This window comes from Ciconia boyciana, chromosome 15 (assembly GCF_034638445.1).
Source record: "Ciconia boyciana chromosome 15, ASM3463844v1, whole genome shotgun sequence".
NCBI lineage: Eukaryota > Metazoa > Chordata > Aves > Ciconiiformes > Ciconiidae > Ciconia > Ciconia boyciana.
In genome coordinates, this window is record NC_132948.1 from 7614240 (window position 1) to 7872126 (window position 257887).

Below are 257887 nucleotides of genomic sequence, written 5' to 3' on the forward strand. Positions count from 1 at the left end.
GACCGCGCGGCTCCGCCGGGATGGGCGGGGCCTCGCGCGCGCAGCCCGGTGGCTGTTCACGGGTGGCTCCGCCCCCTCCACCTGCCCCGCGGTGGCCCCGGGCGCGGCGCTGGCGGTGGGGAGGGCGCGGGTTCGCGTCCCGGCCCTGGCCCGCGGCCGGCGGTGCCCGTGCCCCCGCCCCGGCCCCCTGAGGGAGAGGGCCCGTACGAGGGCAGCCGCCCCTCGGCACGCCGCAGCGCTCTGCCGCCGTCCTTCCTCCTCCCCTAAGGAAAACGCAACCCCCTGCCCCTTCGCCCAGCCTCCCGCAGCCCCCCGGGCCTCTCGCCCTCCCCGGGCAGGCGCTGGGGGAGAGGCACCCCAGGCCGGGGGGCCCTTCCGGGTGAGCTTTCTGCCACCATGGTTCAGGGCCTCTGCTTTGGGCTGCAGAGAGGGACCCTGTGAGAGCCTCCCCGCTACCCCTGCCAGCGCGGCAGCTGCAGCCTTTGCAGGGTGCTCAAATGGCGGCCCGGAAGGCACGGGAGCCCAGTCCAGGGAGCACATCTCCTCAGACGGGAGACATTTCTCCTCAGACCGAGGAGCGTTTCTCCTCAGCCAGACGCCCCCCACACACACCCCGAGGAATGGCACCCGAGCCACTGAATCTGCCCGTGGGCACCTCGGTCGCTGTTTCCAAGGCCATGCCACGGTTATAGTAATTCAAATGCTTCAAATGCTGCTTTTCATCATTACAAAAGGTGTGGTTTCGAGTGACGGAGGAGTCCAAAGTCAGCTTCTGAGGCAGGGCTAGCGCGGAGGCCCGTGACTCATGGCAGGCGGGCAGTGCCCACGCTGCGGCCTGGAGAGAAAGGAGGGCCTGGCTCGCAGCGGGTATCGCAGCGGCGGGCTCGAGAGCTAATGCTGTGGCACGAGGGAGAAGGCAGCTCCACATCCTCGCCCCAGCTCTTAGCAGGACCCTGAGAGGTGAGGCAGCAGGTCCCGTGTCCCTGCCGTCAGTGGGGAACTCACTAATCTGCCATTCACCAGCCCTTGATGGAGCCAGTTGAAATCTCGCTTCTTTTGCAGATGTTGGGGTTCCTGAGCAAATCAAGCTGACTGATCTCTCTGTGACCCGCTCCCGAACTGCAAGAGGGAGGTGACACTTCCTCAGCATGCCTTAGCTAGATGGGTGTGCAGTAGCTGCCTCTTAGCAGGTGCATGGATGGGGGCCAGTGGAAAGGTTTCAGCAGCAAAAGCATCCAGCTCTGCAATAGCTGCACGAATAAAAGAGCATGCCTCACCTCCTCTGTCCCCACCCTTGTTGTATATGCCACATTCTATTTAAATTAAGATCCCTTTCCCACAGACCCCTCTTGCTCCCAAATCAGGATAATACGTGTGTTTTCCCCACCTTAGCAATCCTTTTATCTTCACCACACACGCAAACACAAAGGGATCCCGATTCCATGACTCATTTGCCTTTCTCTTTTCCAGAAACCAAGACATACCCCATCCCCTCATCCACCTATCCCCCCCAGCACCCCTCCCCAGCAGCCTGGCAGCAGTCACCTCCGTGCCAGCACCCACCCTGCAGCCCGGGCTGTTGCTGGCAACTGGTACCGGCCCGTACAGAAGAGGGTGATCCATGGCTCGGACCAATGCCTCTGCAAAGAGGGTGTTACTGCTTCTTACACTTCTTTGAAGTGGTTCTTGTTCCACCCATGGCTTGGGAACCCCTGCTCTAGCACATGGGGCTTTCAGCAAGTAATGCGAAACAATGAAATCGTCTGATCAGTTATTCAGGAGCCACTGTAATGGCAGCACCCTCCACAAAAACACCTACATGCGTCGACACAGCCAGAGACAAGAGAACTGGCCAAACCAGGCTCCGGAGGCTACATACCCTCTGGGAGGCTGCATTCAAATGGACGACTTCAAGAAGAGGAGATGCATTCCCAAGAAGCTGCTGCCTCATTTCCCACTGTCTGAGGAGGAACCTCAGCGTGTGCCTTTGCAAATGCCCGGGGAGATGAGACCTGGGAGCTTCAAAGTAGCCACAAAAACTCTCGATGCTTCAAGCCCCAGCAGGCCAGAGGCAGCAGCTGCACCTGCGGGATTGCAGAGCTGCGGGGTAGATGCAGCGGCGCAGAGCAAGCCTGGTCTCGATGAGCCTCCAGTGCAAAGCTGGAGGGGCCGTATCCTCACCCTCACTCAGCCTCTGTTGCCCTGGGGACGTCCCGACTGTGTGGGAAAGGGAACGGCTGTAGTGTGGGTCCAGCACAGAGTGGGGAACCGTGGGACCTGCAGTGCTGCTGCAGGGAGCCGGGTACCCCACCAGCCGTCATGCTCGGCCCTCGCACCCCAGCTCTGGCACCAGGCAGGAGAACCACCACCCCACTGCCACCCCACTGCTGCGGCTCCCTTGGGCAAGCGCAGGACCTAAGTGTGGCATGCAGCCCTGGCTGCAGGAAGGGTTTCTTCCCTCCGTGCTCTCTCCCCACCTGAGACCCTGCGTGAACCTTTCTCCCACTGGGTTTATCAGCAAGTATCGGACTAGAGTTAACCGCAATCTAGGGGCAGAGTTAAATGCAGAGTCCTGTTCTATCAGCCCATGTATATAAATTAGAGCTGTAATTCCACCCTGCAGTGTGGATGGCAATAGCAAACAGACACTGCCAGACCCATCTCACACAGACATTTGAGCTTTGAACCTTTGGTTTATGATTTCACCAGAACCATCAGTGCGATGATATGCAAGCAATATACAGTGAAGGAGTGCTTGTACTCGGAAAAGATGACAGGCCCCTTATCCATGAGAAGTTTCAATTTTTTAAACACAAACATTCTTTGCCATCAAACCAACAAAAGGCTCTGCCAGGCTGATGCACAAGTTTACTAGCAGCTCTGCTTCTCAGATGGGTAATGCCACCGTTTTCTCTTCTCTACCATACAATTAACTTCCAGAGTGGGACCTTTTCAGAATTAAACTAAGAATTGCATAAAACAGTGAATAATAGCAAATGTTGCATGTACCAGTGAGGCTGCTCTGGTGATCTGGTCCTCTCACATAGTCTGTCAGTGCCCTATAGTGGAGAAATGGGTTAATTGCATATGCAACATGGAGTGACTGCCAAACTGCTGCGTTACACTCCTGCAAACCTGAGGTCAGGCCACAGAAGCCGGTGGGGACATCCCAGGCAAACACCATTGCTGCTTCGTAATGGCAGCTGGCCTGCTGCCTCCGCGGGGACGGAAGTCTGCTCCCACGTCACCTCTGCCGTAATGGCAGCCAGGCTCTGCCTGCCTTCACCTGCTGCAATGGCAAGATTCCCTCCTTTGTTCCAGCCATTAACAATCTCCATCTATTCCCACTGAGCAAGTTGCTCCTGTTACGAAGAGGTGGAGCTTTATGCAAAAACACTTCATCTGGATCTGGGGAATGAGCATCTGCTCTTCTCAGGCCCACGTGGGTTTGAAATGCTCTGGTCCTAAGCACTGAAGCCCTTCAGTGTCCTGTCTTGCAACCCTCCACGAAGTAAGTGCTGCCATGAAAGCCAAAACTATTGGTGAAGGTTCAAGATGAGGCCCTGGGAGGAACTGGCCAGGAACTCCCTGCACATCTCAGGCATTAAGTACTGGAGGAAGGTGCTCCGCTGCCAACTACAGATAGTATGCAAAAAGGAAAGCAGAAAATCCTCCTACTCGCCATCACCACCACAGCAGGGGTCCTTAAAAGCTCCTTTCCCACTTCTTCATCTTCATCCACCATGAAAATCAGTGCAGAGCTCTACAGAGAGCACTAAGCGCCCGGCTCAGAGCACAGCGGAGGGGACAGCCCCAGCACAGCCCTCCTGATAAAAGCCCCACCAGCCACGGGACCCCGCATTGCTTCCTCTCCCGCCCCCAAGTTTCACTCCTGATTTAAACGGGAACAGGACTGGGAGAAGGAATGCAGAAGAGAGAGTCCTGATTTAATGGGAAAAGTCTGTAAAACTCACAGTCCAACGTGAGCCAGCTCGCTTTGACCATCACTCGCACCCTCGCGAAGGCTGAGCTCTGCCAGGGTGCCGAGCAGCCCTGGCCGCAGGCCTGGAAGGGGCATCACCCCTCCGATGGGTGCACGGTGCCTCGCAGGATTATACCTTCCATATCCACAAAATACTTCTTCCTCCAGAAAGTAGTAATTCAGGAAGGCACAGGTTGTCAAACCTTCCTTACCCCTCAGCTGCTGAAAGCAGCAATAGCCAGAAATTGTTGACAAAAAAACAAGGATAATTGAGCACCAGATTTGTATGTATAATGCTCTTCAGTAGGAAGGAGTTGTTAGATTGCACTGTAGTGGAGGTTTTATTGCATCAGAGTCAAAAATCAGTGGGTGTGGAATTTTTGTCAATTATATAACCTCTGGTGGGTTTGCCTCCGCTGGTTTGGGCGAGGACACAGCATCCACCCGGTTGGAGGCCCGCCCTGTGCTATCAGCGAACAGCACATGGTCAGACGTGGGGGGACTGTGGGGAGAACAAAGGCAAGCAGATTTCCTGGGAGTCTGTTTTTGTTTTCCCAAGCAGAAGAGTGACTCAGATTTCAGCTCGCACTCCTGTAACTCGGCCAACAACAACACGTTGTTAGTCAAAGTGATAAAGACGAGTATCTTTGTTCCACTTGCTGAACTAATAAAAGCTCAAATAAATTTGTTCACCCAACAGCCAGCTCAGCCACGAAACCAGAGACCACACACTACACCCTGAGCCCCCTCACAGTGACGACAGCACCTTGCTCCCAAACAGCCTCGCTGAACTCCTGGAAGCTCCTTGGCAAATACACTTCTGTCTAAACCAGCACAGATGCTCTCAGTTTGTGCATTATCATAGTCGAGAGCTTTCTGATAAATATCTTGAATGCTTACATGTCATTCTAATGCAGCTGCTAACAGTGTTGCAGAAATGCTTTCACTTTCTGAGAAATGCTCCAGGAGAAAGCACTCTACTTCCTTGTGCTTAAGAAACGGCTTAACACATCCCTGCTCCTTTGTCTCCTGTATATGAGCTTGTTTTTCATGGCTGGGAGGTACATCCACAGATCTTTGGAAATACCATGGCACGAATTGCTCCATCACAGCCACCGCACACAAATCTAGCAAAAGGAGACTCCAAGTCCCAGGCTGGCAAAGCCCATCCCTATTGCAGAGACTCCAAGTCCCAGGCTGGCAAAGCCCATCCCTGTTGCAGAGACCTCCAGCTCTCGGCGCTGCTGGGCTGGGTGGGGAGCCAAGGCTGTCAGCACGGTTTGTGCTAGTGCACCTTACCCTGGCTTCGGGGTAAGTTAGTGGTGCCTGGGCAAGCCGCGCTGTACTGGTGCAAAATGGGGCTCTCCAAAGGATCTGCCCAGGTATTGCTACAGCCCGTTTGGGGTAAGCCTTTGTATACTGGCTTTATTTTCCCAAGAAAAAGGGCAGCTCTGAAATACATGTTAGAACACCTTAAACAAGTCAGAGGCAGCTAGAGGTGTTAACAGGACAGAGCAGACCTTAGCAGAAGCAGATGTTTAGACTAGAAGTACTTTGTGCTGAGATTTTAACGTGTTCATTAATGCATGTTAACAATGTGTTATAAATACGCCTGGTCCTTCCCGGCCGCTGCGGCCACGGCCGAGGCGCTGCGCAGGTGCCATGTGCCGCGACGTTGCGGGGAAGGTGTGTTAGGACAAGTGCTGGCAGCCGTGCTGCCAGACTTACCAACACAGCCCCTCGGCTACCCCCTCGCCCCCCATCACACAGCCACCGCCTTGGGCTGCCCTGGGCATGTGCCACGTAAAACTGGTTTGTCAGCCGCCGTTGCTGCGTTCGCACAGGCAGCCTAAGGGCTCGCACTCATGCAGCAGAGGATCAAAATGGACTGCGGGAAATACTGGGGCTGCCAGCACCCCTTCCGCCCTCGGAGGAGCTGCCACCCTCCGACACTGGCTGATGGTGAAGCAACTCCTGAAGTGCCCTTGTTTGCAGCCCAGTGCACGATGTCGGGAACAGTTCTTCTTCCTGCAGTGGACAGAAAGTGATGAAAGAAGAAAGTTGCTACCGTTCAGGAGCTGCTTTGCAGGCTGTTGTCTCCTCTGCTGCATGGAGGTGGCAATTCTGATGGAAATTTCAGTGGCTGTACCAACGTAAGCACACTTCAAAGCACAACCTCAGGATATCTGCTTTTGTGAGCAAGTATCTCGAGTTAAAAATTAATGAAATTCACTTTTAGGATCATTTACTTTCCTCCATCTAAACAGCAGGATTTTTGCCAGTCTCTCTGCACCATGAATGCAGAACATTTCTGCTTTTGCACATTGGGGACCTGGCCTCTAGTGATTAGATTGCCAATTAATATCCAGTAATTAACACTTTCACAAGGGCTGGTTGAATCCCACCCTGACATTTTGCAAACTGTGCGTGTTTGGGGATTGTCTTCATCAGCCTTTTGAAGTTCTTAACTGTGAGCTCCCTGGCAATCAATTAGCCTGCGCTAAAAACTGGTGCTGTGCCATTAGAGCAAACATGCCCCAAGAAGCAAACATATTAAGGATTAATTAAATACCAGGTTTTATTTAATTAAGCCTCTTCTTATAAGTATGGAGAGGCAGGAATCTGGAGCTAGCATCCAATCTTGCTTTCGCTTCTATCCCATTTTTAGAAATGAATTTAAACTCAGTTGGTGCTGGTTAAAACATGACATTCAGGCTGATGCAAATGTGTTCTGCCTTCCCAGTGCGAGCGCAGGAACCGACAAGCACAACATTGTTAAAAGGTGGCTGATGGCACCCAGCACTCCAGGGTCAGGGTTCACTTCTTCCCCGCGCCCACGCATGACACCCTCCCCGGGGAGTGCTGGAAGCCCCCGCGAGCACCCAAGGACCTTCTGGAGTCTACAGGGATGACAAGTGCCAGCCCCGAGCACAAGCAGGGACCTGTGAGCAGCTGGTCCTCCCGCTCTCCTCTCATCCTCCTTGCATTTTTTAATGAAAAGCTTGGCACTCCCGTTACCCGCTTACCTGCAGCGAGAAAGGCACCGCAGCCTGTCATATCGCTACCAGTTTAAAGGTCTAGAGATAGATCCAGGAAATATCAAGGCAAACTACTGAGATCAAGTCCAAGGTCATTTTACGCACTGTTACAGGGAGCAGTCCCTTGCCTTCTGCACACCCCGTCTGTGTGAGCGGAGGATCACACACAGATATAAAAAATCACCACCACGTCCTGGCTCTGGGCTGCCCCAGGCCAGGAGCTGCCCTCGCAGCAGGGCCCTCTGCCATCTTTCCATCGGCTGTACGTTGGTGCAATTCCCTTCCTTCGTGCAGCAGCTGAGGATCTGTCCCAGCCATTCCCTAGCAATTGGCAGCCTTTTTTCTCCTCTTTAGGTGCTCTATTTCAGCTTAACAGTCATCAGTTTAAATTCTCCACACTACCGGGGAGGGGGGTACCAGCGAGAGGAAGGACGGAGGTGACAGTATCGGCAGGCTGAGAGCAGCAGGCAGCAGAGGCAAGGAGGTGTCACTGCCTGGCTGCACACAGCATCTGCCCGGGCAAGGGACTGGGTCAGGCAGCAAGGCCACAGGCTGGCCGGACCGAGAAGGCCAAGATATGCAATCGGGGAAGGCGAGGACCACGATGCAGATCAAAACAAGCACCGTAACAGGGCAGGAGGGGAGAAGTGCAAAAGGGAGAAGAGGTGACAGCAGGGTCCTTGGGAGAGGAGGGACTTGACAAGAGCAAAGGAGGGCTCTGAAAGCTGAGAGTGATGTGAAAATACAAACGTCCTCAAAAACGCAGTTCTAACATCATCCCTCTGGCTGCTGGGGATCCTGCGGTGCGTGCTCCTCACCTGGCTGCCTCCGGGACCCTGGGACCCAGCCCTCGGCTCTGCAGAGCAAAGCTGTTCTCCACCTTCTGCGGAGTGAAGGACTGGCTCTGGGAACAGGACTGGGTGCGTGCAGAGCTGCCACAGGGTCTGAGTTTGGGAAAAGGCCATCATGGGGAAGAGCCACCCCCGGCAAGCTCGGGGCGGTGGGATGCGGAGGGCTGCAGTTTCCCAACGCTGGGCTGTGTCTTCCCAGCCTGGTTGCAACCCCCAGCTCCCCCTGCCCACCGCCCGGTCGGCCACGCTGCTGCTTGCTCCGTGCCCCAGGTCCCCAGCTGTGGAGCAGGGCTGGGCTGTGGCAGAGCGTGTACTGGCCCTGTGCCGCGGTGCGGGCCTGTCCCAGCACTTCTCCAACTCCTCCAATTCATTAGCACGGCACTCCCACCCCCCCCTCGGGCCCAGCTCATTTCGGCTCCCCCATCCCACACGTTGCCATTCTCAGGGTCTTGGTAAAAATTGGCCCTGGCCCCAGATGAGTCACTTGGCTGGCGAGCAAGTGGAGCAGCCTGCAGCCCCGTGTGCTGGGACAGGAGCCCGGGTGACCACGGTGCAGCTGGTCACGCCGGCATAACCAGGGGGCTGGAAGCAGAGCCAGGAGCCTCCTGCCATTCCCCGTGGGGGTGAAGGAGCAGCAGCTCTGCCCCAGAGCATCTGCCCTGCCGGAGGCCGGGACTAACGGGATTAACGGAGGTGCGGCTCCCAGCAGACCTCTGCACAGCCCGGGAGCGATGGCACTCTCCTTGGAGTTATTTTGGAAAGGAGATGCCCGGGCAAGACACACACAACCCCCAGCACCGTGGGATCGCCCACATGGGCAGAGACCCGGAGCTCTGCCGAACTGCAGCAGGCAGCCAGGCTTCTCCAAACATCCCCAGAGCCGTTCCCCATCCCACTCGCTAGGGCCGCACCTGAACTCCCCTGCACAAGCCAGCCCGCAGCCCAGGGCCCTTCTCGCATCTCTGCCCCAAAAACTCCGATGCCGAGGGACCTCTGCCGAAATGCCGGCAGGTCTCCAGCCGAGCTGCCTGCACCCCGGCTGCAGCTGCTGCCTGCGGGTCTGCGCACGCCGCAGCTCCGCGGCACCCGGGGGACGAAACCAGCACGCTTCTGCCCGCCCCGGGACGAGCTGCTCCCCCATTCACTTGTACCCAAGAGGCACCGTTAGATCTCAGGCCTTCCCCTCGCCAGCGCTGTGAGGAAACCAGAGAAGCTGCTACACAGCACGAAATAAACCGAACAGCAATGGCAGTGCTGCGCAGAGCTGTCTGTAACCTTCAGAAAAGAAAAGTGTGTTCCCCACTACAGAAGTGCTGGGAGTGGGAAGAGGGCAAGCGGAAGATTCCACTCTAGAAGATCTCAGGCCACGCACTAATTCTTACTTTGAAAAATTCCTTGTCAGCAGCTTAGAGAGCACAAAAATAGCTTGGTGCAGATTAACTTCATCGGAATTACTGTTTCATTAATGGCACCAGTGAGCATTTACCGACATGCATTCAGCAACGAGAGGAGCTTTTTCCAGACCAAAGTTGATACAGGCCCAGTTATTTTGCTGTGGCTTTGAATGCTCATTAAAAAATAGTAGCAGTTTTTCTATCAACAAGGAGCAGGTATTCTGAGGAGGGAAGCAGAAGGTCTGTCCTCAAAACAAGGATAAAAGCACCTGAGCATCCCACTGCTCCCCCAGAGACAAAAGCATTTTTGGGTGCAGCAGAGCTATCCCCCCGTGCTCTCAGAAGCAGCACTTCTGAAGGCATCAGCACTGCCTTTTCGGGGTACTCCACATTTGCCATCTTACCAGGGACTGCGCAGCCATAAAGAACAACCAGGATTTTATTGATTTGAAAATACATTAACCATAGAGAATAGAGCTTTAATTTTTCTTTCTGAACAACAATAAGGAACAGTTTACATAAAAAACCAAAAGCATGGATAAAATAATATAAAACAGATATTATACCACAGTGTGGAATTCAAATAATCTAAGAACATTAGCAGCACTTCTACAAATATATTAAAAGCTATAGTGCTCATTAAGCTCAGATAGAGCAACTCCCAGAGACCAAAATGGCATCCAACATATAAAAGCAGCAATTCAGTGTAGGGCAACATAAAAGTCTAATGCCAGTACATCAGATACATTCATAACCCTGCTGTTGAGAGGTAATCCCGGGTCCCACAGAGCTTGGGATGGTACCTGTCATCTCCACGACGGCTGCAGCAGGGTGACAGCCCAGCGTCATCCGCTCACCCTGCCAAGCTCTCCAGAAGACACCTTAGCACTAGGGAAGCGACAATCATGTGTCTAAGGTTACATCTGAGTTGGATTTTCAACAAAGGTTTTTGTTAATTCCGTTTGTGAAAAACAGCTTTCTCCTTCCCTGGCTCCTGGGAATTACTCTCCAAGAAGAGACTGAATTTCTGAGAATTTAAGTAGATCTTCTTATGTAGTCATGAAAATGAAATTTTTAGTAGCTCAGTATCCAGTATTAAGATTTTTAATTCTTTATCTTCCTTAGCAGTGAAGCCACACTGATTCTTAAAACTTCCATGTACTTTTTGAGATCTTGTGCATAGTTTAAATTTTAGCATTGATTTAAAAAAACCCAAAAAAACAAAAAACACCAAACCAAAACGATGCTTTTTACCCCTTACAAAAATGTTGATGAAAAGTGGCCTTCCTCCTCGCCATCTCCCACTTCAGCAGCACTTAATGCCCGTCCCCTGCTGCGTGCCGAGCTCCTCAGAGGCTCTCACCACCGCCGAGGGCACGGGCGACGGCTGCTCTTGCTGGGCAGAGGAAAGGGGGGCCTTTCTGCGGGACACTCAGCAGAGCCGTCTGGCGGGGCAGAGGCTGGGAACAACCCGCCCGCCGCGGCCACGGCTGTGCCTGCGGGACTGGCCCTGGCTGCCAGAGCCCCGGGCGCAGGCAGAGCCGACGGGGCCACAGACCCTTCATGGGGCAGCGGCTCGGGAGCGATCGCACCCAGCCACGGAGCAGAGGCTGTCACCTGCAGCTCTGCCTTTGGGCTCCCCGCTCAGTCTCCGTGTGCAAAATCAATTTAAAAAAGGAAGTTATTAAACCACTGAATGGGAATTTAAGGTTGAATATGCTTATCACTAATCTAAAATTAGACACATATTAAAAGACTGCTATGGCTATTCCAACAACGTACATTCTCCAGGAAATTCAGGATTCAGACAAAGTTTAGAGGAAATCCAAACACTCCGAGCTGTAGAAACACAGGGCTATGGCACCGAAACAGCCTTAACTTTGGCCCACGCTGCCACCATAAAACATAAACATGGTGAGTGTGACTGGGGACCACAAAGACTTCAGGTGCCTTAATCAGCGATACGTGTTTACTTCAGGGCAGGCAACGAGGATAATGACCTTGAGTGAAGATCATTGGAGTGCCTGAAATAGTAGGCAACAGTAAGTGGCATTTTATCTCCTTCAGGGTACCCGAAAACTTTTATAAGAATTTCTGAAAACTGGTTCTGGTGAGAGTTACAACCCTTCCATATTGCTAGAAAACTGTCACTTCATCTGTGAGTTGTGCTCTTTCACTATCCATTTGTGCTCACGTGATAGTAAAATGCAGAAAATGTGCCCAGAACTGCTCGGTACTACTGGAAATTCCCAAACGGAGTGAAAAATATTTGACAGATGTTTTGATGAAATGACAATCATTTTGGCCCTACTGATGAATTGGGCTCAGAGGCTACCACTAGCTGAACGGCAACGCCACAGCAGAGAGAAGCAATTTAAGATAGTATAAGATATTTTTAAAAGCAAACTTACGCGATGAGAGTCCTGAAACTGGTCCCACACCTATTTTGAGGGCTGTTTGCCACAGTGGCTCCCAGTGCAGAGAATTAGCCAGCTACTCAAAGTAAATGGGGAAGGAAAGGAAACCTAGCCAGCCAGATTAAAATAAGTAAACAAATAAATAAAGAAGAAAGAATAAGAAGAATCTCATCCCATAAATTGCTCTTCGCCACCAGCCTGCCACAAGGCTTGCGGCTCCAAGGTGGGATTTAGGGACGGGCTCAGCTTGCCCACGGATGGGTTCCCAGCAGAACTGCGATTCCTAGCTACCACATCAAGAACAGTCACTTCTCTTGATCTGTTTTTTACTTATCAATGATTGCTGATACCTGCATTTCTACTGCTGGCTCTAGTTACAAGAAAAGGTGTATTTGGATATGTTAAGGGATGTTCAAAATGTAAGAGGTGGGATGAGAGCAGAACAGGGTGGCAGCAAGAAGTTCCCATGCAAAAAACCCTCTCAGTCTTCGTGAAAAATGTTAATAGCAAAGCAGTTCAGAGATTCAACACAGTAAGATAAAAACTCCTATAAAAATCTCACATTTAGGAACAAAGACAACTTCCAAAATGTTTACATGAGTAACACTAAAAGAGATGGGTACCAAGAGTTATTTGGTACATTGCATCAGCAGAAAGCTCAAATCCAGAAAGAGAATCCATTAGTAACTCCCTCAGGGGAACACGGGGCCAGGACACAAACATTCACTGTGTTTAAACATACCGAGATTATCTGTGAGCTGAGCAGCTCTAACGCAATAAAGCGAAAACCCCACACCTCTGTGGATGCTCAGTGTGGGTGCAACGTGAGTGGAACAGCTCAGCCTGCGGAGTCTGTCCTTCCCTCAGGCTCAGCTCTGGAGCAACCCGGAGCAGAGAACATGGGCTGGGGGCAAGCGGGATGCAAACCTCGCTGCACCCGGTGGGAAGGATGCAGCAGTCTCGAGTCAGAAGGCATGGCAGCTCGAGTCCCTGGTCCCACAGAGCGAACAACAGCAGGCTAAAGATAGTCCCCGGCTTGTAGCGCCGTTGCACGGGGTGGATTTCAGCTGCACGGAGCCGCTGGGATGAGACATTCCTCTCCCCCAAGGAGCCAGACAAGATTACTGTATATGGGCAAGCATTTCCCTGCGACAGGCTTCTCCCTCCTTGGTAAACAGGCGATCCTCTGGCTGCACAGCCGGGAGAGATCTGTGCTGTCTCACAGGGCCACGGGGATTCACGCTGTTGGAAACCCAGAATAATGCTTTTATCTCACGGCAATCTAGCAGAGGGGCAGAGCCAGGCAGGAGAGGCTGAGGCAGGAGAAGGCCTATGAACAGCTGGACAACAAAAACCTTTCCTTACATTTTAGTAGCTTTTAACCATCAAATAGATCTCGAGCCCCAGACTCCTGGTGTTGCTCCACAAGCACACAAACCTGCTGGTCGGACAGCGGCTGCCCCAGAGGGGTCAGCAAGGAGCACAGCTGCAACCCACCGCATCTTCTGAGAAGATGCTCAAAACCGAGCTGGGGCCACACGTGGACAGGAGCTGTGGAAGGGCAGAGCACAGGGACTATCACAGCTGACACCTCCTGCAGCCGCTATCCTGCCTGCTCCCATGCCGGCAGCACAGCGAGGCTCTGGCAGGGCGGGCAGCTGGGGAACGGCACCGTCCACCAGTGCAGAGCCTGGAAACAGTTCACATCTTCTGTCTCAGATCTGCATGGGAACACAAAGCTGGACCTCCAAGTTCAGACTCAAGTTCTCATAGAAGTGAGATGGTTTTCGCTGACTTTTGTACAATTTAGAGTAGAGCGTGGGGCACACTGCCTTCAGCAGAGCTGGTCTGGATGGGCGCTAGTTAGGAGAGCGGATCACCTCTGCAAGCACTCTGTATAGGTCATGTAATACTCCCTTCCTAACAAAACGGTACGATCAGCTGCAAAGGAGAATGACTTTAGTCCCAATTTAAATGACATACCATATTCTTTGGACTATCCAGTTTCTTTGCAACCCCCACCAAGCCTCAACTCTGCAACTGTTCTTACCCAAGCTAATTCCAGGGCAGGCACAAAACCCTGCACAGCTCGAGCAGAGGTCTGCTCCTGCGGACTCTACTCAGCACCGTAGCTGGAACAAAGCTTTTTTTATTATTATTTTTCCTCCTTTTTTTCTTCTTTTCCAGTTTTAAAGTCAGAACTAAAATCAAGCCAAGCTGAGGTCATGATGGTTCTTCCACTCTGAGCTTCCTGTTGTCGTACCAGAACAACTCCCACAGTACAGGGACAGTGACAGATTGGCACATCAGGGAATAGGTGCTATAGAAACCACACAGTTCTTAGAAGCAAAAGATTTCTTCTCCCCCCCTCAAAAAATAACCCACTTAATTCACATATTTTTCTCTCTATACTGTATATATATATTATATATAGACACAATTTTCTGGTAAACATTTACAAGATATTGTAAAGAACATTGAAAAGATATATCTCCATTTGCATAACAATGCACACTCACATACTTCAGTATACAAGGACACACAGTAATGTACAATCAATAAATAAATACTTTTTTCCCCCAGAAGTTATTCAAAAAACACTGCTATTGAGCGGCCCAAAGACACTCCCAGTTAATACAGACAGCAAATATTGTGCAGAATTTCTTGGCTGTTTTTGTTTAAAGACCAAGAAAAGAAAAACAGAAGCTTGAAAGATAAAGTGTCAGTGACGTTGCTTAATAAGACTGTGTTTAAGTTGACCTATTGGTTCTTGTCCCTCAGAAAGGGGAGGACAGAGCAGTTCCCCTTCGGAGAAGGTGATGCAGGCAGACTATTACCTGTCCTAGGACCTAGAGGGAACAGGAACAGCCTGGCAGGGAGGGCACAAGCTTCCTGCTCTGCTTTGTGGAAAGGTGAAAGATTCACACGTGAACTGGCAGATTTGAAGCTCAAATGCCTTCATTTCCTGTGCTACTACAGACCAAGCACTCTTTGGAGATTTAATGCAGAAAATTGCTTCAAAGAATTTCCTAGATTGTTGGTACAGATTTGCTTTTTGGGATTATAAGAAATGAAAGGCTCCCCATTACTCTCACCCCCTGCTGCAGTCCTCTTCCCCAAAGGGTTCAGTACATACTCCTGTTCCCTGGTTTTTCTAGCTTCAGCCTCTGTGTCCCAGAACTGCAGAAAGACTAGCTGATTTGCTCAGAAACTGCAAATCGCTTCACCACACTCTGCAGAACTTTTCTGAAGCAGCAGTTTTCTCTTCTGCAGATTTACATCTGTCTTTTTTTCTGCAAGCAACATCTGACACATGCCACAGGTAAATACAAAACACAGCACAGACAGATGTTCCATAGAAGGAGGGAAGGGCCCCTTTTCCCTTCTGGTGAGCAGCTCTCCAACAGCAAGAGAAGAGCAGGGCCTTACCTTGCTGAGGGGAGGAGAAGAGCACACACACATCACACATTGCTTGGAGGGGGAACACAAATTTTTGCAGCAAAACTTGAGAGAAAGTACCCTTATCGAGAGCTACAACCCAGCATCTTCCCTGCTGCTGAAAGCACAAACATTCATGGCAGCCTTCTGTGGCCATAACAAAGCCCTCTCGGGCTGAACTAGACCTACGAACAAACTACGCCTCTCCTTTTCCTTTATTGTTTTTACCTGAGTTGAAAAATGAATCCAAACCCTCCGTAGCACAGCCTTAGCATGACACAGCAGCTCAGCTCTCACGCTGGTAGTGCTGGAGAGGCACTTCATGCAGTGTGCTCCAGGGGCTGCAACGCTGGAGAGCCACTGCAGGAAAAGTGGCCACAGAAGTGCATCTTCCAAAAGCAAAGACCACTCAGGGACCTTGGGCTATTTTCCTCTTCACAGGCATGTGAAAGAAGCCCACCAAGACCTAACTGGAGACTTTCAGTGGACTTAAGGGGCTTTGCAGCCAGCCCCAGAAGCACACAGAAAACCTGCAGGCACCGAGGGGATTGTTTGCACTGTCTAGCTTTGAGCAGCTGGTCTTTTAATTAAGAGAGGAAGAGACAGGCACCTTCAGAGGGAAAGTCAGGACAGTCACTGAAGTCGGGAGCTCTGACTTGCCTTCCAAGGAGCTCTCCCCTAACAGGGGCTGCAGAGGAATGATAGGGAGACCAGACTCCTAACACAAGCAGCTAGAGTAAGGCAGGTATGAAAACCTCAAGTCTAGAGTTCCCAGAGGAGGTTAGGACCAGATTTTCCAGTGTTCAAAGAGCGTTACAGAGGCTGGATTTTAAAAGAAAAAACCCAATGCTGAATTTGGAGCTCTTCTGAAAATCCATCCAGAGCTGAAACTCTTGTGTGCTCAAATACTGTAGTAACAAACAACATAAAAATCCCAGGGAGAGAACAGAGCCCTAAAAAAATACTAAAGGGGATGCTATGCATCAAGGGACAAGATCAAAAGAAGAGGAATTTCTGTGATCAAAGTCCCTCCCTGTTACTGGCAGAACCTCATAATGTTGGTAAGAAACTGAGTACTGGCAGCATCCCTGTCTTGCCCAGGCTTGCAGGGCTGGCTGGCTTCCCCGTGCCACAGGGTAACGGCTGTCCAAGGAAGCAGCTTTACTTCCTTGGAACAAAGGCTGCCGAGCTCGAGTCGGCTCCGAGAAGGGCTGGCAGCTCTGCTCTCCCAGACCCCGAGCTCTGACCTGGGCTGCTGCATCTGCCTCGGCAGTTGTGGTGGTAACCACACGTGCTGCCCTTCTGCTGCAGCAAGGCAAGGAAGTGACTGCCTGGGTCCTGCTTCCAAAGCAAGTCCTTAGCAATAAAATGCAATTGTACAGATCTTTGGTTAAGTCACTGAAGAAGGCTGCGAAGATCTGAGCCGGGGCCCCTGGACCTAACACTGAACACAGCACTTGGAGAGCTAAGGGTACTTCCAGTTTAGACGGCAGCACGTGTCCAACTACCTTATTTCCACAGGTGTGGCACTTCGAGTAAAAGGAGAAGGGGAGGAAGCATTGAAGGGGAGTCCCGGCTCTTTGTCTGGATGCCTTGTCTTCCCCATGTCCTTCATTTGTTCTCGATCAGAGTCTGGACTTTATAGACAAGGTCCCGAGCCAGCTTCAGGATCTGCTTGGTGTTGTGCCGCTCAGCCATTTCTGGAACACAGACAGAAGGAACCCACAAAGAGGCTAGACCCGAGCAGCCTGGCGTCTCGAGGAGTCCCCCCAGCCTCACAGCTCTCTGCTTCTCAGCCGAGCTCCAGGCGGAAGCTGAAGCTGCGAATTCCTGCCCAAGTCCCCAAGCACCATCCCTCGCAGAGACACCTGACTCTGAAGAGCCATCATTAACCAACTCATCTCGGCATGATTACAGCCAGCAGGAAGCACAACCTACACTCACAGCTCCCTTCAAGCACGGCAAGGTGGGCTGTTGCCAAGGATGGCAGGGTGGCTTCCCCCAGGCACCACCAGACCCCCTCAGAGCCTGACTGTTCGGGGCAAGGGGTCTCTTTACCATCGTGTTCCAAGTATCAGCATCACACGACCATACACTGCTCTGTTGGTTTAAAACAGTTACCAGTATAGCCCAGATATGACTGCCTATAGTCACAGACATGTGCTGCCTACATCTGAGCAGCTGCCACAAATTCAGCCCAACAGAACCCAAGCTGTACCATTGAAAAACTTGATGATGTCTGTAAAATCCATGTTGTTCTCCAAGATTATGTCCCGGTACATTTCCACCAAAGCCAGGGCTATGAAGAGCACATAGTGTGCAGAGGAAACATGTGCAGCTGCCCAGATGGTCTCCCAGACGGCAAACACGTCATCATACACCAGCTCTGTTAACAGAGGAAAAAGCCCAGCAGTTACTACACCAGCCAGGGGTTTACAATCATCCCGACTCAGAGTTCACAGCAGCACTGGGAAGACGCGCTGGGTGGTTTCTTCCCACAAGAACCTGTTCCAGTTGGAAGCAATAATTAAGTCATCTGTAGAGACAAATATTCTGGCCTGCAGCAGGTGGCACAGGCTTCAGGGCACAAACCTGGTGGAGGCTCACCAGCAGCTCTGGAACAACAGGTTCTGTATCTAGACAGAAAAGTCAGCCACAAATCTACCAGGGAAAAGCAAAACAGGAACACATGGTAAAAAGTTAAGTTCAGACAACTGAAGTTGCAGAGTGTATTGAGAAGTGTGGAAGCATGGCAGACCTTGCCTTCCCTCCCCATTTGCTGGTCTCAACTGCCTCCCTGCCAGCACACACCTCTCTTGAAGTCCAGGAGAAACCACCGGTAGCAGAAGTAGAAATGAGTGTAATCACCATTCTGGTGCATCAGCTCGAAGAGCTCAGAGTCCAGAATCTGCCAAGAAAAGCAAAAGAAAACTCATCAGTGCACCCCGGCGGCACCAGCCGTTCCTCTGCCTGCTTTCCTCCATTCCCACTGCTCTCCTACCACACCATCTTCCACTCACCTTCTCCCTCCTTTGCAATCCTGGCATGTGTCACTCCTAGGGTCTCTTTACAGCCCCCTGCTCTCCCTCCTGCTTCCTGCCACTGAAAGCTCCTCTCAGCCCCTCCGAGACCCCCATCCCAAGAACAGCTTTCCCCCTCTGGTTTGAGAGGCTGCCAAGCCTGTGCCGGACCCCCCCTACCTGGATCAGAGATCTCATGTTGGCAAAGTGGGTGTCCATGGCTCCTCCGTGGGGGAAGTTCTGATTCATCCTCTTCATAAGCTCAGTGAAACAGCTGAAAGCCAGAGCCTCTGCACAGGGAAGAGAGACAGTCACTGCTCTGCTGCACGGACACTGCTGCATCTGTACCCGCATCACCACACCCCGCCATCCACTCGCAGCAGGAATATCCCTCCTCGCTCCACACACACAGAGCCGGGGCTGCGCAGCGGGGACTGGCCTTGGAAACACACCTCACACTGCAAAAGGCACACGCTGTCCCCAGGTTGGGCTCCCGGGAGTCAGACAGTGTCAAGGACAAATGGGATCCTGCCACCAGCTGCTCCACGCCTCCGAGCATGGGCCACCCCACTGCAAAGGGCCACCACCAGCCCAGCAGATCCCCCCCCATGCACTCCCACAAAGGTATGGGGACAGTGGAGCAGAGCTACCCACTCACCATCATCCAAGATGACCAGGAGAGGGGCTAGCAGGTCACACATCCCCTGCACGTAGCCGATCTCGATGTGCTGCCAGATGTAGCTGTGAGAGAGAGCAGGAAAGGTGGCCTGTGAGCCCTTCCTGTGCCACGCATGAGTGCCACAGCCTGCCACCTCGCTTGCCTGTGCCCTGCCTCCATTCCTGGGACGCTGGTGTTTCCTACATGCTGCCACCAACACACGGCAGCAGGCAGGGCAAATCAGACCTGTTTATTCTGTTATGCCTATGCTCCATTCCTCTACAGCCGGCCTGTAAATGATTAAGTTCCCGTGGTGACTTTCAGGTAAGCCATACACGGCACAGCCCTGGAGCAACACCCTGCAATGGCCATGGCCATTGCAGGGTGTTGCTCCAGGGCTGTGCTGTGGCCATTGCATGGAAATCGGTGCAGGGAAAAGTGAAATCAAAAAGCACAGCAAGGTGGGGTGGTTGGTCAAAGGGCAGAGACTAATAGAGTTTGTTAATTTATCTCTCATTCTCACCCTTCCCCCTCGATTCATCCTCTTGGCTCTCTCTGCACGATATTGCCTGCTTCGCCTCCCTGGATCCAGTGTCCCAGGAAGCAACCAGCCCTGCAGAGATATCTTCCCATATTTGGTAGCAAGTCAAAATGTGTTCAGAAAGGACTCAGATCCACTGCTGGCACAAGGAAACAATCTTTTCCACCCTGCCCATTAGTTTTTTAAAATCTGCTGTATTGTAGGTCTCATCTCAGCAGAGATCTCCAACTCTGGCTGTCAGAGGAAGTGACAGCTCTAATGAAATAGCAGCTTCTCCTCATATTTGCAAGATGAGTAATAGTATTTTAGTCTTCGCTGCCCCTGAAGCAGCCACAGCTGCTGAGCTGGAGCTGGTTTGAGTCGGTGAATGTCACACAGCAACCTCTTAGTCACAGGGACTAAGCAAAGAGAATCAGAAATGCACCCAGGTATTGCTGTCTCCTGGGTTCTTGGGTAGGCACTAACCACTCTGTCCCTTCAGGCACTTCCTCATTAGCACTACAGCTCTGCAGGCTGAACCTCATTAAAACATTTTCCAGGCATATTCCAGAGAGCAGGTGGGCTGCACTGGGCTGACAGTGCGAGGCAGCATGCACGGGCAGCCCCAGGGAGCCCTCTGCTTTGGCCAACAACCCAGACACACGGCAGCCACGGGGCAGAGCAGCACAAGGCAGGGCGGCTGGACTCCTCGGTCTGGTAACAGTGAGGTCCTTGGAGCTGTGGCCCCAGTTCTGGGATGAGGAGGGGATTTGGGGGAGGAAGTCAAGGAGGCGAATAGCAGTAACCAGAACAAAGTTTGAAGCTCCCGCCTCAAGGTGAACTCAGGGAAACCAGCCCCCAGTGTCAGGAGCCTGCTCCCGTCGCAGGGAGGGCTGGCAGGCCCCCACCCTGACCCCTGCAGCTCCCACCTGCACATGATGTTGCGGAGTTTTTCCAGGTTGGCAGGGGTGAAGTACCAGTAGTTGCGGTCACACCGCTGCACATCCTTCTCAATGCGGTGCAGGTTCACCGTGTACATGTCCAGTAGCTCTGGCTGTCCAAAACAAAAGCAAAGTTGATTTGTTTCCAAATAAAAACCAAAAAGAAAGTTGCAAGGGCAACAGAGCGACAGGGCAGAGTTTGGGTGGAAGGTGGAGAGCCCCTGTACACACAACTGCAGGATTAGCACAGGGCAAATGCAGGTAAGTAGTGGGACACCCAGGAAGAAACCCGCTCAGTGAAGAAGTCCATACTTACAGAGTAGGTGACACCCGTCGAGGAGACAGCAGACGTTTCACTGTTGGCCAGATCAGCTACAGCCAGAGAATCCAGCTGCGGGTACAAACTCTCCATCTCCGGCTCCTCAGAGAGGTTATCTTCACTCTCCACCAAGCTTTGCTTTTCAGCTTCGCTGCCTGCCCAGCTCTCTACCACAGTCAGGGCCACAGCGTCACGATCACGCAGGACCCCTGCTGAGCTCTCACCCACGGGAACAAAGTCCACGCTTCCACCGGTGGGAAATTCACCTTCCAGACTGTCTTGGCCCTGCAGCTTCTCCTCCTGCCGGGCACCATCCAGGTCCTGTGGGCCTGGCACATCAGACCCACCAGCCTTTCCCTGAGAGCTGGCCGAGGATTTGTTGGTTTCCAGGGCACTGTCCTCATTGCTGAAGCTGCGCTCCGAGAATCCCGATGCGATGGAGAAGTTCTGGGAAGAGGGGTGGCCAGAATCAGGGGAACACATGCCATTGGGAACCGTCCCGTTGGGGATCTTGCTTTGTTTGCCGTCTTCCAACTGAGCATCTGCTTCTGTCTGTTCTACTTCATCAACAGATTCAAACACCTGCAAAGCACAAGCAGAGAGCCACATGAGAGCGAGCAAACCCGCTGCATTCAGCAAACTGTTGGGAACACGGGCATTACATCCCCAAGAGCTGCATTCAGCAGTTAAACAGTTACGGGGACATAATGCCCATGTTCCCAACTGTGGGGAGGGAGGAAAATCTGCTCTATAAGTGCAGAGCTCATACAAGCAACCAGTGGAAGAAAGCTCAGAGGACCTGAGGGCATTTTAACTTACTAGTGCTGTGCCTGGCCGTGGCTCCACATCTTTGCTATAGGGAGAGACAACTTCAGCCTGAGCATCTAGCTCTCCGTCCCATTTTAACCAGACTCTTGGAGGAATTTCTGGGCACAGTCCTCAGGCTTTAGGTTCCCCTGTCTGGATTTGGCAGGTCAGTGCTTGGTCATTTGCACAACTCGGAGCCCACAGTCCCTGCTCCAAAGGACTACACTTTACTCAGCATAATATATTGGGCAGAACATCATTTAAACAGGTTGGTTAAACACATAGTTACTAACATACAGAGCAGCCAAGGGTCCTCAGGTGTGAAAGCCACATGGGGTTTGGTCCTTCAAGCCTGGGCAGAGCAAGGTGGTGAATATTAAACACTGCCAAGCAGTGCGCGATTCTGAGCGTAGTGGCCCCAGAGGCAGGTTTGTGAGTCATTTACCTCCTCCAACTACTGCTTCTGTTTGCCAGAAATCATTATGGTTGTCAACTAGCAATCAGCCCAAGCCGGGGCAGAGACACATATGTTGTTGGGTGGCCAGTGCCTGAACGAGCAAGAGGGGACAAAGTGCTGCCGCTCACCTGCGTGCTGGAGCTGGAGTCGCTCTGCAGCCGGGCGTGATTCTGTCGGCCAGAGCTGCAGCTCTGTGAAGACTGCAAGAGAGAGGGAAAAGGCCAGTGAAAAGGCAAAGAGCATGGTGTCTGGAGCAGGGGGAGGCTCAAGCCACGCTATCGGAGGTGGGCACATCTGCATGTAAAGAACAAGCAGAAAATGCATCCAATAAATTCTCACATTTGACCCATGAAAGATGTTCACGTCACATCACTCTGCCATGCAGATTTGTCACACGGCGCAGCACCCTGCCTCAGCCTGCCACTGACATTTACTGCTGGAGAAGATGATAAAAAACAAAGTCCCAGGCCAATCCAGTTGTTCAAGCACTGTACATTAGGGTCTGAAAGGAACTGCTTTCTTCTGGCCTTCAGAGAGGTCACACTGTCTCCCTGGAGTGCAAATTTCTACAAATGTCTGTCCTAATTTGGCAGCAACGTGGCTCACCCCATCTTAGTTTACATAAACGATGAAGTCACAGGCTATAAAACAATCCCTCCAAGCATATTAATGTTTTTTCCTTTTCTTAAAGGACAAATATTGATGTTTCAAGCCAGACTCAGTCAGGCAGCACCTCTAAAAGTCAACAGCACCCTTTTCTGGCTTCCAGCTGAAGCACAGAAGGAAGCGTCAGGCTTTGCAACAACCAGTTCGGTGCTCTGCCTGGTGGATTCCCTCTGAGCAACGAGTCTTCACTAACGAGCGAGTCCTCCCTGTTGTTATCTGAGCCGCCCCTGTGCCAGGCTTATCGTAGCGCAGGAGCCTGCAGCAGCTCACGCTGCACGCAAGTCGGGATGTACAGAGCAATGCAATGATATCACACACAAACAATAGGGTTTTAAGAAAACACGACACTTTCAGAACGGCAGCAGGAGTTGTCCCCACCCTAGTATTGTGGGTGTTTGCTGGGCAGGGCTCTGATGGAGAGAGGAAGGGCGACAGTTTTCCTCCATTACCATGGGAGCATTTTATAACAGGAAATTTCAGGTTAAGATGGGAAAAGGGTGAACCTTTGCATGTATTAACTCTGCCAGCTCCCCTCCCAGCGCACGTTCCCAGAACAGGCAGACGTGGATACAAAAAAAGAACCACAGCGGAGATGCTGTGAGGATGGGAACGATTCACGGGGCTTCAGCAATGCCGACAGTGCAGCCCATCTCTGCTCATCCCCTGCGAGAGCTGTGTCACCCAGCTCTTGCAGACAGACCCTGGTTTGGACTTGCCTTCCCTGCATCTCTCCCTCCCTGTACACACACACACACACACACAGCCCGCATGGCTGGGGCTGAGCTCCTCTCTTTCCAAAAGCATCCACACAAAGTCCCCAGAGGAAACCAGATGAAGTCTCCAGTGCTGCGCCTACCGGGCCCTTTTTGGCTTGGCCTCCATTTGCCTCCGGTGCAGCAGCGCAAGGTCAGATAACCCAGCACTGCTTGCTCTACCGTGCTGGGCTGTTCTCCTCCAAGGACAAAACCCACATGGAAACACTCCCTGGACTCTGTTCCCAGGACTGCCTTTCCTTTAACAGGCTTTTCCCTTCACACCCTTTGGTTTGGGCTGCGGATCTAACTCCTCACTGCACTGCTATAAGCCAGTCCCACAGCACAGGGTGCCAGAGCGCAGCTCTATCCCATGATGGCACGGTGTACCGAGGCTGCCCCGAGCCCTGCAGGCTCCTTCGCAGCCAGTCCTAGAGCCACCCCGTTCCTCCTGCCCACAGGCAGCGGCCAGGCTTCCTCTGTGCCAAGCAGCTGATGGAAGGAGGGAGTCAAGAAGCCCACTGACCTGTTTCACAGCCCCTCAGTGCCAGAAACATGGTCTTCCTCCCTCCCCCTACTTCAACACCGACTTCCATGGAGCTAATCCTGATGTGCACCAGGAGTGCAAACCGGGTAAGGGATATCTCTTGTTCTCCAGAAATACCCACAAGGAATGTTTCACACGACTGGTGAGAGTGTCTGGATTTGGACACGCGGCTCCACAAACAAGTTCTGGGCTCCTGGCTGACCTGCTGCCCTCTGCCAGGACCCCCCGCCCTCTCCCTGCTGCCCCTGGCTTTCAGGCCCTCTGTGCCCAGCACCCCACCCGGGGTCATGGATGCAGAGCTGTTCAGTGCTGCTCTGCATACTGCAGCTGCAAGAACCAAAACAAATTTGTTAGACCTCCAATGCATCAACTCGGGCTGCAGACCAAAACCTCCTGGTCAGTGCAGTACCACACGGTATGGAAACTGGGGTCATACTGCTAAACACCCTGGGAAAGCAGATGAAAGAAAACAGGTAAGAAAGCTCCAACTCTAACTTGTATGGATTACAGTGAGCAACAAGGGGCAGAGGCAGGCAGAGGTCAGGGAAGGAGGGTGAGCAGGAGCTGTGTCTCCGTCCCTCCCTGTAGCACAGGAGCCCTGTAGCAACACGGAGCCTGGGTGGGCACAGCCCTCCCCAAGCCCCCACACCCTCACCTCATTGCTGATCGTTGAGTCCCTGTGCATCATTCTCTGAATGTGGGAATCCAGACTGGCCCCAGAGGAGCACTTCGCCAGAGCTGCTGCGTGCGACTCCTTCTCCCGCTGCCGGACAATGGCCTCGCAGCCCAGCCACTCCGCCATGGTGTGCTCGTAGCAGGTGCGGATCTGGTCGTCAGCCTGCAGTGTTTAGAGACAGAAGGTCTTTGAGCGGATACCCCTGGAACAGCCCAGAAACCAGCGCCTCCTCCATCCCCCAAACAGCCCTGCACAGACAAGTGAAGTGCATGCTTGCATTAACTATGGCTAGATGGGACAAAGTCACCCATCGCTGGCACAGCGACAGCCAGAGCCTGACCCACAAAATCTCACAAAAATTAGGATGGAAAAATGACTATCCATCTCCTTCCTGCCTTCCAAAGGTGCGCAGGGCACTGAACATCAGAAGCCGCACAGGGGAGCGTTGAGCTTGGTCCTATCAATTCCTGCTTATCTGAGTCTTTCTCCCACCTCCTATCTACAGCCGCAGTACAAAGGGGACACAACGCCCAGTGAGTTCACAGGGTGGACTCTGGCATACGGACGCTTCAAGCTGTGAAATATCCAGGGCACACCAGTGCAATACACCAGGCTGCTGAGCTGGCAGCACACCCATACCAACCTCTTTCCTTTCTGCCTCCGTCATCCCAAACTGATAATGGCCCAAAAGGAAGGGCCAGACAGCCTTCCTGATCTCGTGCTGGATCCCGCCATAGTAGATCAGCCGCAGCAGCTCCTGGTCCTCGTAACTCTGTGGGAAGAGCTCTGCGTCAGTGCACAGACGCAGCCAGGACCACAGCCCATCAGCTGGCAGATACAAGGGCAACCCCAGCCCAGCCACGCCACCTTTCAGCACCCAGAGTGCCGCCCAAATGCTGACCACCCGCAAACTTGCTGCCCATTCATCGCAGATGCTCTCTCAGATCTCCACTTGGGCTTAAGTGCAGCCAGAGGCCCCTGTGGATAGACATTTTGGGAAACACTGGCTCACCGCAGCCAGAAAGTGGCCCAAAGTCACTCAAGGTCACTGCTGTGCCTCTGAGCCCTGGCAGCACGTCAGGACTGCAGCACTGGTCACAGCTCTCCAGCTATCCTGCCGTAACAGTGTGCTGGGACCCCCCTCAAGATCACAGTAGTCAGGGTGACAGACACTGCTGCAGACAGGCTCTGAACAGAAGCGTGCTAAGGAGAGCAGCCTTCATTCCCCAGCTTCCACGTGTCGAGGATTAGGAGCCCCAGGCTCTGTGCAGCTTGGGGCAGGCTGCATGACTTCTCTTCTTGGGGAACTTCTCCATTTGCTTTACCTTACCATGCTACAACCGCTTAAGTGACACTGCCCTGGACATCCCAAACCCACCACAACTGGCACGTCTCAAGAGTGTTGGCCCTACCGTGCTGTCCTGCAGGTATCTCTGCCATATGTCCACAGTCAGTCCCGAGCTGGCATTGCAGGGCACATCAGGAGACACGATGTTGTGGTTAACCAGTGCAGATAGGTGGGTTCGCACCGTGGAGAGGTGTCTGCAATAGGCTAGCCCTGCATCAGGCAGAAGCAAACATTCAGCCAGGGAACTCAGGGAGCCATGAGGATGAAGTGCAGGAGAAAGCTCTGATGAGTCTGGTCCCTGAAGGAGACCCTCCAAAGCCACATCCAGCCTAAGCAGCAAAGCAGGGAGTCTACTGGGACAGGTCAGTATCTCATCATCTGGTACCACCAGCACTGCTGCTCACTGGGCTGAAGTCCAAGGATCAGAGTTGAGATGTTTGCTCCCAATCCTGAGCATGTATACATAGAGCCCTGCATGTAACAGACTGGTCCCAGTATCCTTGGCCACTGCTCTGCCGCCTCAGCACCACTCCTGGCCCGGAGCCCAGAACCTTATCCCTTGCCCATCACACATCTCAAGGGATCATGGATGTGACAAGTACTCACAGCCGTAGAAGGCCCGGGACAGGATTTGGTACTTCATATTGTCACACAGGAGCTTCAGGGGAGCTCTGCCAATAAAAACGTATCAGATGTGAAGAGAAGAAATGCTACCATGTATTCCCTCAGCCCCTGCTTTGATCTGACTGTTCCCGCTTTGCCTTCAGAAGTGCACCATGGGACCTCTGCTCAGCTTGGGAGCAGCAATTCTTGCTGCCAGGACATGGTCACAGAGCAACTGAGATGTCCCACACGAAGGGACAAGCCTCCCTTCAGCCTGGACATGTCCCACTGGCCCCTGCAAATGCTCCCTGGACAACTGAGCCAAGTGTGAGGCTGGAGACACCACTTGCACCATAATTGCTCTAGTTCAGCCATCCAGCTGGGCTTTCACCTGCAACCCTCGTTTTATTTTATCTGTGTTCCTCAAAGCAAGCAGCAGCAGAGCCGTCATACCTTTCGTGGCTGCAGCCGTTGGATGGCCCACCATCAGAGGAGCCACTCTGAGAGCAGGAGGAGCAGGAGGACTTGCGGGTGCTGGGCTGCCACATGGGAGGCAGGCCAGCACCCGGTGTGTCCATCAGGTCCTGGGGCACTGTAAGAGGGCAGAGAGAGGAGCATCAGCTACTGTCTGGCACTGCCCGGGACTCAGGTGAGCCACAGGAGGTCAACAGAGAGGAGAGTTTTGATTAGGAAATGCAGCATCCCACACTCTTCCCAAGGAGACTCCAGCAACCAGGTGGGGGACACACCAGGTAATCACAGCACCAGCACTGGTGAGCTCAGGAGAAAGGAAAGGAAACAGAGAGCATTGATGGGAGAGAGAAAGAAGAGAGAACCATCTGCTAATTAACTACAGTGCCTTCAGCAAGCACCCAACCCAGAGAGACTGGAGACAAGGGGCTGCAGCAGACTGTCACACAGCTGAGAGAAAACATGATTGAAATCAACCATTGCCCCAGGATCACTGGAAGATCACTGGATCACTGGAAGAGTGGATCACTGGAAGAGAAAAGCCCCCATCTCTCAAACACTAGGATCCCATCCAAGATTCAGGGAAAGACGGGAGCATCCAAGCCACAAGAGAGGAGATAAAGACTTTGATGAAGAGGTTGAGAGGAACAGCAGGAGCAAGTAGCTCTTCATGTTGTCACTTGCTAAATCCCTGCTTAACCTCAGAAGTGCTATTGGAATGGCCTCAGATCCTGCTCAGGTATTGCCCTGCAAACCAAACAGGCGCAGAGCCGGTGCAAGGGGAGCGTGCAGCACCAAGAGCCGAGCTGCCCCCACGCTGAGCAGCTTGGCTGCTGTCCTGGCCTGGAACAGCCCCTGCCCTTCGGTCTTGGGCCTCCCTAGGAAAAGGTCGTCATGAAGAAGGTGAACTGTGGGATGCAGAAAAAGGTTAATGAAGAATAATCCTATTTGCTCCACCTTGGAAATTAAACTGTGGTAGAAATTCCAGCTTCCAGCTGGGAGAGGGCTTCCTCATTTGCCCTTGGTCTCACCGACTCTCCCTGCTTGTGACATTGAATAACTGATACTAGCAAGAAAAATGTTGAAATATTCCTATTTCCCTCATACTGAGCAGGTGTTGATGGGTCAGTGACGGTCAGCAGTGACGGGGGACACCTCTGCAGGAGTTATCAAGTGACAACACAGGCAAGCAGTAGTACCAGACACAAACAACAGCCGCATTACACTGATGCCGAGAGGCCCCCAGAGCGGCAAGGGGAGGTCGGGACGTGATGGGGAGACTCGGAAACCATTTAGGGATCACCACCGTCTTGCTTGCAGCTGGAGTCCTTGCGATCTTCCCTCTCACAGGAGTGATGGAGATCACAGATGCAAGGAATGGATGAAAATTACCATTAATGGTAACTAGAGACACAGAGAGAGGACAAGGGCACAAATGAAAGAAAAGAAAGGACGAATCTGTAGAGAACAAAGAGCTGATGCAGTTCCACCCCCCTCTGGGAAGGTCCACAGGAACCGCACAGACTTTGATGATGCCAGCTGAGGAGATTGCAGCAATTCATTTCACAGAAAATTTGGCCACCAGCATGGAATTTTAAGGGGTAGATCAAAAGGAAGCTACAGAAAGGAGCATCTCTATCTGCTCTTTTATCCTCAACCAGATTTTTATCTGACTCACTGAATTGTGTTAGTCAGCTAAAGGCAGGGAGAACTAAGTATAATCTTAACTGATGTTATGGAGGAGTCACAGGAGATGTGATTGCCCCCTTCTAGCCTCAAAAATATAGGAACAAGTTTTTTGATCAAATTTCATAGCTTTTTAAAAGCACTTCACAAGTCTTCTATTGCACTCTTGGTTTTCCCCCTTATAAAGTCATCTACGATGTTCCCAGAGGTCAAAAAATTGTTCTTAGTATCCCACAGAAGAGCGAGGACAAATGTACAGTCACTTCGGCCAAGCACATTGGTCAGATCATTCACAACCAGACATGAAGAGAGATTTCTGGTTTGGTGAATCCAGCAGCATCCTCTCCCTTGCCCTGTGAGCTAGGGAGTGAAGACAGATGGGTCAAGCCTGGCAGTACACAGAGAAGGGTGCTGTAACCTCTCCTTTGCGCTGCAGAAGCAAGGCTGAAGGAACATAGCTGGATTTAATGCAGCACTTGCCGAGCTGGCCTGGTGATAGCAAGAGAAGAATCAGCCCTGGAGGCTTGTGACGGTGAAAAGTGACCCCCAAGGAACATGACCAAAGTAAACCTTACTACTGAAATTGTGTGCAAGATTTTTTTTTTCCAACCATTAAGGCAGTCATGGCCTGTTGTGCAGCTGCAGAAACAAAGGACTCAGTAGCCAGTGAAAGGTTAAAACAAAAAACCAAAACCCCAACCCATACATGATGTGGAATAAAAGGCAGTACTGTCACAAGCAAAGCCCATTTCTCTGGAACCATTTCCTGGCATGAGTTGCTGTGTGCCTGTCAGTGCTGCATCCCCGGCTGCTCATACCCCCCGTGATAACCCCCCTGCACACTCTCTGCCAACGCACTCACCGAATTCAGACTGTGTCCCTGGGTAGATTATCCTGAAAACGTAATCTGTGGCTTCATCATCTTCCTTGTCAGATGCAGACTCAGAGGAGCCCTGGGGACTTCGCTTCCTCAGCTTGGGAAACACCTTCCCCTAGATGAACAAAACCTGTTCTTCGCAAGCCGTCCCACACTCGACCACGCAGGCCAGCATGGTCGCTGCCTCATTTGCTGCACTCCTGCCCAACAAGCGCAGGTGCTTTGTCAGCCCCGATGACGTTTGTACGTTCCCTGTGCTGGAGCAGCCTTTAGATTAAGCTTTCAATTACACGGTGAATATATAACCCTGTTTGTGCACAGGGTATGTATAAGCCACGCAGCATGGCCAGGTCCATGGGAACCAAACCTACCATGCCTCATGGCCAGCACCCCCATACCACCTCCCTTCTGATTTGCCCAGAAGGGTCTGTTTAGCTGATCAAGGCCATGAGATAAACCAAACTGCCATATTTCAAGCCCACCTTCTCTCTCAGTTTCAGGAGGGAAATTTTTTAAAATTCAGCAGCCCCTAATGTCGGGCAGAGGGTCCTCCCCATCAGCTCTGCTCTGAGACACTCCACAAGGGAACACCAGCAAGAACCCGCAGTGCCGTGGGCTCAGGAACAAGCCCAGTTTTGGGGTGCCTACCTTTCCCCGCTGCGACCAGAGGGGTGGATCCAGCTGCCCATGGGGCAGGAGGCCATTCTCCAGGCAGGACAGGAACTGCAGTAAATGCCCTCCTCTGGGGAACCGCAGCGGGGGCCTCTGAATCCCATCCTGGCTCACCAAGACAACCGTTCCACCGCTGTCTACTATTAGCAACAGTGACAGCAGAGAGAAGACACACATATGAATGAGGGAAACATTACCAGTCAAAAATGCAGAGGACAGGCAAGAAAGCTCAGGGTCTTTTTGGTGTGCAAAACAAATAATTTCTTCCTTGTTTGGATTCTTCTCTAAGTCCATTACAAGTCTGGGGCCCTGGAGAAGGCTTGCCCGGGAGATCGCACTCTTGAAAAAACCACAGAGCATTGCTCTGCAGGGAGCGCTCCCCAGCCAAGCACCACAGCCAGGAGCTGGTTCAAAGGTTTTCCTAGAAGCACTTATATAGGAGTGACCACCCAGAGCTCTGGACATCTGCCCTGGAGCTGAATCAAAGCACCCCATATGGGCACTCCCCAAAGATCTAATGAAGCAAGTATCAGGGTGATAACACCCTCCAGCAGCCCTCCGCTCTGGCCTTACCTTGCTGGTGACAGTGCAAATAGACGATCTCCTCCAGGCGAATAGTCATCGCATAGTCCCAGTACACGCTGGAACAGAGAAAGAGAGGAAGTTGTGAGCTTCAGGGACGCAAGAGGCTCTGCTTCTGTTCACATCAGCTCCAGATCCTGCCTCCAGCTATCCTGACAACAGGGGAAGCTACAGAAAGGATGAGATCCCAGCAGCAGTGCAACTGCCACGAAGCCAGCCTGAGTCAGTGACAACATCCCTCCAGAACCAGTAACTGTCCCTGCCACTGCAGCTCAATCAGGGCAGTCCAGTGCGACCTGCCCCGGGCTGTTTCTGTATCCTCACGTTGTTCCCAGACATGGACAATGTGCCCACGGATCCTGGCAATTGCAGGGAAGGATGTGGAGCCCTGCAGCGCTGAGCACTCTCCTCTGGGCACCCCGGAAAGGACTCCTGGCCCTGCTGCGGTGCTGGGAGAACCTGGTAAGAGCAGCCCCGGAGCCTCAAGGGAACATGCAGTGCAGTCCGAGCCTGGGCTGCTGCTCTGCTGAGCTCCTGTCCCCAAGGGAGGGGGAAATAAAACCTCGCAATTTGTGGGGCTTTTTAAAGTTGAAAATAGATTTGGTCCCAGTTGCTTCTGTTCGAGAACTGCACTCCCTCAGCACAGGCACCTCCAGGTACAAAACTGAGCAAATCTATAAAACACTGGGAGAGCTGCTGGTCACCAGGCAGGGCAGAGGGCCAGAGAGATGCCAGGAGGAAGCCAGGGAAGGGGATCTCGCCAGGAGACATATGGCCTCACACAGGGTTTCATTTCTGTGGAGAGCCTAGCAAGAGCACTGCTCTGTGAGGGTGTCAGCATTTAATAATACCCTACTTCTTTGCAACAAAGCAAATTTCCAGCTTCTGAGCAGCATTATCTGCTACTTCACAAAAACAGCGCTTAAAATAAAGGCGTTATAAAATGGCTCATGAAGACAGTTAAGGACGGGAAGGGGTGCGTAAGAGTCACTCCTTGTAGATTCATACTTACTTTGTCATCTGACTCCTCTCTTCCTTGGTCACGTCTTGACACTGGGAAGTTTTAGAGCTTAGGCTGATGCCCAAGTCAAGAACTCAGAAAAGTAGTGTAGAGATGAAAATAGCATTTTAGGGGGAGGGTACCAGGCATAACGGAATAGCCCAGTGGCCAAGAAGAAAGGGGAGATAAGAAGAACACAGGTAAACAAAACCCAAAAAACTACAATTGAGAATAAACAAAACTGAGAACAAGTCTAGCTGAAGACAACCTTTACCCTAGGTCATAGAATCAGTGTCCAGCTTTCCTGGAGCGTTTGCTAGTGGAAAGGGATTTTGTTTGCTTTGGTTTGTTTCTCAGGCAAACTGGGACCTGGCACGATTCTGTAGTTTGTTAAAAGGATTGCAGCTATCAAGAGAAATGCCAGCAGTCCGTAAGGCAACCCCAGGCAAAAGGGCACAGCAATACACCCTGCCAAGCAAACTAAGCAGACTTCAGGCCCCCTGGAGGAATAAGCTCCAGGGACTCTGTTAAAACCAAGGGGCTTTGAATACCTGCACATAGGATCAGCTGCAGACTGCACCGGAACAGCACTACAAAATAGCATGCACTCTGTTACTGAGGTGTGACTATGTGGGAACTGCTCATGTTCCCTCTCTCTGCAGATTCTCTTCCCCTGTTTATGAGCTCTTCAGTTTCCCAGATTAAAATAACCACGATAAACCTGAAAGCACCGTGTAGTGTGTAGAGAGGGCATTCTCCTGAGAAAATCCCTGAGGGCAATAAATGAAACCACTTTGCGTCTTTCAGAACAAGCACCCCCCAGTTCCCTTGCTGAACGCTTCCCAGCAGAGACGGGCAATAGCACAGCATCTCACACTATCTCTCGCAGCCCACCTCTCCCACCACCACAGGCCTCCTTCTCCATCCCTGCCCCTGTTACAGAATCAAGGATGACTGTTTTGTTCTGCAGTCAGTGGGAAAACTCACTGATGGCCTTGGACACCAGATCCAAACTCTGAACCCGGGGAACATTTGCCTCCCCTCTGCCCCACGCTAGGGCACACTCGGAGCCAGTCACCTCTTCTCATAGTCCAGATCCCCCACAGAGCCGTTCATCAGCTGGTTGGGAGTCCACTTCAGTGCCATGATGTCGGCAGTCTGGTGCAGGGACAGATATCCCGGGATTGCCTCCATGTCATCTCGCTTGAGAAGAGAAATGCGGGGAGAGAGTGAGCTGGTGAGAGCAGGCTGGAAGACACCAGAAGCATGAAGCACCTCCTCAGGCTACCCGAGGCTGAGCCATGCACTGGAGCACAGCCCTGGGCCATAACACAGCCCTGCCTGCTGCCCCTGAGCCCATCCACCCACCAACAGTGAGAAACCCACAGCGGCCCTGTAAAACCTCCCAGCAGAGACAACAGGACACCTCACCAGCTTGGAAAAGGGCCGAGAGCAGCTGCCCAGCTGAGGCAAACTTTTAACAGCTCCACCTAAGCAGCGTGCACTTCATTTATTTGACTACAGTAAGCAGAAAGGGACAGGAGGAGGGTTCTGTGGCCTCTGGTCAAGAGCGGGCAGGGAGATGAGCCTGTTTCTACTCAGACAGAAGCAGAGCTCTTCCATTCCACTGGGAGGATCCATATCACCAGGACCTCAGCAAACGCAGTCCAGTCCCTGCCTTCCCAGATTAGAAGTGAGCCTGTGCTTTTCTCCATCAAAGAGCGACTTGGGACAGAATTAACTCGTGGGGAGCAGAGCAGTATTGTAAAGCCCAGATGCCCCAGCAGGTACTTACCGGCTGCACCAGGACATTGTTCTTGCCGTAGAGGAGCGTGGCTCGGGAATTCTGATGCAGTGACTCCACGTAGTCCCTGGCAGACAGCGATGGGCGGTCATCCATACTGCCACTTGAATGCCTTTTCTGAATCTGGAAGAGATCCACCTACAAACATGAGGTCAGCACAGACGCCTCTTGCTTTCAAAAAGCTTCTCCTGAAAGCTCATTCCCTCCTCACTTATAAACTTAAGAAAGTCACTACTAGAAATCTTTCCCTTTGTGTCCTCTAAGAGGATTCCTGGCTCTGGCCAAGCTCGATTCTGTACTTAGAGAAGCCCCAGGAGTGTGCTTTGTTTGCAATAAACAGAGCAGACTTCAGCTGCCTTTGCTTTTCGTTCATACATTTCGTTCCCAAAGGGCAGAGACGCCATGATGCAGTGCCACGTTGGTCCAGCACGCCTGCAACACGGCCCATGTTCCCAGCACTTCTGGCTTGAAGACTTCAAGTAACTGCACTTTTCTACCTTTTCTCATCAGAGGGCTTCACAGCCCTTTTCAAACAGACGGAGCCTCAAACCCTGGCGAGTGCTGCCTGTGCACCCCAGGAGGAGCGCTGCGGGGGGCTGTCCCTCCCAGCCTGGCCGTCCCCCCACTCACGCAGAGCGCCGGGCGCTTGGTGGGCGAGTCCTGGCGACAGTGCGAGCTGTGGATCCGGTGCCTCTGAACCAGCTCGTCAGCTGAGGGGTCTGTCCAGAAGTGGTCAGCAGTCTTCATCTTCGTGTACTCCAGCGCACAGGGCCCCACTGCACATAGAAGAAAAATCGCAAACGTAAGGAAGTCATCGGTGTTGTTCTGATGACTGTGGTCATTTCTCAGATCCCCGGAGTCCAGCATCTCAGAGCAGGGGTGGTGGGACAGCAGGCAACAAGCACCAGGCTTAGCACACATTGCTGCTGCATTGTATAACAGGAGTGAAGAATTCGGAGGGGTCAGCCGGCCCTGGCAGCGAGCAATAACCCGCTGCCTGACCGGTCACGTGCATGCCGAGCCCTGCGTTGCAGCACCGCATTGCTTCCCAGGCCCCGGCCTCAGCCCTGGTTTATGTCCATCAGTAGTACTGAAGCCTGTGCAAGAAAAGGAAACCCCAAGCTCAGCCTTGCAACTCTTCATCTCTATTCACTGCTCAGCAGCTGGGCATCACGTGGTCTTTATAAGCACTCTGCAGGGCTACCTGTCCAGGGCTATTAAGTTTTCTGAAGTTCTTACTAGAAAACAATTGCATCTCACATCCCAGATCACAGAACTGGGAACACAGATTTGGAAAGCAAGCTATCAAAGTAGGGTAAGAGGAAAGTGTTACCCAATAAAGATGCAAGAATTGGCCCATCCACAGGATCCATCAGGAGAGCTTCTTTCTCATAGTACTTACTAGAAGAAATAGAGAGCAGAATGCTGTAGCATTTCAACCCCCTGCGACTGCAAAAATGATAGACAGTGGTTCTACATCACTGTCCTGCCCTTCCTTCTCTTTCTGTATGACTGCTTGATGGTGAGAGGGCAAGAAGCCCTTAATAGGCTATTTCTGCTAGCCGTGAAATTCCTGGGGAATAGATGCCCTCCTGCAGCACACTGCAACCATCACCATCTCCTAACAAAACATCCTTGGGACTGGAGATGACACCTCCCCAGGACAGGACACCTCAGCATGCAGTTTCCAGAAGATAAGGATGATGCGGTCCCCAACAACTCAGCTGTCAGCAGAGCAAGCATGGCCTGTCTTTATTTTAGGGAGTGTACAGCGGCCACCAGCAGCAGGGCATCAGTCAGAGACCCCGTGCTGGGCACAGAGCAACACAACTGGCCTGTCCCATCCAGGGACTTCTCTGGCCTGCTTGGACACAGCTCAGCCAGCAACACCTCCAGGACCATCAGAAAGGGCAGATACTGGTAGTGAGTTGGGAGGGGGGCCTGTGCCAGCACTCACCTGCTATTTTCTACCAAGTAATGCACGATTTTATCCAAGACCTTTTCAAAGAGGGCTGTGCGGATCCAGAGGTGCTTGATGGCTTGAGGAGACAGGTTGGGCAGCTTCGGCATCTTGCGCACATTCTCCGGGATGCCCTGGACTTGATTTCGTCTTTAGAGGTACAAGGCAAAAGACAACATCATCACTGGCTCATCACTGAGCGCTGCAGGAGCCCAGGGCACTCTCAGCACCTTGTGGGGCACGAGGCCAGGGTTTCAGTGGTGCTGACTGTGGTGGCTGGGGGATGCCTAGGGAACTGCATGGGGACAGGGCTCTGGAGTCTGCTCCCTTCATCTATTCCACCCCTACTCCAGAAGGCCCACATCTGCATTTGAAAACTGACTTCAGTAAATGGGTTTCCCACTGTAAAGGCACCCTAGAACAAGCTTCTGCCTCAGCAGAGTCCTTCAACCCACACACCTTTTCCACTGGTGCCTGAGGACAGCAGTTCACAAGCAAAGCAGCTTATCTTAGGACAGCATAAAGACTCCTGCCCCCGGGTAGCTGCACCATCCATCTCCCTGGTTCCTGTCCAAGGATGAGTAAGCCATTCTCAAACAGAAGTTGAATTACTGCAGGTTCAAGCCCTGCACATCGAGGCAGACCAAATTTGGTTCCAGTTGGCTTAGTGCACTGGTCCATAAACTGTGACAGTTCAGGAGCAAACGTGCTTAGCTGTCCCTGAAGCATGAGACAAGGGGCAGAGGAAGTAAGAACTTGTCCATCCTAGCTTAAACCACAGCTGCAACTCACAGTCTCCTAGAAAAGCAACCACTTCAGTCAAGATATCAAAAGCCCACGACAGGACTCTGCTTCACTGAAAGAGCAATTCCTCCTGCAGAGGCTCAAGTTGGACATTGCAATCCACAGTCATACCCACACTACACACCCACACCGAAATGTGAGCCACCTGTGGGCTAACAGCAATGCTGGTGCCTTACGCATTCTCAATGAGCTGCTCCAGGTCTTGCACCTTCTTGCAAAGCTCCTCTGCCAGAGGAAAGCTCTTGCCGACCTTCATAAACAGAGCTGCTATCTTGTTGCTGCGCAGGAATCCTGCTGCCCTCCGCTTCAAGCCGTACAAGACACAGGCTTCCACAGCAGCTGCAACAAAGCAAAGTTGTTACTGAAGCAGCAGAACTCAGAGCTCACGTCACAACAGGCGGTCTCCTGCTGCATCCATGACCTTACTCCACCGCAGAAATGTTTCCCAAGAGGAAACCAGTGCCATGTTCTACTCCTGCCTAAGCAAAGAGCAGATCAGGGAACCCAGATGTCTTTTGACCCAAAGCAGCAGACAGTGGTACGGCTTTTCTGCCTCCAGAGTCATCAGTTCTGCTGACTACACAAAGGTACAATTTTGGTTTTGCAATACAGAAAAATTGAAGTTGGTGACATCTATTAGAAGGTCGGCGAATATGAACAAAAGGGCTAGCTTGATGGAAGTAAACATGAACTGTGGGTGTGCAAAAATGTACGTACTTCAATGGAGAGTTAACTTGTGCCTGTTAAAGTAGATCTAGGGTCTTCCTGAAATCACCTGAGAGGGACTAGTCAGGCAGACTAACTTGTCTTGGACCCACCTATCTGACCAACCAACAGCCTAAAGAGACCTTACTAGACTGCTAATGAAATGGGAACGTGCAGCTTTCGGACCTCAGAGGTGTATGGTACCTCTGTGCCACCAACAGCGAGCAGTCTGTGCTGACGTGCCAAGCTAGCAGCCTGGATTAGGATTTCTAAGACTGCTTTGTTCATTCATAAAACAGAGCAGGAGAAAGGACTTGGACCGCTGTGCTTGCAGCCCTTCGTTCTGAAAACGCCAGGATCTGGCTCCGCTACACGATATCCTGAATGCAAACAAATCGATGCTAACGCTGGGAAATCTCAGCATGCACGGAGGTTGCATCCTGCTTCCAAGGTTTGTGCCGGCACAATCGCTGTTACCAGAGCAGTGATTTTCCCAGCAGAGGAGCGACCAGCTCATGGTGCAGCAGTAGTCTCACGGATCAGGAGCTGCCAAGAGCCCGGTCGTACAGAGTCACTCAGGTTAAGCCTGTGGGAGTAAACAGTTTATCTGTGGTTTAACAGCTTGAAGCTAAGTGTGGCTGCACAGTGCACAGTGATGCATCTGGCTATGCTCCCCTGGCTAAAGGGGTCTGAAACCCTTTCAGGTGACCAGTTTGTCTATGGGGCCAGCAGCCCCAGCCAAGCCTGGGACAGAGAGCAGGCTTTTGCAGTGTCACTGGGGAGGGCACTACCAACAGCACACCAGATTCAGGGTCCCTCTCCAAGCTCAGCACACGAGTCCCTCTCCTTTCTCTCCAGTGTGTTCATCAGTCCAGCTGCCATCATTAATCAATGGGCTAGATGGAAGGACGGGATGTAAAACTTCTCAAACAATATATTTTAAGGCAGAGAACATCCCCACTTGGCCTTCAGGAAAATGTCCTCATGAGACACGCGACAACTACCAAGCAAGTGCGCTGCATTTTCTCCAGGTAGGATAATCGCTTTGCTATGCAGACAAACAGGCTGATGTTCTCCTTGCAGGTTTCTTGCAGATTATAGAGAAACCGAACACTGAAGTTTCCCTTCAGCCCAGTTTGAGGGAGGGGAACAGGAGATTTTGGCCCTGGCCCCCTGCACTGGGAGGGTCCAAGCGAGAAGGAGAAAGCTCAGGAGTGGGAGACGGCCACACTGAGGATTTCTAAAGCAGCAGAGCAAATGGGGCAGTTTTTTCACAAAAAATCCCAGTGTTCACACAAACATTTTCAAAAAAAACCCTAAAGGCAATAGAGAACCTAGGGATAAACCACAGGCAACGCCAGCAGCTCGGTCTGGCTTTGGAGACCCTCCCAGCCTGGCGGTGACTCAGTTGGCTCTTTGCAGCTGATACTCGGCAGTAAAGTCCCCGTGCAAGGCTTCACTTAACTCCCTGCGCTACGCTCTGCCGAAAGGCAGCGTCAGGCACTCACCGAACCACAGCGGGTGCCCAGAGAGCACCGGCCGCCTGCCCTCTCCTGCCAGGCTCCCCGCCCGGGCATGCAGCGAGTGAGGAGCCCGGGGAGCCGGCTCTGCTGACGATGGGAGACGGCGATGACTCCACAGAAAGACGTGCACACGTACAGGCTCCACTGGCAATGTGTTTGCCGGAGTCCCCTGGGAGGGCTCAGGATGGATGTCTAGTGTCAAACAGACTTATTAAACAGGCTGATCAAAGCACTGGAAAATTACACAGACCCACAGTTCTGCAGGCTATTGATCTGGGTCTGACAACAAGCTTTCTGGTGCACTGGCACCCCTCCTTCCCCAGGAACCCGATGCTGCAGAGCCAGCCGCGCTGAGCCTTCCCTGCAGCGGCCCAGCAGATGCTGATTCGTCTCTCCTTTGGAAAGGCATTTTTTCCTACAGCTGAACAACTCTATGGAGACATTTTAAAAGACATTTCATGCAGACCCATCAACATCAGCTCCCAGGGCTGAGAGATGCTCTCATTATCTCTGCCCTGCTTAGTGCCATGCCTGAGTTCACCGCTGAGCGGGCAGGGCGGGCGGGCAGCATCTGAGGTGCTGCGAGACACGTCCTGTGCTAACAGCAGAAAAGCAACACATTTGGGCCAGCCAAGTCCTGCTCACCCCAAACCAGCCATTCAGAGCCACTAGACGGATAACTAGGTTTTAAATAAAGCCCTGCACAAACCCTCCTGAAGCCCAGACATACTACAAATAGCACAGCCCATGCACAGATAGGTCTTCCTACCTGTCCCAGAGGACTATTTGCAGCTGCAAAATAAGACCAGACTGCTTTGTGGCTTTGGGACCAAACGCAAGACGACCCACCCCTCCCTCGCACACACTCAAATCACCCCACCCCACATCCCTTCATTCATTTGTTCTATGTTCCAAGTGCGACATACAAGTGACAGACACAAACAACCCTACCTGCCTAAGACTGCACCCAGTCATACCCATTTTAGAGTGCCCAGCCATGGAGCAGGCATCTCCTGAAAGCTCAGGCAGGTCTCTGCCGCTAACCTCAGCAGGGTGGAATAGCAGTCATCAACCCCAGCAAAGTGGGGTCAGGAGCCAGCTGGAAGTGGAACTGCAAGCAAAAAAGCCACATGAACAGTAACCCATAGCTTTGGTTTTGAAGTGTAAGGTTATGCCGACATATAGCTGAACAAGCAAATCACAGCAGCACCTTCAAAACCTGGGGAGAAGTCCTCCCTCTCCACCGAGACTGAACAGAGGGTGAGGTCTCTGTGGGACTGCACTGCCAACATCAGAGCTCTACCAATGGAGCTGGACATCAGCCCCAGTGTCTGCTGCCAGCACTGGGCAGGGCACCATCACCCCCTCCTCCAATTTGTATTTTTTGGGATTTCCCTGTTCTCGAGCAGCCATCTCCAGCTCTTCGGAGGCGGCCTCAGCCTCCACAGCAAGCACCAGCCTGGCTGGGCTCCAATGCTCACCTGGTGCAGCTCAGCCCCGGAGCTGCCGGACACAGTGCAAGAGCAGCGCTGGATTTGTGGCATCCCCAGCTCTGCCAAGCCATCAGTTGTCAAATCAATTATGCTGTCAATCAGCAACTCATCCGGGCCCAGTTTTCTGGCAGCTGCACATGGTAACAAGAGGTCAGCAAGGCAATGAGCCCAAAAAGCCCCTCTGTGCCTCACACCCAACCTCATATGCCAGAGAGCAGAGTCATGCAGGCAAGCCTGGGGCAGGCAGATGAGGTCTCCCTGCCACTGCTGCCCACCAAAATGCCTTAGCAAACCAGGCACCCTCTGCCTCCGCCAGCCCCCAGAGTGCCATACGGTAACAAGGCAGCCCACCCTGGCAAGCACAGGGGCTTGCCGAGGGGCTGCCGTGGCCTCCAGCACCACAGGGGACCAGCAGCCAGGGCTGCCTCCCTGCACAGCTGCCCTGCAGCCCTCCCAAGAGACAACCTCTGTTGGGCACCAGACGCAAAATGTGCCATCAGTTCCACTCCCAATTTCCAGCACATGAGCGAGAGCACTCACGCTCACGCAGGAGAGCGGCAGATCGCTGTGCTCACGTCATGGCCAGTGCATCACACCTCCCTGCCAGCTAGAGAGCAGCACAAGGGAGAAAACCCGGACTGCTGAAAAGCCTCCCAGCACGCTCCAGCAAGACAGAGCAGTTGTCAGCGTCTGTCCTCAATGCTGTAGCCCAAACCTCTCCAAAGCACCACTTCTGCTGGCAAAACTACACACGAATGTGCAGTCTCCATAGGAAAAACTCTCCCTGTGCTCTCCCAAGGGCTCAGAAACTCAAGCACATAAACTAAGTGCACTGGGTCCATGTTAAATCCAGGGGTAACAGTAATTTCTTTTTTAACCTTATGATTTTTTGAGCCCAGTTCATAACTTACTGTCACCACTGCCAACAGACACTGTGAAGAGAAAGACTCCCCATCCCTACAGCAGAGACAAACGGTGCAGGGGCTCTGTGCAGCTACACCCAGGCAAGGTGGGAGTTTTATTTCTCGGCAAAAGACTAAAGATATTTGAGATCCCGAGAGTGCTCTGGCCTGGCACGATTCAAACCACTCAGGGGTTGAGTATGAAGGCAGTCTCAGCACTGATGTAGACAACAAACCCTCAGCTCACGCAGGCCCCCAGCCCTGCTGCTGGCTCTGCATCAGCCTCCCAGGGCAGCGTGAACATGACAGGTGCCAGCTCGCGTTTGTCTGCTTCAAACCCTTCCCTCGCGGGCAAAACAGGGCAGCTGCCCTTTCCTGCCAGACCACTGGCTTCATCAGAAGGGGTTTGCAGTACACTGGCTACGCAGAAGATGAGGAGGGCTCTGTGAGGAAGGTGGCTCCCCCCAGAGAAAAGGGCAGCTCTGCCTAGCCAGAGCCAGGCTTGCAGCACGCTCTGCTTGTCAGCCAAAGAGGTTATTCATAAGCTCAGCTGGCTCACACGGAGAGCCACAGCATCGAGGAAGGTGCACGCACCATTCAAATGAGAGAGCAACAGCAGACAGACCAGAAGGTGTAGACACCAGAAACCAGTGGAAGTGCAGCAGCATCATTAAGAAGCCAGAAGGAACCAAGGAGCCCTTCGTGCCCGGATGCCTCAGCTCCATGTCGCAGGAGGCTATAAATAATTCCAGGCTGCAAAGCCTCGTGCTGCACAGAAAAGCAGAGAATGAGTCACACCTTGAAGTCTGTTCTGCTCTTTCGATGCCATTCGGTCGACAGCATACAAAGGCACACAGGCCTGAAACAAGCACCCGCATGTCTTTTATGCGAGGGCCCAGGAGAAAAGAAGGCAGCCTCTTTGCTCTCCAAAGCAGAAAAGGAGACCTCACAGCTCCCTTCTCTTTCTTTTTTGTGCCTATGTCTGTGGATGCTACAGTCTTATTCAGTGGCAACAGTGCTGCACAAGCCTTCTCGGAGCAACTTCTTCAAAAGCTAGTTGTCATCACTTCTGTCATTTTCTTCCCAGCCTCCAAATTAGCAAGCTGCCCTTCAGCTATTTGTAAATTGAGGAGTGCCGCTCCCCCTCCACACGCTGCCTGCAGCATTTGCTCAGCAGCAGCCACATGGCCCCAGCCTGGGCGTGCTGGAAGCGCAGCTGACTGTAACTCAGCAAACATCTCTGCTGAGAGCGACAGGCACAGCAAGCAGAGCAGGCTCCAAACGGGCACAGGCTGCCACCCCCTTACCTGGAAGCTAGGGCTCATCGTGTTGGAGTAGAGCACCAGAGTTTCCCTGCCAACTCCAGTCCCAGGGCTGAGCCACAGGACGACAAGGGAGTTTCTTGCTCTGCCCTTTAAAGAAGCTTGCTCGGCCAAGGACCCTGCGAGGTCCACATCCCCATCTCAAATCCCTGGCAGCAGCGATGCTGAGCAGACACCGCGCAGCAGTGGAGTCCGGCTGCACTTGCCCAGGCTCCTCGGTTTGCAGGAGCAATGCTTCCTCTTGCAGCTACGCTGGGCTTTGAGCAGGGACCGCAGGGATGGCTGGCTGTCACCTGGGGAGGAGACGTGGCAGCAAACAGCAAGCCACAGATAAAACGGCCAGTAGCTTTCCCTGCAGCTGGCAGCCATCTCTCCCAAGGCCCTTTCAGCCGTACCATTTGCAGGGGACAGCCTGCCTCCCTCCCCTAACACTCCTTCTTTGCAGAAAGCAGGGAAGGTTTGTCAGCAGCTCTGTGCCCTGCAGAAAGGAATACAGGTTGCTTCTGCCAGAGGCCTCCCTGCCTATCGGACATCTAAGGTGCTTTGCAGAGCCTGGGAAGGCTCCTGGTCTCAGGGGTTCACCATTGCATGGCAGCAAGGGACAAGGAAGTGCCCCAGATCTGCTCCAGGAGCACCCAGGCATGTTGCAGTGCCCAGGCTCTGCCCAGCGGTGCCCCCAGAGATTCCCCACAGGCCTCCAGGACCGCGACGAGCAGGAAGGCCGTGGCTGTTAGGAAGGCTCAGGCCAAGGGAGCCCACAACATCACCTCCGCTACATGGCAGAGCTGGGCACAGACTCCGGCTCTGCAGCTGCCTGCACCGCAGCCTGCCTGCTCAGCCATCACCCTGCATGGTGCCGTAGACACTACCGAGGCAGCCAGGAGCAGGGAGACCCAGCACATGGCAGACAACATGGGCGCCCAGGGCTGTGAAATTGGTGAGTGGGCAGAGAGGGAGCACAGCTTCTTCCAGTAGAGCTACCATGATGCCTCCTCTGTCTGTCTTCTCAGTAGAAATACGTGAAACGGAGAGGGCAGCAGGCAAGCACCTCACCCTGCTAAACGGCAGGGGAGGCACAGCTTCCTCGGCAGCAGTGCATGGCCAGTGAGCGTGAGAGATCAGTCTGAGCTAGGAGAAAGGGCAGCACCCACCTTGCAGATGGGACCTCTACCCATGCCAGGGCACAGGCACACACACCGCACTCCCCAAAAGCCCCTTCCAAGCAGGGACAGATACCGCGCTCCAGGACAAGACATCCTGCCCTGGGAGTAAGCGGGCAGAGGGAACTCTAACCAATTCCATCACAAGTCCAGTGTAGGAACTTTGTCTTGCAAAATTCAGGTAGCATCCCAAAGAGAGCAATTCCACAGACTTTGCTGGACGGAGCCTCATCTCACACATGCAAGCAGGGAAGCGAACAGGGTAAGGCAGCACAATCTCTAGCCCTCAGCAAGCCACCTTCAGCAAACTACCTCCATCATTTGACCAGTGCTGACAGTGACCAACAGCAACAGCTTTTGCATCCACGCTGCCCCGAGAGCAGGACCTGGAGGGAGAACCACTGTGTCTGGCAGGAGTCTGGCAAAACGGTCCATTGCGATGCTGACTGCCGCTCTGTTACGTGTAACGCTGCCAAGGGAAGGGGCTGTAAACAGATTCAAAAACAAAGGCACCTGGGAAAACCACCGTGGTGCAAGCCTACTGCCAACTTGGAGGACAGCTGGGGACTTACTCTTCTTCCGCAGCGGTCACTGGTATCTCCCAAAACCAGTATCCGTCTCTCAGAAAGCTGCTAGTGAGGAGACGGAGGCAGATGGAAGGCACCAGGCACCTTGCCAAAGCACGCTCTTGAGCTCTGGGTGAGTGGGTAAACACTTGACACTGACAGGGCTGCCAGGGCACAAAAACCACAGCTCACATGTCTGATAAATGCTGTCCCCTTGTTTCCTTGAAGCCCCCCATCTGGCTCCAGCTCCATCCCACCTGCACCCCCAAGGGGCTGAGAAATTTTCTTATCCATGCAGCACCTAGCACAAAGGGCCTGGTGCACGCCCAGGGCTCCTGGGCTACAACCACCTCACTCATCTGATAGCCCAAAATGCTTGCCCTGCTATCAACAGACTAATTGCCAAGCTGGTGAAGAGGGCTTTAAACTAAAGTTGCCGGGGGAGAGGAACCTCAATCCATCCCACTCCTACCAGTTTGATGCCAGTGCCAGCAATAGATGCCCAGAGCCTGGAAAGGACCACAGGTCAGCAGGAGGACCTGAAGAGCAGCACAAAGAATTCCAGCCTCTCCAGCCAGTAAGTCGGGGGGCCCAACTTAAATGTCTCTATGCAAACGCACGTAGCATGGGGAAATAAACAAGAGGAGTTAGAGACGTCCACACGCCTGCAGGGCTATGATCTTATTGGCATCACGGAGACCCACCATTGGTGAGATGGCTCCTATGACTGGAGTGTTGGAATGGAAGGATACAGCCTCTTTAGGAAGGACAGGCAGGGGAGACGAGGAGGGGGTATCACCCTCTATGTCAATGACCAGCTGGAGTGCATGGAGCTCTGCCTGGGGATGGGTGAGGAGCCGACCAAGAGCTCAAAGGGAAGGCAGGGACAGGTGACATTATAGTGGGGGCCACCAGACCAGGAAGACCGAGCTGATGAGGCCCTCTATAGACAGATAAGGAGCAGCCTCACGTTCACAAGCCCTGGTTGTCATGGGGGACTTCAACCATGCTGATATCTGTTGGAGGGACAGCACAGCAGGGCATTGCCTGCAATACATGCCAGGGGGACTCTGGGCAAGGACTGTGGAGCAGGAGAGGAGGAGTATTTGTATCTCAAAGGTAGTGTGGAGCAGGAGAGAGCAGCCTTGTTCCTGGTGGAATATGTCATGAGTTTGAGGCCAGGTCTCAGCACCCTGCTCGGTGCAGAGCTCAGCAGGCCAGCGCATCCCAGAGCTGGAGCGTGCGCCAGGAAGCACGCGTACCACAGCCCCAGCACCGGGCAGGGAAAGCCCAACATGAAGAGGGTGCTCCAGCCGCCAGTTCATACCAACATCCCGCCACCAGAGACTCACCACAGAAGGAGATGATGTGGCTGCTGTCCTCATGCACAAACTTCCTCGTCACCGCCTCTTCCATGATCTGCTTCACCTGTTGAACAGAGGCCCAGTTAGAGAAAATGTTGAATTTCAGCCACAAACCAGAGTGAGGAGACCTGCGGTGGAGTAGGCACGAGATGCTCTGCTTGCTTTGTGTCTGTAAGGAAACCTCCTCTACTCTCCAACTTCTCTAATCGCCTCTAACAGCACAAGAGGTCTCACGGAGTATCACTGCACCTTTGCTTGCCGAGCATCACCAGCTATTTCAAAAGGTCAGGTAATAAAAAAGGGATGTTTTGTTTTTGAGAAACTTCAAAGCAGGAAAACTATGAGCAGAGAACTAACTGCAGGAATCAAGCATCATTTAAATAAAAGACATCTTAATAAAGGTAACCGAATCTCATATTCAATACTTTTACAGTATTATTATGTTCTTCCATTTTACGGGGATTTGACAAATTTCATTTGACATAACTGTCCCAAATGACTGTACCTACCTGTCAATGCCAAAGTCGATGATAATCTGGTACCAAATGTGACCAGGAATGCTATTTGCATAGCAATGCAATCAGCGCTGCCCTCCGACTGACTGAGTCTGTACTGCTCATGACATGTTACTGGCACTCATTTCAGTGCAACTAATCAAAAGGAAGCTGTCGTGTAGGTTCCACATCAGGGCCACGAATAGGGGAAGAAAATAAATAGGAACCCACATAAATTAGGAGCATAATTTTTGCAGACACATGGGAGGTCAGACCTGCCAGGTAAGCAGGCTGCAGAGGACAGACTCTAGCCTTGGAGAAGCTCCCAGGACTGCCTGGCTACTCCCCAGCGGTAGCTCAGAGGAGCCTGAGGAGTCAAGCACTATCAGAGCAAGAAATCCAAGTACCCCTAGCACTGCTGCCCTTCCACTAGTACCTGTCCCTGCCAGCACTGACACTGCCCAGCTCTCCCCCGCCCTCTGAGAGCATCCCTTTTGTAGAATACAGACCCCCCAGACCTGTTTCGGAGACACAGCAAGGTCACCCTGTAGGTGCTAATGAACTCGTTGTGCATTAAAGCTGTCTGTTACACATCACCTCAGCGCCAGGTACAACTGCTGCTACGAGACCGGTTCCCCATGGCTCAGCCTTAGCAGCTCAAACAGAACAGGATTATCCTGCAGGGCTTGCCCTCACCCTTCCAATGCAAAGCACTTCCCACGGTGCCTGCAGCCTCAACAGACGTACCTGAGCCAGCTCTCAGCTCTCCAGCCCACTCTCCCATGCAGCCCGTGTTGTTTCCTTGGTATTTTGGAGCTAGAAAACTGGGCTAGACAGAGCTTTGTTCCAACCATACACAGCAACTGCAGGTTACGAATTTGAGTCACTATGAAAGCAGAGGATTTTTTAAGTGCCTTGACTTCCTATTTCTGATGATCAGCTTCTGACGCAGGTTGCCAGCAAGCTGTCCCCACCTTGCTGAATGTCTCCTGTTGGAAGCATGTTGTCCTCCCTCTGTGTGTCCTACTGCTCCTGGCAGCTACCTTGCTGCTGTGCTGAACTCAGTTATTCTCTACAAGAAGGACATCGAAGGGGAGACCAAAACACATGCTGCTGCTAAAGAGTAATGGTTCTGGGCACCTCAAGCAACCTTGCACTCTCAACAGAAATTACTTCTCCCGGTGCCCACATACTGGGGGAATACTGCTCAGGGTGCTCTGCCTTTCAGGGTGGGATTCTGCATGAAATGCCCTTAAAGCTGGATGATGTGGGGGAATATGATCCTGCGATCAGGGCCAAAGCACTGCCAGGGGAACGCAGAGCAGCTCTGAGAGCTGCCCCAGTTCTCAAGCAACATCATCTCCATTTGCCCCCACACCTCTGTAGGACACAGGAGCTGCACACTCTGTGGGACGTGGAGTTTAGTGCTCAGAGAGGTTTGAGCTTTGATCAGAAAGCACTGGAGAAAAAGGTGTTATTAATGAAGGTGGCAGCCCCAGACTGATGGCCCCATGAACCGCCCCAGCTCTGCCAGCCGCCGTTCTCCATCCAGACTGCTTCCTCGACACTGTGCCTACCACAGCCTTGCTGGCTAAGCCCTGCCAGCTCATACCAGCAGACCACGGGATCTGTCCCCCCATCACCCCACAGCCCTGGTGTCAACACTGCAGCCTTTCCAGGCAGACCCCAGCTGTCCTGCTCCCAAGGTGCCGTGCCTTTTACAGCCAGCCTGGCCTGGCCTGCCCGGAGCAGTGGTGACTTCCATCCTCAGCTGTCACCCTCTCTAATCCTGCTGAAATCAGCAAAAGTCCAGCTGAATGTTTGGTCCTTAAATGTTCAGTTCCTAACCATTTTTCCTTTTAAATACTGAGCTGCCAGCATGCCCAGATCTCATCTTCTAGTGCCTCTATATCATCTTGCTTTTCACTCTTTGCTTTCAGAAAATGCAGGGGAAAGGGTTCACAGTGCAGAGATGCAGGCATAAGAGAGGCTCTGCTTATCAAGATGTTCTCTCTGAAGGCACGGGAAGGAGGAAAAAACAGCAGGTCAAGACTTGGCCAAGCAAACCTTGCATGTATGAGAGACCTTTAATGGCATCATTTGGGGAATTCAACTCCTTTGCAAGATATAATCAAGGTCAGTTACGCACAGCTGACAGCTCAATAAAGGAAATCCTTTTACTAATATGGATTAAGAAAAAAGTCATATCTAAAGCCAAAAGCATCTGCCTGCATGTCAAAGCAATCAGGTCAGCTCCCTGTGCCGCTCTGCTCGACATGCTGGGTGACTAAGAGAGCCTGCTGGTGAAGCTGGGGGGAGCAGGATTTGCACAGTGATTTCACCTGTATCCTGGCAGCTCAGATGAGCTGACAGTGAGTCAGGAACTCACAGCAGGGAATGTCACCGAGATGTGGACCTCAGGACTGGAGGTGGCTTAGAGCACTGGGAACTTCCTCTGGGCACGGCACAACTGCTGCAGTTCCTACGTCCCGACTCTGCGCTCGGAGCAGCGACTCCAGCTGCAGGAACACCCCAGGCATGGAGGGCTCCGCTTCCAGAGACCCGCAGAAAAGCTCTACCTCAGGGCTTTATTGTGGCAAATGGCCAAAAACTGCAGCTGTCCCTTATCAGGGCACCTTCCAGCAAGGCGAGGCCAGGTGAGGTTAGCAAGCCCTTCACTTCATTACATCCAACGTACAGTTTTTCCCCTTGTACCATTGCCACGTGCTGAGCACCACAAAGGGGGCAGCTGCAATCCTCACTCAGGCTTCACGGCTCCAGCAGTGGTTTATTTTAAACTTCATCAACAGAAGGAACCCTGTGAAACAGAAATGGAGACAGAGCAAGTCCCAGCGACAGGAAAGGAGTCCTTCTCTTTGGTTCGCTGCATTATAGCGAGACATATCCCTTGACCTTGGCTGCAGTGGTGGATTACAGACGGGAAGCAGCACACACCTCTTGTCCACCAGCAGCCAGTGCCCAGGTGTGCACCAAGACAGATTTCCTCCTTCTCCTCCATCTGACATTACAAGTGTCTAACAGAGACATGCCAATCCCTCCTTTAGAAACCCTGATCGGCCTAAGAACTGTCACTGATCACCCCCTCGTTGCAGCCCTGGCAGAGGCCCAGCGATGCATGCCTTGGGGCCCTCAGGGATTCCCCAAAATTAGGCTCTCCCTGCAGGCTAAGCTGCCTTCATCCAGACGGCACACGGCCCTCCCCTGGCCGGGCTGAGCTTCCTCTGTCAGCGGGTCATGGGCACTTCTCCCTCACATATCCAACTAACCTACTAGGAAACGATGAATGCACAGATATAAAGTGTACCCTCATGGCCACAGTGGTCTGCTCGCGGTCCCAGGGTTTGTTCCTGCCTCCCTGCTCCTCCCAGCAGTTGAAGGGATACAGAATCACAGAATCGTATAGGTTGGAAAAGACCTTTAAGGTCATCAAGTCCAACCGTAAACCTAACACTACCAAGACCACCACTACACCATGTCCCTAAGCACCTCATCCAAACGTCTTTTAAATACTTCCAGGGATGGCGACTCAACCACTTCCCTGGGCAGCCTGTTCAATGCTTGACAACACTTTTGGTGAAGTAAAATTTCCTAATATCCAGTCTAAACCTCCCCTGGCGCAACTTGAGGCCATTTCCTCTTGTCCTATCACTTGTTACCTGGGAGAAGAGACCGACCCCACCTCTCTACACCCTCCTTTCAGGTGGTTGTAGAGAGCGATGAGGTCTCCCCTCAGCCTCCTCCTCTCCAGGCTGAACAACCCCAGGTCCCTCAGCCGCTCCCCATCAGCCTTGTGCTCCAGACCCTTCCCCAGCTCCGTTGCCCTTCTCTGGACACTCTCCAGCCCCTCAATGTCTCTCTTGGAGTGAGGGGCCAACACTGAACACAGCATTCGAGGTGCGGCCTCACCAGTGCCGAGAACAGGGGGACGATCGCTGCCCCAGTCCTGCTGGCCACACTGTTTCTGATACAAGCCAGGATGCTACTGGCCTTCTTGGCCACCTGGGCACACTGCTGGCTCATGTTCAGCCGGCTGTCGACCAACACCCCCAGGTCCTTCTCTGCTGGGCAGCTTTCCAGCCACTCTTCCCCAAGCCTGTGGCGTTGCATGGGGTTGCTGTGGCCCAAGTGCAGGACCCAGCACTGAGCCTTGTTGAACCTCGCACAATTGGCCCCAGCCCATCGATCCAGCCTGTCCAGGTCCCTCTGCAGAGCCTTCCTCCCCTCCAGCAGATCAACGCTCCCGCACAACTTTTCATAGCCCCACAAGCAGGATACAACTGCTCGTGGGGCCATGCTGCTAACCACGGCAGATATTGCTTTAAAAAAAAAAAAAAGTGGGGATTTTTAAACTCCAGTCAGGTCATCCGTTCTCAGGATCTGAAATTTTTTCTGCAACATTGTGATCAGGAACCACCAGGGAACTCAGCCTCTCTGTGAATCACCCAAAAGTGTAAACTGAGAATCCATATTTGAACCCCCCTAAAATACACTTGGGAATCAATGCACGCAGTTTGTTACCAGCTTCTGATTAAAATTAGGAGCATATTCAAATTAAAGCAGTACATTCAAATACTCGTCAGCCACCTTTCGCGCAAGCCATCTTCTCGCTGCTCTGACGCAACACCCGCAGTCACACCCACCGCAGGACTGCCTTCTGTGGGGCCAGGACCATCTGCTTATTCAGTGCCCGTGGAGCAACCAGCACAGCGGGACTCCAGCTCTGACCGGGCATCTCGGTGCCAACACAGCACAAACAACCTGCACCCTCAAGGCACACAAAAAAACCCTTCCAAGAGATGCAGTTTAGTGGAAAATTACTCATTAAAAGAAAAAAAAAAAAACACACCACACTATTGACTGAGGTTATCACACTAAACAAAATAAATCAAAGATATCTAAAGAAATAGAAGTGGAAAGGGCATTGCAACAAGGGCACTCACCTGACATGAAGGGCTAGAGCAGAATGGGAGTAGCTATGCAACAAATACAAAGCCCCAACAGGTAGGGGCCATACAGACAGATATGATCTTGTAACAGAAAACAAGTGTTATACTGAGAAAGTTTTCAGACAGCACAATCTTACATTTGCCTGCAAATGGACACAGCTGGCATCTGCAGGACAGCTCCAACCCAGAGAACCCCAAAACTCTTGACAGGTCTCCTACACTGTTGTCTGTAGATCCCAAAGGACTCTCCCACCCGGACCCGAGCCCCTCCGCAGCCGGCTGGGATCACAAACGCCACAGCAGCAGCAGCCATCTGCCACGGTGCTCCCGGATCCTCCCCTGAAAGCAAAGCGGGTTTGTGACACCGCGGGGATGGAGAACGCCAGCTAACCCACGTTTGGCTCACTCCATAGAGAAGACTTGAACAGCCTCTAACTGTGCTGCATTCCAGCATTTTAATGCTAATTCTCATATTGTAGCCAGAACAATCTCAACAAATGAAGCTGCCCACTCTTTATCTAAAGCCAGTCTAAGGAAAATGAGATGTTTGCTCTTCTTTTATTAGAAAGGAAATTAAAACAGCAACTGATAATTTAGCTGTAGGTAAACTCAAGAAGAATATTATAAAGTACTCCACAACAATAAAAACACTCCTCCTGGCTCCAGCTGTGAGCACAGGACAAGTCACCCCCTGCTCTGGGAGGGTCACAGGGACACCTCGCAACAAGGCGTCCACACAAACTCAACAGCATTAACTGCAGTTCCAAAAATACGACAGAAGACAGGCTGGTCTCGACATTACCATCTGAATCACTGACTCATGAACAAGTGAGAGAGTCCTTCTTTGCTTCACATGCATGTCTGAATTACAAGTGAAACAATTTTTTTCCTCCTTGTCCCATCTCCAAAGCCAGACCCAAGAGCCACAGGCCTTGAGAAGAGAATGCCTGGGTCATGGCATTCATCAGGGGCATGAGGAATCCCGGTGCACCCACTTCAGACCAGGGATTTGAGCTTGCACCCCCATACCTCCAGTGAGGCTCCTGATCCCAGAGGTCTCAGACTCTCCTTTGGTTCCCCTTGGCCTGGCCAGCTCCATCGCAGCTGAAACATTGCTATTAAAATTTTGTTTGACAAACTGCTTTCTCCCCTCCCCCTTCAAAAATAAATGAAAACAAAACCTTACCTAACCAACAGCCCCCAGACCCCAATGAGGGATGCAGGCTTAGATCTCTCTGCTACAAAATTCCCAGGGTTACGCTTCATCTCAACGTCCAATTTTCCCGTAACAGAGCTTCATAACCGTACCCAGTCCCAGCTGACATTTACACTGGTGGAGCAAGCCAAATATTACAGCAGTTACAATAACCACCAAGATGCAGAGATCAGGAGCAAACCAATAACTCTGGGTTTAATTAGCCTAAGGCAATATTGTCTTACAACTCTGTTTTACCTGGCTGGATTTTTCCAGGCAAGTCACCATACAACCTGTACTCTAGATTATTCAGTGATGTTTACAGTCACAATTTTTCCTGCCATGCTTCTTGCAAAGCCTTTTGCTAGTTATCAAGGCATTTGTACTGAAGTACAGCATCTCCCATATATTTGGCCATGCTCCTAACTCTGTGGAACTGTTTATAGCAAGCCAGATGCAAACAGAGTCCCCAGCTTGATCCTCTTCCCGGTCCCATTTCAAGGTGAAGCTCGGTCACTTCGCCAAAAGGGCAGCAGAACAGCGAGCTCTGTGCAATACGGCTGTGGTGACGCTCCCAGGCATGGGCCTGTTTGCTAGACCCAGCCTCATGGGTCCCGGAGACAGGACCCTGGAAGACGGCCTCTGGTATGGAGACACGCAGGTAACTGAGCAGCGAGGCTGACAGCCGGGTGCTGAGACTCTTTTGTCCCCCTCCAAAGGGGCAAAGCAGCCGGACACTGAAGCATGTATGTCCAGGGCAATGGGAAAGCAGAACCAGGTCTGATTTCAGCCCCTGTAGTGGGACTTCCCACAACAAGTCACTTCATCTAAATAAAAGCTACAATAAAATAAACACCTCCAGTGATTGAGTTGGTCTTTGCAGAAGTATGTTTTTAGAAACTGCTATCGATCTGGTATGGTCAGAAACAGCAAGACCTTCTGCTGAATGTTCATGTAACCCACATCCTGAAAACAAGATTTACGGTAAAAAATATAGTGGAAATTAAGATGTCTTCTGCTACCTCTGAACATCCACCTCTGCATGGTATGTCAAGGATTCGGGTGAGATGAGATGATGCAACACCAGAGCCAGGCAGCTACACTGCCTGCATCCTCTCAGGCTCCACCTTGCCCAGGAGGGCAACCAAGCACTGACTATTATGGTGCCAGACAAAACCAGCCTGCTCACCAGCAGCACTGCAATAGCTCTGAAAAGCCCTGGCAGATACAGGAGGAGCCTTGGAAATCCCTCCTCCTTCCCATCTCTTTTTAACAGACTGCAGGAAGATGACTCCTATCCCAAGTAAATGCACAGGGAATCAGAAAGAGCATCCCAATAAGCATCCAACACAAAAAAGCACTGTCTTCAAGATCTACAACTGCTGCTTGTCGTTCAAGTCTCCTCACAATCTCAGTGCATTTCCTTTCCATGAACTTGTTTAATCTCCTCTTCTATATGTTAAAAAAAACCCAAAATTAAACAAACAAAAAAAACCAACAAAAACACCCCCACATTGATAGCGGCTTTAGACTCGGTTTGCTTTTGCATGTTTGCTTTTCGAATTCTTTTATGAGCTGGGGTTTTCTCATTCTTATTGCAGTCTTTAAGTGCTGCTTGGCTTATGTATTTGGAAGTTAATTCTAGCACTTAAAAATCCCATTTTACATGTTAGTTTTGGTGCAACAAGTCCACGTGGGCACTCCTTGATGTAATCTGAGCATTTCTTTAATTGCTTCTCCAAATCAAGCTCTCTTTCCAGGAATAAGCTCTGGTTAAGCTCCACAGGAAACAGTTTCCCATACACTGTGCAAGATTTGCCCACGTAGCACTACAGTATTATCACTTCTCAGGTACTACAAAATGCTAAAGGATCACTTAGTGAAGCAGATGCAATATTAAGACAATCCTAGGCATGGTTGTATTTGCAAGGCCAAACACAATCCACTTGCACCGCAGCTCCAGCAGTGACACTGCAGGGCTTTGCCACCAGGTCACCCAGCTAACATTTCCCAGCAGAAACACGAGGCTGGTTTTTATCTCTGGCTCTTAGGTTGGCTTGTACCAAAGGTGGTTCAGCATCCAAGGCAAAGCAAGCACAGAATCTCTGTTCAGCTCTAGGACATAAAGAGCTCACCCCAAACCCCCAGTCCTCTACTTCTGGACCGTCCACTCTGGTGCCCACAGAAGTCTCTGGTGGGGCACAGCACGCTGGGGATGGTGGATAGAAAAAAATGGTAAATCCAAGCGCATCGCCTGCGCTGCAGCTAAAAGCCACTTTTTCAGCTAAAGTGGAACTTCTCAGTCCAATACCTCTCACAAACCAGTTTTATCTTCTCATTTGAAAGCGAAATGTCTGCCTATTGCATGTCTTGTTGCTTTAGCCAACAAAGCTACAACATCGGTTTTTAGCAGCCTTGTTTATAAAACTCACATTATCAAATTCAGTGTTGCAAGATACAGTTTCTTATCTTTCCAGCAACAAACACCCTGATTATTCCAAAAGCAAGTGCCAGACTTTTCCAGCAAAGCTATGCCACTTTGCAGCCAGATTCGTTGCAGCCAAGCTATGCCACTTATCTAAGAGTTTACTAGCTGACCACTAAATAATTCCAATTAATTGTGCTCCAATCAGTTAAAATACTGCCAGCTTCAGAGTACATGCACTATTTATACCTAGAGACTTCAAGGACTCTCACCAGCCATTTCAAAGGACCAACAGAGAACACGGGCCCCTCGCACCGTGGGAGGACAGCACGGGGACAGCTCTAATGGCACCGTGCACTTGCCTTTAAAGCTGTTTGGCAGCTCCATATTCTTGCTGCCACAGAAACATTGATTGCAATCCTACCAACTGAGACTTTGGCTTTTCTAAAAGTCTTATTTAATTATTTATCACCGCTTACTAAATAAAACATAGCACCTTCTGCAGCTGGGGTATCATCCATGTGACACATGGGATTTTCAGGCCAGCCAGCAGACCTTCCCCAGGAACCACGTGTACTCACGGTTGGGAACTGGGCTGAGTCTCCTTGGGGGGTAAGGAGGAAGAAGGTGTTAATGCATATAAACTCTGACTATTTGGACAGTTTGCTGGAAAATAAATCAAAAAGACATTAAATGGAAAGGTCCATAATGCAACATTGTACCCTGGGGGAAACAGGAATGATCCCAGCGATCTATATTTGCTGACAATATTTTGCACCAGACTTTCTTCATAGGACAGCAACTTTTGGCCAGAAATCCACACATGGAACACTAATTTAAGATCACTTAAGATCATGCTATAGCTGGTTCTATTCCTGTTGTGCTTGTCAAACACAAATTTCCATGCCATCTGTTGGCACTGCTGGTACTGCTAGCTGTAAGATGCTCAATAAAGACGCTGCAACATTTCAAGAAAAACTTTAGTCATTTCTCCGTTTTCAATGCCTGATCTCAAAGCTTTATTACCCTGTTTTGTTCTGCACCCATCACGCCACAAAGCTTCTGTTTTCCGAGGTGCTAAATGTTACGCTGACAAGCATTTTGGATTCAATTAGCAAACATGGCAAAGACTGACACTATTTGTGCTGAAACCAGGTGTAACTTCCAGCCCCGAATTGCTTTGAAGTCCTGAATCTGTGCAAAAGCAGGTATTTCCATGGCAACGGCCCGGATGCCACAAGGAGAAGAGGATGACATTTTGACAGCAGAGAGGAGAGGCTGGGTGGGGAGGAAGGAGGCTCCGCTGACATACAGATCTCTTCTCCCTGAACACCGAGAAGGAAGATGAAGGAAGGAGGACAGCAGCATGAAACCTGTTCTGGGTATGAAAGATCTACCCAGGGGTTTCTGGAGTATGAGAGCACTTCTGCGCACCACTGCTTTTCTCTTCAAAAGGAGAGAAAATGGTCCCCAGCGATTAGTAATACTCCTTTCAGAAGAGATCAATGCAGGCAATCGAGAAATGCTGCATTAAAGCCATCTGTTTACTTTTGATATAGGAACATTTGAAAAAGGCTGACCTGGGTGCTTGAGAGACATCAGAAGGTCCCTCTGCAAACAGCAGCTTTCATTACAAACCTGCAGCTTATCATCCTCATCTTCATTTCGCCTGAACAGTTTTGACAGCCACACAAAGGCCTTTTTTTTTTTTTAAATTGGCCTTGAGAACATTTAAAGCTATCAACATTAATTTTTCAAATCCTAATAACATTAAATTAATTTACAATTTTCTACCAATCCAGAATGAAATAGCTGGCATTGACACTCACAATCTGATATTTTGGAACCACAGGCATACATACACGCTCCAGAAAAACAAACCCAAGCTGGAAAAATATTGCTCTTACCAGTCACTCTGTGTTACTTAGCCACAAACTAGACAATATGGCTGCGTAGCGGGGGCACTTCATTTAAAGGGTGGGAGGAAGAGAGACTGAGTGTTGTCCCTATGATATATGATGATGGAATTACTCAACAGCTACATAGTGACAACCATTCAAGCTATTAAAAAATAACCAATATATCCAATAGAAAGCCACAGGACATCAGCAAGCGAGCAGGCTGTGGTCAATCAATAACAGTTTTTAAAAAAATTCTAAGAACAGGCAGCAAAATGTTCAATACAGGCACAGGAGTTATTGATGAGTAAAAGACTTAAAGCTACTTGCTGAATGGCAAGTTAAATATAAACCAAGTTGTTGCAGAAGAATAAGCAAGACAACTGTTTACTTTCATATTCCATTCAGCTTTTCACACAACTCATTTTCCAGGCACAGTGTAGTACAGCCTGTATTTCATGGGTAACACCTGCTTCCCCACCTATTCTTGTATGCAATGCAATTACCTGGAGGTAATAAAAAACATACCACAGGATTCTCCTCTATTAAAAATGAAACTTGCAAAAGAAGGGGAGGAGCATGGGTTGCAAGAAGAGTATTTTTAGTTGAGAATCCAACATCCTTTTAAACCTGGATATTTCAGGCTCTGGGTTTTTAAAGAAGCCTCATTCCATCTGATAAAAGCTCTAAAAAAAATCAGACAGGATTTGGTTATGCTTCTTATCCTGCATAACAGGAAACAGGATTCCTCAGAAAGTCACATTTCCACTCCTTCCCTTGCAGTCTGCTGACAAATAGTCAATTTTGCAGCTTTCAGGATTACTTTGATTTATTATAATCATATGGGGGGAGGAAGGGGGGAAGACGGCGATAGCACAACTCATTTCAACCTGCAAATCTTCTTAAAAATAAAAATGCATTAACAATGGCAACAACCAAATATCAAAGTCCATTTGCTCATTGTGGTGCTTTGGGTCATTTCAATTTACTGTTTATCTACCTTCTCTAATCAGACCTTGTCTTCACAATATTTTATTCCTTCAGTTATCGCATTAGGGCAACATATGTTGCGTGGCTTCCAAAGTATGATCCACAGCTGTCCCCTGTCTCAGTGGAGCTCACCTGCACTTGAGGACCTCAGCAGATCACACAGAGCCACGGCTGAGGCAAAACCAGACATGGTCTAATAAAATGAGAATACGCAGTTTTGTGAAAGGTAAAAATTCCAGGAGTAGGGGGAAAAAAAAAAAAAAAAGGAGATTTCTGCAGTTGGCCCTTTCTATTACTCCTTGGAGTCTGCACAAGCTCCTGACTTATCCTGAAGTCAGTCTAGGAGAGGAAGAAAAAACAAAAGCATGAGCAAAATGGGCCTAATGAGCAGGGAGCAACCGGCAAAAGAATGCCCCACCAACTCCCAATTTCAGGGATGTTACTAAATAACTAACTACATCACCTATGGGATTACATTTCCCCAGGTTTTTTTGAATCCTAACAGAGCAAAACTCAGGTGGAGAGAGTGCAGAGCACGGGTCCGAGATGGAATTCACCCACCTGCGTGGCTGTGCACAAACAGCCCCACCTTGCTGGACCAAGGCCCCTGCCAGGTCTCACTGCTTCCAGCAGGCACTGAGCTGGGAGAAACCTGAAGGAAAGTGCAACCACCCGGTGCCTGCGCAGGCAAAGAACCCACATCCGCACCGATGTCCCAAGGCAGAGCCCAGAGTGATGAGACCACCAGAAAAAAAATCTCTGCTCTGCATCAGCACTGCCCTTGCTAAAGGGCTGCTGGAGAGATACTGGACTATGTCAAACACCCACGTCACGGCACCATGACACGTTGGCTGGTGGCATTTCACCAGGGCAGAAGGGCTTTCCCCATACGTCACCCCTCTCCTTCAATCTTTACTTGCGTTCACCAAACCCTCGTACGATATGTTTATTTTACCAAAAGCCAGCAGAAGGGCATATCACAACCCTCAGCTCTCCTCCCCTAGGCACAAGCTGCACTTTCTTCAAGCACACAGTCCCTGGAGAAAGAGCAAAGGGAGAGAAGCCTGGTACTGAACGCCAGCACGGAAGATGCTCATGTGCAGTGACAGCCTGCAGAGGCCACAGCAGTCTCCAGAAGGAAGCTCCCATCCGCTGGCCGAGCGGTTTAACCGGCACGCTGATGGGCAATCCTCACCTCCCATTCTGCAGCAGCAGTCGACGCGCAGTCTGCTGTTTTGTCTCTCTCCACTTAGGAGGAGTCGCAGACAGACGGTAATAATGAGATGTCAGCTTTATCCACGATGCTAAATAAATGTCATACCCTTTTTTTTTTGGCTTAATAGCTGTTGCCAAGGCAACAAGTAGTATTCCTTACCACCACACCCGGCACAGGATTAAAGGTGGGAAGTGGTCTGGATGAACGGCCAAAAACACTGCACTGTCACCCTCCCCAGACCTGCCACCCGTGGGTCTTGTTCACCCTACTCTGAGCAGTGTCTCCAGCAGGGACATTCCACTTTCCGGAGCCCATAAACTGGATATCAAGATGCTCGTAAGACCAGAAACAAAATGTCACACATCACACCCTCCAAAATCCCAGGAGAGGTGACCTGTGGGGACAGACCACAGGCAGGAGATGACAACAGCTCCCAGCAGTCCAGCGCTCCACCACACGGCAGAGCAAGTCCAGGTTCCCCTGCAGCGGGTCCCATGACATTCAGCCACTCAGACTCAGCAGCCAGGGACGCTGGCTCAGGCGGCCACACCGGCCACCTCCACGCACAAGCAACACGCGAACTACGTGGCAGAGCAGTGGGACTCTCAGCTCCCTGCCTAGATCCACCGTCAGCTCACTGTGTTAATGCTACATGCATTATAAACGCTAAGCTCTGCACAGACAGAAGGAGCTTGAGGCAGCTCAGCATAAAACACAGTATAAACTAATAGAGTTAAACGTGCCCGAGAAGAGACCAGAGCAAGCAGACGTGAAACGCCATGGCTTTGGACTGGACACACAAACACAGATGTACGCGTTCCCCATTTTCTTGGCTGGCTGCTGTGCACAGCCCCGTCCGTGCCGGGCTCTCCAACACCCGGCTGCCTCCCGCCCTGCGAAAGAGCGCTTTGCTGCAGCGAGGGGCTCGTCCCATCCCAGCTCCCGAGGGGAGCAGCACCGGGAGTCACCCCTTTTTCCCTGCGGCAAAACACAACTTGCGAGAGCGGCTCTGCCACCAGCGAAAGGCAATTTCCAAAAGAGACAGGACACCGGGGTGCCAAAATTCACTGGTGCAGCAGGGATGCTCCTCCACCTACCCAGGCACCGGGCAGCCACGCTTCGCTCGGCGTCTGGAGCCCACGCCGCCCGGGGCGGGCTCACGCTACCACCCGTTGTCCTGCTCGGGGCTGAGGGAGGTTTTGGGGGGCACTGTTAAATCCGCTGCAGCAGCACTGGCAGGAGGCTGCGGGCAGGCGAGCCCGCGGTCGCGGCTCCCCTCCGGGGAGGGTCCCGCCGCAGACGCCCATCACCGCGGGCCGGGGGTCACCGAGCCCTGCCAGGGGATCGGGGGGACGGGGCTGCTCCCGCGGGGGCCGGGCACCCGCACCCACCTCCTTCTTGACGGTGCGCAGCAGCCGCTGCCGGGTCTCCGCCTCTGTGGGGAGAAGGGGGAGAGAGGCCCGTTAGTACGGCCCGGCCCGGCCCCGCCGCCCGCGCCCCCGGCCCGCCGCCCGCCCTACCCGCCGGGGCCGCCGCCATGGCCGCGCTCCTCCGCTCCGCAGCGCCGGCAGACTGGCGGCGAGGCCGCTCCGCGGGGCCGGGCCGGGCCGACCGGGCCGCACCGCCCACCCGCGCCCGCCGGGGTGGGGCCGCCGCCGCCGCCGCCAATCCGCGCGCGCCGCCGGGCGACGGGCAGCGGGCGGCCCCGGCAACGGGCGGCCCTCGGGGAACGGCGCGACCCGGCCCCGGCCCCCAAAGCGGGTCCAAGCCTGGCCCCGGCCCTTAAGGGGCGGCCTCGGCCGGGCCTGGCCCCTCGGTGGGGGGACCCCAACTAGGCCCGGCCCCTCAGTGGGGACCACAGCCGGGACCCCAGCTCCCAGCGGCTCACCACCACCAGGCACCCCCCCCAGCGAGGCCCCAGCACCCCCAACCCGGGGCCGAGGTGCCCCGAGGTGCCCGGGGCCGGCAGCCCTCGGGGCTGGGTGACACGGGGATGGGCCCCAGGCCGCCGCCGGGGCGAGCCCTCGGTGTGTCCCCACGTACCGGGCTGCTTTGGGGTGGACACAGCCGGTGGCGCCTGCCATTGTGCAGGGGGCTGGGAGCTCTGGGAGTTACACGGAGGTGCGAAGCGACAACGTCCTGGCAGCCATGTGCCGTCCTGGCAGCCATGTGCCGTCCAGGCACGCTCCTGGGGGCTCTTCCGCACTGGGAAGGCAATAATGAGCTGAGAAGACCTATTCACAGGAGACCCGAGATACCTCGTATCAAAATCACAACCCCTTCAGAGAAAGCCCTGCCTAGCAGCTCCCATTAACATATCTTCTGTTTTTCTCTTCCTTCGTTTGCTGTTCCAGGACATTTCCATAGAAACAGGATCCCGGCTCCTTCGCAGTCCAGTTTCCAATAACTACAAACCACATTAGCGCGAGGGCAGCGGCGCCTGGCCATGCTGCACGCCGGCACGCAGCCACCAGCCACCGACGCAGCCCCGGCTGGCCCTCGCTGCCATCGCTTGGGAAAGGGACTCAATCCCGGCACACGGAGAAGGGAAGGTCCCAGCCTGTTACAAATTCCCACCTCCGCCAGCCCCCCCGTGACCCCCCAGCCCCCGCAGGCCTGGGCACTGCTCCTCCACCGCACCCAGAGCTGGGCTGTGTCCTCCGCGTCGGAGCAGCTGCCTTTTGCTCCGTGCTGGTGCTCGGTGGCCCTGAAGACAGCAGGAACCATCCGTCCCCATGGCTCCCCTCTGCTGCCCAGGCTGGGCATTCCTCTGCCAGGAGAACAGGAGGGGCTGTGGACTCGGGATTAATCAGAATTTGGTCCCTTCTGTACTTTACCACTGGCACAGGGGCTGGGAAAATACCTGTGCCATATCCATTGTAGAGAAAACCTATGTTATTTGGTTTTCACTATTTATTCGCTTGCTAAATACCCTATTAGCAGAGGGGGTGGCAGCGCAAATGTTACTGAACTTGCAGCAACTGGGCCGGCTTGCCTGGGGGTATGTGATTGCTGATCCAGATGGATCCCAGAAAGATTCCGGGGTCCGTGGGAATCCAGCCTGAGCAGGCAACTCCAGGTGCTGCTGCTGGGGGTCACAACTCCCCTCTGCAGCCGCTGAGTGTTGACTCGACCCTCGGGATGCCGATCTCAGCCTGGGGAGTCACCCCTTGGCCTCAGGTTGGGCCCCCTGCGAGTAGCACAGGACTTGGCGTGCCACGTCGGGGGTCTCGCGCCTGGTTTGTCCGTACAGCTGCAGTTCTGCGCCCCACAACCACCCGCTGTGGACCCCTGAGGCAGCGAGCCCGGCTGCCCGGTCTCATCAGGTGACACCATTGCATCTCTTCTGCCCTGCAGCCTGTGCCGGCGGTCTGTCCATGGAGAGCCCTGCGGATGGGGTCTCCTTCCTCCAAAAGGGGTGCAGGAGAAGGACTGAAGGTGCTAAGAGCTTGTCGGGTCTGACCTGAGAGCCACACAGCCGGCCAGGAGCCAGGCTGCAGCACGCCCCTGCCCGAGGGGCTCAGGCTGTGCTCACAGTCAGCCGGCACGGCTCCTCTGCTGCTCTGCAACCCTGCCTGTCATTTATTGATGACCACGGGTCCTACAGTCTTGAACAGGCAATTAAGACAGGCTAATAAACAATCATAATGAAGGCATCGTGGCCTCATAAAACACCACGTAGGAGCGCCATCAGACATCAACAGTGAATCAAATTACCAAGGGCAGAGACAGCCTACTCGCTCCCCTGACCCTGCGTTGTCGCGGGGACAGCGTGGAGCCATGGCAGCACACATGCAGATGCTGAAATGGCAAAGGTGCCAGGTTCCCGAGGAACCAGGGCACGGCACCACGGACATGTCACGCACGGCACCTTGCACGGCTCTGGTCTCTGCAAAGCTTCTCCAGCCCTGTCTGACTTAAGCACAGCATCTGCCAGCCAGGAGAGCCTGGGCTGCCTGACGAAGCTTTGAACTTGGCCTTGGACAGGCAGGCGAGTTTCTCCTGCCTATTTCTCACTTTTGCTATCATGAAAATTATGTTGGAGGCATTGACCTGCCTCTTGACTTGCAGAAGAATGGGGACAGCAGGAATTGTTCAATTTAGCACCTGAATCAGAAAACGAGTCTGTCCAAGCTGAGGAAAGGTCTTTTAGGACTTTTCCCAACAAACCAACCCCACTTATTTTAAGGGCCAAGATGAGCCCAAGCAACTTTTACAGCACCCAGAACACCTTGGCAGCTCTGCCATAGTGTTTGTGCTCTGACAAGCGCTGCCTCATTCCCCCCGCGCCCGTGCCGGCAGATGCGGACAAGGGGTGACGCTGAGGGGACCCACACTCCTCCTGGGCTCTGCCGAGCTCGGGGGAGCAATGACCATCTGGTGAGCTTGACTCAAACGCACCGCGCTGGCGGAAGGAAGCCCAGAGGAGCAAGAAGACCATTTTGATTCCTGTTAACGAACCGTGCTGGTTGTGTACAATCTTCAGTCCTGTCAGTCACTCTGCGATACTCCAGGCTAACTAACACGGGCTGGGCAGCGTCCACACGCTGAACAGACCCAGAGAGGTTCAGGTGGTTGGTGGTGCCGGCACTCCTGTGGGACCGTGTACCAAGTAAGGCAACGCTTAGGCCATTTGAGAGGAATAAAAAGTGATTTTCCTGGCTTCTCTCTCCCCAGGAACAACAGTGCTATACGGGGGGTGGGAGCTATTACTAATTTATTACCTTCCTTTGGGGAGAAATTCACCAAAACAAGCACAGGGACAAGCTCTCCATAAGCCTCCCTGGTTCCTTTTCCTTGGAAAATTCTGCTTCTCCCTGGATTAAAGATGGGTGGGAGACAATTGGCCCCTGTTTTCTGGAGTCTGGAGAGCTTAAATGAGAGCACGTTGATCTGTACTTAATGTGATTAAGTTACATCTCTGAGTATCACGCTAATTAAATTAAACTTCCCACTGCTGCCTCTGTGGCTTAAACAGGATAGTTGTTTTAAGACCACAATTCACTTTTCTGCATTTCATTGCATGGATGAGCAGGTAGGATAAAAGCAATCTGCTAATCAAATAATCCGCCTGTTTAGAAACAACTTCTAGCTTGATGGAAATTCAAATTTAAATCTTATTTGAGCTAAATTTAAACTCTACATTTTAAATCTAAAGTGATTTGTGCTTTGAGTAAAGGAAATAATAGGAAAAAGCAGAAGTAAACTGATGAAGGGAGCGCACAGAGTACGTCTGACCACAGTGTTGCAGGAATTTAGGCAACGTGATGGCTGATGCGCAGGGGACCAGTCGGCTTTCAGAGCGTGAGCTGCAGTAAATAAAAGGCAGAGACCCCGTCGTAGCTGCCTGCCGGCTGCCCCTTCCTCATCACCAGCCAAAGTGAACGTTCGGATACAGCACCCCTGATTTCACCTGTGTATTATTTCAAATGCTACGTAGTCTCCATAGCCTCCTTTCTGAAGTGCTTCTAGTTGAATGTCAGATGATGGACAATTTGGCTACAATTGTCAAAATAACAACATTTTACCCAGAAAACTCCCCCATCTGGTGTGTCACCGACGAGCACGCTGAGCCCCACGCGGTAGAGCTGATGGGCCAGGCTGGAGCAACACACACAGCCCCTTACAGACGGGCTGGAAAACTGTGACCAGAATAAACAAAACTCTGGGGAAAACTCATCTCTCCAGCGGATCGCAGAGCCAAGATCCTGTTGGGAGCTCGGCGCCCGCAGGGCCCCAAAACGCCGGGCCTGAGTCTGGGGAGCACAGCTCCTCCCAATGAAAACCATCTCCCGAGGACACCTCTCCCTCTGCCCGCCTCCCGTCTCCAGCAGCCCTGAGAAACGGCAATGGTTTTTCCAGCTTGCAGCTTCTAAAAAAAAATTGAGATTTCAAAGCTCTCTCCTCATTGACTTGACAGAGGCAGCCTTGACCCAATGCTGGAGAAGAGGCAGCATTAGCAGGTCAGTGCAGAGAGGCAGCAGGCAGTGGCATGGGTGGGCGATCGGACGCCCAAGGAGAAGGTGGGAGCTGGAGGAGCAGGATGGGAGCGCTGGGTGCATTCGCGGCTCATTCACCAGCGAGGACCCGGGGGGATCTGTCAGGGACGGAGGCTGCTGGAACGGCAGCATCGGCATCGAACCGGCAGCGTGGCACATCAGCTGGGCTGGAGCGGAGCAGCGTCGGTGTGCTGGGAATCTGATGCTGGTCTGTGCCTCAGCGTAGGGAGCTTTTAGACGGCAGCATGCAGGCTGCACATCCCTGCGTTGCAAAACCACCGTGCAGGTCTGGCTTGGAGCTGTTGTGGGAATAGCTGTAGCCGTGCCTGGCTAGTGCTGTTCCTGCATGCTGCCCAAGGTACGAGTACAAAGCCCACCTCCGGCCTCTCATCACATATAATTTAAAGGATCAATGTGGAGAAAACAAGAGGCTCTTCAGGAGAGCAAGTAAAAAGATGCCAGTGTTTGAACAGCTGCTGCTTCACACTCGGGAAGAGGCCTCAGCCCGGTGCCCTGTGCTGAGGGATGCTGCGGGGGGACCTGCTCCCCGCAGACCACCGCAGACCACCGCAGACCACCGCTCCCACCCCCCCGCCAGCACGGCCAGCTCCTCCCGTCGGGGCTGGGAGTGACTCTGAGCCCATCTGCAGAGGCTTCCTGAGCAGTGAGCAGGACCTGGGTGCAGGAGAGTCTCCACGCTCGGCACGCCGAGCCATTGCATGTAAACTACCCAGAGAAAAGAAGGGTCAGCTACAGAGGAAGAGCTATTATTTTTTTACAGTTGCTATGGCACCAGCTGTCTCTGTTCTGTCAGTTATGCCCTTAAAATGGTCCTCAGTCAAGGGGGGATTAAACCTTGCTCCCCTCAGCACGCTCCTCAGATCACGCCGGCGGCAGGGACTTCTCACCTTCATCCCTAAGCAAGGGAAGACTCAAAGCCCTCGGTGGCTGCAGCCCCTCTGCCAGCCCCCACAGCACCGGCAGCTGAGTACAGCCTTGCCTTTAATTTCCGATGGCCATGCCCACACCTGTATTATAAGGACTGCAAAGTCCCAGGAGTGACACAAATCCCTCATAAACCTGCAGGAGATTAATTATCCCTCACCTGTGTGCTGGGCCTCGGCTCGGGGGAGAGCTGCATCAGCAAAGCCTGGCGGGGCCATGTGCACGTGGGCTCATGGAGGGGGGGCTCTGCCTGGCTGCAGCGGGATCCCCCAACCTCTGCTCGCTCCCCACCCAGCGCAGGGACCGGCGTGTGGGATCACCCTGACACCCTCCAACGAAACCCCTTTGCTGGGAGAAAAGCACGTGCAGGGAGCTCTTATCAGTCACTCCTCGAAAACGCACAAGCAGAAAATTGTTGCATTTTCAAATGAGAGGTGTTAAAAGGAACAATAATTTCATGTTCTACGAGCAGAGGGGGAGAAGCCGTGCCAACCGCAGCCTGCCCTGCGCAGGGACCGATGGCAGGCGGGTGCCAGGAGCAGATCCACCACCCATCACTGGGAGGGGGCAGCTCGGGGCTGGGCAACCCAGTTTGGCCGTCCACTGCTGTGGTCCCCACTCCTGGTCAGGGAACACCTGGGGACGCACGGCGAGGTGTTGGGGGCAGCCAAATGCAGGAGGGCAAGGAGGGGTAGCTGGTTAAGACAAAAAAATCCCGTTCCCAGGACTCTTGTGCTCATGCTGTGCGGGCGAGGAGCTGGTGGGGTGATGTCCCCCGGCAGAGCCGTGTCCCTGCCCGGGGTGACTGGGCTGCTGCAGCTTGGACTAAACCCACCAAGGCACAGCCACCCAGAGCGCCGGGACATCTGCCCAGGGACCTGCATCAGCCCCCTGAGCTGCTCCGGTCTGACAGCCCCGGCAGCCAGCACCAGACACATCCAAAAAAAAAAAACCAAACCTGTTTTTAACTGGACGTTTCTAACGGGTCTCCATGTGTGTGCCTGAAGGATTAACAGTGTCCAGAGGTTTCCTGTGCCGGACAGATGCCGAGCGGCTGCGTCACGTCGTCACAGCAACCCGCTAACCGTGGCCCTAAGAACTGCAGTTCCCGGTTTGATCTCTTCTGTAGTTTCTTTTAATTACAGATGAGGGTGCCTGGAAAAGCCAGTGCTGGAGCACCCCGGGGCTCTGCGAGCACCCGGTGGCCCCAGGCGAGGGCTCGCTTGGCACCGGCCCCTGTGTCGCGGCCAGGGGTGAGACGCAGGGACCTGCCCGGGCTGTAAGCCTCCACAGGCACATTTCATTTGCAATAAAATTTGCTGTTAAACTGTCAAACTGAAGAGAACGATGGCTTTCGGTACACTGCCATCCCCTCCCTGATTGCATCTGAGCTGCAAAAGTTACTTCACTTTCAAGCGGCTTATTTGCAACAACTCGCACCCCTGGGCTACAGAAAGACCCAGCAAGTCGGTGGGACAGATGGGGCGATGCGGGATGGCTCAAACCGGGCAGCTCTGTGCGAGTGATGCTGGCTCCCGGCAGCAGACAGAGATGCCCCCAGCCCACGGGAGTCCGGTGGGCCCACGGCGAGCACTGGTCAAGGGGGCTTACCTCCCGGCCAGGGGGCATTTCCAGGCCCCGCTTGCTCTGCAGAGTTTCCCCTACAAGAATGAGCGGTTGTCTCCTTTGGTTGGTCTGGTGTCATCATTCGCAGAGCGGTAATTGCAAAATACACCAAGGAGAAAGAAATAACTATTTGTCAGGAGGAAGGAGCACTACCTCTGTGTGCAAATACAGTTCCGTTTCGCCAACCCCACCCCAACCCCAAAATGCACCCGCCCGGCTGCAGACCCAGGGAGCAGAGGAGACAGAAACCCGTGCGGTGAGGCTGGTCCCCGCACCTCAGCCCTGCGCTCGGAAAACTGCTCTCCCCCCTCCTGCCTTTGATCAGAGGATGGGTTTCTCTGCCGGTGCTGTGGGTTTCCAGCGGGAGGTGGGGAAGCGCAGTCAGCCTGACCCTCCCCTCCTCGGATCTGTCATCAGCAACAGAAAAATCCTTCCCGTCCCCAAGTTACTCAGCCTGAATCCTGCAGGATTTGCCAGGGCGGCAGGATGGCAGAGCAGCCCTGCCCGGCACCCGCTGCCAGCCCTCCGCGGCAGGGCACGGCCCCCCACCCGGGTCCCACGGCCGGCCCCGTGCCCCTGGGGCCCCAAACCCAGCCCAGGGACAAGTGGAGCAAAAAAATGGATTTCCTCCTTTCGGTCATCGGATTCGCTGTCGATCTGGGCAACGTCTGGCGGTTCCCTTATATCTGCTACCAAAACGGAGGGGGTAAGGACACCGCTAGGATTATTTAAATCTTCTTTTGGATAAAAGAAATCTGTTTTTCATCTTTCCAATGCTGAAAAACTCGCTGTTTCTTTTCTCTCTTTGTCTCTAGCTGCTCCTCTCCAGAGAGGGCGGTTTAGAGACCGACCCAACTTCTCCTGACATCTGTCTCTTTTCTGTTTTGTGTCTTTCTTCATGCAAAATCCCCTTCCATTCACTCCTTCCCCGGTGTCATTCACTCCTTCCCTGGCATGGTTAGAGGTGCGTTAGTAGCTCTAGGATCACAAAGAGAAAACTAGCGTAGTCCAAACTGCATAAAAGGCTTAAGAATCTGCAAATTTGGGGTGAGAGGTTCATACACTTTATGATCTTGGGACTTTGTGAAAGCAGCCCTTTCTGATGGCTCGTGTTTTAAAATTATCCCTGCAAGCATCCCAGCTGCCTGCCGCGGATCCCGGCCGTGCAGCCAGCAGCGCTGGACCCCGTGGAGGAGCCCCAGCTCCCCGGGACGCGCAGCCCCGCGCCGCACAGGGCTCCGGGCGCTCGCTCCTATGAGTCGTCAACAGAAAGTTAAAATACAAAAGCTCCGTGAAGGAAAAAACCTTGAGTAAATGACAACTAAATAAATTGCTTTAAATAGAGCAGAGTAGAAAAACCCCTTGCATGGAAATTAAAAACGAGGAATGAAAATTTTGTGCTGTTTGCAGAAGCACAGTGGATTTAATTGCCAAAGTCGGCATTCGAGTAACGTCCTCTACTGCTTGGGAAAATTAGAAGGAGATAATTAGTACCATACTCAAGGCTAAAATGTGGATCCCAGGTGCCCACACTGAAGCACAGTTATTTGTGGTTTACTCCTGTGGGACCGGGAGCAAACTTTAGCCACTCTTCCTTGATGTGGGTCAGGCAGATGCTTTCCTCACCCGCCCCGTGCACACAGGAGGGTGAGGAGTTCAAATAGCAGCTCTTGGAAAGGACGGCCATGGTCCGCACAGAGCGGGAGCGCTGACCCAGGCCGGTGGTGGGCTCACCCATCAGCTGGAGATGTTGCTAGAAGAGAAACCCTTGAGGGGTGAGGGAGGAGCGCGTGGAGGGCTCTCGGAGAAAGGAGCCGTGGGGGTTAAATTAACTAACCCCAGCAGGGCTATTCCGATGAGCATGGTGAGCAGCTCCAGTTCCAAAACCTCCATGGGGTACAAGTGTAGCCCTGGTATGGATGACATTGTTATGAATAATGCAATTACAGCATTAATTACTTGTGTCTTGGGGTGACCATGCATATTCAGTGGGATTTTCTCCAAAACTCTTCTAGACCTGAGAGGTGCTTCGTGCCCCATCCCCTGCGCCCTCATGGTTTCTATTGCTCTTTGTACCGTCCCGGCCAAATGACCCCTCCCTGGCGAAGGCTGCGACGCCAGCAGGGACCAACACAGCAGCCCGGGAAGCTGGGGCACCGAGCAGGGTGCTCACATCCATGAGCCCCTCTGAACACATAATTTGCAAAGCATCTTACGCATCCAAACGCCTCGTGCATGCTGCTCCGTGACACATCCCTGCAGCACTGGGAGGGATGGCAGTGGCAGCCCTCCATCCGCAGCCTGCCTGTGCTCACCGGCCCGCACGGGGCCGCGGTGGTCACCGCTGCTCTGCTTCTCGCCCCACAGGAGCCTTTCTCATCCCATACACACTGATGGCTGTTTTCGGAGGGGTGCCCCTCTTCTACATGGAGCTGGCCCTGGGGCAGTTCCACAGGACGGGCGCCATCCCCATCTGGAAGCACATCTGCCCCATCTTTAAAGGTAAGAGACCCCCAGGCCACCGCCACGCACTCGGGGCCATGCAGGGTTGGTGAGCAGGGCTGCGCAGGCGGTGCGGGTCCCCGCAGCCGCGTCCCAGGGGACAGCGAGAGGTCTGGACCGGCACGGGCTGCTGAGTCTGCCCCCCCTCTTTCCCCAGGCATCGGCTTTGCCATTTGCATCATCGGCCTGTACGTCTCCTTCTACTACAACACCATCATTGCCTGGGCTCTCTACTACTTCTACTCCTCCTTCTCGGGCACCCTGCCCTGGGCGAGCTGCGACAACCCCTGGAACACGCCCGACTGCACCAACTACTTCGGGAGGAACAACGTGACCTGGACCAACTTCTCCAGGTCCCCTGCCGAAGAGTTTTATATGTAAGTGCACATGTGTGGATGATGTGTTTAAGCTGGGGCACATCCCCATGGAGGCACTCAGGTCTGCTGCACAGGGAGCAGGGCCAGGGTGCCTGGGAGCAGGCTCTCATGTAGGGATGCTCCTGGGGAGCTCACGGTCCCTGTTCTCGGTGCGCTGGGGGAGAGGTGAGCGTGGGACTGCCTGCCCAGGGCTGAGCCTGCTCCCCAGCTGCCTGCAAGGGCAAAGCCAGCAGCACTGCGCTGGCCTGAGACACCCTCCCTGGCTGTGGGGATCCCTGCCCGCAGGAGGAAGGTCCTGGAGATCCAGAAGTCTGGGGGTCTGTACGACATGGGGGGGATCCACTGGCAGCTCCTCCTCTGCCTCTTCCTCATCTTCACCATCGTCTACTTCAGCCTGTGGAAAGGGGTGAAAACCTCCGGGAAGGTAAGAAAGAGGGCTCTGGTGCCAGCCCTGCCCGGGCACGGACATGCCAGAGCCCTGGGCACATGGGGTCTCGCAGCCTGGCTTGCAGCATCCCCTCCATGGCCAGGGCCAGGCAGGAGGGACTGAGCAGAGCATGTGCCTGGCAGCTGGTGGGGTCCTCCTGGCTGCTTAAACACAGGATCTTGCCTCCTCCCCACACCCCTACCCCTCGGCCACCCTGGGCAGCCATGAGCGAGCCGGCCATGCCCAACACAGGCAGATTGGGTGCTCGGTGGAGCAGCTCTGCCCGGGCCAGGGACTGACAGCTGCCTCTCTCCAGGTGGTGTGGGTGACGGCCACGCTGCCCTACGTTGTCCTCCTCATCCTGCTGATCCGGGGAGCCACCCTGCCCGGCGCCTGGAGAGGGGTCGTCTTCTACCTGCGCCCGGACTGGGGCAAGCTCCTGAGCACTGCAGTGAGTGTGTGGTGGGACGCGCCGCCCCAGCTCCGGCTGCCCCTGCCCCGGGGATGGCAGCACCCAGACCCCCTCCCTGGGATGCACATCCACCCCTGCTCGTGGGTCTGGCCCCATCGCTGGAGCCACAGGGCGATGGGGCCCTTGTTCCTACAGAAACAAGATGCCCTGGACAGGCTCTTGGAAATGTAAATCTATAATTGAATCACCCATCTCATTGCCGCTGGGTTTTGTTTGTGCCGTGTTCTCGCCCTGGCCTGACAATAGGCTTCCTGTGGGTAATTACCAGGCAGCACTTGAGAATTCTCATTAAAGGTAATCAGGGCCCTGCTGCTGGGGCTGAACCTGCCTGGGCAGGAGTGGGCACGGGGGTCTCAGGGCTCCCCTCGACTTTGTCCCCCCTCTGGGCACAGGGGAGTGCAGATGCTGTTGCTTAATTCTGCTGCTGCAGGACCCCAGGGTGGGGCTGAGCTCCCTCTGTCCTGTGGCAGCTCCCCTGCTCCTGGGATGCCTTTTTGGGGGGACGGGGCAGGGGAAGGAGCCACAGGCAAGAGAAGAGGTTCGGCAGCACGTACCAACAAGGACCTCATCCCTGTGCTGTGGGGTGGGCACGCCATGGGGTGGGCATGCCGTGGAGCACCTCCCAGCCCTGTCCCAGCCCCAGGCACTCCCTGCCTCTTCTCCAGCCTGCCTGTTGCTTCTCCTGCCAGGTTTGGGTTGATGCTGCTGCGCAGATTTTCTTCTCCTTGGGCCCTGGATTCGGTGTCCTTCTTGCTCTCGCCAGTTACAATCATTTCCACAACAACTGCTACCGGTGAGCTCCCGCAGCCATGGGTCCCTGCGGGCACGGGGGCTGCACCAGGCATGGCTACAGCGGAGCCGCACCCCGACAGCTCCTGCACCCCGCGGCCACGGGTTGAGCATCTTTCCCCATTTTACTGATAGTTTTGATATGCAGGGCTGGGAGAGGGAACCGGTGGGGGTGCAGGCAACCCCAGGGCAGCTGAGCCGGGGCGAGAGCTGCGCTGGAGGGAGGTTTCCGCTGCAGGATACGTCTCCCTGCTTTCTGTTTTCCAGGGACGCACTCATCACCAGCACGGTGAACTGCCTCACCAGCTTCCTCTCGGGCTTTGTCATCTTCACCGTGCTGGGCTACATGGCTGAGATGAGGGACGTGGAGGTGGAGGATGTCGCGAGAGATAAAGGTTTGCTTCCCTCCAGCACGACTGCCCCATCCTGGCCCCGCGGTGCCCAGGTGCCCCAGGGCTCTGTGTGCCCGTCGCGGCTGAGGGGGGCCGGGGTGATGGCCGGCCCTGGGGTCTGCTGGGGTGTGGGGGCTTGTGCCCGGGCACGGTTCCCAGGAGCGGATGGCAGCGAGGTGTCCGGCCCCTGCCTCTCAGCCAGGGCCAGGCATGGCCGTTCTGGCTTTGGGGCATCTTCCCCAAGCTCATTCCCGCCGGCACGCAGGGCTGTGCCAGAGCAGCCGTGGAACAGCAAACCAAACCAGTGTCCCCTCCTAGGGCCGAGCCTCCTTTTTATTACCTACCCTGAAGCAATCGCCAACATGGTGGGATCCACCTTCTTTGCCATCATATTCTTCCTGATGATGATAACGCTGGGGCTGGACAGCACGGTAGGCACCTCCGTGGAGCGTGACAGCACAGCCATGCAGCCTGGGCCGTGTCCCCAGCGGGGACGGGGGATGGCCGTGTCCCATGGCTAATAGCGGGGTGACAAGGGGAGCTATGGCCTCGGGAAGGAGGGCTGGCTGCCCGAGCCCTCTGAGCATGGCCAGTGCGGGGACGGAGGGAAGGGACGGGATGGGACATCCCCCCCTCTGCTCACAGGCAGAGGGGACCATGGGGGGAGCAGATTTTCTCGGGGAGCGGGACTGTCCCCATGTCTCATTTCTCCACCCCACTCTGGTGTTTCCTTTGCAGTTTGGGGGCTTGGAGGCCGTGATCACGGCCGTGATGGATGAGTACCCCCAGGTCCTGGCCGGGCGACGGGAGGTCTTCGTCCTTGGCCTCATCACAGTCTGTTTCCTGGGCTCCCTGAGCACCCTCACCTACGTGAGTACCACTGGGCTCTGCTCCGGTCCCGTCCCCACCACACGCCTACTCGTTTCTCCAACAATCCCTGGTGCGGGACTTTGCCAAAGACCTGCTCTGCTCCCCTGTGGGGTCTGCAGCCACCCTCCCCTCCCTTGTGCTGTGCCAGGGGGGAGCCTATGTGGTGAAGCTGCTGGAGGAGTTCGGTGCTGGCTGCTCAATCCTGGCAGTGGTGCTACTGGAAACCATAGCTGTCTCCTGGTTTTATGGTAAGAAACTGCCTCTGTCATGAAAAACATCGTGCGGGCACCGACACAGGTATTTAACCTTATGCACAGGAGTAAATGTCAGAGGGTCTGGGGACAGAAGCACATGTGTGACTCCTGGCGAGGCTGGGATGGGGCACGGAGGGCGTCATGTCCGCATCCCTGTACTCCACGTCCTCCGCGGGTCTCCGGGGCCATGACGGCTCTCTCCTCTGGCAGGGATACAGAAGTTCTCCCATGACGTGAAAGCCATGCTGGGCTTTACCCCGGGGGTGTTCTGGAAGGTGTGCTGGGTCGCCGTCAGCCCTGCCTTGTTAGCGGTGAGTATCCATGGCCCAAATTAAAGACCAGGTTGTCAACCCTCTCTCTGAATGCCCCGCAGGGGAGCTGCTCTTCCCTCGCAGGCTGCTGCTGCTGCCCAGCTCCCCGGGCACCTGCGCTGCTGATTACTCCCCTCTCGCTTGCGTGGGGTGAATAAGCTGCCAGGAAGGTGGACCATGGTCCTGGCCGGGGCTGTAGGACCTCGTGCCAGCCCTCCCTGCCAGCTCCCCATGCTGCTGCTCCAGCCACGGGCAATGACAAGCTGCCCGCAGCCCCTGGGACGGCAGGTTTCACCAAGAAAGGGAGCTGGAAGTGCATTTTCCAGCCTCTTCTGCAGCTCCAGGGCAAAGCTGGGAGCTGGCAGCTGGGTGCTTACACGGGCACAAACGCAGCCTTGTTTCATCCTCCTGGTCCACGGCGTCCCGCGTTCGCGCTGGCACGGCCAGCCGCGGCTGTGTCTCTGACAGCACTGCAGTGCTGTGCACCGGGCCGGATCCGTCCTCTTTGAAATGCCAGCTACCCTGGCACTTCAAAGGCTGCTGTCTGTGAGAGGCAGAGGGGTCTAATCTCGCCGGATCTGCAGGAGAAGAGGCCTTGTGAGGATTAATTACGGCTCTAAGCGCTTTGCCCAGGTTATTAAGAGAGAAGTATTATAATCAAAGCAGACAGCAAATGATTTCATTTCAGCACGAGGACATGCCGCCTTCGCAGGCCACTGTCTCTGTGGGGTTTGTTAGATGAAGACCTCCCAGCCCACGCCTAGAGAGGGGTGGCAGTCTGGGAAATGTCACTGCAACGTCCACGCTGGTCTTTCGCGGTTAGGAAAGCAGTGGTGGCAGCAGGACGCGGACGTTGTTAACATATGCAATAAGCCGGCGTCAGTGCCGGGGCTGGGGAGATGTTGCAGCTGATCTGCTCTCTGTGGGGAGCCAACGGGGCTGGTCTGCCGGGGATGCCTGGCCACCACAAAAGAGCTTTTCTGGCCACCCGTGTCGTGTGCACTTGGATTTTGTGGGCTGTAGAGCCCTGCTGCAGCCCTGTGCCTGCTCGTGACTGGCAGCAGGGCATGTCCTGCCATGGTCCAGCCCCATGCGCATCCTTCCCTAACGGGCTCCGCTTCGTTCCTTACAGTTCATAGTCATCAGCTCCCTCCTGGACCAGCCGCCTCTGACACTCTTCGACTATCAGTACCCCCAGTGGAGCATCTCAGTGGGGTACCTCATAGGAGCATCGTCCTTCATCTGCATCCCCTTCTACATGGTATACAAGCTCATCTGGACACCGGGGTCTCTCAAGCAGGTCAGGAGTCTGGTGGGCGATCCTGTGGCCTCTGCGTGGGCTGGGGGTGGGCAGGGACCCCCGCTCAGGTCAGTGCGAGACCAGGGCTGAGGAACTGGACAGACGGTTGATACCTCGTCAGCATTTTTGTTCACGTGGCAATTAAATCACACTTGGAGAGCTGCTTGGAAAAGGGCTCAGAGGAGCATGGCTCGATGGCCTGATCGTTTAAGTCTTATTTCTGAAGCTGTGATTTTGGCTGGGCCAGGAGACAGCGGGGCTACATCAGCATGGCCCTGAAGGCAGGAGACCATCCCCAGCTGTCACCCCTCCTCTCAGCCCATGTTTGGGACGGCTCCTGCCCGCTGTGGTTTGCTGAAGGCTGACACAGCCCTGGCCCCGCAGTGAGCGAGATCCCGGTGGGGACAGCTTCGGCATGCCAGGGCAGGCAGCCCTGCATGTGGCACCAGGCCCCAGCGCGGGAAGGAAACCCACTGCCTTTTTTCTTTGCCTGCTTACACCCTCCAGCGCCTCGCCGTCTGCATTCGGCCGGAGAAAACAACACGAGACCCCCAAGCAGAGGCGGTGTGCCTGTCACCTGTCCCTAGCCTGGTGGCGTGTCCAGGGGACGCAGAGACTGCTTTGGCTTCCTGCTCCTGCCCCAAAAAAGCAATGGGGCAGGCGGAAGAGAAGCTGCCATCACCTTCCTCACAGCAACCGGCCCCTCACGTCTGCCCCGGCAGCTGCGTGTGCTGGCAGCAGCTCCCCGGCCGCCAGCTCTCGTCGCATCCGAGCATCTCGGCAGAAGCGGTGCCACCAGCGCGTGCTGGCAGAGCGGAGCCCGTTCTCACTGCGGGCAGGAAAACCTCTGATCCACAGCAGGGAGAATGGGACCCGCCGCAGGAAGCCAAGGGCCAAACTCCTCCGGTTTGGAGGTGAACCCTGACTCCCCATGAAGACAGAGGCACAGCCACGAGTGCCGCAGCAGAGGGATTGCTGTCCGACGGTACAAGCCACGAACACGCCTTGCTTAGACATGCTCGCAACCTCGCTGTGCAAACCTGCTCGGCGCAAGCAGTGCATGCCTTTAGCCATGCCATGAGCGACGTGGAAAATAAAGCTGATATCAATTGTTAGGAGATCAGATGAGGGAGAGGAGCCGGAGCTCGCCGTGCTGTGTTCACAAAGCGCTGTGGTGCGGCCGAGAGCACAGGGCTGGGCTGGGGGAGGCGGCGGGGGGTGCCACTGTCCTGACACATGAATGCCTTGCTCTGTTGCAACGAGCAAAAGTCTGGTAGAGAAATTGCGTAGCCCCTTGGGTCGCTCCCAGGAACATGCTGCTGCAGCCAGACCCCCTCAAGCCAGGACGGCAGGGCAGTCCCTCCTGCCGCCCCGTCCTGGCTCTGTCCCCGCAATGTGGCAGCTCTGCTGAGCCAGGAGGATCGGCTGCGAGGGAAGTGGCGGCCTCCGGCATTTGAAGAAGAAAAGACCTTAATATATCTCGTTTTAAAAACAAATATTGGGGTCAGGGTGAAGCAGCCCTGGCGCTGGTGTGAACTGGCCGCCTGCCGCGGCTTCCCAGTCATGTCACATCACCTCAATTTCTCAGCAGTTGTTGGGCCCATTAAACACTTGCCAGGACCCACGTTCACCACGGCGGAGGTGAAGCAGCAGCTCCCCGCCAGCGTCTCAGCCGTGTGCTGGCCTACCGCGGTGAACCCTCACCGTGCCCTCCCGGCGGCTCCCGCTCTCCTTCAGGGTGATGCAGAACAGAACAGGGGAGCACAGCCGAGGGGGACACAGGGGGGACACAGGGCTGGGGGAGCACACGGGGCTGGGGGGGGACACGGGGCCGGGGGGGGGGACACGGGGCTGGGGGAGCACACGGGGCTGAGGACACCACACGGGGCTGGGGTTGCACACGGGGGTGCAGGGACGCCCCGGGCGAGCGCCCGGCTCTCCCCCGCGGATGGAGCGAGGCGGCGGGCACGGCACGGCACGGCACGGCACGGCCCGGCACGGCCCGGCCCAGCCCAGCCCAGCCCAGCCCCGCTCCGCTCCGCTCCGCTGGCCCCGCGGCTCCCCGGAAGGTCCGTCCCGGCGCTACCGGCCACCGGCCACCGGCCACCGGCCACCGGCCACCGGCCACCGGCCACCGGCCACCGGCCACCGGCGGGGCGGGCCCTGCCCGGGGCGGGGCGGCAGGAAGAGGAAGGGCCGGGCCGGGCCGGGCCGGGCGCACAAAGGCCGGGGCCGGCGGCGGGGCGGTGGCGGCCATGGCGCTGGCGGCGGTGCGGGGCTGGGCGCTGGCGGCGCTGGCCCTGCTGGGCCCGGGCCCGGCGGAGCGCAGCCGGCCCTACGCCGTGCTGCAGAAGCAGAACCTGGGTAAGGAGCGGCCGGGCGGCGGCAAGGGGCGGGTTACAAATACGGCAGCGCTTGGGCGCCTTTTCGCTTGGTTTTCGTTATTGTTTTTTAGTTGTGGTTTTGGTTGTTTTTTAAAGCTACTTGGGGGAAATGCCTCGGGGAGGGCATTCAGATCCTAACCTGTCGCGCTCCCTCCTCCCGCAGTGCTGCTGGGCAGCATCCTCAGCGCCCTGCTGCTCACCATCATCCTCATGGCCGTCTGCGTCTACAAGCCCGTCCGGCGGCGGTAGCGGAGCGGGACACGGCGGGGTAAGCGCTGCCGGTCCCGCCTGGTTCTCCCGCCTGGCCCCCAGCCGTCCCGCCGCCTCCCCTGCCAGCGCCGGGGGCTGCCCTGCTGTCGTGTGCACGGCCCTTCGCCCGCGCAGCATCGCGTGGCTCCATCGCGACGTCGCTTTCAACGACAGCATGGCCGGGTGCTGGAAATCACACCTCAGTCTTCAGCAAACTGACTCCTGGACCTCCCGGGAGTGCTTCCGCAGCAAACCCGGTTGGGTTTGAGCGGGGTCTGTAGCAATGCACCTTCCTCCCAAAACGCAGCTTGAACGCGATGTGCTTGAGAGCATCCCTGTGCGTGCGCACCCGCGGGAGGCTGCGGGGAGCGTGACCGGCCGTGACATCCTTTCTGATCCATGCCTGGGGAACCATCCTGGGTTGGCAGGAGAACACAGCCAGACTGCTAACGTCGCTGTCGAGCAGGCCCATGCACTCGATTACACCACATCTAGTTTTGCTTTCTGATTAATTCAGTTCCTTGTGTGAATGCTGAGTCTTGAGGGTTTGTAGTGCAGCTTTCAAAAATAGTCCGAAGGCAAAAGCTCAGCAACCTGCTGTGGCTGTGGGGGTCTGGTATGTGCTTACCTCTGAGCAGAAATACTGAGGCATGAGCAGACCCTGGTGTAGCTGTCCAGGGACAGGCTCGTCATTCCTGACATTATTTGCTTTAACTCTTACCTAAACAGGCACAAGCAGCCTTGCACCAAAACAGCCGTGCTGACCCTGTTACAAACCGGGGTGCAGGTGAGGGTTTCCAGCTTGTGCTGAACACTCATCTCCTTGCAGGTGGATTTGTGCTCCTGAGCAGGTTACTGTCCTTGTGGAAATAGGAGCCTCCAAAATTCTGCAAGCTAGGCAGATGCTTGAGACTGCTGGGCTCAGGCTCTCGGGAAGGATATTGTGTTTAAGCTCTGGACAGACCTGTTCTATGCCTTTTCAGTAAAAATTCAAGTGTTTACACTGAAATCACACTTGCATATGAATGCTGCTATTTTGTTTTGCACTGCTATGAGTAGTAACTGGATTTTGCTTGTTAAGTATTACTTTGGTGTATTTAACATAGGGGTGTTTTGGCTAGTAATTTATTTAGTGTTTTAAAACTTAACTTCCAGAACAATTGTGTTGACCTGTTCTCTAAAACCTTGTGCTGCATCTGACGTGTTTTCTGTTCAGTTTGTTTTAAGGGACACTGACCGCTCTCGTTGCAATGGGGGATTTGCGCTTTGCTGCTCTGTTGGTAAAGCAACAGTAGGAGGCTGGCCTAGAACTGACCTAGTTACTAATCTAAGTGAAACATGAGTGAGGAAGCAAGGTAACACTGTTCTATTGCTTTCTGATCCTTTTTTTTGATCACCGAGTCTTGTATCATTTTTCTTTGTCCTTCATCTGGTGTAAAACTTGCCCTGTAGCTGTGTGCTGTTTGCAGAGGGGTGGATGGCGTAGCTTGCAGCTACAGCTCCGAGTTCCTGGGAGCAGCATTCTTGTTTGCGTTCATTCTTCACTCCCTGCTATGTCTCTTTGTACAAATAAAAAGCTAAGTAAACAACCCAGGCCTCTTTTTTTTATTTATTCATGGATGTTCTGTTTGGTATTAACTGAGCTGTAGCTGTATGAAGGGATGAGGTAGTCCCCTTTCCCACCTCTGATCTTCGAATTCTTACCCCCTTTTCAATGGCGAGGGAACAGGGGCAGGACAGCAGTGTGATACTAACAGCTGGGTGAAGCCCCTGTTTTCATGGATGTTTGTTAGCAAGGAGCTGTTAACAGTAAACTGAAAATGAAAGCTCATCCTGCAAGTGTAGTGCAGCTACCAGCAGACATTAACAGCTGAAGACTGTCTATTTTGAATCAAAAGTCAGCCAAAGCACTGCAAGAAGGATTTCCAAATTAAGCACATCATAAATTATTGTACATGGAAACAGCAGTCAAAAAGTACATACTCAGTCTCACTTTCAGGAACAAGCAGCCCTGACACTGTGGAAATAGCGTCAATTTAAAGAACTTTAAAAGCTAGTGATAGTTTTAGAACAAACTACAGCTATTTGTAACTGAGCCTCAGGTTTCCTTGGAATGAAAAGTTGGCCTCAGTTTTTATACAGCAGTCTCAGCGTTAATATTAAACACACTATCCAACCCTCTGCTGATTTCTCTGTTACTCACAAAAAGGTACATATGGAAATTAATCAAGAGCACTAAAGTCCTACCACCACCCTGCCTTTCAGTGCCCTTAGAACTGGCTGTACCAAACTGATCCCTGTTTTTAAAACGGGGAGACTCAAAGGTTAGCTGGAAATGTTTCCAGGGATTATGTGTGTTTCAGACTAACCCCAAACTATCTTTGATAGTTTCACAGATGACAATGTCACCTTTAATGTACAAAAATGCAACAAAAAGGCAGCTAAGGGTAATTATTAACAAAGACTGCAGTTACAATGTTAAAAAAAAATACCTGTGTGCGTAGTATAACACTGTGCAGTATCTTTGTTTTTTCTTCCAGCACACACAGAGGATACTTTTCACCCATATAGCATAATATGTAAGCTAGGGTTTAAGAAAATCAGCACCTGTTTCAGGGAAGCAAGGCCTTCGAGTTTAGATGGAATGATGCAAGTATCACAGAAAAAAAAAAACAAAGAAAAAAAACACCCACACTTTTTTTTTTTTTACAGTCCCGGACTAAGAAGCAGGAGCATAACAAAACTTGAACTGAAACTGCTCACTATTCTTTAGTTTACAAGATAAAAAACAGAGAACAAGTCAGCTTGAAAAAAGATATTTCCACCCCACTTGTAACCTTTGAAATGCTTAATAGAAAAAAAGCAGTGTCAGACAGACGGTTTTATAAAGGCAACAGCACTCTTTATTTCCGCTGGAGGAGAACACCACAGTTTCATCTCCTACCTCACAACTTTGTCAAGAGCTCAATGCAAGGCTTATTCCCTTTTTTTCCAACTGTGAAAGTCACAGTAATCCCCTTTTCAAAGAAAGATGCAATTCCAGCATAGACCACTGCCACTGTGCGAGAAAGTCAATGTTCCTGCAAACACCAAACAAGTTATTTAGGGATGCAAGCTGTATCATGAAACAAAAATGGTGCAGATATACCAGTTCTAGTGTATGCTGAAGGAATTTTAATTGTTTGCTATGTAAAGCAATGGATTATTGGTTTAAAATAGGGTTCCAAGTTACCAACCATCTCACTGGTGATGATCAAGTCCATTCTATAGTGATTTTATACTGGTTAATAGTTGGTCACACAGAACCGCCCTGTTTTGCCCAAGGACCAAGTGCAGGATTAGGTAGCAAGATCAGACCATATGTACCATAGGTTCTTCACACTTCTGCCAGCCAGAACAGAGGAATATTGCTCACATTTAACTACTATAAGGCTTTCCTGTGGATGTACATTGTGTACCTGTGGAGTGCACTTGAGAGTCACAGTGTAAGTACTGTAAACACTGACAGAAGTGCAGATAAAATAGCTACAAATATATTGTATGAGGAAAGACCTGAGGAAAGCTGGTTGAAACATACTTGCGAATTACAATACCATTTTTATGAGTGTAGTCATATTGGCTTGTTTTAAAATCAATAAAAATATTCAGATAAAAAAATATATGTATTCACATGAAGGATGAGCATTTGAATTTTAAAAAGCAACACACATTTCCCTTTCAGATGACAGAATTAAAACTTATCTTCCAACAAGTATACATTAAAATTTCACCTGAATTTTTTTCTATTTGAATTTAGCACCCACACATAGGCACGCACTCATGCATACACACCAAGTGATCGCAAAGAAGCACCTGTATCTATCGCTTATTTTCTTGCTGCCCTCTGACTATGAGAACTAGCTGGTTTTGAATCACTGCAGAAACTGCAACTTTACTAGACAGATGGTCCCATTTTAGGATCTAAAAATGTTACTGGCTATTTGTTTTGTCCTTTTTCAGAAAGCACTAGTTTAATCTTGAGCTTGGGTTAGCTGTTCAAGTATAAAATTATCCCTCTTAAGCAGGAGCACATGATAAAATCTCAGTAACTAGAGAAGAGATAATCACATATAAACAAAACATCTGTCAGCATGCTACACTGTCAGCATGAAGAACTACTGTACGCGTGTATGTGTGTATATGCATATAGATACTCCTCCACGCAACAACTGGAAGAAATAGACAATGGCTTTGAATTATTCAGAAATTGCTAAGCAGATGAATATTTCTTTGGTAAGTAATGAAGCTTCCCTCCTGAACTCCCCATAAATCAGGTTTTCAAGCTTTACTGCAATCCTATATCCTGATGCTAAGCAAAATTTCCATCTGCTCTTCAATAAATACATTTAGGTAAAAACTTTTCCTTCAAAGCTAAGACTGCATGGTTTGGGAGCCAAATGCAGAGTCCGTGATCTGAAACTCTCTCAAACAAAAATCAGCTTTTTGTAGCTGATGATGCCAAGGAAGAAGGCAGGTGAAATGTTTACTTAAGCAATCCAGGAGTGGTCTTCAGACTGATAGCTCTGAAAGCCTTCAGTTTTATGCAGATTTGGTCATCCTTAATTCAGGAGATCACTAAGGAGTTATTTTTCCACAAGAGAAAGCTGTAAAACTTGCTGAAGCTCTGCATCTTCCTCTTCACGACGTTGCTTCTCCCGTTCCTCCTGCTCTCGGACAGACAACTCCATGGCAAGCTGTAAGTCTTTTTCAAAACTGGAAGGTTCACTAGGGGTGCTGCAGTGTGAGTTACCTGAGCTTGTTAGATAGCTCTCCTGCAGTGCCCTGAAGGAGAAAAAAAACTTCAAAAAGTAAGAGACAGAGCCTATTTCGCATTTCCTGCAATGATCCTTCCTAGCAACTGTTTTCTAACTGCAAACCTGGAAAATCTCTCCCCAGAGGGCAGAAAGCAGTTTTCAGGATAAGAGAGCAGTTGTTCTAACATCTGTAAAATTCCCAACATAAAACCTGTTATTTGAAAGTTCCTCAGAATTTTTCATACCTACTAACAGTTAAATTTTCAATGGGCTTCTAAAAGCATTCTCACCTAGTTTAAAGGTAACATGATTTTCCATGTACAAAAGAACCAAGAGGATGCAGTTCTTCGTGTGCACAAAGATTTCTTTGCACTTAACTGCAGGAAGACCCCACAGATACCAGAGCATATTCTCAAGGGTCCGTTAAATATATGTTGCTAAGTTTTTAAGGATTACATACTGATTTTGAAGAGAAAGAGCAGCTATCCTGAAGCGTGCAGCATCTAATAAACAATCATTCTTCAACCCAGAGGGACCAAATTCACAGTTTTAAGAGCAGAACAGAAGGACTGTGTTTATTCGTTGGGTAAAGAATCTGTTAAGTGCACAGACCAGTCCCACAGCTGAGCTAAAGAGCTATACTACATAAACCAGGGAGGCCCAGTTTGGAGTCCTTGCTTCTTGGAAAAACAAAAGTTAGAAGCAGCACAAGAAAAGGCACCTTGAGTTCTGTGCATCTGCTACCTACATACACAAAAAAATTGCAAAATTGCTTCATGCTACTGTTGGAAGTATTTTTGCTCTATCACTGCATGGCTTGACATGAAAAAAAATTAGTTACCTCTGATACTGTATATTGAAGTCCTGTGAATATGCAACTGCTCCATTGGAATGCACCCCCACTTCCTAGAAATGGGGAAAGACAGACAATTCCACAGCAGTTAACAGATCTGCAGTGCAACTCACTGAAAGGTAACTCTTAAATCACTCCTATTTCTTCTTTGAAATACATCACTATATTTTCCTCTGCTGAGGTTCTTAGAAAAATAGGTCCTACATAACACTTTCCACATATTGGTTTAATTCAGAGATGCAGCTATCGCCGCATAGTCCTTGTCAAAACTGTCGGATCTGCACTGCACAGATTACAGCACACTTACTTTATTTCCACCGGATTCCAACAAACTCTGCTGAATAGCAAACTGCATGATCTCATTATCTTCATCCTGCACGTGTATGTTCCTACCATCATCTTGGATGTGGTACGATTTGGGGATCTCAAACACTGACTGGTCAACCTCGAAATTAGCACCTACAGAAGCCAAATATAGTTACAAACAAGGCATAGTGTATTTTTACAAGTTGTGACTTAAAAAATTCTGATGAATGTTTATGCATGATTAACTCAAAAAAATTCAGATAAACCACCGGGCTAAATATAGCAACAGGCTTTGAAAGACTTCTGTGGCAAACAAGCACAGCAGTAAGACAGAATGTAGAGTCTTTCTTTAGGATGCCAGCAAGTTATACAAATAAAACCAGTGTGCAGCAGAGCACTAAGGCGGCTGAACTCTGACAAAACCAGATGGGAAGAAAAAAGATTGCAAAAGATAAATACCGCAGTGGCTCTTCTGAGGTTATTCCTAATGAATGGGTCTGCAACAACTCATAGGACAGAGTATCACTGGATATATGCAGTCATGAGCATCCTACTCAAATGTACTCGACTCTTTTCTGAAAGAGCACGCAGACCGAGCTGTCACTTACAGCAATTTTGTATTCCACTTCCCATAGCAATAGCTTGCACCAGAACTTAGACCTGAAAACACTTTGGAAAGCTTGCTAGACTTCAGTTTAGTCAGTTCGGCAGGCATGGAATGGGCAGAATGGGTCAGCACAATCAGTATCACACACTCCAGATCAGCTGTTATGCATTGCAGCTTCCTCTCACCTGTGAATGTTTCACTCTCTGCAGTTAATCCTCTCCATCTCTCTCTTCTGTGCATTCCACTGACAGAAATGTAAAAAGATGCGATCACTGCTTCTTTCCACTCCTTACCTGAATCACACTGTGCACCTCCAACCATTTGTGATGATGTTTTGTCAGCCGTCCTGCAGCCATTGACATTTTCAAATGTAATTCGGGCATTCAGCACATGAAACAGGGGAATTTCTGTAAGAAAGAGTACAAGATTTCTGTCAAAAAGAGAACTCTCTCATTCACTTCCACACCTACAGCCACATCAAACCCATACACATTTACTGAATATATTCCACAAGCAGCATCCCATAATGACAAAGTATATAGTAACTCACTGCAGCAAGAAGTTGCCCTTAGTCATTCTCACTGTCTCTCTAAGACTCTTATTGTATAATAAGATTTGCCAAATCTAAGGCATTGAAGCTAAGAGGAAAGGGCTAGCAACAGCTTATTCTTACTGAAATGATACTGTCTTTAAAATCATACTTCTATACTGGTCATTCAGAATTTGGATTCAATGATCCCAGATGTACAAGACAATGTACACCTGGGTTCTCAGTTCTAGATATCAGTGAGATGACTAACATGTTTTTGTAAATATATGTTGGAAAACCAATAGAAAGAATGGAAATTAAGAATATGCTAGAATAAAAATGGCTAAATATTACCAATTTTGACAGGAAATCCTGGTGGAAATTCCAGAGTGATGAAATCCCGAAGTCTGGCAAAATGTGCACTAGTTCTGGCCATCAGATCGATGATTGGAGTGACTTGTTCCATAAGAGACAAAGGAAACTCTTCACTCATCCACAAGGTTGCTTTAAATCTTAAAGAGAAAGTTGCATAAAAGCATCTTAAGTTTACAGTTTAGGAACAGATGCAAAGCAAAATACACAGCATTGCCACCTGCTCCATACATTTCAAAGAGTCAGAACAGTTACTGCTCTGAGAAACCGAACCACATTCCTGGTCAGACTAAAGGCAAAGCACAGGAGGTTACTAACAAACTACAGCACTAGTCCAAGTCTTTTCTTTGACTTACTGGAAGAAGAATTAGACTATAGCTGAATACTTCAAGATCTCTCTTTTAATTTTGAAAGCCGGAAGAAAACCACACTGGATATTTGTAAAAATGGTTTCCAGAGATTAGATGACTGGGAAGAGACAAACTAGAAATAGTTAAAATTTTATTTCTCACTTCTGCGTTCGAATGGTGACTTCTTTTGGTCTTCCTATGTCTCTACCTTTCAAATCAAATTCTGGGTCAAAGTATTCCTCTAGAGTAATAGCAGTAGGATTGTTACTTGCAGCATACTCTGTCGTCTTGGTCGTACTCTATAAGGAGAGAAAAAAAACCCACAACCCACAAAAGTACAGAACACATAGACAGTGGCTACCATAAGAAACTTTTAAGTTACCTCTTGTGAAGTAACTCTTTCTCTATTTTAGACACCAGTGACACACAGCCATAAATACGAGTGCACACATTTAGACTGCTTTCTACTGAGGTTAAAAATCTCCAAGCATTTTAGAGACAGGAAAATCTACTTAAATACTTTAAAGCTAGAAACCACCCAGAGACACACACAGAAGCTACCGCATTTCTAGGCTCCAAATCCTTTATGAAAGACAAAGCTTTGATGGGGTATTTTAAAGAAAAATCTCTAGATCTATGAAGGATCTGCAATGCCATCCTGGTACAGAGCCAGCAGTTGGCAAATCTATTATCTACTTTACTTAAGTATGTACAGATGCAAGGGAGTTTCTAAAGCCATATCAAAATCATTATCAACACATTTCAGAACAGCAGGGGATATATGGCTTTCCTCCAAGTTGCTGAAGAGCAGCGTGCTAACATGACACTTCATCCTCTCATCATATCTTTGTCTGATGATCACCACGCTAGCACTGTCTCCCACCTGAGGCTCCTGCAGGTCTGTGGACATGTCTTCCCAGATTACTGGTGGGTTGCCACTAAGACCTGTGCTTGCTCAGATTTATTGTCACTGCTCACACCCCAGCTCTTGCCGTACTAAGGGATTCTGTGTCTTTTTTGTAAGAGTGTTCAGAAGGAGGCACCTGCTATTCATACAGAGATTTGAGGGCTTAAACAAAAGCATCCTCAGGGAAAACTTAAACCTCAGAATCAAAATTGCTGCCAAACTAAGGAAACAAGAGGCGATTCCACACACCTAGATTTTCTATCGGCACAGATCTCTGCGCTGCAGTGACCTGTTTCGACATCAAAGACACTCACCTGAGCACCATACTCATGTTCCACCGTACCCAGAAATGATTCCAGGGGGTTCCTGTCAGCTTCAGGAGGGAAAGGAGGGAAAAAACAAAAAATCTATTACTATTAATTACCAGTAAAATTTACGTACACACCAGGCTAACAAGCAAGGCTCTAACCCAAAGTGAAGTACGCTGTTCACATCTCCTGTAAGCTTTACCAGGCAAGCCCAGGACCTAAAGGTGACAGTATAAAATGGGTACAATACACAGAATAGAGGCAAAGATTTTCAGTGGTTTCTATCATTAGCAGATAGCTTTATTATTCACAGTGCCTCCCCTCCTGGGCCCCAAGGTAGGTGAATGAAGGACAGCGTTTCCATATGAGGTTACTGGCTGGTCACCCTTTACTCTAGTTTAAATACTAGAAGAAATTAGCAGACCAAAACAAAATGTCCAAGCAAATAAAGCCTACAAGAATCTTGTAATCATGGCCAAAGTGAAGTAAAGGCATGAATACATTCCAGAACAGGAAAGAGCATGGAAAAGTGCAGCTTTTTAAAACTTTCTATAAACTTTCAAGAGTTTTGAAGGGCTCTTCTTTCCTTCAAATACAGGTAGGATAAATACTGGTTCATTTGTAGGCTACAAGTCAAGTCATGAGCTACCTCAGACACGCAACCTGTGAAAGTAAAGCACGGCAAAGTCAGCAAGAAAAGTATTTCCCTTGTCTATCTGCCCAGTTATTCTGCAGTCACACAGGGAAGGTATCAGAGAGCCAAAAGGTTTACTTATTTCCAGTTATTGTATAGGAAAACTACCTTTATATCTTTTCTTCTCCTCTTCTGTTAAATGTTCTGTTCGGATTTTTGTGACCACATTCACATTGTTTGCCATGTATACCTTAAAAAAGGACAAGGACAAAAACGAAAAAGCATTGCAGGTTAAAAAAGAGAGCTCTCTCTAGTGAAACACCATGTACACAAATCTAAATACTAAAGAATAAAGCAGCATGGATCTGCCTCTCACTGACAAAGATCTTAATCTTTAACATACTGGTGATCAACAGGAAATGCTGCACTTTGATTTTTCTATTCGCTTTGGTATAATGGAAATCCTACATAATATATTCTTGACGGGCCTATGATAAGGCTGAAACTACATGCCACCTGCTGGGCAAGTTGATAAAATAAGAAACCCTGCAAATCATACACCATAGTATCTCCAGACAGCATTAATCTCGCAAGCATCCTGTGCCAAAACAATGGCAAAGGAGTTTGGTCATCGACTTTGATGGCAACAGAAGTCAGCCTTTCAATGAAGTTCCCAGAAAGCAGATTTACACACTTTTAAATACATTTTTGTAACTAACTAAACCAACCTCAAAACTAGACAGGCATTTCCCAAGCTTGCTGGAAAGAATCCCCACCTGGTCAGATAACGCTATTTCTAAACAGAAGTCACTCCTAAGACCTTCCAAATGAAATTTAGTGATAGTTTAATTCTGCAAGAACACTAATGAACCCCATGTCCAACTGAATAGTCCTGCAATCTTACCAGAAAAACCTTCATATAAATGTAGAAAGCTATTCAGCATTTATTCTGCTCTTAAATGAAATTACAAAGTGTAATTTATTGCACAAATTCCAAAACCTGGAGTAAACACAGACTTACGAATCAGGGAAGTTAATTCTTGTGATTCTTAACTTAAATTCCTAACACACTAAGGCTGTAAAGCCATCTTCAAAAATATGTCGCTAAAGTGAAATGAAAGACAAAACCAGTATCACATGGAACAAATCTAAGGAACTGTATGACTCATGAGCGTGGTCAGGGTCTTTAATTTACCAGCAGTCTTTTATTACTTCAATTCATGATGCAACTCATGGCAGCAGGAGGCTGTTATTTCCCTGCAATACTGTTACTAGAGAGTGCTCAAGGCACTTCACCAGCGGGTTCCTTGTCTTTTAAACAGTGAAAGAATGACAATATTTGAGTTAAATTCCAGTTTTTGGATGGAAGGGAGTTCTAGCAGTTATGCTGAATCTTTTGCCCCTCTTCTCCTGAAATGCTTTGATCCTCCCTCCCCCCCTAAAGCCCCTGCTGACGTTCCTGTATACAGGCACCATCCCTCCCACAAGCTTGGCAGCCTTGAAGTTCCTCACTCCTGCCCAGTTCTGCTAGCAACACAATAAAGCTCTTAATGGGAAGTTTAACTCCTGAAATATTCAGGAAATAAAGGCAAAACACAATCACACTTTGGTTAGCTGTAAGACCTCTTAATAGAATAGGATGGGCTTTACCTTTGCTTCATAACCATTTACACCTTCTGCTTTTTCTGTCTTCCATACCCAGAATCCAGATGTGGTTCTGACAAAAAGTGAACACCACAGGCGTCTACAAAGTTGCATTTCTACACAATGCCCAGCCCGTTTTTCTAAAATCTATTTTAAACAACATTTGATAGGTTGATTATTAACCCCAGAGAAAAGCACAGGTCAATCTGTCCTCACACACACATCTCACAAGATGGCCGAGGAAGTCATGCTGCTCCTGCTCTTATGCAGTCCATGGCCAAAGCACAAAGGCTCAGACAGAGATTTTAGATCGAGATGTGGATACCTGAGCCACAGAGGAGGACAGCCTAAAAACTTACCGAATTCTTTTGGCTGACATCCTGGGCACGGCAGCTTTTAACATACAGTTTAATTTAAAAAGTAATCTGTCACTACAATTTGGGGAACTGGATAGTAGGAATACTTCTGTATAAGAAATCTTACTTTCTGGACGTGTAGATGCTGCAGTTACTAAGGCTCAGTGAACATCAGAGAGCCTAATTCTGGGCAGCTTTGAAAGGGTACTAAATATTCAGGAGAAAGATGCTGGAGTTATTAATCTCACTTTGAAAACACTTGTTTTGTATGATCATGGGGGTGGTTTACCGCATCACAGACAGAGCACTCCAAAAGGAGCTTCATAAAAAAGGATTGTTTGAACTAAGCTGACAGATACCTGGATAAACGCATGTAGTAAACAAGGAAGACAAATGTGTGTCCGGGGAAGGACACACTATACACGTAATTTAAAGTATTAATGTGAGATTTGACTTATTTAGCTCCAAGATGCAAGTTCTTGCCCATTAGTTTCAGAATTATGCATATGGATTTGGGTGAAATGCAAACTTGTAATGAGACATTGATCTCACTACTATAATAAACTGGAAGGTTTCTGCAAATCAGTTCTTTCAACTGGAAACTTTTTGGCAAACAATAGTGGCAAGCTGACCAAGCCAGATTTCTTTATCTAATGGTATGTGAAGTTTCAAGTAATTTCAGATTTAGCCCTAAAAAGCTTTCAATACCAGGGCTTTTGAGAGTTTGTCTTTAAAGCTTTATTGCAAGTATGACCATCCATAATCTTGAAGTGTTTATTTGTTAAGAGAAACTTTTTATCTTACCTTTCAAAAGCAATATTTTTTGTATCAAGGCACGTATTAATAATTGGAGATGTAAGGCGTCTTTCCACATCTTTTCTTTTTGGTGTCATAGATCCCAATGTCAAACGCTTCATATGTTGGGAAATCTCAAAACGCTCCGTTGTAACAAACTTATCGTCATGATTGATCTCAATTAGTTCTGCCCAACCTCCAGTATCTGTTGGAAATGGTACATCTCAATCTAAAAAACTTAGCAACAGTATTCCAGAATGAAAAACTGAGAATATACTGTATATCAAATCAGGGTGGATGCAAATTCACTGTATTTCGCACTCAGCTGAGATCAGATTTGGAGCTGTATCTAAAATTATTTTTTATTTGGGGGGCAGGAAAACAGAAGGGGGAAAACTAAGTAAAAGACTGAAGTCAAATTTTAGCCCTATTACCAAATCTTGACCTCAGATTTACTCAAATGAAAGAAATTAAGCTGTTAGGTTAAACCACAAAACAGTATCTCTAGGAGACACTCATGGAATATATGTATAAAACTTTTATAAAATTCACTACTCAGCCTCAACAGGTCTTTTTGTGCAAAATCAGGATTTCTCATTGTGGCTCACATAATATTTGGTGATCAATCGTGCAGATACGCTAAAATATTTACCTTCTCCCTTGAAAATTAAACTACGCCTTCCTCTCTCCCAGCTCATATTTTCAAAGCCCAGTAAGGTGATATCAACACGCAGCTTGGCACCACTTTTCCAGATGCGGCAGACATCACTTGGACAAACTCTAGAAACCAGTGGGACTAAAAAAGAAAAATGAGAAAAATGTAAATAGAAAATATTCAAGAGACAAAGCGCACAGGAAGTGTGAACTCAAGCAGAAGCTATTTCCCTGATACAGGATTGCTCAGTACTATGAACATTATTCCAGAGGAGGTGAGATACTGATCTTCTTTAAGAACAATCAGCTTGGGGAAAAAACCCACCAACTTTAATTTAGAGATGAACATGAAAAGGAAGAAGACATTAGTTCAGACTAAAAGATGTGAAATGGCATATATCCCATCTCCTAGCAGTCTAATAGCGGTTTGGAAAAGTAAGTCAACTATAAGGCCTAGCGTTCATTCCTTTAAAAGAAAAGCAGGTACTTCCCAAGTAGTCTGTGCATCTATATATGAGATATGTATCACCGTCTCAGTCATCGATAGCCAGACATAGGTAAACAAATCCCCAAGAAAAGTCTTCAGCAATTCTAACAACGGCTAAGGTCTTCATTAAGAAACAAACAACCAACAAACCAACCAACAAACCAAATAAACAGGAAAAAAAGAGTAATTGTGCAACAAAAATATAAGAGGTTATTTTGAGAGGTGAAGAGATAATTATTCCGGGGAGCGAACATTTCTCTGGATAACTTTCGTGACATTTGTACGTAAGCAAGTCCCTTTGTCTACAGTTTAGAAGAGGTAATGATGACCAAGATTCTTACCCCAGCTGGTGAACTCCCATTTCATTTCCACATAAAAGTCAGGAGTCTGGAGAAGGAAAATACTTTATGAATACTTCATTCAGCACAGCATTTCTCATGAACATTGTAGATAAAGGAAAACAAAAAAAGAACTCAAGGCATGATAAATGAACGTTAAAAAAAATGAAATTGAAACTAACAAACATAAAAGACATTGGCCTACCATTGCTGCTTTCTGATGAGCTATTCTCTTCCTTATTTTACTATAGGAGCGGTAACACCTTCAAAATCCAGTCTCCAATGTTGGAGTTCATGACTAAGGATTTCAAAGTAAAGTCAAGGAAAAAAGTCTCCATCTCCCACAGCGCTCTGGGATACGCAAGTTGAAACGAAGAACACAATTGCCCATCTGATTTCCGTTTACTTAACTGAACTACCTGAATGAGAATTGCAGTCTGGAGTAAGAGGTTTAAACTAAATAATCACCTCATTAATCTTTTGGAGTAATTCAGGAACTCCTCCAAGTGTCATAGAGGTCTGCTGGTAGTCTCGATGCTGCAGAATCATTTGTACCATCTCTGGATCTCCTGTACTGACAGCCTCATGTAAAACTGAAAGAAATCCAGACAAAAGCTAGTTTCAGTTTGCTTTCTGAGCAAAATACATAATGTAAAAGCAGTCAAAATACAACATCTGCGACTGAAAAGTATTAACACGTGACTTCTGTTTTCCAAGTTATCTTTACCTGTCCATCCCTGCGCATTCTCTTTAGTTACGTCTGCCTTGTGTTGAAGAAGGACTTTGGCAGATTCTATATAACCCAAGGAAACAGCAAGGTGCAACAAGGTCCGGCCTCGTGGATCACGTTGATCAACATCCTGTTGAGCATCCCAGAGAGAAATAATGCTGAAGCTGTCCTATCACTTGCAACTAATCAGAGCACACCAAGAAGAGTTTATATAAACAAAGCTCATCAGTCGTAATCCAGGAGTCAATATTCCCTAGGTATTCCCACGTATCAGTCTGTGGTCGACTCAGTTCTCAAACACTACTCTACTGCCCTTCTGCACTCCGTACAGTGCAATCTTACTTCCCCGCTGAAATAAAAAGAGAAGCAGACAGGGCTTATAAAACCAACACAGTAAGAACTGGTATCACCATAAGACATGACTGAGTTCTTGTTGATGCTTCTCATTTCTTTTTCTGTAATTATTTCCCCTTCTGTCTCCCTTCAGAAGGGGTCTCTTTCAGGAGAAGACAGGACTTCTAGTCTGTGTGCATTGCACCATGGACAGCCAACAGCCTGAGAGACCAATAGAGGGTTTAACATTATACAACATAATGGGGGGTGGAGGGGAAGGAAAAAAAAAAAAAGAAGTAATAGGGCATACAACACCAATTTTGTATTGCACTTTTTGAAAGTATAGAAGCAAATGGTATTTTACAAAGCATCCATTTGACTGACACACACAGCACAATGAAGAGTGAGTGCATTTTGTACAAGTCACTAAGAAAAAAAAAAAAAACAAAAAAACTACACAGGCATAAATATCCAAAACATGCAAGCACAACATACTCATACCTTACATACTTTTCACTATTAGCTTAGAGATTTGAAACAGAAGAGCATCTATAACTAAAGGAAAAGGGGAAAGTCAATAGCAGAATAAGAAAGGAAAGTTATTATGCAAGTTAACATGGTTATCTGACAGCATTAAGTTGGAAAGATCACACACAGAGTAGGGAAGGCTTCATCTTAAAGCATTCTCTTTTCAGTTCTGTGGCGGAATACTAATTAATTTGCTTCCCCACTTCCTACAGCTCCAATGCCTACTGCACTGACGGGTAAAGGACTCTAAGGCATCTCTCCCAACTGTCTTTGCTGCTGTTAACCGGCAACCACACTTTCTACCTGTCATTTGCCGTAGCAAGTGGAGCTGGCAAGTGTCTTTTGATTCCCTCACGCACCCCTCCGACAGCAAGAAGCTTATCCCAAGGAAGCAGGAGGAAACATATCTTTGGAATACTTTAAAAAAATAAGTTATTTAAAAGCAGATAAAGGAATTAAGAGACAGACATATTCCATCTTAACACGTTGCTCATTTCCTTACAGTATAAAGCGTTTGAGGTAGGAAGCAGCACTTCACAGGTGCGAACTGCAGTCTCAGACTAACAAGCAGCAGAATGATCCTTATTTAATGACAAACTTTCACAAGCGAGAACGTTATTGAAGCAGAAATAAATACACAGAAGCAACGTGCCAGTAAGGTTAAAGATTTTGTTAAGGAATAAGATCACATGAATTAGATAAAAAGTAACTGCATTCCAAAGATTCTCCTAAAAATAGGACAGGAGCATGCTCTAAGCAAGCATTAGTAAATTGTGGTGTACTGTTAGAACTGCAGATGACAGTCACTAGTCAGGAGGCGGCACAGCTGATCTTTGGCTCAAATACTTGTGGCGTCAGGTATAACGTAATTAATATGCTCTGCTTCTGCAAACTATACTCCACACTAGCGAACGTCAGAGCTTTTACATAGCATCTCAGCAAGAAAGATGTTTGCTGCTTGAGCTCTGCTGCAGCTTTTCAGGCCACTTCCTTACGTCATTACCATTTCTCGCTTAGCCGTCCCAGAGAGGGAACAGCTTTGTATTTTTCTACTCTACAGCATGAAACAATGATCCATTTTTTTACCAGAGATGCTGAAAACGTGCCAGCCAGTATAAAAACGCTGTCCCCAGCCTTGGACAGCAACGAATCTGTAAGAACTGCTGGTCCTCAGCAAGCTGGAGGCTGGCTTAACCTTCGGCGGCAGCAGCCACCTTGTCTGCATGTTGACTTCCCATCAAGGTAAGCAGTATTTATTGCTTTTCTGGCACAGAACAAAAAAATTAATGTCCATCGCATCTGCTTGTCCAGATCTGTTTCAACGACTCCTAATACTTTCTATACAGCTATTCTGCAACCTGCATTCAAACGCTGAGCACAGCTTTACAGTCAAGAAGCCAACGTTCAGTATCTTACATACGAAAAAGCACATTCCTACGCCTTCTTACACCGCTCCCGCAACCACAAAATAAATAGGTAAAGAAGCGCAGCAACCCCACGAGCCCAGCGGACAGAGCTGGGAGTACCATCAAGGCCACATCTCCCTAGAAAGGCAGTAAGCGAGGGGCACCGAGCCCTGTACCATGGCACAAGGTCTTTTGGGGCCACCAGCCCCCCAGCAGCCCCTCTGCGGCCCGGCCTGGCACCCCGGTTACCTTGTCCTGCAGCTCCTCGTCCAGCCGCCTGTAGTCATTATTCCAGACCAGGACGTGCAGGGGGAACGCTCCGCCGGCCCTGCCAGGGGAACTCATCATGCCCCACACCTGCAGCAGCGGGGGAAGCAGGGTGCCTGCCCTCACTCTTCCCCCCCTCTTTGTTTTGGAGACCCCAGGTTAAGCCTTGACCCCTTCAGCTTCTCCTCCCTCCTGGCACCCACCTGCCCCCCCGGGGAGGGGGGGGGGGGGGAACACTGGGTCCAACCCCCTACGAAGGCTTCACCCCGCTGCAAGGGGTGCCCCATGCAAAATCACACTCCTGGGGGTCCCCTGCTCCTGGGCACAGCCCACCCCGGCCCCACACCCTTGGGGGTCTCCCCTGCTCCTGGGCCCACCCAGCCCCACACACCCGGCCGCCGCCTCACCCCCGCCCCCGCGTCCCTCCTTCCTGTCTCTCCAGGGCAGCGGCCGGGACAGACCACAGCGGGGCAGGTGGGGGGGGGTGAGGGGCTCCCCCTCAGTTCCCCTCAGCCTGCCGCCACCGGCGAGCCCACGGGAAGAGGAAGTTGCGGCTCCCCGCCCACTCTACCCTCCCCCCTCCGCCGCGGGCGGGCAGATGGAGCGTCCCGCCCGCAAGCTGCCCCATCGCCCTCCGCGCGGGGGGGGAAGCGGCGCGGCGTTGGGCCGGACGCGGCGCTCAGCGCTGGCTGCTCCCCTCCCGCCTCCACCCAGCGTTGGTTTCGCCCGCCCGCCCTGCCGCCGCTATGGTGGGTGAGGGCAGGGCTTGATAGAGAGCAGCCTCTTCCGCCAGCCTGCGGGGCCCGGCCTCCGAAACGTCGTTTCTCCCAGCTCCCCCTCTGCCCTAGTCGCGAGGGGACAGCGAGCAGGCCGGCGCAGCCACCTACGGGAGGTCTCTATGCTTCCCCGCCGAAGCGCAACGCTTCTGTGAAGCGGAGCGTGTCCTGAGACAGGCCTCTGCCAGGGACAAACGTGGCCGACCGCGCCGTGGCCAGGGCCTCGCCCAGGCTGACTGTCGCCCTTTTGCCAGGAGCTAACATGGCGGCCCGGGGCCGCCTCGTACCACCCCCCCTTCGCCTGCGGAACGCAGCCCGGCGCTGGCGCACGCAGCTTGGTGAATAGCGCCGTCGGCGGAGCGGACGGCGTTGCCGTGCGCCTGCGCGCTGCTGCCTCGGCTCGGCCGCCTGGCGGGGGCTGGCGGCGGGGACCCGTTAGCGCGGCAGGAAGCGCCCGGTCCCGCCGCCGCGCACCATGTCGAAGCGCCTGAGGAGCAGCGAGGTCTGCGCCGACTGCAGCGCCCAGGGTAGGGACCGCCGGCGGCCGGGGGCGCGGCGAAGGCAGCCCAGCGCCCGGGCGAGCCCATCCCCCTCTCCTCAGACCGGGCAGCGGCGCTTCCCCCCCTCAAGCGCTGAGGGGGCGCGGGCAGGTGGCGGCCGTGGGGGGCGGGAAGCGCGGGGCTCCGCCGGGCCCGCGATGGCCGCGGCCGCCGGGCCGGGCACCCCTGCGCGGCGGGGGGCTCCTGTCAGCGGGCCGCCCCCGGGAGCGGCCCCGGCAGCCGGCGCGGGGGGAGCGCGGCGCAGCGTCCCGGGGGAAGGCGGTGCTCCCGGCGCGGGCCCGCACCTCCCCGGCGCTGCTCCGGGGGTGTCACCGCCTTGTAGCGACCCTCGGCGGCGGGGAGCCGGTTTTGCCGGGTTTGGACGCGTTTTTAGCGGTTTTGTCCGTATCGGCCTTTTCCTGAAGGACCCATTCTCGTACCGAGCGATGGTGCGCTCAGCCCGCTCCTGGGTTTGCTCTCATTTTAGTTCTAAAGCGTGCGGGTCGCGCTGGGAGCCCGGCTGTTGCCGCCGTCTCTCCCCCTGCCCTCTGGGGTCAGCTCTGCGCCCCTGGGGCCAGGCCTTGGGGGAGCGGCCTGTGGACCACCACCACCCTCTGGTTACAGGTGAATCTCGAACTCCTCAGCTTCGAAAGGAGGAAGGCTTACTTGAAGAAGTCTTCCAGTCACGGAGCGGAAAGGGGGGAGGAGGGTGTAGGTTGTGTCACTGAGTGGGACAGTGGCCATTTCAGGGGACTTGTGAAGATGAGAGTGGGACAGGCTTTGGGGACGTCCCTTATTCTGAGGGTCAGGAGGAAGTAAAATTTAAACTTGTTAAGTGCATGACTTGACTGTCCCACGGCCTGAGTGGAGTGTTGGTATCCCAAACCTGTAAAGAAGGGTATTCTGAAATGTCCTGTAGACACGGACTGGAAATGTGCCATGAGCAACGTATGTTCTGTGTTGACATGCACATTGCCTGTCTTATGCTGCAGATAAATTTGTGAGTTTACTGAGACAAATCTTGGTTTTAGAAGGTCAGTTGCATCTCCTTTTCTGACCATCTGTAGTTTTGCTGTTCTTAAATTTAAAACTGTCCAGTTTACTTTTTTTTTTTTTTAGGAACTGTGTATGTTTGTTCTCTTTCCTTCTCAGAGTTACATAGTTTTTGTTGTTTGTGTTCTGTGCTGGTTCTTCCAATATAATTACTTATGTACATACTGAAATGAATTAAAACACTGTAACGTAGATAACATTTGAACGGCCAGAAGATATGCTGTGGGAGAGGGCATAACAACTTTAGTAAAATGGGACTTCTGTTTAAAAATAAATAAAATAGAAATCCCAGATTAACTCCCAAGGAGTTACTTTTATCTTCATAGAATTTTGTTTTCACAATAAGTAGAGCTTGCATATCTTACGTGGGCAGTTGGTCCCTATCTCATACAAGGTAGCATATCTATGCTTTTAAACGTCAGTGGTGTAATGACTCTTAATACAATGACTTAAATACAAACACAGTATCAGAATCACTATTAGGGTAATCTTGTAATCCGGCCTTTTATTGTGTTGTGTCATGACATTATAGCGTTGTCAGATATTTCCTTGATCTTGGTGAAGAAATCTGCTGGCTTATCAGTATATATCAAGAAATCTTAACTTAATGCTTTCTTAAATAAAAAAACAATCAAACCCTTCTTTTACTTAACGCAAAGAGAATTTGTCAGAGGGGTGTTTGGGAGCTGCTACGTGCGCGGCTGTGTCAGGAGACCTGGGGGAACTGCAGCCTTTTCACCCACACCAGGTGCAACAAGTGCAGGATGCCGGAGTGCTGGAATAATTAGTGCTTGCCCCTTGAACTTTATCAATATACGCTTTGTTTCTGTGGCGAAGTATGAATAGTTTTCTTCTACATGAGGTGATTTTATGTGTACTTTTCTGGTACACTTCCTATTCTCAGGCAGGAGTTCACTGTTCACGCTCATGGTTCAGGCTTGCCTTCATCACACGCTTCCTGTTTTGAATCACTCTGCCATGTTCCTGAAAACAGATTTGACCTATCTTTCTAGCTTCTTCCCTGTTGTATTTTGGTATCAGCTTAAGCATATTGTGATTGTGTCCATAATTGGATCTCTTTAAAAATTATTCGAATAAATTCCAGCACAAACACTGAATTAAATTAAGTTTAAACCTGAAGTATCAATTTTCCCATAACCTGGCAGCACTCTCTCTGTTTCTTCAGACTGTCTAACACTGTGTTCCTTCTCCCTTTCCCATCCCCATCTATTACTTGGGAACAAGTAAATGGTACCAAGCCAGGTATGAACTGAATTGAGGGGCTACAAATCGTTGTGCAGTTTCATTAAAAACGCTCTTTCAGTTAAACCGGTGTAACACAGTTGGAGTGCTTAACTTCCCACTGCTTTTTGATCATTCCACTCTCCATCACGCACGCTGTCAAATCTGCTCTGTTCTGTATCATTTAGGCTCCTAAACTGGGGCCTGAGCTGCTGTCCGTCCTCTCTCTGGCCTCCCCAACGCTTCGTAGGAGCAGGTTCTCTTGGCCCACTGTACTGAACTTTTCAGTTCCCTTGCCAAATCTGTCTGTTGTCTTTTTTTTTTTTCCTCTTATTGTCATCTTTTTTTGCATCACACCATACACATTTCCAATGGTGCCAGTTTTTGGCAGGTTCTACATAAACGTGGACTCTTTCATCAATGTGATTTCTTTTAAGTAGAATGTACAAGTTGAAATTACAAGCAAGGCCTCAGCTTTTTTCTTCAGAAGAATTTTAAAGCCCCATTTCTGCTATGAGATGACCAAATAAACAGTAGCTGACTTTATTGTGGCTAAACAGCCATTGTTTGGCATCATTTTGGTTAGGCATTGAGATGGATGTAAAGAAAAAAACCTGATGATGATTGTTAGTCAAAACAGAGTGAGGTTCATGAGCAGCTGTAACTAGTGATTGAAAGAAGAAATGTAACGGCTTTCGGAAGAATCCTATTAGTTTATGAATGAGCGTGTGATAAGGCTGTCTGTAATGAAAAGGGACTAGACTCATTAATCTGGAACGCTGCCTCCAGTCTTGGGTTGTTAGGTTAGTGCTAATGCATCTCATTTCATTGTTTTGGTTTTTTTTTTTCCTTCTTAGAAGGAAAAGTTGTTAAAATAATGGAATGATTTAATAAGTAGGTTGTGTGCTTGTTATTAATTTGTTTTTTAAATTAGGTTAGGTTTTTTCCTAAAACATATGCTTTAATTTGGCTCTGGGCTGTGATAGTTATCATCTGTGAATAGATGCTCCCATCCCTCATGACCCGTGGTTTGAACAGGTTTGCCTACATTGCCTTCAGCACACACACAACATCAACTCTGCTTAAAAACCACAACTATGATCAGATCTCATGTTTCAGGGATTCAGTAAATTTATTGCATGGGTCAGAGAAGACTTTTTTGTGATGCACAATTGCTTCGATGTATTTTGACAGGATGCAGAAGTTCTCTCATCAGATACTAGGCTTGTGTTGTACTCACTTGTTTAGCCTCAAACTCATCTCTGGATTTGAAATTAAAAAGAATTTTCCAAAATAGAAAAGATCTTGAATTCCTTTTTCTTTCTCCTGGGATGTGCTAGATCTGAAGATCTGTCTTGCTACTTCGTTGCCTGTTACCTCAGGGTTCTTGGTAACCCTGTTACCACAGGGTTCAGGAAACGTATTGAGTTTCATATGTCACTGACAGAAAACTGGAGTTTCATGTGAAGCCTGAGCTAAGAGCAGCAGAGTGACTTCCGTTTAATGTCCTGTTGTGCATATATTCAGTTTCCATCTGATGTAACGTTCCTGCTTGGTTTTAGACTTTTTGATGTTTGAAGCTACGTAATCGTAATAGCTAGCATATATTATTTACTGCTTCTACCTTCCATCAGTTTCCTTTCTGGTTTGCTTATAAGATGGCTTCAGTTTGGAGCTGTTCAGAGTTGAAGTTAATTTGCTTGACAGTTTTTGATTTTACTGAGCCTTTAACCTGACAAATATATATCTTGCTCTTTTTTTTACTGTGACACTCTTGAGTGTTTTTATTATTAAATGTGGAAATTAAAAAACATTGTAATAATACAGAACTGAAGACAGAGTAGTATGTGACAAAGCATGACTACTATTACCACTTTTTATTTATAGACTTCTGAGTTTTTCAAAAAAGCAGGTAGGTACTACTGTTAGAAATATTTCTGTAGGACTCCAGTAAATGACACGTAAGTGCTTCAAGAAGGTAATAAATTTAGTGTCCTGTTACGCTTACAGAGGAAAGTATTCTGTTTTCCTAGGAAGAACTGCAAACAGTGTGCCTTTTTTCAGAGTTTCCAGGGCAGGTCTCCTTGCTGTCCTGGGACTCCTACATCCCCAGTAAGTGCGAGGGCTGTTATTTCCCCACCATCCAGAGGCCCAGCAAGGTTGTAACGTTTACAAGTTCATATAATGGCTAAGCAGTAAAGCTAAGGTTAGAAGGCAGGGCTCCTCATTTTAGACTCTGTGTTTGAAATACAAGGTCATGTTGCCTTCTGTGTTGTAATGAATGTATTCTTTTTCAGATCCTTGTTGGGCATCTATAAACAGGGGGATTCTGATCTGTGATGAGTGCTGTAGTGTTCATCGAAGTTTGGGGCGTCATATCTCTCAAGTGAGACATCTCAAGCATACACCATGGCCTCCAACACTGCTGCAGGTAAAAAGTAAAACTGCTTCTTCCTTCATTAAAACTAGATATATTAATTTGTCAAACATTTTTAAATGGAATTTAAATTGCTAAGCTTTTGTTTGAGAGGGGCTGGTCCTTTTAAGCTTTCTTTTTCTAAGTTAGTCTCCTTTTATTTCTCTTGTTTTGCCATGGTGGATGGTCACCTTCAACTTTTCTTTCAGACTTCTGCAATGCATCTGCTTCAACCTAAATTTTCAATATATAGCAAGCCTCTCTTTTCAGTAGAGCTGCTGTTGAGAAGAGTAGAGAATTTTAAGGGGGTTCTTATTACATTCCACATAATAACTTCCTAGGCAAGTGCCTGGTTCTGATATCCCACTAGGTTGTGGATGCTGGCACACAGAATATGAATCTCTGTTGGCTTGCTGTCTGCTTGAAAATAATTACAGCTATTTTCCTGATAGCTACACAGTTAGTCAGTCTGCGTAGCTAGCAGCAAAATTTCTTTACTGCCTGTTTGTATATGTTTTGGATTTCAGATGGTTGAAACACTGTATAATAATGGTGCTAACTCCATATGGGAACATTCGTTGCTGGACCCTGCCTCTGTTATGAGTGGAAGGCGCAAAGCTAGCCCACAGGATAAAGTGCAGTAAGTGGAAAATCACAGAATTTTTATTTTTGTAGAAGTGTGATTATTTTATTCAGCAGTGACAGAGGCAGCAAGGCATCCATGGGAACATGTGTATATTTTGTTGCTGGAAGAGAACAGGAGTAAACTAGTTATTTGTTCACTCTTTTTTTAATTTTTTTTTTAAATTCCCAATGATTAATCTTTTAAAATTTAATGCAAAAATGGAAATACAGTGCTTGAATTCTCTGAACTATTGATTCCTTACCTCTGGCTTTGAATGGTGAGGACCTTTACTTGCACTTGAATCAAAAGACTTTTAATTCTCATGCCACATGCTTCAGTTAACTGAATACTACTAATGAGATTGAGTTTGGTTGATGAATTAAAAAAAATTGAGATAAGATTTCTGTCACCGAATATGGTGCTTCATTTTAAAATGTAAATAATTGCACATAGTAAGCGTAGATCTTAAGTTGGCATAATTTTAAGTTCAATGTTTACTTCTAAGAAATATACACTACATCCTAGAGTCTGCAGATATTTTGATGTTTGTAACAAAAGTATGCTCTGTACAGTTAAACTATCTGCACTGGGTTGTTTTTTTAATGAAAATATTTTTCCATGTCTAACTTTGCTACTAGTAGCATGCAAAGATCTAATGCAATCCTCACTTGTGAATTTTCCTCTTTCTAGAGCATCTGTATTATCATGAAAGCACTAATATTTATTTTCTTTCCCTTCTGTTGCTTGGGTTTCTCTTTACAGTCCCAATAAAGCAGAATTCATTAGAGCTAAATATCAAATGTTAGCATTTGTTCACCGCTTGCCGTGCCGTGAAGATGACAGCGTTACTGCCAAAGATCTTAGTAAGGTTAGTATGTTTTTTCTGGCAGCCTGCAGAAGCTACAGCTTGTGTGTAACAGAATAGTGAAATCTGGCTGAATTAAATTGGTTGCTTTTGACTTGAGATAACTATTGCTGTTCTTCAGCACCATTATGTAAACAAATATAGCTTGACTTCAACCTGAAGCCACTCTTTTGGGTGATATACATGGATACTGGAGGTGTGGCTGGTTGAGAGGCATCAATTTATGTTAAGTTGGAGAAAAAAGTTTATGCAAAACAGCCGTAGCCAGAATTCTTGCATACCTGTTTCTAAAAGCATGGCTGAAAAAACAAATGCTGAATCACAGTTATTGCCGCTATATTAAGTACAATCCTCCCTCTTTTTCAGCAACTCCATTCCAGTGTAAGGACAGGGAATCTGGAGACGTGTTTGCGATTACTCTCCTTAGGAGCTCAAGCCAACTTCTTTCATCCTGTATGAACACTTTCTTCATTATTTTGATATACAATCAATTCTTACAGTTCGTAATATTTATACTGATTTCAGCTGATAAACGTTATAGTTCAGTCTTCTACTCAGACCTGTTGATTAAGTAGATATTTTTCTTAATAACTTGTAGGAGAAAGGAAACACCCCGCTTCACGTTGCTGCTAAGGCAGGACAGACTTTACAAGCAGAATTATTAGCGGTTTATGGTGCTGATCCTGGCACGCAAGATTCCAATGGAAAAACTCCAGTTGACTATGCAAGGTAGAAGGCTCTGACATATGTGATGCTCTTATCTATTAACTGCTGTTCATAAATCACATGATGAACCTGCTTAGATATGTTTCTGTCCTGAAAATAATTGGACTGTTAAATGCTCATAAATACTTTTTCCAGAAAGAGCGAATGCATAGAGTATAAATAAGCATTTTCATCATTTCATAGCCTGTATTCTCCTGGATGCTTGAGGCAACAGTTGTGATCCCAGTGAAACAGGCTGTGCCAATCCAACAGCTCACAGAAAAGTAATCTAAGAAGAGTTTCTGCAAGTTCAGCAAGCTGAGTAGACTCCAGGAGTGCGGATTAGCTAGGGAATTGCTGTAGGAAAGGGCTGGACTGCATAGATGGGTCAGGGAGCAGGGGGTGGAACCAGGCTTTTTAGTGGCAGTGAACTGTTAGGCGCATCAAGTCGCAGAACTGCACCCTCAGGAAAGCTGACCTTTAGAAAGGCTCTAGGCTTCCCAGGGGCAGACAACATTCATGTCAAGAAAGATTAAACGTGAATGTCTCTGCTGATCAGTTGGGCTGTAATGAGGCACTGCAAGATGTGCAGCGCAGCACTGAAGATTTTGTGTATTTATACGCAAAATTGGACATTACTGATCAACTAGAAGCTGCACATTTGTGTAAATAAAACGTCCTCATTGCTCTGATTGTTTTTGAATTGAGACTGTACATGGAATCTGAAGACTGAGTAAGTTCACTTGGTTGCAGAACATGATATGCCAGAATATTTCTATTTCTCAATGCTATTAATCAAATGTGAAGTTGGGTGAGTTTGCATGAGCTCAGGAACTGTCTAGAAAATTGTAAATAATGTGTTCAAATAGCCTATATAATCTGGTGGTTTTTTTACAGCAAAGCAGTAGGCAAAGGTTTTCAGAGTTTTCACTGACTCATTTTGGGGAGTTCATAAAAGTTTATCTATAGTTTTTTGCCCACTGGAACATGCTATTGAAAATCCTGCTGTGAGTCTGTGCTCTTGTGATACACTCAAACATGCGCAGTGTTGAACAATGGCTTGTACTAAATCTATTTCTCTGACCATTTTTAAATTTTTTTGTATGTCTTAAAAGGAATGACTAATGTAACTTTTTGTATGTGTATGTAAACCAGACAAGGCGGGCATCATGAACTGGCAGAGCGTCTGGTGGAAATTCAGTATGAACTCACAGACAGGTTAGCTTTCTATCTCTGTGGCAGGAAACCAGGTAAGTAGAAAAAACTACACTCCGAGATCTTTCAGCATTAATTATAGTTCAAACTATGGTATATAATTTTTGTGTCAGTGTTACTACACTTTTTATATGCATTTCAAATATTCTAACGTTATATAAATTGTACATGAAGAACTAAAGAAAGTATAAGATGTAAGATTAGTGATAATGCATTTCCAATTCAGATAAAACTGCAGGATTTTAAGTATAACTAAATTAAAAATTAAGTTCCTTTCTGTTTTTCCACAAATATGTGCTCTATAAATGGAATACCCATGAAAGCATGGAGAAACCTACATATAGGATCAGATGAGTACTGTTTAAATTCAAGGAGTGAATTGCAGGGAAAATATAAATTCTGTGAATGTTGAATAGTCCGCAGAAGATATTGTAGAAACTCTTCTAAGTAGTTTCTTCTCATTGAAATGCAAAAGCAGGGGAATATTCAATTAAGTGGCTAGCTTTTGAACACAAGTAGACTTAAGAATTTTTAGCCATTAGGTGCCATAAAGGCACCTATGTTAGAACTTTTTTTTAAATGGAATTTTAATACAGTTGATAAGCCTTAATTGGAATCTTTGATAACACCAGCAAATTGTGGCAGGAACCTTCTTTTAAGACTTGCTAGCTTCCTATAACTGGAAATTGAGTAATTGCGTGCAAGATAAATTATTCTGTGTTTGCCTGTTGCATATATTCCTGGGTTTCTCATTACTATGTCTTGTAGTAAAACTGAATACTAGCTGTATATCCTGACAACATTGAAAACTATAGTCCAGTAACAACCTATTAAAGTGCAATTTGTTTTCAACTCTAGATCATAAAAATGGACAGCACTTTGTTATACCTCAGATGGCAGACAGGTAAGTTGCTGAGTCCATGGCATGTCTGAAAACGTCAAAATAAAAAAAACCTAATAATTTAAGTTCCCTTTGCTTTCTGAAACGGCTTCTAAGCTTGTTGTCATTCTAACTTTTTAGTGTGTGCCTTTATCGATCTTGGAAGCTCTTTCTAGAAAGAGTATTGTCATTTAAACAAAACCAGAAAATTATAGAAGTTTACTGTATTCGTTAAAATGCAGGGAGAAAGTGGGACAATTATATTAAGGGAAGACACATGGGGATTCCTGGGAAACTGATTTTGTAAATAATGTAAGGACCAATTGAGTTAGTTTCCTGATACAGCATTTTGAAACTAATACTTGCAAGAAAGATGCATTTTTCTGTGAAAATATTTGTACTTTTGATCATCTGCATGCTTTTAACTTTTGATTTTGATCAATGAAATGGTATTTGTATAAAACATATCAAGGACTAATCACAAGTCCCTATTTTTCTCTTATTGCTATGCAATTGGAAATAAGACGGCTGTAAGTAAACTACTGTTCAACTTATTGCTTGCAAAATTTCTATGAAAAACTGTAATAAAATAAAAATTATAGAAACTATGTAATAGTTGGTAAAATACTTCGTGTTAACGTCTAATTTTTTTAGATATGCTGTGTTTATTGGATAAAGTACTGTGTATTTTCAATGCAAAGTATTTTACAGAGCAGAGTAAGTATCACTGGCCTCATTACACTGAGAAGGAAGTTGACATGCAGAGAAAATCACTTGTTCAAAGATGCTGCTCAGATTGCAGAGTCTGCAGTACAGCCTGTCTTCCCTCTGCCTGATGTCCTCTGCTGGTGGTTTTTTTTTTCTTTTTTTTTTTTTTTTGTTTTTTTCCTTGTCTAGGTGACTGCCTACACAAACTCTCTGTGATGTCACTTAATCATACAGAGGTTTTATTTGAGCCTTTCCCTCCTTGTAGGTCAGGGGAGTCTTCCCCTGGGTGATATAAATATGGACTCAAAATTTGTCAGCTTCCTGATCTGTGGCTTTTATGATAAATTCTGTTGGACTCTGCAATTTTCATCTTGTGCCTCATGCTCAAGGCTGGAAATGAGTAGAAGAGATTATTTACTAATCCATACAGAATAATTTTAAGCATGGCCCTATTGTTGTAGCCATTTGCCAGCCTGATGGTCACCTACCTCCTGCAGAGTCCAGTGGAACAAATCCTGTGTGTTTTCTGTGGACTCAAGTTTTGGTCAGAATGATCATATTGCTCAGATTCCTTACAGAAAGCATTTTGTTGCACTACAACTTGACTGCTTTTTGAGCTATGCAAATGCAGATATTCACATTCCAAAGGATTTTTGGGATTCTTTTGTTTTAAATTTAAGATTGTTGTTTAGAAAAGCTTAATAATATACTATCGGTATATTAGCAATATTAGTAAGATCAAGGTGTTAAAAACTATATTAAAAATACTAAAAGATTAAGGAGTTTCAAATAGAAGTGACATTTTAATCATTGAATTATTGAAACGTAGAATTTGTGTTTAAACAAGCTTTTAAATGCTGTAGATGTAATGATCACTTTTTGTTTTCATAGCAGTCTAGATTTATCAGAACTTGCAAAAGCAGCTAAGAAGAAACTTCAGTCTGTAAGTAAAACTTCCAGTGTCCTGTGAGACACATCTCTGTCTGGACGTGGCCAACTCTGCACTTCATCTTTCAAGCTGGTTTCAGCTGCTGTTAATTCCTGCATAAATAAATGTCGACTCTGTAGCAAGTTAAAAGTCTGGAGAAAAACACAAAAATAGGCAGAAATGGAGGAGCAGAGATGATGACAAATTCATGATGGAGAACAAATAGTTGTTGGTCTTGTTTGGGGTAGTATCTCTAGGTCTGTCTCCCCAGTTCAGAACCTTAAACTTTGTTGTTTGTCTTGCTGTCATGTATTTTATATAAATCTGTATGTTAAATGTTACTATTTGCCTTTAACTTTGTGGAAAGCCAGAATAATGCATTACTGTCTGCTAATTAGTTGATAGTAATGCCAGCTCACTAGTTTTACTAAAGTGTTGGTGACCAAATCCTTGTGCAAGTTAGAGTGGGGACATGTTTTTCCTCTACTTAAAGCTTTTAGCTGAAGCAAATTGTATCAAAGGATAAAAATTTTGCAGTTGGGGGAAGAACAATCCTGGTGATATTCTTCTGTTCAACAATGTCCATTTTTCTCTAAAGGTAATGCTAGTGGTCATGAAAATTCCAGCTAAGCAAGCCAGCATGTGTAGAACTGGTATTCGAATAGTAATGGATACAAACCAAATATGAATCCGACTTTAGAACTGGCTTTCTGCTGTTAACATGCTGTTAGTGGCTACTTTAAATGCATAGCTAGCTAGAAGTAGATGGATTCCTGCATTGTATTTTTGTAAGTTGTGGTGGGTTGACCCTGGCCAGCAGCCCAGCACCAACACAGTCCCCCCAGCAGGACTGGGGAGAGCATAGGAAGAGCAAAAGCGAGAAAACTCATAGGTTGAGATAAAGGCAGTTTAATAGGTGTAGGAAAGGGAAGAAAACCAAGTGAAGCAAATGAAATTGCTCAGCACCTCCACAGGAAGACCACCGCCCAGCTAGTCTCTGAACAGCCATCTTGGAAGCCAAAAACCACCCCAGTTTTTATTGCTGAGCATGCCATGGTATGGTATGGAATATCCCTTTGGCGGATTCATGTCAGCTGTCCTGGCTGCGTCTCCTCCCGGCTTCATGCCCACCCTAAGCCTACTTGCTGCTGGGTGCTGGGGTAGGCAGAGGGGGGGAAAAAACGAATGCCTTGATGTTGTGCAAGCACTGTTGAGCAGTAACCAAAACAAGCTAGGATTATCAACACTGTTTTAGCCACAAATCCAAAACACAGCAAGCATCATGCGGGCTGCTATCAAGAAAGTTAATTCCATCCCAGCCAGACACAAGTAAACATACTGACTTTATCTGGCTTCAAGAATGATGCCAGTTGCTCTTTGGTTAAGAATTTGGGACTCACTCTGGAAAAAATGGGCCTGTTTTTCCTGTAAATAAAGCTAAACCCTAGAAAAAGTGTTAGTTTTTTCACCCTTTTTAGTACAGCTGGTCCCAGACAAGGAAGATCAGCCATCTATTCAGGCTTGCTTATGCTGTTAAGTCTGGTCCCCATTACTAATGTTAATGCACTGTACGTCAGTAAGTGAAACATCCACAAAGCCCTGTGACGTCTTAATTTCATGTCTGATCTTCCAACAGCTCACTTCTTCGTAACAGAAGTATCTCTCTTGAATGATCCACTGTAGGAACACAGTTTGAAACACGCAAGCATTTTGTGAGTCTTCACTGTTCAGTTAAGCCCACATCTACAGTGGCGTTTGGATACCTAATTCCCATAGTAGGTCTGCTTCACCCCAGATACACAAGGTATTTTTGTGATTCGATAGGAGAGAAAAAAAAAAATCCATTAACCAGTCAAGGAAAAGTGTAGAACAGTACTGTTGTCTCTGTATCTAGCAATCCGGTGGTCATATAGGTCTGGTTAATGGATTACTTTACTATGCAGGCTGAGAAACAAGCAATTATATGGGCTGAAAAACAGCCAAGGGAGAGCAGACTTGTGCTCTTATATTTTCTATGTTACAGAGGTCTTACTAGGTTTCATTTATTTTCAAGCTGTAATTATTCTCTTCTACCCTTAGCTAAGCAACCACTTATTTGAAGAACTTGCCATGGATGTGTATGATGAAGTTGACAGGAGGGAAACAGATGCAGGTGAATGAGGCTTTCTGGGATGTGTATAAAACAAATTTGAATTGTTACATTACATACAAGATGCTAGTGCAAGCATATGTTCTGTTTAAAGTACTTTTGTATTCAGTAATTACTGATAATGGTAGTTTCTTTGTCTTGCATTGTTTGAAGGTGACATTAATTGAAAAAATCTTGTGGTTTTTACGAAGTAGAGAACCCTCTGGGGAAAAAAGCCTTCCTTTGAATTGATTGTATTTGTGTTGGAAATTGTGGTCTTTTATTCTTTGATAAGGAACACTGTCAAATAATACAGGAAGGTTATTCCTTTCTTTCTTTTTTTTTTTTCTTCCCTGAGCAGTTTGGCTTGCTACTCAGAATCATAGTACACTTGTGACAGAGACCACAGTGGTCCCTTTTCTTCCCGTAAATCCTGAGTATTCCTCAACCAGGAATCAGGTATGCAATCTTCTTGACACTGTAAAACTATTTTTATTTAATAGACCAGGTATTCTAAGTAATATTGCTTTACTGTACTTCATTACTGTAAAAGAGTTGTATCTACTTGTAAAGAGGTTAAAATAGTTTCACATTTCCTCTGCCCTGGAGTGTGCAGCTGGATAATTTAAATCACACTTTTTGCAATAAATGTAATTGAACAATCAACTCTCTGTAAGTGCTGTAGTCTTAGTTTTACCTGAGAACTCTGCTGTTCATCTAATACACTATGTCCTTTTATTTTTTCTGCATTATTCTGTGATTTAGGGAAGACAGAAACTGGCTCGATTTAATGCCCATGAATTTGCCACGCTAGTTATAGACATTTTAAGTGATGCCAAACGAAGGCAACAGGGGAATCCTCTCACTGGTTCAAAAGGTGAGTATACTTTTGGTTGTTGGCTCTCTTGTATGCAATTCTTCAGTAGTTTAATCAAAACCATAGTTTAATTCAGAAGTACTATATGAATGAAGAAAGAGATTTATACTGTTTTTATAAGTGATAAGAACTAAATCACGTGGATAGCAGGCTATTGACAACATGCATTAGGCCACCAAAATAATGCCCCAGTACAGGAGATTTGTCTGTTAAGGTTGGTATTTGTAATACAGTTAAATCAAGTGGGATATGTGCAATTCAGAAACATCATTTTATGATGGTTGTTGATTTTTATGATAACTTTGTAACATTTTCCAGAATACTGCTGTACAGTTTGAGTGATACTACTTTTGATTGCAGCTAGGATAATGTCAGTGTTCTAGATGCTGGCTGTCCTGGCTGCTCTATACATGCAGGACTTTTCTGTAATTTACATGCTCTTGAGCTTATTGCTAATTTGCCTAAAAATGTTTACTTTCTGTATTTCTTGAGCATGAGAGATATCAAAGAGTACAAATACCTATGCCAACAACCAGACAGAGCCATAGTTCTAGGTTCTAGCCATGACGGTATGAAGTATCTGAACACTAGTTCTCCCTCTGGAGAGAAAATACAAAAAAATCTTTTCTGCCTTTTAATTTTTGCCTATATTTTTCATTTGAATGTTCATGTCCATTTGCCCAATGTAGTCTGTTTTGTTTTGGGGGTTTTTTCCCTTCTGTGAATTTTATTAAGCTGCTAAAGCATGATTCTCACCACTTACCTAACTTGTCTAAACACTTACAAGAAATGAAAAGACAAAACCATAAAACTTTGACATGTTGGACACTAATAATCCATACCTATTAGGTGGATCTAAATTAATTTTTTTGAACTGGGCTAGTCAAATGATACTTTATTATGGTATGTCTTGTATTGTCTCTCTGGATGAAGATCTTTTCTGATTTATTTTTTTTTTAATTACTTTAAAGTATGCACTTCCATTTCTTCTCCAAACTTACTAGTACTTTTTTAAATGATCTATGTTGATCTACAGAAAATGTGGAACTGATACTCAAATCAATCAGCAATCAACATAGTAGTGAAAGTCAGGATAATGACCAGCCTGATTATGACAGCGTTGCTTCAGATGAAGATACAGATCTAGAAACAAATGCAGCTAAATCAAACAGACAGAAGGTAGGTTTGCAATACTTATACACACACCAAATTTTTATGAATAAAGGTAATCGGCAGTGAATCTTTCCGCTTGTGAGGGAATTTAACCTGCATAAATGATCAGAAAATGAATATTTTAATTCATTTTCAAATTCATTTCAGAATCATGCCTCAGTCTATGAACTTTAACAAAATTAAGTGTTGTGAGTTAAGGAATTTTTACTGTAAATGCTCCTCTAGAAAAGTAATGTGCGCCACTGCGTGTCTGGAGCTAAGCTATAGATCTGATTGCACAGATGAAATAATTGGATCTACCCAAACACTCTTAATCAGCGATTGCATGGTATTTCACAAACATTTACTGCTTCCTACTGAAGAAATATTTGCAGCAGACCAATAGTGACTGAGTATTTTAAACCATTCCTGAAAATAATGCAGCATGGTAAAAACGGAGCAGTAAACCTAGTAGTTCTAGTTTAATCTTCCCTGGTAACATGCACACTGGATATTTAGTAATCTGGTTTTTATCACTTTCCAGTTCTGTATTGCATATTTAAAAAAAAAAATCCTTACGAAAGAGTATTGTGTCACTGAAATGCTGACACAAATGTTTTTGTGCATAGAGGAGCTAAGAGTAGATTGACATCAGATTTCTTTTATATTGGACTAAAATTATTTTAATGAATGGATCTTATTAATTTGAACTTAATTTGAACCATGGTTCTTTTAAAGTGAGTACATGAAAAGCTGTCAAAATCTCATTGTCATGTTTTCTTTTGGTAGTCTGTATTTCGATGGTATAAGTATTGTTCTCTTACTGTTTATAGAGCCTTGATTCAGACTTGTCAGATGGACCAGTGACAGCCCAAGAATATATGCAAGTTAAAAATGCATTGGTGGCTTCTGAGGTAAAGATTCAGCAGTTGATGAAAGTGAACATCAACTTGAGTGATGAGCTGAGAATCATGCAGAAAAAGGTAACAGGCACAATAGTGTAACCCCTTCACTTCTTGATGTATTTTAAGTTGACCAGAATAAAACTGCTGAAACTGAAGATGCAATCGCCCAATATTAGGATAGTGAGAAAACTTACTTTAAAATGGAGCTGCTTTGGAATCACATGAGACTATAACTGTATATGTGCAGCATGTGCTTTGAATGTTTTTTTGTGGAGGTAATGATGAGCTGCTTAGTTGACTTTGACATAAGTTTTCCAAGTGACAGGACAGTTGTTGCAAGTCTTGTAGGTTTTTGCTGTCTTGCTTCAAGATAAGCAGTTTTCAGCAATGCAGAAGTAAGTGCTAGCATGCATCTCACGTGTGTGCACATATGTATCTAATGTACTTCCAACTTTTCCAGTAACTATGTTGGGTTTTTTCCATTAATAAGCCCAGCTGGAATGAAGGGAAATTAAAATCCCAATCCAGTTTGGCAGTAGAAAATAATCTGAAATGCAGCAATACAATAGAAAGGTTTTGTATACCAGGAGGCCACGATTTAGTTGTTTGTTTGCATTTGAATCCATGGGAAATAGCACATAAAGGATATAGTGGTAAACTCAATTACTGCTTTAAACCGTCAGTGTGGGTTTTGTCCAGACGAGGATAAGGTAGTGGTATCTAATTTACAATATGAGTTGCTATGCATAGGTAGTCTTATATAAACACAAAACTGAACACTTTTTGCTAAAATCCTGAATTTAAAGCTCCAAAAACCCAGTTTGGAAGCCAGACCTTCTCATCCTTATATAAACAAATCAATTTGTTGAATGCTTTGCCAGTGTTCTGGTAAATAGAGATTTTTGTAGGGTAAAGGAGAATTTATATCTGTATTGAGTTCACTATCCTGTCTGTTATGCTAGCCTAGCCGTTGGCTGCTGGCTGGCTGCTTCCTCAGATTAATTCTTTACCTAGTGTTAAAAATCCTGTTTTCCAAATCATTACAGTACTGCAAGACTTAGAGTATGTGCTGCAGAAAGCTCTCTCCCTGTAGAGGAAGTTGTTCAAGCTGTGCTCCTGCAGAGGTGAACCTGTGCTGAGAGCTTGTTTCCCCATTGTTTTGGGGCAGAGGCTGATGCTTTGGAGAGTGGTGGGAACTGTTGAGCTCTTAGCATCTGAGGCCAAGCTAATTCAGCAGATTCAAATATCTTTGTCTGTTCAGTGCCATCCTTCCGTACAATTGTGTTCAGCCTTTCAGATCTATTGGAATGGTGAATACTGAGAGGAACCGAAGAGATCTCAGGGTGTTTTCTTGGTCTTTTAATAGACTGTACTGGTTAAGCATTTCTCTGCATCAAGTGAATTAACTTTTCACTTACATTGAGTTTCTTTAAACAGATAAGTCTATTTAGGGTAAAAAAAAAAATCTTCAGGGCCTATGAATTAATGAGGCTTTAGTATATTTATGTGGTGTAGCAGAAGAGCAATCATTGCTGTGCTGCAGTTGAACTTGTTTTGAAAGATGGCACAGCCAGGGCTCACTCACCTTGGAGACGAGTTGCACTAATTTTATGTCCTGATGACGTCTATAGCTTTGGGGCTTTAACTTAGTGTTTAGTGGCTCTGGATTGGTGAAGAATTGATACAGCCGTGCACCACTGCAGAATGCAGGATGGGAGGAAGGGGTAACAGCTGTCTTAACTCTAAGCTACTGGGAACTTCAGTACAATATGGGAATTCTCTGCTGGATTCTTTGTAGCAAGACACCAATATATTTGTACTACTTCAGCAATTCTAATGCAATAGATGTCATCAAGAGTCTCTTCCCTCCCCCCCTTGTTTTCTTTTTTTTTTGTTTGTTTTCTAAGCAAGAGCTTAGAAGGACATAAACTAAAAAATCTATCCACTTTAAGTATCACTTTATTAGCCAGCTGTGTATCTAATCTTCTGCATGGAAATTACTAAGCAAAAGATAATTAATTAAAGAAGAGGCAAAGTTACACTTGATGAATGCCACTTTAGAGTAGATTCTTCCTAAATAAAAATGAAAATAGTTCTGTTGCTTTAATGGGCATTCTAATGGAAAAGGTTTTTTGGGTGGTTTTGTTTTGTTTTCATGCCTGCAGATTTTTTTTAGGTGCTTATTGGTGGTTAAGAGTTTGGTCTGAGTTTACATTAGCTGTTGGCTAAACCTGCACCAAAAGCACGTTTATAAAATGTGGAAGAAGTTTGGAAGAAGGAGCCTATAAAGTTGACCTATGTAATTGCCTCTAATGTCAAACTTTAAAGGGGTAGCTTGGCTTCTGGCTGATACTCAAATCTTAAGACTTGATGCACCTTAGTACAGAGCATATAGAAAGCGGGGAGAAAAACCATAAATTATCTTGATAGAAGTCTGCACATTTGATATAGGGTTGCGATATCTCAATATCTGGGAAGTGCTCTAGGCAAAGTAGGATCTTTTTGATAGAGATAATGTTCTTGAAGGTTCGTGTGATGCAAAATAAATGCAAGTAGTAAATATACAATTTCCTGTTTAAGAGGCCATCAGCTGTTTGAAATATTATACTCAAGTATTGTTAGAGAATTGCTGATACTGACTTTTTTACATCTTTTCTTTATGATGTGTTAATATAGCAAACTTACTCTGAGTAACTCCACAAAAAAAAAAAATCAGAATTGTTGCATTTTTGCTATCCATCAAATACATAATAATACAAAGCTTTAAAATTATTTCTTGTTGGCTTCTTAGAAAGCAGTAGCTGATACTTAATTTTCATAAGCTAAACTCTGTTCTCGCTTTGCAGAGCAAGCTCTAGTTTTCTTTGCGCTGCCTCTGGTGTCTGTGCTGTAGTTCTGGCATTTTCAGATTTCATGGGCCTTACGTTAAAGTCCTCTTTTAAGTTCTTGTATTGACTGCTGAAATGGATCACTTTGCTTGAAAAACTGTTTTGTTGGCAGGCCTTCCCCCCCAGCCTCATTATATTACACGATTCATGTGCCAGTACAGCCAGGCTGGAAGAAATGGATTGTGTGTTTTTTAACTACAACAGCCCATTTTAAGTTCTAATTTAGCTTGCATCCCAGCAAAAAATGCTGGAAATCAGCACATAAATATTTCCAGATCTGGAACACAGATGTTTCTGTGCTTGTACTAAGCAAGTCAAGTAGATTTTGAAAAAGAAATCAAACCCAGCTACTAGTAACTGGATTTACTAGTAAAGGTGACAAGCGTGTATTGTGTAGTCGGTTTGCTTTTGACGCTTGCTATTAGAAAAACAAAGTCCCACTGCTAAACATTTCTTTCAGCTTCAAACGCTACAGAGTGAAAATACCAACCTCAGAAGACAGGCCACAACCAATATATATCAGGTCCAAACTGGTTCTGAATACACAGACCCTACCACCAATTCTTCTTTAAAGCGGCGACCATCTGCACGGGGTAGCAGACCCATGTCCATGTATGAGACTGGATCAGGTCAGAAACCCTACCTCCCCATGGGAGAGGTCACATACCCAGAAGAAAGCATAACAAGACTGCAGCCTTTCCCTCCACATGTAAGTAAAACTGCTGATGCTTCTGCATTTCTTCTTATGTTCAGCTTTTCTGTCTATTCCAACTATGCTCGTGTACCAAAACTACTCAACTGTCTGCTTCAGAGTGAATTTGAACTGTAAGAATTGTTAATGTTTGCTGTATTAACATGTCTGCAGGAGCTTGATATTTTGAAAAGTAAAAGCTATAACAATTCTGGAATATGTAAACTGGAGCTTTTGGCTTCTGCTCAGCTGTTTCTTTTAACCACAATATATATGTCAAATATCAATGTGTGGCTGTTTGAAAACTAGGAGGGGGGGAAAAATAGTATTCCAAGAAGGTAGGTAAAGTTCATGGATTTCTTTCTTGAGATATACAGGCATGGGCCGATTTGTGGAACTTCAGAACCACCTTTCAAAAATAAAATAAAATTGAAGCTGACTTTTTCATTAGGGCACCAGTTTCTTGTTCTGAGTTTGGAACTGGAGACCGAAGATGGTTTACATCTGTTAGTTGAACAAATTTTTCCGTTTTGGTATTTTCCTGTACGATGTACTAATAGTGGAGAGTGAGTTCTGTATTAGCCACAAGGATTCTGCACTGACCTGTTCACACTTTAGATAAGTGACCCAACACACACTAGTGCTTATTAAAGTTAATTTTTTATTGCATCTTTTTAGATTGCCCTGTGGGCAAGAATATGGGACAATATTTTTTAAGCACGTACTTAACATTTGTGGATTTGTTTCAGTATGTTTCCCTGTTGGTAGCATTATCTTGTATTTCCTTCCAGATAAACAATTAAGCCCTTTAAAACATATTTGGAAATTCATGGGTTTTTTGCTTGGCATGAGGGAGGACAAATGTTCCATGCACGTTCCAGAGAAGACAGTTGAGTGCACCAAGGAGTCAGTGCAGAAATTTGTATGCTGGGTTTTTTCCCCACCTTCTATGTATAAAAACTTCAAACTATGAAATCTGGATCATTTTAAATTATATTGGCATGATCATATAAAGGCAGTTCTGGCAGGAAGAAATGTCAGAATTCTTTTGTATGTGGCAGTGTTTGCAAAACATGACAGCGCTTTGTATAGGTCCTTCGGTCATTTGGTTTGAAATTTGGATAGAAGTAGCGGTTCTGAAGCATTAGTTTGTTACGTGGAGTTAGTTAATTTGGTATTATGGTGAATGTATTTTATTCTCTGTGGAATTCAGCACCTCTGGAATATCAATATTGGAATTAACATGAAGTCTATTGTATTTTGAAAGAATTAAGTCCACTCAGGCTTAGCCAAATTCTCAAAATCATTCTTGCTTTATGTCACCTCCATGGTTTTAAGAATGTTCCTTTATTTCAGTTAAGCATTTATTTGTGTTTTGTTTTTGGTTTTCCCGAGTGTTTTTCTCTTTCCCATTTTTAGATCGGGAGGAGTGCGTTTGTGACCTCCTCTTCATCTCTACCTTCCTTCCCCTCCACGCTTTCCTGGTCAAGGGATGAAAGCACACGAAGGGTTAAGTACCTTCCCAATTGGTCTTTTACCTGGAGGAGGTGGCAATCTCCCTAGAAGCCATTATGCCTCTGTCTTCTCCCCTTTTATGCTGACTAGCCTTCATGCTTGCATGAAGCAGTATTTCATCACTTTCCGTTTCTTCTGCCACATGCTGCGGATACTTGCTTCTCTCTAACTTCACAACGGCTAAAATCTTTAGCATTTAACACCATGCACTCCAGATCACTTGTTCAACTGCATAACACTGAAAACAGCCAGAAAACAAGTTGGTTGCTGTTTGGAAAGTAATTTGGCAGGCACTCGCTGATATTTCATAAGCCAATATATAACTCTTCCTACTGACTAAAATGCACTGCATGAGGCATACAAAGCTCACTGGGTCCTAGCTATAAAGCCTGCTATCTTTGGGGGCTGTCAGTTTGCACCAATCCACGTCAGTACTGATTGATCATTTATCTTACAGATGTTCATTAGTTTGTTTGAAGTGAGTTCTTTAAGCATCCAAACAGATAGCCATTCATATTGCCCACCGATACCTTTTAGCTAGCCTGCTTTCTGCTGCCCTTGATAGACAAAAGACTGAATGGCCTTGGGAATTGTTTTTAGAAAGACTCCTTTCAGGGCAAGATTAAAGACACTGAGAATGTATAAAGGAAGCTTATACTGGTGTTCATCAGGATCCACAAAACTTTGTTCTTAGGGTTTTTGTTAGCTACAGTACTGACTCTAGGAAAAAAATTGCAGCGTTACCAAGAAACATTAAATGCATTCTGTAAGCTCATGTTATTCCAAAGACACTGTCTTTGCTGTGGCCTCATACGTGAGCTATTAGCTATTTTAAGAAGCCTCGTCCAGCTTCTTAAACTTTTTTTAAACATTGTTCTCTTTTGTAGTGGGACACTTACATCTAGTCTTACTAAAATTCCTTTGCTAGAAGTGAGCATAAAATGCCACCTTGCAAAAGGACCCATTTAGCAAGGCAAGCAGTTTGATAGACTAGCCTGTCCATGACAGCTTCTTTTTAGACTATGTTTTATTTGGGATTCTTGAACTAATTGCAAGTTACATCTTCAAAAGAAGGGAAAAGCACATTGCACTTGCAGCTCTAGAATAACATCCGGTTTTGGCTGAGCAGGGGCTGTGACTGAAGTAATGGGCCCTGAGCAGGTACAGCTTAACGTGTCACAGACTAATGAATGCTGAAGATGAACAACCCATAGCTTTTACGCTGCTGTGTGACCAGCCTGAGCTACCAGCTTGCACTGCTTGCAGAAAGTACCCTCCATCATCAGAATGAGTCAATTACATTTTGAGGTCTTGCTCTGACTAAACCTCTTTAACTTTGAAGCAAATATCAATACGAGGTCCTTTGGTCTGTTTTTAGATGTTTGTGTCATTTCTTAGAAAATAATGAGTACCTTATACCCATTTTGTTTTATCACATGTTCAAGATTGAGGCTTTGCTTATTTCTGTGTTAAAACAAGAGTTTCTGAGAGGAAACTTGAGAGAGAAGTATTTGTATTTCTTTGTAAGACTTAACTGATTTTGAAAAGATCTTCCAAGAAAAGTTCTCTCCTTTTGCTCTGCTTTTTCTATGTGGTTTATATAATGAAATCAGTACCGTCTCATTCAGTTTCTTGGGCAAGCATTGCAGAGTCTCTAATCAAATTTTATTATATAATACTAAATTTTTCAAAACACAAGTCTGTGGGTTTACATGTTGAATGGTCATACTCTGGCCTCTTCCTGCCAGGATAAAGAACCTGCTTTTTAAATTCTTGTGTCCCCATTTTATTTTGACTGTACAGTGTTTGGACATATCCATCGAGAAAATACGAGATTTGCAAGTAGGGCTAGATGATAAAACTTAGAAGGGAATATCCTGCTTGGTCAAATGCAAATCTGGGTTTGGCTGCAGCTGATACCAGTACTGTGTAGTACTAGAAACTTGCAGAGGTTTTGTTTATTTGTTTTTATTGTACGCTGATTCTATACTATATTACTGATTCCATAATATCCTATTCTTGTAATTCATTGTTGTTATTTGTATTTCTGACCATAGTGTAGAGCTTTGCCACTAATCGTATTGTTCCCCTGTATACGCCTGGGAGAGGGGAAGGGTCAGACCCTACATGTAATAGTTTCATATCTTCAAAATATGTGTCACTTTTACAATTGAGCTTTACTAGCTATCCTGAGTGGTGAGCGTTCAAAAAATGCTTGCTTTCTCCTTCTGTGCAGAGTAACTTTAAAATGGATGGGAAGTGTTCATAGTCCAGGTGCTTCAGAGTTAAGAATTATTGGTTTTAACATTAGATGAGTGCTTAACAAACCTACTGGATCTTAACCAATGAAAACCAATTCCTACTCACACTTTTGGTCTGTCCTTGAGGTAGAAGTATTATTTCCTATGCGTATGGATCAGGGATGCAAACTGAAGGTGTCCCTTAGAGTCTAACACTTGAGATTACCTCATCTTGACTTCAGAGCTTCTATAAAGCTGGTTCTTCAGTGGAGATTGCGAAGGACCCTATTACGCGAGCAGTGTCTGTGACTAAGGCAGGAGCTGATGCAGAGGCTGATCTGTGTGTAGAGTGAGGCTGATGTGGCGTACTTGCAAATGGACGAGCTGTAGTAGGCACTTCTGATGAGCTTTGCAATTTTTAAGACTAGAGTAGGCGGATGTGTACTGATCCTGGGGCCTGGCTGAGGATGGGAGTGTGCCTCAGAGGCTTCAAACTGCAAATTCATGTGAACTGCAGAGATCGGCCTGACAGTAGGTATTCATAGCATAAACCTCCAGGATGTTGTATTGCCTGGGCATAAAACACCCAGGAAGACTAAACCAGGTCAGAGAAGGGAGCCTAGCGCTCTGCTTTGAGCCTATCTGAAAGTCTGCTTTGAATCTCTTGCTGACAGAGGGGGCTGTATGTTAGGATCTGCAGGGAGAACACTCTTGAGCTGTCATGGTACAAGTATGCTTATTTGTGTTAGCAGCCCTCTGAGAAGGTTTAAAAAAAACCAAAGTTGAAAAAGAGTTTAGGGGAAAAAATGAGCATGATCCTTGCCCACAGACTGGATGTCTTACTGGGGGGTGCAGAACTGGTCTGTATAGGAGTAGGCGGTGGTTGAGTGTTCTGCCATTGCACCTGGGAGGAAGTGCATGTGCTCAGAGGCAGGGAATGGGTGGCACTCCGGTTCCTGGTGTGGACACAGTCACTGTGTGTCTCCCCAGGGAATGCCATGGGAAGGGGAGAGTGGGAAAATTCTGGGCCTCTAACTCTGTTTATGGCCTCCACCCTCTGGAGCAGCACTCTGCAGCTGGGCCTTCCCATGCTCGGTCTGGCCTCCACTCTGCAGTGGGCCTCCCGCACTTGGTTCAGCCTCCAACTCTGTCTTCATCCTTCCCTCTGCCATGGTCTTCCCACTCTAGGTTTGACCTCACCTTCCTTGTGTGCCTCCCAGTCTGCGTTTGGCCTGAGTCCAGAGTCACAGGCAGGCTCAGTTCACCTTCCACTCCATTGTGTGCCTCCCACTCAGCTGTGGGCCTTCACTCTGGGTTCGGCCTCTGCTGTGGATTTGGCCTCCAAGCTCATTTTGGTATCGTAGAATGGTTTGGGCTGAAAGGGACCTTAAAGATCACCTAGTTCCAACCTTCCTGCCATGGTCAGGGACACCTTCCACTAGACCAGGTTGCTCAGAGCCCCATCCAGCCTGGCCTTGTATCCCACTCTTCATTCTCTACTCTGGGTTGGATCAGCCTCCCACTTTGCAGTGGGGCTCCCACACTTGGTCCGGCCTCCACTTCTGTGTGTCCCTACAATGCTCGGTCCGGCCTCTGCTTCTCTGTGTGCCTCCTGCCCTCATTTCGGCCTCCACTTTGCACAGGCCTACCACCCTGCTTTTGACACAAGTTCTTCAGTGGCCCTCTACTCTTGTGGCCACAGCTCTCACTGATTTGGCCTCCCAACCTTGTTTTGGGTCACCCATCTGCAGTGGGCTTCAACTGTCCCTGTTTTGGCCTCCCACCCCTGTTTCAGCCTCCAATCTGCAATGGGCTCCAAGTCTTGTCGGTTTGGCTTCCTACATGTCCTTTGGTCTTCCAGCCGCAGTTTGGCCTCCCCTCCACAACGGGCCTCCCACCATCATTTCAGTCTCCTGTCTTTATTTTGGCTTTCACACTGCAATAGTCCTCAACCTTCGTTTTGGTCTCCCATTCTGTGGTGGGCTTCCCAGGGTCAGCTTCTGCTCTGTGGTCAGATGCCCATGCTTGATTTGGCCTCTCCTCTGTCACAGGCCTCCCACACTTGGTCCAGACTCCTGCTCTGTCATGGGCCTTCCACACTTGGTTCAGCCTCCCACCTTGTGCTAGGCCTTGGTTCTTGTTTCAGCTTCCCATGCTTGGTTTGGTTTCCACTCAGTGTTCAGCCTCCCATACTGTGTCTGGCCTCCAGTCTGCTGTGGGCCTCCTGCTCTTGGTCTGGCCTCTTTCTCTCTGGTGGTCCTGCCCTCTCCGTTTGGCCTCTGCTCCCCTGTGGGCCTCTCCCTCCATGTCCACATGGCAGTTTCAGCAGCAGGGAAAGGACGCTGTGCTGTGGCCGTCTGTCCCGCCCCGCAGCCCCACTGGGTGCCGGGGCAGAGCCCTGGCTTCAGGTCTGGTGGGGCCGTGCCGTGCCGGCAGGGCCTCAGGTATGAGCTGGCAGCAGGAGCCTGGCACAGGGTGAGGGGGCACACCGGGCTCCAGGGTAGCAGCTGGTGCAGGGGCTGTTGTGCTGAAGAGCAAGCCCCCCGCGTACGCAGGACGTGGCGCTAGCACAGCTCGGGGCTCTTCTTTTCTGCACAACACTGAAATAAATCCGTATTCATTGCAGGCCTCGAAGCTGGAGAAGCAGAGCAGCGTGTCCGAGAGCGACTATGATAATCCCACTGCCCCTCTGGAGCTGGAGGAGACGGGGTAGGTGCCGCAATGCAGAGCTAACGGCACAGCTCCGTGCTGTCGGAGGACAGGGAGTTGTGTAAGCAGCCAGTTCTGTCCTGCAGGGCCAACCTCTGCTTTGTTCCCTTGCAGGTCAGGCAGGAAGGGCCGGCAGAGGAGTGTCATTTGGCAGGGGGAGGGCTCCATTCCTGAAGATGCCGACATAGCCCCCAGCTCCAGTTTGCCCAGTACAGAAGATGTGATTCGGAAAACTGAGCAGATCACTAAGAATATTCAGGAGCTGCTGCGAGCAGCACAAGAGAACAAGCATGACAGGTAAGGTGTGAGTGCCGGAAAAGCTCCAGAGTTTGTGAGAAAATGAAGAAAATTATTCAGGTGTCTGCAGAAGTACAGCCACCCCCTGTGTTAATGCTGGAGATGCTGATTTCACACCTACAAAACGTGTAGATCCATGGTGTTTCCTGGTGCACTGGACGTAGTGCCACGGGGTGAGCAGGGATGAGTGACCAGCACGGGCAGTGGGAACACACGCTCCCGTCCAAAAAGCCAGCACAGTCTCCTGCGAGTTGGTTCTGGCTGCACCACTGCCTGCTGCCTGCCACCTTCCTGCCCTGCCTTGCCCACAACTGGCACAGGGACGGGGAGCGCTGGGGAGCAAAGCGCTTGGGAAGTCCTGCTGCAAAATGAGTGTTGTTTTAGATATAAATCAAATGTGTTGCAGAGAACTTGGCGTAAGTTTCTCTTGGATCTTCAGACCTCTGTGTCCTTAGGTGAGGACACCCTGCAGAAGTGTGATAGTAACATCAAGCCTTGTTTCAGGAAAAAATTGTGAAGGCAGGGAGAATTTGGCTTTCCTACTGAAATATTGGTACAGAGAATGTACCAGCAAAAGCTATTTTGAACTATTGGGTTTAGACCCAGACATAGCTCAGTAAGCAGGAGACTGTTCATCTGCACATCAGGTAGCATGCAGCGTCAGCTCCCTCGGGGCAACTTTGGCCCAACTGAATAATTAGTTTTCGGCATAGCCGTGAGCGAATGAAAGTGATACTGCCCTTGACTGATCATCAGGTGGTGCTCCTGCACAGCTCTTTTGGAAGACTCTAAGTAAGAGTTATGTCTTCCCAGGTATGAACACGTTTTAGGTCTGGAACAGCTTTGGTCTCCAGAAAATCTGAGCTTGCAGACTTGGCAGGTCTTACATTCTGCCTCCTGTCCCAAGTTCTGTGCCCGTCTTTGCCTGTGAGAAGCGGCTGGTAACTTATGTTAAGCCCTCTCTTCCTGCCTTGCTGAGAGAAGTGCACAACAATGGGGCCACTTTTGTTCTGTGTTTTTTCCTTCTTGTACTTTTCTATTTTTAGAAGGGACAGCACGCGGCCTCTCCTTCTCACACTGAATGGCGAGTTCTAATGTGTTTGTGCTGAGCTCGTTGCCCTTGTCATAACCTTTTCCACTGCAATCCCTTGTTGCTTGTTTCTCTCAGATCATAATGAGAAGCAACAGTAAGAGAAGCTTTAAATGAGTTTGGTTTTTATGTATATCACAGTTTACAGTAGTTTAATTATATTTTTTAAAAAATCATTGAAAGAAACAATACAGCATACCTAGCTTTCTCTGTTAAATCGAATAGATTTTTAAACAACCTATTATGTTCTTTTTTGTTTTCTCTTCTGTACCATGCATGGAGTGGGGTGTTTGCCAGTACTTAAATGAGTATAATCTTGCAAAACACTGAACTATGAAGCTGCTGTTCTTTGTTTCCCTATTCCCTGGCTTTGTCTCAGTGGGCTGAGAACTGCACAGCCTGGGGCATGCAGGAGATGGAGTAGGCCTGTTCCACCATTCTCTCCTTGCAATAGGGGAACGCTTCCTTAACACAATGAGATACTTAGGGATGTAATAATACATCTTCCAAGCTAGTGCTGGGAACGTTGTAGATAAAAATCACATGCTGCATAGATAATCAGAGAGTAATAAAATTATGCAAGAATATAATCTGTTAATGAAACACTTTCTTCCTTTTTTTTTTCCTCGCTTTCTTCTGTTTCTTTTCCTGTGCTCAACTGGCCGAGTAGACCATTAGAGCATGCGGGCATGCTCAAGCTCAGACATAGCCTCGGCTGCTTCAGCACACTGGTTCCCTGGGCTGAGAGAGCTCCCCTGCAGCCTCTGACCATCCAGCAGCCCGCTCCTGCCTCCTGGTACTCTGGCCTCTGTCCCTGCCTCCCAGGCATAGTGTCCTTTCTCTTTCTCTCTGCTGCCTCTTTCCCTCACGCACCATCTGCACAGGGGTCGTTGAAGGCTATGCATGAAATGCTTCAGATGGTAATGAAACTGCAGATGGCTAGTATAGAGAGTTACGAACCTGTGATATTACCCATTCAGTCGAAGCTCCTGGCATTGATTTAATGGGGAACGGAATCACAGCCTGGAACTGTAATTGTCTCTAGTGTAAAAGATTCTCCTGTCTCTGTTCTGTTTATTGTCCATCGAGATAAATTATGACAACTAACAGCACAATGTGTGGTTGCTGCTTCTGTGCACTCTTGCAAAAGTAGCAGAAGTTTCACGGTTCCCAGGATGCAACATTCACACCTGACAGCTTAGGCCCTCAACTGTTCATACAGCTGGCATGTCAAATTATATCATTTGTATCTTGAATCAATGAAAAAAAGATGTGTGTTTTTATAGTATCTTCCAACCTGACAAAAATATTGTTTATTAATGCCTAAAATACAAACTAAATTTAAGTGAGATGTTCTTTAAAACAGAACTTCCCAAGTTCTAACCCCCAGTGTTATTGCCAGTGACAAATACCAGGACCGGAGGAAGAGGGTACCACAAGTTACTGCTAATGATGGATTCTTTTTTCCAAGCTGTCACTACTTGAATATCTTCCTGATGTCTTACTGGAATGTGTGTAAACTCAACAAATGTGTCTGCTTATTTCATGAGCTTACAGTGAGTGTTTAGACTATAAAATAAAGCCGTTCCTCCAAGACACACTGTAAACTTTGCAGCTAACCTAGAGAACACATTATGAAATATGTGTCATTAATCTTGGTCTCTTTCATTCAAGTAATTCTTAGGGCTTTCTGTCCTTGTTAGTGGAGGGTTTAATCAGCAGACTGGCTTTTTAATGAGGTAAGGTGCTGTTCAGGGTGGCTTGCAGTGAGCAAATTAATTGTTAACTCAATAGCAGAATGGGAATGACAGTGAACTGGGAAGACTTTTCTCCACTTTTAGTTTATTTGGAAGAACTCATGTGATTTGAGACATACGGAAATACTCCTTCTTAAAGCAATTTTCCTGCATTGCCAAAATGACCCCAGTGTGTTGCTTCTTTCTCAGTGCATTTGCAAGTGACCTATTTTTGCACCTCTGGTATTGCAAGATGACTGCATAAATAATGACTGCGGGGGTTTGGGGTTTTGTTGTCTTTTTTTTTGCTTGAAAGGGCAGTGATCTACCATAATCTACAGATGCTGAATATTTTTCTTGAATGCTGTTGCTTTGTGATTTTTGAGATTCTCTTGCTTAAGATTGAATCATGTTAACCAACTTATGCTAAAATCGAGTCTTTGAAGCATAAAAATGAGTCCTTTGAAATTAGACTTTTGACAGACCACACTAACACCGTGCTTCACAGCAACTTATGGTAAATAGTTTTAAGATCTATTTTGAACAGACCAATTTTCATCTGGTATATAAATCAGAAGTGAAATCTATGAGGACTAATGGAATCTGCATTTGTTTTATTAGCTAACTCAACAGAATTACTGAATATTTAGCCTATAACACCCACTGTGAAAGTAGTTGATAGTTTGGAGATGCATGTATTTGTAAGCTGCTGTATGAGAATTGTGCATTGTCTGTTTACTGTGTATAAATTCATCCAAGAAGGCATCTTGGTGTTCTTAAGTTACCTTCATGTGATGTTTTACCTTTAGTTAAACTTTACCAAAAAAGCAAGGTATGAATTCTGTACTGGAAGCTTGGCATACCCCATTCTCAGTAGGTGTCTTAACCTTCCAGTTTGTGACATGAGAAAGGGGAACTACGTGCATGGTGCTGCATTCCTGGCTTCAGGTGATAATGAACTGATACAGGGGTGGAAATAAATCTTGGAATCAAGGTGTGTCCTTAGGGTGCATCTCTGCAACAAACTAAAGCTTCCAGCCCAGCTGCTGACCCAGAGAGGCACATGCTTGTTAGAGAGATCGTTCAGAGTTTAGCTGAGAACCGATGGGTTAAAAGCTTACGGCGGTCAGACTTCACGTCTTGCTGCCAAGAGTTTTGAATACAGTTTTTTGAGTTTACTGGATTCTGGTAAGTTAGGTACAAAGTGCTTTTTTTAAAGGCTTCTACTTTGTAACTTACACATGGAAAAGAAGTGCAGGAAAATGGCACTGCTTCAGAGGTGTACACAAGACAGTCCTATAAATATCAACACTTGGCTGTTAAATTATTTTTAAGAGTTTGGATGGCCAAAATTCAACTCTGAAACATAAAATCAATTGAAACACCTTTGCGGGTTTTTTTTTTAACTTTTCTTCAGAGATTACTGGATATTTTTAGCTGCTTAGATCCTTAGCAGTTTAAAAACTTTTCTTTCAGTAGTCTGGTTTTATAGTCTCTTGGCTTATGCAGAAAGAGCCCCTTCGAAACAAATGGATAGAGATTTCCCTAAAATGGCAGCAAGCTAAACTTACTTAGATCCCACATATGAAGTGTTTGTTTTAATCCGCTTTTGATCATCAACACCACACTGAGGAAAAAAAAGTTGCTTTTTTTCCAAAGCACCTCTGTATCACCACATTCTGTTTAAATATCTTCAAGCTGCAGAATCTTACTTTACTTTGTGCCTGACTTAAATGAACCAGTTCGCTTGGGCATGCTCTCCCACACGTAACAATAATATGTCGTTTGTGCATACACCACACAGAACAAGCTGAGCAATTTTCTGTACAATTTGGAGACAAATTCTAACATTTGAATAGTTGGGTGGGGGGGAGATTGTGAAATGCTAGTATATGAATTAATGTGCAGTTAACATTCATAGACACGTTTCCATAATTGCATACAAATTGAGACTTTTGCTGACAATGTTTTGTGCAATAGGTGCGGACAGTTATTCCTTCAAACAAACTTCAATCAAAGAGTAATAAAAACTTAACCAATAGTACAAAATTATTTCTTAAGTTTTTGCTTTTTCTGAAGTCACATAGTGATATACCAACTCATGCTGCAGTGTGCCGGGGAATGCTGAGGAGACACTAGGAGTCACCCACCATATTGTGTGCTGCACTGCGTACTTCAGTTGCCTTCAGTGCAGCCTACAAAGGCTGCAAAAATATTTTTAGAATATGTATTGGGGTTTTTGTTACTCAGTTGTTTTTAGAATAATAGCCACTGACTAGTGAAATTGAAGAGGAAAGGGAGTCTTTATATAATTGAATAATACATTGCATCTTTTTGCAGCTATATACCATGCTCCGAGAGAATACATGTGGCAGTAACAGAAATGGCAGCCTTGTTCCCAAAAGTAAGTACCTTTCAGCATTAAGATGGTTTTGGCTTCATTCCTTGTTAGCAGATTTCCCTTCAGTAAACGAAAACCAAAAGCTGAAGGTAGGGAGAAATGACTAGCTGTTTTTGTCAAATCTTGCATCTTTGTATTTATTAGCATGCCAATTGGAAAGGGCTAACTTGTGAATCCAGGCCTTAAATTTTACTCTTGAACTTAAAACTCTAAGAATTGCATGCAGTTCCTCCAAAACTGGAGGCTACTTGCATCTAGCTTGAGGAGTCATGTGGTTATATGGGAATTTTGCTAGACTCGTTGCCCTCAAGGTTCCAGTTGAATGCCATTGCCTGGATTTCTTACTTGGAGGTATGTTTAGATCTGTTATCCATCTAAAAAAGTGATCTGTTTCTTCACAGCAAATTTCAGGGAGGGAAATCTCTGTGATTAAGTTTTTGTAAAGTCTTATCTACCCCTATAAAACTGCAAGGAAAATTTAATGCTGTTGTGCATACCTGAGCAGATTGTCTTGTACACGCTGTACCCAGATGTCAGCCAGGACACGGGCTGGGTAGCAGTAAATGGGCATTAGAAAATTTGTACAAGTAACTTCCAAAATGAGTGTGAAGCGGTATTCCCTGTGTGCTGCCTGGCAGCGGTTTGAAATCTCCCTGAGATGAGAGAGGAGAAGTTCCGGGAACTTTTCATCTGCCCCTACCCCACGTCTCTGCAGCGATGTCTTATAACATCTCCAACAGCACAGAGAAGTCCGTGCAGAAAGCAGGGCCCTAGGAGCAGAAGTTTCATATTAAAGAACACTTATGAACCACTACCGGCTAATTAAAAGCAATCCTACAACGGTTTTGTTGTTTTGTCAAGTTCAACTTCTACTTTCCTTTCCCAGAAACCCAAATCTGAACTGGTAAGGACTTCTTTGCGTCTGCTGACATCTAGTGCCTACAGACTCCAATCCGAGTGCAAAAAAACCCTTCCCGTGGAGACGTGCCCTACGACGGACATCCAGCTGGTCACACAGCAAGTTATCCAGTGTGCCTACGACATCGCCAAGGCTGCTAAACAGCTGGTTACCATCACAACCAAAGAGAACAACAACTGAGTCACACTTGGCTTTTTAGTCTTGTTTTTTAAAGGTTGAATTTCAAATATAGGTGTGGAACTATTCAAATTTTTATGAGAAAAACTAAAGGGGCAAGAAACTTTTTTTTAAAACTCAGTATTATTTTTGCATGTTTTCTAACAATTTTATGATTAATTTAACCCACTGCCTTATTTTGTGCCTGTGTTGCCAGTTTAGTTACAGATAATAGCATGTTGCAAATAGCTGTTGAGCCATTATCACGTACCAGCGTTGTATCAAGCTCTTGCTAGATGTTTCCTTGGGGCCACGTTCTGCTTTCAGATCTTGCTTGCAAACCTCCCACTGAAGTCAGCTGCACGTATCAGAGGGCAGAATCTCGCCTCTGCTCTGTCCGTCCTGGAGCCTCATGTGCCGTGATGCCGCTGACTGAGAAACCTGCAGCGAAATGGGCTCTGAAGGCTCCAGGACCGTAACTGCTACCCAGCAGGAAGAAGGCTGTAGTCCTGATAGCGGAGTACAAGCCGAGTATTACCTGTTCCCATATCAACTGTTGTGCAATAATATGTTTTTAGTCTGCTAAAACAATAGTAGTTGTGGGCATCCGAGCTTATTACATGTAACTATACGAGGTCATTGTCACTTTATCTGTTTTGGAAGGAATTTGAAACTTAATAGTTATTTCTTTTAGTTGTCACTATGCCATTAATATATATGTTTGATGTTACTTTAGGGCATTAGTGGTTAAAATATTATCCTTTGTTTTTGATTTAATAATTCATTCTTAAGTTTCCTACAGAATTTTACTGTCATCTTCAAGGCACCCTCTTGTTTGCAGCAGCATTGCTCAGTAACTCAAGATGCAATTTCACTAAGGATTTCAGTGATAATTAAAAAAAACAAAAAAGGAAGTTAGAAGAGTACCAGTGCAAAAGCAGCTGTGTCTGCCATAGCATATAACCTTTGTACCTCAACATATCCAAATGTGAAAAGATTTCTGATATCTAGTAAGTTTTATGCAAATCTTTCAAAATTTTACAAGCTACATATGGAGTAACCCAAGCTAGGCTGCCTGTTAGAAAGGTGGGTGGGTGACAAATGTCAATGCGTGTTTTGGGTTTTTTCATTCACGTAACTGACACATAACTGTGTCAGTCCATGCTTTCAAAAATTAGTTCTTTGGGAATCTAAATTCCATGGGGGAAAAAACATCACTAACTTTTGCCCCTGCGTGTATCCCGTTTGGAAGCGTGTTGTCATTTTCAAGGAGCTGGACGTGGCAGTTCAGCTGGCAGCCACTTGAAGTGGTTGTTTAGTTAAGAGCAAAGTTACGGAACTGCAGCGGCTGTCACGTGGCAGCAGCTGATGTGAACATTTAGCCAGTTTTCACAGAAACATTTGAGTCAGAAATGGCTGTTCCCCAAACAGGTCTGCAGTATGCCATCTGCTAAAATCATGGACTCTTCAAGGCTTTCTGGTGAAAAACTGCCATATTTAGGTGAACAAATGAACTAAAGTTCAGTGGTTGGTTCCTTTTCAAATTATACTGTGTTTGTATGTGTATATATAAACACTAAGTGCCCTGACACTGTTGGATTCTTCTATGTTGTAATTAGCTCCCTTTTTAAAGTAGTACAAGTTTGAGGGAGGGAAGGAATGGAGAGTAGATGACAACCCAGTAAATTAATGTTCTTCTTTGTGGGGGTTTTATTTTCTTTCTGCACTTCTGAATTCCAGAACTGTCTCTAAACTCACGGGCATGCAGCCAGGCTGGGATTAGAACTGCAGAAGAAAGACATTTGTAAAACCTACTTCAAGATTATGCTACTGGCAGTTATATACACTGATAATCTTCTAGGAACTTTTCCTTAAATTGACATCATTGAAAGGCAGCAGATGGTATTTTCAAATCTCTCAGGACACCATTGTATGCTTTTCTTTAACATATCTTGCCTGATTTCTAAAGCAGGGTGAACACTGAGTTATGTTGTAAGTTATCAGTTGTTTAAACAAAACAAACAGATGCTTTGGTAACTGCTATGCTCACTCCATATTTTCTAAAATCAAGCATTTTGCTTGTTGCAAGGCCTAGCTATGAAAACATGGCCAACCTGTAATTGATTTCCCATTCTGTCACTTGAAACAGCATTTCTGGTCAATGCTCCCACCTCTGAACAAAGGTTTGTTCTAGGCTGGTTATGGTCACACCGTGTCATCGCTCCAGAACCACGGTGACTGTCATGCAAGAGAGGCAGCTTTCTGACGTTCTCAGTAAAACAGAAAGGGTCTGAACACATGCTGGTGTGCTACATCAGCTCTTTTCACAAACAGGCAGAGTGGTTCAAAACCAACAGAGGAACTAAAGAGTAGTATGTAGATCAGCCCTCCAATCATATAGCACTGTGGGTCAGAAGATTTGTAATACCTGACATCATAACAATGGTGGCTTTTTCTTTTACGATTACATCTCCTTTTTTTCCCCCTGTAAACAAACTTGCTCTTTCTTTACAAAATGCTGCATAGGAAAGTAAAAATTTGCCTTTTTCCAAGACTTGTATTTATCAGTGTCATTCTGTCTGTACAATATTTTGACTTAATCTTTTGTTTACTGTATTACTATAAAATGCTAAAACCCTTTCAGTGTGCAAAATTATTTGGGGTTATTGGACTGCTGGTTCTTTAAAGAAAAGATCTTGAAAAAGTTCCTCTAGCTGAGTAAAGGCCACAGTGCTGAAATGGCACCCATCGTTGTAACGGCTCCTCACATACTGGGACAGGCTCTGAAAACACCACAGCAGCTGAAGTGCACAGACTGATTTTAAGCTGCAGGAATAATAGCTAGGAATCAAGTGCAATAATCAACTAAAAATCCCCTCCCCTCCTGTTGTTTCAGCAGTGTGCTCCCATAAAGAAACAACCAGTTGTTCAGATTGCAATTATTCATCATTTATGAAACAAATTTTTAAAAAAATGAATTACATCTTCAGGACCTTCTGGAGATGAACTGGACACGTTAGGAATTCCTGCCGCAGCACGCGTTACCTATTGTGCTGATTTGCAGTGCGTTATAAATTAACTCCTAAAAGCCAGCTGGGCCTCTAGGCACATCCTGCTTCTCAGCGGTGGGAGCCTGATGCTTAAACAGAAAACGCAGCACGTAGTGCTTTACAGTTCCCGTTCCACGGTGGGCACAGGTTCTCTCATGGTTTAGATCCAAAGGGGCCGTTTATGTGCTGTGTTGCCCCGTGTAGCAGGTACTGAAATACATCATCACCACTCCTGAACATGGAGTAAGTGGAGCAGTTCAGTCCTCCAAGGATGCTCACACCTCTGCGCTCTTGAAGGCAGTAGGAATTTGCTCTTGTGTTCAGCTGGGCCACAGCTAAGTATTTTCAGAAATCTGCCGAGTTGAGTCTCAGTATCATTGTAGGCTATTCCAAAGCCACCATTATTTCAGGAGTTCCTTGATCCTTCAAAGTTTTCTTTCTGTAGTCTGCAACTGCATTTAGTGCTCGTTCCTCGGGTGCAAAGGACAAGAATCCTCAGGTCCATGCTGCTTTTGGGTAACTGTAGAGCTAAGAGGGTCAAAACAAAGATGGTAACTACTTCAGGGGCTCTAGAATTAATGTTCTGCACACGTGCTATTCAGCATGCAAAGGTACTTTGGAGAGTACAGAACATCCTCCAAGAAAAAGCATCAGTTAGGTTTAAGAGTTGATAGTTTAAGGCAGTAACGCCTCCTTCCAGCTTTGTCTAATAAATTGACAGAGGTGAGGTACTCTGCAGAGTAGCTTATAGTTTAGTACAAAAAATACAGTCTGCTGGGCATGTGGTTTAGGTAGGGTTACTCAATTCAGCTTAGTTCTTAGAGCGAGGCAAAGCACAACAGAAGACGGAAAGACCTTGAACAGCTGAGATGCATTGTACCAACTGCCTTAATGCAGCGGATAATGCTGAAAATAATTAGAATAACATTTGAGGCAGTAGCAGCAAGTCTGCCTCAAAAATTATTTAAAAATTGGGACCGAAAGCATCAATATCAGCAAAAGAAAAGCAATTGATAAGAGAACTGTAGACCTCTGTTAGAAACAGCACCAGGGGAAGGAATGGGCCCGGTGTTCTGCCCTGGTGCTGCGTGGCAACTAAGGTGCCAATTAGAAACGATGAGAATTCTGCATGCGTGATGCCATCGCCCTCCCCGACAGGCTGGCGCATCAGGGTGACCTGTACGTACAGGCTTCCCCATGCCACCGCTACGTACCCTGCTGCGATACCCTTGCTCAGCCATGCGCTTGGCCTCCTGCCGCACTAACTCCTCGCAGCGCTGCCAGGCTGATCTCTCCTCTTCTTCCTCCTCCCTCTGGCGCTGCTGCTCCTCCCGTTCTTGTGAGCGGCGCTCTGTCAGCTGGGCACAGAGAGGACAGGGCTGTTACGACTGGGCACCTTTGACAGCTGGGTGCGTCTGGAAAGCATCCTGTACCTGTGCCTCCAACTCCTGCCTGCGGGCTGTCTTCAGTTCCTTCTCCTGCTCCTTCTCTCGCCTACTCAGTTCTTTTGCCTCTTCAAGTTCTTTAATCAGCTGCTCTCGATACTTTATAGACTCTTCTTGGGCTCGTCTGTTTAACTCCATCTTCTCTTGGATCTGGCGCTGCCTGCCTGCAAGGACCTTTGTGAAGTGAGAGGATTAAGGGAGAAGATAAGTCAGGAAAGGGGCCAGCCTTAGAAACAGAACTGGGGAAATCTCAGTGCAGATGGTTAAACAGTTCTCAGAAAATGTATCGGAGAAGCAGAAAAATTCTGCCTTGAGTACTGAAGGCTGTAACTCTCTGGAGGGTGGAGGGTCACAGCTGGAATGATGGCTTCATCAAACCAAGAGAGACACCTCATCAAAAAAGGTCATCACCTCATTCATCAGGCGATCTCTAGCCGCCTTCTCTCTCTCCCATTCTTCTTCCCTCTTCTCCCACACTTTTTTAGCTTCTTCTCTAAAGGAGAGAGGAACAATTATCTCTAAGGTTACTACTTACAGTTAAAAAAACTCTATATACTCCATGGGCATAGACGAGCTACCCTGTGCTTTAGAGGAGCACTCAGGTTTCTCTTCACGTTTGTTCTCAGGCAGCTAGCGTGTCCGCCCCCCCATGCCTATTTCAGAGAACCGCCTGATCTCCCTGTTACTGAACAGCGGGAGGTAACACGCTGAAGGAAATGCTGGCATGCAGCAGGACTTCTTGGATGCGCTCATCTGCCCGGCGCACAGAAGGGCCTCGGGAGGAAGCTTGCCTCTTAACAAGGGTACTACTTCACAGGGCAGGTGGGTAGTTAAGGGCATTGCTGGAAAAGCTGAAGATTTTGTAAATCTTCCCTCTGCAACAAAACCTTTAACTAAACCTTGATGGTAGCACGCACCGTCCTGTCACCAGTGAAGATGCTCTCTCAGCTGGGGAGAGCGTAAGTTGAACCTGAACGAGGAACCTGAGGCAGCTTGTATCTACAAGCTCTGAGATACAAAAGGAAACAACATGCAGGTTTTGGGGTCACTTGGACTAAGCCCCTCCACATCAATAATGCAGAATCATTGAAAGTTAGTTACAAAGTACTTACAACTAAAAGGTAATTCTTCCTGTCTCTGTCTTACTACCTTTTTTTGTTATTAAAGCTCTGGCATTAGAGCTAACGTAACAGAAATTATGGACTAGGTGTTGGGCTGAAGTAATTGAAAAACAACCGCAGACTTTGATTCTGTCCTGGCAGAAAAGCTTTGTGTCTGTATGTACTGGCATGCTGACTGCCTAGCACAGCACTAGCACATGGAATGAAGGGGCAGAGCTCACTTCTGCTGCAGTGCTTCTAGAACTGCAAGGCCAACCAGACATCGCTTTCTAACGTCCACTTTCAAAGCCTATTTAATAAACACGAATGGAGCTCCACCAACCAGGCAGGAACGTTCAGCACATACGGTCTCTTTAGATGACGTTCAGAGGTGGGCAGGCTCACCTAAAAATAGTCTGCAGCTCTGCCTCCCTCTCCTTTTCTAACTGGAGCTGTTCCTCAATGACCTGTTTCATCCAGGCAACATCTGCAATGGCTCGTTCTCGTCGCGCGGACTGGCAGCGCTGATCCTCATCTTCTTTCTCGAGGAGGGCTAATAAGATTTGCCTGTCTATCTCCTTCAGAAAAACCACAAGATTAACAACTATCTAACAGCTTCCAGCCTGTGTGCAGGGCTACTCTCTACAAATTATTGGTGACGTAGTGTCAAGGGTGTGCTCAGGAAGACACTCAGTCTGCTGGCTTCCCCGTGATCTTTTTGCTCCAGCCCTGTTCACAAGCTGGAAGGGGCTTCCAAACTAATTATCTGTAGGCATCAGAGGCAGACACATAAATAAAATACAAAGAACAAGTTTCTGCAGCACACAGTATAACGTATAAATCAAGGGGTACTTTCATTTACCAGCTCCTCTTGTATCTGCTGAGCTCGTCTCTTTAACTGAGCATTACACTGATGCCTCAAAAAGCGACTGAAGGAGAAAAAAAAAAAAAAAAGAAAACATTCAAACTGACTCTAAAGCCCTATGTTATTATACACCAGCACTCAAGGTACAAGGTACACCTGTGACAATGTAACTTACAGGCAACAGAGGTACCCGCTACTGCTAACATGAACAAAAAGAAGTAACCAATGCGTTTGCTCATTGGCTGCTCTGGGCACTTCCATCAAAAACCAAATATTTACAACCCACCGCTGCTATCTGAAATATCTCCTCGTGCTGCAAGTACTATTGCGGACGTAGGAACAGATTCTATCCAAGCCCTGCTGAAACAAGCTTCACTTGATCTCATACCCAAGCTCTTTCTTCTTCCGGTGCTCTTCCATTTGTTTCCTTTCTTCTTCCAAGTTCTCCAGCTCCCACTGCTGCTTTAATAAATTATCTTGTTCTTTTTTCAGCTTTGTTGCCTAAAAGGAAAAAGCAACCACCAAGAAAGAGTACATCAGAGAGCTCAGACATCCCAGAGAGAGCGTTTGTACCAGAGTTTGTACCCCGTTCTGCTCCTCTGCAAGCAGTCAAAATCCTCACTGCAGCAAGTATTCCACATTAATGTAATTCGTGGGTCAGTGGCTCACAGCTCAAGAGACACTGTGAGAAGCCCCAGATGAAAAAGCCTTTGAACCAAACCGGTCACACTTAGAAGTTTCTATAAATCTTTTTCTCATCTGGTGCAGCACAAAAGTGTGCTCACATTTCAAGAGGAGCAAACAAAAGCTACCGGAGTGCAGTTAATATGCCAGTGTTCACGGGAGAGGTCTACATGACTAACAGAAATTATGTCCCAACTAGCTTTGTTCCAGATTTAATCTAGTGGAAACCTGGAGGGAAGAGGTCAGGTCAGTGTTGCTGTATTGCCAAGCAAAACAATGAATTTCCTTCTCAAATGAGGAGAAACTAAAGATTACCTCTGTCTCCTGTAATTTCAGTTCTTCTATTTGTTGAAGCAATGCCTCTGCTTGCTTCTTCTCTTCCAGCCGACGCTTCTCTTCCTCTTGTCTCATTCTTTCCAGCGCTTCCCTTCGTGCACTTTCACATTCATTTTCATAACGTTTTTTCTCTTCAAGTTCAGTTGCTTCTTGCTTTCCAAGCCAAAAGAAAGCATGGCATTTAAGGTTAGGCTAACACAAAGAAACAGCCTCCGGCTCAGGAAATCCACAAATCAAATTCTTGCAAGCTGACACGTATTGGGAAAATATAGAACAAAATACACTAGGGAGGAACACAAGGACAAAGCCAAACTATCTGCAGATCACTGCCTGAAAATGGTTCTCAGTCTATACACATCCTTTGCAGGACCCTGCACAGGTCTGATGCTAAGCACAGGCGGTCTTAAAAATACACTCAGCTTCTCCTGTTGCAGCTATAACAGATTATTGTTTTAGTTAACTCTGAAATCTGTATTTGAAGGCCTTTATTATTCTCTCACATCAAAATCACTGTATTCCCATATCTAGTATGTGTGTATTCAAATACTGAGCCCTTGCAGCTTTGCACTGGCTCTGCACTGCAGCTTGCTGTTAGTTAGACGAGCACCCAGTGCCACACTGAATCCTGCAACAGATCTGCTCAGCAGATAGCACTGGATTTGCTAGGAGATGGGTTGTGTGTACTCGTTAGACAGGAACGATGGCTCTCCATTAAAAGCATCCTTCCTGTTAGCAGCTCCTGTCGTTCTGCGGACACCAGAACTCCCCATCGCTACAGGAACGAGCACAGCAACCTCAGTCATTATTTGGTTCAAGACTGCTGTGAGAAAAACAAACAGCCAACTCCTATTCCTTCCGCATCCGAGCCATGTCCACACAGGAAGACAAGCTGTCTGCCAGCCGGGTCAAAAGGCACACAGCATCACACCTCCACCCACTTGTGCGTTTCAGGAGTCTGCCCTAGAGACCGGTAACACCAGGGCCACCCCAGCGTACCTTGGTTTTTTGCATTAGCTGATCACCCCAAGCCTCTACCACGTGCTTCCTGTGCAGCTCTGACTCCACCTGCAGACGACCACAGATGCCGTTAGTGCCAGAGGCTCTCCTGTCCCCCAGGATCTAGACAGACCCTCTGGAGCTCCTCCTGGCCCTGGAGCTCCCTGTAGCCCTGAAGTCCCAGCAGGATCTGCCTCTGTAGAGGTGGGCTCGTTTGGGTGTCCTCGGTGCCCTCCAGGTCACAAGCTGAAGGTCAACGTCACATGCCAGTTCTGGGAAACACTAGAGTGACACTGAAACCAGAGCTGTGGCAGCTAGAGCAGCAGGTCGGTGGAATAAAGAGTAAGGAAGCGCCAAGGACGTGGCAGGTACAGCTTTAAAAAGCACCTGAGATATTTACATCACAGGCACTGCAAATCTGCTCTCAGAGTCAGAACAGATTTCTGGTTGTTTTTGAAAAATACCAGCTTTGAGGGGACTTCTTACAGTTAAGCCATTTTCTTCCTTGCTTTTTGCTTATCAGAATTGCTGTGATTCAAGATGAATGACAACAGTAGATACGTGATGACATTCAAGTTAAAACCTGGTTAATAAACGCAAGGCAGCAGGGACTAAAAAGAAAGTAACATCACCTCCCGGAGCTCAGCGTTGTTTTTCTTCCAGCGCTCATACAGCAGCTGCTCAGCAACCTGGAAACACGAGAGCTGGGTTATATTCTTACAGAAGAATTCGAGATACCAAACCCTCCCGAGGCAGCCATGAGTTAAGCGCACCAAGCGCTGAAAAGCGCGGCACGGGGCACTCCTGTCGAGCCCCCCGCAACCGCGACCTGCACATCTAAAGGAAGGGAGCGGCCTTGCCCGCCCGGTCGCTGGGAGAGCTGTACGAGCGCTCCTCCGCCCGCGGGGGCGAGGACCGAGCCCCGGGCTGCGAGGCCTCTCCCGAGAGCCGGGGGCCGCGGGAGGCCCCGCCGCTCCCCTCACCTTCCTCCTCCGCTCCTCCCGGCCGGCTCGCAGCTCCTCGCTCCGCTCCCGCATCCCGACGGCCTCCGACCCGCGGCCCCGCCGCAGCTCCCGCAGCTCCGCCGCCAGCGCCTCCCGCTCCTCGCCGAGCAGCCGCCGCAGCCGCGACCGCCGCTCCTCCAGCCGCGCCGCCGCCTCCTCCGCCTCCCGCCGCACCGCCGCCGGGCTGCGACACACCCGGGCCTGTCAGGGGGGAGCGCCCGCCGGCCCCGGCCTCCCCGGCCCCGGCCTCCCCGGCCCCGGCCCGTACCTGGGCGGGAGGGCGCGCGGCGCGCTCCACCGCGCCTGCCGGGAGCAGCAAATGGCGGCCCGGGCGAAGGAGCGGCTGGCCCGCTCCCACTGCTGCCGGCTGCGCGCCTCCAGCTCCCGCCGCCGCTCGGCGGCCCAGCGCTCCGGGGCCCGGCCCCGCGCCGCCCACCGCAGCGCCATCGCCCGCCGCCCCGCACCAACGGCCGCCGCCCGGCGCCATGGCAACGCTACGGGCGCCGCCGAGGGACACGCCGGGCCGGGCTTCGCGGGAAGGGAGGGGCGGCCGCTCCCCGCCGGCTCACACCGACCCGGCCCGGGGGCCCCGCTCCTGCCGCCGCCCCGGCGGTTCCTCCGTGCCCCGTCCCAGCCCGGGCGCTCGCCGGGCGTGAAGAAGCGGATCGCCGAGCTGGGCGGTGGGGCGGTTCGAGCGGGGCGGGCAGGCGGACTGGTGCCAGCGCAGGCGCTCGCTGTGCCGCAAAACCCTGCACCGGGTTGAAGCTGCCAGCGGCTCAGCGTTTATCGCGCTGTAAATATTGCGGGTGGGTTAAAGGTCTCTGTTTCTGCCAGCCTCGGCCGCCACGCCAGCCCGGCACTGCCTGCAGGGGCTCGGCCCGCAACCCAGCCCCGGCCGGGCCGGCCTCTGGCCGACCTGGGATGCGCCGAGCACCCAGGGACGGGGTCCGGCCACCGGCTCGGCGGAGGCGGCAGCCGGCGGCCCCCTGCGTGTGCCAGCGCTGGTGACAGACGGCTCCTGGCTGCGGCCTTGTGCCAGCACCCTCCCTGCGAGCCAGCGATCGGTATCGCCCCACGACCTGTTTTTCCAGAACAGCCGGTCAAAACACCGGATCTGGGGCCCTGTCACCGGTCGATCCCCGCCCCACGGCCGCAGGACGTGGCCGAGCCTCCCTCCACAGCCGCCCCCTCTCCCCGCACCGCCACGGCCCCCATCTCCCTCCCGCGGCGGGGGGTGAGCTCACCCGCCCTGCACGGAGCTCGGTGTCACCTTCCACCGCCGGCCCGTCGCAGAGGTGTTGAAATCGATCGCTCCCCCGTTAGGGTTCGGGTTCGGTTTCCCGGCGTGGGCCGGGCCGCGCTGACTGAACCATCTGCTCCCTATGAAACATTTATCTCCCCTAAATAATTAACAACGACCAGCCTGGAACAGTGCACCTGGCCAGGGGAGGAACGGCCGGTGCGGGGCCGAGACGGCGTAAACAACCACGGCGGGGGACGCTCCGATTTCGCCCCCGCCGCGGGGGCAGGGCCCGCGGGCGCCCGTGCAGCCCTGAGCGGGCCGGGGCCGAGCCGCGCTGCCCCCGGGCTGCAGCGGGGGATGAACCGGGGCGGGCTGAGCAGCGAGGCGAGGCCCGGCAGGCCGGGGTGGGCAGTGTGGCCTCCTCCGGCGCCCAAACCGGCCCTCGCAGCCGCCCGCGCCCGGGCTACGGGGCTGGCGGGGACACCGTCCCCGGGGCTGAGGGGGCCCTGAGGGGAGCACAGCCCCACCCCTCGCCGCTGGCCCCGCCCCGCCGCACCTCGAGGCCCGCGCCCTCGTCCTGATTGGCGGACGGGAGGGTGGGCAGTGCGTCGCCATTGGTCGGAGCGGCGGGGGCGGGCCGCGGTAGCAGCGCGCTGCCGGGTCGGGCGGCGGGGCCGGCCCCGGTGCGGTGCCGGTCGGAGCGGGCGGTGCGGGCCGGGCCGGGCCGGGCCATGGCGCTGCTGCTGGAGCACGAGTTCAAGCCGCTGCCGGCCGACAAGCAGATCGAGACGCTGCCCTTCCTGGAGGCCGTGGCGCATCTGCCGCCCTTCTTCGGTGAGCCCGGGCCGGCCGTCTGCGGGGGCGGGAGCTGCAGCAGGGCCCGGCCCGGTACCGGCCCTGCCGCCGCGCCCAGCCGTGGCCGTCTGCGGGCAGAGGGTCCTCGGGCCCCGCCGGTCCGGGTAGCCTCTCCCGGTCCTGGGTGCCCCCCCGGTCCTGGGTGCTCGCTCCTGGGGCTCCCCCAGTTCTGGGTCGCCCCTCCCCTCCGGTCCTTGGGCCCCCGGTAGGTGCTCACCCCCGGGCCCGGCTGCTCCCCTCCCCCGGTGCCTGGTGTCCCCCGGGGAAGCAGCCTGATGGGGCCGGGTTTGCATCACGGTCCCGTCAAACCTGTCAAGCAGCCCCGTTGGGAAACGTCCCGCTGACCCCGGGGCCCCACGCCCCGGCAGAGCCACCGACGCCGCAGTGGGGCCTGGCCGCCTTTCCCCGGTGCGCCCCGGCTGGAGGCATCACTCGGGGCAGGCAGCTCCCAGCCAGCCCGTGGATCCCACCCGCGGGCCGCTCACCCTATGTCGGGACCGTGGGTGTGTGTCGGCACGGCCGCCCTCGTGCCACCACGGCCTGCGCCATCCCACTGCCCTCCACAATGTCAGCTATTGTGTGGCGGCTCCGTGGCAGGCCTCGGCCGGGCAGGACACGGGGCTGCCTGCCTGGGGACGGGCAGAGAGGGTCCTATGCCCCGTTGTGCTACTCTGGACCATCACATCGGGGCCGTGTCCCAGAGCCGGGGGTCGTGGGGCCGCTGGCAGGGCCGGGACAGGAGGCAGGGCTGGCAGCCGCTCGCCATGGCCGTGTGCGAAGCCTGAAGAGCCGTTCCCAGCCTCGCTAGTGCGTGTCTCAGTGCCTTGGCTGCGGTTAAGGTGAAACCTGTTGGTTACAATTTGGGAGTTTGCAGTGTCTCATGTGTCCCCTAATGACTAATCGTCCTCCCTCCGTGTTTCCACAGATTGCCTGGGGACTCCCATCGTCTACTCGCCGGTCAAAGCAGACCTGACTGGAAATATCAAGGTAGGAAGGGGTGCAGGAGGGCACAGGGGGGTGAACCCCTGGGCAGAGATGCTGTGGGATTGGAGAGGCAAGACCCGGAGGTGTTTAAAAAGGCCTTTTCTTCCCATGGGGGCTTTCGGGCTCAGCGGCGGTGTGTTTATTAACGAGGTTCCCTGGTAAAAGCACTGTTTAGCAGCTGCGGTGCTCACTGCAGACACCACGTTTCCCCACACTGCAGCCGTGAGCACCAGCCTGCTGCCGCTCTGCCCAGCAGCTCCCAGGAGCCAACCCCCCTTCTCTGCCCTCTTAGAAAATCCGGGCGGTTTACGACTCCAACCCCGCCAAGTTCAAAACGCTGCAGAACATCCTGGAGGTGGAGAAGGAGATGCACGGCTCGGCCTGGCCCAAGACAGGCGCGACGCTGGCACTGATGTGGTTGAAAAGGTGACTCATGCCATCGGGGGGCTGCTCCGGGCTGTGTCTCGGCACGTGGCACCCTATCGAACACTGGCCGGAGGCTGCTGTGGAGAGCTTGGGCCCGGCTGGTCCCTTCCGGCGGGGTCTGGCCAGGGCAGCGTGGGGTGCTGTGTTTTGAGGAGCACAGCCTGGTGCGCTGGCTGCACGAGCAGGAACACGCAGGGGCAGGCATCAGCCCTGTGGGGAGGGTGTGCTGCCGGGACTGTGGGTTTTTGGGGAGCCTGGATGCGTCAGGCTTGAGGGGTGCCTTGCTGGAGGCTGGGAAGGAGCATCCCTTTCCCCACCCTGACATCTCCGCTCTTCTCACAGGGGCCTGAAGTTCATGCTGGTGTTGCTTCAGAGCATCTCTGATGGTGAGCGGGACGAGGAGCATCCGAACCTCATCCGAGTGAACGCCATGAAGGCTTACGAGATTGCGCTGAAGAAATACCATGGCTGGATGCTGCAGAAGCTCTTCACGGTGAGCGTTCACGTCTCCATGGAGGAAAGCAGCCTTTCTTTAAGCCCAGCTGCTCCGTTAGTTGCCCCGAGCAGTGATGTGTTTTAGGAGAATAATGGCTTGGAAACATGGGAAGCTGCTGATCTGTTTTGAGCAGTGTTTCCAGGGAACCCTCTCTGCACATCCCTGCTTCTCTGAGTGTCCAGCCAACATCCCCAAGGTTGTTCCCGTGTGTCTCCGAGGGCCCGGAGACCCCACAGCATCCCATTTGGGCATCTCCAGGCGCTCAGAGGCGCACAGGAACAACCCAAACTGGAGTCCTGCATGTGGGATGGGGAGGACTTCGGGTTTGTGGGAGCCTTACAGCTTCTTCCCCTGTTTTATAGGGCTCGGTCTACGCTCTTCCATACAAATCAGATTTGCTGAAGGCACTAGAGAAGGGTCAAGAAGTCAAAGAGGAGGAAAGCATAGAGAAGATTCATCAGTTTCTCTTGAGGTTCACCCCCATCCTGGATGCAATTTATGAGATGTACACAAAGATGAACGCCGAGCTGAGCTACAAAGCCTAAAGCTCGCACGGGACTGGTAGGGCTTAAATAAGGTGTGACGGGTGCTACCTGCGTCTTAATCACTGAGGCAGCTGGGGCAGCTCCTGGCTGTCAGGCAACTTTGATTCTTGTCTGGATCTGCAGCAGATAACTTGTTTTCTCAAAAAAAAAAAAAAAATTAATTTTCTATTGAGAATACAGCAATAAAACAATTGTACCCACTGTCATCGTAGGATTTCCCAAGCCTTTGTCCTAAAGAGGAAAAACAAGTATTTCTAGTCCTAACTGCCGGGTTTATGTCTGCCACAGTACCGGGAATGAAGCGTGGCTGGCGGCAGCGTCCCGCCGATGCTGCCTTGGCTCTGCCCTTGGCTCTGCCCTGACTCTCGGACTGCACCGCTGCACCCTCGGCTGTGCTGCGCCTGGTGCCCGCCATGTGCCGATGAGCGCCCGATGCTGCTCGCCCACCGATGGGCACCCGGGTGAGAAACTTCCCGAATGATGCTGGCAGCGCCCGCGGCAGAGGAGCCGATGACTTTCCCGGGTGACCCCAACTCCTCCAGCGCCTGCGTGGGAGCGAGCCCCCTCCGCCTGGACGGCTGCGCCAGCTGAAGCCGGGGGACTGTCCCGACGCGGTGTTTGTGGAAGCACATGTTGCCTTATTAACCGACCGCCTTACAGCACTGCCGAGCCCTGCGCCGGTGGGGCAGGGAAGCAAAATTTAATAAAAACTCACGGTAACTTCGGCCTGGGCGGCTGTTTCGGGGCTGTTCCTGGGGGGCCTGTTTTGGGGAGGGTGTTTTGGGGGGCTGTGCCTGAGGGGCTGTGCCTGAGGGGGCTGTTTGTGGGAGAGTTTTTGGGGCTGTTTCAGGGAGGGTGTTTTGGGGCTTGTTCCTGGGGGGCTGTTTTGGGGAGGGAGATTTGGGGGCCTTTTCCTGGGGGGCTGTTTTGGGGAGAGTTTTGGGGGCTGTTTCTTGTGGGGGCTGTTTCAGGGAGGTTGTTCTGGGGGCTTGTTTTGGGAAGGATGTTTTGGGGATTGTTTTGGGGAGGCTGTTTCAGGGCTGTTCCTGGTAGCGGGCTGTTTTGGGGAGCGTGTTTCTGGGCCGTTTCAGGAAGGGTGTTGCAGGGGTTTGTTCCTGGGGGGGCTGTTTTGGGGAGGGTGTTTTGAGGTTGTTCCTGGGGGGCCTGTTTCAGGGAGGGTATTTGGGGGCTTGTTTTCGGAGGGTGTTTCAGGGGGCTGTTCCTGGGGGGGGCTGGTTCGGGGAGCTGTGCCGGGGCTGCGCCGGGCCGGGCCGGTGCCCGGGTGCCGGCAGGAGCGGAGGGAGCAGGGGCCGCTCCCGCAGGCGGGTCCCGGTGCCGCCCGCCCCCGGAGCCGGCGCGGGGAGGGGCCGCTCTCCGGGACGGGCCCCGCGGCGACTCGGCGGCGCCGGAGCCTACGGGGCCCTTCGCGGGACGTGCCGCGGTACGGGCCGGCGGCGGGGCGGGCGGGCGGGGTCCCCAGAAACGGGGGGCGGCACGACGGTAGGGGTGTCCGGGCCGGGACGCAAGTACCGGGGCGGCACACGGGGACCGGGGCAGGATGGGGCCCCCCGGGCAGGGCACGGGGACCGGGGCAGGATGGGGCCCCCCAGGCAGGGCATGGGGACCGGGGCAGGATGGAGCCCCCCGGGGTGAGGACCGGGCTGCAGGCTGAGCTGGGCAAGGCAGGGTGCAGCCCCATGGGCTCCCCCTGGCACTGCGGGGTCCTGACCTGTCTGGCCAATTTGGGGGCTCACCGCTCCGAGGGTGAGGTGCAGGGTGTGTTCCCGCGGGGAGCCTTGAGGAGGGGGTTACCAACGGCTCTAAACTCAGCCGTTGGACCACGCTGAGTTCACGGCTCTCGCCCAGGTGAACGTGGCCCCAGCGGTGCGGTTTATTTTGGAAGGTGGCTGGTTCAGTCCGGATGCGCGTTTCCACTGAGGCTGAACGTGAACACGATGTGGTTTCAGTGATTCACTCCTACCCGGAGCCCTTCGTGCTTTAGTTTGAGGAACACTTTAATGTGGCAAAGTCTGCACCACCCGCTAATGGGGCATCCTCCCTGCCGCCCGCCCAGGGCATGTCCCTGCGCGTCCTGGTGTCGGTGCCAGCGTCTGTGACCCTACGGTGGGCTGGAGTGGGGGACTAACTGGGGATACTGGTCTGGCTGGGAGGTAACTTGGTGGAAAGCTGGGGAGAGATGGGAGCGCACTCGGGGGAACAGGCAGGAGGGTTTGTGTTGGATATGAGAGCCGGGGCTGTGCCGGCGAGCCTCAGCGCGCAGTGAGCTGCACCTTGACTCATTTATTCCATGGGGTGAGGGAAGTCTGAAAAATAAAAACCCAAATAACTAACGAGCCAAATAAAACCCCATTGACAGCACCTTTCCTGGCAGCGGCTATGCCCGTGGGAACACCTAGGCTGACGGCACCGGCCAGCGAGCCCGTCATTTCCGACACGAGCTTCCTGCCCTGGTTGCTGGCGGCAGCACTGGCTCCTGGCCCCACCTGCCCTTTCCACTTGTCCCCTCACTTCTGCCCCATGTCTCCCCAGGCTTCAGCCCCACGAGCATCCCCAGGGCTGCCTGCCGCCTGGCCAAGTCCCCTGGCCAAGTCCCCAGCCACTTCCTATGGGAAACAGTGTCCTGTGCTGGTGGCTCCCTGGGTCTGCCCTGGGTTCCGGCCGTGTGTGACAGCCCATGACGTGTTTGGGCTTTTCCCTAAAGCTGTGCTTGTCCCAGGGCTGGGATTCCCAGCACAGCTGAGGAGTTAGGTGCTCCATCCCCATGCACAGCCCGCAGGCTTGGCGTGTTTGGCAATCCCCTGTTCTCTGTTATCCAAGGACCAATCGGCCATGCAAAGGCCCATGTTTGCCCGGGGTCGGGGTGTGGGACCTGCAGGCTTTGGCAGGTGCTTGTGGAATTTCTTGCAGAGAGGGCGATGGCAGGAAAGTCAGCAAAGAGGAGAAACCGTGTTGGCTCTGTGGCTCATCCCCTGTCTCCCGGGGCTGCACCGTCCCCACTGGGTGCTACCCAGGGCTGCACTGTCCCTGCTGGCTGTCCCCCAGGGCAGCGGGGAGGAGGGAACCGCTGCCCGAGGCCGCCCCCACTGCAGCAGGATTTTGGGGCTGTTTGCAGCCCTTGTCCCCCATGTCTGTGGGAGCATCGTGTGCTCCCGCCATGGGGCTGCCATGAGCGGCTGTGGAACACAGTGCCTAATTAGAAGCACGTTATCCGGCAGAGATCCCTGCCTGCCCCGGGAGGGCCCAGCCTGCCATTATGGCTTGTTGTACAAAGCTGCAGCCCACTAGAAAATGATATGTTTCCCGGCTGCTTTTTCTGTCCCGGGACCCGCAGGGAGGGCCGAGCTCCCCAGAGGCAGGAGCTGGGCTGAGCCTTAATGCTGATGTGTTTCACGGGTGTGTTTTCGTGGAAAGCAGGGCTGGGGGACAACCCGGGGTCACTCACCTGTCTGCCCTGCCTGTCCGTGCCTCTGCCAGCGCTGCCTGCCCGGAGGAACCTGATGGGCAGGGCACGGCAGTGCCGGTGGCATGGTGCAGTGCTTTGCTCGCCACGCTGGTAGCATGGCTCTCCTGCAGTCCAATCTCCCTCTGGGCAACCTAAACCCGTAATTTCTTGTCTTAACTGCTGCTCCTGCCCTCCCGTGGGCTGTGGCCCCCCTGTGCTGCATCTGTCCCGCTCCCGGTGCCCAGCGTGGCCGTGCCGGCACTGCGGGTGCCCGGGGCCAGGTCCCACCAAGCCCCCTGGGGCTGTGGGAGTGATGGGGCATCGAGGACCAGCCCGGTCCCACTCCCAGCCCTGCTGCAGTGGCAGCTCCCCACCGCCTCCAGGCGCTTCCCTGGGCGCAGGGTGTATCCCAGGAATGTTTTCTTTCCTTGGGCGGCAGATCGGAGCGCACAGGGTCTGCTCTGTGCCCTGTCCTGGGCTGCACCCAAGCCGACCGCAGCGGGGAGAGGCAGCGGGGCCGGGCTTGCCCTAGCCCAGTACGGCTGCGCTTTGAAGCCAGCAGCGCTGCAGCCGGTGGGGCCTCTGCAGACGTGAGGGGTCCCCACGGCTGGGTAGGTGGGTGCTGAGGAGAGTCAGGGCAGGCAGGACCGGCCGGGAGACCCTGGGTTGTGAAGGGTCCCGCTGGCCCCAACCGCTGCCGGGGTCAGCATGGGACCTGCTCCTGCGCGGGGGCACGGTGCCCTGTGGAAGAGGATAGGGAGGGACAGCGGTTATTTGGGGATGACGCTGTGTTTTCCTCTGCCAGGTCTCCTGCTCTCGTAGAAGGAGCTGGGGGTCGCAGCCGCCCAGGCAGGCTGCTCGCACCCATCCCTCCGGCCAGGGAGCATGGCAGACGCCGAAGACCCCCCACGCGCTGTTGGCGGCGATGCCGGGGAGGGTCTGGGGGATGATGGGTCCCTCCAGAACGACTCTTTCCCACTCTCCTCACTGGCCAACCTGTTTGAGAGTGAGGACACCCCCCCTGCCGAGGCGGCCCGGGGCCCCCCCGGTGCAGGGGATGGAAAGCAAAACCTCCGCATGAAATTCCACGGGGCCTTCCGGAAAGGCGCCCCAAAGCCCATGGAGCTGCTGGAGGCCACCATCTACGAGTCGGCCGTGGTCCCCGCGCCCAAGAAAGCCCCCATGGACTCCCTCTTCGACTACGGCACCTATCGCCACCACCCCAGCGAGAACAAGCGCTGGCGCAGGAGGGTCGCGGAGTGAGTACGGGGATGCCCGTGCACCCCGGTGCCGGTGGGGAGTGATGGGGCGGGAGGCCTGGGTGCAGCACTGCAGGAATGGGGGTGCCAGGCAGCTGGGGACGGCGACGGGGCCCCCACGGCTCTCCGAGTGGCACTTCGGGGTGCTTTGGGCAGGGGGGTGCCACGCACACGGGGCAGCTCCCAGCCAGTCCCAGCGGCCGCGCTGGGCTGTGCCGTGCCGTGCCGTGCCGTGCCGTGCCGTGGGTCTGCAGCCCCGCGGGGCCGGGAGCCCGGCTCCCCTTCCCCCTTGCCGGCGCCGTGAAAGAGGCTCTGTGCGCCCAGCCGCTCCCCTGGCCGGTGCGGACGTCTGGCTCCCCGGCATGAAAGGGCTTTTCAGGAGGGCCCCCGCCCTCCCAGCGCCAGGAAACCGGAGCCGGGGGGGGCACCCGCGGCCGGGCGCACAATGCCCGTCTGTGCCGGGCACCTGGGGCGGCCGCCGGCCCCCAGCCGCAATCCCCACCCCGGGGGCGCAGCCTGGCTGGGGGCAGCGGGGTGCCCCTGTGCCCCGGCGGGAGCTCAGTCCCCTGGGCGGGCAGGGGTGCAGGCGGGTGGAGGGGGCTGGGATGCCCCGTGTGCCCCCAGCCCCGGGGGTCCCTGGCTGGGGCAGCCACTGCCCCTCCTCTCCCCGTTCCCGGTTGCCCAGAGCCGGCCGGTTGTCCCCAGCCCGTCCCGCTGCCGCCAACTGCTCCGACCGGTCTGGCTGCACCCACGGCACTGGAGCGTGACTGAACCCGCGGCCCGTCCCTGCTGGGGGGCACGGCTGGGGGCCCAAAATGCTGCAGCACCCGGCCGGGAGCTGGCAAGGTGCCCACCAGCTCCCGTGGGTGATACTGGGAGGTGGGATGCTGGGAGCACTGGGCTGCTGAGGGTGGGGAGGCTGCCCTGGCCCCGCGGGTGACCCCGGCTGGGGGGTACCCCCAGGTGCCCGTGCCCTTCCCCGGCGGCTGAGCAACCTCAAGCTCATTGCATGGGTGGAAAACCGAAGCAGCGGCTCCGGTTCCCAGCGCTGGCGCTTCTCCCGCAGGAAGCAGGCACCGGGTGCGAAGGGGCCGGCTCCCAACCCACCCCCCGTCCTCAAGGTCTTCAACAGACCCATCCTCTTCGACATCGTCTCCCGAGGGTCCCCGGCCGGCCTGGACGGACTCCTCTCCTTCCTCCTCACCCACAAGAAGCGCCTGACGGATGAGGAGTTTCGAGGTGAGCACCTGGGGCTGGTCCTGCCCTGGGACCCCGTGGTGCCAGTGCTATGCCATGCCACTGGTGGTCCCCATGTCCCCGCGGGGATGGTGATGCACAGCCCCAGCACAGGGGGCTGCGACGTGTGGTGCCCAGGAGGAGCCGGGGATTTGGCCAGGGAGTGCAGGGGTGCGGGGCTGGGCATTCCCATAGCCTGTGGGGCTCGTCCTGGCCCCCCCTCAGCACCCTCTGCTCCCAGAGCCCTCCACGGGAAAGACCTGCCTGCCCAAGGCGCTGCTCAACCTGAGCGGGGGCAGGAACGACACCATCCCCGTCCTCCTCGACATCGCCGAGAAGACAGGCAACATGCGGGAATTCATCAACTCGCCCTTCAGGGACGTCTACTACCGAGGTAGGGGGGCATGGAGCCGCTGCCGGCTCTATCCGGGCATGGGGGACCCCAGAGAGGTTCGGGGACTGGAGCATCAGGGACCCTGAGGAGGATGGAGGATGCTGGGGAGGTTGGGGACCGGAGCAGCAGGGAACCTGGGGAGGATGGAGGACCCTGGAAGGGCTTGGGGACCAGAGCAGCAAGGACCCTGGGGAGGCTGGGGGGCTCCAGGAGGGCTTGGGAACTGGAGCAGCAGGTACCCTGGAAAGGTTGGGGGACCCGGGGGAAGTTGTGGGGCAGGGTGGGGGCTGACGGGTGCCGGTGGCACAGGTCAGACAGCCCTGCACATCGCCATCGAGCGCCGCTGCAAGCACTACGTAGAGCTGCTGGTGGAGAAGGGAGCAGACGTGCACGCCCAGGCCCGCGGCCGCTTCTTCCAGCCCAAGGACGAGGGTGGCTACTTCTACTTCGGTGAGCGGGGAGGGAGCCAGCAGGTTGCCCGGGGGGACCGGCTGTGTCCTGGGGACGCCCCCGCGGTGGGGCGAGGGCGATGGGTGCCCTGACGGCGTGCTGTCCCCGCAGGTGAGCTGCCCCTCTCGCTGGCTGCCTGCACCAACCAGCCCCACATCGTGCACTACCTGACGGAGAACGGGCACAAGCAGGCGGACCTGCGGCGCCAGGATTCTCGCGGCAACACTGTGCTGCACGCCCTGGTTGCCATCGCCGACAATACCCGCGAGAACACCAAGTTCGTCACCAAGATGTATGACCTGCTCCTCGTCAAGTGCGCCAAGCTCTTTCCTGACACCAACCTGGAGGCGCTGCTCAACAACGACGGCCTCTCCCCCCTCATGATGGCTGCCAAGACCGGCAAGATCGGGGTACGGTGACCCCCCCACAGTGCCGGGAGCCATCTGCCCTGTCAGCTCTTGGCTGAGCCCTGTCGCACTCGGTGCATGTCCCCGCCAGCAGCGAGCAGCATGGCTTCGCTCTGCAGATGGTGCTGGAAATCTGCATGTGCAGCTTGTTAACCTGGCTAATTAACCTTTCCCTAATTAACCCCAGGCTCTTGGCAGATCCCATCCTTTCCCCTGACTTGCCCTTGTCCTCCAGCCGTGCGGGGAGCGGGTTCATTAAAAATGCAAAAGCTGCAGCATCCTGGGGGGCTGCCTGGTGCGATGGAGTCCCTGCACCCCGGGAGCACCCCGGGCCCCCTGGGGTGCAGGGGGTGGGTTGGGGTGCTCAGCGGCAGGAGGGGATGTGCCTGGGGTGGGGTGGGAGGAGAGTGGGGTGGGGGCTGGGAGCGGGTCTGCCTGCGGGCGAGCAGTCCTCCCTCCGGCAGATCTTCCAGCACATCATCCGGCGGGAGATCACGGACGAGGACGCCCGGCACCTCTCGCGGAAGTTCAAGGACTGGGCGTACGGCCCCGTCTACTCCTCCCTCTATGACCTCTCTTCGCTGGACACATGTGGGGAGGAGGTGTCCGTGCTGGAGATCCTTGTCTACAACAGCAAGATCGAGGTGTGCAGGGGCCAGGGGGGACCAGGGGGACCACAGGGCTGGGTCCCCACTGACGGCGCCCGTGTCCTACCAGAACCGCCACGAGATGTTGGCCGTGGAGCCCATCAACGAGCTGCTGCGCGACAAGTGGCGCAAGTTCGGGGCCGTCTCCTTCTACATCAGCGTGGTTTCCTACCTCTGCGCCATGGTCATCTTCACCCTCGTCGCCTACTACCGCCCCATGGAAGGCCCTGTGAGTCCCACGGCACCGTGGCACAGCCCCGTGGGCCAGCACCTCCTGGCAGGGGAGTTTGCTGAGTCTCTGCCCCAAGCAGCCCTGCCTGCCCTGGGATGGTGGAGCAGCTCAGCTCTGTCCTTTCCCTGCAGCCCCCCTACCCATACACCACCACCGTCGACTACCTGCGCCTGGCCGGGGAGATCATCACCCTTCTCACCGGCATCCTCTTCTTCTTCACAAATGTCAGTGCGGCGAGGCAGGGGGTCCTCCCATGGGACAGCCAAGCCCTTGTGATCTCCACGCAAGGAGCGACTCGAGGGCAACAACCCCATGTCCTGAGGCATCAGCCCCTGCCGTGATGCCCCCTGGACACCGGGACCCTGCTGCGCAGGGGCTTGCTCCCCCCAGCTCCCCCCAACCTTTCCCTCTCTCCCCCAGATCAAAGATCTGTTCATGAAGAAGTGCCCAGGCGTGAACTCCTTCTTCATAGACGGCTCCTTCCAGCTGCTCTAGTATGTGGGGAACCCCCGGGGCCTGCCCGAGCCACAGCACACCCGGGCTTGCAAGGGGCAGTAGCCAGCTGTGGCTGTTGGTGCAGGGTCTGACCCCGGCTCTCCTCCAGCTTCATCTACTCGGTGCTGGTGATCATCACGGCGGGGCTGTACCTGGGCGGCATCGAGGCGTACCTGGCTGTCATGGTCTTTGCGCTGGTCCTGGGCTGGATGAATGCGCTGTATTTTACCCGGGGGCTCAAGCTGACAGGGACCTACAGCATCATGATCCAGAAGGTCTGGTGGGGTCAGGGGTCTTCTTCTTCCCCAGCAGGGCTGGTCCTCCTATGGATGTGCGGCCCAAAAGGAGGGTCCTCCATGCTTTCTTTAGGGTTTCTTGTGGCTCACCAATGCCCTGCTCTCAGTCCGGCTGTCCCTGCAGCATGGCTTGGTGATGGTGTCCCAGCACATGGCCGGGCGCTGCGGTCCAGCACATCTCAACCCCCTCTCCATCACTTGCAGATCCTCTTCAAAGACCTTTTCCGCTTCCTGCTGGTCTACTTGCTCTTCATGATTGGCTACGCGTCAGGTAGGTGCCTGACCGGTGAGCTGGGTCTCGGGGGAAGGATTGAGCCCTGCGGCACGGCATGGCACAGCCGGGCAGGGGGCTGTGGAGCTCCCTCTCCGTCCTACCCACCTGCGGGCTCAGCCTCTGCCTCCTCCTGCGGTGGAGAGGGAGAGGGGCTCAGCTGGTGCAGAGCCATGTGGGGGCCCGTCATGGGCCCCATCCTTGCTGCTTCCCCCACGGACTTGCCACCCCTGTCCTTCCTCCCCCAGCTCTGGTGTCCCTCCTCAACCCGTGTCCCAGCAGCGAGTCCTGCAGCGAGGAGCAGTCCAACTGCACGGTGCCCACCTACCCCTCCTGCCGGGACAGCCAGACCTTCAGCACCTTCCTGCTTGACCTCTTCAAGCTTACCATTGGCATGGGCGACCTGGAGATGCTCGAGAGTGCCAAGTACCCCGGCGTCTTCATCATCCTCCTTGTCACCTACATCATCCTCACCTTTGTGCTCCTCCTCAACATGCTCATCGCTCTCATGGGTGAGACCGTGGGCCAAGTCTCCAAGGAGAGCAAGCACATCTGGAAGCTGCAGGTACCACCCTGGAAGCTGCACTGCAGCACTGCAAGTTCCATCAAAGCAGCACCACCTGGGCGAGGAACCCCCCATGCCTCTGTCCCCAAGTGGCTGAGGGGTCCCTGCTGTCCCCGGCAGTGGGCCACCACCATCCTGGACATTGAGCGCTCCTTCCCTGTGTTCCTGCGGAGAGCCTTCCGCTCGGGTGAGATGGTCACCGTGGGGAAGGGCACCGATGGGACGCCCGATCGCCGCTGGTGCTTCAGGTAAAGGCAGGTGCCCTGGGGAGCCGGGGACCACGAGCAGCCAAGCCTCTCCCACCGCAGCGAGCAGCATTTCAGGGTGCCGGCGCCATGCATGTGTTTGCCGAGTAGTTTGTACTAATCTGGAGCCAGGTGGCATTGCCGGTGGTGGGATGGTGCAGGGATGCAGGAGCTGCCGCCCTGGCTCCCAGCCGGTCCATGCAGCCTCTCCAGGTCTGACCTTCCCCGCAGGGTGGATGAGGTGAACTGGTCCCACTGGAACCAGAATCTGGGCATCATCAGCGAGGACCCAGGCAAGAGTGACACGTACCAGTACTATGGCTTCTCCCACACTGTGGGCCGGCTGCGGAGAGGTGAGCGTGGTGCTGTGGGCTGGGAGCATCCCTCGGGACACTGCTTGCAGCCTCTGATGAGCCCCCGGAGCAGATTTGCTTTGGGGGCCGGGTGGCACGGGGCTGACTGGCAAGGGGAGAGCAGCCACAGGCTCCCAGCTCTGACAAACTCCCACCGTCTCCGCAGATCGCTGGTCAACGGTGGTGCCGCGCGTGGTGGAGCTCAACAAGAGCTGCCAGCCGGAGGAGGTGGTGGTGCCACTGGGGACTGTGGGGATGGCAGAGGCACGGGAGCGGCGGCACGGCCAGGCCTCGAGCTCCCTGCTCTAGCACAGTGGTGCTGGGAGCCGACAGACTCTGCCTGGGCCCCTGGCACGGCTCCGGCACAGCCAGCAGACTTGCAGACTGGGCTGGACAGTGCTTGTCTGCTCCTCAGGGATTTGTACAGCCTCCGTCCCTCCTGCAGCCACTGTCCCAGCCCGGACAGAGGGTCCTGGCCTTGCCCTGGCAGTGCTGGGAGTCTCCAGCTTGCCCGGACAGAGGGTCCTGGCCTTGCCCTGGCAGTGCTGGGAGTCTCCAGCTTGCCCGGACAGAGGGTCCTGGCCTTGCCCTGGCAGTGCTGGGAGTCTCCAGCTTGCACAGACGAGCTCCAGTGCTGCCGCTTCGCTTTGCCGAGCTGGGGCCATCAGCTGTGCTGCGCCAGGAACCTCTGCCATGGGCCCGGTGCGGGGAGTGCAGCCCCTCTGCCCAAAGCCAATGGTTTTTGCCACATATTTTTGCACAAGATTTATACGACTATTTATTTAGTAATAAAGACTGACCTGCCACTGCTGCCTCCTCCTGGCTTTGACTGATTCTGGCTGGGAGAGCATTGCTGCAGGGCCACCCAACACGCTGAGCTCACGCTCCTTTGCAGACAGCCCCTCTCGTGGTGCCCTGTGCTGCCTGGAGCTGCTGCCAGCCTGGCAGGGCAGCGTGATGGCACAGAGCAGGCAGAAGCCCACAGGACATGAGGCAGAGCACCCTGTGACTGCTGAGACGGGCAAGGCTACACCGAGCAGCGGGTGGGGGTCGTGGCTGGCTGCAGCACCCGGCGTTGCCCTCCTGGCCTTGGCTGCTCTGCCCGGGAGATGGGGGGCCTGGCCCTGGCAGCCCTGTGCTCATCCGGTGGTGCATGGCCAGCAGTGCATGGCTGCCATTGCATAGCTGCAGTATATGGGTATGGTGCATGGCTGCAGTGTACGGCTGCAGTACATGGCTGCGGTGCACGGCTATGGTGCACAGCTATGGTGCACAGCTGCGGTGCAGGGCTATGGTGCATGGCTGCAGTGTACAGGTGCAGTGTACAGGTGCGGTACATGGCTGCAGCACATGGCAATGGTGCATGACTATGGTGCATGGCTGCGGTACACGGCTGTGGTGCATGGATGTGGTGCACGGCTGTGGTGCATGGCTGCGGTGCAGGGCTGTGGTGTACAGGTGCAGTACATGGCTGTGGTGCAAGGCTGCGGTGTACAGGTGCAGTACATGGCTGTGGTGCGTGGCTGCGGCGCAGGGCTATGGTGCACGGCTGTGGCTCAGGGCTATGGTGCGTGGCTGCGGTGCAGGGCTGTGGTGTACAGGTGCAGTACATGGCTGGTGTGTGGCTGCGGTGCAGGGCTATGGTGCACGGCTGTGGCACAGGGCTATGGTGCAGGGCTGCGGTGCAGGGCTGTGGTGTACAGGTGCAGTACATGGCAATGGTGCATGACTATGGTGCACGGCTGCAGTGCACAGCTGTGGTGCGTGGCTGCGGTGCAGGGCTGTGGTGTACAGGTGCAGTACATGGCTGTGGTGCAGGGCTGCGGTGCAGGGCTATGGTGTGTGGCTGCGGTGCAGGGCTATGGTGCACGGCTGTGGCGCAGGGCTATGGTGCAGGGCTGCGGTGTACAGGTGCAGTACATGGCAATGGTGCATGACTATGGTGCACGGCTGCGGTGCACAGCTGTGGTGCGTGGCTGCGGTGCAGGGCTGTGGTGTACAGGTGCAGTACATGGCTGTGGTGCAGGGCTGCGGTGCAGGGCTATGGTGTGTGGCTGCGGTGCAGGGCTATGGTGCACGGCTGTGGCGCAGGGCTATGGTGCAGGGCTGCGGTGTACAGGTGCAGTACATGGCAATGGTGCATGACTATGGTGCACGGCTGCGGTGCACAGCTGTGGTGCGTGGCTGCGGTGCAGGGCTGTGGTGTACAGGTGCAGTACATGGCTGTGGCGCAGGGCTATGGTGCAGGGCTATGGTGTGTGGCTGTGGCGCAGGGCTATGGTGCGTGGCTGCGGTGCAGGGCTGCAGTGTACCGGTGCAGTACACGGCTGCGGTCCATGACTACGGGGCACGGCTGCGGTGCCGGGCGCACGGCCGGGGCTGCGGGGCCGCCTCCCGCCGGGGCCGCAGTTCCACTGGAGGGCACCACACACCGCGCAATGCCGGATCCGGCCCTGGCCGGAGGAACGAGCCCGGGGCCGGGCCGTGCTGGGCTCCTGCCCCGCACCCGCCGGGCAGGCGGGCGGGCTGTGCGGCTGGGCAGCCCTGGGCGGGGGTGGGGGGGAGAGCCGGCCCGGGGGCAACCCGAGGGTCTGCCGCTGAGCTGGGCACCCGCCCCGGGGTTCCTCTGCGCCCCTCGCCCCGTCCTCGGGTGGGGACCGGCCTGCGGGACGTGGGTCTGCAGGATGAGGCCGTTGACCCGCTCCGGCCCGGCCGCCGGGCCGGGAACTGGGCTGCGGCCTGGGGGCTGCCCGGCAGGAGCGGGCTGAGGTCCCGGCGGGCCAGGCAGCACTGCCTCGGTGGGATGCTCCCATGCCATGCCATGCCATGCCATGCCATGCCATCCCATGCCATGCCATCCCATGCCATGCCATCCCATGCCATCCCATCCCATGCCATCCCATCCCATCCCATCCCATCGTGCCTCTTTCACCGGGATGCTCCTTTTGTGCTCATCTCCCTTTGCAGCCACCTGCAACGGCGTAGTTTGCTTTTGCCGCTGGACGTTGTTTAGGGTGGAAGGACCGATTTGGGTGGGCGCCGGCGGCTGGGTGGCAGGGTGGCACAGTGACACGGTGGCAGAGAGCCAGGGCCCTGGAGGCAGCCCAGCTCAGTAAGCAAACGATATAGCAGAAAAGGGGACACTTCATCTTCAAACTTGATTACTCGCCGTTAGCTTTAACTGCACTGTCTCTGTTTAAATGTGATTTACATATATCTCTCATATTGTGGTTTAAGTATTTCCCCAGGGTGAGGGAATGAATAAGTTTCATTATCACTACTTAGGAGAGGCTGAGGTTTCAGCTCTCGGCTCACGCTGCATAATCGAATGAGGAGCTGAACCGGCTCCCGCTTTCACGCCGGCTGTTATTTGAAAATGATAAACTTTGCTTTCGCCCAGCTGGGCAGCTGGGCCCCACCAGACCTGGGGGCACAGGCTGGGGGAGCCCTGGCACGGGGCTCGGTCGCCTGGTGTGCTGGAGATGGGCGCTGTGCCGCAGCTGCCCCCGGCTACGCCACTGGAGATGGGATTTTTCCAGCGTAATTGGAAGTAAACTAATTCCCGCCCCCCCCCCCCCCCCGCAAATTCTAATGTCCCAAAGCTGAGGGACGTGTGAGCAGGGTTTAAAGCGGTTGGGATGCAGGAGGGGTGGACGTCGCCATGCCCCAGTGCCCTGCGCTGTCACGCTGAACCCCATGATGTCTTGGTGGGGATGGGGACACTGCGGCCACGATGGTGACATCCCAGCACAGGATGCCTCTGCCGCCTTCGGGGCTGCAGGGCTTGCCTTTGGCCCTTTTACATCCTGCCATGCAAAGCCCTGAGCTATTGCACCCTCTGCCTTCAGGCATGGCCGTGGAGGTGGGGGACACCCCGGGGGCCAGTGGGCTGGGGGTGCTTGAGCATGGCCCCCTCCCGTCCCCCCCCGCGCCGCCCTGCCAGCGATGACAAACCCAACAAAGGGAAGAGAAAAGCACTTGTCATCCAGAATGCGGAGCGCGGAAGCAAATTTATTTTTAGATAAATCTAAAGCTTAATTTGTGAAGCTAATATCAATCAAAATGAGAGATGGGTTTTTTTAAGTCCTTTTGCAGCCATGCAATTTATACTGCCTGTCTCTTCTGTTCACTCTCAAACAGCAAAGGCGGCCGCTAAGTTTAACATCAGCCTCATGCACACCTGCCTTAGAAATTATTATTATTATTATTATTTTAATAGGAAGATATTTGCAGACCAGAAACAGCATCATTTCTCCCCAGCACATTCTTGCAGTGCTTGTGGGGTGCTGTGCCCTACCAGGGCGAGGGGGCTATGGGTGGCAGTGCCTTTGCCCTGGGTGCCGGGACGTATCTCAGGGTCGGTCCCTGCCCCATCTCCAGCTGGCATCTGCACGCACTTTGGGTCCCCATGGACTCACCTGCACCCGCTGGAGCCGGCGCTGCGGCAGTCCTGGATGGAGGCAGGCACCTGCCAAGCAGGGACCCATTTATTTTGCATTACACATTTAAAGTGTTCCCATGCACAGTGAAATCCTCCTCTGAGAGAGAGCTATCTGAGGGGAGAATTAACCTGCTAAATAATAAAAACCCCGTGCACCTCCTAATGAAATGTAATGACTTCGAGACCTGCAAGATGGATCGCGCCGTCACTCCAGCCGCTCGCCCTGATTTATGGCGATGTGGGAAATATGATGGAGGCAGTGCTAATGAATCCCCCCCTTGGAGGGGAACCAGTAACAGAGCGAAGTTTCTCCTGGGGCCCCCAAAGCCCCCGGAGAGGCTCTTTGCACTGAGCAGCCCTGGCTTCGGTAGGGCCCCCGCTTCGGTAGCCCCCAATGCATGAGGGGAGCCACATGGAGGGGCTGCAGCCAGCACCGCCACCCCATGCCCAGCAAGGAGTGACCCACCAGCACCACCGGGCTTCAGTCTCACATTTCTTTTGATGTGGCATCATTTTAATGACAAAGATCTAAGCAAATATTTTCCTCCAGCCGGTCTAATTTTAACACGCAGGCAGGCAATAGCACACCCCCTCCTCCCCCAGTAACATTAACCTCTGTGAAAATTTCCTTTTGTCCCAATTTCTCTTTGTTCCCTGGATCGGCTGTCACGCCGCTCGCTGCTGGTGACGGAGCGGTCCCCTCCCGGCACGCCATAAATATCGGCAGAACCACGCGCGCTGCAGTTATGGCAAGAGAGCAAATGAGACAAATGGAGCCGCGCTCCCTGCCTGCAGCCGTGGCCGCGGGGCGGCTCCGGGCATGTGGCTGCATGGCTGTGTCCCTGTCCCCATCCCCATCCTCATCCCCATCCCCATCTCTGTCCCCATCCCCGGCAGGGTTGGGGGGAGCAGCACAGGGGCCAAAAATAAGAATTTTGACCCCCCGGCAAGCCAGCTCTCTGCCTCCCGTTAGCGGTTCCCAGCCCACATCCCCGGCCACACTGTGTTTTGGGTGTCCCCCTGTGCAGAGCTAAAGCTGGCGGCTCCGGCAGAGGTCGTGGCCATGCCATGCTGCCAGATGCCCGGCCATGGGCAGGAGCGGGCAGTGCTACTCCTGCAACCCTGCTGTGGGCTTCTGCTGGGACCAGTCCCACAGCCAGCGATGGCCATGGGCAAGCTTGGGCAGGAACCAGTTTAAAAATGATCCCAATTCTGCAGGTGGATAAGTGGAAAATAAAGCAACCCCTGCCCGTGCCCTCGCAGCCGTGCAGGGGTCGCAGGCAGCCATGGGCAGGGGTGTGAGCGGGCAGCCGAGTCCCCGCCACCCTCAGCCCCCTCCCTGGCCGGGATAACGGCACGCCATATGTCACCGCTGCGGGACGCGGGGGCCGGGGAGACGCGCCCTCTGCCCAGAGCTATTTGGGATTTAATACTATTATCCTAATGCAACTGGCTCATTGTTCAGGCTGGGAAGCTGCCGCCGGGGCAGAGCAGGGGGGTGGTCGGTCTGGGTTAGGGGAGATCAGCCCCCCAGCCGGAGCGGGGCCACCGGAGAGCCCCCCCGCTCTGCCCCGGCACCAGGAACCCTCCCGCCGGGGGGAAACTCGGTGGCAAACAACTTGCCGCGGATGATGGATGGCAGGGGAGATGCCACCGCTTGCACTGGCCCCGGGGCTGCGGGTTCCAGGATGGGGATGTGGTATCCAACCCCCGGCGCCCATCACCCGGCCCTCGGGGCTGCGAGGGGCGAGCATCCCACGGGTGCACGCGGGGCCGCAGCCCTAATCCCCAGGGATTTGGCCCACGTGCGCCCGCCTCGCCTGGCCACCCTTTGGGTGCGAGGCGGAGGCTGGCACTGGGGCCGGATTAATGGCTCAGCGTAGTTAGCAGGTTATTTATAGGTGCTCCTCCGTGCCCGAAAAATCTGTGGGAGGAAGGAGAGGAGCGGGGGGGCCGGGGTGGTCCCGGCTTTGGGGGGGCCCAGGGGAGGCCACAGCAAAGCAAAGAAACTCCAGAGCACACGTCCAGCGATATCCTGGTTTTACTTTGGGAAAAACACCATCCGGACACACGGCTTGCGGGTTTTGTGTTGTTTTTTTTTTTTTTTTTTTTTTCCATTTGTTTTCTCTCATTTTTAAAACAATATAGTGCAGCCAGCACTTCTCACAGTAGAATATAATGGTCAATTTTAGTATAAAAAAAAACATTCTCAGAGATTTGTAAATGCACTTAGTGCTTGAACAGGCCTTTCAGGGATACAGTACCTCTTTTCCGAGCACAATCACCTTGGGTTTCATCGGGGTATTTTTCTTTTTTTTCCTTTAAACGTCAAAACACTTTGTATTTTGTGGTGCGGAGCCTTTTTGTTAAATGAATAAATCTATTAAACACATAATGACACATAGTGAATAACGGACCATAATGAGCATTTTGGAACTGTTTTTTTTTAAAAAAAAAAAAAAAAAAAAAAGAAAAGGAGGTATGTGAGCGTCCCCGGTACCGTGGTCGCCTCTAACCCAGAACCAAGGTAGAACTGAGAGTAAGGGGAGGGGGGGGGAATAGCCTGGAAATGTGAGACCCGGGCAGGTTCCCGGTGGTGCCATGGGGCGGGAGGGGGGCCGGGGGGTCCCGCTGGGCGCCCGGCGCGGGGGCACCAAACCTCCTGGTTGAGTGGGAATAGGAGCCGGTGGCCAACGCAGGGCCGGGTGAGAGGAGGAGGAGGAGGATGAGGAGGAAGAGGGGCAGGAGGAGACTCTGTAGCAGCCAACACGTAGATGTACAGCCTAGTCAACTAAAAAAAAAAAAATTAAAAAAAAAAAAATCTGTTCAAGTTTTCAAGTGTTTTTCTTAAATAGCCTCCAGACTGTCCCCAATTATTAGCTTTAATCAAAGCAGTGCAAGTTACGGACTTCAGCTACAGGTCAGGCGTGAGCTCCCTGCGGCCGCCGCGCCAGCCGGCACCGTTTGCCGGTGAGCCTCCCGGCCGGCCGTGGCACAGGGCTCTGCCCCGCACAGATCCGGCCGGGCGCCCGCAGGTGCGCGGAGCGGAGCCTCCTCTCCCTGGATAGCAGCAACTCGTAGCAATTCCCTGTTCACATTCGTGGAGATAAAATGATTTCTGAGCTATATAGACAAGCGGTCCTTCGTCCTCGGCTTCCAGCGGGTTGCGGGTGTATCCAGTCTGGGGACCCCAGTGAAATGCCAGTGTCCCGGGAGCCCTTTTGGCAGCCGACCCCGTGTCCCCCTCCCCGTCCCCCCGCCCTCGCTGCCACGGTCCGGTACCCGCGTGGTGCCGGAGGGGAGCACGGCTCGTGCCAAAGTCCTCGCCCTGGGTTTGGGAAAAGCAGCATCGGTTCCTTATCTGTAGACGGGCAGGCGGATGTGGGCGTGCTGGTGGTCCAAGAGCCTTGGCACAGACACGGTCTCGTAGCCCTTGCCCAGCATCTGCTCCTTGATACAGGGCGGGTGGATGTCGTTGATGAGATACTCCAGGGACTGGAGGCTGCTGCTGAGGATGGAGGTATTGCAGAGCGTCTTGCTGGGCAGCCCCTCGGCGGGGGGCACCCCCAGCTCACGGGGCCCGGCCCCCAGCTCCGGCGGGTTGTAACAGTCGCTGTTGGGGGTCACCAAGATGCTGTTCCAGGGCGGGGCGAAGTACTGCCCCACCGAGAAGTTGCCGTGCATGCAGTTCAAGGGGGACGAGCTCACCTTCTCGGCCGTGCCGCCCAGGGCGTAGGGGCGCGAGGCGCCCGCGCACGTCTCGGGGGACTTGCTGAGGGCCCCCCCGCCGCCGCTGCCCCCGCTGTACATTCGCAGGTGCTGCTGCTGCTGCTTCTGCTGCCAGACCAGGTAGTCCATGCCCTCGGGGTAGACGCCCGCCTTGGGTCCCAGAGCGGCGGCTGGGTTGGAGCCCAGTGCCAGCTCGGTGCCCTTGCGGCACTCCGGCAGGACGGCGCCGGCGTACGCGGCAGCGCCGGGGAAGGCGCCGTGCTTGGCCGGGCTGGGGTTGGCGGCCACGACGGCCGGGCAGCCCGGCTGGGTGCCCTGCGCCTGGCACTGCTGATTGATCTGGTAGATGATGCTCTGGATGGAGGGCAGGTTGGACGGCGGCAGGGCCAGGCTCCTGCCCGCCAGCGGCAGCACGGAGGCTGCCACCGTCACGTTGGGGGGCACGGGACCCTCCAGCTGCTTCTGGCCGCCGTGGTAGCTCAGCTGCCCGGCGCAGGAGGGACCTTGAGCTAAAGTGCTTGACGCGGGGTAGGGAGCGACGCCGACCTGGGCGGGCGAGAGCTTAGTCCGCTTCCCCTCCGAGTTCTTCACCACGCTTTTGCCAGAGGCTTTGACGATGGCCAGGAGACCCTGGTAGCCGCCGGTGTGCAGGGGGTAGGGGCTGTAGCGCTGCCCCGTGGTGTCGTAGCCATTGACCGTCCGGTTAAGGTGCTTGTGCTGGGGGACCCTGATGTTGGTGGGGAAGATCTTGATGGTCAGCGGGCTGTTGGCCACCTTCTGTGCGTAGGCATCCAGCTCGGCAGGGCTGGGGTAGCGCGGGGAATGCATGGGTGCCGCCGTCTCGCCTGCGGAAACAAAGCGTAGGGTGAATCTGGTGCTGCCGGGAGGAGGGGGACCCGGCGCCCCGGCACCCATCGCCCCCCCCAGCTCCCACCCGCTCCCGGCAGAAACCAGGTCAGGGCACCAACCTGCCCCCTCCTGCTGACGGAGTCACTTTTAAGTGGCCTAAAATAAACTCGGTGTGGAGAATGGAAATGTCACTTTACCCAACGGGGGAATCTTTCTCCGAGATTGGATTTAAACTACATTATACAAGCAATTTCATGGGTGCTTTGCGCTGCTACGAGAACCTCACCAAAAATGGAAAAGCATTGCATTTACCAGCCATAAATCAGCAGTTCCTATAATGAGCACAAAAATGTCACTTTTATGCAATTTTACAGATGAACAAAACTGGTGAAATTAACTGTGGTAACCTACTGGAGTCAGCAAAAGCCACTGCAGAAAAAAAAATTATATATGTATATATTTTTGTTCCTTTCAAACTCTTTCCTGAGCAAGTTTCTGCCATTCTGGTGTGAAAACTCATTTGTCGTACCCATTATACTTTCATTTGGAGTTTATCTTGAGTATCCAATGAGCCACCAACTGTGAAAATGATTAAATCTACAAAATCTATCTAATAGATGGAATAAATTAGGTGTTTAAAATCTCCACACACACACACAGGCGCATGCACACACACGCCGGCATACGGGGGACAACATTTGCTCCCAAGCTCGTCCCAAAACCCCCGGCCCTGCCGGGGGACATCTGCAGCACCCGGGGAATGCTGGACCCGGCGCCTGCCAGGAGCCAGGTTTTGCAGGGGAGAGGTGGTCAAATCAGGAGGGTCTGGGGCTGGTAGCCCCCACCGATGAGCCCCAGCCCTCCCAGGGACCCTTCCCCTGCTGCCAGGCAATTTTGGAGGCTGCCAGGCAGCGCAGCCCCATGGTACCCGGGGGAAGGGGACTGCAGGCGCTGAGCATCCCTGCGGGGACCCCGGGGAGCGCTTTGCTCCGGATGCCACCGGGACCAGCGATCCCTGATGCCACCATGTGCTGGGTGGCAAAGTCTCTGCGGAAGAGCTGCACCATCGGGTGCGTTCAGCACACCTAACGAAGTCGTTAAATTGGTCTGCAATGCCTGTGTCAGTCCTGCTCCAAGTGATGCTCCGGCGCGGTGCCCGCAGCTGCCTGCATGTGAAGGTGTGCCCAGAGGAACCAGGCACGGCGTTAAAACCAGGATTCAGGGGGAGATGGGGGCACTGGCAGCTGCAGGGCTCCACGTCACTCCCTGGGCAGCAGCGTGATGTTTGGGGAGACGCAGGAGCAAGGCTGTGGCCGCTCTCCGTCCTCTCCATCAGAGCGGTGCAGCAGTAATTTAACAGGCAGAATGGCAGAATGTTCGCCAGCCATTCCTCCCATTAAGCTAATGTTATGGGCTTTTTACAGGTGTCTTAAATAGACATTGTTATTAAAGAGTATATTAAGCCAATTAAAACCAGGGCCTTTGAGTAGGATTTAATGTAGCTGCTGGGAGACAGGAGGCACGGCATCAGCAGCTCCCTACGGCGGGACACGTGCAGGCATGTGGTGTCCCGGGCTGCACTGCCAGCCCCGCTGGGCACGTCCTGGGCATCGACCGTCCAACCTCCATAAAGCTCCCGAGCCCGGCTGGCACCTGCAGAGCAGCCAGTGAGCAGCACGGGCACACGCGAGTGTGCACGCTGGGTGCTGCTGGGCACGGGCAGCCCACGAACCGGTGGGCGCAGGGGCTGCGAGCAGGACCCCATCTGCCCAGCAGCACAGCACACTGCCCGGCACCACAGCCCACCGGCACCGCGAGCCACGCACATCTGCATTCCCCTTCATGCCGGCACCACTGTCCTTGGAGGTGGCAGCATCGTGAATACTCAATTAACATGACACTAATTAGCTGGTGACACTTGCAGAATCCCTAATGAGCCCATTCCATGGAAACACTCCTTTCCAGGCAAAATTAATAAAAGAAAAGGGGCCATTGCTGGAGGGAGGGAGGTGGCATCACCCACGGCTCCCAGGCACGAGTCACCAAAACCCCATCCCCCAGCACCAGGGCTGCAGGTGACACTTTTGGGACAGCCCCATGCAGCCCCCCTGGAGCTGCCTGCTGCTGTGGGACAGGCAGAGCTGCCTGTCTGGGTGAGCTGAACTTGGCCACGGGCACCCCACCCGTGAGCCCCGGTGCTGGCGCGTGCCCGGGGAGCACCGTAGCCGACCGCGAGCCGGCCCGGGGAGAGCCAGGAGCCGCCTTTGTCGCCTCTTTGCGCCAGCTGGGTTGGATGTGACAAGCCACCTATTCGGTGTGTTGTCACATATCAGGGTGACGCACCGAACCCCCGCCGGGAAAATTACAGAGCGACCGATTTCCCGGCGGCTCCCGGCGCGCTGGCGGCTGCACGGCTCCACCGCTCCCCCTCTCCGCAGTAATTACTGCTTTCTAACGGGCTGTAATTACTGCGAGATGCAAACTCTCCGAACCACCGCCGTCACCCGTCAGGCGCAGGCAGCCCTGACACCAGCCGCTCGCCGCTGGCGTTGCCCCCCCTCCTCTTAAACTTGAACCATTGGAGCCGTCATGCCGGGGCCGGGTGGGATGCGCCATGGACCCTGGCCAGCGCGGTTTACCTCCGCCGGCTGCCGACACACGGGTAGGCTCAGCCGGGCTCGCCACCACGAGCAGCCCCGGCTCTCGCCACCCCTAAACCGAAGCCAGCCGCTGGCAGCGCACCAGCCCGGCGATAGGCACCCATCACAGCTGCCTCTCCCAGAAGATGCTTCACCGGCTTGTGGCTCCCTCCCTTGCTGGCATTCCCACGGGATGCGGCCAGCACACCCCCAGCTCCGGGCTCCCCCTCCCTCCCTGACCTGCTCCATTTTTCCAGCCTGCACTCAATAACAGCTAAATAATTGAATCTGCTCAGCAGCCAAAGATTTGTTTTGAATTTTATTGGAATTTTAAATTGTTTTGTTTCTTCAGTATTTTATTACTGTAAATGGAAAATGCATCGCCCGCAGTAATAATCCGATGGCTTTTTATATTACTCCGAGCTTCTGCTCAAAGCATTATTGGAAAGCCAGGCAGAAACGAGAAGCCATTATAATGGCAGCACAGGCTTATAAGATTACGCCTCCAGCTAAACAACTTTTTACTTTAGCAAATTGGCCACCAAACCTGGTTCGAGACACAGATGTAAATCCCGGACCCCACCGGTGCCACAATCCAGAATAAATCTTGGTTTATGGGTCAGGTGCAGCTGTGTGCCTGCTCCGGTGCCTGGAGCAGCCAGGTCTGTGCAAAATGTCCGACGGGGATGGGGAACCCCAGCATCCCCAGCATCCCCGGCATCCCCTGCATCCTCTGCATCCCCGATCCCCTGCATCCCCAGCATCCCTGCGTCTCCTGCATCCCCAGCATCCCCCGCATCCCCTGCATCCACAGCATCCCCCGCACCATGCCCGGCTGCAGCGACAGCCTGCGAGGGCCGGGAAAGAAGGAAAGATGGGGAGAAAGGAGGGGAGGGAAGCTAACCAAAGCCATCCTTACAGTGAGGAGAGACCAAGGCTAACCGCACAGGAGTCGGGCAGCACAAACCCACAACAATCCCCAATTACCCCCAGCCCCGGCCCCATCTCTGCTGGGACACAATGGGCGCCGGCGAAGCCCAGCTGCCGGGCCCCTAATTAACCCTGATTTTAACTGTACACGTTTAAAGGCACTAAAGCAGTTACAAAGTGGAGAACAAGGCAGGGTTAATAGCACAGACCTAAATTGCAGGCCCGCGGGGCCCAGGCCCCATAGAAATAATAGACCTGTCTGGGCTGCTCAGCTGTCAGTCAGGCGAACAATTCGGCACCCAAGGAGCTCCGTGACGGCACAGGAGCGGCAGCATCGGGGCTCTGGCAATCAGTGTCTGCTCGGTTAAAGCAGTTGTGAGATCAAAAACGGCACCAGAAAAGATGCTTAGCACCAGGAGGATGCTCAGCACTGGGAAGGATGCTCATCATCAGGAAGGATGCTTGGTACAAGGAAGGATGTTCATGACCAGGAAGGATGCTCGGCACCAGGAAGGATGCTTGGTACCAGGAAGGATGCTCGGCACCAGGATGGGTGCTCCACGCTGCTCCCGCAGCCCAGCTGCCCTGGGTGTCCTCCGGTCTGGTGCTGGCAGCAGCATCCCTGGCTCGGCCCCCTCTTCCCTGGAGGAGGGCGAGCTCACACACCAGCAATTTATGGCTTTAATTTTCAGGCCATGATGCTGCAGGAGACGCTGTGCTCCCCAGGTGGTTGCCCTGCTCTGGAAGGGGGTGGCGAGCGGGACATTGGGGTGTATGGGGGGGCATGTCCTGGGGATCAGCACCAGCAGCACCGCAGCCCTGAGCGAGGACTCGGTGAGGACAAGCTGAGCGAGGATGCGGCAGCAGCACGTGGCACCTAACTGGTTAACAGCCGGCACGAAAGACATGCGCTGCCTGCCACAGACAGGCAAGATGAGCTCCCTCCCTCTCCTCCATTCCTCTGCTCCTCTGTGAGATAAGATGGGACAAACCTTATTTTTACACATCGAAAGCACTAAAATATTTTGCAACAAATGAAAGACGTAATCTCGGCAGTAAATCTTTATAATGCTGCCGAAGGCGAAGCCGTGGCTAGAAACTACCTGGCGCCTCGCTCAGGCCTCGCTTCCCCGCGCCCCCAAAGGAAAATGCTTTTCACCCCTTTTTCAGATGGGAGCAGAGCCACTGCCAGGGCTGCCCCAGCCACCGGAGCTGCCATGGCACAGCCGGGCAAACCGCGGGCATGTCCCGGCTGCTCCAGCACACAGGGCAACCGGCAGGAGGACACCTCCCTCTCTCGGGGGTAACCCCATGCCGGGGAGGGCGAGATGGCCAGGGCTGCCCAGCGGGACCAGCCTGGTGCTGGGGATCCGGCCTGTCTGTGGCGGGACCTTCAGAGAGGCAGGCTGCTTCCCGCTGCCGGCACGGCCGAGCTGACGCCAGCTCCTCCTCTCTGTGCCGTGGCGTGCCGGGCGCCGGCTGGCAGCCCCTCTCCCTCTCCGGGCAGGTCTGTCCCCACAGCGGTGTCCTGTGCCTGGGCAGGGTCGCAGCTTGGCACCGCAGACGGGTTCAGGCATGCCCAGGTGGATTTGCCAGGGATGCTCGGCAGGCTGCAGCGGCCAGTGCCGTGCCCGCCGCTCTGGCAGCCGTTCAGGAGGAACGCTCGAGGGCTGCGGTTTTCTGCTCCAAACCACAACGCGATGCCCCGGCTGCTCTGCTCGCGCTGGCTTCACCTGGTCCCATCGCCACGTTCATCCAGGAAGGGGGTCACCTTGCCCTGCCCCGAGCATCCCGCCAGACCTCGCCCTCCCTCACGGTCCTCGCCCTCCCTCCCAGCCCTGCCCTGCCCCTTTTACAGGAAAAGGGATGTGTTTCCAGCGCGGAGCTGCTGTTTCGCTCTTGCGAGCCGGTGGGGCAAAAGGGCAGCAATTAGGCGGGATTTTTAATTTGCACAGGGGCAAGAAGGGGTGGGAAGGGGAGTGATGCTGAGAGCGTCGGGCAGAGCAGGAGGAGATGCTGGGGACCTGAGACGTCGCTCAGTGATCGGCATGCCAATGGCTGATATTAAAAAATAATAGTGCTGCAGCCTCCAAATGAATTAAACTCTGCAAGAGCTGAGAGCTAGTCCCCTGGCTTTGGGACCAGGCTCCCTGTTCCCCTCACAGCAAGGAGATCCCAATGGATTCGAAGCTTCAAAAAGCATCAAAAATCCCCTTTTTCTCTGCCTGCAATACTGAGAGCAGATTTTGGAAGAGCTAAACCCTAAATATTTGCAAAACACTTGGAAGAAGCGTAAATATTTGGAAAACACTTGGAAGAAAACAAACAAAACATGGTGCATTTAACAAATCAATAAAGTCCTTGAAGTTTGGGTTCAAGCCCCAGGTGGCAAAGCCACCCGGGCAGGAATCGGCTGCCCCCGCCGTGCAGGCAGCAGCTCCGGGCAGGACCCCCGCCAAGGGCAGGGCAAATCTCAGGGCAAATCCCTGGTGGAGCCGGGGGTCACTGGGGGATGCTGCCCTGCCCGGACCCAGGGCGACCCGTGGGTGGGCACGGGGGTGTGCAGCCCCCAGCCCCAAGGAGAGTGGCCCCGGGAGCCGGCGCAGGTCCCCCGCATCCCCTGAGCCGTTTTCGGGGTGCAGCGGGGCAGAGGGGGCCGCCGGTGCTGCCCCCCCGCGCCGCTCGCTCTGCGCCAGGCAGGTTGGGCTGCTGTCACATTGCACCGGCTTTCCCACCCTGCGAAGTGCGGTGGTTTCTATGGTGACGGTGTCCCCAGGATGGGTAGCGCAGAGGCCACCGCGCCGCGGATGCGGCGGGGGGCCCGTGCACCGGCGCGGTCTCTGGCCCCCCGCGAGCACAGCCCCAGCAGGGACAGCAGCCACCCATGACCGGCACCCTGGGCAGCACCGTGGTTGCCCCCAGAAATGCTGCGTCCCCGCTTGCAGGACCCCCCATTGCAGGACCCCCTGCTCCCTGGCCCCGGGCGTGGAGCCAGGACAAAAGCATCCTCCAGCAGAGCATCCTCGGCGCGAGGAGCCGAGACAAACGCGCCCTGGTTTCGGGGGCTTAAATTAAAACCAACTACAGAAATAATAGCGGGAGAAATCCATCTGAATAAACGTAGGTGGCAAACCCCGTGCGGCAGCCGCACAGGAGCCGTAATCTGCAAAGACAACAAAATTCATGACAAAGCACAAAGGGAAGCGCCGGGCTTCGCCATCCCCAGATATTCATCCGTTAACACGTTCCCTTTTTAGGCTGACATGTCATTTCAGACGGGCCTTTTTTCCTCCCCTTTCTTCTCCCCCTCGACGGCGCGCGGCTCTGCCGAGGCGGCTGCTGAATTGGATCACCTCAGGGCGAGCACTTTATTATCTGCAGTCAAAGCGTCACCACAAATACCCGTCTACACACACACGTGTCACTTCCCATTTGTCTCCTCCACGAGGTATTAGTGCTGTGCGCCGCCGCGCACTGCACCACCGCGTCCACCGGCACGGCAAAGGCAAACACGCCGGGCGGGAGGCACACAGGGAGGGCGGCATCGTGGCCATGAGGATGCCACCCCACTGCTGCCCCATTGCCACCCTGGTGCCACCCCAATGCAAACCCCAGCGCCGCCCCAATGCCATCCTGATACTATCCCAACGTCATCCCGGTGCCACCCCAATACTGCCCCGATGCCACCCATATGACCCCAGATGCCACCCCTACTCCACCATGATGCCACCCCAATACTGCCCTGATGCCACCCGTATGCCACCCAACACTGCCCCAACACAGCCCTGATGCCACCCTGAGGCCACCCCAGTACAACCCCCATGTCACCCCAATACTGCCCCAATGCCACCCTTCTGACACCCCGCACTGCCCCGACACAGCCCTGATGCCGCCCTGAAGGCCCCCTGATGCCATTCCACCATGCAGCCACCAAGGGGACCCCGGGACCAGGAGGGACCCCACCGTGGCCAGCAGCCCCGCAGCTCAGCCCAGCCACTCCCCAGCCCCCCCGCTCTGTCATCGACAGTAAATTAGCATTTGATTAATTTTAAGACACAGGCTTTGCATGCCAAGCGCAGCTGCTGGCACCCACGGCACCCCTTTCCCGCTGAGGGGAGCAGGGTGGGCACCCCCGGTGCAGGCTGCAGGGAGCGGGTGCCCTATCCCCGGGTCTGCAGCCCCGCACGGCCCCACCAGTGCCCGGGAATCTGCTCCACGGCCGATGGACTGGTGCGGTCCTGGAAAGTTTGGACACAAACCAAAACTCCCTTGTGTGCCGGGGCGTTACCAGTGAAGCCCACCCAAAGGCTGGGGCTCTGACCTGGTGGGAGACAGTCCCACCCGGAGAGGCTGCCCTGGTGCCGAGCAGCCCCCCCTCGCCCATCCATCTCCCACCGCACACATGACCGATCGAAAAGTGTTTTTGCAGCATTTCCTGGCAGGGAAAGTGCAAGTCAACAGCACATTTTGGGCACGGCAGTTAATTGAACTCCTTTTTATGGCACGTATATAAATACACAGAACCATCATTAACCGATCCCTTCCAGAAACTGAAAATGAAAGAATTAATCTTATTTCACTCATGTGTAACCCCTCATGAAATTAAAATGATATTTTATGGGTGTGTACAAAAGCAGAGCCTTGCTGCAGCTACTTTAATGAAAATGCCCTTGGAATAAGTAGAATTGGGTAACGAGAAGCCATTAAACAGGGCTTTATCCCATATGCAATTAAACAGTTTTATCACTGATGAGAGTCCCCATGGGCGAGTGGGGAGATGTGTGGGTGACCCTGGAGCCGGGTCGCGGTGCTTTGCTGCTCTCTGAGCCCCGGCCATCACATCTCATTAGCGTTTTAATAACCCACCCGCAGCCCTGGGAGGGCTCACGCCACCTCCTAAGAGCCATTTCTTACGCCGTCCCCACGGGGCCTAGGTGCGAGGTCCCACGGGACCCCCGGCACGAGGCCAGTGGGGCTGGGCTCCGGATCCGGGCCCGCCAGAAGGACGTGCACGGTGAGATGCTCACACGGCGAAACGTGACGTTAGCAGGGAGGGAGCTCGGGAAGCTCCCCGTAAGTCCCAGCTCCATATAGATCCTATGCCATTAGGGGAGCACGCGTCCTGCACCCCCAGCCGCATGCCCAGCCCCAGGCTGACGGCAGAGCAGTGCGGGCTGAAGGAGGGCACATAGAAAGTAACGTTTAATTAAATATAAGCCACCGCTACATTACTGCAGAGAGCAAGAACAGCAAAGAGTTCGGCCGAGCCGAGAGTGGTATTATTTGATTTATAATTTAAATAAAGCTCAGGATTCCTGTAATGCGCACAGAATAAAATCAAAAGGGACCAGGCTGCTGGAGTTAATTGGACGTGATATTTTCCTGAGGATGCTGCTTCTCCGCAGGCTCCTGCTCCTGGAGGCGGGCAGACACAGGCAGGGCTGGCAGGGCTCCGGGCACCCTCCTGCTGCCTCCTGCATCCTCCTCGAGGATGCAATGCCACCATGCCGGGCCGGTGCCCGCGGTGCAGCCCCAGGATTACCGGTGACGGAAACCGGCCACTGCCATGAGCCAGCAATGGCGAGCACTGCGGCAAAGTCACCTACGGCATTTAACGGGATGGATTTCGTGGGATGCACCGAGCCCGCTGGGACGCGGCCGCGCTGGCACGTGGGGCACTGAGACGAGGGGACGGTAATTAGCAGGAGAGCCAAGGGGCAGAACTGGGGGGCGAAGGCGCCAGGGCCGTCAGCTCCCGGCATGGGCAGGAAAATTAGTCAGCTCACCTTTTACGTGAAATTAATACAAAAATTAATCAGCGGCGCGGGCAGGATAATAGGATTTCACAGTGGTGCTGGGCCAGACGGCCAATGTGCCGAGAGCCAGACTCATTTAATATCGACAGAAACAATGCCAGAGGACAGAAATAAGACCCATAAAGATAATTACTGAGATACTCAGGAGCAAATTAAGTAATCAGAGGCACTTCTAAATTGTGCCTTGTTTTAAGAGAACGCTATCTTGGTCGATTACCTACGCAGGCGTTCAGGAGGCGGCGGGAGGCTCAGCCCCGCACGCCAGCTCACCGGCCCCTCTGCGCCACGCTTACCGCAGGTGCCATAAATAAAGAAGAGAAAATCGTATTCCAAACCAGATGCGTGGCCCTGGACGTCACCTGCAATTTAATTTGCACTAGCAGGAGGCCGAGAGGAGCGAGACATGCTGGATTTGCCCATAATGAGCGGAAACATATGGGCAGCTAAACTTTGATTAAGGTGACCTGGCGGCAGCGAGCACGGTGCGGGGGTTCAGCCAGGGAGCGCGGCCACCGCCGCACACCGTCCACCCCGGGGGAAGCCTCAGAGATCCAGGTGAGCGTGGTCCTGCCCCGAGGGATGGGGTGTGATCAGCCAAAAACCCCGGTGCCCTGGTCCCCCACGCCTGCCTGGGTCCGGCTTGGGGTCAGAACTCTGCAACCCGCCCTCCCCCCACCGGCGCAGCTCGGGGACCCCCCGGCACCCCAGGGCTGGGACCCTCCCAAGACGTGGGTGGCTGCACCCATGAGTGGCTCTCCCCACAGATGGGTGCCTTGCCGCGTGGTGACACCACGCACAGGCTCCAGCTCTCCAAACCTCCTCATTTTAGCATCTTCTCCAGGGGGGTCTGTGGCAGGGTGGGAAACGCTGGGGAGCACCGACCCCCCCGGCAGGATCCCGTCCCTGGAGTGCTCCCGGGTCCCGTCCCTGGGGTGCTGCTTCCCAGCATCCCCATGGGCTGAGACGGTCCCCAGCTCTGAGCCACAGCTAGCTCTCCAGAAAACCCTGCCAGGCTCAGCCCGCACGCGGGTCTCGGACCGTGCGGGCACGGCTGAGCTAATTAGCCCGTGGCAACGAGGCACGCCGGGAGCCGGACCCTCGTGCCAGCCCTGCGCCGCCGTGCGCTGCTCAGGCGTGACGGATTAGGAATAATTTTACAAGAGCAACATCCGTTTTCCTTCCAGACACTAATAAGAAGGAGACCCGAGCGGCACCGCGAGCTCCGATTCAGCGCAAGCGCGCGGGGATCCATGCACGCACCCACCCGCTTTGCAGACTCGCCGAGACCCCCGAGAGCTGACACCCCGATGGGTGCTCGGGTGCAAACAGCTCGGGGGGCACCGATCCTGCCCGTCCCCGCGATTGCTGATGCACACACAAACGCCTCCCGGCCTGCGGTGCTGGGATGCACAGGTGCCCATCACCCTGCCTCTGGCCCGGGTGACCGGCTCCCTGCAGTGATGCTGCGCTGGAGCTTGGGGAGCTTCACCCCAAAAATAAACCTCCTGGCTGTCAGGGTGACCCAAGCCCTGCCGGAGCGATGCCGGGGGTCCCCAGGGTGGCTGAGCATCGCCCAAACCCCACGCCCAGCTCACTCGGCTGCATCGGGGTGCCCAGGTAGAGGGGAAAAAAACGTCTCTGGGAAAATACGGATCATTAAACAAATGCCCGGGGGCTGTCACACACTAACAAGCAGAGCTTTAGCAGCTGATTTGTCTTCAGCCAGCAATGTTTAAAAATCCAACTGAGACCAGCAGAAAAATATCCACTCCCCTCTTTAAAACACACATTCATCACTTGAGAATCTTAATGCGTCTTTCCCAGCCGGGGAGGTCAAACACGCCTGCCTAAAGCAGGCTCATTAAATATACATTTAATCATGGTTTGGATTGAGAGACAAAGGCTGGGAGAGACAGGTGCTTTACTGGAGTGACCTTTTGGATCCCATTTTAATGTAACTAGTTTACAGCTTATCTGAAAGGCCAGCTCCTGGGGAAGGCGAGCTGCAGCAAAACGGGGAAAGTAATTAGGGGGGGAAGGGCCGGGGAGGTTTGGGGGGCCGCGGAGCAGGCGACGGCAGCATCCTCTGCTGCCGCCACGCTTCCCAGACAGCTCTGCAACATTTTCTGAAGTTCGACTTATCAACCAGAGCAACCCAATTTAATTTGCTTATCTTGTCTCCTTCCTCCCCCCCTCCCGCTTCTCCTGCTCTTTTTAATTATCAGTTAAATAAATGTCTTTTTCAATAAGAGAAGCAGCATCAAAGCAGGCGCACGCCCCCCCGGGCACTTACACTTGCGTGGCTCCAGCGCCTTGTTGGGGCAGGCGAGGTGCTGGGCTGGGGGATTCTGGGTCCTCTGCAGGCAGGCCAGCATGGTCCAGGCCTCCCGGCGGGCAGTGCCGCCCCTGCCGCCGGCCCGCGCCCTGCCGAGAGAAGAGACACGCCGGTCAGGCAAGGGGACCTGCCCGCCCCGCTGCCCACCACCCTCCTGCCCACCCAGCCGCTCCCCGGACAGAGGAGCTGGAGGCGGTGAGCTCCCGGCGCCGACCATGGGCACATGCTGCTCAGAGCCTTTAGCTCCTTTGGAGATAAATAAATAACTCTGAAAGCCTTAAATAAATATGAATGTATATAAAATAAATATGAAGGTCTCAGTGGGTGATTCGTACTTCCTGCAAAGCTTTCCACCCTTCCCGTCGGGAACAGGGCAGAGCCGGGGCATCCCTCCGGCGCCATGCTCCTGGCAGTGCCAGACCACTCTACTGGCGTGCCAGCCGGCGCCTCCCGGCAGACAGCGACCCCGCCGGCTCCGGCCAAGGCTGGGGAAAGACGGCGTTAAAATCCCGCTCGGGGTCCTGGGATCTGTCGCCAGCTCCCAGCTGGCATCAAAATCTGCTCGACAAAAGCTGGAGGGGTCAGGCCAAAGTCATTGCCGCCACCGCTCTGCTAATTGTACATCCTTCACGAGCCGCCGCGGAGGGCATGAATTATAACCAGTTGCTGCTGACACCCTCCCACTGCTCCGGCTGGCGCGGGGAGCGATATTCCCACTCAGAGAGGGCAGGGAGACGTGGGCAGGAGCAGCAGAAAAGCAGGCAGCAGTGCCCATCCTCCAGCGTCGCAGCTTCTGAGCCATCGCTCTCCCGGCTGAACATTTACCGATGACTGGGTGTCACGGCTGCAGGTCACGGCTGGGTGACACGGCTGGGTACATCACTTCATCGCGGGGGAACCATCTCCTCCTGCAGCCATCTGGTAGACGGGATGTTTCCTGCACGCCCCGGCGCTGGCAAGCGGTGCCGGGGCCGGTGTGCAGGGGGGCTGCGCGGTGGCCTCAGGCACGTGCTGGCAAAGCCCCGTGACCGTCACCCGCCAGGCAGCAAAGCATGGATGGATGCTCCCTGAGCTGCGCCTGGGGCTCTCCTTGCTCCACCGGTTCACATGTCACCCTTGGAAATACCTTCACAGCCACCGCGGGTGCACAGACAACAGCGCCCGCGCTTGCTGCTCCTTCCCGCCCCGTGCCCCCCGTCACCGGGGCAGGGAGGTCCCAGGCGCTGGGCTCGTCCCCGGGCTGGACGGCCAACGGGGGCAGTGGGACCTGCACAGGGTGTCAGTGCCGTGGCTGGGCTCTGCCCGAGGGGGCTGGGGATCTCGCCCCGTCCCCCCGCCGCCACCACGCTGTAAACTTGGGGAAGGGAGAGACTCGTTAGCGAAAGGTGTGAGGAGCAGGAGGGGAGGAGGAAGTCATCTAATACCAAGCAGGTGTCTGGAGAACCCAAATTGTGCTGTTTTCTCCTAATAATGAAGTATTCATGAGTAAAAGCCTTTTTCACTACTTTCTTAAGATACTAATTTCACAACAAGCGCCTTGTTACCATGCAATTATTCCAATCGTGCATTTCTCCCAGATTCCATCTGTCCTCGCGCTCTCTAAATGAAAGACAATCATGTAACCACCTTTCATTATTCACTATTTTACTTTCAGCAAAGGTACCCTGAAAGAAATGATTTCCTCTGAAAGGGACTTTTATTCAGTTTCAAAACCAATTTTCTCCTATTACTGTCTTAAAAAAAAAGGAGGGGGGCAGGGAGGTGTTTTTATTTCATGCATTACATATCCTTTGTTAATGCAGCTCGCAGTAAAAGCAGCCGTATCCATTTTCTGGCTTCGATTTCTGGTAATTTTAAAATATGCCATTACAATCAGGCAGAAATTATACAGTTTGAAAAGAGAATGAAGTGCTTCTTATTCAGAGGCTGAGCGCACTTGACTGCCAGGGAGCTCGCCTCTCCCCGCAGGGACTCGGGGTTCATTACGCAGCCCCGCCCCCAGCACGCCTCGGCTCCCCCGGCACGTGCCGGCACGCACCCACCGTCCGGCTTCGGCGGCGGCTGCAGCCGCGCCGACCCCGTCCCCGCAGGGTGGCCCCAGGTCGGGGCACCCACGGCCACGCCGAGGACGGCTGCACCAGGCACCGGCTTCTGCTGTCCCCGAGCCCCACCTATGCAGTGACCTCGGGGACGGCGTCCCACCCGCTGTCACCATCTGGCCGATCAGCGGGCGGACGTCACCTCCTCCCCTGCAGCGAGGTCTGCTCCTCGCCGGGATGCTGCCCCATGTCCCTGGTGGGCACGGGCTTCACGGGCAGCTCGTGCCGCTGCCGGATGCGCGACAGGTCCCTGGGGAAAATGGGGCTGAGAGCAAGGAGGGGGCAGCATGGGGCAAGCGGAGAGGCCAGCCAGCCCCCGCACGGCAGCGTGCGGCCACCGGCAGGGCACCAAACCCGGGTGCCGACAGGAGGAGGGCGAGGACGCAGCCCCGGGCCAGGGCTGAGCCCCCGGGGAAGGGGCGATGCTGGCGGCTGGTCACAGGAGCTGCGGGCACCCTCGGCCCTGGGGGCCCAGCAATGCAGGTCCCCTGAGGACACCCCCATGATGGCATGGGTGCTCTCCCCACCGCTGCTCCCCAGGCCCTGCCATGCCCCCACGCACAGCCCAGCACCCTCCCGGAGCCATCCCGACCCTAGCCACGCACAGCAGGAGCATCATCGGCATCAGCCGGGAGAGACGCAGGAGCCACATGCCAAACTAAATAAAGCCGCCGATTAATTCAGACCCCAGTTCTGCCCCTGTCTCCCAGCGTCACGCACCGGAGACGATTTTTCTGACAGCTATACTGCACTTCACCCCACCTTCACAGGCGCGCTTCATAACCGCGAGGGCCCCGGTGCCGCACGTGCCACAACACCGTCCCTCCATCCCGGCACCCTGCTGGGTGCCCCCCAGCCCCCTAAAGCACCGGTGGGTGAGAGGGTGGGCGGCCCGGCACAATGGGCATCTGTGCCGCAGTGGCATTTTGTTAATGCTGCTCAGAAAAGCCCCTGAATCAGCTGATGGGAATTGGGCGCTGGGCTGTCCGAACGCTTAGCGCCGGCTTAGTTAGCCCCATCTGCATTTGAACTAATTCCAATCAGCAGGATCCGATTTAGTTCAAGCTGCTCTGGCTCTTTCGTGGCAGGAAAGACAACACTCAGCAGTTTTGCCAAACTGCCCCAAGTCTGCACAGCCTCTGCCCAGCCTGCGCCGACAGCCCTGCCACCACGCAGCCAGCGGCACAGCCGGCACCGCGGCACATGCGGAGAGCGTCCCGCTTGCGGGGATGCCAGGAGTGGGGTCCTTCAGGGACAGCAGGAGCGGGGTCCTTCAGGGACAGCAGGAGCGGGGTCCCCCAGGAGCCCCAGCCCCGCATCCCACAGCACCGCTCCCCAGCCCTCGCATCATCTCCCTCCATACTTCCCCAGCCCCTCTCCGCCCGCTCCTTCCCACCCCCTGCCCTGGGCCAGCTCATTTCAAAGCTCTATCTCTACATCGCACTATTTATAAGCCCAAGGTCTTTGTGACTTTAATAAAAAAAAAAAAAACACACCCTCTATGTCTAAAGCCCCCGTGACGGGAGGGTTTGGCACCTCCTCTGACATCAGCGGCTGATAAGTCGGGCTTATCTCCTCCGAGAGCCCCGCGAAGGTCCCTCCGGCGAGATAAGGCCCGCGCAGCTGTCGATAGAGGCTTTCGCAGGCGAGGATTTAGATAAAAGAAAATGTGACGGGGGGAGGGAACTTTTAAAGTCTCAGCCTGAACTGGGTCTGTGCCACTGGCTGGGCAGCACAAGGGTGGAGGGGAGGGCAGGTGCAGCAGGTTTGCAGGAGCAGCCCTCTTGCTGCGAAAAGCAAGGGCCAAGGTCTCGGTCACCATCCGGGCTCCGATGCAATGTGTGCACATCCTTCCCTGGGTGCTGTCGGGGCTGTCTGGGATGCAAGCCCATAAAAAGGGAGGTTTTGGGGTTGGGAGATGAAGGGGTGCAGGAATAGGGATGCTGCAAAGCTGTTGGAGTCACGCCGCCGCATCTCCCCCCAGCTATTAAAAGACAGCGCTGGGTTCGGCACAAGGACAGGAGGTGACCGGGTCACCCCGGCTAGGAGAGGCACAAGAGGCTTCTGACAGTGCCAGACAGACAGACGGACAGACAGCACGGGAGCGAGGCCAAGGCTGGCAGCAACCCTCATAAGCCAGCAGCACTGACAAATTAAGCAAAAGCCCTCGCCGGTCCCTGGCATGCCGAATACAACAAACCCACCCGCCGCGGTGCCAGGGCTACCTGCTGCGACCAGGGACACCCTCGTCCCTCGTCCCTCTGCGCTGGGATAGAAAAGAAACCCACCGCCCCGCTGGGGAGCTCCCCCTCCCCGCTGGCTCTGGGGACATCGGTGCTACCTCCACAGCAGCCCTGGCACAGCCGCTGCCACCATCTCTGGTCCCCATGGACACTGGTTTTCCATCAGATGGCATCCCTCCTGCAAGGGTGAGGAGATGCCAGGGGAGGAAGGCTTCCCCTCCATGCACAGAGTGGAGCGAGCAGGATTTCGGCTGGCGCTGCCGCCTGGCACCGTGGCGGTGCAGGCAGCTGCTGTGCCAGCTCGTGCCCATCTCCCATCCAGCAGCAGATTTATGGTCCTCCGGCCGAGGTGGCGGGGGGGACTCGGTGCTCGGCGAGCGACGCTGCAGCTCGGTCCCGCAATGGGCGAGCACAGGAAAGGTCACCCCGCTGTAAATCACGGGGAGCACCAGATAAAATAAAGTAGAAAGTTTGACGCCACCGTGCCGCGGGCTGCAATAAAGCACGGCACGGTGCCGCCGGCCGTGCCACGACCTTCCCCTCGCCTGGCTGCCGTTCCATCCCGCCCGGCTAATCCGCTCCCCTCCGCGTGCTCCAGCCCCAGGCCTTTCAGGGGGCCCTGTTAATAATTAAATGTTAATCTAAAAAGCAATTTTAGCTGCAGTGCTGCAGATCTGGTTAGAGATTACATTAGCATGTAAGAGTCAAGGGTAATTTTCTCTAACCCCTCTTGTGATCTTTAAAACCCGCAGATCTTAAAGCAACACCAGCTCCTCTGATTAAAATTGGAAGCTGGGGTTTGCAACGGATAATGATGCTGCAAGTGATTATTTTGCTGCTCGGGATCTCGCTGTGGTAGTGGGGGAGCAGGGGGCTGCGGGGGGCTGGGGGAGCGACCCGTGCCGGCAGAGCAGGGGACGGTGCCCAGGGTGAGCCCAGGACCTGGCTGGCACCGAGCAGAGCTGCGTCCTCAGCTCGAGGGTCCGACCCCGGTGGCTGGACCCTGCTCAGCTGTGCACCCGGGGGGTCCCTCGCCCCCCAACTTCTGCATCATCGCCCGCCCTGGGAGATGGAGCCTGCAGGGAGAACCCCATGGAGGAGAGGGTGCATGCCCCACCAGGGATGCAGGTGCACAAGCCTCTCCCGAGCACACCCTGCATGGGGACGGGACGGTCCCCTCCAGCACCGGGACACCAGGAGGCACATGGGGCCAGGCAGGGCCAGGCACTGCCTGCACCCCCATTTCAGCCCCAACTCAGGGGGCAGCTGCTGCTCCGACATGGCGAGCATCCCTATTTCCCGCTTCCCCAGAGCCTGCCTTTATTTATGGAGGAAACATTTTGCTGCCCCACTGCCAGTGGAACAGTGCCTTTTTGGGGCTGCCATGACCCAGGACAGCACGGAGCTCACGGGCCGTGGCACAGCGCCAGGGAAGGAGCGGCACCACGCAGGCAGCGAGGGCTGCGAGCCCACGCCGGCACCTGGACAGAGCATCCCCTCGCTGCCAGTATCCTAAGGCGGTAACGAGGAAAGGTCAGAGAGACCTTTCTGCTCCCGGGGCGGCTCCAAGGAGAAACCCCTGAAAATTCAGAAAATCAACATCAAAAACCCCCACAAAATATCCTTTTGCTTGCCAGTGGGGCCAGGGAGGCTGGGACAGGGGCACGGCTGCCACAGCCCGGAGCAGAGGACTCAAGCAAATTGCCTCCTGACTGGTACAAATGACCCGATGGAAGAAATAAGGTATCAGGTGTGTCCGTAACGATGGAATTAAAAAAAACAATTCGAGTGCTGTTGAGCGTTTGCAGACATCCTCGCGCAGGGCTCGGGCAGCCTGGTTAAATTTATGTGTCAGCTTTAAGGAGGCCTCTCATCAAATGAGCTATTTTGGGCAGAGATTAAAGATCTATTTTAGCTGCGAGCGGGAACAACTCTCGAACAGGTTAATAATGATGCTGGAAACCCAAGTGTCTCCAGCGCCCCGGGGCAGGGCAGCCAGAGCCCGGGGCAGCACCAGCAGGTGCCTGAGCCGGGAGGGTGGGGGACCCCTGTACAATGTCCCCCCAGTCTCCTGCCATGCTGCTGGGGAGGAAGAAACCCCCGTGCCGCTGCCGGGTGAGGCGAGGCTGTGGCGCTGAGCAGGCGTGGGTAATTGGAAGTGGCAGACGCTGGCACGCCGCTGCCGAGAAGGTCATTACGTGGGACTGGGAACGGAATGCCAGGAGCGAGGGGGGGGGAGCGGCCCCGTTAGCAAAGGTCAGGGCCCCGCTCGGGTGCCTACGGTGTTTTGGCAGAGCCCGGCCCTGGCTGCGTGCACCGGGGTCCCGGCAGTGCCAGCGCGCAGCGTGCAGGCAGGATCTGCCTATACGTACGTATCCCCTCTAATTTGGTACCTGCGGGAGCGTGCCTGGCGGTGGGGAGCAGGAGGCACGCTGCCCCAGGGAGGCCTTTGCCCGGCCCCTCGAAGAGAAAACCTCGCTCATCCAACACGGTCATGCCGTGCCTCCATGCTGCACACGGATGGGGGGAGAGGGGCCGGGGGGATGAGCCCACTGAGCTGCCCACCGACCCCAGCAGCGAGAGCCGGGTGCTCGGGATGCTCACTGGCTTTTGGTCCCAGCCCCAGCAGAGGTGTGGGATCACAGCAGCAGCAAAGCCAAGCGGCTCCAGGGAGGCCTCCAGAGCAGCAATTAAAAGCACCCCGGACCCCGATGAGCCAGGAGCCCAGCCTGGCATGGGCACCCACCCCCTAGGCATGTGCAGCACCCACATCCCCAGCTGACACCCAACAGACTTGACACTGCAGAGGCCAAAGCTCTCCAGTGCCCAGCATGGCTCCTCCTGCCCCATCCCGGGGGCTCGCCTGCTCCCCGCGGGGACCGGGGGCCTGGGGCTCCCACGGTTAGCACGGCAGCACCGCAGTGCCCGGGCCAGCCAGCCGCCCGTCCGGCTGCACCATGCACAGCGGCCAGGCGTGCGCCGCTCGGTAATTACAGCCCCGAGCGCCTGAGCTGTGAAAGAATCTGACGAAGGAATCCAGGGTAGATCGCGCTGCTGAAATTACTATAATCAAAGGCTTTCACAAAGGCTTCAAATGCAACCAATTACCCTGAAAGGCGAGGCAAGAAAGAAAACAAATTAATGTGTTTGCACAGAGCCTCCGCGGCAGCGCACACATCGCCCCGCGCCGCCCTCGACTCCGGCCGGCCACGGCTCTCCATCCCTGGCTACCCGCTCCCCCTCCCTGCGTCCTTCTCCCCATCCCTGGGTACCACTCCCCATGCCCACCCCTGCTCCCCATCCCTGCAGCCCGCTCCCCGTCCCCGCATCGGCCGGCTCCATCGCCGCTGCCCCTGCTCGCCTCGGGGTGCAGCTGCACACAAAGGGGCTCTGTGCTCATCCTTCGCCCCGCGGCCGGCCGGCCGCTGCCCCGCCGGCAGACAAAAGCCCTGCCTGTGCCGATGGCCGGGGCCGGCGCAGGCTCGGGGGCTTGCCAGGGTGGCCCGGGGAAACCTCCCTCCCTCCTCCCCCGGTGCTGGCTGGGGTCCCCGGGCAAGGGGAGGCGCGGGGTCCTCAAAGGCACCCATTGAGCGCAGCCCCGCATTGCCCCGCCGACAGATGGGGAAGCTATTCACTGCGGGGGCCTCCCCAGCCCCCCGGGCCCCCCACCCTCGCCTCCTTACGTTACGCTTCGTCTGCGTTGGCAGCCTGGGGGAAAAGAGGGGAAAAAAGGGAAAAAAAAAAAAAATCAACTTCTTTCTTTTAATATTTAACGAGAGTCCATCACCCTAAGTCTATTTTGTAATACAAAGCTCTGGAGATTTAAACCCTTCTCACCCGGAGAGATGGAAATGAATGGTGCTCTTTAATGAGCTGGTTCAGCAGAAAAGATAGATTTCTAAGATTACTGTAGGAATTCTTATAATTGATGTGTACTTTTGTAACGAGGATTATACCACCATCCGGTCAAGTAATTCCAGCTCTTCCCCCCTTCTCCCAAGCTGGCCCTGCTTTTGGGGTTCCCTGGGGGAGAGGGACCAGCCCATGTCCCTCTGGGGAGAAAGCAATACAAAGAGGGGGGGAAAGAAGAAAAAGCCAAAGAAAAATTAAACAGTCTTTTCTTATTTAGCCATAGATAACCGAATGCAGCCACCGAATGGGGAAAATAAATCATCTCTCAAGATTTATGTATTTGTTTTACAAAGTCCTACTTTCCCCCACCGATCCAAGGCCAGATGAGCTGCTGAATGCCGAGTAATTAAAAGGAACAGAGAACAATACCCGCGCCCGCCGAAGAACGCGGAGTTTCCCTCGGATGTTTATAGCAATTGTATGAAAATGTACAAGCTGGGATGGCAAGAGCTGACAGCCGCGCCGGAGCAGCCGTGATTGCGAGCTGGCTGCCTCCCCCGGCTGATTGGCATTAATTGTGCGCGTTTGCAAAGCAGAACGGAAAGTCTGACATTAGCTGCAAGCCAACATTTCTTTCTAATAGTCTTAATGATTACGACGAGAGCTGATGATCATTGTGGGGCGTTAATAGTCCGGAGAGCGGCTCTGCGGCTTCTCCTGGTGCTCAGTGGGGACAAGAGCTGGGCTGTCGCCGTCCCTGTCAGCGCCATGCAGGGGGAGATGCTCCCCAGGGTGGGCTGGGAGCACCATGGGACAGATTCGAGGGGTCCCACGAAGCCAGAGCCCTCCCATCAGGGGACACTGCCCATCAACTCTCTGCTGAGGGGACGGGAAAGACAGGGGAGGGGACAGTAGCTCCTGCCCCATCCCCTGGCTCTGCTCCATGGGAGAGGGGTGGCTGGGGGGACGGGGACACCGGGAAGGAGAATGCCCCCCACCCTGAGACCCCTCTGGGGCAGGGGTGTACCCAGGGGTGCCGCACGCTGGCCGTGCCCAGAGGGAAGCACCAGGCTGCCCTGCTCCCATGGGTGCCCCAAATGCAGCCGGGTCTCCACCAGTTCCCACAGCCACGTCCTCACTGGGCACCGCAGGAGGGGCCAGGCTGGCGATGGTGCCCGGGGAGCAAGGATAGGGGAGAGCAGCCTGCAAATGACCCACATAAACAGCAGAGCCCGTTATTAAAAGCTGATTAACGAAACCTGAGTTTTCTAGACTTTTTACAAGGCTGGTTTTCTAGATGTCCTTGAGTTTCGCTGCTGCACAGAGGCTTGTGGGAGAGTGGGTAGGCTGTGGAGACCAGCACGGGATGCTCTGACCACAGGAGAGCCGGAGCCAGACGTGCACGAAAACCCTCTGCAACCCCAACCCATCCAGGTTTACACGGGAGGAAAAAAAATCAATGGCCATCGATCTGCAATATAAAGCGGGAACGCGGCGCTGGCAGACAGCAGGCAGCTGGCATCTGACCGGTGCTGTGCAGGGGACACAGCTGGGGGTCACATTGCTGGGGGACCGGCCTGTCTGCCGGGGGACACGGCTCGGGGCACAGCCAGGCTGCCAGCAGTGCCAGCAGCCACCCCACACACAGCGGTCCCTTCCAGGCAGGGAGCAGCGCTGCCAGTCCACGTGCCATAAACCCTCTCAGCAGCAGATAGGACATATCCACGGTGCGTGGGTGGCCCTTGCCCGTGTCCTTGCCCGTGTCCATCCAGCCTCCCCCCGGCTGCCCTGGGGCCACCGCGTAGCCCGCTGGGATGGACAGACAGACAGCCCCAGCCCAGCTCCAGGCTGTTTCAGCTTTTCATTTTTCTTTTGTCATCTGTGTTGGCCAACGTATCACTTGGCTTTGGGCTTTCTGAGATCACTAATAATTGTTCCCAGATGAAAAGAAATAAAGACTCGGTCCCTCTCCCCCTTCCCTCTCCCCCCCCCCAAAAAAAAGTCCGTAAAGAAGAGCTATAAAAATGGCTTGTTATCTCACCTAGCGAGGCTCAGACTGTATGTTATTGCTAATTGGGTATAACATCCTTGTCTTGTTCTGCTCTCTGAAGCTAAATCAAGAAAGCACCACTGCTGCGAACTAATTATATCTCTGGACTGCAGACTCCAGCTTGTCTTCCCCTTTATTGAGTTAAAAAATGGTCACTAACCTTAATCTCTCATATCCCCAAGCATTAGGGCTACTGAAAAACCACCACTTCCACCCGCATCCCAGTCTATGCTGAGAAAGATGGAGCACGTGGCCCGGTGAAGGCTTTGTGCTGCTCCAGCACCGAGCCCGGGACATGACCCAGCGTGAGAGCCTGGAGGTGCCCACCCTGCCGAGCCCCGTGGCACCGGTGTACTGAGACCACTGCGGACACTGCTCGGGTCCCCGCACCATTGAGTCTTTATCACACACAGCACAGAGGCTTTCTGTGCTGCACACACGCAGAGACCGGTCACTGCTGCTTTTCCACCTTTCCTTCTTACAGGGAAGTTTAAGCTTCTTTCATTATGTTCTTTTAAAATCTGAACCCTGGACGGCATTCCCATGGCCCAAGCTCGGCAGATGCGAGCAGATATGAGCATCTGGTTCACGTGTGCATGAACTGAGGGGAGCGGGTGCTGCTCCAGTTCATCCACATCAGCTCCCAGTCCCAGCCCAGGACAGAGCCTGATGGTCCCATTAATGCTGGTGCCCACCTGCAGGTTCCCCATGGGAGCAGGGGTGATGTGGCCACCCGGCTGCACCACTACAGGCGGCTACGGCCAAAGCGCTCCTGTTACCGGAGCGGCATGGCTGTATGCTACAGCACTGCTGCTACGGCATGGACCCCAGCAGCAGGTCATCGCAAAAACAGAGAGGATTACCAGACCCCCAAAGGGCACCAAGAGGAGCGGTGGGGCTTTGGCACTGCAGGCAGTCGTGCAGGACGGCCCCATCCCTCCCTGTCCCAGCACCTCCCTCGGCACCAGACACACAGAGTAAGAAATTTAAGCAGAAATACAAGGGCTGCTGGTCAGAAACCAAAGAGCAATGCCACCGAGCCGCGCTCCGTCCCCCTGCCCGAGGGACCCACGTAGACGGCGTTACTTTCCAAAGGGAAAGTCAAGCTTCGGTTCTCCCCGCGAGCCAAGAGCATCCCTTAAAAAATTGATACTTCCCTGACTATTAATTAACCTGAACCACTTAAAACTGCCTTCAATTTGTCAGGTTTAACTGCCAGCTCTTCTCAGTAAATCAAGCGTCACACGCAGCGTGTGCAAGGTGGCGGCGAAGGGAGCAGGCAGAGAGTGGAACAACCGGGGCACCCTGCACTGTGCTTGCCATCCCGTCTCCCGAGAGCACCGACGGCAATATTCATACCCAGCAATTAGCCAGGGTGTGATATTAAACATGGTGGCTGGGCAGGCAGGCAGGAGCGGGCAGGCACGGGCAGCGTAGGCAGGCCAGCGGGGCTGTGGAGCACCCCACACCACAGCGTTCCCGTCTCCCCCACGTCACCCTTGTTGTGCAACCAAGGCTAAATTCGAAAGCAATATGAATATTTATCTCTGACAGCGAAATCTCCTCGCTGCAGGGTATTAAGGCTTTATTAGTGCGTGGTTACCAGCGACGCTAAGCCAGCCCTCGCTCTAGCCTGGAGCACGGCAGAGATGACCTACAAGAGGCAGATGGCGAAAGCCTTGGAGAGCCCCGGACCTCGGGACATGCCTGCCTTTGCCAGGGCGAGGAGGGGGCTGCACACCCTGGTCCCACGTGGGGGGACAGGGAGAGGGCTGGGAGCCCAGTGCCCCCACCAGTACCCCACTAAAAGCCCTCTCCTTGCCCAGGGCCAACCCCTCCGAAATGCCTCCCCACGGTGGTGCTGTCCCCCGGCCCCCACGCTGCATGGCTCACCGTTTTGGGTTAAAACACTGATGTATTCTCTCTTTAGCGAAAGAAGTCCCAGGGGCTATAAAAATTCCCAGCAGGCTCCTGTCAGTCTCAGGTCATTAACTTTCTTTCATTGGGAGTTTGTTTACAGTCAGCCATAAATAGCGGCGCCCGCCGCTCACCAGCCGGGACGGGGTGGGACGGGATGGGGCTGCCCATGCAGGAGGGTGCAGCACCCCGGGGAGCGGGGTCCGGCGCTCACCCCCACCACATCGACTTTTCCCAGGCCCCGCATTTCCCACTGGCCCGGCACGCCAGCCGGCACCGCACGGCACAGCGCTGCCCGTGGTGCCATTTGCCACGAAACCACCTCAGCCCTTCAAATCTATGGGGTCACCTTGTGCGCGGCTGGCGCGAGCCGGGGCACACGGTTGGGCATGCTTGCAGTTCAGGTGTGGTCTTTCTCAGAGGAGGAGGAGGAAGGCAGCTGGCCCGAGCTGCCCGCACAGGGAACCTGCCCCCGGGACCTGCCCTGCACCCTCACCCAGGCCAGCACCCGTGGCAGAGGGAGCCTGGCCCCTGTGCCCATCGCAAGCACCGACCTCGCGTCAGGATCTCTGCAAGTTTGAGATGTCCCAGTCCTGGCGCATGAAGCCCCGGGAGGGACCCCAACACCCCTTCATCTCACCGCGACCTCCACCTCAGACCTCCACCCTTCCCCAGCAGCCCCTAAGGCACCGCGACGATTTACCAGCCCGGAGGCAGAAAGCAGGAAAGCCGAGCACACCACCGGTATGGCTGGCACGGCACCGTGCTTCTGCCGGGCTGCTTTGTACACAGGAGCTCCTCCGCATCTGAGCACACCTGGGATGGTCTCGGAGCACCCACATCCCACCGCCCACCCGAGAGATGCGCCCACGGCACTGCCGATGCCCCCAACACCAGGAGCACACCTTGAGCCCCATTAATGCCTCAGCAGGCTCCGGTGTGCCTCCCGGTTCGGAGCCTGCCGGGTGCAGGAGCCCGGGGCTGGCAGCGGGACCGCAGGTACCTGGAGCTTTATTTGCCTTGGAGCTTTATTTGCCCTAAGCGAACACGGCGGCTCCACCATGGCCGTGTGAACCCACCAGCTGCAGCTCTAATAAAGACACAGGATCACACGGCTCCTGCAAACCGCGACCTGGCGAGGCGCAGCCGGAGCACCGGGCACCAGTTAGATATTTACCCTCTGGCCCAGCAAAGCACCTGGCACTCTCTGCACGGGGGGCCAAGTGGGGAACCGCGGAGCCCGGGCTCCCACCGCTGGCACGGCCAGCTCCCCACACCACCCGGCCACAGGGCTCGCGCCGGCATGGCCGCAGCATGGCAGGGATGCTCAGCACCATCAGCCCCACTCTGGCACGGATGCCCAAAGCGGGGGCTCGGTGGCATGGCCCCCCCATGCCTTGTCCCGGGACTACGGAGGGGAGCTCCTGGGGGTAAATGGCCATGAGCAGTGCAGCCAGGTCCGGCCTGCAGCAGCCAGGAGCCCACCTCTTGTTTTATTTCACAGGGCGTCTATAGGAACGGCTGATGCACCGGCCGAGCACATGGTCCAGCAGCACCCGGGGCTGTGCGCTGGGCTAAGAGATTAAACCCCAAACTCAAGCACGGTGACTTCTGCTCTTCCACCCGTGCCCAGGAGAGCAAGGACTCGCCAAAAATCACAGCCTCATCACTCACAGTCCCCCACGTCTATGGAAATATCTATATTTTAAACCATATACTCGCACAACCTGTAATCAGAGCAACACAAATAGCCCCTGCTTCCCATGTAAATTAAAAACACCCATTAGGCAGATTTCAAAAGATGTCAGTAGGCTTATAATTATACACGACATCCTTCCGAGATAAAAGCGATTACCGGGGATGCAAATCACTTAGCAACCAATCAGTGCCCCCAGAGTGCAAAGCACTGACCAGCCATCCATTTTCGCCTCGTCCTTTTATTCCCTGCATCGAGCAAATACAAACACAGATAAAGAGAGGCACAATAGCTCTTGACACGCAAATAGGTTAACATAATAAAGCCAGCTTTAGCCGGCTCACTCGAGGGAGAAAAGCAATTCTCAGGCAAGCAGGAGGTAATAAAACAGGGCTTTTGTGTTCCTGGCTCCCATTCTCACCCCTGCGCCAGCTTTGCTGCATTAGCTGATAGGCATCGCGGTTTGATTGAATTACCTTTCATGAATATTAGCTTTTTGAGGAATGCGCAGGCAGAAGAGAAAGAAGAAATGTCTTATTTTTGCATGCATGCGCCCGCTGCAGACGGACATGCGGCGGCACAGATGCCGGCGGGGCTGGGAGCGGGGTCCCGGCAGGTGCAGCCCCCGGCCCCCCCGCCAGCTGCAGCGTCCCCGCGGGCAGCACCGGCCCGCCTCGGGGGTCACCGCGCAGGACTCCCCCCGTCCCAGGATCAGACGCCACCGGCAAAGGACCTCATCCTGCCAGGAAAGGATATCCCGCGCTGTCCCCAAAAGCGGCCGCACCCGCCACGAGGCTCCCGCCACCAGCCCCGTCGCCCCGGCACGCTCGGGGGTGGGACCCGCATCCCTGCCCTCGGCACCCCCTTAGCAGGAGGGCGGGCTGGCTCTCACCACGTATTTGCGGGGCCGTAGCTCCCTGTGCCGCAGGCGGGCCAGGATCAGGCCGCAGAGGGGAGCGGGGCCGCCCGGCTTCACCGCAGATTTTTCGCACACAAGTTCAGGCCACGCAGGAAACCCGCTTCAGGCAAAAATTAACTCTGCCGCCTGGCAGGGATGCAAACGCCCGGCACTAATCCCGCACGCACGGCGGGGAGCGCGGGGGCAGCTCGGGGACGGCAGCGGGCGCGGTGCTCGGTGCGGACCACCGCCGCGGGGTCGTGGGACCGGGGAGCCCCTCGGCGCTGGGAGCCGGAGCCCTTCCCCGGGCAGGGCAGCAGGCTGCAATTAAAACACAGCACTGGGAGAGCACAGGCTCCCCCGCAGCCTGCTCAGGGATGGATGCGTGTTTCAGGCTCAAATAAAGCAGATAACCAGAAGGGCTTAAAAAATGAGGTGACGTGGCTTCCCCGGAGGTGCTCTGTCCCCCGGGGGACGGCCCGGCAGCAGCCACCCCATCTCCTCCCTCCGTGGGCGTCTCTGCTCCAGCCTGGGGATAAATATTCACGCCGAGATATTTCAATTTTTAATGAGACGGTCAGCTGAAACGGGGCCCATCTCGCAGCCGGCACCGCGAACGCGCCTCACCGGTACCAACCCACTCAGCCGGCAGAAAAGCCGTTCCTAAAGCCGGGAAAACACGAGCCAGGCTCCCACAGCCGGGGAACGGCTTCCTCTTCCCCGGCTCTCCAGACAAGGTCGGAGGAAGGCACCGCGGCAAGAGCTTCCCTCTCCTCCCGCTACGGCTTCGAGGCAGCCCGGCCCGACAGCACATGGCTCGCCCCGGCACGGCCCTCGGCACCCGAGAATCCATTCCTGAAAGTTTTAAGGATCCTTAATAAGCAAAGTCCCTCCCGAGGGCCTGGGACGCTGGGAGCCCTCTGCCAGGCATGTTTCCCCCGGCACCGGAGCCCACATCCGAAGGCTTTGCCAGCCGGGGTCCCGCCGGAGCGGTGCGGGCACCCGGATCAGGGAGCAGCAGCATGTGCCCGGCACGCCGGACGGTAAAACCCCACAGCAGGGGCATGGGAAGGTATAAAACTGTCAAATCCCACAAAATCATCCTGAGCAAAAGGCGGGACGCTCGTTATTGAGAGAGGGGCCACGTGGCTCTGCCCCCATGGCCACGCACCCTTAGCACTCTGCCCTCCATGAAAGCACGTCGCCCACCCAGGCAAGCTGCCTGCAGCCTCTGAACAAGAGCATCCCTAGCAGGACGATGCACATCTATATATATATATATAAATACACACACACGCACATATATATATCAAAAAACTCCCTACAGAGACGTCCGTGCCGCAACAACCAGAGCCAGGCAAACCACCACTGCCCGATGCCAAGCAAATTCATCCCTCGCAAACCGCCAAGCACGGCTGTAAAACTTTGCCGCTGCCTCTCCTCAGAAATAAACGTGCAGGGCCGGAGCCGGGCCACGGTTTCGCCCGGTGCAGGGGTGCCCTGCAGCGAGCCGTGCCGAGCTGCCGCCGGCTCCCCGCCTCCAGGCCCTGCCTCTCCAGCCATTACACTCCCACGATCTCACGGCTCTCCCCAGGGCCGGGGCTGGATGCCGGGGCCGAGCCGCCACCGCTGGCACTGCGAACCCCCCATTTTCTGCTGGGGGCCGAGCCGGAGAGGCGGCACAGCCCGCTCGTCCCCGGCCTCAGCTGGTGGCAGGCGCGGCGGATGCCCAGCCGTGCTGCCCGGTGGCTCTCGGAGACCACGACGCCTCGTCCCCGCCGAATCGTATTCCCAGCGCCGACGGTCCAGAAGATGCCACAGGGATGCTCCCTCCGCGGCGGAGCTGGGCCCGGGAGGTGCATCTCCTCCGGGAGAGCCCCCGGCACGGCGGGAGGCAGCCGGGGAGACGGGGCTTTTCAATAAAACATCGCAGCGTGGTTCCTTCGCCTCTCCTCTCCTCTCCTCTCCTTTGTGACCGGCAGTATCCACACCAGCGCGGCGTCGATCGCGGGTGTCCTGGCTCTGCCACCACCCGCTCCGGTGTCCCTGCGGGGTCGGGCGCTTCCCCGCCGCCTCCCTGCCCCGGCCGGCTCCGGGCGGAGGAGAAAAACCCTTTTTTTTCCAGGCGAAAAGGGGCAGCCGGGCTCGGCAGGAAAGGCAGCAGCTCACGGACGGCTCACGCTGGAAGTGTCTCAGCTTTCCTCGTGGAGGCACCCGTGGATATTTTATTTCCACTTACGAGTCAGGCGACCCAAAAAAGCCATAAAAAAATAAAAAATAAGAAGGAAAAAAAAAAAAAAGTTCTTCCCGTTCCTCTCCGGTAGCGACGGGCGAGCCGGTCCCCAGCCGCCGGCGGCGGCTCCGCGCCCGCCGTGCCTTCCCCGCGGCTGCGCGGCCGGGGAGAGCCGGGCACCGCCGGGCACCGCGCTGCGGCGGCGCCGCCTCCTGATGCGCCCCGGGAGCCGGAGCCCCCCGGTCCCCCGCGCCGCCCCCCCCGCGCCGGTAATCCGCCCCCCCCCCCACCTCCCTCCCCGGTGCCCGCCGCCGCAGGCCCCCCGTTACCGTCAGAGCTGGATCCGGGCCGGCTCCGGCCGCTGCGGTGCGGGGCGCGCCGGGCCGCCCCCGGGCCGCGCAGCAGCAGCGGCGGCGCCCGCCCGGCCCCGCGCCCCGCCGGCGGCCCGCCCCGCCCCGTGCGCGGCCAGCGTGCGGCGGCTCCCGGCGCTCTACCCCCGGGGCGGGGGGGGGGGAAGAAAAATATCCGAAAAAAATAAATTAAAATAAAATAAACCCCGCGCAGATGGGCTGAGGCGGCGCGGGGACCCCGGGGGGCATCACACCGCGGGTCCTCCGGTTCCTTTGTGCGGCGGCGATCGGTGCCCGCCGGCCCGTGGCGCAGCGGCGGCCGGGGGCGGGGGGGGCAGGGCCGGCCGCGGCTCAGCGCTCCATGGCGGTGGCGGTGGCGGTGGCGGGGCGCGGCCCCTCGTCGCTGCCTCCCGCCCGGTGCGCGGCTGCGGCGACACTGAGCGGCCCCGCGCGGGGCCCGGCGGCCGCACGCGGCTCGGCCCCGCCCCCGGCGCGTTACCAAGGGGACGCCGCCGCGCGTCCTGCGGGGAGGGGCGGGGCCGGCCGGCACACGCGCCCCTTTCGCGGGAAAATTCGAACCGGCCGCCGGCAGGCGGCTCCGGCAGGCGCACGGCGCGGGACTGCGGTTCCCGGCGTGCCCCGCGCGCCGCCGCCGCGCCGTGCCCCTCGCTCGGCGCCGCGGGGCCTGACGGGAGTTGTAGTCCCCGCCGCCGGAGGCGGGTTTCCCCGGCGGGGTGGGCTCGGCGGGGCCGCGGGCCTCATGGGGAGCGCCCCGGGGCCCTCGGGGGCACGGGGACGGGTCCTCTGCGGCGGCCCCCCCCGGGGTGCCACGGCTCCGGCAAACAGGGAATGAAACCTCGGCTGGAGGAGCGCGGTGTTCGCCACTGGACAGCCAGCGCTCCCTGGGGAGCTGGTGACCACCATGGCAATGGCTATAGCCACCTCTGAGCCCCCGTGATCTGTGTAGTCAGAGTGCTGTCGTCGCTGAGTCTGCCCTCATTAGCACGAGGCCTGAGCTCCTTTATTCCTTCCCAAAATCCACCATACCTTTGCCATAGGCTGTGAGAGCATGAGTGTCCGTGGAGTTTGAGAAGCAGCCTGTTCACTCTTGTCCATAATGATGCTGAGGAGCCCTACGCACGTGCACATGCAGCTCCCCACCACCGAGCACCCCCGAAGCAGCCCAGCGTGTGTCTCTGGGGCTTACCGCCTTCCCACCTCCCTCCTCCCTGGCTCCTGCCTTGCAGCACAAGGCTTTGAGGAGTTTTGGGGTGGTTTGGCTTCTTCTCAGGGCCATTCCAGCTCCTCCGTCCAGGGCAGCCCCCAGCAGCTCCCCAGGCGTCCGGGTCCTTGGGTGTGCGGGAGGAGAGCTGAAACCCAGGAGCCGTTTCAGGAGATTGGGTACCTCCAAACATGGGGAGATGCTCCAGTCACCACTTCTGATCCAGGGAACACTGAAGGTTGAGAAATTAAAATAATAGCTAGATATGCTTTCAGGAGAGTGATTCCTCTGTGTAATTATAATACGTATTATCTTCCCTGTGAAAATACATTATATTGAATAAATTCCCTCTTTGAGCAGGGCTATTCATACTATTCATTTGTTTCAGTTCAAACATTTTTAGCTCATATATCTGGCAGGTTCTTGTGCAGCTTTGTACGTTCTCTGCAGCTTATTTATCTGCTTTCTGTGTTGCAATATAGGCCAGCAATAAGAATAAAACCATTATAGATTTGTGAACAGCACTTAGATTTTTCAAAGATAATTTAATCAAAGCTATTAGTAAGTCAGGAAGAAAGATTGCTTTTTATTCGGCACAAAAAAAAGGAGCCCTCATTCTTCTCAGAAAATGTTTTAACCACCTGAAGTCACTCACAAGGACTTGAAAGGCTGACGGCGTTTTTGCTGGGGAAGAGATCCATCTTGAAATAGCGAACTTCAAAAGGTGGGTGTTTCGGCACTGCCTTCAAGAAGATACTATTAAGCAGTTCTGACCTCCCCATTTACATCTTTTTTTTTTTTTTTTTTAAGACTTTACAGAGGAGAAACACTTTTGTGATTCAGGGAACCCGTGAACACTTTGCCGGAACATAAATTTCACCCAGTGATGTTGGGAACACAAGGAGAGCCTTAATCTGCTAATGAATGAGCTCTGCAAAGTGAGACCGGCTCCGCTTCCACATCCAGAGGGATTGAATTGCAAAAAGGAAGCGGGCAGCCCTCGCTGCTGGAGGAGAGAGATTTTTAAAAGTCCTTCTGCTTTAGCACAAATAAATAATGCATCAGCCGGATCTGGGGTGCTGGCGGGGAAGTCCTTCCTCTGCGGCACGGGGGAGCCCACCCAAAGTTTTCCACGTCGGCTGCTCGTCACTGCGCTCACAAAGTGGAGAGACGAGGGATCGTAACCACTGATCTTTAAGATGACGGTGTCCCTTTAATTTAATATCATTATTTTTGACCGGCGCTAGCAATCCAGAGCGCTGAGCGTTTTCATCTCTCATCCTGACAAATGCACGCTGTATTTCTTTGACCAAAATGTCAGTCTGCTCTGGAAATGACTGGCCCTCAGAATGAGAAAGATTTCCAGGGGATTAAAACTGGGCCATTACTCTCCGCTTTAAATGCATTCAAGGCTCTGAAAGCCGTAGCTGCTTTGGTTCCTTTTGTACGAAAAGTTATTGACTTATCAAGGTTAAAATACATTCAGTATGGCCCAATAAAACAGGGATATCTCCGCATTCGTGCTGTCATTTGCAGGTCCGTTTTCATGGCAACAGGGCTCTTTTCTGCACATTAAATGGTTCAGTTGTGCAAAGTTCAGACATTACATAAACAGAGAGGTAACAACAAAAAAAAAATCAATGAGCTCATAGGCATGGAAAAAGGAGATAGCATTGATCGGAGCCGGCATCGATATTTGGGATCGCTGCCTCCTGCCCCGCTCACAGCCCTCCCGTGTTGGCAACGGGGACACAAAGAGATGCTGAAGGACATGGCAGGGGGACGGCACCTTCACACCCCTCCCCGCCAGCTCCTGCCTGTAATTAATACCACCCAGGCACAGCCCGGCACGGCGAGGGGCGGAGGGGATGCCCGCTCCCCGGGCTGAGGGTTTATTGGTGCTAATGAAGGTATCGGTGAGCAGGTGGGCGCTTTCCGTGGCCGGTTTTCGGCTAACCACCCTGGTCCCCCTTCCACAGCAAATCACGGGAGGTTTTCCCCAGCTCCCAGCCGTTTCCAAATGCGGCTCCCCAAGGGACACCGCCGGGATGGGGGTATGGAGAGGCGGCTCCCTGCAAGCAGGGACAGGGCACATGGGGGACAGGAACGTGGCAGGCAGTGGGCATTGAGGGCCTTCGCGGTGCTCCCGGCACCGTGCCGGTTTGGCTCCAGCAGCACCGGGCTGCGGGCACGGAGGAGCGAGGCGCCGGCAGCCGCGGCGGGGGTGCGAGGTGTTTGGGCAAGTGACTTTGATGCTGATGGGAGATGTCAAGCTTTTTGCTTCCCAGTCAAGGGGGCGAGAGAGATTCCGGCATTAAAACGCTCGTTAGAGAAGAGACACCAACATCTGTTGGGAAAGCAAATGGAGAGCGGGAGTGAGACGGCCACGGGCAGCCAGGCGTGAAGGGGGAGGAGGAGGAGGAGGAAGGCAGGAGCGGGAGTCTCTCCGAGCTGCTGCTGTGGCACGGAGGATCTCGGTGCCAGCACGTGGGCTCGCTCCTGGATCCCAAATCTCACCAATGTGAGAGCAGAGTTTGCCCATTGGGAAGCCCGAGGTGAGAAACCGGTCCCGTACAGCCCCTTGCCGGGGTCCCGGCGGCCTGAAATGCCCCAAGTGCCGGGGCCAGCCAGGGAGAGCCGGAGCCAGGGGGCACAGAGGGCAAGCGACTGGTCTGGGCACAGAAAGCTCCCATTTGGGCAAGGAGCCGCGTCCCAAGAGCATCCTCTTCGCGAGCATCCTCCTTGCTGTCCCCCTGGGTGCTGCTGCTGTGGGAGGTGGCAGAGGTGCAGGGCTGGGCAGCATTCGGGGGCAGCTGCCTTGGGTGCTGCAGGGGCCAGGAAGGCAGAGGCTCCTCTGCTTTATGGTTGCTTCCCCCCCCCCCCCAGTTTATTTATAGATTCAGCAAGTTATTCAGCTGAAACAAATCTCCGTTTCAGTCAGGTCCTGGGGCCAGCGGCAGCCTGCATTATCTCACAGGCAGCCATACATTAGGCAGCACAATTTCGATGGGGGCATCAGCAGCCCAGCATAAACCACCCGGTGTTTGCAGGCTGCAGGAAGAAGGGGTGTGCCTGAGTAGGGTGATGGTCCCCAGGGCGCAGGCAGTGACACGAGGGCCACCCTGCGAGTGAGCTGGGACCGACTGTCCACGGCAGGGGGGATAACCGTGCAGGGCTCGGGGAGAGCTGGACGGGGTGCGAGGGGCTGGAGTGCGCTCTGCCCCCGCAGCACAGCCCCCAGCCCCCTTGACAGCGATGCCAGGAGCAAGTTCTCGCCGTCAGCCAGAGTCTATTTTTATTCCCTGCTTAAAAATATCCCAGTCTGGGTCAGCGGCACATGATGGATCATCGCTCCCGCGACTTCCCCCAGGGTCTTCCCAGCTCTGAGATGAGGAGCAGAGTCAGGCTTCCCGCGAGAGCCCCCTGCAACCTTCCCACTCCATAAAAGCACCGAGGGGACATCACAGCACCCACACTGTGGGGGTGCAAGAAGCACCAGCATGCTCCTGGGGCCGGGGCACAACATAGCGGCAGCCCCCCGAGTGTGCCCCGGCATGGCCCCATGCCAGCTCTGTATCCCAACAGTGGCCGGGGAGCATTCCAGGGTCACTCTGTCCTCGCTCTCTGCTGTCCCTGCACTCGGTCCCCTGCCAGCGACAGAGCAGATCCTATGCCTTTTTCTTTCCTCCTTATTTGTATTTTGTGAAAAATTCAACCTTGCTCCAAAGCTTGGGTGAAAGCCCTTGTGAGCGGGGACGGGAGCACAGGGAAGAGCAGATTCCAGCCTGCGGTGCATTTTCTAGCCCTATTAGTCACAAGCCTCTGATGCCATGAGAGATACGGGGCTGACTGACAGGTGATTTGGTTTTATCTCACCTGGGAACATTTAATATCCGGCACGAGGCCGTTTTGCAGCCTCTTTGTGCGGGAGCGCTCAGCAGCATCGCTGGGCTGGGAGGAGGCACAGCCGAGGGAGGTCCGGAGGGTCCCCGCATCTCTGGCTGCAGAGGGGACCTGTGGTGGGCAGCACCCCGGCCATTGCAGAGCAGCGAAGGCACCACTCCCAGAGAGGGGTCAGCAGTCACGGCGACCTCCAGCTGGGTACTGTCCCCCTCTCCAGTGGACATCTCCTCCCCCCTGATGGTCCCCGTGGCACCTTTCAGCCCACAGAGACCCACAGAGCCCGAGGTGCCTCCTCCTTTGGCAGGGGGTCAGAGCTCCATCACAGGGGATTCACCGTCTTCCTGGTGAAAACCTTTTGGCTTTGTGAGCGACCAGTTCCTGGAAACAGGAGATGATCAGGGCCGGGCGTGATGCTGCTTCTGGGTTTGCTCCTGCCCCATCCCTTGCGTGCGGTGTTACGTACCTCCCTCCTGCACAGATTTTTTTATTTCCCTTCCGTTGCTCTGAAACTAGTTTCCTTCTCCCCCAAACAACTCGATTACGCTGCTTAATTGCATTTATGGAGCGGTGCTGGCGTGTGCTGACAGCATGGACTACAGGGTGGTCCCTGCCAAGGGGGGCAGCCCGGGGGGGGCGTGTGTCTGTGGGCAGCTGGGCTGGAAGCTGGGCTCTGGGAGTGAAATCGGAGCGAGCTGGAAATTCCTGGGAGATCTTCACCTTTAACTTATTTGCTTCTTTCCCCTCCAAATCTGCTGACATTTGGAAAAGGGGAATCATTGCAATTTGCTTGTTTCAGCAAGTTCCCCCTCTCCCCTGTGCCGTTTCCAGCTCGGCATGGCTCTGCTGGGCTGTCAGCGGCCCCGGCACGGCGGAGGGCACCGACTGGGGGGCAAGAGGAAGGTGAAAGATCCCCAAGCCCACCGTGGTGGGACAGCCTGGTGCCCGTGGCACAGGGTCATGCCTGGCGGCCCCAAGCAATGCCATGCAGTGGGACTGAAGCCCCCGTGCATCCCATCAGAAGCAGTGCCGGGCTGTCGGGAGAGCCGGCACAGCCCCTCAGCCTTTCAGCCAGGGAAGCTCCTGATTCAATCCTCCTGACAGTCAAGAATTTAAAATGATTTATTAAAAATGTATAAAGCCCGGTTGTCAGTGTCGCTGCTCTGATAAGAGCATCGTCTTCCGTGCCGCTCCCGTGGCAGGTGCGCTCAGCTCGGGTTTATGTTCCCCTCACTCAAACGGCTCCCACCGTGGCACCCGTGCGGGGGGGGAAGGATCCCTTCACTCTGCATATTAATTTTCAGCAGACTGCCGCAGGCAAACATATTCAGGCTTCGGGAGGCATTACAGCTGAGCCACAACCTCCGGGAACACAGCGTCATGCCGTAGTTGGGCGAGCACCACGCCGGCAAAGTGATGGGCAGGAGCCCCCTGCCCACACCTCTGCCTGTCCCCCCGGTCCAGCCTGGCCATGGCACCGCAGCCGCCGCGGCACCGGGCTCTGCTCCTCCCGCCCCATCTGCCCCCCGGCAGGGTTGCGGCCCCTTCTGCCCCCGAGAGTGGTGGGTCCCTTCCCGAGGAGCGGGGCCTGATGACCTGCAGCGCCCAGGGAAGATTAATGGAGACATATAGAGTGTACGAGCGGCTCCATCCCCGCATGATGTATTCCAGCCTGCGGCCGTAAATCCGGTTACAGCGGTTCAGCCGTAGAGTCGAGGACAGAGGGAGGCAGGGACACTGGCTGCGCCAGCATGGCAGAGGTCAGCGGGGGCAGGCGCGGGAGCAGCGCGGGGCTGGGACTGATCCGTGGCTCTGCCGTCTCCCTGGATTTTCCCAATGATGTTTGTTAGGGGTCTCCAGCTCCCTGGAGGATTTATTAGGGTGAAGTTGGAAACCAAGTGAAAGGAGCGAAGAACCTCCTGTATCGGCTGGGAGGCCTTAGGGGAGGGATGGGGGGGCTGTGGCCATGCTGGAGAGGTGTCCCCAGCCCCAAAACCCCAGCCCCCCTGGCCACCGCCCGCAGGGGCTTGCTTGCCCAAAGATGCTGCAGTTTGGACCATCAGAGTTTTGTCCCCACTTTGGCGCTGACTTGCTGGGTGCCAGGGACAACATGACATGGATGCCGAGGGCACCGCTGTGCTGTGGCACTGAAACGCTTGTCCCGTCCCCGTGGGACACTGCCTGGCCCCACGGCCCTGCTCAGGGTCTCAGCAGGACAAGGCAGGCACGAGGCTGCGAGAGCCCCGGGGAGGCACGGCAGTAATGATTGAAATCAATAATTTTGCAGGAGAGAAATAAAAAGTCTCATCACGGCCATTGGCTGGAACATCGCAGGGGGAAAGCGAAATCAGATGTCTCGGCCAGCAGTGCCACAGCTCTGCCATCCATCCGTGCCATCCCGACCTCGGGCTCTGCTTCCTTTGCCGTCCCTGCTACCTGGCACAGAAACCTGCCCGCGTCCTCAGCAGGGTGTTCCCAAGCCTATTGCATCCAAGGCAGGTAATTGATTTAAACCAGGATTTTTATCCTGTTTTTTCAAAAGCTGCTTTCTCCACAGCACCTTGTTTTTCTCTGACAGCTTAGCCAGCAGCATCGGGCGTCCCCAGCCCTGCTTGGGCTGCGATTTTCCCCGTGGGACCGTCCTCACCGCGTGAGCTGCAGTGGGACTGGGGAGGAGGAAGCCGAGCCTCGGTGACCACGCCAGCGCATCCGTCACCGCTGGTGCCGCTCCACCTTTGTGTGCCACCGAGACCATGCAAATCAGGCGCTGCGTGCCCCCAAGCCGGGCTCCGCATGGAGCCGGCCCTGAAATCCCTTCTGGAAAAGCCATAGCCCTCATAGGCAAGAGACTTGTTGTTCCAGGATAACTTGATGCAAGCTTGCCAGAGCTGAGAGCCTGGCGGGGCTGCCAGCCAGGGGCTCCTGAGCCTGGTGGATTGGCAGGACAATCCTACCTCCAGCGGCACCCCGCTCCCGGCACCCCACTCCTGGCACCCCACTCCTGGCACCCCGCTCCCAGGGCCCTGCTCCCAGCATCCCACTCCCAGCATCCCGCTCACCACAGCCCGGCCATGCCACCCCTTGCCCCCGACTTTACGAGGCCAATTATGGCTCAGAAACTAGCACGATGCCCAAGTGTACGGTCCCAATTAGGCCTTGCTTAAAAACAATTTAAACACCATTATAAGTTTTCCATTTCGGAGCAGGTTACCATTAGCCGCTGCCGCCTGGGGACAGACACCTTCTCCACCAGGGAGCAGGCAGGGTGGCTTGGGGCTGGGTGCCAGTGGTGCTACCGGAGCCCATGGCTGCCCTTGCTTTGGGGAAACAGCTCCTGACCCCATGCCATCACCCCAGGGTGGCTTCCCACCCCTGAGCCCCTGCGGCAGCACCGGCCCCTGTTTGCCACGCTGGCACCGCCGGAGCATCCCAAACCTGCCACCTTGGGAATGGCAGATTGCTGCTGGGAAGGCAGAAAGCGGTCTGAACAGGGGAGCGCAGATGCTTTGGCTGTGTCCCCGTGTCCTGGTGGACACGATGGTGCCGAGCACCGGGGCGGTGTCCTGCTTTGGGCTGTCCCTGTTCCCCATGCCTGGGGAAGCAGGTCTCATGGGGTGAAGGGAGCCGGAGCCGGTGCAGGCACTGGGGCGCAGAGGCACATGGGGACATGCTGGGGGCACATGGGGACACCCGCAGCGGGCTGATGGCCGGGATGGGGTGCAGGGGGGCTCGGCTCCCGTTGCATCCCATGGCAGTGGGAATAGGGAGGAGGCGGCAATGCCGGACGGTGCTGGGCTTTGCCAGGAGCTGGGGGGCCAGTGGGGCTGGGGGCCGTGTGGCATCGCGCATCACTGAGCTTTCCGAGCACTGGCGGGTCTCCTCCCTGCCACAGGGCTTTGATCCGCACGGCAAAAGAGCAAAGGCAGACGCCTTTGTGCACCGGGAGGCTTTGAAGTCTCCCAAAACGGAGCAGGGGGCGCAGGGGGGGCAGCTGGCCCTTCCCTGCCAGCCCGGCCCTCACCCAGTCCCTCTTTCTCTCCCTTTTTATTTCCTTGTTCCCAGTTAGGAGCCACCTCCGGCTCATGCAATAAAACCTGCAAACTTTCCCAGCGAGCCGCAGCGGGGGGCCGGGGGCCGTTCCGGGGGCCGTACCACACAGGACCCCCCGGGGGTCCCAGCACGCTCCCTCCCACCCTCCATGGCCACACTGACCCTCTCCCCCCAGCAGAGGACCCCCAATTTGGGGTCAGTGCCTTCCCCAGGGACCTTGCACCTGCTCCAGGTGACAGCAGACAGGTCCCTGCCCAGGCGGGTGACAGTAATTAGTTCTGTCCCTAATTCTCAGCCTGTTTTATCTTTTCCCTTCCAAAGGCATGGAGAAAAGAGAAGCTCTTTTCCAACCCCCCCACTTTCCTTTTCGGTGGCCTCGCTCAGCCCCGGGAGGGTGAGCAGAGCCCAGTGGGTACGTGTGAGCCTGTGTTTTTGTGAGAAAAATGTGCATTGATCATTTCTGGGAATCAGACTGTGTTTTTTACTCTGAAGCATCCATTATACACAGCTGCTTAATTGACGAGTGCTGCCTAGTCACCTCGGATGCCGGAGTAAAACAGCCTAAAAGCTCCAGCGCAGAGGAAGTCCACGCTTTATAAATTGATTCAGTGGGAGAGAGAGGGAGCGAGCGAAAAAAAGCATTAATTACAGATGCTTCTGTGGGCACTGTTTTATGGCAGCGAGACCAGGATGTGGGCAATTCTCCTAAATGTGCTGATTAGACAGCACTTCATGTCTCGGAGCACATTAAATGGGCTCTGTAAAGCTATTAAAGATGCAGCGCCATAAAGAATTGACGAGAGCGAGCGGCAGCGGTGCAGCCCCGGGCTCCTGCCCAGCTCCTGCCTGCCGAGCTCGGCAGCAACAAGTCACCGGTGAGGCCAGCCGAGCCATGCGGGTGACGGAGCCGGGGTGAGCTAGGGTGGCGGGGATCGATGCTCCTTCCCAGTTTCCATCCCTGCTGTGACCCCACCTGAGCCCCGTTCCCGGACCCTGCTGGGATTGGGGGCCTGGGGGCCACCTGTGCCCCCCATGCGGTCCTGTGGCTCCTGTCAGGTCCCATCCCTGTTCTGAACCCCCTGGCTCCCCGCTCCGGGCAGCCCCTCTCCCCAAAAACCACGGGGGGCCGGGGCGGTCCCTCTCCCGGCATTGCCGGGACCCTGGTCCTGTGATGGAGGGGCTCAGGCAGAGCTGCGGGGAGGCAGGAGCCGGCGCTGCTCCACCATCGCCTGCGCGCTGGCGAGACGGGACCGCTTCTCCCCAGGCTGCTTCTGCCTGCCGTGGAGCTGGGAGGGCAGGGGCAGATTTGGAGAGGTTTGCTGCCAGCCCGGAGGATGTCACCCAGGGGACATGAGAGGTGCGGGGACAGTGTGCTGGATCCCAGCCACCGCCTGTCCCAACGCCCTCTCTGACTGTCCCTGTCCCTGCAGGGACTGTCCCCACTCATCCCACTCTCAGGCACTGAGATGGAGCCTGGCCGCACCACCCTGGCTCCCTCCGGGTCTCTTCTGGTGTGAGCCAGCAGCACGGGAGCATCCCGGCGGTGCTGGCTACCGGCAGCCCTTGGAGCATCCCTGGGGCATCCCTGGAGCATCCCTGGAGCCAGGCTCCTTCCCCTCTGCCTGGCACTCCCGTGGCTGGAGACTCGTGCTTTCCAGGGGACAGCAGCCCCTGAGCCCACGAGGGGTGAAGTCGCAGGGCTTTGGGTACTGCTCTGGCTTCACCCACAGTCTCTGGCCACCCCATTGCAGGCAGGAGCCAGCAAGGAAGGAGCCATCTCACCCCGTGGCTCCAGGATCCGCACCCGGCAGGCCAGCGTGACCCCCCTGCGCAGCAGGCACGGGGCCGGCCGGGCGTGCAATGTTAACACAGCCCCGCCGTGCAATCGCGCCAGTAAATCAATTTGTCAGGACGCAGCTCACCAATTAGCGTTTGCTGGGATTATTACTCATTTGCGCACTGCAGGTTTCAGGGAATTAATCAGGGGCTCACCAGGTAGCTGGGACAGCCATGGCGGGAAGGGCGATGCCAGCACACGGCACGGCACGGCATTGCCGACGGTGCCTGGAGCCGTGCTGGAAGCGCCTGGTGCTCTCCCTGTGCCCGGGGGGGAATTTGGCCCATCAGAGGAGCCCTCGGAGGACCCCCCAATATAACGTCAATCTCGTCCCTCGGAGCCGCGCATCCACACCCGCATCACAGCGAGGCCGGATCCTGGCTGCCTCGAGGTGCCGGGACAGTGGTGGGACGTGGAGTGGAAAGAAGTGAGCCTAAGGCAAAGTGACACTTCCTATGTCGTCCCCGGGGAGGTGACGCTGAATGGTGTCACCCACCCTGCACCCAGTTTGGGGAGGGAGTGTGGCCCCGGCCCTGGCGCGGACCCGGCAGCACCGAGGGAGGCGGATGCCGGTGCTGGCGCTCGGGGCTTTTGGCAGCAGATGGGCTCTCCCGGGCAGGAGCGTGAACCGAGCCACGCACGTGTGAGCGAACAGGATGGGAATTCACAATCAAGGCTATTAAATAAAAAAGCGCTGAGCCATGCTGCTCACCGCTGCGGGGGGATGGGAGCGGCCCCGCGGGACCCCTCAGCCCCCCGCTCTCCAGCACGGGGGCACGGGCACCCTCCCGCCCTGGGACAGGCTCCCTTCCGTGTCCTGCCCAGGGGGACGCTGGAGCCGGGTGCCCCGGGGGAGCCCCCAGCCCTGGCCCCAGCTCCTGCCCCAGCCGGGGGTCCCCGGGCTGCCCGGCCCCGGCTGCTGGTGGGAGGCACGCAGCGTGCGCGGTGTGCGCGGTGTGCGCGGTGTGAGCAGCGCGCCCCAGCCCGCCCGGGCCTCTGACGGATAATCGATTTCCCCGAGCCGGGGAGAGACACACTGTCCAAACGCATCAAGCTTTAAATGCCAACTTTCCTAATGCGATTTTACAATCTCCTATAATTGAGTCGCAGCGAAACTCCCCCCTTCCCCAGCAATGGGGGGGGACGGATTCAGCCCTGCCCAGCCTGCCGCAGCCTCCCCTCCCATCGCAGGGCCGTTCAGATCATGAGCGCATCCCCCCCCAAAGACCACGCCATGCTCTCCATGGTGGTCAACACCCCTCTGGGATGAGCTGTGGCCCTGGGGTGCCCTGGGGTGCCCTGGGGTGTCCTGGGGTGCCAGCTGCCACCCTCTGCCAGCACACAGACCCCAGGACCGATGCACATCTGGCCCAAAACATGGCTATGAAGATGCCCAGCTGCCCCGATGCACAGCCACCCAACTGCATCTCCCCGGGGTCCATGCAGCCGGGTGAGCACCCCCTGCCTTCCCCATGGGGGCTGGCCTGGATCAGCCCCCAGGAATTACAAATAAAGCCCCAAGCAGAGCAGTGCCACATCGGGGCAGGATGTTTTAGGGGGCTTGTGCCCCACCACGGGGCTCCATGACCTCTCCCTGGGGCCGGCAGGATGGTGCAGAGCCTGTCGCTGGCTGATGGTGCTGAGATCCCAATACTTTTTCGGTGGGACCAAGAGCCTTGGCAGCCCCCCAGCCTTGTGCAAGCGCCAGGCCCAGGCTGGGGGCTGCCAGGGGGTCCAGCATGGCCACGGGGCCAGGGCTCGGGCTGCTGGGAACCCCAGAACTGCAGAAGGTTAGCGTCGGCAATTACAGGCTGGGATTTGCATGCAGCAAATGACTCCAGCTAATTACAGGTTTAAAAGGAAAATGATCGGAGAGAGGATTGTTTGCAAAATTGGGGCACAGCGGAGGAGCGGGTGCACTGCTCTGCTCTGGAGGTCGCTCGCCTTAGGCTGGCTGGCTGAGCCATCACCGCTGCACATCTGGGGGACAGCACATCTGGACATGGCACATCTGGGTGGCTGCAGCAGGATCTGGAAGTGACCCGGGGCTGCCAATGGCCCAATGGCCCCAGGGGCTGGACTATCAGGTCAGGGAGCCCCGAGGGGCACAGGGTGACCCCCAGTCCTGGGGGGGGGTCCTTGGAGGGCGTCGGGTGCCCCCCGGACCCGGGACAGGCGCCCCAGGCCCCCAGCACATGGGCAGAGCGGGGCAGCCCGGCTGCTGGACGATCTCCAACTTACCCACCAACCCCCTCCACCCCCCCAAAAAATAGGCACAAATGCCAGGGTGCTGAATTGATTCATTTAATTTTCCCTTCTCATTTGATCAAGAGCAGGGTGACATTTGGCAAAAGTTGCTGATGAGGGATTGAATGATTAATTGTCATGACAACCATTCCTGGTTAATGACAGGGATGAGATTGTGCCGGCATAAAAGACGGAGAGTGGCCTTGAGTGCCGCGGTGCTAAATTACCAGGCATGTCACTGTTTGTGCTTTTGGTAAAACGTGGCCATGCGTTTCTAATGAGAGGTTAACTGTGTCCCCAAAGTAATTACAACTGATTGAAGAGGTAGTTAGTAATTAGAGGATTAACTGTAATGAGTCTCACCTGCAGCGGTTGCCATAGTTACAGTATTTTAGATGATCGGAGTTAAAATAGGACAGAGGACGTGGTGCCGGCAGAGGCAGCTCTGCCCCCCGGGGTGCACCGGGGCATCGTGGGGGTCCCAGGGGTGCTTGGGTGGGCTGGGTGCCCTCCTGCACCCGCCGCCCCACGGCACGGGGTGCCCCACGGCCAGACACCCCACAGCCCCAGGCATTGTGGCTGGGCTGTGCACAGACCCCGGGGGGGGCACTGGCAGGGACCCCCCCAGATCTCCGGGATGCCTGGAGCAGAGCGTCACCCACCGGCCTGCGGCACCCTGTGCCGTGCCGCGCCTGGGCATGGCACAGCCCCGCGCTAGGGTGAGCAGCAGGCGGGAGCCCCTGCGCTGGCTCTGCCAGCAGGTGATTTCCAAGGGCAGAAAAGTAATCAAAAAAGCATAAATCTCCAAATTCCTGACAGCCCAGGCTCGCTCTCTCCAGGAGCCAGGAAGGGGGACCACGGGTGGGAACGGGGACATCCCCACAGCCACCACTGGCAGGGGCATCCTCAGGGTCCCACGGCCCTGGACACACCGAGGGGCTGCCTCAACTGCCCAAATTGAAGCTGTTTCAATTCTACTTATTCCCCTACTTCCACGGATGACAATTTACAGGACCATGTAAAACCTCCAAGTACAGTATCTTTAATTATTCCATCCATAAATGATAAGCACCATTCATTTCAGGGCTCTCATTACAAATTTATACCCCTGTTTAATGTGCTCACTAACATCAGACATCCCACAGCTTGCAGAGAAATATTGAACAATCCTTTCTGGAAGAGCCGAGCGGATACCGCTGGTGCTATTTCGGACTTGGGAAGAGACTGGTGAGGGGGGTATTATTGCTTTTTAAAATGAAAAGTGAACCCCCTCCGGGGAGGCTGAGGGATGCTGGGGGAGGCAGAGGGGCTCTGGGCTGGGATCTGCGGGCAGATGGCTCCTGGGGCTCAAGGCTTTTCATCCGGATGCTTCCCAGGTGAAATTCTGCCACTTTTTTTTCTGGACATGCCGATGGTTGAAAATGAACTTCATTTTTATATAAGTATAAAAATAGAGCTTCATTTTTTTTTATATATGTATATATACATCGATCAGAAGGCTTTTGCAAAAGCTTAACTTGGAAAAAAAAAGGAAATCCCAAATATTCGCGTTTCAGGGCAAACACAATGAGTTGGTTTGACCTGAAGCTATTTTTTTTCTGGATTATTTTCCTGTACAAATGTCAATGCGCCCCTGGTGCCAAAGCAGCCCCCTCCCACGCGTCTTTCCTTTGAGCACTGAAATGCCACCCCCCCTTGCTCGCTTTTCCCACGGGACAGCACGCCCTGGGCCAGCTCAGCGTGCATGGCCGTGGCCGTGGCGGTGGCCGTGGCGGTGGCACGGCCATGAGCACCAGGCAGGGGCAGGTGCCGTGGTCTCGGTGCTGCCAGATGGCCTTTGTGTCTCCGCCTTAGCGGGGCACGCATGGCTCCCTCCCGGATGCGAAGCCGGGACTGCAAATCCAATTTGAGAAATTTGATATTTTTCTGCCCATAGCCGCTTGCCGGGGCTCCCGCAGCAGTGCCGTGCCAGGGCTGTGCCGTGCAGTGCCGAGGCAGTGCCAGGGCTGTGCCGGGGCGTCCCCAGCTGCCGCTGGCACCGTGGATCCTGCGGCCGAAGCCCCTCGTTCATCGCCCTCCCCGCGGCCGACGCGGCACAGCCCTTGGCCGGGGCGCACGGCCGGGCCGGCTTCGCCTGGGATTCCCGTGTAATCAGGAGGGCTTAGGGCGTGCGGGCAGCCACGGGGACGGGCCAGGGCTCCAGTGCGATACAAGTCATGGAGATTAGGGAGATTAAAGATAATCATGGGCGGGCAGGAGGGGCGAGAGCGGGGATCAGCCTCCAAATTTCAGGGGAGCAGTAGGGACAGGGACGGGGACGGGGGCAGGGACAGGGACAGGGCGGCCCAAGTGCATTTGCCCAGTTTAGCGTTATTTCACGTGGCATTTCTTTCTTACCCCAAACCCAGGGTTTATTCAACCCCCCAGGGTGCAATTTGGGGGACAGTGCCCTGCCCCTTGCACACCCCAATGCCCTGCCATGCCATGAGCTGTTGGGTGGCTGTGCCAGCGTCCTCATTTCCGTCTCCATCCCCACAGCGCTGCCATGCGGGACCAGCGATGGCCTCAAAGCCCTTGGCATGCCTTCCTGGGGACATGGCTTGGTGGCTGGCTGTCCCTGTGCCAGGATGCTGTGGCACTGCGTCCCCAGCACATGTGTCTCGAGCATGCCGGGGCTCAGCCACCACCGCCGCGCTCCCACCAGCCCAGCGGCCGTGTGGCATCAGAGGCGTCGTGGCAGATTTTCCTCTCGGCATGTTCAGTCTGTTTTCATGGGTAAAACAGCAACACGGCGGGAAAAATCCGGCAGGCAGGCAGGCCCTCGCCTTGGCAGGCAGGATGGCTGCCCGCCAGTAGCGTTTTAATGCCATTACACCACAGATACAAGCTCTTAAGCATTAAAGATGGCTTTTATGGATCATAAAATCTATTATTACCGCTCACCGCAGTCACTGGAGCAGCAATCGGCCGCACAGTGGGGTGTGGGTGCTGCGGGGACTGTCCCCTCCTGTCCCATCCCACCGGCGGAGACAATGCCTTGAGTCCCTTGGGTGGGACAGCAACGATGAGGACAAGGAGGGGGCATCATCCAGCCCCCAAAAACTCACATCCATCAGCCAAGCTGGTGTTTTCCAGCCACCTGCGATAGGTCCCCATGACCCCTCCTGGGCACAGCCCCTGCCCAGGGCCCCGGGGACACCTCTCACCCCCCCTGTGGGTCAGGATGGGGCTCGGCCCCGAGCTTTTGGCAAGGACACGTCTTTACGGAGACTTTCAAAGCTGTCCGAAAGCTGCTGGTGAGACTGAAGGGGAAACGCACTGTGTCTACTGCAAATTGAAAAAAAAAACCCCAAATGTAAAATAATTAATGGGAATATTTGCACTAAGGTCTTAGGCTGTTTTGCAAATCTGAAATTTAGGGGCAGATATCACCTGCCAGGGCTCCTTTAAAGAGGAATTAATAGTAGCTGTTGTAATTGCCGACGAGGAGTAGCCTTCTGTGAGAGATAAGCTTATAATAAGCTGTCATTGCCGGATGGCTTTAGAGTATTAACATGTAAGTTAATAAACACGTATAATTGGGTGTCCCCTCCCCAGGGAGGCCTCAGGGCTGCTGCGGTGAGCGGTGGAGCAGCCGTGTCGGGGCAGCTGGCAGCAGCCGGCAGCTGGGCGAGCGGCGCGGCACCCTGCACCCAGCATCCAGCACCCTGCACCCAGCATCCGGCACCCTGCACCCAGCATTCGGCACCCTGCACCCAGCATCCGGCACCCTGCACCCAGCATCTGGCACCCTGCACCCAGCATCCGGCACCCTGCACCCAGCATCTGGCACCCTGCACCCAGCATCCAGCACCCTGCACCCAGCATTCGGCACCCTGCACCCAGCATCCGGCACCCTGCACCCAGCATCCAGCACCCTGCACCCAGCATTCGGCACCCTGCACCCAGCATCCGGCACCCTGCACCCAGCATCTGGCACCCTGCACCCAGCATTCGGCACCCTGCACCCAGCATCCGGCACCCTGCACCCAGCATCTGGCATCCTGCACCCAGCATTTGGCACCCTGCACCCAGCATCCAGCACCCTGCACCCAACATCTGGCACCCTGCCCCCAGCATTCGGCACCCTGCACCCAGCATCTGGCACCCTGCACCCAGCATCCAGCACCCTGCACCCAGCATCTGGCACCCTGCACCCAGCATCCAGCACCCTGCACCCAGCCGAGCCTGGTAATTAGGGTGCGGCTCAGGCCATGTGAGGTGGCCCTTTGGCTAAGAGGATGCTAAAAGGCAGACGTGCCGAATTTCCCCGCTCTGCCACCTTATTGAGCACAAAGCCGGCTGCCGCGCTGGGCTGCGCTACCACGAAGGTTAGAAATGAGAGTGAATTATTGGTGGTGTTTGAAAGCGGCGCACGCTGGCCGGCTCGGCGGTGGGCAGCGGCCGGCTCACTTCGGCTGGGTTTTGGGCGGACGGCACCTCACTGTGGGTTGTTAACCCCTGGGATGGCGGGCTGAGGAGAGCGTCGGCTGTGCCGCAGGGCCAAGCCGAGGCAGAAATCCCCCACCAGTGGCACACGGCCGTGGTGATGGGTCGGCAGTTGCTCCCGGCTTTCCCAAGCCCTGGTAGTAAAGAGCCATGGGTGGGTGCTGCCCCGTCCCGCACCCCAGCACAGGGTGCTCGCTGGATCTGGTGCTCACTGGGTGCGGTGCTCTCTGGCCATGCTGCTTGCCGGATGGGATGCTGTCCAGGTGGGATGCTCCCCAGATGCGATGGCACCTGGATGTGATGCTTGATGGATGGGATGCTGCCCAGATGCAAGGCCTGATGGACGGGTTGCTCACCAGATGGGATGCTCGCCAGATGCGATTCTCACCGGATGGGATGCTCTCTGGACATGCCGCTTGCTGGATGGTCTGCTCTCCAGACAGGATGCTCACCGGGTGCGATGCTCCCCGATGCAATGGACGGCGGATGGGATGCTCACCAGATGTGATGCTCAGGATGCTTGCTGGATGCAATGCTCACTGGGCGGGCTGTCTGCTGGACACGAAGCTCGCCGGACGGGACGCTCGCCAGGCTTGATGCTCACCAGGTGCGATGCTTGGTGGACGCGACATGGCGTGCCCAGCTCACCTCTCCTCCACGGCTTGGCTCCCTCCTTTGCCCCGGGCTCCTCTACCTGAGCATCCAGCACAGCTGAGAGGGTCTCCATTATATTAGCAACAGTTTTCGTTGAAATTAAAAATATAACTCACGAAAGCCCTTCTGCTCGTGTTGGGCTTGGTAAACGCTCTGTGCTTCCTCCCCCTCCTTTTTAATAAAATCTAAACTGTGAAGCTAAACTACTTGACAGAGTCCTTTAAATATGTGCAAATATATATTTGCACTCTTTTTTTTTTTTTCCCGGAGGCTCTTCCATTAGGTAATATTTGTTGCCAACATTAATTTCATTAGATTTTCATGGCATTTTAATAGGAGCCCCAGTGTTTTTTTGCATATATTAGCATGCACAAGGAAGCTAAGATCGACAAATTATAGTAAAGTAAAAATCGGTTTTAAAGGCAGTAAAGGGAACTTCTCGGGAGCCGTGTGTGAAGCTGGTGAGAAGGGGGGGGTCCCACTCCCCGACCGTGCCCTGTCCCGCTGCGGCATTTTGGGGCTCACGGCCCGGATGGGCACCGTGTGCTTTGCCATCGACAACTGAACGTCGGCTCCGAAACCTGACAGCCACTTAATGAAGATATTTTCGACCTGATTGTCAGACGCGCTCACGGAGCCTGATTACAGCCAGAGACCCGAGTGGAAGAGCTCACAAATTAAATATGTGTTGATTATGCAAACTTGATCTCGTGTTTATTTCTCATAAATAAAGCATGAGCCGAGGTTCAGCTCTCCCCTGCACGCTTCCGAGGGCGATATTTATTGTATGCAAATTGGGCACGGGGCTGGGAGGAGAAGTAATCAACTGTTTATCAGATGGTGTATACGATCAGCCTGGAAATAATAACTGGGGTAAGAGTTTTACATAGATTGTGACAGAGATTATACCGTCATCACCTTAAATTCACAGTCCCAAGGGTGCGCAGGTGACACGTGCAGCGGCCATTGGGTGCCACCTTCCCTGCAATGCCGGGCGGCTGTGGGGTCTGAAATGCCTTCGGGCACTGCACCCCGGCATCAAGCCCGGGATCTGCCGTGGGTTTAGGTGTATTTTACTGTGATAGGGGTATTCTAGTGTGTATAGGTGTATTTTACTGTGCATAGGGGTATTTTACTGTGCATAGGGGTATTTTACTCCACATAGGTGTATTTTACTGTGCATAGGGGTATTTTACTGTGCATAGGGGTATTTTAGTGTGATAGGGGTATTTTAGTGTGTATAGGTGTATTTTACTCTGCATAGGGGTATTTTACTGTGCATAGGGATATTTTACTCCGCATACGTGTATTTTACTGTGCATAGGGGTATTTTAGTGTGTATAGGGGTATTTTACTGTGCATAGGGGTATTTTACTCTGTATAGGTGTATTTTACTGTGCATAGGGGTATTTTAGTGTGATAGGGGTATTTTAGTGTGTATAGGTGTATTTTACTGTGCATAGGGGTATTTTACTGTGCATAGGGATATTTTACTCTGCATAGGGATGTTTTACCATGCATAGCTGCATTTTACTGTGCACAGGGGTACTTCACTCAGCACCTTGGGATTCCCAGGGGCTGGGGAGAGGGCCGGGAGCCGGGCTTCAGCAGGTCCTGCACCAGCCGGGTCCCCACGGGCTCTGAGCAGAATGAAAAATGGCATTTAGAGTTTTTAGAAAAACCCAATCTGGCAGCCTGTGTGGTCCTGCCCAGCGGTGCCACTTCGGGGAAGGTTTGGGAAGGAACCTGTGATGATGATAAATGCATCCAGGGCGTTTTTTTTTTTTTCTCCCCCCCCCATCATTTTATAGGAAATACATGTTGGAAATGAAATTGAAATGAAAATGAATAAATATTTCATAGAATACAATTACCGTGGCTCAGGACCAAGACAACTGCAGCAGATCCCTCTGCACACAGCGCGTTAGCAATTCAGCAGCAACGAATTGCTCTCTTGGCTTTTAATCTGCTTTTTTGCTAACACAAATAATCTCCCCAGCCCCCAGCGGGGAGGTGCCCGCAGCGAGAGCCATGGCAAGGGCTGGATCCGGGCGTCGCCCATCACCCTGGGGCACCCTGGGTGCTGCTGGGCTGGGACGGCGGGGCTGCAGGCAAGCTGGCTTCACCACCAGATAAAAAAAAAAATCAAGTTAAATCCAATTCTTTTTCATAAAAGTGAGGAAGGGGGAAAAACCAATGGGGGAGCAGCGAGGAAGAGCTGAAATTCAATAAAAGGTGACTCGCCATCTGTCCTTTCCCTATCACTGCTGCTCGGTGGGACTGTGACAAACGTCCCCACCGGCTCTGTGCCCGGGCTCTGGGACGCGGCAGTTTCCAGCCACCACCAGTCAATGGAAAAGAAAAAGGGCTTTTTCCGGAGCGTGGTGGGGAGCGGAGGATTTATGGGAAGCAATTTGGTTGTGAGAGTTTATTTTGCTTGTTTGCTTTCGCGGCCGGGGTGGCGTGAGACCCTGGGCTGTGATGGCAGCCGGGTCCAGGGAGGACACAGTCACCAGCATCCCGAGGGGCCCTTTTGGGAACTCCAAATCCCTCCGGCTCAGTTGGGGTGACACAAGCCGGTGTCACCTATGGGTGCCCAAACCAGGGCTGGCCGACACCCTGCGCCTTCCAAAACAGCATCCTCCTCCCTCTCCCCTGGGACCCAGGAGGGACCCCCCGTGCTGTCTCCTGGAGCGGACGCCTTGCTCGCACGCTCCCCCCGTCCTCCCCGTCACCGGCCTTCAAACCGAAGGGGAACCACGTAACCCACCCTCAAATTCCCGGCAGGCTCCCCAAGCCAGGCCTTCCCCGTGTTCCCTGTCAGGGCTGTGCTGGGGCGGACGCGGGGATCAGACGCTGCCTTTGATGCTCACGGCAGGCAGCGGCGCGGCAGCATTTAGCCTGATGGCGGGAGGCAGGCGGGCGTGCGGGGCCGGCGGCAGCGCTTTGAACAGGCATTACAGGGAAAACTCAACAAAATGGCACAGCCGCGGCGGCTCGGCAGCGTCGTGTTTTCCCAAAGCAGGAATAAAACAGACGCGCAGACAGTACTTTGCAAACAATTTAATTTGCCTGATGCTTTGATATAGATGAGGATGCGGCTAGGCAGGCGTGGAGAGAGATGAAAAACTCTGTCAGATGCAGGGGGTGTCTGCACGGTGTGCAATGTGCCGGTGCGCGGTGTGTGACGTGCCGGTGTGCGATGTGCCGGCGTGTGATGTGCCGGTGCACGGTGTGAGATGTGCCAGTGCACAGTGTGCTATGTGCCGGTGCATGGTGTGTGATGTGCCGGTGCGCGCTGTGTGACGTGCCGGTGTGCGGTGTGCCGGTGCACAGTGTGTGGCACGAGGTGGGCGACTCTGCCCATCTCCAACCCAACACCGAGGCTGATGCCGGGGTGACCCCAAGCTCTTGCAGGACCAGGGCTGAGCCGGGCTGCACCGCGGGAGGTGACGAGCATCACGTGCCGGCGCCGGGGACCTCGCTCTGGTGCCACTTGGGGACACCCTCTGTGTCACCCAGCCCTGCCCAACACCCACACTGGGCTGGGGCTGCGGGAAACCTCCTCCCCCAGCAGACGGGGAGCTAAAAAGACAGGGCTGGGAGAGCGTGAGGAGCGCGGCTGTCAGATATGGGGCACGCTGAAATATTAATGGAACTAACATTTCAATTACCTTTTATCTGTACAGGCTCAGGCTGCGGCGAGGGGGCTGGGGTGGCCCCCCCCGCGCGCTGTCACCCAGACATTCATGCTGTGCTGGTTCTTTTTATTGGTTTTCATCACTTTTGACATTGCCAACAATGAACCTTGAAGTAAATTTTCAGTAGTGACTGTGTCAGTGGAAAACCGTCTCCCCGTCATTTTTCTAAATTAGGCAATGATTCGAGTCCTTGGGGCTGGAGTGGGAGGAGAAGTGATGGGGCTGAGGAGGAGGAAAGGGGCGGCCATGGGGAGCCTCTTCCTGACCCCCCCGAGCCCAAGCCCCAGGACCCTGTCCCCGGCGGGACTATGGGGCTGCCACCTCCCTGCCATCACCCCTTGCCGCCCTGCGCAGCTGAAGGGTTGGCAGATGTTTGTGGTGCTGCAAAATCTGCCCTGGGCATCACCCAGATGTGTCCCAGTGCTCAGATCTGCCCCAGTGCCAGATGTGCTCCAGTAGCAGGGCCGGCAGCCACCCCGGCCCTGGTTCCCACACGGCACCTGCAACCCCCTCCCTGCCGCACCGCCACTAATCAGTCACCCTAATTAAGCTGGCACTGCCTTCCCCGTGCGCCGCGCATCGATGGGTGCACGGCTGCTCCCCGAGCTGGGGCTGGCTCTCGGCTCTTGGCATTTGCTCGGGTTCCCGGTCCGCTCCGGCTGCGGTGGCTGCTCTGCGATGCTGGAAGGAGGGCTGGCCCCTGGGGACGATGCCGCAGTGGGGGGACACGCAGCCTGGCACTGGGTTGGGCCACCAAACACATTGGGGGTGTTTGATCCCGGACCGGAGGCAGCCCTGTCCCCCTCCCAGCATCCATCACCCTGGTTCAGCTCGTGATGCTCCTGGCCCCTCTCTTGGGTGTGCGCTGGTCCCAGCAGCCCCCTGACACTCGGGGCCAAAGTCCCCCCTCTCCAGCCACGCCAACCTCCATCCCACGCATCGCAGTGACGCTGGGATCAGCCTTCCAGCGTGGCAGAGCTGCTCCAGTTTCCACGCACGGTGCCGGCACGTGGGCACACCTCTGCTGAACCACGGCCCCTCCTCGCTCCAGGGGGAGACTAAGCAGAACTTTAATTTTAATGTTCATTGAGCATGTAAAGGGGAAAAAAAAATCAATTTAATAACCTCTCTTCACAAACAGTGCCTGGAGGCTGCTCAGCAAACGCAGCTTTGAGAACTTCAGAAAGTCTTTTGTGCTGTTATTTATCGCAAGGGATTAAATGGAGCCGTAAGCAGGAGCAGCACTGCCGTCACCGCAGCTGAGCCGGGTGAGCTCCAGCCCCACGCTGCTGGCACGAGGCACCGGAGCCGAAGCACAGCCGGGGCAGAAGGGCACAGAGGGGTGCGAGGGCAAATATGTATAGCCGGGAAAAAAATCCAGGCTTGGCTTTTTTCCAAGGAGATGCTGCTCCTCTGGCACTTGCTCCCTGAGAGCATCTTTGGGGGGACTCTAGGGATGCGGTGGGAGCAGGGAGCTCTGGCAGGAGCCACCGGCTTTGCAGACACCCAGAGAATAATTTATTGTTAAACTCAATGCAATTCGCAGGAGAAATTATTCAGCAAACTCTGTTTGATGCAGGGCAGGAGCTCGGCTGCCACCACCATGATGCTGCAGATGGAGAAGCAGTTTGTTTCCCAAAAAACAGCGGCCAGGTGTTGGGATGTGGCAGTGTGGTGGGTGCCGGGGGGGTGTGATGGGTGCTATGGTGATGTGACGGGCGCCGTGGTGCTGTGATGGGTGCTGTGGCGGTGTGGTGGGTGCCGGGGGGGTGTGATGGGTGCTATGGTGATGTGATGGGTGCCGTGGTGCTGTGATGGGTGCTGTGGCAGTATGGAGGGTGCCGTGGTAATGTGATGGGTGCTGTGGTAGTGTGACGGGTGCCGTGATGATGTTAGGGGTGCTGCGGTGCTGTGATGGGTGCCATGGCAATGCGATGGGTGCCATGGTGGTGTGGTGGGTGCCGTGGTGGGTGCTGTGGTAGTGTGATGGGTGCTGTGGTGCTGTGAGGGGTGCCATAGCAGTGTGATGGGTGCCGTGGTGTGTGATGGGTGCCGTGGCGAGTTTCCTACCTCCTTGGTGTCAGCGAGGTGTGCTGCTGGGTTTTATCAAAAAAAAGGAAAAAAAGAAAAAAACCCACCCAAAACCCCCCAAAACTGCAAAAGAAGACAACCGCCCATGGAGGAGCAGCCCACCTGTGAGAGGTGCTGCCGGTGGCATGGCCGTGGGCTCCGGCACAGCAGCCATGGGGCATGGTGCAGCCCTGCGCCAGGGCTGGAGCAGGCGGCCGGGGTCTGGGGGACCCTCCCGGGGACAGCCGGGACCCTGCGGGGATGGGGACCCTCCGCTGGTGCGGCTCTGCTGAGGAGCCCTGCGGCAGGGTAAGTGCGGCTGCGGCAGAGCTGGGGCAGCCGGTGGGGAGCAGGTTGGGCGACCGATGCGGCATTGAGCTTCTCTCCCCCGCCCCACCGAGTGCCCGAGCAAAGCAATCAATTCCTCTGGATACGATTTGGGATGATAATGATTTTGCATTTAAATAATTCCCCCCTCTCAGTGCTGGCTCTGCTGAGTCGGGTGGAAATGTTGCATCTTATTTCTGACTCCGGTGCTGCCTCCCCTCTCTGCTCATTAACGCCGCTCGCAGCGCGCCCGTCACCGGCACGCTCCTTGCAGCACGCCTGCCCCAAGTGCATAGTAACAACTGTTTGCCATCAGCTTTTGATTACATTCCTTTTTATCTTTACATTTCAATATCGTTACAAATCCTAGCGTTATTCAAATTACATCAGTTATTCAATTTCTGCCGCTGGGAGGGTGAAGGGAAGGTGTCGTGATGGCTGAGCAGCACCCACCCAGCCCCCTTGGAGGGATTTACAGTTCCCATGGGATCCATTTGAGCCCCATTAACCCGTGCTTTTGGCTTCTGTGAAACCAATAAATTGCTCCAGAACTGCTTTCAAGTTCGTTTCTGGAGACAATTTGCACTGGGAATGATTTGAATAAAGTTTCTGTTTATTTGATGGCAATTCTTCCAGCCCGGTGCCTGGCAGCCTTCTTGTTTTGCTGCTCTGACAGCGGGAGCGAGCGATTCCCCGGGGTCCCATCCCTCCCGGGCCAGGATCTGGCCCCAGCATGGGCAATGCTCAGTGTGCTGCCGCCTCCAGAGCTTCCCCATCACTTCCAGGGGGAAAACCTGGCTCCCACCTCCGTCATCCCAAGGGCCTCGACCCTGCGGTGCCGCCGGCAAAGGAGGCTGCCATGGGTGCAGCCCCCAGCCCCGCCGCGCCGCCCCCTCCCAGCCCCGTTTCTGCCCCGGCAGTTCAGCGCGGGTGACACGCAGATGGATGGTCCCTGTCATCGCCCCCGTCCTGCCCCGGGGAGGTGTCACCGTGATTTATGGCACTATCTGCGGCAGGCCGCCGTGCGCGCCCGGGGGCGGGCAGCCACGCTGTGCCGCGGGGGACGCCGCCATCCCGGGGACCCCGCCGGGCACCACTCATGCCCGAGGTCAGGTCCAGGGGCACCGGCACTGTCCCCACGGGTGCTGCGGGGACCACGGGTGCTGCCAGCTCTTCCCATGGGGTGCTGGGGCTGAGAACCCACTGGGAGGGGTAAATAAATCACATTGCTTGGGGAGCTAAATAAGAGGGATCAGCCCTCCTCGCCGCTGCGCCACGGAGACCAGGCAGTGGCTTCTCTGGTGGCTGCTACGGGGCTGAGCCCACAGCAGCCGTCCTCCGGGAGAGGGACAGTCCCTGTCCTCCGTGCAGCCCCTCCATCTCACCAGCCTTCTCCTCTGCTCTCAGGGCTGAGACTCCCGACGGGATTGAGCAGGAATGGGTGGGAATGCCCCGGGAGCCGCCAGCTGCGGCCTGAAGGACCCACAGAGGCTGACATGTCCCCTTGATGCTTCAGCCTGCAGCCGATCTTTGGGACCTCACCCACCGCTGCTCCACACACCTCCCATTTTATTTTATTTTTGTGGCTGAAGCCAGGGGCAGATTTTGCCCGAGATCTCCGATATTGGTTCTTTCCCACTGGGAGAACATTTTGTATAAAATTCAAGAGAAACAGCTGCAGCCGGTGCTGCCAGCCGCAGACCCAGGGCTACTTAGAAATTGCCTCGGTTAAATGAAATTGAAATAAAATCAGGGACGTGTTTGACATGCAAAGGTGAGTGGTGGCCCCACCGGCCCCTTCCTGCCCTGCTCCATCCCCATCCTGCTGCCCTGCTGCGGGGTGATGCCGGGGTCCCGGGGACCCTGACCCCGCTCCCCGCGCCTGCCAGCTGCCGCCCCTGTGCCGCCACCTCCCCCACAAAGTGGGGGCCCAGATTTCTTTGCTTTCAGTGATTTTTGCCAGGCACAAGTATGATTAACACATCAAAAGGCTGTTTTGCTTTGCTTAACAATATTATATGCTTAACCGCTTCATTAATTGAATCATGGCAGTGTTTGTTTGTTCAGGTTGGGTTCATTGTAACAAGTCTATTTTATTTTGACTACTTTTGTGTTTTATCAGTATTTTTTAATTCTGGCTCTGCCTTGCAGCACGTCAGCAGGGCTGGGCAGGGAAAGCAGCTGCTGATGGACATGAAGCGGGTCCAGCTTTTTAGCTGTGAAATCCCAGCTCCCGGGTTTGCTTGGGCACCCATGGATGGGACTGGCCCAGCATGGTGGGGACAAGATTGCCGGTGCAGGCAGAGCCTGCCGGCACGCTGCCCACACCTGCACCGGCCTCGGCATGAGGTGCCCTCCCTCCTGTCCTGCCATCGCCAGGTGAGTGCTCTGGCCTCAGGTGCCCTGGGCATCCCTGAGCATCCCGCTGCCCTCGATGTCGCTGAGCATCCCATTACCCTGGGCGTCCCCGAGCATCCCACTGCCCTCGATGTCGCTGAGCATCCCACTGCCCTGGGTGTCCCCAAGCATCCCCCTGCCCTCGATGTCCCTGAGCATCCCACCTACCCTGGGCATCCCCGAGCATCCCCCTGCCCTCGATGTCCCCGAGCATGCCCCTGCCCTCGATGTCCCCAAGCATCCCACTACCCTGGGTATCCCCGAGCATCCCACTGCCCTCGATGTCGCTGAGCATCCCACTGCCCTGGGTATCTCCAAGCATCCCGCTGCCCTGAGTGCCCCCAGTCTGACTGCCCAGGGAGCTGATGGCACCCCAGGGCAGGGAGACTGATGGACTCATCTCAGCCCCTGGGCGAGGTGCCAACATCCTTCTTGCCTTCACAGGTGGCAGATCCCCCTCCAGGACTGGGAGCAGGGTCAGGTGCGTGGTCACCCACTGGGGATGTGCTGGTTGGGGTCCCTCAGCGGGACATGGGGGGGCTGTGGGGACCGCAGGGACGGTTGGGAGAGTGCAGGTGCCCTGTAACCCCAGTTTGCTCCCCAGGTTTCCAGCCCCTCTCCAGCCCTTCCATCGCAGGGTGGAAACCAAGAAACTTGACCAGATTGGGAAAGTGGCCCCAGGGGTCCTCCCCGAAGCCTCTGAGACCCCCCACTTTGAGTCCCCCCGGCTTGCTCTCCCAAGGCTCCCCTTTGCAGGGTGGCATTCCCACCCTGAGCTGCATGAAATCAGATTAAGGGCAGCAGACAAAGCCCCGTGCAGGAATAAACATGGCGGGAGCAGATCGGGGCTGCTGGGAAGCAGGAAGAGCCCCGGGAGCAGGGTGGCCGCAGAGGGAGCGGAGGTGGCTCAGCCCCTTGTCCCCCTGCGAGGTCCTGGTCCTGCACCGAGCAGCACGGGGACACAGGGATAAATGCACAGAAGATGAAGACAGCACCTTTCTGAGTGGCTAAGCCATTTCTGGAGGGTTTCTGGGCTTTCCTGCCAGCGGGAGAAGATGAAGCAATATTGCAAGAGTGATGGAGATAGGGGCACATCCCTCTGTGTAGGCATCTCCCGGCCGAGCCCTGGGGACACAGCGTGGGGACAGCGACCATGGGGCAGGACCCAGTGAGCGGGATCAGGTCCTCATGTGCCGTAGCAAAGCGCTGCGGGCTCAGCCGAGGAGCTACTGACTGGATGCTTTATCGTTCTCAGTGCAACTGGTGCCGTTATGACCCCACTCTGGTTTTCCTCCCGGGCTGGGGACAGGCTGGGACCTGGCCCTTTCCTTTCCAGCCGGGCTGTGGCTGGGGACAGGCTGGGACGATGCACCCAGCCGGGCTGAGCGATGCTGGGAAGCGGAGGCAGCCCCAGCCCCGGGAGGAGATGGGATCGCGGGAGAATCCAGGCAGCAAATAATCTGGTGATGAAAAGAGCTGCTGATGCCTCATTAGCAACTTTGAAAAGCATCCGGTGTAAAAAACGCTCTGCCCTTGTATTTGGTGTTTTCTGCTCATTCCTCCTCTTGTCCTTGTTTAATAATGACATTTGCATGTAAATTGGCTCCTGGCTCCTTCCGAGCAGCAGCTCCTGTCTGTCCCCACCTGAAGGTCCCCCAGTCTGCACCCACCGCCCTGGAGTGCCTGAGTGCCCATGGCATGGCATGGCACGGCATGGCACAGCACGGCATGGCATGGTACAGCATGGCATGGCACAGCACGGCATGACATGGCATGGTCCAGCATGGTGCATCGAGCTGGGGCCCATATCCCCCCTTCTGATCTGCAGTGACCGGCTTGAGCCACGGACATCTGCAGGGCTGGGACACGGGGCAGGGACATGGGACAGGGACGCAGGACAGGGACACAGAGCTGAGATATAGGGCAGGGACACAGGGCAGGATAGGGAGCTGGACACGAGGCAGGAACACGGGACAGCGACATGGAGCAGGGACAGGGAGCTGGGACACGGGGCACGCTGGGGAAGCCAGGGGAGCTGCCAGCCCCGCGGTGCCCAGGACCCGGTGTGCCGCTGATGTGTGTCGCGTGTCGCGCTGCAACGCTACCCTGTCAGAGTGCGAGCGGCTCTGCGACGCCAGCTCGCTGTTTATCGTACAAAGGCATTTACAATTATTTGAACAAGTTCCCCGCTCCACGCCTGCGCTCCCCCGGGACTTCATTTTCAAAAACAAATGCATTTGCTGAATGCATATGGAAAAGTACCTCTCAGTCGGGCAATCCGTCTGGCTGTTTGATGTCTCGTTCCCACATCATGTCATTTTAAAAGGTAACATTTTGTTAATGGAAAACATTTCATGGCTGTTCCATCTCCTCTTTCCCAGCCTCAGTGGATGCGGGATGGGACAGGGGACCGGCCGTGTGCCACCAGGGCTGCCCATGTGCCACCGCCGCTGTCCTTGCACGTGTCGGGTGCTCTCACTGCAACATCAGGCTGTCCTGGCCCCGAGCACCCACACACGGTGGCTTTGCCGGGCGGTGAGGCAGATATTTGGGGGGGGCCAGGGCAGCCGGTGGCACCACAGTCCCTGCAGATGGTGGGACCCCTGCTCGGGGAATGCTGTCCCTCCCCTCGCCCTACCTGGCAGCAAAGCAGTGGGGTCCGGTAAGTGGAGTTGGTTTTTTTTAACATGTAACACAGTGAACGGGAGCATAAATTTCTGATGAGGAGCAGCAGTGCGGGGAGGAGGAGGAGGAGGAGGAGGAGGGGGAAGCACAGCCCTGACTGCGGGTGCTGCGGGGAGCCATGCCTGTCCCCCCAGTTGTGGTGTCCCCTCCCAGGGGACAGGGGTGCCACCTGCACCCTCCTACCGGGGCAGTAGGAGCCCCCGAGGTACAGCCAGGGCACCCCGGGCGGGAGGCTGCTCCTCTGGGGGTCTCACAGAACTGGGTGGTCCCACACAGGTTGGCCACCCCCAAGGCATGGCCAGACCCCATCTGCACCCCAACCCATCCTTGGGGACCCCACTCCCCCTGGGGCAATGCACCAGGCTGAGAACGCAAAGCCAAGCCCACGAGGAGACAGAGAGCCACCGACCCTGTAACAGTGGTGACAACAGGCCCTGGAGATATTTAAACATCTCCAAACTTGAAGGAGGAGGAGGGGGTATTTTTAGCTGGGCACAGCGTGCCACCGCCACTGCCGCCTGCCAGCCCCTCGGCGAGGATGGGAGCTGGCACCAGGCATGGAGCGGCCAGCCGCAGGGATGGACGGGTGCCGGTGCTGCGGTGGCTTGGAAGTTGCTGATTTTAAAAACACAGCATGTAGCAGAGGGCGACACTCTCCTGGCACAATGAATTCCCCCAGCCCCTGCTAACCAGGAGCGATTGCTTAATTGGCACATTTCTGCTTGGCTGGGGTCTCTGCCAAAGAGGTAGCCTCGCTGCTCCTGGCAACCACAACCCAAATCCTCCCCTGCCCTCGGCCGGCAGAGCAGCCCGGGACCAGGGACAGAGCAGGGACGCGCAGGGACGGACAGGGCAATTGGGAGGGCTGGGGCCACCCACACTGCTTGGCCTTGGTCATGTCACTTAGCCTCGGAAGGGTCCCCATGCCAGTGTCACCACCCCTTGCCCTCCCTGTCCCCCAAATCCGCCCAACCTCACAGATTGATTGATGCCAGGGAGCCGGTGGCAGGGCTCGGTGTGCCGGCAGCCGGCGGGATGGTTGGGCTGCAGATGCCGCGCACGGGGGTGATGCTGGCGCGAGCCCCCGTTTGTGTCGTTCCCAACCTGCCACCGCGAATCAAAGGAGCTGCCACGCACGCTGCAGCCCTTTCTTCTCATATCACTCACACCACTTCCATGCTACATTGTGACAATGGGGTATAATTAAGGTGTCAGCATATCATTTAGCCTTTTCAATATAAAACCAGGAGACAGGCTGGGAAATCTGTAGTCTTCTTTAATGAGGAATGCAGGGGAAAAAATAGAGAGGAGGAGAAGAGGAGATAGCGCCTCGGCAAGGGCGAGACAAAAGGCCCCTGCGCGGCGTGGGGCTTTGGAGGATGTGTCACCACTGGGTGCTGCCCATGGCCCCGATCCACGGGGCGCTGGGCTTGCACGCTGCCATGGGCACCTTTGCTCTGACGGGGCCACCCAGTCCTGCAGCCGGAGGGGAGGAGGGGAGAGGGGACCCCGCCGGGGCCAGGCACCCCCAGGGCTCTGGGAGGATCCCCGGAGAAGGGGGGGTGGCAGCAGCACACAGGGCACCGGTGGCTGCTGGCAGCTCCCATCTGGAATTTGTGCTCGAACACTGCTCCTGGCCCGCGGGGGTCTTGCAGAGATGTGTGGGACATACAACGAGCTCATGGCATGAACGAGTGCAACCAGCTGCGCAACAAGGGACGGAGCCATGCGTGCCACGAGCTCACACCGGTGCCAGTGCAGCACCACGAACACAGATGCAGCACCGGTTTGATGCGTGCTGGGTCCACCGCGTTGCCAACAGTTTGCACAACAGCCATCCCGGCCCCGTTAATATTTTTCCCAAATCCCAGCAGACGATTCCTAGCAGTCATTACATGGGGTGAGCCCAGCTGCATCGCTGTGCCACAAGTGGGGTGTCCTGGCTCCCCCACACCGTCCCATGGGCACCGCATCGGGGGCTGGTTGCAATTCAGAGGGCAGCGAGGAGTTCAATGCCATCAATAATCCCTGGATGGCTATAGAAAGCGCTTTCCCGAGGAATAAATTCTTGCTGCATCAAAAGGAAGCTACAAATCAATGCGCACGTCTCCCATTCCTAACGATGGGAACTTGTCTCGCTACAGTGGGAAGCATTAGCCGGGCGCGGGGGGGATGTGGGGCCGGGGCTGTGCCCCTGCGCTCGCCCCACGGCTGTGAGCATCAGCCCCCTCCAGAAGCTGGGGAGCAAAATTAATGATGAGATGAAACAAGAGCGGGATGAGCCGCCCCGGCCAGCGCGGTGGCTACGCTCAGCCCCGCTGCTGTGCCAGCCCTCGGAGCCACATGCTGGAGGACACAGCCGCAAACTCCTCGTCCTGCTGCCAGACAGAGCTGGGGGTAGTTAGGGCATTTTTATTTTGATTTTTATTTATTTTTCTTGTATAATGATCCCTGTCAACTTTTCCATGCGGTGCATCCGTGCGCAGCCGGCCAGGGTGGCTGGGCCCCCTCCGGCGCCTGGCCACGGTTCAAAGCAGGGCCGTGTCCCCGTGGTGCTGCCGCCGCCGCGGTGGCCCCCGCGCAGCCTCCCGCCTCCGTCCCGGCCTTTGTCTGCACCGGCTCCGGCTTTCAGGGCAGTTTCGGCGAGATGGATGTGCGGCCCCGCCGAGGCAGACATGTTCCAGGCGAGATCCCGGGAAGAGGTTTCCTTAGCAACAATAATGAAGTGTGAGCGAGAGAAAAGCTCTCTCGGCTCCGCTCCCTCCTCCGGGACTGCTGAGCGGGTTTGGGCACCTCCGATAGCAGAAGTGCGTTACAAGTACCCGGGCTGAGTGCCGGCACGGGAGCAGAGCCGCCACCGCGGGCCCCGGCAGCGGGATCGGCCCTGGCGGCATCTGCGCTTCGCTCCCCGGCGTGTGCTGGTGCCGCGTGTGCCGGGCAGCCAAACCACGCGCAAGAGCGGTGGCCCTGGCACCACCCGAGCATCCCTCTGGCCACGGAGCTGCTCTCGCCTCCCAAATCTCCGAGCTGCCTCTGCTCAGGAGGATGGAGATGTGCCGTGCACGGGGCCGGGGAAGAGCCGCGTGCCACGAAAGCAGCTTGTCTAGCCCAGCTCCGGCAGGAAACGCCAAAATGTGATGGGTGACCCTGTCCCCTGGCAATGCACAGCGGCACGACCCGCCTGGCAGCTCCTGGCGGGATGCTCGGGGAAGGGGCACGTGCTGGAGCATCCCTCCGGCCTCAGAGGCTCCACGCAGTCCCCGCCGCCAGTCACCAGCATGGGACAAGCGGCTGCGATGGCGCGTGCCGGGGCGGTTCCCAGCGGGGATGGCAGCGGGCGCGGGACAGGCGGGGGCGGCGGGATGGGCGCTCCCCTCCACGGCCCTGGCATTGCCCGCCGGCAGCACACCACGCCGCCTGTAATTGCTAATCTGAGTTTTTAATTGTCTCATTTGAATGGTATTTCTCCCCTTTCACCTCTCCCTTAATGAAATCACGGGTGAGCCACCCTCCGACAGGATGAATCCGCAGTGGCAGGGGCGTGGGGGGAGCCGAGGGGCCCCGGCTTCATGCAAATCCCCTCCATCAGGCTGGGGAGGTTTAATGGGGCTCGGCCAGCGGCTGCTGCGCCCCAATATTTAGTCTTGCAGGGAAGTCAATCACCATCTCGTTAGCACCACGCTCCCTTCATCCCCCACCCTTCCTTGCAGCACCCCGCAGCTTTTGGGGGAAAAACCAACCCATTTGGGTCCTTGTTCAGCTTGGCATCGCCAGGACAGTCTCCATCCTCTGGGAAACCTCTGCTGGAGCGAGGGACAGGGGGTGGCTCTGCTGGGACAGCCCCTGCCCCGTGCCCTGGGTCCGGTGGGACCCCCCGCATCCCCCTGGGAGCCTTCCCCCACCCCAGCTGCGGCAGTTTTCCAGCCTCACCGCGGAGCGGTGGCGATGCCCCTTCCTCCCTGGCCCCGCCGGCTTGCTGGGCGATGGCACTGTGCCTCGAATCACAATTACAGTAAATAAATCCTATTAGAAGGACTTTTACTACCGCATGCGCCTCATTACAATATGCCCAAACCCCCGGCTCCTGGGATCGCCATTGTAATGAGGCCGGGATGGATGGATGGGGGAAAATTAATGCTTATACAAGTTAATTTGTTTTTATTAGCACGCGTCAGCTGGCAGAGGGGATGGTGGGGGGGGTGGGTGCTACCCCACCGGAGCGGTGCAGGGCTGGGGACCCCCCCATGGCCATCCCCGTGAGAGCAGCATCCGGGCAGCAAGCTGGACCGCTGCGTGCCATCGTCCCCCCAGCCACTGCCCTTGGCCTTGGGGGCACCCCTGGCCCACGCCGGGGCGGGACGGGCATCCTCCCGGCAGATGGTGGCGAGGAACCAGCACGTCGGATGAGGTCACGTCTCATTAAAAAAGGCTAATTAGGAGGAAATCATCAAAAAGAGGGGATGGAGTCGTGCTAAATAATCCACGCCGGTGCTAGCCAGTAATTAACTCGTTAGGGCTGTGACGGCTCCAGCACCCGGTGTGGCACCAGGGGGACACCAGGAGCATCCCTGTCCCCGTCCCCTGCCCCGTGGCCACCGAGCGTCCCCCCACCCAGCCCCGTGGCACAAATATTGACAGCCGTACCTGTGGGGACAGCTGGGCCTTCCTGTGGCTTGGAAAATATAGATCGCACCGTTAATAATACATACATTTATTAAAATTAAACCACCAGCAGATATTACATCCAGCAGCACTAAATTATGGATAGACCTCATCCCCAACCTTTGTTTTTAATTAAAAAGCCCCTTTCAGTAATTCCATTAAAGCAGCAGCTTATGTTTTCTTTCTCTTCCCCTCTTTCAAGCGCGCGATCCGGCAGCATTTGGGTTGCGCTGATGACACGTCTTTGAAGTTTCATGAATTGCTGATGTAATTGAATAAAAATAATATTAAGGGGAGAGAGAGAGAGACTTTTCTCTAAACCTAAATCCTAATGAAATCACCTTACCGCGCTGAGCAGAGTGACAGCGAGACGCTGGATTTGTGCATATTCCTGTAATCCTAAACCCATTAGCCAGGAGGCTCCGTGCAAACCACATGTTGCAGATTATGGCCGGAAAAAAGGCTCCGACAAAAACCTGAACCTCCCTTAATTCCTTCGGGGAGGTGCAAAGGCGTGGGACCCCCCCAACGGCAGGAGGTGCACTGAGCGCGCCGGGGCTCAGAGCCCTTGACCTCCCACCTCGCCCCGCTAACGAGCCCCTCGCAAACACTTCGTTAGCACTTTTCTCGGGAATCCAGCGGCCCGCAATTAAGGTGGAGGGCTTTCCAATTATTTTGCCGCGTGCCGTTATTAATGGAAATATTAATTTTGCATAAGTGCTTCTTTCCACCCCTAAAAAAAGAAGATTATTTTAAAAGCAGCTGGAAGGCAGCAGCGGGGCTGCAGTGGGTGGCTGCACGGGGACTGTGATGGTGCTCCCGGCTCCACCAGCACCCGCTGCCCTCCGGCCCAGCACCCTCCGGCAGCGCCGGGCTGCCTTCTCTCGCTTGCTTATGGAAGGCCGACGAAGCCGGGGGCCGGCTGTGCTCCGAGGATGCTCCTGCTGATGGGGAACGTGTCAGGAGGGTTCGGCTCAGTTCCCCCATCAGGTGTAATTGCAGCTTCCACCTTGCGAAGCGATGGCCCAGCGCCTTCCCAGCCTCCTGCTCTTTAATTGTAATCACCCTTAATGTATTGTCCCAGCCGCCGTTAACCAAATGATAATTGCAACATTGATCTTGCAAAAATCACTGCAGGAAACCCAGGCGGCTGCAGCCCAGCGCCGAGGTGAAGGGCAGTTCAGCCCCGCGCCGGCAGCCGGGGCCGGCAGATCAGCAATGCCACGAGGACCCCGGCCGTGCCCCTGGGCAGGGATGCCTGGCTGGAGGCCACGCTCGGGCAGGAGCCGGTGCTCCGGCAGCCGCCGGCAGCTGCAGCCGGCAGAGTACAGAGCCTGGGTACCGCAGCACATCCCGCGTGTCCCCACGCTGGGAAGGGGACCACGCTCGCCGGGACTGGGAGGACAAACTTGCCTTTCCTCTCTTCTCTCTCTCCTAATTTCTTTCTTCCCAATTTAAACTCCTCTCCAGGATAATGCAATAAAGACATGAAGCACCTAATTTTCATTGGGGGACAACAGACGCAATGGTATATTTACCCAGTCATACCATTATGAGATCCTACAATTAAGGCTTCAATCAGATAAATGCAATTACATAATACGATCTTATACGATATAATTAAAAACATCTGCAATCAAACTGAAGCCGATGGTACAGTAATCCTTAATCAGAAATTACCCACCAGCAGCTCCAGTGGAGAGGCTCCATCCTGGAATCCGGCGGGACGCGGTGGCAGCGTCGCGGCCCCCCTCGGGCATAGAGACCACGGGAGGATGACAGGTAGCCATGGGTGGCCACGGGTGACCACGGGTGACCATGGGGAGCTGACCAGAGCCTCTGGGCCAGCCCATCTTATCCCAGCCTCGCCGTGCCCCAAAAGCCATGCCCAGCTCCCATTTAATCCCATGAGCCCAGAGCCACAAGGGCTCGATGTTCCCTGCTCCCCAGCTCAGACCCAGACCAAAATCCTACCGGTGCTGGCATGGGGACACCGGGATGCTGGACCAGCAGGCAGCGTGGCACAGAGAGGTGCAGGCTGCGTGGCAGACGGGGGGGTTCATCTGTGGGTCCCCCCAGCCCTGCTGGGGTCTCAGGCTGGCAGCCCCACACCTGCAAAGCGACTGGGGATGCTCCCGGGGACGCGCACGTAGGAATGGGCTGGGCATCGTCGGCCCGTTTTGGTTGCACCAGCCATGCCCGCACCAGCATGCCGGTGTCGGTGCCGGGACGGGCTGAGCTGTGCTGGGAGCGGTGCGGGGCGGGCAGCAGGGCTGCGTGCCTGGCCCTGGCTGTGTCCCTGCGTGCCGCTGGCTGGCACCAAATGAAGACAAATGGGCTGGGTGACACATTAGCATCCATTAACGACAGCGTCACGCCGGGGAGCGCTGGAGAGACACGCCGGCGCTGGCAGGAGCAGTGGTGGCTCCCGGGCCGGTGCGCAGAGCACCACAGCCCTGGTCCTGGCACCCCCTTTGTGGGGTCCAGGGGTGCCGGGGGGCTCAGTGGGGCCAGCGCAGCCTTGGGGCTCCTGGCACCAATACCTTGGCTCTGCCCGCAGCCAGAGCCCTCCCCAGGGCCCTTGGCAAGGGCAGCGGGAGCTGGATGGGGTCCAGCCCCACGCAGGCTCCCCATCCCCTCCGCTCACACCTTGGCATCAGCACCCCGCTAAGTTTTGCTTCTGGAGGCTGAAGCCAGTGTCGGCTCCTCATTATTTTGAGGCACAGCACACCTCTCCCTGCCCGGCGCGCTGCGGAAATCCTGTGTTTTGCCAGCCAATGTGCACACCATGAGGGGAGGAGGCGATGAACAGGGCTGACCTCGGGAGGAGAGAGCGAGCCAGCAAGTTTTAAAAAGCCCACAAAGCAAGCGCTGCTCTTTTGGCCTTTGCCTTGGAGCGTCCCCCATTGTGGGAGGATGCCCATGGCCCTGTCCGAGCAGCCGTGCTGCCTCCCCTCCACTCGCCGGCAGCACCAGTCTCAGCCCCGTGCCAGCAGCATCGCACCCAAACCAGGCTGCCACCGAGCAAAGCTGAGCCCCCGGTGGGTCCGGGGCAGCCGGGGTCTGCACGGCCCCACGGCCCTGGCAGCACAGCCCTGCCATCAGTCCCCCCCATCACTCTGAGCCCCTCATCCTCCAGGCCCGGCTGGATGTTAGTCCTGCTAATTTAAAAAAAGAAAAGAGATATGGAGAAAGAGCCTCATAGCTGTTCCTGCCTAACCCCAGCATTAGGGACAGGGCACTTCACGTCTCCTCTGAGCACTTGCCAAGCTGCCACCCAGCTCTGCTCCCATGGCACCGGGTGTAGGAGCTCCCCACTACCCACCTCCTCTCGCCCCAGGACCCCGCAGCACCCACTCAGCACCCACTGAGTCCTGCGGCCACTCACCCGCTGCCACAGCCCCAGCTCCTGCCCTCCGCACCCTGCATCTCATAGGGACATTTTCCGGGGGTGCAGATGTCACCCCCCCGTGTGTTCCGACCCATTTCTCAGGTGGCTCAGGCATCCCCAGGACAGCGTGCGGTGCTTCCCAGCTTGCCGGCACCGGCCACTGGCAGCCGATATTCAGCTGACGTGATGCCTGTGCCGCAGCAGTCCGGGGGGGCCAGGAGGAGCCGCAGGGTGAGGCGGGAGCACCGACCCTGCCAACCTTTTCCACCCCCTGACCTTTCCCAAGCCCCTCTCGGAAATGCCACGGAGCTCCTTGCCCGGACGGATTAAATGTCAGGGAAGGTGCATTGAATATTTCCAGCCGCTGCAGCGGGTGCTTGCAGGTGGGTTTCCCCAGCGCCGCAGGCATCTCCAGTGGGTGCACGGGCTACGGTCCAGCCGGTCCCCATCCCCATCCCTGTCTGCATCCTCATCCCCCTGCCACTCCGGCACAAGGCTGAGCCGGCCGTGCTGCCGGGACGATCCGCGCTCGGCTGGCTGCGAGCGTTTAAGCAGAATTGAGTGTGTGTTCAGGCACTTTCAAACACAAGTAATCTTCATCTGGGAGACGGAAAGTGAAATATGTTATTGCCGACCGCAGTAAATTACCCGTGCCAGCCCTCGCGTATAAAACATCACAGTTGCCGGCCAGTGCACTCACTCACCCGCGTTGTGCTGCCTGCCGCCCCCCATAAATTACAAAATAAATGGCTGATGGTCAGCCCTGACGTGGTGCTGGGGCTTGCATGGCCACCCCTGCGCTGGCACTGGCACCGGCACCCACGCCAGCACCGGCTCCGGCACCACGGGGGCAGGTCCCGCTGGGTCAGGCAGGGCCAGGCAGGACCCCAGCGCTGGGGCATGGATCATCCATGGAAAGCACCGGGTCCTGCCGGCAAAGCCAGCGGGAGCTGGGGCCACAAACCTGCGGTGCCGGCACCAAGCAGCAGCACAGCATGCCGGCTGGTTCACCTCCTGCTCCCCGGGAACAGCCGCCCAGCAGGGTCCCGCATCGGGGCATCCTTGGCATCACGGTGACGGTGCGCGGTGATGGTGCTTTGTCAAGGCTAACATGCTGCAGTGGCGGAGGTGGCGGAAGCGCCCGAGGAAGGGAGGAGGAGAGCACGCAGCTCCCACTCATGGTTTTTTTTCCGGGAAAGGCCTTTAGAAAGCCAAACCCAAACACATAAAATAAATAAAATAAAATAAATTCCTGCAACTTTAACAATCATTGTGTTGGATTTGGGAGATGTTATTCCTCGTGACAGACAAGGGCAATTATCTGCTATCCGCCAGCAGTTTTAGCCTAATTTCATTACTACTGTGCAATTCTTCCCGAGCCGCTAGTCTATCACTGTCTCACAGAAAGGATTAGCCGGCACTTTCTTCATCTTCAAATGAATTTTAGCTGTCATGCCCTTGATGAATAGAAGAGGGAGGACTGCTAACCCACGCGAGCGAGCGTGGCAGCCCGGCTGCGCCACAAGTGCCCGCGCCGGCACTGGCACCAGTGCTCACCGACAAGCATCGCCTGTGCCGGGCACGCCAGAGCTGCCAGGACCCGGCAGATGGGGATGGTGCCTGCTGCTGCCGGCACGCCATGGTGAGCAGGGCTTTCCTCCGCACTCGCCTGCTGTGTGCAGGAGGAATCGGCCACAGGCTGTTCTTCGGAGACCACATTTGGGAAGCGGGCAGGACTCTAAGCTGGTGCCCAGGCGCAGCCTTTCTCCCGGCATCCAGGAGGATTAAAATGACAGCATCTGTAATACAAGGAAATAATGAACACGCCATCTTTCTCCCTCTCCAGAAGATGCTTATCTGTCAGTCTGGGCCACTGAGGAATAGAGAAAAGCAATTTAAACTTCAGAGCTGAAACCGCAGAGGATGCCGCGGGGAGAGATGTCCAGGCGACGGCATCCCGCAGGGATCTGCCACGGCCCTGGAGCTGATGGGCGAATTGATGCTTTGCTCTCCTGGCCAAGCTGGAAAAAGGTGTACGGAGCCCGGCTCAATGGCCCCGCACCCACACCCACATGGCAGGGGGACACCTGCACTGGGGGCGCCGGGGGCTCTCGTCCCCACCAGAGCCTCCTCCCCAGATAACGGGGGAAATGGCTGAGCTCGTCAGCGTGGCGAGCCCGGATGCGCTCCGGGATGCCCGGGGCAGGACAGCGGGAGCAGGTCCCCAGGGCCACCCCGGGATGCGGGACGTCACCGTCACCTTGCGTAAATGAGAAGCTCCAGAGCCAATTGCCGGCACTGGGGGCTGGCGGCAGCCCAGGGGCTCCGTTATTTTTGTAAATGTTAATTCCCAACCGGCGCATCGTCCCGGCGGAATATTTTAGCACCTTTAATGCAATTTCCTACTCTCTCTGAAATATCATTTTAATACAACCCAGCCGCACCGTATACCTGCTCCCTAATAAACCTCTGCGACTTTAATGAACTAAATAGCAAATTACTTTTTTATTCAAGAATGAAATTTCATCATATTCATAATTCATATTTTATTTCAGACATCTGCTGCTGATTACATTACATTTAACTAAAATTAGATGATGCTCAGAATGTAATTAAGCCCCTGCCAAATTCTCTGGCCCACCAATACCAGCCTCGCTCAGCGGGGGCCGCTTGGAACCTAATATGTAATTAGGAGCTATTTTCTAGCTGTTTTTAAAGTCTGAAAATTAGCTGCCTTTATTAATCACACAGACAAATATAAAGCAGAGCCAACGCTTGCTGAAATTTCTAAAAAGGATTTTTTTTTAATTATACACCACATAGCGCTGAGACTCATTTTGAATGTTGATTTGTTGTGCACTGACATTTTGACAACTAGTTCTCAATTTGTCTGTCGTAGTTAGGCAACAACAAAGCAGACGGTAATACTTAACTTTCAAAACCTTCAGCGTGCCGGGAGGGGAGAGGGAAGGGAGAGACGGGGGGGACGGGCTCCCTGCGGGTGCTCGCCTCGCCGGGGTGCAGCTGGGCACCCCACACGCTCGGTGCTGAACCCCGGCCAGACCCTGGGAAGGAGGGAGCCCCGAAATCCCCGGCACCGGGGCGGCAGAGGGCACGGGGAACCCTGCAGCGGCAGATGCAAGATCTGCAAACCGCCCTTGAAGTGGCACCTGGGGGGTCCCGGCTCACCCAGGAGTCCCTGGTCCTCCTGGGGACACGGGGCAGCACCCAGCTGGGGCAGCCCCAGCCCCAGGGGGGACCCCCAGATGCCCCAAGCCCTTCGGGCTCCCTGCACAGAGCCGAGCACGCAACACACAGCACTGAGCCCTGCCAGCCGTGCAGGGGGGTCCCCAGGAGGGACCCCGGGAGCGGCCGGGAGCCCTGGGGGTCCCGAGCACCCCCCAGCCCCCCCCGTGGCTGCACGCTGACATTTCCTCTCTCTCACTGACCCTTTTTCTGTTCTCTCTGTTATCTCAAATAATGTCACTGCCTCTTCAGCATCTATTCACCGGAGCAGAAAGAAGCCACTGCTGACACGGATTTGAAAAAAAATAATACCATCTGTGCCTGGCAGCGGAGAGGCAGCACCCAGCCGGACCCCCAGGCAGCGAGCGGCGCAGTCGCAGGTCAGGGGGGAGACCCGCGGGGTGGGGGACGGGAGCCCTCCCGGGGTGGTGAGAGACCCCAGCACTGCCCGCTCGCTGCGGACACCGCGGTGGCCATGCTGCCCCACACACTGGCAGCATCCACAGGCAGTGAAGGAAAATAAAGATTTTGAAAGGTTTTTTTTTTACAAAGTGTTTTCCTTTTTGCTGGCAAGAAACGCTGGTGTCCCACAGGTATCGCCGGGTCCCGCAGCAGAGGAAAGTCCCCCCGTCTCTCCCGGTGCTGCTGGCCAGGCTGACCACAGCCCCATGCTCGCCCACGCCAGCCTGGCTGGCCAGCACGCTCCCCGATGCCTCGATGCATTTTTTTGTTTTTTTTTTTTCCAAAAGGATGGAGCACAGCTTCCCCTCCCCATTCCCGCGCTGGCTATTAGAGGCAAACCCAGGATCGTTAGTCTTTCTGCAAAGCTCATAATGTGAAAAATGAATCTCAAGAAAAATTAGCCAAATTACCAGGCTAATCCTTCAGCAGCAATCACTGCTCCGCTGCACATCCGTAAAACGAGACCGGAGAGAGCAGACGGGGCAGCGCAGACGGGAAAGCACTTGTGTGTTTGTGGTGCGGCCAGGGAAGAGGAGGGGATGAGTCCGTGGGGAGAACACGCTCACTGGGCTTAATTTGCGCTTCAATTTTGCTCCCAAAGCAGCAAACTGCAGGGAGAGACAGGGCTGTGCCTCCTTCTGCACCCACCGTGCCCTCGCAGGGCATGACAGTCCTGGGGGACCGTCATCCCACAGCTGCCCGAGGCACAGGGATGGGGGCCCCTGCATCCCCCCGCATCCACGCTGCAAAGCAGGCACGCGAAGCTCAAGGAACTGCAGAAGGTGCAAAGAGGTGAATCCCACACAAAAGTTGGGGTCGGATACATGCCAAATGCCCCCGCCCGTTATCAGGGTGCTTGTAGCAAGGCTGCTGCGGAGGCTCTGATGGAGCCAGGGAGGGAGAATACAGAAAGGAGGGAGCGGGCGCTCCTGTGCTCGCAGATGGATGTGAAATCCGTGCTTATTCCTAACAAATTGGGACTGGCTCCAGCTGCTGACTTCGGCAGTTCTGGTCCCTGCGGCACAGGGAAGGCAGAGCCGGGCTCTGGCAAAGCCCCGTCGTCAGGGCGGGCAGCATCCTGCCCAGCGGCACTCCCGCTGCCCCCCTGCCTGCGCTGCCCTGGGCCGGGGGCAGTGCAGAGCAGGGCTGCTCCTGCGGCAGGCTGACAGACCCCAGCCCAGGGTCACCCTCTGCCCACTCGTGCCAAAGATGGGGCAGTTGCTGCCGCAAACCCCCACTCAGCCTGGGACCATTGCCCGCCTGCACTCTGGCGGAGAGCAGAGTGGGACGAGAAGAAGCTGGAGGAAACCTCTGGAGGTGGCCGGAGCCTTTCCGGGAAGGGGAGCTCGCATCCAGCGAGCGTGCTGCAACGCTGCACCCCACCACAATTCAGATCGCTCACACATCTCAGCTGCTGGGCTCAGCCACTGGCCTTCTCTGTGTCACTTCTGTGCCTCCATCACACCTACAAACAAAGCAGAGACTGGCAAGAGAAGGCTGAAAGTTTGCAGGCAAAAGCATCCCAGGTTGCAGGAGCCCACAGCATGTGTTCCGGGTGGAGCCGAGGCCTCCCGCTACTGCCCTGCCACAGCTAGGAGATGAAAACCAAAGCAGGGAAATCACATTCACACACTTTGCTGTTCAGCGAAGGACGGGGGCAGCTCAGGAGGTCCCCACACCAACCTGAGTTGGTCAGTTGGTCTATTTAAATCACGGATTTTAACTATGATTTAAACCAGCAAATCAAAATTATTCCGTTCTTTTCCTCCGTACTCCTCCAGCACCTGTACTGTAACTGCGAGGTCGTCTTCCAAGGGAAGCAGCTAATGAGGATCAGCCCCAGACATGTCGTTTTGAAGCGAAGTTCTTTACGCTGAATTTGGCATTTCTTTGTGCTAACCAGGAGAAACTACAGACACATTTAAGCAGTTACAGAGTCAACACGCTTCCAGATACTCACATTGATTACACTGTATTAGAAAATGGTAAATTATTTATCAGGCTTTCTGACTTGTGATTAGTGTAAAGCTGTTCTTGGATGCAAATTGGAATTGTAATTAGACATGTAGAAACCCAGCATCTGAAACCTGTTTTTATTGAAGCAGTGTAAGGTACATTTTTCCTTTTGTATCTAGCATAATTATCAAAGAACACTTTGCACATTAAAAAACATCAATTTATTAAAACCAGAAAGTTTTACATCTGCTCACTGAACTAAAGCTGGTCATCACGATGCCTGGATTTTAGAGCTGGTACATCTCAACTTCTTGCAGTTGATTTTTTTATTCTGCACTGGAAGAGGAAGGCAAGCTCCCCCACCTCTGCCAGTTTATTACTCAGCTTTGAATGAAGCAATTCTTGAACAGAGCTACACTTAAAAAAAAAAATCCAGACAAACAGAACAACGATAAAATCTCTTTGGCAGGTACAGAAGAGACCACAGCCACTAAGAGTCAGCTCTTTACTTCAAGATACTCTCGCTTCAGACACTTACCTGCCAATTCCCTTTAGTTCTGTGGTGCAACTCATTAAAATTTCAAAAGTAAAAGCTGCATTTACATTTGTGTAATAAGTTTAAATGCATTTAAGGTTTTATAGTTTGCCAATTGCAAGTTATGGTCAGCTTTTGAGGAGGTGGGTATTTTGGGTTTTTTTTCCTACTTAAAAGCAATTACTTCAAACTAAACCAAACCTGTGTTTGCTCTGTCACTGACCCCCCTCTCCCCTCAGCCTCCCCCCGCCCTGGCAGTGGCATGTTCACACCCCCAACAACAGGCAGGGTCAAGGACAAGCTCATTTAAGACTGAGTGTGAGAGAGATCCCAGAACAGCTACTGCAAGTAGAAATTTTAATACTTTCTTTGCCTTTAGCCACCCTCCTTGCAGGTGACAGTTGCTGTTCGAACCTGATCTCAAGCATGTGAACAGAAACCAGAGCCTGGTTACAGGACCTTGTTTATCAGCCCAGGCAGAGATTATGGGAAAGAGTAAGAACAGTGATAATTTCATTAGAAATGTGCTGTTTCTTTCATTGTAATTATCCAACTCTTAATTAGTACCAGGTAAGAGCTGTATTTAAAGGTTTCCTCTCCACCGTGAATTGCAGTCCAGGAGAAATGGAGACCTGAGTGTCAAGCCCTGAGCTGCCAAGATGCTTTTCACCCAAAAATGTCAAAGCGCTTTGCACATCCACCTTGCCAGCCTCGCTGCCCGCCCTCACAGGATGCTAGGGGAGAAGGGAAGATACACCACATGCATCCGAAGCAGCAGAACCAAGCAAGTGTCATTATCCACGCTGGAATCCAGCCAAGACCATCTCATCCTGCCCCTTGGGATTAGCAGAGCACTTGAGTAAGTAAATTCAAAAGAGGATTTTGAGAGCCCGGGTCAAACTCGCACCTAGCCCAAGTGCAAGCAGTTGCTCCCGGGTCCTCATTGTAGCCCCCACTCCCAGTGACACCAGGCCCAAAATTGGCTCAGCACCCACATCTAGAGGCCCACAGCCACACAGGAGAGCAAGAGAGAAGTTTCCAGGCATCAGGGCACGCACAGCTATTGCTCCAAGGACATGGTGCCAAGAGCTCAGTCTTGCCAGAGGCAGAAGCTTAACTCTCAGAGAGCGCATGCAGCACTTCGGTGTTTAAAGATGAGGAGGAGTGCAGGGTCACTCCGGGGGCCCCAATATTGGTCTCCCAGCATTCAAATCCACAGGCACATAAGTCTCGCTTGGCTGCTTCCACGGCCAACGGGGAGGTGTCTGCCAAGAGGAAGGCAAGAGCAGCCAGTTAGTCAGCTAGGCCACTGCAGGGACACTGAAATGGGCCATCGCATGTTTAAACACGTGGCCCCTGGAACAGGGCCAATGCCCTGAAGATCTGACACACATAAATGAACACACTGAATCGCCCCTGTATGAAACACTGCAAACTACACTGCCAGGTGGCTCTGCTAGACACCATCCCACGCTTGTGACATGGCTTCACATCCCACCACAGCCATGCGAGGGCTAGCATCGTATCCCTCTGCTTCCAAACCTGACCCCACTAGCAGGGCCACATGGAACAGGGGAAGGATGCCCAGGGCGAGCAGAGGGTTACTGACCTGGTCTCAGCAGGGTGATGCCACAGCCGCCCCCACCAGCCCCGGTCAGCTTGCTATGCAGGCCGTGGGATGCCGTCACCCGGCACAGCCTGTCCAGGGAGGGATGGCCAACTCCGATCACGTTTAAGTGGTGTTGGTTTATATCAAAGAGTTCCTAAAAGCAACCGCACACACATGAGAAGAGCACGCATGGAGAAGAGCACATGAGAAGAGCTGTGAAGAGGCTCTTCACAGCTGTGGCTCCCTCCCCAGCCACCTCCCCACAGGGCCATCTCATTTGTGCTGGGAGTTCGACCACCAGCGCATCTCAGGGCCCAGCAGCACTGGGCAGCAAGGTTGAGGTCAGGGTCTGAGCCCTGGGCTGCTCATCTGTCCTCATCCCCCTCATGATTTGTGCTGCTGCTGCCCACCACAGTGACAGTGGTACGACAGCTTCTGGACCTCCTTGCTCCGGGAGGACAGAGAAAATCCTGATCACCTCAAGCTGCCAGCAGGTATTTATTTCAGGCGTTAAATCAGAGCTCCCCAATGCCTCCTGACTGCTTCACCTCTCCCCTGTCACACAAGTGTTGAGCAGGAGACTGTGCAAGCCCCCTCGCTGGCCGTGGGAAGGGCACTAAGCCAGCATCTCTCATTCCTGGCTGTCACCCTGCCCTGCAATCCATCCAGCATAACTAAATCCAGGGGACTTCTGACACAGCCAAATCCGAAATGGCATTGCTGGAGAGGCGACATGGAGTTACCTCCCCTTGTTTGCATTGTGCAGCACTTCTCCCTCCTCGTGGGCACGGCCTGGGCTGTGAGCCAAGGGGCCTCTCACCAGCACCACGCTGGGAATCTGGCACCCAGCTCAAGTGGGGTCAAGAGGGTCCTCCCTTCAGGGGAGAGCATCGCAAGCCACTCTCCAAGCAAGGCTGCCCTCCAAGCAGAGCTGCCCAGCTCTGGTGAGCTGCAAGTGCATATCTGCCATGCCGTCCCAGCCAGCCACAAACCCTGGTGCTCCTGGAGAAAGCTGCCACTGCAGCAAAGTCCAAATGGCCCATGTGATGGACAGCGACACACAGAGGTGGGAGTTACAGCTTCTCTCCTCCCAGTACTACAGGTGAGGAGTTAAGGAACAGAGGGAAGGGCTTGGCCTGCACTCAGAGCAAGCCTGGAGCAGGGCCAGGAACTGACACCAGGTCCCCAAGCACCATGGTGCCCTCCCAGCTCATAAGCACCATCAGTGGAGGAAGCTCGTTCTCAACAATGCTGGTATGACACCACGACTCAATCATCTCCCTGGTGTGTGGCGGCTGTTCCCCTCTCTGTCCCAGAGGGTGTCACGAGCAGGGAGCCAGCTGAGACAGGACCAGTCCCAGAGAGGCTCCCTAACAGGAGCACTGTGCTCCCTCCTCCAGCCAGTGCCACCAAGCACTTCCCTGCCTGTGGCTCACGGTGAGCCGGGAGGGACGTTGTGCACAGGGAGCAGCAGGAGCCACGCTGCAGCATGGCAGGTGTCAGTCACATCACCCTCCCTCAGCTCTGCCTGGGTCTCCTGCCAACGCCACACAGGAGGGGACGATGCAGAAATAATCCCTCTCCCCCCTCCAGAGCATTTCTGTACTGCGTTTAAACAAATGCGAGGAGATGAATTAGCCAGTCGCATGCAGAGCGCATATATCGCAAGTTCTGTGCTGGGTTGGACAGACGTCCATCTAGAGGCCTCTTTATATGCCTGAGTGAGGGCACAGCACTGTCTATGATGATCCAAGACACCTGTCATCTCCCGATCCAAAATCTGCCAGGAATCGGATGACAGCTTATGACACAGTAGACTAGTTCGATGGTTCAAATACAATGCTGTCCAGAACTGCACATTTCTGAAACAGCCAAATATATATATATATCTGCTGCATATAATCAACTGTGCCTCTGTGGGCAATTCAAGCACAAGACAAAACAACAGATTCAAGACAGAAACCTGCTCACTGCAGTGCTGCTTCCCAGGCATTGTATACAAGGCTGATTTGGCATCTTTAATGTGAGGATCTCAAAGCACACTTCAAATTAGCCCTCCTCTTCCCTGTCTCCCAATACTTCCAACAGTCTGAGCAATAATGCATTACGGTGGAGAGGAGCTGTCTGAAGTTGTGCTGCAAACAGACTCCAGATCTCCCTCAGCCAATGCCACCTCAGCCCTCATTAGGCAGCCCACCCTGATGGGTGCAGAAACCCACCACCCTCTCGGTGCAAAGGGAGCAGAAGGACTTTGCTATGAATCCCACAGGAGACCCTCCTGTGTTTGCTGCAGTCCCAGCAGCAGCTCACCCACATGCAGTGAGGTGGAACACAGCCTGAAGCAAAGAGGAGAAGGCTGCACCAACCATCTGCTAACAGAATGGCCCTACACCGCTGCCACAGGTCGAGCTGGGACAGCAGCTCTCTGCCCCACCCGAGCCAGAGCCCTCTCCTGCACCTCCCGAGAACACTCATGGTTGTGGAGGGGACAACCTGCCAGCGAGAGCGAGGACAAGCAGAGGTCCTCACAGGAAAGCTGATCCAGATGCCAACAAGGAACTGCACTGCTGGTACCAAATGGTTCTTGACCATCCAAGTCACTTGGCACCCAGGGCCAGGCCAGGTTTGCCTCAGCTGGGACACTGCCATACATCCTTACCCCACGGTTGTATGAATCAGTATTACATTGCTCTCAGCACTGCAGAAAACTTCTTCCACTTGGAAGCATGTTTTCCCCCCACCACAGCAGCCTCTCCTACTCTGAACAAAGCCAAGACAAACACAGATCTTTGTATGCACCTCATGCATCAATGTCAGGTCAGCTCTGGGCACAACTCTGTAATTCTCTGGAGCCAGGATGAGCGCAGAGCAATGGGAGCTGGCTTGTAACCAGTCCATCACAAACCAGTGGCTGCTGGGCTCTCTGCTCTTCACTCCAGCCTTGGCAATGACAAAGCAGTTGTTTCACAGGCAGCGACTGCCAGAATGAGCGGGGCTGGCCCGCGGCGGAGGGAGGCAGCATCTCAGCCTGAACTCACTCCATGTTTCTTAGCAAAGGGAAACAAAACCTCCAGAGCTACAGGTCCACAAAGCACCAGGCCCGCTCTCCCCCTCCCTGTGCACTGCTGTGGAGAGCCATCAGCAGCATTTTCTGTCCCTTGGCTCCAGGAACAGCATTAAAAGCAGCGCACACAGACCACGGTTTCACTCGGAACTGAACATTTCCTGCTATCAAATTTTTTCCTAGACCTAATGTTCTTTAAATGACATTTTGATGTTCAACAGTAACAGTGTCTAAAAATACTGGCGAACAAGCCCCTTACCTCCAGCACAGGGTAATACTCTGGTGATGGATTTGCAGGCATCGCTTCCAGAACACTTTGGCACTCCTGAGAAATTGCATCGATGGAGTCCAGCACCGGGTTCATTATAGCAGGGAACTGAGAAGCGGGGGAGGCAAGATATGAGAAGACTGCTCGCTAGTCTTCCAATACCATTGTGATAAAACTGGCCCCAGTCTCTTGGAGCTGGACAATTCCTCACCCCACTTGGGCCTATTCATTCATGGAAACCCCCCCTGCAGAGCAGGGCAATGGTAAGTTGCTCCCACCTGCAGAAACTGGAGGAAGAGAGGGAAACAGGCCAGAGGAAGGAACTGGTGATTTTTGTGGCAAGCCCTGTTAGCACTGGAGAGAGGGAGGAGGCAAGCTGAACCCCCATTCCCAGGGCAGCTGGGTGTTAGCTAGCAGCAGGCAGGAATGGAGTGACCAGAGGAGGGATCTCCCAAGAGACCCCCGTGAGACCTGCAGTCCCACATGAGGAGATCTGAGCTCGTGAGGGTTATCTCCCCACCCTGCCCCAGCACGCATCTCCACCCCTGCGACCATGCACGTGCTGCACCTTCAGGATCTTCTCTTTGACACCAGCCACCAGGACCTTGGTGCTTCGAGGGACTTTTGTGTTGGTCAGCAGGATCCTCAGCGTCGGCACCCTGGAAGCAACAAGAGACATCTCCTTGCCTTCCTTCAGTCCCCCAGCAGCTCCCAAGGCCCAGACAGCTACAATTTCTTCTGCCTCAAAAGGCCTATTTGAGCAAGACACCCAAGATAAGGAGTCCCATTAGTTTTAAAAAAGTTAAGCAGGTGCTTAAGCGCTGGCTGGGTTCAGGCTTGTTCCTCTTAGATACAAGGAACAACTGTACTAGTGCTATAAACAGGACTGCAACATATTTACTGAAATCCACGTTTTTCAAGCAAAATTTTTCCTTTGAAATACTATCTGCGAGACTAGCCAGCAGTAGCCATTAACTGCTAATAGAGCAATTTCATGCACTGCGAAAGATTTTAATGGAGTCAGATTATACTTCATTGGCAGGAGGCAGAGGGAACATGCAGGACCTGGATTTGTCTCTGCAGCTTGGTTTTCACACAGTCCTACCACCAGGTAAGCAAAAAGTTCCCCCTCCCCACAATGTCATTTGCTGCCAGGAGCAGATCCGTTCCTGCTGCCCATAATGCCATGAAATTAATATTGATCCTTTGTGCTGTGTTCATCTAATGTCAGATAACGACCAAACATTTCATTGTTCCCATCCACCCCAAACCAAGACAACACTCAAGCTACCCACACCCACGGCAAAATCTGGCTACAAACCTCTTCCGCCACGCTGTTAGCGATCTCCCATCAATCTCATACCCTATGAGATCCACCCAATGCCTCTAACATATTCCACCCACCGTACGTAAGTGTTATTTTTAAACTTGAATATTACCTCTTTAATGGTGTGATTTTTCCTGATTGGTATCTCAGGGCTCCACCTAAAGTAAAATACATGCATTGTCTCAGTACACAGCGAGCTGAAAGATAACACAGTGTCGTAAGAGACAGAAGGTCTTTCATCTTTGGAACCTTACCCAGAGCATATGACAGTAATTGCAAGAAACACCAGCTAAATGAACCATGTTCTCAGACAGCATGAATCTGCCTAACCCTGCTGACTTAATGAGAGGGTCTGGCCGGACGTAGTTAACCCAATGCCTTTCCCTTTGCTCTCCTCTACTTCGGGATCACATTAAATACTTTTTAAAAGGCAAAGAGTTTGGCCAGCATTAAATCTTTACCAAAAAAAAAAAAGAATCAAGCAGTGATTCCCTGGGGCACAGCCAAGCCTGCAGGTTTCAAACTGGACTGAACATGTGCACTCATGTCAGCAGCCATCCTTCAGCATGGAATTTCATTGTCCAGAAGGAATGTCTCACTTGGCTCCTACTTTTACAGAGGCATTGTGATTAGGTCTCATTAGAAAGATTATTAAAAGTCTCCAAGGACACTTCCAAAACACTTGGAAGTCTCTGCTAATTGAAACTAAATGACAGCTGTCCAACTGCATTTTCTACTGCATTATCCTTGGGACAGGATTAGGTTTCTTTGTTCATGCCAGAATGTTTAAATTTCAGTTATTTGCAGCAGGGTCTCTGCCCCACGGCACTTGCCTGGGGGACACAGATCTCTGGTGTTACTGCAGCCAGTCCCCAACAGCCCAGCTGGCTCCAGTCCCAGCTTACAGATGGGACGAACCAAGACAGGGAAGGATTCCCTCTACTCGGGTCAAACAGGGGGCCTGAATTTGGGAGTTTCTGGTCCCTTTGCTGGACCTCAGTGCAGCGAGGCAATCTGCTGATCCAGTGTCTCTGCAGCAACCCCAACCAAGCCTTATTGTTTGGAGAAATGCAACTTGTGGCATCTGCTCACCACCTTCCCACAGCTGATGCACGCTGCAGTGGAGAACAGAAATGTGGCTGCTGGCCTGCCACCCCATCAACCTCTCCTCAGCACTCATGTTCAGTGCCGGGGAGCAGCACACATACACGTACCCCAGGTACCAACAGCATTATCCACACCCGAGGGATTGCCATGGATCACCTGTTCCCCCTGGAAGGCCCAGCTGTTAATCAAAGTCAGCTCTTCTTCTGTCCACCTGAAAGGCAAAAAAATTACTCCAATACACAACCGAAACCAGCACACAGAGTGAAGCACCAGAGTTCCACAGGAGATACAAAAGCAGCAGGAACCATACAAGGTACCCAGTTGCTGTGGGAAGCCCCAGCACTGCAAATTCCCTCTGTGCACTGCATTCTTTCAGCAGAAAGCGGGCATCGCTGTTTACAGCGCCTAACTGCAGTCAGCACTTTCCTGCATGGCAGCATGTAGAACACATCCAGCCCCATGAGGGGAACTGGCACTGCTCCGCAGACAGAGACAGCACGAAGGGCACAACTGCTACCCAGTGCTCTTGCTGCAGGGCAGCGGCAAGGGAGGGAGCAGATTCAGGAAGAAGATCCTAGCCCTGGCCTAGTGAAGATCAAATTTAACTGAATGCAAGTCCAGACCTATCCCCACCTCCCTGACACTGCGTGTTACCACACATCTTGGCCAGAGATCCTGCTCACCAACAGGCAGCACGGTGTACTTACAGACACAGAAGGCACGATGTGAGAAGAGAATTGTAAAAGTTGCATTTCACACATGCAACTTCAGCCCCTAATTGCCAGCTGCTCAGCTGCGGAAGCCTCACAAATTGGGTCAAAAGGTGTAGTTAGAACTGATTTACTATCTCCAGCAAAGGCTTTGATTTTTAGGGATTAACTCCCAACACTTCAAGCTGCACTGGGTGCTAGCACTTAGAGCACAGAAGGGAACCAAATGCAGATCCAGAAGGTGTTATGCTAAAAAACACAAAACCAGGTCTTTCCGTTGTCTTAAAAGCAGTCACATAAATTGGTAAGTGCTTTGAGAGTTTAAATGCTGGCAAAGAGTTTGATGCTGGGTCAGATTCAGCAAGGATCAAGGCCCCTGACTGAACATACTAATTAATGGGCTGTAGCAATACAAAAAGCAAACGCAAAGCTGCCAGTTACAAAGCAATTGCTAGCTGTAACTTCACCACAATTCCACCACAGAGATTTCTCCCTCAGCACCTCTCAAAACCCCACTGCTCTGGGCCTGCTTCTGCAAGGCATGCACCAACACGACCACCTTCGAACTCAACAGTCTATCTCAAACCCTGGCACCCCAGGGTTTGACTATCTCAAAGGACTAGCTCAAACCCTGGCACCCCAAGGGAAGCTTGACACCCACAGGGAGCCAGCTAGCCCTCCTGCACCCTGCTGTAACACACTTAGACTCACACAGGCACACAAATACACATCTCTGACCCCCCCCGGAACACAGCGCTGCCTGCTCTGCAGAGTACAGACACACAGCACACATCCCAAGCCACCGTTCAAATGGCCTAATGCACAGTGGTATCAGATATCCCAGCATCAGTGATGCTCTGCAGAGATCAGAGTTCATGTTTGGTGCAGCGAGAACGTGCATCCGACAGGTTTTTAGAATATGGGGCCCAGAACAGGTATTACATGATGGAGCAGAGGCACAAACATGGATTTTGGAGAAGCATCACACAGTCTTACATAAAATAACAAGAATGGTCACTGGCTACTGCTAAGGCAAGGCAGAAATTCTGAGAGCCACCTGCTATCTGGAAGCTGCTTCCTTCAACTCCCTGCTTCCCTGGGCCTCAGCTGAATGTCTTTATCCATTTCCACACACCTTTCATTTCACTTGCCAATATTTAATCTGTGAAGCATTCAGGAAAACAGCTCACACCACTGCTACTCAAAATAGAAGCGCAGTTTGCTGTAAACCACTTGTTTTTAATCCTCTTTGAGAGGCTGCGATTCTTCTTTACACAGGAGTCATTATATCACGCTGTTCTTTTCTTGCGACGTTAAGCAAAAACCTTCTGAAGTCTGACACCCCCATCTCTCACTTACCCCTCTGCATGCCAGCTGGAAGAAAAAAAATTACGCTGTATTCAAGCTGAAGCTAAGACATGTGAGCAGGGAATGAAGACATCCTCGCTGCTCGCTGCCTGCTTTGGAATTGGCCTTTCATTTCTCATGCCGTCTGACTATTTAGGAGATTTGCCTGAGCACAGCATACAAACTGCTCCGCTCTAGGAACGTGTTTCTGGGTCAGGCTGCAAACTCTGTTTTTGAAGCAGAACACAGTCACCCCCTCTCGCTGTCTTACTTTCAGTCCCACACAAAATCCACAGAAGCCAACCATAAAAGGTTGCACCTGGCACCAAACGAACAATAGAGGGTTCTGCCACTCCAGCTGCGATATGCATCTTTAAACAGAGCCTCCTCAGACACACAGCAGAGCAGACCAGTTTTTCAAGACTGAACTCCAAGGGAAAGCAACCAAGGGCAGAAGGAAAGAAACGCCCTTTCACCAGCCACCGATAAAGGGGAAACTCAGGCAGGGGATCAGAAGGAAATGTACCACATGCAGAAAAAAAATTCATGTGAAAATGCAGAAAACCCAGAAAGGATCCTCAACTCCTTGAAGACTCAAAGCAAAACCTGGAAGATGCTCAGGGACAGAGAGGAAAGAGGTTAAAAAGAATTCACTACATTAAAGTGTGTGTTTTATTTGCTTAGCAAAATAAAGCATTTTTTTTTTAGTATGTATACCTTACAATAGACAAGGGAAATGGTACAAGATTTACCAAGTCTCTGCATCCAGTTGCTTTCATCAGGAGAAGCGAATTGTAAACACGCGATCAGAGCCCTGGGACAGGGCACGTCTCCGCTGCTGGAAACACAGGGCAGCAATAGGAGAGGGAGGGAAAGGAGCTGGGCTCAGGGTGCCACTGCTGCGGCCACAGCCATAGCCCAGGAATTGGCCAGAGAGACCAAGAGACATTCCAGTGCCAGAATCTGTGCAGGTAAAAGGAAAGACAGGGCACAGAGAGCAGAGCTGCCCTGGGCCGTGCATCCAAAGCAGGGAGGCTTCCCAGATGCATTACCTGGCTGTGGATTCTCCCTCCTTCAGAGGGCACAAGATGGCTCCGCACGCTGTCAGCAGGGCCGCTGCCAAGCAAACGGCGTAGGCGGCACTTGAACCCAACCCAGCTCCTGTGGGCAGCTCAGACCACACCAGTATGTCCACACTCGGAACATCTCTGAAACACAAACACACAGGATGTAACGCAACGACCTTGAATTCCATCTTGAGACAACATTTCAAAGGCAAAAGATGCCAATTAGGACTGATCACAGGAAAAGCTGGTTGAAAACTGGCAACATCAGCACATGCATACGCATCCAACACACACACGGGCTTCACGAGTGCTCAGTTAGCACAGCTGAGTAGCCTTGCTAAGCCATTGTACTAGAACAAAGCCTTGCTGAATTGGATCTATGATTAGCACAGCTTGTCAAGCTGCTAGCAGGGGCACTTAGTAACTAAATACTTGAGTAGCACCATAAAGACACCCTTCAAAGATTATTGTAAACATGATTTTAAACATATTTCTAAATAAATCCTAAATATCCCAAATCCATAACTGCATAGTTACATCCCACTGGAGCCACAAGCTGACGGGGAAGATGAAATATGCACATATCTGTGCCCACATGCCCCTTTTCTCCACTGAATGTGTCCGGATTGTGTTACAGACCCTAACATCAAACCCAGGAGCTTTTCACTGGCTGGTGAGTGACATGAGCTATGAACTGATGGTTTCAGAGCAGGCTGATGACAGCCCCAGTGCTATCACCAAGCAACTCGGAGACTGCAAAGCAAAACACGATGCAGCTACACATCATAATTCTTTAACCTTTGATTCCTTTGCTATGAATATCGAAGTCAGGTTCTGACTTAGTTTAAAATAGCAAGCAGTGCTGCATCAGACATTGCCCTGAGCAAGTTACCTGTCCAGTAACTTACACTGATATCATCAGCAGTGTTGGTCAAGTTCAGAAACTGGAACAGCCCTGAGCTGTGGTTACCCCAGGTTGTCATATTTTTAGGGAGATTCAGCCCACAAGAGGGATCAGACTTAGCTCAGACAATTAATTCACAGCTCATTTCTGTAGCAGTTTTTCTAACCTAAGCCAGGATGAAATGAGCTGCCTGCTGGAGGGAGGGATGTCTGTCTCTGCTGCTGTTGACTGTGCAGGAAGGGTGGGATGAACTGCTCTGACTTAAGCACCTCAAAGCTAGATGCCTAAATGAGAGCAGAGGATTCCCAGCCCACCTGTTTGGAGCACCCCACCCACCAAACAGCTCCGCTCTGAAGAGTATCTCCCGAGGTGCTCAGAACCTAAATGAAGTGAGATTCCTTGTAATTTCTTATTTTGCCTCAAAGATATGGTTTCTTCCTGTGCTCTTATAGAAGCAATTAATGGTGAGCAACACTCAAGACAGTATGTTTATTTTAGGGCAGGAAGATAGCCTTACCCATACTTAGCCGAAATAGCCAGGCACATATACAGAAAGGCAAGAGTAGCAAGGCTCTCGGGAGCTGAGGCTCCGGCAGCGATTCCAGCAAACTCTTTCAGTGTATCCAGCTGTTCTACGCTGGGGGACTTAGATTCATCAAAGTCAGCTAAGGAAGCAAGCAGGGGAGAATTTAAACACTTAGAAACCAGGGAATTGTTAAACTTGAAAGCAGTATTTGCAAGAACACCTCCTGTTATAGTAGACAGAAACAGACTGAGCCAATTTCAGATTTCACCTACAAACTTTCTACCTGAGGATTCATGATAAAATAAAAACAAAATCTCCACCAGCCACTCTGAAAACCCAGCATTTCTACACCCCACACCTGCATTGTATTACAGCAACTGTCTCCTTGCCTACACTTGCCAGTGCACCCATCCATCACTATGTAGAACTTGGCAAGTCACAAACTCTTTATTAAAGAACGTGGATATTCCGATGCGCTTCACACGAGTCTGGACTCCAAATGGCCAGGAGCAGGCATCAGAGTAAGAGAACTTTTGGTCACTGCTGAGAGAGGTTACCAATGCTCTGACTCGGCAGACTTTGTTCTGCCTTCTGCTAAGCAAACGGTGCTGATGAGGATCACAGGACTTAATGCCAGGTCCTCTGGAGAGAAATGGCACAACCACCAGTCAGGGCCTCCAGCCAGTACAAGATGCTGCAGAAATTCCAGTGAAGGCTGGCATGGGGCAGAGACGCAGGAAAACAGGCCCCGTATCCCTGCCTTCCCCAAGAGTTCTCAACTCAGACCAGCTTCAGAGAGACTCCTTTTTGGCCCCCCATTAGTAATGCACCTGGATGTGGTCCCTGGCTGGCTTCTGTATGCATTACAACACCACTTGAGCAGCAGCAGCACTAGAATAAGGCCCTGGGAACCTGAAACAGGAGGACACAGCCACAGCAAGGGCCACTCGCGATACCAGAGCATCAGGTAGGTACAAGAAGCACACAGAGGGAGTGCGCGTGCCTGAGCTGGGGCTGTGCAGGGACACGTTAGTTAAGCACACACTGAGCGTGGTCACAGATGACAAAGCCCAGCAACACTCTACAGGGGGAACAAATAACCCCGCGGGGGTCCCAGCACAGTCACCGGGCAGAAGGCACCCAGCAGGGCTGACAGCCCCACACGACACACGGGCAGCGGCTTCCTCCTCCCAGCGCTTGCCTGCAAACCCCCTCCGCAGGGCCTGGAGGCAGGAGGTGTCCCAGCTCCTCACGACGCCGACGCCCGGCAGGCGGATGCACACCCTGCCCTCAGCGCAGGGCCGCAGGCGGAGGAAGGTCCTCAGGTTCAGGGCCACGGCCAAGGCCACCTGCGGGCGAGGAGAACCGGCGTGAGGTGAGGCGAGGCGGGCCAGGCCAGAGCCCCGGGAGCCCCCGGCGGCGGCAGGCCCCTTACCTTGCCGTGCACCACGGCGTGCTCCCCGTGGAGGATCACCTTCCCCGGGGCGGACAGCACCAGGCTCCGCTCCCACATCTCCCGCAGCAGGACACGGCCTCTCAGGAGGCCCGCACCGCCGCCCAAGCTGCCCAACTCCAATCGCGCGGACTGACAGCGCCGCTCACCAATAGGAGCCGCGCCCTGCCCCGCCCTCCTTGCTCTTAAACCAATAGCCGGGATCCTCCTAGGGGCGGGATTTCAGGAAGGCCAATCGGAAGGCGGCGGTGCGGAGTGGTGCGGCGCTGGGGTGACAGCGCGCGTGGGTGAAGGAGGGACGGCGGCCGCGGAGGGTCAGGGAGCGGCGGCCGGCGGCTACGGTGGCCGGGAGGGATGCTGCGGCGAGCGGCGGCGGTGGCGGCGGCGGGCCGGGCCCTGCGGGGGCCGCTGCGGGCGGCGGGGCGGCGGCAGCGGAGCGGGGCGGGCAGGTGAGCGCGGGGCCAGGGCCGGGGGCTGGGCGGGGTAGGGCCCGGTGCCCCTTCTCACGGCCTGTGCCTCCGCAGCCCCGACGGCGGCCCCCGCGGCGACCGGGCCCCGAAGATCTACACGAGGACGGGAGACGCAGGTAGTGCCCGGGGGCGGCGGGGGGGGGACACACACGACACCAAGGGAGCGCGGGGCAGAGCCCAGCCCGACCGCCGCGGCTCCGCCGGGCTGGGCCCGGTCTCTGAGCGCCTCCCCCGGGCCTTTCCCAAAGGCTTCTCCAGCACCTTCACCGGGGAGCGGAGGCCGAAGGGTGACCGGATCTTCGAAGCCCTGGGAGCCACGGACGAACTGAGCTCGGCCATCGGGTAACCCCCTGCCCCAGGACCCTCTCCCACTGCCGGGCGGAGGGGCCGAGGAGGCCCAGCCGTGCCCTGCCAGGGTGGCCGTGCTCTCCGGGAACTCCCCGCCAGCCCGGGGAGTTCTGGCCCCGGGTAGGCCGAACCCAGGCCCTCCACATGCACGAAGGCCTCGCGACACCGTCCCAACCCCCTTCGGTGGGGGTCTTCTGGGCGTCCTCTTCCGTCAGGAACGGCTCTCCCAGCCCCACCGCCCAGCAGGAGGGAAGGGGGTTCGCTGCGGACCAAACTTCTCCGGAGGGTTGCACTGACAAACAGCCAGGAGTGTCCAAATCCTGTGTTTTTCACATGGAAAAACACACATGCACAATCGCGGTAACTTTTTCATTTCTAGACAACTCTTTTTTTTTTTTAACCTAGGCTTGCTGGTGAATTTAGCAGTGAAAAGGGCCACACGTTTGTTGAACAACTTCACAAAGTGAGTACTAATGATAATCCTCGCTCAGTGCAATCCCTTCATCTGTGCTACTGAAATGTATTTTTAAAGTCTTTAATTTTAGACACAGTGCTCCCACTGACACGCAGGAATTTAATACATTTAGTATTAAAATAAATACTTGAGACTCTGACCCTTGGTTACTCTCTAAGAAATGAATTTCTGTAACCAAGAAGGAAACTGGTAGGTCAAGTGATTAGTTATGGGCAGACAAACATATCTCTAGATTTATTCAGGCGTGTTACTGTACACAGTTATGGACACAAGTCTTGTTGTCTCATAGCCTCATATTTGAAACTGGGGTAAAGTAACCATGTGGGCGTGATGGTGGGGGACAGGTCCCGCCGTGGCAGTCTGTGAGTTTTGCTAGTTAGCTTTGCTGTGCACAAGAACACAGAAGGAGCTAATCAGAGATTTTAAAAAGCTTTACCAGACTGCCTCTCAAGTATCCCGGGCTGTGGAGAGATGCCCCTCTTGGAAGTGGACGTGACATCAAGCCAGTGCTGTCTGCAGCTGTTTGTCATTGCCTTTCTTCCAGAGGTTACTGGTTTGGTGTCCTACCAGCGAAGGGATTATGTGAGCACTCCCCAGTCTGCTTTCTGCAAAGTCAGCCAGGGTGGTTTAATGTGCCAGTGAAAACAAGTACATGCGCTAATCTGGCTTCTCATAAAGCAATTAGGGAGCACTTATCTGATCCCCCCTGCCAGCAGGCTGGGGGATGATGAACAACAAGGGTAGGATCTTCTTTAATCAGCACAACCAGCTGTCGCCTCCCAGAGCTTGCTGCAGTTGTACCGGAGCATCAAAGGCTGGTTAATGAAAGCGCTTCTTATTTTTGTCCTGATTGCCACATCTAGGTCCAGTGTATGCTGCAGGATGTGGGCTCCAACATCGCGACACCTCTCTCCTCAGCCAGGGAGGCTCACTTGAGTAAGCCCCGCAGTACTTTTCCTGGGATAACAGTTCTTGAATCACAGCTCTCCTTCTAGACTGGTGCTGGGGAGGCTGTTCTGGTATGTGGTAGTTAGAGCTGCCCAAGGGCTGCTCTGCAGTGTGTGTCTGGTGCTGAATGAAGCCACACGTGGTCCCACAAGCTGCTGCTGCCTGTGTGTGACTCAAGCCATGTCAGTTGGCCTGGGGCACTGCCCCAACACTGACACCCAGCCACAGCTGCTGAATGGGGAGCCAGCCCTGCTCTAGCAGGAGGATTTTTTTGGGATGCTTCTTAGGACTTACTCATCCGAGAAATATCAAAGTAGAGCTCTGTCTGTAGACCGAATTGCTTCTGCATTTCTTTTAGTTGTTTCTTCTTTTCCCTCTGCAGAACGAACATCTTTTAGTGAAAAGCCAGTTCGGGAGCTGGAGCAGTGGATTGACAGTTACTCAGAGCAGCTTCCTCCGCTCAGAGCTTTCATCTTGCCGGTAGGTACTGCTCATGCCTCTCACTGACTGGAGAAGGCTTGCTTTGTTAGGGTAAATCTGCTCTACCACTTGCCGTGGCAAAAAAACAGGTTGTGAGGCCATTATCTGCATGGACAAATACCAAAAGGAAAGCAGAGAGAAGGACCTGGTTGAGTTAAATTTCCACGTCCTACTGCATTCAGATATCTCTTCCCAGTCGCCTAGCCATAACATAGGGTTCAGTTGCGTGTGTGTGTGAGATGCGATAAGCTTTGCTGCAGTTATACAATAAGGTGGATGGCTGTATCTGTTGTTAACAGACATTGATGCGCTGTTTCATTGTTGTTTCAGTCAGGAGGTAAAAGCAGTGCTGCTCTCCATTTTTCCCGAGCTGTCTGCCGCAGAGCTGAAAGGTGGTGAGTGTTGGCTGTAGTGTAACAGAATAAAATTGATAAAAGGTGGTCAGAATGCTACAATGATAGCAAATCATTGCAGTTGGAGCAGTCAACCATAGCTATATTGCACTCGGCCAGAGCTTGAGTCAAGCTTCATGTGTTTGTATTACTCAAATTCCAGGAGTGCAGTCAGCAAAAAGCCAGTCTCTCTTCCCTCCCCTGAACTGGGTCGTCCGAGCTGAGAACTTCAGAAAGAACAGACAGGTTTATGTTGAGATGCGTCTACGTGTTCAGCTCGTATCTGGTTTGCTAAATGTATTTTGTAGGCTAGCACGCATGGAAGCTGGGGCACTGGCAGGTGTGAGATCCAAGGAAGCTTTAAGATGTTACTGCCCACACCCACCTTGTCCCACTTCTTTATTGGAGATTAAAGCTCCCCTGGTAAGGTCCGTAGGAAAAAACTCTTGTCTGCTCATCATGTAAATCTCATGCAAAGTCTCTTGTGTTAGCCTGAACCTGCTCATCAGCAGTTCTAAGTTGCTGGCGGTTCTTTACTGAAGCTGCTGATGTGCAGGAAGATGTTTCTGTGGATGTGCTCTGCTGCGAGGACTGCTACTCTGACAAGATACACTGGAGCAGCATGATGTTTGAAAAAGGAACATCACAGTCAGTGGTTTCTTGTCAAAAGAAAGCTAGAAGGAGGGCTGTACACCAGTCAGGAGGAAAGGAACAGCTCTGTTCCCTCCACAAAAGAAGGGTCCCTGTTTACCTGCAGAAAAGGATAATGATCCTTCAGGGTATTAATCACCTGCAAACTGCTCCCATTGTTCAGTGGTACCCACTGATGAGCAGCCGTTAGAGGAGTGGAGCTCCGCTCCTCCAGAACAGTTACAACTATTAGTTGCATTACGTAGCCACCACAGGCTCTTCTTGGGGAGGTTACCAGTGTTCACACTGTGCTGTGGGGAGTTGGAATGGGGACTCAGGTGAGGTTGGGGTGTGAAGGTCGGTGTTCCAGCAAATCGCAGTCATTTGTGCATTCAGAGCTAGAAAGTTAAATACACTAAAAGTTTCCTTTTCTTGTTCTAGTGTGGTTCCGTTAGTACAAGCAGGGGAAGCAGATCCAAATGTGGCCAAATACTTGAACAGGTAAAAAAATAAAATCCCAAACCCTTAGTCTGTACTACTAAGCGTGCCTGGTGTTGCTCCCTTAGTCTTGGGATAAAACTGCGGGTTTTGCCTCTCAAGAAGCTTCCCTTCTAGAATAAGATCTTTGAAGTTTCAGCAAGCAGCTTGTTAAAAAATATTGTTGCGAGGCTGCAAAGTATGTTTACAGACACTGCTGGGGTGCTGAGGGAGCAGTCACTTAACTTTCTTATTGAAGGCCATTTTGGAAATCACTTCTTGTGTGGTCTCTCTGCCTTCCTTTACCTGCAGTTCTTGTGCTATGCTGTGTAGTTGTGCATTGCTGGATACAAACACACCTGGTGCGCGAGGTGGTTTCACTGCTTTTCCCTTGGTTTCCAGACTGAGCGACTACCTCTTTGTTTTGGCACGTTACGCTGCAATGAAGGAAGGGAAGGAAGAGAAAATATATGTAAAGCCTGACCCATAACTGGGAGCTGGAATGTTTGTTTCCTTGATCACGGGAAGCTAAATCCAGCAGACTGTTTTTCCCCATCAAGGAAGGGAAAGAGAACAAGCCTGGATTGGAAATGTGAGCTGCCAAGAACTTCCAGCTTAAATAACTAGGACCTTGTTCATAAGTACTGTGAGGAACACAGCTGTTCTGTTCACTGGGCCTTGTCCAAATATCCCTTGTATAACACTGCGGTGATGGCATCAGAGTTACTGTTTGCCCTGGGTTGGAGCTGAGGCAGGAGACTTCAAAGAACTACAGCTGATTTCTAGAGATGTCTTAATTTCCCTGGGCAGTGGCAGGTGCTGTGGAAAGGCTTTGACAGGACTCTGAGGAATGAAGAAGAGAAAACAATCAGCTTCTCTTCAAAGTCATAATGCTCGTACAGAACAGCAACTGTGTAGAGATTCAGGAACTCTGTCCACAAGCTTTGAAATAATAAATGTGATTTACTTGTACCAAAGGGCCCTTAACTGTCATACTTTAATATTGAGCCCAGCGTGCTTTTCTTTAAGTTGCTTTCAATCCATCAGCCCTGGCTGAAGCTGAGCTGCGTAGATTTACAGGAATGCACTAAGAATTTTTTGGCTCTGGCTGCCTCTCTTTATGCATGTGAAGAATGTCTCTGTGCTGACAATCCAGTGCATCCTCTGCCAGGAACGGGGCTCACGCAGGATAGAGGGATTAAAGGAGGAAAGGCCAAATCCTACAGGTCATGTGCAGGCAAGATGATTCTATGATTCTAAGCTCTGTTTAGGTAGCTGGGGTTAACTCCACGTGGAGCTGCCCCTCCGAGCACACAGACCCCTCTCAGTTTGGTCACAGCATCTCCCTCTGGCTGCAGGTACCCGCTCAAGGAGTAGAGCACTTGTTTAGTTTTAGTATCTATCTACTGGGGACCACTCAAGTCACCAAGTTTGCAGATAAAGGGGTTGTGATGAGTAGCAGGGGCCTGGTGCCTCCTCAGCTGACAGCTAGAGTTGGAAGAGAGAGGCTAACACCTGAAGGGGTTCATAACTCACACACATTGATGTCCACATTGACCTCAGGAGCGTCACTGTCATGGAGCCCTCAGCAGAGTAGACTAGAGCATGTCCTAGAGCTTGGAGAATTTGGCTGCAAACATCACAATAGCAGATCACAGTACTTCAACAGAGAAGACACCCTCTTCCAGCTTCCTGATGGACTGAAAACTGCCCAAAAAAATACTCTATGTAAACAAGTGCATTACAGCCAGCTGAATGAGTTAACACCTTGCTGCCCATGCTGCGTAGAGAATACAGACAATTACAGTTCTACAGTTAAGTCCAAGCCACTTACAGCTTGGAAATATAATTGGGAAGAATACGCGTCAGACATGGTGGTTTAAGTCTTCCCCTCCTTGTACAGAGGAGCATCACGGAAACCTGTGGGCGGTGAGGTGATTACACATCAAGGGTGCTTGCTCTGCACTAAGGGTGCCACTTTTAGTGGTGGGAGCTTTTTGGTCAGTCATGCAGCTTCCTCTGTTCAATTATTTAAGTAGAAACAACCTTAAACTTGCTTCCCGAAAGACTCTCTCTGGCTTTGTGTTAACTTTTTAATCAGATTGGGGTCAGAGTGAAGAATGCCCAGCGCTAATAGATACTGCTGTCTCATTATTCACCCCTTTTTTTTTTTTTAAACAGATATTTCATGGCTATTGTTAATGCACATTTTTCACAGAGTAATTTTCCAAGCCTTAGCCTGTAACACATCCCAATGACAAATGCTCTTGATTTGGACTGTAGCGTCAGCTGCAATGTCACATCAGACATTTTCTCAATGCCTGCTCCAGACAGGCCATCCAGTTTTATGATAGCTCTGTCTCAGTGATCACTACTGAACCTCAAGAATCTAGAGGCTTTTCAAGTTTAATTGAATAAAATTCTTTGCAATATAAATTCTTCATGAATGCTATATAAATCAGCTCTGGGATGGATTTATAGTATTTTCTTTTTTTCCAGCTGGGGGGAAGAAATCTCACTACTGTTTTGGGACCAAAGCTAGTATTGTTTTGATTGCAAGGAGAAATAAATTTAGCTACTACACTTTAACATGATGTAGAGATTAAATTTATTAGGGTGCAGTCAGCTTCCAGCTTCCCCCCTCTCCCTTTCTACCCAAACATGTCTGTCCAATTGTTTCTGCGGGGCTGAAGAGGGAGGCTGGTGTCTGGGGTGACCCTGTTGTTTCAGCTAAGCAGGCACAGTGGGCCAGGGCTTGAATTTAGGAGTGAGCACAGATCAGGCTGAGCGTGTTCCCAGCCCCGTGGGCTGCTGCAGCTCAGCAGAGCTCCGCAGGGGCCATGCTTGGCCCTTTGAGAGTTCACAGCACGCAGTGTTTGTCCTCCGCTTCCCCACCTTGTCGTACAGCTCTCGGCTGTATAAAATGGATGCTTCTGTCCTGAATGCTGTCCCCAAGGTGCACAGGGGAGCCGCTGGCCATTAAGCTGCAGCAAGGCTTGGGTCCTCAGGCCCCGGTGCACCCTCCGCACTGGGCTGGGAGCAGAGGCCAGTGGTGGGAGGACGCTGGGGCTGAAGCGGGGACCTTGTGCACAGAGTTCAGCAAAGGAGTTCTAGCGTGGCCGAGCTGGCATCTGCTAATGATCAGAGAGCAGCATGCAGTAATGCATGAGAGCCTGGCAAGACAGCAGGCAGGAGTGAAGTGTCACTAAAATTAAATACAGGCCTCAAAACAAATAAAGCTCCGTTGCTCTAGGTTAGCATTTGTTTTTCCAAGTCCTTTGTCCCCACCCAGCAAATCCAGCCATACAGCATAGGGATTCCAGTGCCTGCACCTCATTAATATAATGGGAGGAAGGCAGATGCTTTGTCCGTACTGACCGTATGCAGAGCCCAGATACATTCCTGCCTAGCAGGGTTCCTTATTTATGATTACGTCGGAGCTGCCAGCACAGACATATGTTGCTAAGGGTCGTTTATTCTTGTTTGTAAAATGTATGGCTGCTCCTAGCTTACACACTGTCAAAACTGGAAGAACTGGCCCCAAAATCTCTTGCTGCATGATTGGATCAGACGCCTGTACATCTGTTAACGCTGTAGGAGCTGTAAAATGAAATAAGTTTCACTATAACTCAAGCACCTCTATTACCGCCACAATGTGTAAGCCGCAGAGCGGGCTGCTGCTCTTGCAGAAATGACACAAACATACATTTTGCCAAGTCATATGTAAATTTATACAAGGCAGCGTTTCCTCTGCAAATGCACAGACGGAAGGACTAGTACGTGTGCCCCCACCTCAACAGGATACGCTGCCCCCCCAGCCCAGGGCTTGCCACGGTGCTGCAGCTGAAGGGCAAGTCTTGGGGTGCACGGCCCCAGCAATGGGGAGCCGGCAGCAGTTCTGCACTCCTCCTCTCAGCTGGAGGACCAGAAGGGACCACATCTGCCATCAGATCAAGTCCTCTGCAGGCACAGGCCCCTGAAATACCCTTTTTGCCTGGAAGGAGTCAAAGAAAAACCCTCCCCACCCAAACAGCTTGTGCTACAGCAAGGTAAGACCTGGCTAGAAAAGGGCAGGCGTGCAGTTAAGGTGCCCCAGGGTAAAAGCTACTGTTCCTGCAACAGACAGGAGCAGATTCAGCCCATTTGTGTTGAGGAAAGGGCTGTCTTGGTCCCTCAGCTCCACCTCTGCTGCAACTTGGCAGAAAGTGCCCACCTCTCTGCCCTGTCCCCGCTACAGCTGCTCCGCAGGGCGTGCGTGGAGCGGCAGAGTGCCATAGCTCCAACCACCCCAGGGGGAAGGTGAGGCTGCAGAGGGTGAGTATCAAAGAACTTGACCTCATAAACAGCCACAAAAGCGCATTTCTGGGCAGCCAGTGTAAGTACCACTCAGGCAGGAGGTGGTGGGTGGCAGCGCCAAGCCAGTGCCATGTAGGTCTGACCACTCCATCACCCACGCAGGTCACTAATGTGCTGCAGGAGCAGCTGCAGCATGTCTCAGTAACCGTGAGCAAACACAAAAATAAGCTGCAGGAATACCATTCTGCTCAGGGATGCGGAGACCAGAGCTCGGCATACCCTCCTCCCCCTCCGAACCTGCAACCAGCCCCGGCACGGAGTGTGGGCCGAGGGATTGTGCGAAACAGTGGTATCAAAGGGAGAGAATACCAGTCTGTGGTGGGAGTCAGGGGCTGGGGACAGTCTGTAGGAGCAGAAGAGGAGCAGCGAGAAGAGCTCTCTGCTCCCAAAACACACCTGTGCCTGCGCTGCAGCAGCGGTGGCATGCCCCCAGCCAGGGCCTGCCCACGCGCAGCCGCTGTGGTTGGGACACCCCAGCACCGCGCTCTGCCGGCACTGCCGCTGAGGGAGCACCAGCCTCCAGCGATCCCTCCCAGCTCCGCACCCAGCAGCACCCAGCGTGTGCATGGTCCGAGTGCCTCGGCCGTGGTCGGACCTCACCTTCAGTCAGCCCCGAGGTGCAGCGGCGTGCGCAGAGCCAGCTCCGGCAAGACCGCGCCATGCTGGCCCGCCATGCGGCAAAGGCGAAGCAGGCTTTTTGCAGGCCTGGCTGTTTGCTGCCAGCTTTCTGCCTTGGCAGCATCTGCTGTGGGGTTTCTTTTTGCTGTTTCTGACGGCACCATATGCCTCCATGTCAAAACAATGGCACTTGCACACTGACTGGGAGCCTCTCCCCCGCTCCCACCGAGCTCCCCCTCCCCAGCGAAGCCTGAGCACCCACGGGGCTGGCCCTGAGCACCACGCTCCCGGGGCAAGCGTGCACGATCGATCGGCATGCTGAGATTGGGCAAGGAGAGCTGCAGCGTGGCTCCGAAGCTGGGGGAGCCGGTCAGCGAAGGGCTACGCTGCCATGCACCAAACCTGAGCTTGGAGGGGGGGAAGCTGGAGCAACAGCAGCAGGCACAGCTCCTCTTTCCTACAAGGATGCTCCCAGAGCCAGGTGAGAGGAGAAACCCAATGCCTATATTATCATAATATTATTACTAACAACAAACCCCATGTCAGCTGCAGTACCTGGTCCTTAGGGCAGCTTCTAAAATCCAAAGCGCAGCCTTGCCCCACAAACCCACGTCTCCCTACACCTCTTCTCCCTCCCCAAATGAAGAGGCGTCAGATTCCTTGATGCACAGATCCAGAGCTGGCCCTGCTGGCTGTCCAAACCCAGTCCTGGCTCTTGCAGCAGAGCCTCTGAAGGCAGACAGCTTTGCCACCAACCTCCAGCTTCTGCCTGCAGCAGAGCTCCTGGAAAAGAGCACTCGCT

General features: G+C 53.4%; 11 protein-coding genes across 27 annotated transcripts; 6 read left to right on the top strand and 5 right to left on the bottom strand.

Annotated features, from left to right (window-relative positions):
- Window positions 1–12014: 12014 nt before the first annotated feature.
- SGSM1 (small G protein signaling modulator 1) lies at window positions 12015–60121 on the bottom strand. Of its 10 annotated transcripts, XR_012045233.1 has the most exons (27): window positions 60031–60120; window positions 59902–59945; window positions 45314–45389; window positions 36467–36629; window positions 35484–35636; window positions 34860–34927; window positions 34157–34302; window positions 33518–33664; window positions 32801–32925; window positions 31735–31797; window positions 30714–30781; window positions 30117–30280; window positions 29454–29583; window positions 26888–27026; window positions 26438–26502; window positions 25896–26041; window positions 25127–25255; window positions 24463–24645; window positions 21971–22042; window positions 20576–21160; window positions 20248–20372; window positions 18799–18881; window positions 18321–18430; window positions 17932–18028; window positions 17339–17506; window positions 16629–16820; window positions 12015–12924 (listed from the first exon to the last, which is right to left on the bottom strand). XR_012045233.1 is itself a non-coding variant. In XM_072879929.1 (26 exons), the coding sequence occupies exons 1-26, from the start codon at window positions 60047–60049 to the stop codon at window positions 16732–16734; spliced, it is 3342 nt and encodes a 1113-aa protein (XP_072736030.1). In that variant the 5' UTR covers window positions 60050–60120; the 3' UTR covers window positions 12015–16731. The 10 variants fall into 10 exon arrangements, 8 of the variants coding, with proteins under 8 accessions (XP_072736030.1, XP_072736029.1, XP_072736028.1 ...); XM_072879929.1 differs by having other exon boundaries at window positions 12015–16820; window positions 33518–33649; XM_072879928.1 differs by having other exon boundaries at window positions 12015–16820; window positions 30117–30277.
- A 7227-nt stretch (window positions 60122–67348) lies between these two features.
- On the top strand, window positions 67349–75692 carry LOC140660038 (sodium-dependent serotonin transporter-like). Its single transcript, XM_072880421.1, has 13 exons — window positions 67349–67786; window positions 69448–69582; window positions 69740–69959; window positions 70245–70383; window positions 70703–70837; window positions 71548–71651; window positions 71915–72042; window positions 72358–72470; window positions 72778–72909; window positions 73058–73157; window positions 73374–73474; window positions 74607–74774; window positions 75282–75692. Exons 1-13 carry the CDS (start codon window positions 67567–67569, stop codon window positions 75690–75692), a joined length of 2106 nt encoding a protein of 701 aa, XP_072736522.1. The 5' UTR covers window positions 67349–67566.
- A 1204-nt stretch (window positions 75693–76896) lies between these two features.
- C15H12orf76 (chromosome 15 C12orf76 homolog) lies at window positions 76897–78990 on the top strand. The gene is made up of 2 exons (XM_072880311.1): window positions 76897–77138; window positions 77322–78990. The coding sequence occupies exons 1-2, from the start codon at window positions 77030–77032 to the stop codon at window positions 77405–77407; spliced, it is 195 nt and encodes a 64-aa protein (XP_072736412.1). The 5' UTR covers window positions 76897–77029; the 3' UTR covers window positions 77408–78990.
- Window positions 78991–80276: 1286 nt separating this feature from the next.
- Window positions 80277–95176, bottom strand: ANKRD13A (ankyrin repeat domain 13A). 3 transcript variants are annotated; one of them, XM_072880099.1, is made up of 16 exons: window positions 95012–95176; window positions 94587–94694; window positions 92068–92200; window positions 91809–91933; window positions 91344–91389; window positions 90514–90657; window positions 89871–90066; window positions 88717–88783; window positions 87235–87316; window positions 86439–86497; window positions 85380–85516; window positions 84850–85007; window positions 84152–84373; window positions 83361–83512; window positions 83042–83106; window positions 80277–82228 (listed from the first exon to the last, which is right to left on the bottom strand). In XM_072880099.1, exons 2-16 carry the CDS (start codon window positions 94683–94685, stop codon window positions 82030–82032), a joined length of 1884 nt encoding a protein of 627 aa, XP_072736200.1. In that variant the 5' UTR covers window positions 94686–94694; window positions 95012–95176; the 3' UTR covers window positions 80277–82029. The 3 variants fall into 3 exon arrangements, with proteins under 3 accessions (XP_072736200.1, XP_072736202.1, XP_072736203.1); XM_072880101.1 differs by having other exon boundaries at window positions 80278–82228; window positions 84260–84373; window positions 95012–95173; XM_072880102.1 differs by having other exon boundaries at window positions 80278–82228; window positions 94587–94665; window positions 95012–95076.
- A 218-nt stretch (window positions 95177–95394) lies between these two features.
- Window positions 95395–130899, top strand: GIT2 (GIT ArfGAP 2). Of its 4 annotated transcripts, none has more exons than XM_072880515.1 (20): window positions 95397–95907; window positions 100512–100645; window positions 101158–101270; window positions 102018–102123; window positions 102487–102573; window positions 102719–102849; window positions 103981–104075; window positions 104899–104944; window positions 106520–106571; window positions 108636–108708; window positions 109046–109143; window positions 109450–109561; window positions 110598–110740; window positions 111547–111696; window positions 114967–115215; window positions 116617–116706; window positions 121579–121661; window positions 121776–121958; window positions 127125–127188; window positions 128072–130899. In XM_072880515.1, the coding sequence occupies exons 1-20, from the start codon at window positions 95856–95858 to the stop codon at window positions 128282–128284; spliced, it is 2274 nt and encodes a 757-aa protein (XP_072736616.1). In that variant the 5' UTR covers window positions 95397–95855; the 3' UTR covers window positions 128285–130899. The 4 variants fall into 4 exon arrangements, with proteins under 4 accessions (XP_072736619.1, XP_072736618.1, XP_072736616.1 ...); XM_072880516.1 differs by having other exon boundaries at window positions 106523–106571; XM_072880517.1 differs by lacking the exon at window positions 116617–116706 and having other exon boundaries at window positions 95396–95907.
- Window positions 130900–131191: 292 nt separating this feature from the next.
- TCHP (trichoplein keratin filament binding) lies at window positions 131192–138819 on the bottom strand. Its single transcript, XM_072880519.1, is given in 13 exon segments — window positions 131192–131838; window positions 132525–132668; window positions 132744–132929; window positions 133167–133248; window positions 134261–134433; window positions 134718–134784; window positions 135109–135221; window positions 135720–135893; window positions 136737–136805; window positions 137369–137425; window positions 137720–137924; window positions 138009–138196; window positions 138198–138819. Coding segments are annotated over 13 exon segments (1521 nt in total). The 5' UTR covers window positions 138228–138819; the 3' UTR covers window positions 131192–131805.
- Window positions 138820–139607: 788 nt separating this feature from the next.
- On the top strand, window positions 139608–143014 carry GLTP (glycolipid transfer protein). The gene is made up of 5 exons (XM_072880520.1): window positions 139608–139817; window positions 140764–140825; window positions 141115–141248; window positions 141591–141741; window positions 142107–143014. The coding sequence occupies exons 1-5, from the start codon at window positions 139715–139717 to the stop codon at window positions 142287–142289; spliced, it is 633 nt and encodes a 210-aa protein (XP_072736621.1). The 5' UTR covers window positions 139608–139714; the 3' UTR covers window positions 142290–143014.
- A 3623-nt stretch (window positions 143015–146637) lies between these two features.
- On the top strand, window positions 146638–152911 carry TRPV4 (transient receptor potential cation channel subfamily V member 4). Its single transcript, XM_072880514.1, has 15 exons — window positions 146638–147011; window positions 148078–148250; window positions 148489–148641; window positions 148951–149091; window positions 149203–149501; window positions 149963–150142; window positions 150216–150374; window positions 150509–150601; window positions 150798–150871; window positions 150982–151147; window positions 151373–151439; window positions 151688–152004; window positions 152125–152252; window positions 152481–152602; window positions 152769–152911. Exons 1-15 carry the CDS (start codon window positions 146638–146640, stop codon window positions 152909–152911), a joined length of 2589 nt encoding a protein of 862 aa, XP_072736615.1.
- A 6265-nt stretch (window positions 152912–159176) lies between these two features.
- Window positions 159177–191113, bottom strand: FAM222A (family with sequence similarity 222 member A). The gene is made up of 3 exons (XM_072880208.1): window positions 190659–191113; window positions 173300–173430; window positions 159177–161617 (listed from the first exon to the last, which is right to left on the bottom strand). Exons 2-3 carry the CDS (start codon window positions 173379–173381, stop codon window positions 160401–160403), a joined length of 1299 nt encoding a protein of 432 aa, XP_072736309.1. The 5' UTR covers window positions 173382–173430; window positions 190659–191113; the 3' UTR covers window positions 159177–160400.
- A 42984-nt stretch (window positions 191114–234097) lies between these two features.
- On the bottom strand, window positions 234098–248030 carry MVK (mevalonate kinase). 2 transcript variants are annotated; one of them, XM_072879869.1, is made up of 10 exons: window positions 247874–248030; window positions 247640–247787; window positions 246430–246577; window positions 244994–245149; window positions 241992–242095; window positions 240890–240935; window positions 240019–240109; window positions 239442–239558; window positions 236119–236272; window positions 234098–235774 (listed from the first exon to the last, which is right to left on the bottom strand). In XM_072879869.1, exons 1-10 carry the CDS (start codon window positions 247949–247951, stop codon window positions 235623–235625), a joined length of 1194 nt encoding a protein of 397 aa, XP_072735970.1. In that variant the 5' UTR covers window positions 247952–248030; the 3' UTR covers window positions 234098–235622. The 2 variants fall into 2 exon arrangements, with proteins under 2 accessions (XP_072735970.1, XP_072735968.1); XM_072879867.1 differs by having other exon boundaries at window positions 240019–240202.
- Window positions 248031–248208: 178 nt separating this feature from the next.
- Window positions 248209–254656, top strand: MMAB (metabolism of cobalamin associated B). 2 transcript variants are annotated; one of them, XM_072879873.1, is made up of 9 exons: window positions 248209–248340; window positions 248416–248477; window positions 248610–248703; window positions 249115–249172; window positions 250048–250120; window positions 250515–250612; window positions 250943–251007; window positions 252076–252135; window positions 252514–254656. In XM_072879873.1, the coding sequence occupies exons 1-9, from the start codon at window positions 248246–248248 to the stop codon at window positions 252599–252601; spliced, it is 693 nt and encodes a 230-aa protein (XP_072735974.1). In that variant the 5' UTR covers window positions 248209–248245; the 3' UTR covers window positions 252602–254656. The 2 variants fall into 2 exon arrangements, with proteins under 2 accessions (XP_072735974.1, XP_072735975.1); XM_072879874.1 differs by lacking the exons at window positions 252076–252135; window positions 252514–254656 and adding an exon at window positions 251168–252066.
- Window positions 254657–257887: the final 3231 nt, after the last annotated feature.

What these genes read in the sequence shown, in the direction of transcription:
- SGSM1 (XM_072879927.1), bottom strand. An exon ending in AACGGCTGCAGCCACGAAAG is followed by an intron (nt 26,503 to 26,887) that starts GTATGACGGCTC and finishes TTTTATTGGCAG; the next exon opens with AGCTCCCCTGAAGCTCCTGT. An exon ending in ACTCAACGATCAGCAATGAG is followed by an intron (nt 22,043 to 24,462) that starts GTGAGGGTGTGG and finishes TCTCTCTTGCAG; the next exon opens with TCTTCACAGAGCTGCAGCTC.
- LOC140660038 (XM_072880421.1), top strand. Translation starts at nt 67,567, where the DNA reads ATGGCAGAGCAGCCCTGCCCGGCACCCGCTGCCAGCCCTCCGCGGCAG. An exon ending in CGCTGGGGCTGGACAGCACG is followed by an intron (nt 72,471 to 72,777) that starts GTAGGCACCTCC and finishes TTTCCTTTGCAG; the next exon opens with TTTGGGGGCTTGGAGGCCGT. An exon ending in TCAGCCCTGCCTTGTTAGCG is followed by an intron (nt 73,475 to 74,606) that starts GTGAGTATCCAT and finishes CGTTCCTTACAG; the next exon opens with TTCATAGTCATCAGCTCCCT.
- C15H12orf76 (XM_072880311.1), top strand. Translation starts at nt 77,030, where the DNA reads ATGGCGCTGGCGGCGGTGCGGGGCTGGGCGCTGGCGGCGCTGGCCCTG. An exon ending in GCTGCAGAAGCAGAACCTGG is followed by an intron (nt 77,139 to 77,321) that starts GTAAGGAGCGGC and finishes CTCCTCCCGCAG; the next exon opens with TGCTGCTGGGCAGCATCCTC.
- ANKRD13A (XM_072880099.1), bottom strand. Translation starts at nt 94,685, where the DNA reads ATGATGAGTTCCCCTGGCAGGGCCGGCGGAGCGTTCCCCCTGCACGTC. An exon ending in GGAGAAGAAAAGATATAAAG is followed by an intron (nt 86,498 to 87,234) that starts GTAGTTTTCCTA and finishes TCCCTCCTGAAG; the next exon opens with CTGACAGGAACCCCCTGGAA. An exon ending in AACATGAGTATGGTGCTCAG is followed by an intron (nt 85,517 to 86,438) that starts GTGAGTGTCTTT and finishes CTCTCCTTATAG; the next exon opens with AGTACGACCAAGACGACAGA.
- GIT2 (XM_072880515.1), top strand. Translation starts at nt 95,856, where the DNA reads ATGTCGAAGCGCCTGAGGAGCAGCGAGGTCTGCGCCGACTGCAGCGCC. An exon ending in AGCCCACAGGATAAAGTGCA is followed by an intron (nt 101,271 to 102,017) that starts GTAAGTGGAAAA and finishes TTCTCTTTACAG; the next exon opens with TCCCAATAAAGCAGAATTCA. An exon ending in TCTCTGTGGCAGGAAACCAG is followed by an intron (nt 104,076 to 104,898) that starts GTAAGTAGAAAA and finishes TTTCAACTCTAG; the next exon opens with ATCATAAAAATGGACAGCAC.
- GLTP (XM_072880520.1), top strand. Translation starts at nt 139,715, where the DNA reads ATGGCGCTGCTGCTGGAGCACGAGTTCAAGCCGCTGCCGGCCGACAAG. An exon ending in GCATCTGCCGCCCTTCTTCG is followed by an intron (nt 139,818 to 140,763) that starts GTGAGCCCGGGC and finishes GTGTTTCCACAG; the next exon opens with ATTGCCTGGGGACTCCCATC. An exon ending in TGCTGCAGAAGCTCTTCACG is followed by an intron (nt 141,742 to 142,106) that starts GTGAGCGTTCAC and finishes CCTGTTTTATAG; the next exon opens with GGCTCGGTCTACGCTCTTCC.
- TRPV4 (XM_072880514.1), top strand. Translation starts at nt 146,638, where the DNA reads ATGGCAGACGCCGAAGACCCCCCACGCGCTGTTGGCGGCGATGCCGGG. An exon ending in GACGGATGAGGAGTTTCGAG is followed by an intron (nt 148,251 to 148,488) that starts GTGAGCACCTGG and finishes CTCTGCTCCCAG; the next exon opens with AGCCCTCCACGGGAAAGACC. An exon ending in AGCACATCTGGAAGCTGCAG is followed by an intron (nt 152,005 to 152,124) that starts GTACCACCCTGG and finishes TGTCCCCGGCAG; the next exon opens with TGGGCCACCACCATCCTGGA.
- FAM222A (XM_072880208.1), bottom strand. Translation starts at nt 173,381, where the DNA reads ATGCTGGCCTGCCTGCAGAGGACCCAGAATCCCCCAGCCCAGCACCTC. An exon ending in GGCGCTGGAGCCACGCAAGT is followed by an intron (nt 161,618 to 173,299) that starts GTAAGTGCCCGG and finishes TTGTTTCCGCAG; the next exon opens with GCGAGACGGCGGCACCCATG.
- MVK (XM_072879867.1), bottom strand. Translation starts at nt 247,951, where the DNA reads ATGTGGGAGCGGAGCCTGGTGCTGTCCGCCCCGGGGAAGGTGATCCTC. An exon ending in ACGCCGTGGTGCACGGCAAG is followed by an intron (nt 247,788 to 247,873) that starts GTAAGGGGCCTG and finishes CCTCGCCCGCAG; the next exon opens with GTGGCCTTGGCCGTGGCCCT. An exon ending in TCAAAGAGAAGATCCTGAAG is followed by an intron (nt 239,559 to 240,018) that starts GTGCAGCACGTG and finishes CCCGCTTCTCAG; the next exon opens with TTCCCTGCTATAATGAACCC.
- MMAB (XM_072879873.1), top strand. Translation starts at nt 248,246, where the DNA reads ATGCTGCGGCGAGCGGCGGCGGTGGCGGCGGCGGGCCGGGCCCTGCGG. An exon ending in CACGAGGACGGGAGACGCAG is followed by an intron (nt 248,478 to 248,609) that starts GTAGTGCCCGGG and finishes CCTTTCCCAAAG; the next exon opens with GCTTCTCCAGCACCTTCACC. An exon ending in TGCCGCAGAGCTGAAAGGTG is followed by an intron (nt 251,008 to 252,075) that starts GTGAGTGTTGGC and finishes TTCTTGTTCTAG; the next exon opens with TGTGGTTCCGTTAGTACAAG.